Source organism: Ovis canadensis, chromosome 2 (genome assembly GCF_042477335.2).
Source record: "Ovis canadensis isolate MfBH-ARS-UI-01 breed Bighorn chromosome 2, ARS-UI_OviCan_v2, whole genome shotgun sequence".
NCBI lineage: Eukaryota > Metazoa > Chordata > Mammalia > Artiodactyla > Bovidae > Ovis > Ovis canadensis.
In genome coordinates, this window is record NC_091246.1 from 208,386,977 (window position 1) to 208,655,134 (window position 268,158).

A 268,158-nucleotide genomic window follows, 5' to 3' on the forward strand; every position below is an offset into this window, starting at 1 on the left:
GGATTCTGCCTCCAGAATTCATACCAATTCTGTCCTTGTCTCTCCATCTCTGATGCCACCACCCTACACTCTAGTCTGATCCTCCATCAGCCCCATCAATAGCTTCAGATCTGGTCTCCATGCTACCCTCTTAGCAGTAATAACTCATTTCTCTATACAGTGGAATGATCTAATATAAACCATATTATATCCCAGCTCAAAACTCTCGATAGTATCCCTTCCCACACAGAAATGTGCAAACTCCTCCCCCTGGCCATGCCATCTTTATGCCCTTCTCTCATGCCGTTTTCCTCCTGCTCTCTGTACACACCCACGCTGGCCTTCTTTCTGCTTTTCGAAATGACAAGTTTATTTCTTCCTTGAGGTCACGTGAGACTCTTTTTGTTGTGCCTTCTCTCAGTGGGTTGGCTTTTGGACTCAGTTCAAGAAGGCACCCTAGTGCTAACCACCCAAAACTAAGCTAATCTTTCAAGTCCGTTTGTATCACACCCTGCCCCCGTCTTTACCATATCGCTTACCATTCATTTCTTGAAGCTAACTTATTTCTCTAGTTGTTTGTTATCCCATCATATTAGAAATACATGGCGTTTTATCTAGTACTTTACAGTTCACACACACACACATTTGAGATCCAGGAGAACAGTGATCTTGTCAGGCACACAAATATTTTTTAATAAACAAATCATCTTATTTGATACTCATATTCCTCTCACTCATTCTCATGCAATTCATACACAAGGATAAAATAAACTACTTGTAAATCTCTGAAACATAATAACGTCAAACTTCCTTGACGTTACACGGTGGTCCCTCTGCTGAAATGTCCTTTATTTGTTCTTCTATTCACCCTTCAGATCCCTGTTTGATGAGCAGCATGCAGAGGGATGTGAATAGGAACCATGGGGGTGATGAGGCAGGGGAGTAGGCAGCCTGCTGCCCAGTTGGTGAGGTAAGCACTTGGGGCTTGAAGAAAGACTGGAGTCTCTGTAGGGAAATTCTGCCCCAAACCTGGAGCCTTCCCTTTCCTCAAGACAGGAAGCAAGGGGGTGGGAGGGTCAGCAACCTACTCATCATCTCCATTTGGGTGTTTTTTAGGTTCCCAAACTTTTACTATCCAAATAGAACTTGACATGTAAGTTAGCCCCAGTCATCTGCTCAGACTAAAAGCTGCAGAGACATTTTTCACTCCACCTCTCACACATACAACACACACACACACGTGCGCGCACACACACACACACCCCTCACATCCAGTTTGTCAGCACATGTGGGCCCTTCTTACCGCTGCCCCTCACTGGCACCCTAGACCAAGCGTCATCATCCCTTGGTTGAGCCACTATCATAACTTCTAATTACCTCTCTTCTCTCTCCCCTTGTCCCTACCCTTCATTCTTTGCAAACAGCCTAGCAATCTTTTTAAAACCTAGACCCTGTCACCCCTACTAAAAGCCTTCCAGTGGCTTCCCATCATATTTAGACAGCTCAGCAAAACCTTCGTCATGCCTGCCAGGCCTCCCTCCATGCTCTGGCCCCGACTCTGGCCACTAGCCACCCCTCCAGCCTCATTTCCTTCCATCTAGAGCACAGGAAAGAGGTCAAAGACACGGACTCTGGAGCAACTCTGCCATCATTGCCTGTGTGACATTGGACAAATTGCCTGACGTCTCTGTGCTGCGGTTTCTACATCTTTAAAGAGAAGATGACAGCACTTTATCAAGCTGCTGTAGGACTAAGGGAGTCCTGAAAGGAGTCTCCAGCCCATAGCAAGTTTCTGTACATGTTTCTGGTTTTAAGTAGTTTGATGTCTTAACCCTTAAATTCAGAGGAGAAAGTGAGTATGAAAAAAAGATTAAGAGAATATACTTGCAGTTTGCTTAATGCAATTAAGGACACATTTTTATGAAGTCTCTATAAAGAAGTTATGAAGGTATGTACATAGTGAAATCTCCCTTTTTCCTTTAACTGTAGAAAAACCTAAGAAAGTGTCATGAGTTTTAATAGCATTGAATTAATTGATGACTTGGTTAGTTAAAAAAAACAATAATAGTCTATTTTAAACTCTCTTTTATTTTTTTCATTCCTGATGTTAAACACCTTCCCCCAGTAAAAACCAGTCTTGGATTCCAACGGGGACTGGCAAAATCACTGACCTGACTGACATGGGAAGGGAGGGGAAGGGCAAGCTCGTGGGCTGGGCGGGCCAGGAGCTCTGGTTGGTGCTTCACGTCCGCTAGTCTGGCTATAAGTCACCTCTTCTCTTCCTGCTTTGGCAGCTCGGGCTTCCCCAAGGCTGATAAGCATCCAGGTTTTTGCCCTAACATATCTGCTTTCCAAGAAAAAAATAACCCTCTATCTTGGTGAAGGTATTTTTTCTGGCATAATGCCTTCTCTTTCCAATTCTGATGAGTTGATTTTTTTTGTGAATGGAAGAAAGGTAAGTTTATGATATGATTAATATGAATTTTCATATGTCAGAGATGAAAACCAAGCTGATTTTCTTTCACTGATACTGTTTCTTATTTACTTAAACTCTTTTTCTGTCTTTTTCAAGTCATATGTAGTAGTATGAACTTGACCATGGGTTGTTAGTTTAGGGTTTACTGTGAAATTATTAAAGCTTGGGAGTGTTAGTTTGCTCTTTTCTTTTGGAATCAATAAGGTACTCTCATTTTTATTTGTTAAATTACAATGGTAGTGAAGTCTGACCCAGGCATTAAAAACTATGTCATCCTCCCATTACACGGATGTTAGCTCTGCTTGAGTTTAGCAATGCTATTTTATTTTATTTTTTTACTTTGGAGGCTTGTGTTTTATTCATGGGCTATCAGCCTCCCTCCTGCCCACCTGGGGCAGGAAGGAGGAGTGGGGGAAGGGAGGGCAACTGGGCCAGGAGGGGGCCGACTGCCGCTGCCCTTTGTAGATGTCCTTCAGAGTGGTGGTGATGCTGCACATGTCCAGCTCGATTTTCTGAGCCCAGTTCTGCACATCCCAGATTTCCTTGAGTGCCCGGTTGAAGTTCTCCACCATCCCGATCCACTGACCTGTCTGCTCGGCAGACTGGGCAGCCTGAATCTGTAGGCTCTTCACCTTGTGGTCCAGCTTCCTCTGGCTCCTGTTGGCCTGGGCCACACCCACATTGAGGTGATCCACCGAAACTTCTGCCAAGCGGGTGGCTGGAGTGATGGCCTCTAGCCTCTCCTGCTGCAGCTTTTTGCGTTCATTCTGCTTGGCCTGGTGTTCTTTCAGCAGGTGGGACAGCATGGTCATGGTGGGCTGGGGGTAGGGCACATCTGGCCCCCTCCCAACAACACTGTTTTAATAGAAGGAGTATATGACATTGAGGATAATAATAGCAAAGGAGGATTTTATTTTGCCCTAATAAATACTTTCAGGCTGATCCATGAACCTTGAGGCTAAAGCGTCCTGGCCTGCTACTTTGGGCCTGGAGCAATATCGTGAATGAAGACAATAAATCAAGTGCAGTGTTGAACCAGCAATTAGAATGGTTGAGAAACATTGACCTGGAATGTTGCCTCAGGAACATCGATGTCTTTATAGCACAGAATAATGTCAGCAGGCTGTGCCCCCTCAGTGTAGGGGCACACAGGAGGAAGGGAAAGTGGTCCTGGCTTGCAGGCCACCACTCCTGACCCCCATCTTGCTTCCACCTTGGAAATAATATCCGTAGCCACACAGGTAAGGTGTTAAAGCGGTCTAGGTGTAATGCTTTGCTTCTGCGATGACATTTCGCTCAGCCTGCTCTGCACACTGAGATTCCGAGAGGGGAGCACTGAGCTCATCTCTGGCTGAGTGAATCTTCTGAGGACTCAAAAGGAGACTTGAAAATAGGAAGCAGTTATGAAAATAATGCGGTTTGTTACTTTTTCTGGGGTGACCAAAAACACTTTTGGTGGAATAAGGTCCTGTGTCTCTAGACTCAGTGTTGCGCCCCTTCCTGATGGGTTTCGCTCCAATTCTCCTCTCTAATCTTGCCCGACTGTACCCAGCAGAGATGCTGCCTGAGTCAGGGATGACAGATGACTTTATCTCCTGTGCAGGCTTCGATCTATTGGGAGTAGCAGCCTGGAGCGCCACGTGACAGGCAGAAGGGAGATTCCTGTTCCCTTAAGCTCTTCCTTCACCCAGGCACCTCCGTTTCAGTGGGCAAGGGGAGCTGGTGGGGACAGAAGAGGCTCCCTCATGACATACTCTCCCACGACTCCTTTAGAGAATCTTCTCTGGCTAAGCTTTTTCATGACTTCATGTGGCTGAGTTATCTTGAGTCAGTTTTGGAATCTGTTTCCCCATCTGGATCCTTTCCAAGTAACTCTAAGGAAAAAATAATCCAGAGTTTACAGTTGTCACATATACGAGAAAGTTCAGAGACATTGAAACAGCCTTCCATTATTTCTCCAGAATTCTAGTTCCAGTGTTAGAAAAGGCTTCTTTTGTTGTTTTTGGTCCTTGTGAAGCCAACACCTTTCAAAAACAAGCCCCCAAAACAACAGATAGGATTGCCATAACATGCTGGTATTATCTTCCTAAAATCTCTTCTTATTTCACAATGTAGGTCATAGAGAAGAATGCTGATCCTGAAGTAAATCTACTATTCTACTTGAGGAAAATCCGTATCCTTTTATTTTACTGTAATTAATCTGGCTTTGGTGGTAAAAAGAAAACATGCTAAGACTTCTAAAGGAAGTCATTCTTCCTTTTGTATTTGCTCTAGATAAATAACCTTGTGTTCAATTTGTACAGTCTAGTTGGAGTTCAGAGAATGCATTTAAAAGTGACAGATATGTGCTATATTCGTTGTATTTTTTGCCTGGGCAAAACCAAAATGATCATCCAGTGAACTGTGAGTGTGCTAACTTTGGAAATAACTTTTTGACTTTTGACCCCCATGGTCACCTTGATGATGGTTTTATATTCAGCAGTGTAAATGTGAAAATGTCGAGCCAGGAACTTCCCCAGTGGTCCAGTGATTAAGACTTCCATGTGTGGGGTCGTGGGTTCAATCCCTGGTTGGGGAATTAAAACCCAACATGGCAGGCCAACCAAAGGATTAAATATGTCCAGCTACTTGCTCAAGGGTACATCCCACTGACAAAGACAACATGTGTACCCTCCCACAAGGGCATTTCATTGACTTGTCATCTATGCCTTTTGATAATCCTTATCAGAGAAAACAAGGTTTTATAAGCATATTTCAAAATCCCTTCGTATAACTAATGCACTCCAGCTCTTCACTTTTGATCTGGACCCTTTTTCACATCTCTCTCCTCCTGTACCTTCAGTAAATATTCAAAAAGAATTTCTTGGGCTTGAGTGTAACTGTAAAAGCACAAGAGAGTGACCGTGGCAGTGGTTACACAGATCTATGAGATACAATTGCATAGAGCTGAGTATACCACATAGTAGGAGAGCATGCATAAGCGGTAAAATCTGAAGAAACTCTAGCCTCTGGTTATCTGTTTTTGGTATGATTCCTATGTCAGTTTCCTGGTTTTGGTATTACACTGTAGTTCTGTGGAATGTCAGCATTGGGGGAAACTAGGGAACAGGTCCATAGGGCAGTCTGTACTATTTTTGCAACTTCTAATGAGACTACAATTGTTTCAAAATAATTTGGAGATTTTGAGGGGGAGTTTCCTGGCGTCTGGTGGTTAGGATTCTGGGATTTCACTGACATAACCTGGGTTCAATCCCTTGTCATGGAACTGAGATCCTGCAAGCCACATGGCCAAAAGATAAATCAACAAATAATAAGTTAAAAATAAGTATACTTATTCAGTGTCTACTAAGAACCAGGCACTGTATTAAGCTCTGAGGAATCGGTGGTATGCCAGACAATCCTCTCTCCAGAATCTTCGTTTCCTTCTGCTTCTGGCTCTTGGCCTCCCAACATGCACATCTAAAAACATGAAGCATGACTTCCTTTCTCCCTGACCTTTCCTTGCCAGACTTATCTAATAACTGTGTGTACCTAATGTCTCATTTCTCTGCTGACTCCATCTCTCACTATTTAACATTTCAATCTGGTTTCCTACCCCCATTATTCTACTACTCTAGCCAGTACTGCCCCCCAGCGTCCCCGTTGCACTCACTATTCAGGGAATTGGGATTACAGTTGAAACAGAACAAAAAAACCAAACAGGCCAAATCCTTCCTCCTTGGTTTTGCCACCTCCCACTTACCCAGCGTTAAAATCTGTGTTAGTCAGCATACCCTATCACTTCTCTTTTCTTACCTTTCTACACCTGTGCCACACTTTACCATGCTTTCTCTAGACTCCCAAAGTGAAGAAACTCTATATTAGGAACAAGCTGAAAATTCATGGGCTCCCAGGTAAGCAAGGCTGCTAGAGCCCCAGACAGAATCAGCCCCAGCCTCCCATTTCCCTAGTGGCTCACGCAGTAAAGAGTCTGCTTGCAGTGCAGGAGAACTGGGTTTGATCCCTGGGTCAGGAAGATCCCCTGGAGAAGGAAATGGCAACTCACCTACGCACCCTACGCAGCCCAGACCTGCTGGGGTGCAACCTCTCCTTCCACATGACAGATCCTGGCCTGCTGTTAAGCAATCTGACCTGTAAAAACAAGATCCTGCACCAGCAAGAGGTGATGTCCCACAGCTACACAGATTAAAGAGGATGTGTCATTAGGGAGGTGCTTTAATGCAACTGTGAGATCCTGGCTCCAGGTTAAAACTGGAGAAACGGGATGGGTCAGGCCTCCTAAACGCTTGTCCTCATTTTCCCTCACTCTTCACATACCCAGCCCTATCACTTCTTGCAGTTCTCGAAACAGCTCTTCATTCAGTAGATGAATTTTACCAAGCACCACGTGTGCAGAAGTAAGCTAGAAGACACAGCCTCTGCCCTCAATCTAGTGAATGAAGAGACAGACAGCGGGTGTGATGAGTGCCATGTTGCGGGAACATGGACAGGGCACTCCCACCCGGCTTAAGGAAGGAAGGGAAAGAGAAGGGTTGTAGGAGTTGCTGGGAAAGGGGAATTCTTGGGGAAAAGGGTATTCTTGGTGGTGGTGTGTGGGGGATGGGGGTGGTGCAGAGGCAAGAGAATATATTGCTTTAGAGGAACTGAAAGCAGTTTATTCCAATGGATGTAAAGCTTTTGGGGGTGGGGGTGGGAGGGTATAGCAAGAGATGAATGAGGAGTGAGATCCTTGAGGCAAAGAGTCAAGTTTGGCATGCAAGACACACTCACTCACTGATGAATGACCAGAGGTCAGTGGAAATTCCAGGGTCAACTGCACACGCTGGCCATGAGCATTTAGTCTCAGGGTAACTTCTGTATATGCCCATAGTGCTGTGTATCTTGGGGCCCTGAGAAAGCTCTTTCCTTAAAGGACCAAAAAATAAACTTCTGATATATTATTTTTTGTATTTGACTTGTGTAGGGTTGTCAGCTTTAGCATATAGAAATATAGTATGCCCAGGTAAATTTGAATTTGAATGCATGGGACATACTTACACTAAAATATAACTCATTTTTTATCTGAAATTCAGATTTAACTGGGTGTCCTGTATTTTGTCTGGTCACCCTGCCTAGCGAAGAGCTTTAGGATGAGTCAACAGAACATGGAGGAAACTGCCTGAATCAGCTACTTCTGGTGGGACTGGAGGAAGGAGGCATCAAACTACTTGCCTGGTAACCAGAGGGCAAAGCAGCTGGTTGAATCAACCTTTCACTTTTCACTCAAGGCAATGTTAAAACAAGAAGCAGAGAGCTTCTTTAAGGTCTGACACAGTGAACAGTCAAAATTTGACTCTTCTTTGAGTCAGACGGCTCCTGGATTCCTTTGCTTGAAAATGTCAGGTCACCAAAGGCAAAGAGAAGGGGTTTCTCTGACTTTTCCCTTCAGGTCAATGGTACACTCTCACTAAGGCATCACCCACATGACTCTGCCTGAAGAAAGCAAGCTTGGCTTGCCTGAGTGGGCTCAGATGAGGGAACAGAGGAAGCGGGGTGCCACTCCCTCTGAACCTCTGCAGAGAATCTCAGCTTCCCACTCTGCGGTGTCCTGACCTGTTATTACCTCGTCATGGGTAGCAATTCCTAAGATGAAATTATTCTCAGCCTCCACCCAAGCCAATTATAATCTGCACCCACCATGAAATCTTTCTTAAACCTCACCCAGAGAGGTCCCAAGCAAATTCTAGTAGACTCTAATAGCACCTGAAGCAAAGGGATTACATACATTATTTGCTCTTTCTTTGTGGAAACATGCCAGTGTCTTACAGGGAAGAGGTACACAGAGTTTGTTGATATTACTGGTTCAGGAACCAAGTTATCAATTCATATTCTCTAATCTTGTAATCCTATAAGAAAATAAAAACATTACATTGCTGAACCAGGAAAAGTTAAGCTTCCTGGTGGGGGGCTCTAAGTTTTACATCTGCACCACCTCCCAGCACCTCCACAGCAATAACATAACACGAATGTAGAATCCATTGTCCCCAACTCTGAATTCAACAGGCTTTTCCCTGTTCATGTGGATGCAGACGCTGATCTAACTGGCATGAGGCTCTTTGTAGTCTTCATGGCGTCCCACTCAGTGTGAATATCCAGAGGACTCACTTTAGAAGCATGAGCTTTTGATTACAAGGTGCTGCCCTTGCCCCACTGGAGAGCTACCATACTGTCTTTCTAAAATCCAGAAAATGCCGCATTCACAAATGCCTCAGGGATTTCAGATAAAGCCCTGTGATGTGGGTGTGTAGGGATATCTTCTCACCTTTCATCAATTAGCTCACTTATGTGCAAAAAGTGGAACAGCTCTTTTAAGCAGGAAATCTTAGGAGACTCCAGAAAACCACTCACTTGTTACGAGTATCTGAGGAAGAAAAGTATAGAAAGCAAAGGAGCCTGGATCCCTCTTTTCCTTGACCCCCTTCCTTCCAGTCCACCTCACTGGCACCAAATACGGCTGTGGGAGTGGAGGCTGCGGTGCCTGCACTGTCATGGTGTCCCGATACGACCCGAAGACCAAGAAGATCCAGTATCCTTTGCATTGGCCCAAGCACTTCTGGAAAGAATGCAGAACCTCCACTTCCTGCCCCTGTGTCCCCCTCCTCTCTCCAGGTGTCCACTGCACTCACATGGCCTCTGGACCTGCTCTCCTGTGACTTCCCATGCTCCAGATCTTTCCTATGGACTTTCTTCCCATCAGGGTATATCTGTCCTGCGTTCCAGTCTCTCGGGGCCACTCTGTCTTGCTGTACAGATATTTGCTTTGCTTTTGAGCAGATCTCAGACTGAGGGCCAGGGAAGAATGGGTTTACACACAAAGAAGTGATGTCTTGTCCTGGCAGAAGGTTTAGGTTAACATACACTAGAAGAGTTATTCCCCTGAAGGGCTGAGTGAGACCTCCCATCGTGCTATGTGACTGAGCCAACGTCACCTTGACCTAAAATGTAAATTTGCTCACAGATTGCATGTGGTAGGAGAGTTATCAAGCATGATTTCAAAGTTTTTTGTCTTAAGTCTCTGGGTTATGCTGTTAACAAATTAGGAAGAGGAGAAGCAAAGGAAAGGAAAGGGGTGAGTTTAGTTTTGGATGAATCGCATTGCGATTACTATGGGACATGCAAGAAGGATTACCCACAGGTATCTACACAGACAGGTCTATTACTCAGAGGAGAGGTCTCATCTGGAGCTAGTTTATTGGAAATTATCAACATAGATACTAACAATGACAATAGAAATAGCTAATGTTTATTGAATGCTAGGCACTGTTCAAAATAGTTTACTTCATGTTATCATATTTGGCCCCCAAAACAATTTTGAGATAGGCTCGACTGTCACTCATATTGAAAAAAGAGGAAATGGAGGCAAACAGGGTTAACTAACTTGTCAAGGTTATGAGGGCCTATTAGTGGTAAAAGCAAGTTTTCAACCCTGGTCATTTAGAATGTAGTGGGAATCCCAGGAGAGCTTCCAAGTTCAGGACACTGCAGAACAAGAGACAGGGAGATGGGCAAAGACACCCCCCAAAGGAGACCATGAGGGAGTAGCCAGGGATGAAGGAGGAGCATCCAGAAGAGAAAGTTCCAAGGTGGTAGAAGTGCAATAGTATGAAACACCAGGACACGGCTCAGAGCCATTAGATTGCTCCCAGAGCACCGTCAGCAGACTTGTGGGGCTGGAAGATGAGGTACAGATACGCAGGAGTGGCTGGAGGGCCAGGAAGGCATGGATAGCTTTTGAAGAAACTTGACTAAGAGGGGGAGAAAGATGGGCTGGAGAGAGACATTAGCCTGGGGATTTATTTTTAGCCCAAAAAAACACTTAAACTTCTAATTTAGAGGAATGAGACCCTAGAAAGGAAGAGGTTAGAAAGGCAATTGATAATGAAGCAAGTCCTTGGGAAGACAAGAATAGAAGGGATTCAGGGCACAGGGGAGGAGGAAGGGTGGGGTGTCCTCACCCTCCAGGCCTGGACTCGGGGTGAGGCTGACTGCAGCTAGAGATGAGTAGGGGTGGGCTGGGCAGTGAGAGGAGAATATGCCTCTATTTCCTGGATGAGACATAAGGCTAAGACAAGAAAGCAACAAGCCCTGGAAAAGTTGAGAGAAAAGGAAGAGGGAGATAACATTAAGAGAAAGTAAACTTAATGGAGGAGGGCAGCTGGAGAACAATAACAAAAAAAAAATGCACAGTAACCCAAGGTTCACTCTTGCTCTGTACACCAAGCACTCTTCCGAGAGACTAAACTGAATTAATGAAGCCTAGACCCCATTCCCAACCAGTGAGATGAGACTCTGATGTAACCACATCTGCTGTGTCAATAATACAGTCTCTAGTGTGAGAGGGATGGTCAAGACAGGGGCATGAACCCATGGCTTATATACTTGCCCATGCATTGGGATCAGCTGAGGAGCTTTGAAAAAGTGATGGAGTGATTACATCCCAAAGATTCTGGTTTAATTGCTAGCCTTGGACTTCCCCGGCAGTCCAGTGGTTAAGACTCTGTGCTTCCAATGTAGGGGATCCAGGTTCGATCTCTAGCCAGGGAACTAAGATCCCACACACTGTGTGGCATGACCGAAAACTAATAATAATAATTAGGCTAGCATACAACCAGAGTTTTTGTATTTTTAGAAACTTCCACAGCTGAGAATCACTGGGGTAAATTATCCCATGATGGTTTACATGAGTCAATATATCATTTTATGAAGAGAAAAAGCCTTTTTTCTCTGAATAAGAAAAATAAACGAGAATGAGGGTCTCTTGGAGGTTCTACACAAAACTCATTTTTCTTTTTTTCCATTTCTCTCTACCATTCTACTCCAGCCATATGTTAAGTCCTTTCTTGAACACTTCCAAGAAGTTATGGTTTTTTTATCTAGTGTTCTCTGTGTTCTCAGGGAAATATAGTCTCAAGACCCTTTCTAGATAACTCCCTGAATTATGGTACCCACTCCAGGTGATTCCAATGTGTTCTCTTTACAAAATCCCATCACAGCCATTATCCAGTTACAGCCTGCCTGGTGCCCATCTGCTCTCTGTATGGGGCTGCTGTCACCACTGTGGAAGGTGTAGGAAGCATTAAAACCAGGATTCACCCCGTGCAGGTAAGAGTACAATGTGGTGGGGACCCAGTGCTGGTATTGGCACCCTCCATAATCTAATGGACTCCAGTTAGGTCATCAATTTTGAGATTTTGTGTGTGTGTGCTTTTAAATTCTCATTTTGTGGGATTTAGTACTTCATAGCTAGGGATCTTTTCAGAGCTTGGTGTATAGGGACTTCCCTGGTGGGCCAGTGGTTAAGATTCTGTACTCTTCCGCTGCAGGGGATACAGGTTCCATCCCTGGTGGGGGAACTAAGATCCCCAAATAAAATGCCAAAAATAAAATTAAATTTAAAAAAAGAGAAAGATTTGTGTATAAACCAAGATTTCTTCATCTTCATAATTTTAATATATCTTAACTTCTCACTCTCATCTTGCCCTAAACTAAAACAAGGACAGCCCAGTCTGATAAAAGAAGAAAATGAGATAGGAAACTAGAAGTTTATAGAAGACACTACTTGTCTACCACATTTCAAAATTACTAAACTGTGAATAAGAAGCTAACCTTGTTTACAAATACTCCTGAAATGTCTCATGAGAAGCTGAACACCATGACGAAGTATTTATTGATACTAATGTTCAGAGGACTTTTTAAAAGAAACCGCAATATTACTTTTATGTGCTATTGAACAAGAGTTTCTTCGGAGGTTAAGTTTTAAAAGCAGGGTGTAGAAAGAAAATTATAGATTGCTATAATCTCCTTGGAAATTTCTTCCCCTAGAAGGTTATGTTAGAACATGGAGGCTCAGAGCTTCCTCTGTTGATATGTTGCATTTATGAGCACTTTTGGTAGTGCTTGTCTTTCAACTGTAAACTTAATGACTTTTTGATCTTATTAAGCTCTTACTGCACACTTGGCTCACCATCTTAACAGTTATGGAAGCAACCAAATGCTGCAGCTTATCAGATTTCTTCCTCCCAAATTCTGACAATACGTGATAGTTCAGTAGTGTCCCGAACAGGCTTTTACTGGCATGTGAGAGTCGCTTCTCTTGTGTTGTTGGAAGAGGGTATTTGCTATGACCAGTGTGTTCTCTTGGCAAAACTCTATTAGCCTTTGCCCTGCTTCTTTCTGTACTCCAAGGCCAAATTTGCCTGTTACTCCAGGTGTTTCCTGACTTCCTACTTTTGCATTCCAGTCCCCTATAATGAAAAGGACATCTTTTTGGGGTGTTCTAAAAGGTCTTGTAGGTCTTCATAGAACAGTTCAACTTCAGCTTCTTCAGCATTACTGGTCAGGGCATAGACTTGGATTACTGCTGGGAAAGATCAAGAGCAGGAGGAGACGCCGACCACAGAGGATGAGATGGCTGGATGGCATCACCGACTCAATGGTCATAAGTTTGGGTAATCTCCGGGAGTTGGTGATGGACAGGGAGGCCTGGCGTGCTGAGGTTCATGGGGTCGCAAAGAGTTGGACACAGCTGAGTGACTAAACTGAACTGAACTGAGAGCCACTTGGTAAATGTTAGGGATTTTGTGAGCCAAGCTTTAAGCACAGCTGTTACTAAAAACTAAACTATACAAACTTAAAAGCAGGTAAATGATATTAAAAACAAAGTTGATAAATAGTAACTTTTACTGTATCCCAATTATTTTACTACATTTTTCTATCACCTGTGCTTTTGAGGCCATTTATGTCTATTGTAGCTACACAGTGAAAGTACCTTGTAAATATATCCACATTCAATGACATCACATCAGAAGTTTAACCTCAGCCTCCATGGAAATATTTATATTACCAAAAATAGTAGAAGCTACAAATAAGGACTGTCTTCCCAGAGATCCAGTTGTTAAATATTTACCAGCACATGTGCTGTGTCTCTCTGTATGACACGTCGGAAACAACTTGCCTTCTAGCAGTAAACCCAACACAACCATATTTTCCTCTGGCACTAGAACAATGTCTTTCCTTTCAGTTGAACAATAGATGAAGGATTTGGCTTCCATCTTAAGGGTCATGCTGTTTGAAAAATGTTTATTTAAAACCATTTGAATCACATTCAGGCCAGCGAACTGAGTATCCTCAACTCATTGAGAAAGACATGGGACGGAGACACACAGTGGGACCCACAGAGTCCTGTTTCCCATCCGTTCATGGATTGGGTCTTTGTATAGAATGGACAAAGCAAATTGTCATTTCTCATTCTATTTCTATTTTGCACTCTTTTTTTATTGTTTTGTTGGATTTAAATGCATAAAGTTGAACTGCATAACTTAAGTATGTAAATGGCACAACACTTCTAAATTATACTTCACAATTTTCAAAGCATGTATATGCTGTTGCTAAGTCACTTCAGTCATGTCCAACTCTGTGTGACCCTGTAGACAGCAGCCCACCAGGCTCCCCACTCCCTGGGATTCTCCAGACAAGAACACTGGAGTGGGTTGCCATCTCCTTCTCCAATGCATGAAAGTGAGAAGTGAAAAGGAAGTCACTCAGTCGTGTCCAACTCTTAGCGACCCCATGGACTGCAGCCTACCAGGTTCCTCCATCCATGGGATTTTTCAGGCAAGAGTACCGGAGTGGGGTGCCATCGTATATAGATTGTCATTTAATCCATAAAACATTATAGAATATAAATGAAGAAGAAGATAAAATTTAGTTGCCAGAGACTGTTAAATGATTTGTGTATGCTCATTCACTTATTCTCAGTTATCTTGTGCCATAGATACCATTATTATTCTAATTTTAAAGATGGGAATAACTTGTGGACACAGGGTGGGAAGGAGAGGGTGGGATGAATTGAGAGAATATTATTGACATTATACACTACCATGTGTAAAATGGAGCTTCCTGGGTGGCTCAGCAGTAAAGAATCTGCCTGCAATGCAGGAGACACAGGTTCGGTCCTTGGGTCAGGAAGATCCCCTGGAAAAGGAAATGGCAGGCTCCTCTGTCCACGGGAGTACAAAAGAGTTGGACATGATTTAGCAACTAAAAGGACAACAATGTGTGAAGTAAATAGCTAGTGGGGAGCTGCTGTATAACACGGGGAGCTCAGCTGGGTCTCTGTGGTGACCTGGAGTGATGGAATGTGTGGTGGGCTGGGAGAGAGGCTCAAGAGGGAGGGGACATATGTATACTGATTTACGTTCTTGCACAGCACAAACTATCAATAACACAACATTGTAAAGCAGTACATTGTTGTTTAGCCACTAAGCTGTGTCTAACTCTTTTGCTACCCCATGGACTGCAGCGCCCCAGGCTCCTCTGGCCATGAGATTTCCCAGCCAAGGATACTGGAGTGAGTTGCCATTTCCTTCTCCAGGGAATCTTCCTGATCCAAGGATCAAAATGCATCTCCTGCATTGACAGGCAGATTCTTTACCACTGAGCCACCAAGGAAGCCCCCAAAGGAATTATACTTCAATTTTTTAAAAAAATTTCTTTTAAAAGGAAGTGAAAAAGATGAAGAAAGAAGTCAAATAAATCATCCAGGGACCCACAATTAATGAGTACAGGAAGGACCAAAACCCACATGAACATGACTTCAAAGCATTTTACTCGTTACTTAAACCATATTCTTATTTCACAGGTAAAGAAACCAGAGAGTCTGTGGAGTAAAGTGACTTAATACATGCCAATAGTATTTTCTTGAGTGGGTAGGGGGAAACATATGATTTCAAGAAATAGAAATATTCTTCCAGAATGACATTTTCCACTCTGCAGTTATTTCTAGAAAGTTAAATATATAAGCTTTGCTCCTATCTGGTATACAAGGGAGGGAAGTAAGAGGTTTAAAGTAGAAGTAATGTACCATTTTTCCCCCAGGAAAGACTTGCCAAGTGTCATGGGACACAGTGTGGCTTCTGCAGCCCAGGAATGGTGATGTCCATCTACACACTGCTGAGGAACCACCCGGAGCCCACCCCTGAGCAGATAACCGAAGCTCTTGGAGGTGAGGCTTCTCAGCCCTCTGCAGGCAGGACTTCCAGAGGGAGGTGCCTAAGGAAGGAGGGAAGAAGGCCCCAGGTGGTGGAGAGAAGCTGTAGTGCAACTTTGGGGTTCCAGGCACCTGGTCAACAAGTAGCCCCATTAGCCCTCACCTTGACCTCAGTCCTCTCTAGGAAGGGCTGCCCTCATTGGCTAGCATTGGTGCCAAAAATTGGGGCAATATTGTTTCATTACAAACCTTTCTCCTTTAATGGAGCCTGTAGTCACTCTGCAAAAGCATTCAAATCTGCTGTTTCTAACATTTTTAATACAATAGTTTCCAAATGTGGAAATCTGGGTAGTGTACAAGAATGAGATTTTTTGGTTTATTTTTAAATCAATCTGTTAAAATCATTCATTAACTCTACTTACTAAAATTAATTTTACAAAGAGAATAGATTTCAGAAATTTTACCTTTTTCTGTTCTGGTTGGGTTCATTACAAGATCGAGAAGCTCATAAATAGGAATTAGTTATCACAGATAAGCTTGGTGAGCAACTCGATCTCTTATGACAAAATAGCTATCAAATTTAAGTGAACAGACACGATTTACTACCCCAAAAAAGCATTTTATCAAATGTAGTTTTAATAAACATACTAGGTTCAAGGTAAGCAGTTACTAGTTCTTTGAAGAAAGCTGTGGAAGCAAACTTCTAAAGGTTATAAGAAAACTCTTTATCCCTTTCAGTAAACAAACCTACACAAAAATTCAGTTTTATGATGAAAAGATACATACTAAAACAAAGTAAAATTTCAACTTAAGTTGTATGGTATCTAGAATATAAACATTCACTAATATTTTCCCTTATCTCTCATCAACTTCTACATTCAACGTTTTTCAGTTTCTCATTAAGTATTATAAGAATTTTGGCCAATGGTTTCAATTATAATTTTAACTAAACCTGAATAAATTTGAATAACAGATGATCTTTGTTTTGTAAAATAACCTACACTAATGGGATATTTAGAGCTTTAAAAAGTAAAGGTCTTGTGATTTGCCTTACTTTTTGTATGTTTCTTTGAATATGCACAGACAGTCTTATAAACATGAATTATTTCCTCCCAGATTCTATGCCTATAACTCACTTAACCACCAGGAGATGGCATTGTAAAGTTTGGCTAAATTATAAAGATAACTTTATTCTAGGTGTGGATAACTTCGAGAGTAATTTTGTTTTACACTTCATTTACTTGATCTCTTTCTAGAATTATAAATGCTAGGCACACTGATAACCTTTATGTTCATATTTTAAGAAAACTGATCAAATAAAAACTCAAAAGGAATGCAATTAGACATGACACATACCTTCTATAATGATCAGCTGATACAAATGACCACTTCATTTAATCTTGTTTTTTCTTCAAGACTAAGAAAATAAAAATTTTGAATTTCCATATTTTTCTCCCTTAGAATCAGAAAATTTTCTGTAATGGGTGCTATTAGTTTCCCTTGGTGGGCTTTTACTAGCGCTTCTGATTATGTGGCAAACAAAACTAAAAGCTTTGATATAGCTCTCTCTAGCTTTTGGAGAAGGCACGGCACCCCACTCTGGAAAATCCCATGGACGGAGGAGCCTGGTAGGCTGCAGTCCATGGGGTTGCTAAAGGTTGGGCACTACTGAGCGACTTCCCTTTCACTTTTCACTTTCATGCATTGGAGAAGGAAATGGCAACCCACTCCAGTGTTCTTACCTGGAGAATCCCAGGGACAGAGGAGCCTGGTGGGCTGCCATCTATGGGGTCACACAGAGTCGGACACGACTGAAGTGACTTAGCAGCAGCAGCAGCAGCAGCAGCTTTTAATGCTTTCTCACTGTTTATCAATGAGAAATTGTCCTTTCACTCTTAAATAGTTCAATTTCATCCCTTATAGGTATGTTCTAGGTATTTCAACTCCTTTTTTCTATGCCAAAGAGAGGTTTGTAACTCACAAACTCTTGTATTCTTTCTTCTTAGCAAAAAGAAAGATAAAATATGGAATCTAAATCCATCCTTGTGCATGTAGTTTCTTTCTAAACAATTCCTGCTCAAATAAAAAAAGAAAAGTAAACCTATTATCCAGTTTTTCCACGTGACTCACTGGCAACAAGTTTCCGAATAACACTTTGCTTCTAGCTAACTAAACCTGCCCAGTTCACATACATACATTGCTTCTGAAATTTTTAAACTATATTTGAACATAATAATCTTAAATTTATGTTTAACATAAAAATGATGTATTTCTATTATGAAAAATGAAAAAAAAGAAAAGATAAGGGAAAAACTCATTTATATTTCTGCTCCTAGAAGACAACCACAGTCAAGATGCTTCTCTTTCAGTCTCTTCTGTACATAGTTTTTGTAGGCTTATTTTAAATACTTGTGACTATTATGTATGCAATTGCATATTACATATACAATTTTTAACTATACAACATAAGAATTTTCCCATATTACTAAAACCTCTTTATAAATATCATTTATACTGGCTTCAAAATTTGAATATACTTTTTTTAAAGGACAGTGGTTTCATCACCGTTTCTACCATATTTTGAAATGACTAATTAAAACAATACCAGGTATTTATTGAACATCTACTTCGCTATACTGGGAGGATTCGAGAACATCTAAGGCTGTCTTTGCTTTCTCCATGAGCTTAAGAGCCAATGAAGGAAATGAAGCATGCACGTAATGACCCTGCTCCACCAGGGTCAGCGATAGACCTGGGGGAGGATCCAGAAAATGAGTGTACGGCTCTGGCTGGGGTGTTAGAGCAGACTCCATGGAGGAGGGGGGCTCTGGCCCTGATAAATGGACACACTCTCCCCAAGAGGACATTTAAGGCAGAAGAGATTACATGAGAGAAGCTTAACAAAGGGGCCCGTGTGAGATGTTATGGCGGACAGTGGTCACATGTTATATGAGTTAGGGCAGGGGTGGGAAATAATGTCGGAGAAGGGAAAAAACTATAGAGATCTCTGTGATATTTCAGGATAAAACTGTAATCACAAGTGTATTCTAGTTTTGAAGGGCATTTCTGTTTCAAAGAGCCATTTTGTTGGTTTGAGAAACAGAAAGTAAAAACTGAAAAACTACTAGTATAGCTATTCCACTGAAAAAAAGCACAACTATGCAATATATCTCTATCATTCCTTAAACATCAATTTCTCCTTCAGGTAATTTGTGCCGCTGTACTGGATACCGACCGATTGTAGAAAGTGGAAAAACTTTCTGTGCGGTAAGTTATGATAAAAAATATCTTTTCAGTTGATTTAACATATTAAGAAACCTTTGTGGAAAACCGTCTATTGCATTCAGTTATCTCTAAAATGTTGTGCTTTCTGTCCACTAAAAGTTGTTAAATGCCACTATTGTTGTTTTTAAAAATATGTCTTTAATATCTATCTTGTTTACAGCCCTAAATTAGGCACTGTCTTTAGAAGTATGTGGTCCATGACTTCAAGAATTGCAAAGCCTATAGAAGAAAATGAAATATATAGATTAAAAAACAATAAACACGTAGTTGAAAAGCAAGATATTAAAAGCTCAATATATCCTCTCTAGCAAGCTTCCCAGGTGGCACAGTGGAAAAGCATCTGCCTACCAATGCAGGAGATTTAGGAGACTTGGGCTCCATCCCTAGGCTGGGAAGACCCCCTGGAGTAGAAAAATGGCTACTAACTCAGTGTTCTTGTCAGGAAAATCCCATGGACAGAAGAGCCTGGTGTGCTATAGTCCATTGAGTCACAAAGAGTCAGACATGACTGAGCACAGCACAGCACAACAGCATAGCCTCTCTACCTTGTAAATAAACTTCAGAGGAATACGGATTAAACAGAATCAATGAGTGGGGAGGGAAGACACAGAGGAGACCTATTGGAGAAGGAGAGTTATGAGCCAGGTCTTAAAGGAAGTGATGTTAATGGATGGGTAAAGAGAGGCTGTTAGAAAATTTCCAGTAAGAAAATGTACGGAAGTAGAAAAAAGAAAGGATGTCCAAAGTTCAACTAAGAAATCGATGTGGCTGAAGCACTAAGGAATTTAGGCTCAAAGCTGATGCCTACTATATAGTCATTGTTTATTCTCAAGCTAGAAGTCATACAAGAACAATATTTCAAAATTCTTGGCACCTGTCTATAAGAAGAATAAGCCTGGAAAGAGAGGATGGGGATGAGGGTGTGGACTAATGCACTATCCCATGCATGAGGGAATGAGGACGTAAACCAGTGTAGTAGATATGGGCCCAAAATGATAACTTTCAGGAAGAGGATTGCCAAAATCATAACCTCTAGATGATAAAGGAGGCAGTGAGAAAGAAATCCAAATCAGCTTCCAAACTGAGAGATCAAGGAATCAAATAGGTTGAAGGAAGTTGCAAAAGAATGATTTAGTATATGGCCTGGAGGGGGGTGATGTCTTGAGATAGATCTAGTTTTCATAAAGTGAAATATCAAGACTAGACCTCATCATGACAAGTATTCAGTTGTGTTTTTCATCACCCATTTTTATGGTAAAAATTATTTTTATATAATTTTGATTGACCAAAACCAACTCAAAGGCTGAAAGTTCATTCCGAATACTAAAACGTCTGAAAGAAATCTTTGTTTAGACCAGAAACAAAGAATTTCAAAAAGATTTCCAAACTACAGGCTAGTTTATTTTAAATCCTGAGTAAGAGTCGGACATGACTGAGTGACTTCACTTTCACTTTTCACTTTCATGAATTGGAGAAGGAAATGGCAACCCACTCCAGTGTTCTTGCCTGGAGAATCCCAGGGACGGGGGAGCCTGATGGGCTGCCGTCTATGGGGTCGCACAGAGTTGGACACGACTGAAGCGACTTAGCTGCAGCAGCAGCAGTAGCAAGATATGTTTTATGTTGTGCTATATGTGTGGCCATTTTGACTCATAAGAACAGCAATTTCATACGATTCAATCTACTACTCTTTTCCTGGAGGCAAAATACATACAAAGGTAGACATATTTTGTCGCACTCACTCAGGGTCCCCACATTCAGCCACTAGTTGGTCCCTTTATCATGCATGATGTTGTCGCAAAGTCCAAACCCCTTCTTAACTCTGGACTGTTACCTTATGAGTGAAAATACCCACCACCATTCCTGCAGTGCTTCCTGTGTGCCAGATGCTGTGCACACCTGCCACATATTTAAACCTGACAAACCTTTTGGGACGGGTTTTATTTTCCTAATTTAACAAACTCAATCCAGCTAGTATGTGTGAAAGCAGGAACTAGAACCCAGGTCTCTTTGATTCCACGTATGAAGCCAAACCATAGGTCTCCAGACCACCACAGACCCTTAGGCTGTGTCTGCATGTGAAAACGGCAAACAGGAATGATGATTTGTCTGAGACTTGCAGGAACTGACCAGTGAAGTCAGGCCAAAAACACTACTTTGGGTCTACATGAAATGTCCTGAAAATTACGGCAAGATGTTTTGGGGCTTGTGTTCTCCAAATACTTTGGAATAGTTCCAAAAGCATTCAAAGGTTTTTCAGGTTTTTCAGTCTATTTATATTTGTATACAGGACATCTTAAAGGCAGTTTGTCCTCCCAGGACTTAAAAAATACACATGCATCATCTCCTCCCAGAACTTCATTAAAAATTACACATGCATCACTCTTCTGATGAAAAGCCAGCTGTTTGTCTAATTACCACCTTGTGACTATACTCCTTTGACCTCACTTCCAATAGGAAGCCTTAGCTGACTGACCCACCTTCCTCTAACCGCCTTCATCTTCCCCTGAAACTCAAGCAGAACCGTTTATAAAAACCCTAGCAGCAACCCACTCCAGTGTTCTTGCTTGGAGAATCCCAGGGACAGGGGAGCCTGGTGGGCTGCCGTCTATGGGGTCGCACAGAGTCAGACACGATTAAAGCGAGTTAGCAGCAGTAGCAGCAGGAACATAGTTGCACAGTCCCTGCATTTTCCCTGATCCTTCAGTGATGGAATAGCTTATACTCTGTCCCGCCCCATTACAGAGTCCGTGAGCTTCCCTGGTAGCTAAACTGGTAAAGAATCTGCCTAGAATGTAGGAGGCCCCAGTTCAATTCCTGGGTTGGGAAGATCCCCTGGAGAAGGGATAGGCTACCTACTCCAGTATTCTTGGGCTTCCCTGGTGGCTCAGCTGGTAAAGAATCTGCCTGCAATGTGGAAGACCTGGGTTCAATTCCTGGGTTGAGAAGATCCACTGAAGAAAGAAAGAGCTACCCACTCCCATATTCTTTCTGGCCTGGAGAATTCCGTGGACTATAGTCCATAGGTTCACAAAGAGTCAGACGCAACTGAGTGACTTTCGCTTCACTGAGGGCCAGGATGGGTTCTGTTACTTCTTCCATAGCTCCTCTGGGGCCTGGGCACTGCCGGGTGCTCAGGTTGGTGTTTAAAAATCAACCAATGGATTTGTTATAAACTGCATTACTTCCTAAGGCATCAACTGTTTGTCAAATGAAAGGATCAGGAAAATGCTGCATGGATAAAGAAGAGAAGTCTTTCACAAGTGGACAGGAAAAAGTAAGTATCTATTATTCTCCTTAAGTTGGAATTGACTGAAAAATGCCCACATCAATCCAAATTTATTATTCTATTCTTTTCAGTGAATAAAATGTAAAGTTAGTGAATTCAAGGCATAAACAGCCTTGAAAAGCCCCCCAGATTAGCAAGCCCATGACTTTCATGAGGGGCTTCCCAGGTGGCACAGTGGTAAAAGAATCCACCTGCAATTCAGGAAATGTAAGAGATGTGGGTTCAGTCCCTGGGTCAGGAAGATCCCCTGGAGGAGGAAATGGCAACTGACTCCAGTATTCTTGCCTAGAAAATTCCAGACAGAGGAACCTGGTGGGCTACAGTCTATGGGGTCACACAGAGTCGGACAGCACACGTGCATAGACTTTCATGAGGCTAGTCACTACAGAAGACTATTTCCCTTCAGAAGCACTACAAACTTCTGTGCCTTAATCTGGGCTTACCCGCTCTGTCAGCCCCCAATAAGCACTACAAGGGATGAAAGCAGGGACACATCTTCATGCCTATGGCAAGTACACACCTGCCAGTGATACCTGAGACCCAGACAGAAGCTTCAAATCCCGTTCCTGACACCAAAAGAGGAAGCAGGGCCCAGCAGATCTGCCAGGGAAACCATCAGTGTCCTCTGAGGGTGGGAAGAATTCTGCTAGGGCTGCCCTGTGGCTCTGGCGCTTCTATTTTATATACAGAATGTCAGATGCAGGCTCTGACTCTGAAGTTTCACACTGAGAGACTCCTATACATCTCTCAGCATCTCTGAAGTTCCATTTGTGTTTTGTTTTGTTGAGATGTGTACCAAACTGTACAACGAAGATGAATTCCAGCCCTTCGATCCAACCCAGGAACCTATATTCCCTCCTGAACTGATAGTAAGATACTTTACTTTTTGTTGTCTTATAACATGATGTGGTTTAAGCATTTTGCCTTACACTATGGGACTACTGAGTTTTAGATCCTAAAAGTTGGGAGTGTGTCCAACACAATAACCCATTTTTAGAAACATGTTCAGCTCCACTGTGAATAGTATAAAACAGACAGCTTAGGAAAGCGGTGCTGCCAGGACCACAGGGGTGCTTGGGTCTACCCCTCCACTGAAGGTCCTGAGCTCAGAGAGTGTAGGTGACTTAACCAAGATCACACAGCTACACAGTGAGATGCGTCAAAGGCATTTTATAAAACTAGTAAAGTAAAAATCAGATGATACTTATTATAATGGAGTTTCATTATTGCTACTCTTAACCTCTGTGTTCTCAACTCAGTGGGGAGAAAGAGAGAATAACACAAATAGTGTCGTATGCCCATCATTCTATTCCATGGCTCTGTCCTGGAGAGAGCATGAACTGAGGACCATGATTCTACTGGCTTCTCAGAAGGCTTCAGTCCCTGTGTTTCCAACCAGGGTTCATGGCCTCCTTAATCAGTAGAAATCTATCAGAGGCCAGACGAGAAATTCAGGTAAACCTTTACTAGGGCCCCTGCTGCAGCATGGGGGAGTCAAAACACACAACAGGTCCGCTCTCTGCTTGCTTGCTCCCTGAGTTAGGGGGTGAGCTTGTTCCTTATATGGGGTGAAGGTAGGGGTGTGTCCAGGGGTCAACCTGAAGGGATGGCTTAAATGGTTTGCCCACCCCTTAGGTGATGTCGTGTGCAGGGGGGTGTGAGCAGTACCCTGCTTTTTCTCTGGGCTCTTTAAAAGCGGCAGCTGGGTTTTTTGGTCTCTTTGTATTATTTGTTCAGAATTTGCCTCAGTTGCGCATGCACATAGTTGCTTTTGCCCCATACAGTTTCCTTGTATTTTGTTACTCAAGGAGAGATCCAGGTGCAAGCATTAGAGCACTCCAGCAAAAGGTCCCAGGTCCCCGCCTGCCTCACATACACACCCCTCAGAGCATGAGAACCTGGACACACCTCGTATTTAAGGATTATTTGTAGCTGTAGATAAAGATAGATATTTTAAATATATTAGTATATTTGATATGTATTTTAATATTATATATACATACAAAGGTGTAAAAGTATCCACTTATACCTACCAGATGAATGATTTAAGGGATTTTTTCCCCAAGGATAATATTGCTAATAAGCAATTTCTGTCCTACTGAAGAATCTAATCTCCAAAGAATCTAATCTCCAAAGGAGGGGCCCCTGTGAGTCACCATTACGGCAGAATTAGAGCAAGAAGCCTAGCCCTTTAATTCCAGGCTAAGATACCTTCAAGCCGCCATGCTGCCTCCTCTCTGTGTAGTCGCTTCACAAATGTAGAGTCTGCTCTGTTCTATATGCAGCTGTTGATGCACAGACACCCACTATGAGAGTTATTCAGTGGTGCTAATACAGATCTTCTCAATCTAGATAGCCTCAAACAAGGCCACCTTCTCCTGATACCTAGAAGTTAGGTTGTCTCAAAAAGCTAAAATGATCAGCAGGCTACTTAGACACCCAGGGCATTACTTGGAAGTCTATTGGCTTTGCTTCCCTATAGAGAATGGCAGAAGACCCGAACAAAAGAAGGCTGACGTTCCGAGGGAAGAGGACCACCTGGATCACTCCTGTAAACTTGAATGACCTTCTGGAGCTGAAAACCAGGTTCCCTGAAGCCCCCATCATCATGGGGAACACTGCAGTGGGTAGGTGGTCTAGGGACATGTTTTTCTTAGTCTAGATTGGGGATAACTCAAACATTGTCTCTTTTACAACTCTGCATAAATGCAATTCACTTTTATTAGTGAGTGCCTATGATCCTTTAGAATGTTGTGTTGTTTTCTTTTGCAAATGAGTTGCCGTGTAATTTTCACTGTGAATTATCAGCAAGCCACATATATTAGTATCCACTGTCTTTCTTTTCTAATTGCTTTACATGTTTTTCTCCTTAAGGACCGAGTATTAAATTCAGAGATGAATTCCATCCAGTTTTTATATCTCCACTTGGGCTTCAAGAACTATATTTCGTCAATAGCACAGATGATGGTACGTACCTTTTTTTTTTTCACATAAGATGTAACCATTGGCTGCTAGTGGGCTGTTAATCAATTACAAAAACTGGACTAATTTGAGATCTTCATAGAATAGCTGACCTCATTTACTCTTTCAGAAATATTTATTGAGCATCTATGTGAGTCTTCTATGAGCTTTATCAAACTGCCCACCCGGCTGTGTCACCATGGACTACATTGTCATGGAAGCCGTGATGGCAGGAGGATGGCACACAGCTCAGCCAAGTAGAGAGAGAGTGACTGAATAAGAAGACTTAAGACATTATTTGGCCAGTAGGAAAGGTTCTTGCCTGATATTACTCTCTGATTCACAAATTTGCTTGAGGCATATCCTATATATGTGCACACTCATCCAAAAGAGAAAAGATCTGGGCCATAAGATTTGAAAATTTAACTGTAAACAACAACCTTAATTATTTTTACAGTCTTCACAATTTACTAAGGGTTCTCACATCTCTTATTTGTTTTGATCCTCATTACAACCCTGGGAGGTAGACACAGCAGGTAGTCTTGAAATCCCCATTCTCCTAAAGAACATACAGGATCAAAAGGCTTAAGTAACTGCTGAACATCACACACCTGGTCAAGTCAGGACTAGATCCTAAGTCTTCTTACTCCAAGTCAAGTATTCCTTCTTCATCGTGCACCAAATAAGGCTATCTGAGACACGTGTACCGCTGTCTACTACCCAAACTCATCATGTGAATGGATATAAACCATCAGTTCAGTTCAGTCACTCAGTCGTGTCCAACTCTTTGCAACCCCATGAACCACTGCATGCCAGGCCTCCCTGTCCATCACCAGCTCCCAGAGACTACCTAAACCCATGTCCACTGAGTCGGTGATGCCATCCAACCATCTCACCTTCTGTCGTCCCCTTCTCCTCCTGCCTTCAATCTTTCCCAGCATCGGGGTATTTTCAAATGAGTCAGCTCTTCACATCGGGTGGCCAAAGTATTGGAGTTTCAGCTTCAACATCAGTCCTTCCAATGAACACCCAGGACTGATCTCCTTTAGGATGGACTAGTTGGATCTCCTTGCAGTCCAAGGGAGTCTCAAGAGTCTTCTCCAACACCACAGTTCAAAAGCATCAATTTATCAATTCTTCAGCACTTAGCTTCCTTTATAGTCCAACTCTCACATCCATATATGACTACTGGAAAAACCATAGCCTTGACTAGAAGGACCTTTGTTGACAAAGAAATGTCTCTGCTTTTCAATATGCTATCTAGGGTGGTCATAACTTTCCTTTCAAGGAGTAAGTGTCTTTTAATTTCACGGCTGCAGTCACCATCTGCAGTGATTTTCAAGCCCAGAAAAATAAAGTCAGCCACTGTTCCCACTGTTTCACCATCTATTTCCCATGAAGTGATGGGACCAGATGCCATGATCTTCGTTTTCTGAATGTTGAGCTTTAAGCTAACTTTTTCACTCTCCACTTTCACTTTCATCAAGAGACTCTTTAGTTCTTCTTCACTTTCTGCCATAAGGGTGGTGTCATCTATGGTTGAGGTGTCCTAAAATGTAAGGTGGATATAACTGTGCACATGAATGAGAAAAATCTTTTGTACTGAATATTTAAGAATAAAGCAAATTGCCAAAATATCTTTATCTTTGTTTCTGTCCTTCTAAGTTTATATGAAAAGAGAAGATATATTTGAAAGAGTGTTTCCAAGCAGCCCATGCATCTTGTTACCTTCCACTTTAAGTTTAAATTCCATGTCTTACTTTCAGGGGTGACGATAGGCGCAGGATACAGCCTGGCCCAGTTGAATGATGCCTTACATTTTATTGTTTCTGAACAACCAAAGGAGAAGACCAAGACCTACCATGCTCTCCTGAAGCACCTGAGAACACTTGCTGGAGCCCAGATTAGGAACATGGCGGTATGTGCTCTAGTGTCATATGAGATAAGACTGTGTCAGAGCAGCTTTAGAGACGGTTTTGGGACAATGAGATTGTATTGACAGCAGCGCAGCACACATCTGAATTTAGAGTTTCCTCAGGCTCCAGTCTCCTCACTTCGCCATGTTATTGGACACGTGCTAGGGTCAGTTCTGAAAGAGGTTTTTTTCCTCATGGCACATGGAAAAGCAATATTTCCTCAAGCTATAAGTTTGAATTGGCATCAGAGGGGTGGGAATCTTGCACACTGTGTTGTCTGACTATATTTAGCCGCACCCCTTCAAGTTTGCCAGATCTTTCTCTGAAACAAAGAAGAGAATTTTTAAAGCTTACACAAGATCCCTGTATACATAATTCCTTATTTTTCAAATGACTGAGTGTAGCTTTAAAAATGCCATCTTTTCTTTTTAATCTAGACTTTAGGCGGGCATGTGGTGAGCAGGCCTAACTATTCTGACCTGAACCCCATTTTAGCAGCAGGAAATGCTACCATCAATCTGATATCTAAAGGTAAGAGACCAAGCTTTAGGCATTTGATTTTATAATTATCACATCAGTTACGTAGCTTCTTTGCAAGCTATGAGCAAGGAACCAGATATATCTCACTTAGACTCACCAAATATATCTGGTTGTATCTACATTACCTCAAACATAAGGATGAAATGAGATCAATCACCTTGTTTTCCATATGTTCTATATCTTGTAGATCACATAAGTTACTGCACCCGACAGTTTTTCTGAACTAGTTGGCTGTATTTATGCATAGTCCAAATTGTGCTATCAAGGCAGATAAAGAAAAACTTAATGAGGAGAATATATGTGATTTTAAAGTTTTATGGCATATTTTATTTCACAGTTTCATAAAGGTGAAATTTTTACTTATAGCACTTTTCATTTTAAACAAAATTAAATTTGTGGGGCATATTACTCATTACTTCTCTCTTTAGTCACAGATAGCTTAAACTTTGCCAAGGGAAAATGATTTAAACTTAAAGAAATAAAAATAAAGACAAACGTGTGTTATTCACAGGTCTATTGATATAAAATACCTTCTCTTTTGTTAAAATCAGATTTTTAAAACTGTGGTGGAGCAAAAGAGAGAGTATGGTAAACTGTTTAAGGGGGAAAAAGTATATATCAGGCATCCCACCCCTACCATTCATCCCATCTCTATCTCTTTGGACAGGCCGTCTATCCTTTCTTGACTCAGGGCCTCGTTTTCCCATCTATGAAATACGCTGTAACCAGTGTACCCTTCACCCATTTGTGAACCTCCTTTGTACTAGGTCCTACTCTTTGCGACCCCGACTGAGTGACTTCACTTTCACTTTGTACTAGGTAGTTTCCAAATAGCTTTAAAGTCCTTCAAAGCCCAGATGTTGTGAGGGGTGTATAATGGGCAATAAGAACAAGAAAGGACATGTTAGTGTACTGGGTCCAACCCTGCCATTATGCATGAGAAACCAGAAGCCCGAGGTTCCAGGACCTGCCTCAGCCAACCTAGCCTGGGAGCTGGACGAAGAACCCACATCCCTGGCTTCCAGATGCGCTCTCTCTGTCCACCAGTGCGTCACATCTGTCCCTTTGGGCATGCTCTCCAATTTGATAACTTCATCCCAATCATTTTCTCTAACAGAAGGAAAACGGCAGATTCCTTTAGATGGCCGTTTCCTTGAGAAGTCACCTGAAGCCAACCTCAAGTCAGAAGAGACTGTGTTATCTGTGTATATTCCGCACTCTACCCAGGTAAGGGCTCCCTGACCCACTGCCCACCCCAGGGAAGCCCAGCTTCGCCCTGAGCAGAGGGCCACATGTGGGCTTCCAAGGGAGAGGTGTCCTCTCCTTTCCAACCAGCTGTTGCAGGGCGCCTTTGGGGCTGCTCACAGGAGGGGTGCTTTCCCAGGTGACCATCGGATTTGCTTTCTTATCAGAGCTACAGTATGAACTCAGAGGCCCTGTGTTCTTTGCCTTCTGTCAGTCCTTTCCTCCATAAAAGATAAAGTAGAAAATATATATAACTGTGTCAGTATAAAGATAAATATGATCCAGGCTGCCTTCAGTGTTATATATTCATTATCATTATATTCATTTTTCCTTTTGATTTTAAAAGAAATGAAAATATTTCCATGAGCCTTACCTCTCTGCCTGCAGGGAACATTCGCCCTGTAAAAAGGAGAGCCCTTTGTGTGAAGAGTTGAATTGGGAGTTTCAGACAAAGATGCAACTTAGCCAAGATTAAGTAAAACTATATAGTCTGTTGAATACAGCAAGTTTCTGGCAAACTGAAAGTTCATTACCATAAATGTACTACCAAGTCAACCAGATATTTATTAACCAGATATTTTAAGTACAATTTTCGATTTATTGACTACCTACTACTTTACGTGCCTGGCGCAGTGCTAAACTCCAAAGACTACAAGACACAGCGTTCAGTCTTTAAAGGTCTCTACATCTATGAGGAAGGGCTTGAAATAGGAAAAGACTAATCTCAGACAGGAAATGAGTGGACAGAGAATTGAGGTAGTTCTGGTGATGGGGAGAGCCCTGCCCTGGTAGTGTTAACCAAGAAGGAAGGCAGTTGAGATCAGCATAGATCAGTGTAGAGAAAGGGGTGGTCTTTCCAGGATTTTCATTCAATTTAAAATATTTTTTTAGTTTTGTACTGGCGTATAACCAATTAACAATGTTATGATAGTTTCAGGTGAACAGTAAAGGGACTTAGCCATACGTAAACATATATCCATTCTCCCCCAAATTCCCCTCCCATCCAGGCTGCCACATAATTGTTCAATTTTTTTTTTTTATTTTATAAAAGAAATAGTCAAAGAGTTAATAGTCTCACGGGGATGGGGGCTGGGGGGCATGGCAGACTGAAGGCCAGATGGCCGGGCAGGTTGTGTGGAGCAACCTGTGAGATGAGTCTGGAAGGGAGGTTGGGGCTCCGTCACCAAGCATATCTATTGCTCTATTAAGGAGTCTGTATGGGTCCTAGCAAACAGCCACCTCGGAAGGCTTTAAAGAAGATCCAATCTTAATGAAAGTAACTTTTTAGAAATACTGATCACCGGAAAGAGAGAGGATAAGTTGGTTGGAGGATAGCCTAAAAGCCGAATGGCCATTTAGGAGGCTAATGCAGTAGTTCAGGCAAGGGAAGGTGATGAGGGATGAGAGGCAAGTCCCCACCAGTCAGTGCGGTACAGCAGGAACAACCAGTGTCTCCCAAACACTTCTTTATCACCTTGCTTTCTAGATCAAAAATGCTTGCTCCTTGTCAGGCTCAATGATGGTAGGGTCTAATCTCTCCCCTGCCCCCTACCAAGACGCTGGCCACGCAAAGAGGCTTTCACACTTTGTGGCTCCAATGTTTCAAGCTAGTAATGAAACTCAACCTAGAATGACAGATTTAAACTTGGCAAGCACTTTGGAGACCATTTGTCCTGTGGTTTCCAAGGTTTTTTCTACAGTAGAATACTTTATCCAAATGAGATTTACATAGAACACCAAACTAACACTGCTACAGGTGGAAGTGAGGAAGTTCATTGTGAGAGGCACCCCACCTCCTCATCTTCCGCTCAACCCTCTCAGCAGTCACCAAGGTGCCATCTGATCAAATTAAACCTTACTGTTTTAAAGAAAATTAAAACTGGAACAGTTTAAGTCCCCTGCCCAAGGCCACACATGGATTCACAGTGGAGGGTAGATGAATATAGACCCCAGAGCCGGCACTGCCACTTCCTGTGTGACCTTGTGCAGGTGACTGAGCCTCTCAGTTTCCTCATCAGGAAACTGGACACGAGCAGAGTTGTTATGAGGATTAAATATTAACACATAACATAATACATAATGTAATATATAATGTAATACATAACAATAGATACAAAGCACATGGGCAGTATATACTCCACAGTCAGCTCTATACCCCAAAACCACGCCTGTGTGAGAACTTAGATCTTTTTCATTATCAATACCAATGTCATTGTTGCTATACATCAGACAGTGAAGGTAAGCACTACACATTGTTTTTCTGTTTCTAGTGGCACTTTGTGTCAGGACTCCGGATAGCCCAGCGTCAGGAGAACGCCTTTGCCATTGTCAATGCTGGGATGAGTGTGAAGTTTGAGGATGGCACAGACACCATCAAGGAACTTCAGATGTTTTACGGAAGTGTTGGCCCCACTGTTGTCTCTGCAAGCAAAACCTGCCAGCAGCTCATTGGGAGGTATGTCATAACACATCTGAAACATGAAACCCAGGCCTTGCCATTTTAAAATTTTAATGAAAATAGCACTTGGAAAATTTTTCTGATTATAATACACATATGTATATATATATATATATACATGCATATAATGTGTTGAAAATTTAATCACTGCAGAAAAGTACAAAGAAAATAAAAATCACCCAAAAACCAACCATCTTCAAGATACAACGATTCTTTTGTTGTAGTTTCTATAATAATAATTCACAAATTAAGATAATCTAAGTAGATAGTATCTCCAAAATTCCACTTCGAATTAACCTGAAAAATAAGTAAATGTTTCTAATACTGTGTCCTAAGACAACTGAAAATGTCCTTAAAGAGATTAAAGAAGATGAAATAGTCCAAAAGGTGAATTGGCCTTCCTCCTGTCATTTGCATTATTTCTAGCATTTGGACAGCAAGTTTTTGAAGTTCTTTCTAACCAGTTATTTTACAGTAATTTTCATCCACCCATCATGTTTATTGTCAACAATTAGAACTTAATGCACAATGGCACCCCACTCCAGTACTCCTGCCTGGGAAATCCCATGGACGGAGGAGCCTGGAAGGCTGCAGTCCATGGGGTCGCTAAGAGTCAGACACGACTGAGCGACTTCACTTTCACTTTTCACTTTCATGCATTGGAGAAGGAAATGGCAACCCACTCCAGTGTTCTTGCCTGGAGAATCCCAGGGACGGGGGACCCTGGTGGGCTGCCGTCTATGGGGTTGCACAGAGTCGGACACGACTGAAGCAACTTAGCAGCAACAGCAGCAGCGGCAGAACTTAATGCAAGTTTTTTCTGATACTGAAATAACTAAAATAAGTGTTCTCAAAACACTTATATAGTAACTTTCAGTCATGAAAAATGTTGGAAGTATCATCAATAATTCAGTCATTTACTAGTCTTTAGTCAGGAAGATCCTCTAGAAGAGGAAATGGCAACCCACTCCAGTATTCTTGCCTGGAAAATTCCATGGACAGAGGAGCTTGTGGGCTACAGTCCATGGCGTCACAAAGAGTCAAACACAATTGAGCAACTGAGCATGCATGCACCTGTGCCGGTGTGGTGCAGTTGTTGGGGACACGGCCATGAACAAAACAAAGTCCCAGATCATGGGAAGCTTGATTTGAGTGCTTTTTTCATCCAAGCTATTTGAGGTAAATCAACATTCCAGGCCATGACATTAAAAATAATAAAAACAATCTGATTGAAAAATAAGCAGAGGATTTGAATGGACATTTTTCCAAAGAAGACATACAGGTGGCCAACAAGCGTATGAAAAGATACTCAACATCACTAATCACAATGCAAGTCAAAACCACCGTGAGCTATCATCTCACATGTTAGAATGAGTATTATATGAAAGACAAGAAATAACATGAGTGGAGAATGGGAAGCCCTTATGCACTGTTGGTGGGAATACAAATTGGTGCAGCCACTGTAGAAAACAGTATAGAGGTTCCTCAGAAAGTTAAAAATAGGACTACCATATGATCCTACAGAGAAGATGGAAACATCTACTTAAAAGGCATAGGCAATTCCATGTGGCTTGCAGCATTATTTACAATAGCCGAGATAATGGCAGCAACCTAAGTGGTCAATGATGATCAATGTATAAAGGATCAATGTATATATGAACATTATTCCATTATAATAAAAGAAGGGAACTTGCCATCTGTGGCAACATAGATGGATTTTGAGGGCATTATGCTAAGTATGATGCAGAGAAAAACGAATACTGTACAATCTTACATGTGGAATCTAAAACAAAGCAAAAACTGAGCTTGTAGATACACAGAACAGTTTGGTGGCTGCATAGATGTGGTGGGGTGGAGGATGGAGTGCAAAATGGATGGAGGGGGTTAAAAAAGTACACATTCCTAGTTATAAAATAAATGTCATTGGGATGTGATGTATAGCATGGTAACTATATATAATAATACTATATTGTATATTTGAAAATTGCTAAAAACAAAACTAGATCTTAAATGTTCTTATCCCAAGAAAAAAATTAGTAACAACGTATGGTGACGAATATTAACTAGACTTATTGTGGTGATAATTTCACAATACATACATCAAATCATTACATTGTACCCCTGAAACTAACATAATGTCATGTCAATTACACCTCAATTAAAAATTAAAAATTTTTCAATAATATTTTTGAAAGGACTCTGTAAGAAAATTTGGGAGCCACTGCCTCGGATTCTAAAGAAAGCTAGTGAGGGATTTGAGAGTATTTTGTGTAGACTTCGAAGACGGATACACACTGCTCTCCATCTTTTTGTACTCTGCTGGATTAGTGTTTGTCTCTGCCTCTTCTGTGAAATGTTCACACTCTTTCCTGCTAGGCAGTGGAATGACCAGATGCTGAGTGATGCTTGCCGATTGGTCCTGGATGAGATTTACATCCCTCCAGACGCTGAAGGTGGCATGGTAGAGTATAGGCGAACCCTCATCATCAGCTTACTCTTCAAATTCTACCTCAAAGTGAGGCGAGGGCTGAATAAAATGGTAAGGACTACTTCTCTGGGTCTCTGGGCCCCTTGGCCTTCTGGACATGAGCCTGCACATGAAGGGCCTCCACAGCCTGGTTTTAATAATACACAGAGGGTGTCGAGGGTGGAGCCTTCAGGTGGCGCTTCCCCGCCTCCAGCAGCTTCCTCCTGGCCCTTTTAGTTTCTCTCCTTCCCTCGCTCTCCTTCACTCCTGAGCTGAGAAGGGGAGGGATGACCTTGTTATTCCATTTGCTTTATAATTTGTATGACAGATGTTAATATGCAGTGTCAAGTTGATTTATAGTAGTGAAGAACCTTCAGTGAGTAAACTATGATCTTTTCCTTAAAATAAGACCTATTTTAATATTTTAAAAATATGAATAAGACAAAAAGGAAGAGAAAATCATCTATAATGCCATTATTAGTATTTTATTATGTACTTCTTCTTCAAACAAATGTGCTAGCCCAGGGAATTCAAAGCTCAGGGCTCTCTCCCAGCAGAACTGGTATCTGATATCTGAAAGAATAAATATGATAACCTATTTCTGACATGTGTTTTTCCAAGCTAGTCACTCAGAATGTAAGTTAAATGTGAAATAATCTTCTTTTCAGGACTCCCACAAGTTTCCTGATATCCCAGAAAAGTTCGTGAGTGCTCTAGAAGATTTCCCTATAGAAACACCCCAAGGAATTCAGATGTTCCAGGTTGGTGGCTGGGGTTTTTTGCTTTTTAATATGTCTGTGATGTAAGTGTATGCCATTATGCATATATCTTCTTTCTTTTCAATAACTTACTTTTATTACTTGTACAGACAAAGTCTGCTAAAGCCAGTTGATGTTACCCATTGTCACCCATGCGTGGCTTTCTTGGTTTAGCTTCTATGCTTTTACTAAAGGCTACACAAAGAGTTAGATTCTGTATCTCCTTTCCTTACTATTTTCAGTTTTGCTGCTTAAAATTTCCTCCCTTTCTTGGCCAATGTCTGTCCTTTCTTTAAAATCTGACTTAACACTTACTGCTTCACTCAGTCCTGTCCAAGTCTTTGTGACCCCATGGACTATAGAGTCCATGGAATTCTCTAGGCCAGAGTACTGGAGTGGGTAGCCTTTCCCTTCTCCAGAGGATCTTCCCAACCCAGGGATCAAACCCAGGTCTCCTGCATTGCAGGTGGATTCTTTATCAGCTGAGCCACACGGGAAGCCCAAGAATACTGGAGTGGGTAGCCTATCCCTTTTCCAGAGGATCTTCCCATCCCAGGAATCGAACTGGGGTCTCCTGCACTGCAGACAAATTCTTTACCAACTGAGTTACAAGGGAAGCCCCTGCTTTCTTGTAATCACCCTAAATCTCCCAGAAACTTGTGTATATTTCTTGCACCAAATTAGTTGATGTCAACTGTTCTTTATTGCTATACAAAGTTGATCACATTATGTTAATGTGTTACTATGTATTCTGATACTTCAACAAGGTTGTAGAGTCTTTGAGGGCAAATAAAATAAAGTCTTCCTTTCTTGGGGTGAGGGAGTGGTTGTAATCAGAACTTATCCTTTACAATATGGATCTTTATTAATGTTGACTCACAGATATGGATACCCAATTGCCTGTAGTTTTTTTTTTTTTTTTTTTTTACTTTGGGGTAAGCCAAGATATATCAGACCCAAGTTTCAATGTTTGAGGACGTCTGTCAATAAAATAACTTGCTTTGTTCGTGAACAGTGCGTGGATCCCTACCAACCCCTACAAGATCCGGTTGGCCACCCAGTCATGCACCAGTCAGCCATTAAACACACCACAGGGGAAGCTGTGTTTGTTGATGACATGCCCCCCATCTCCCAAGAACTCTTCCTGGCTGTAGTCACCAGCACCAGAGCTCATGCAAAGATCATGTAAGAAAATAAAACATCCCTATATGTTACTGGAATGCATTCACAATTTCATATTAGAATTGAGAATTTATTATATATTTGGGTCAATTAAGAATAATTTCCTCTTCTGGATGGGAATCAGTCATTTTTTAAATATAGTTAAGAAAAAAAAAATCTATGGCCAAAAGTAACTGCGGGCACTTTCCACATGGAATACTGCCCATGACTTGTTATGAGGCCACCAATTTTTCCTGGTGTTTGAGGAATCACTTATATTACCCTGAGCTTACCTCTGTAACTTCAGTGTATGCTTTCAAATTTTCCTTCCTAGATTAATTGATACTTCAGCAGCCCTGGCCCTTCCTGGTGTTGTTGATGTGATAACAGCAGAGGATGTTCCAGGAGAAAATAACTACCAGGGAGAGATTTTCTACGCACAAAATGAGGTGTGTGATTTGTGCGCCGCTTCTCATTCAAATGTTTTGCTGGAAATGCCAAAACGATGATGGGTCACGGGTCCATGTTCACATCACAAAGACCTGCAGGGAACCAGTGACTCCCCCTCAAATTCTCTCTTGAATGGTGGACCCTTTTGAGATTCTGTTAAAAGCCATAAGCCTTCTCAGGGAAGGCTTCGAAAAAAAACCATCAAGTGGTACAGGCAGTACAGAACATAGGACCTTAAAGGAACCAACATTATTTCAGGACAACTGGATTACTGGCTGTGATATGGGAGTGGGAAGGAGTGTGGCTGAAGACAGTCACAGGCCAGGTCCTCAAATTCTGCCTCCAGCATATGTATCCCCTGAACCCCACTCAAGTTACTGCTTTAGATTTGTTCTCATAGGTTGAAAATAATACAACATGTGGCTTTTCGGCAGGTAATTTGCGTGGGTCAGATCGTCTGCACTGTGGCTGCTGATACCTATGCTCATGCAAAAGAGGCTGCTAAAAAGGTGAAGATTGTTTATGAAGACCTAGAGCCCAGGATTATAACAATAGAGGTACGCAGGCCATTCCATGTCTTCTAGAATGACTAGGGTGGTATAATTTTGACAGAATTCAACCCATGGGGTCACAAAACAATATAGGGCTCACCTATACTGGGTTTAGAGTTGTGCATAGTTTTAGAGAGAAGGCTCCAGCAATCTGCACCTCGAAACATAATACTGAGAATTTTCCTGCCTGGAGCTCCCTCCCTTCTTGGGTCCATTTCTCCTCCCTTGATCTCTTGCTAAGGCATGGCCACAGAATATAGATAAGGGATACCAGGGGGATGTTCTATGACCTCACATGCAAAACTAGTCAGTACGGAAATCCAGAGCGTGTGAAGCTCACAACAGTTGTAACATTCACTAAATTACAGCTTGGGTCCTCTGTCTCCCTGCCCACTTCCTGCTTAAACACAAGCCTTGGAGATGGCACTCTGACTCACAGTCTGACTCTGTTGTCTAGTGGGACCTTAATAGCAATGAAAGCTTTGACAAGTTGTTTCAACTCCTCATACCTCAGTTTCCTCGACTGTAAAATGGGAACCATGAAAGTACCTACACCAAAAGGTCACTGTGAGGTTTAAATAGAATTCAAATGCCTGGAACAGCACTTGGGACATGGGATCCATTCAATAAATGTTAGCTGTCATTTGTTTTAGCTGTTTTTGTTAATGAGGACAAGAACATATTATCAGTGCTTTATAACCCCAGTACCTAGTGGAGCACTAAACCTATAGTAGGTGCTCAATAAATATGTGTAATGGAAGGATGGATGAGTCCATAGGCAATGTGAATCCCAGCCAATGGGATGCAGTCTTCATCATTTTCTGTGATTCCCTTATATTCTTCCCAATGGTTACCGAGGTCAAGTATTTCCCAATTATCCTCTGAATGCCTCTTAATTCTGTCCCTTTCTTTCTATTCTCATTTTGTCTCCCATCTCATGGTTTGGCCAGATCCTCATCACCTGTTGTCAGCTTAATTATCATAACTGCTTTAAAAGGAGTTTTGTACTCTGTTTCAACCTATCTGTCCATCACATTAACTTTCTAAGCCTCAAAGTTCATCAGATCCCTTCTTCCACACAGCAGCATCCCCTTAGATGAGGTTCCTAGTATAGCACTCAGGATCTTTTTGCCGGGATGGTGGGTGCTCTTTGGGTCTTCACCGCTGTGCACAAGCTTTCTCTGGTTGTGGGGAACAGGGGCTGCCCTCCCTGCAGAGCACAGGCTCTAGGGCATGTGGGCTCAGTAGCTGCAGTGCCTGGGCTCAGTCACTGCGGCGTGTGGGCTCAGTAGCTGTTGTGCCTGGGCTCAGTCACTGCGGCGTGTGGGCTCAGTAGCTGCGGTGCCTGGGCCCAGTCTCTGTGGCGTGTGGGCTCAGTAGCTGCGGTGCCTGGGCCCAGTCACTGCGGCTTGTGGGCTCAGTAGCTGCGGTGCCTGGGCCCAGTCACTGCGGCGTGTGGGCTCAGTAGCTGCGGTGCCTGGGCCCAGTCACTGCGGCGTGTGGGCTCAGTAGCTGCGGTGCCTGGGCCCAGTCACTGCGGCGTGTGGGCTCAGTAGCTGCGGTGCCTGGGCCCAGTCACTGCGGCGTGTGGGCTCAGTAGCTGCGGTGCCTGGGCCCAGTCACTGCGGCGTGTGGGCTCAGTAGCTGCGGTGCCTGGGCCCAGTCACTGTGGCGTGTGGGCTCAGTAGCTGCGGTGCCTGGGCTCAGTCACTGCGGCATGTGGGCTCAGTAACTGCGGTGCCTGGGTCCAGTCACTGCGGCATGTGGGCTCAGTAGCTATGGTGCATGGGCTCAGTTGCCCTGTGGCTTGTGGAATCTGCCTAGATCAGGGATTGAATCCTTGTCCCCTGCATTGGCAGGCAGTCTCCCAACCACTGGACCACCAGGTTAAGTCCTCAGGATCTTTCTTAATCCAACCTCAAGGCACTTTTCAGCCCAACCTACTATTTCTTGATAGAAAATCTCCACCCTTCCAGTTGCTTGTTCTCATTTTGGCCCCTCAGCTTGGTTTCAACTTCAAACTATTGCTTTATGAGGCACTTTTGACTGTAAATTATTCTCCCTCTCTTCTCTAGCTGTCCTAATCCCATTCAGTTCAGCACCTAACTTTCATCACCTACAAAGGGTCACCCTGAGCATTCCTGGCACCACCAACCTCCTCCTCTTGTCCTCTCTTTACTCTGTTATTTGCCCCCCTCACCACAAAGTTGGCACCTTAACACCAAACTGCATTAGGCCCTCATTCAGCTGTCTAGGGTAGGGCCATATTGTATATATCTATTCTTGTCTCCCCCTCAGCTCTTCCTCAGAGCCCTGAACAAAACTAAAGCAATACCAATGCCTGTAATCCATTTCAACCCAACATCAGTTGTCTCTCCTTACTGCTTGGATTGTCTTGGTGTGTGAAGATCTGATTGAGCAGGAGCTTGGGGTTTTGATGGTAGGTGGACGGCTTATTAGAATACTTTTAAAAAAAGCACCTTTTTCTTGTTTGTTTTGTTTTGTTATTTCCCCTGCAGCAAGCCCTAGAGCACAATTCATTTCTTTCTGCTGAGAAAAAAATTGAGCAAGGAGATGTAGAGCAAGCCTTTAAAAATGTTGACCAAATCATTGAAGGTAAGTGACCTTGAGCCAAAAAGGTAAAGCCTCTGCAGTTGAAGACTTAATTCAGTCATCTGGCTTGAGAAATACTAGAGCTCTCAGGCAGAGCTTCTCAACCCTAGTGTGATTTTTGAATCACAATTTTAAATGCACAAATAATAAATTTACTAAGCTTGATGAAATTTTACATATGTATAAGTCTATGGATGGGATGGTTAGATAACATCACCAACTCAGTGGACATGAGTCTGAGCAAATTTAGGGAGATAGTGAAGGACAGGGAAGCCTGGCGTGCTGCAGTCCATGGGGTCGCAAAGAATGGGACACAACTTAGCAACCAAATAAGAACAACAATAGGCTTATGTAAATACTACCCACACCAAGATATAGAAATTTCCAGCACCCTGAAAGCTTCCTTGTGCCCCTTCTCAGTTAGTAAACCTCCCAAAGATTTTTGTTTTAATTTTACTTATTTGGCTGTGCTGAGTCTTTGTTGCTGCCCAAGGGCTTTCTCTAGCTGGAGTGCGCAGGCTTCTCTTATTGAAGAGCATGGGTTCTAGGGCTCTCAGCCCTCAGTAGTTGTGGTGTATGGGCTTAGTTGCCCCTCAGCACATGGAACCTTCCCAAACCAGGGATCAAACCAATGCTGCCTGAATTGGCAGGTAGATTCTTAACCACTGGACCACCAAGAAAATCCTCAAAGATTTTATTCTAACCTTTACCACTGTAGATTAGTTTTACCTCTTTTGAACTTCATATAAATGGAACCTTACAGTATAACTTCTTTTGTGCCTACTTCTTTTATTCAATATTATATATGGAGGGCTCATCCATGTTGTTGCGTAGATGCATAATTCTTTTTCATTATTCAGGAGTATCTCATGGTATGAATGTTTATATATCCATTATATCTGTAATTATACCCATAATTTATTTATCTATTCTACTATTGATATGCATTTGAGTTTTTTCAACTTGGGGCTTTTATGAATAGTTCCTATAAACAATGTTATTATACATGTCTTGTGGTGAGCATAAGCACTCATTTTCAATAGAATATAGTCAGCAGTAGAAATGCCAAATAATAGTGTTTTAATATGCTTTAGTTAATGCCAAACATTAAAAAATGTTTTTCCTATTTTATTCCTAGTAACAATTGTAAAAGTTCCATTGTTTGTTTATTATCATCAATCTTTTTAGTTTAGTTCTTGTACACCCTTCTTAATATTTCTTTCTAGTACTTGATACTTTATAATGCTATTGCAAATTATATTTTTATTTAATTTTCTACTTATTTATGTCTAATATATAAAGACAGTTGGTTTCTGTATATTGATCTTAAAGCCAGGAGTTTCACTAAATTCCCTCACTATTTTAAAAGTCTTACAGAGTTTCTTGAATTTTCTGTGTATAAAGTTGTATCTTAACAGTTTTATTTATCTTTCCTAATCTTGATACTATATTGTTTGCTTGTTTGCTTCTTTTGAATTGCTACACTGGGTAAGACTTAGTACAGTTTTTTAAAATACAAATATACAGATCCCACCTCAGACTTGTGAAATAAGAACCTTGGAGTATAAGATCAGAGCATCAATATTTTATAAAAGATCTCCATGTGGGTGAGCCTAATTTGTAGCCAGAGTTGAAAGCTGCAGTTGTCTTTACTAAGAGAATTGCTACATCTTAAGTAAGAGAAAATAGTAATTTTACAGTAATTTTTACAATCTGTTCAGTTCAGTTCAGTTCAGTTCAGTCACTCAGTTGTGTCCAACTCTGCGACCCCATGAATCGCAGCACGCCAGGCCTCCCTGTCCATCACCAACTCCCGGAGTTCACTCAGACTCACATCCATCAAGTCAGTGATGCCATCCAGCCATCTCATCCTCTGTCATCCCCTTCTCCTGCCCCCAATCCCTCCCAGCATCAGAGTCTTTTCCAGTGAATCAACTCTTCTCATGAGGTGCCCAAAGTACTGGAGTCTCAGCTTTAGCATCATTCCTTCCAAAGAAATCCCAGGGCTGATCTCCTTCAGAATGGACTGGTTGGATCTCCTTGCTGTCCAAGGGACTCTCGAGAGTCTTCTCCAACACCACAGTTCAAAAGTATCAATTCTTCGGTGCTCAGCCTTCTTCACAGTCCAACTCTCACATCCATACATGACCACTGGAAAAACCATAGCCTTGACTAGACGGACCTTTGTTGGCAAAGTAATGTCTCTGCTTTAGAATATGCTGTCTAGGTTGGTCATAACTTTTCTGTTACCTACTTCTAAATAAGTGGAATGGCAAGTGCTATATTTTTTACTGAAATGCCTACAGAATACTTGTTTCCCAGCATCATTCTGTTTAAGCAGAAAATGTAGACTGATTCCCAATCATAAAAACAATTTACTACCTCAGAAGAATAGTTAAATACAAGCAGGAAAGCTAAGAAAGATGCTCAGAGATTTGACAGCATCTTGTGTCAAACATTCATTAATTCTATAATAGATTTTATAGAAGAAACTAAATGAGATTTTACAAAGACTATAAATTTGGGCTAAAGGGTATTTAGTTATGGTAATAATATCAGTTAACATTTGTCAGATACTAATTGTGCCAGGCACCATGACAAACATTTTATGTGTTTTATGTTATTTAATCCTGACAACCCTAGGAAATGAGTAGTATTATTATTAAGTCTATTGTAAGTTCCTATGTATTACTGCTTACTATTTAATATGTAAGTAGAACACTGCTAAGAAAGAACATATCAGTAGATGCATTTTACAGATGATGAAACTGAGGCTTTGAAAAGTTAAGTAACTGGTTGAGATTTCATAACCAGTTAGCAGTAGAACCAGGACTGGAGCCCAGAATTGGCTGAGCCCTAGACCCTTGCTGTTAACCATAGTAGTATATTTTCTTTAAATTTCTGTTCTCACTGAGGATAACAGAATGACAAGATCCTAGCTAGCTATTTGTCATTCAGGATTCTGGCCATTGTGAGAGTTCAAGTGGGAAGTTTGAAAGACAAAGAGAATATAAAATATGGGCAGAAATGATGAAGAATTGGAGCAGACTCTTGAGAGTCCCTTGGACTGCAAGGAGATCAAACCAGTCAGTCCTAAAGGAAGTCAACCCTGAATATTCACTGGAAAGACTGATGCTGAAGGTGAAGCTCCCATACTTTGGCCACCTGGTGCAAAGAGTCGACTCATTGGAAAAGACCCTGATGCTGGGAAAGATTGAGGGCAAGAGGAAAAGGTAGCAACAGAAGATGAGATGGTTGGATGACTTCACCGACTCAAAGGACATGAATCTGAGCAAACTCCAGGAGACAGTGAAGGAAGGGAAGCCTGGGCTGCTCCAGTCCATGGGGTCGCAAAGAGTTGGACACGACTGAGCAACTGAACAACACCACAGCTAGGAGTTATTGAGAATATAATGTCTTGTAATAGTTAAGAGCATGGATCCTGGGGTCAGGCTGCCCGGGTTTGGATCCCAGCTCTGCTCTTTACTGGCTGTGTGACCTTGGGAAGCTTACTTAACCTTCTATGTCTCAAGTTCCTAATAATACCTGCCTCATAGGATTGGTACAGAGATTGCATTAATTTATTATTTATAGAGTTCTAGGCCTCAGAATAATATCTATCATATGTAAAAACTATTTAATTATGAAATAAGTTTGAATTTAGATTAAAATCAGTATATACATGCTGAAAGCAAACTTTTTTTGTAGGGGAAAGGGTGCCTTTTTACATGACTCACATTCTGTCATCCCAAGAAGTAATTCAAGAAATCCTTTGTTTTCTGGCAAAGCAATTCACTTTTAACTGCATGGGGTTCTTTTGGTTAGTTTTAAATTAAAAATACTACCTCTTAAATACTTAAATAAGGGCTAAATGTGTCTCTAGTACAACCTACAAAATAATAAGGATGAGGAACTTATTTACAAAACAGATACAGATTCACAAACTTAGAAAACAAACGTGGTTGCCAGGAGGGAAGGATGGGGAGAAGGGATAGTTAGGGAGTTTTAGATGGACATGTACACACTGCTGTATTTAAAATGGATAATCAACAAGGACCTATGGTATAGCACAGGAAAGTCTCCTTAATGTTATGTGGCAGCCTGGATGGGAGGAGAGTTTGGGGGATAATGGATACATGTATATGTATGATCCCTTTGCTGTTCACCTGAAACCATCACAACATTGTTAATTGGCTATACTCCAATATGAAATAAAAGGTTTAAAAATAATAATAATAAGGATGTACTGAGCAAGCCAAAAATCTCAGCTAAATCAACAAGAGCAGGCTGGTTTTAAGGTAGGGATCAACCTACTTACCCTCTTTGTGACCCAATAATCCTGACATCACCTAATTAGGGTACATACTATTATTACCTCCAATTTTCCAGATGAGGAAATGAGGATTTACTAATTTGGCCAAACTCACTGAGCAAGGATATAACAGAGCTAAGATATGTGGTCATATTGGCCTGTGTACTCAAGTCCAACACATCACAGATCTCACCACCCACTGGACAGGCCAAGAGAGGGGAATGAGCCAGCCGGAGTCAGGCAGCTGGTGAGGCACAATGAAGATTAATGAGAAAATGTGGTTTAACCAAATGATGCAAAATCAAACTCTATAAACTGAAGCAACTTTCTCTTTACAACGTAAACACCACCAAGAGTCCCCAGGTTGGAACTTTCAAGTAAACCTTGTCCTGTGTTTATGCTTTATAGGTAAGGTCCACGTGGAAGGACAGGAACATTTTTACATGGAAACACAAACTATCCTGGCTATCCCCCAAGAGGAAGATAAAGAAATGGTGCTGCACGTTGGAACACAGTTTCAGACCCATGTGCAGGTAACAGAGTATTTTTGGAAAAAGAGACTCCAGATGGCTGTGTGACAGAGGCCCTTACAACCAGGCTTTCCCCTCTAAGGGCCTTCTGATGCCTGCACTCACTGCACACTTGCTATTAGCAGAAGCCCGGAATAAAGGAAATGGGGCAGATGTATCCCTTAAAGGGCAGACCTTTCAGAGATCTGAAAATTGTGCTGCCTTCCCAAAACAGAGAGCAGAGTCCATCTTTCCCTTCTAACAACTTATAGTGTAAAACCTAATCTCAGGGAGGATAAGTGTAAAGACTGCATTTACATTTCCCTTTGTGGTGCTTCTGAGTTGCATCTCGGTGTGAATGTTTTTATAAATCGGTGGCATACGGGTAAAGTGATTGCGTCTTCAAGACATTTTCAGCCCAGCGCAGCAGCATGTGGATTCCAATCCTGTCCTGGTGGTTGAGATTTAACCTCACCGAGGCAAGTAAAGAAAATCCTCTGACATTCCCCTCTTCTGAAACGTGGAGCTGTAGGTCCTAAAACAGTGGCAGGCACAGGGGATACTTGGCCAGTTCTTCTGGGAGAGGGAGTAATGACAACCTCGCTGAAGGAAGGAGCTGGGGGCTTCCTGGTGGAGCACAGTGAGTTGGTAGCTTGAGGTCTTGAAGGATGGCCAGCCTCAGTAGGTGGAAGAAGCTCCCAGTTGCCATTCGAAGAAATAAACATGTATAACAGAACTAGCAAAACAGCCTATCAGCAGATATTTAATTCAGAGCCCTTGAGAAGATGCTGATGCTGAGCTGAGATGTAGCTGTGGCCTCCATTGTTGCAAATTTTGGAGTGGACAGAGATGGAAATATAGGCTTTGATGCTAATCTGCTACCTGATCTCTAACAAGCAGCTGGACATCAATATCTTCTGTAAATTGAGGAATTTGATAAAGATCACCCCTGAGATCTCTTTTGGAAGACCGTATGTGGCTCTGGGGTCCAGAGGAATAATATGTATGTCCCAAGATCTGTAGTTATTTCCCATCAACACCTTCTGAGGAACAATCAGTCATGACAGCAGGCATTTCCCAGGGATAATGGGGGCACTGGGTACTCACAGCCCAAAGCCCATAACCTGGGCAGCATCAAAGACAGGCCCAGTAAAGAGTTGGAATAGATATTTCTCCAAAGAAAGTCTATGAATGACTAATAAGCACATGAAAAGATGCTCATGCGTGCCCAAATATTAAGTTGCTTCAGCCATGTCTTACTCTGTGCAACCCACCAGGCTCCTTGGGTTCAATTCCTGGTTGGGAAACTAAGATCCCACAAGCCTCACGTGTGTGTGTGTGTGTGTGTAAGTCACTTCAGTCATGTCCAACTCTTTGCGAACCTACGGACTATAGCTCACAAGGCGCCTCTGTCCATGGGATTCTCCAGGCAAGAATACTAGAATGGGTTGCCATACCCTTCTCCAGGGGATCTTCCTGACCCAGGGGATCTTCCTGACCCAGGGCTTGAACCCGCATCTCTTAACATCTCCTGCACTGGCAGGCTGGTTTTTTACCACTGGTGCCACCTGGGAAGCTCAGCATCATTAAATCACTGTGTGTGTTTGCACAGTCGCTCAGTCATGTCTGACTCTTTGTGACCCCATGGACTATAGCCCACCAGGCTCCTCTGTCCATGGGGATTCACCAGGCTAGAATACTAGAGTGGGTTGCCATGCCCTTCTCCAGGGGATCTTCCCAACCCAGGGATGGAACCTAGGTCTTCTGCATTGCAGGCAAATTCTTTACTGTCTGAGCCACCAGGGAAGCCCACTAGAAAAATGCAAATGAAAAACACAATAATAGCAATTCACTAGACAAACAAAGGACAAACAGTAACAAGTGAGAATGTGGAGAAATTAGAACATTTATTCCCAATAACAGAACATGAAAATGGCAGAGCCACTTTGGAAACAGCTTGGCAGTTTCTCAAGATGGTAAAGATAGAGTGATCACATAACCCAGCAATTTCACAACTAGGTATCTGTCCAATGTGGACTTCCCAGGTGGCTCAGTGATAAAGAACCCACCTGCCAATGCAGGAGATGTGGGTTTGATCCCTGAGTCAGGAAGATCCCCTGGAGAAGGAAATGGCAACCCACTTCAGTATGTTTACCTGGAAAATTTTCCAGGGACAGAGGAGCCTGGCTGTCTATAATCCATGAGGTCGCAAAAGAGTCGGACATGACTTAGCAACTAAATAACAACAAATATTTTCGTTAGGAGTGACTGCTTAATAGATATAAGTGTTCATTGGAGATGCTTAAAATATTCTAAAATTAGATTACAAAGATGGTTGCATAATTATGTGAATGTTGTTTTTGCTCAATTACTGAATTTCTCTTACTAGGTAGAGAGGAAGTACATGAGTGAGGAAATAAACCAGTAAGTTGCACTTATGTGACTCTGGGAATGTGCCTCTTTCAGGAATACGTGGCTGCAGCACTAAACATCCCAAGGAACAGAGTCGCCTGTCACACAAAAAGAGCTGGAGGAGCATTCGGGGGGAAAGTGAGCAAGCCTGCTCTGCTAGGAGCTGTCAGTGCCGTGGCTGCCAACAAGTAAGAGTTACAGTGGTCGCAGGGCAGATGCTACCTCTGTCCCCCCAGCCCCACACCCCAGCTTTCATCCCACTGATCATGGCCCTTTGTTTCTCAAGGGTATGGTTAACACGTGGGTGCAGGTGCAGAAAAACTGGACCCAGAGCCAGAGGGCCTGGGTGTAACCCCTGCTCTGCCCACTCATTCACAGGATCATCTTGGGCAAGTCACCTTGGTTTCCTCACCAGTAAAGTGGCAAAAGTAATAGCTACCTGTTTCCCAAGGTGGTTCTGTGAAATAAATGTAATCACTATAAATTTTGACTCACTGCACAGATGTAACTTGGGGTTACTTTTATGAGTTGCATTGACTTTCATTCATTTTAATGTTTGTTTCAAATCATTCGAATAAATCAAGCTGAGGTTGGCTGAGTGAAGGGAGGGTCAAAATCCCAACCTAATGAGGGGCATGTTTTTTCATGAAATAAATCAGGTCTGTTGCTGCCTGGGAATGTTCTTTTAGCCTCTGCATGTTCTGGATGAAATAACCAGACTCCAGGAATAACCAAACTTCTGTGAATTAACCTTGTAACTACTAAATTTCACTAAGATATATTCAGTTCAGTTCAGTTCAGTCGCTCAGTTGTGTCCGACTCTTTGCGACCCCATGAATCACAGCACGCCAGGCCTCCCTGTCCATCACCAACTCCCGGAGTTCACTCAGACTCACGTCCATCGAGTCAGTGATGCCATCCAGCCATCTCATCCTCTGTCATCCCCTTCTCCTCCTGCCCCCAATCCCTCCCAGCATCAGAGTCTTTTCCAATGAGTCAACTCTTCACATGAGGTGGCCAAAGTACTGGAGTTTCAGCTTTAGCATCATTCCTTCCAAAGAAATCCCAGGGCTGATCTCCTTCAGAATGGACTGGTTGGATCTCCTTGCAGCCCAAGGGACTCTCAAGAGTCTTCTCCAACACCACAGTTCAAAAGCATCAATTCTTCAGTGCTCAGCCTTCTTCACAGTCCAACTCTCACATCCATACATGACCACAGGAAAAGCCATAGCCTTGACTAGACGGACCTTTGTTGGCAAAGTAATGTCTCTGCTTTTGAATATGCTATCTTGGTTGGTCATAACTTTTCTTCCAAGGAGTAAGCATCTTTTAATTTCATGGCTGCAGTCACCATCTGCAATGATTTTGGAGCCCAAAAAATAAAGTCTGACACTGTTTCCACTGTTTCCCCATCTATTTCCCATGAAGTGATGGGACCGGATGCCATGGTCTTCGTTTTCTGAATGTTGAGCTTTAAGCCAACTTTTTCACTCTCCTCTTTCACTTTCATCAAGAGGCTTTTTAGTTCCTCTTCACTTTCTGCCATAAGGGTGGTGTCATCTGCATATCTGAGGTTATTGATATTTCTCCTGGCAATCTTGATTCCAGCTTGTGTTTCTTCCAGTCCAGCCTTTCTCATGATGTACTCTGTAGACATACTCCTTTTCCTATTTGGAACCAAACTGTTGTTCCATGTCCAGTTCTAACTGCTGCTTCCTGACCTGCATTCAGGACAAACCTAATTTACCCATGGTTATTGCTCCAAAAAGAAAGACTATGAATGTTCCAGCTCTTTGGCACTTCCCAACAATAGAGAAGACTATCCAGTAAGTACAGGTGTGTAGGCCTTGGGAGCACTCCCACAGAAGTGGGAGGAGTGTTCACTAGGCACTTTAAAAAGGAAGAGTCTGAATGCAGCCAGGAGAGGTTGACAAATGATCGATTCTTAACCCTTTCAGCCTCCACATCCCACTTATAACAAATATATTATCCCCCTTTTAATGTCCCCAGATGAAATTCATAATAGTATAACCTGCTTACACATATAATTGCAAAATAATCATACAATTCCTTGATGTAACATAAAAAGAAATAAAAAGGAAGGAAACTTAACCAAATAATATGTTATTTCAATATCTGAATTCTCAGATGTGACTAAACCAAAATGATTACAGTAATAGGGCTTCTTTTCCCACATTTTAATACCCCCACAAATTTTCAAAATGTTAAGGCCTGCAACTACCCCCAACCCCACATTGAGAAACCACGAAACTGGATTCTCTTAAGCCTTCTTTCTTTATTTCAATGCATCTCCCCCATCATGAAGCATCCAGCAGATTAACAGAGTCATCTCCTACAGGACTGGCCGCCCAATACGGTTCATTCTGGAACGTGGTGATGACATGTTGATAACTGCTGGCCGCCACCCGCTGCTCGGAAAATACAAAGTGAGTGACAGCAACAATTTCAGGGAAGTGCTTAAAACACTGTCCAGTGATAACCAACCTATAGTACAGACAAGTTACTAAGTTCTGTGCCACTTGAAAGGGACATTGGGATGCTGCCTAAAACTGATCAGAACTTCCTGTTGCGTTCATGATCTACTTGGGCACCATCCTCAGTGTTCCTCTGGTGACTTTCACATCAAACCATGAGCAAAGCTGGGTATAGATCGACAGCTGTGATCAGACGTGTTTGTGTACAGCATGATCTGGTTGTAAAGGACTGTTGAGAAAACGGCTTACTTGTTCTATCACTTTGCAGATTGGATTCATGAACAACGGGGTGATCAAAGCTGCTGATATTGAATATTATATCAATGGCGGATGCACTCCTGATGAGTCTGAGTTGGTAAATAAGAAATACACCTTTCCCATAAGTTACCATTGCAATGTTCTTCTTATGAATAATCATCATACAAATTAGACAAATTCTGTGAAGCATTTGAGTTAGAGATGACATTTGGATAAGTGGTCTTGAATACTTGATAGATATGAAGTTTTGTGTTGTTCTGCCTTAACTCAGGTGATGGAGTTCATGGTGCTGAGAAGTGAAAATGCATATTATATTCCTAATTTCCGGTGTCGAGGTAGACCTTGCAAAACAAATTTGCCATCCAACACTGCTTTCCGAGGATTTGGCTTCCCCCAGGCCATAGTGGTCGGTGAAGCTTATATAACTGCTGTGGCTTCTCAGTGTAACTTAACCCCTGAACAGGTAAGTCATCAGTCAGAACACCCTAACAAAATTCTGACATCGTTTGTTCAAATATATGTTGAATATCTATGTATATTAATAGATGATGTCAGCTTCTAGTCTTGAGGTGTCTGGTGCTAAAGAACCCATCTGCCAGTGCAGGAGACGTGGTTTCATTCCTGTGAACCAAGTCAATCATAAAACTTATTAACCAAAACAACAAACAGCACTTCTGATTTTGTGGATATGCACAAAATGCATAATATGCACTTCTGGTCTAGACCAGCTCAACTAGAGTTTTATAGTCTAAACACAGTCTAAGCTGGCATGTTACATGGCCCTTGGGCTGATTAGTCTAGGGGATGTCTCAGCTGGGAAGGCTCTCTCTGCGTCACGCAGTTTCTCACCCTTAGGGAGGCTAGCCCAGATCAGTTCTCAAGGTGGCTCAGAGAATGAGTAGCAAGAATGTGGCAAGCCCTAGTGCACGAATACTTTTCAAGTCTGCCTATATTGTCCCATTGGCCAAACAAGTCTCATGGCCAATCCCAGAGTTGGTATGAAGCATCCAAGGGCATGAATAGAGAAAGTGGAATATTATGGCCATGTATACAAGCATGCTAGCACAGTTCAAGATTTTGAGGAATTAATCTGAGAATGATTAAGAATAAGGAAAAACTGTATGAGTAAAAGGCTGTGGGATCAGGAGAATTTTGTCTCAGCACTAACAAACCTTGGGACAGAGTTCATAATAACAGTACCTGCTATTGCTCAGAGTGGTAAAGTTAACTGAGGAAATGCACTTAACCTACAACCTGGAGCATATGAAGTGTTCAATAGTGGTTTCTATTGTTATTATCAGTAAGTTTATACATGTATGTTTGTACTTACATATCCATAGCCATTTCAATACTTGTTTTGTTTTTCAGAAAGACTTTCTTCATATCAGGTATATTGCAGAAATGCTTGCCTCACGTCAACAATAAACATATAGCCTTGAAATTCACTTTATTTCCCTGTCTTTCAGGTTAAGGAAATAAACATGTATAAGAGAACTAGCAGAACAGCCCATAAGCAGACATTTAATCCCGAGCCCTTGAGAAGATGCTGGGAAGAATGTCTGGAGAAGTCTTCCTTCTCTGCTAGGAAACTGGCTGCCGAGGAATTTAACAAAAAGAACCGCTGGAAGAAGAGGGGGCTTGCCGTGGTCCCCATGAAATTTACAGTTGGGATGCCCACAACCTTCTACAATCAGGTGAGATCAAGACGGGCGTCCCTGGCAGACAGACATGATTGTCTCTCAAATCATGTGTGAGGAGGGATGGTCCCCTCCAGGGAGAAAAAGAAATGGGGCACTTTCCTATAGCAGGAAACACAGTGGATTTAGGCAAACGTTGGAAACCATAGGTACCGGAGCAGACCTGGGGCAATGCAGTCCCAGGGACCTTAGAAACAATCAACAGATAAAGTCCAGCTCAGGGGGTTAGGCCTTGGACTGGGCCCCGAAAGTGAATATTAGAGTATGGCATCAAATTTCAAATCCATGAGAGAACTGGGGGAAATAAGGATCCCTTCCTCTCTTTTCTAATTTCTCAGTGACCACAGTCATTTGAAAGTAAGAGATTTCAAAAACACACGAGAATAGAGCTCTCCTATCTGTACGGAACTTGGAATTCCTATATTGAGGCTCAGTGACTACGATGCCTCCTTTTTAATTTCATCTTAAACAGTTTTTCATAGAGTTCTTATTTCTGATTTTTTTCTTTTGGCTTCTATTCCCATCAATCTCTGAAATATTCTCATAACCAAACCCATACAAAGACAGGTGCCCTTACTGCTGTGAATGAGTTTTGGCCAAGCTGTCTTTTATTAAAACTACCTTTAATATACGCTCTTCCTCAGAGTCTACTAACAAGGTAGAAAGGCAATTAAGAAGGAGGGAGGGAAGGTCAGGAGAGTTTGGAGCAGATGTTCAGTCTTTCCCCCAGGTAGTATCTCTCAAGCCAGAATAACAGATCTCCTTTAAAGGAAAACAAACATATTCTTGTGGACTTTCAATGGTTGCTTTTTTTTTTTTTTTAATATTTTTAACTGTGTGTAACCACAGAACAAAGAATAAGCTTCTTATAGTTCTTATGCTTTAATAAAATACAAATTTGTAAAATTAATAAAAATAGTACTGATAAATTCCAATAATGTTCAGAATAGTAACACTAACTTAATGTGGTAAATTATGTTGCTTTTCTAAATTAAATCCTCACTTACAAAATGATGATGGCTCTGTTGCCACTGCACAAGGCGTTTTGTATGCCAAACATGGCCAATTATCCCAATCACCTGAGAGTTTTTTTAAAAATGGGTATTTGAACTCCAAGTTCAACCTTCTGCTGAATTGGAATTTACATAATGGGGCCCACACCCTTCCCAACCATGATTCTTAAGGTCAGTAGCATTTGGAAATTATTACAACATCCTGACTTTCTTCCAGCTCTTCTGGTATCCAGGGCGGGTTGTGCCTGGAAATTGACTTATCCAAGTTCCCATTTGTTTTTAAAATTAATCTTCATGTTTAGGAAGGAACAAACAATAGAGTATTGTGCAGGTTGGGGCTTTGGAGAGGCAACACGCAAGCCAACCACACAATGCCTCCAGTGGGCAGGACACATGTGGGAGTGTGGCTAAGCCACACTTCATGCCTCTGCACTAGTGTTTGCAAGCCTGGGGCTTATTGACAGGGCTTGTCTGTAGCTATCTGTAAAGGCTTTCCTCTCCAGTATAAACAATGAGAGGTTGGCTCATTGAAGCAAAGCCATTCATAGGGTAACCTCAGCTAAACTCATGGCAACACTTGGCTATGTCAGTGTCCAAACTGGTATTATAATTACTGTCCCCAGGCTGCTGCTCTTGTCCACATCTATCTCGATGGATCTGTCTTGGTGAGTCACGGTGGCTGTGAACTGGGACAAGGCCTTCACACCAAAATGATCCAGGTGAGATACGTATTCCTTCTCTCCACTGTGGAACAGCATTGCTGGACCTCAACCTTGTCTGCCTGTGCTGTCCTAAACTAGGTGTCCTAGGGTGACTGTACTGCTGCGCCGCTACTGCGAAAGAGGCATAAACGAAAACAGACTCTTCGCTAGGCCACAAAGAAAACCGCATCTGCTTCACAGTGCCATTTAAAATCTTCTGAGTTATATAATCAACAGATGAAATCACCAATGTCCCCTTAAATGTTCATCAGTACAGGGTAGCCAGGTTTTATACTCAATTCAAAAAAAGAAATAAAAGGTTTTTAACTTGTGGGGAGGGAGAATTAAAGTCAATGAAATAAATAGTATTTTTCTTTTGCTCCTGGCAGGTGGCGAGTCGTGAACTGAACATCCCTGAGTCGTATATACACCTGTCTGAGACGAACACCACCACGGTTCCCAATGCGACCTTCACAGCTGGCTCAATGGGGGCAGACATCCACGGGAAGGCAGTGCAGGTGACTTTTTTTCATTTCTCAGTCACCCAGGGCACCGTGCTGGAAGGGATCTTGCCCCATCCCTTCTTTTATGGAACATGAAACTGAGGCCAAGAAGGATCAAGCAAGTGGTTCTAGATCTCTCAGCTAATCACTGGCAGAACCAAGACTCCAAGTGGTTCCAGCTCCCTCTGTGGGCTTCTCTCCTCTCCCTTGAATAAAATCTACCTCTAATTGTTCTAATAACTCTAAGATCACTTAAAATCCATTTTGGGGGGCCTTGCCACATGGCATGCAAGATCTTATTTCAACTAGGGATTGAAACCATATGCCCTTGCTTTGGAAGCGCAGAGTCCTAACCACTGGACCACCAGGAAAGTCCCCATTGGTCTCTTTTATCTCATTTCAGTAATTTAAATGTCCAATCCAAAATTCCAAAATGTACTTTAAATTCCACTGTCTTTGCTACTTCCCAGCTTGGGCCTGCAGGCGGAAAGGGGCAGGCATGGCTTCTCTCCATTTCTCTCCCTACCCTTTCCCCCGTGCCACCATCCCCTTTTCAATCTAGAGATTAGAGTTTAGCCAGAGTTGGAAGGCAGGGCAACAGAAATTATTTCATAACAGTTATAGAGTCACCAAAAAATACATACAAGAATAAGATTGCTTTCAAAAATCAGTGAATAAAGTACAGCTTACAACATGAAAACTTCGTTTATTAATAGAACTATGTGGATATTCCTGGGCCACTTTGAGACAAAATAAAATCCTTCATCTGAAGTCTAAAAATGTAGTTCTCAAAATGAAGCCTTCCCACACACTGCCTTCCACTGTCTGATTTGCACAGAGTGGTGTTCAGCAGATCCGGAGAGAGCTACTTGGGAGGAAAGGAGGGGCAGTTTGTCACCCAGTTGCCATCAGGCCTCCTACAGTTTTGCAGTGGGCTTCCATGGTGGGTTGATTACGAAGAGCTTTCGAGGTTCACAGCTTCCCAAGGCTCTAGACTATTTGTCAGCCAACCATCATGCCAGATTTTCAAAAGAATCATGTGGAGCAGAAGCTGGGGCTTCATTGGCTGCCAAGAAGACAGTGGCTCTAGCCCTGGTGTAAATAGGCTGTCCATTGGCTGAGGAAAATGAAGTTGTTAATTTCAGAACCCCAGAATTCTTTTTTAAATCTCAAGTCATTTATATGGGAGTAAACCTGCCTCTTGAGAAACTTATATGCAGGTCAGGAAGCAACAGTTAGAACTGGACATGGAACAACAGACTGGTTCCAAATAGGAAAAGGAGTACGTCAAGGATGAATATTGTCACCCTGCCTATTTAACTTACATGCAGAGTACATCCTGAGAAACGCTGGGCTGGAAGAAGCACAAGTTGGAATCAAGATTGCTGGGAGAAATATCAGTAACCTCAGATATGCAAATGACACCACCCTTATGGCAGAAACTGAAGAGGAACTAAAAAGCCTCTTGATGAAAATGAAAGAGGAGAGTGAAAAAGTTGGCTTAAAGCTCAACATTCAGAAAACGAAGATCATGGCATCTGGTCCCATCACTTCATGGCAAATAGATGGGGAAACAGTGGAAACAGTGTCAGACTTTATTTTGGGGGGCTCCAAAATCACTGTGGATGGTAACTGCAGCCATGAAATTAAAAGACGCTCACTCCTTGGAAGAAAAGTTACGACCAACCTAGATAGCATATTGAAAAACAGAGACATTACTTTGCCAACAAAGGTCCGTCTAGTCAAGGCTATGGTTTTTCCAGTGGTCATGTATGGATGTGAGAGTTGGACGGTGAAGAAAGCTGAGCTCCAAAGAATTGATGCTTTTGAACTGTGGTGTTGGAGAAGACTCTTGAGAGTCCCTTGGTCTGCACAGGAGCATGTGGTCAGGGTGCCAGTAAGGGGAAGAACAGCTGAGCTTCAGACAGGCAGGATCTCTGACACTCATGTTTGTCTTGAATGTGGCACTCTTGTAGAAGGTATCCCTTGGTAATGAGGTCAGTATTGAAAATTGAATGAGCCAGCAAAGGCGGATTAATGAAAACAGGGATCTCCCTGATACTCGAAAAGCCAGAGGACATTTCCCAAAGACGAGAAGACAGAACAGAAGAAACAGAAACCAAGAGAGGGTGTGAGCGGGGCTCTGAGTCTGAGAGGAGTAACTGAGGGCAGACAAGTAAAGAGATCTGCATTTGAATTGAGTGGAAGCCAAGCTGAGGCCCACCGACACCTGGGGATCAGTAGGGGTAATCTGAAGGGTCTGAGATTTCATCTCAATAATTTTTATTTTCATGTCAATGAAAATCTTTGAACAATTAAAGCAAGCATATTTTGCATCATCAGAATGACCGCTTTATAAGTGGAGTATTGCCACGAGATCTCTTTGTCAACATTTGGGACCAAGGTAACAATAGCAGAGATAGACTTGATATATGAATGATGTTTCCTGGCCCAGTGAATAGCAAATGATGGCAAAGTATGAAGTGCAAAATAAAAATCCACAGCAATTTAAATAAGAGAGAAAATCGATCCGTCAATTGGCATGCTCTAGGCACATGAACTCCGAAGTATGTATGCCTCAGCACTCCAGACCTTTCTTCATTCCAAGCAGCACTTTAGCTTCAGAAAAACAAGATCAGCAACTAAATTAATGTTATTCTGAATTTTATTGGTCTATAGATTGGTTTGCACGCTTTGTTGTTTTATGTTTGCTTTAGAGTTATCAAAGAGCTATAACTATACACAGGCTCTAACTTTATGTTAACACATATTTAAACAAGACAATGATAAAAATAATTTTCAGTCAACACCTCAGGAGCCACAAGGATGTCTGTCCCCCTCTGAGGGGTTCCATCTGTGAATCACGTTTAAGAAGCCCTGCCCAGAGGACTAGGAATCAGGTTCTCAAAACCGATTGTCTACATTTGAATTGAGTATTTTGCTGTTCCCTGAGGCCTTCATTTCTGATATTTCAAATATTTCTTTTTAGAATGCCTGCCAAATTCTTAAAGCCCGTCTTCAGCCAGTCATCGGGAAAAACCCTAAGGGAAAGTGGGAGGAGTGGGTAAGTGTTCTCTTTATCACTCTTGCCTGGAAAAGGGCAGATACACCCAGGTGGGCCAAATCCTGCGTGCACGGACCAGTTTGTGGTGCCCTTTCAAGAACAAAACATTTCTTAACATTATTTCTGCTTTCCAAAAGAGTAAGAGATGTCTGTGTTCATTGCAACGTGACTTTATTCCAGAGCCCAGTCTCTCACAGAGCACGATGGCAGCGTAAGTAATAAGTGTCAGTCACTCAGTTGTGTCTCTTTGTGACCCCATGGACTGTAGCCCACCAGGTTCCTCTGTCCATGGAATTCTCCAGGCCAGAATACTGGAGTGAGTTGCTATTTCCTTCTCCAAGGGATCTTCTCTACCCAGAGATAGAACCCAGGTTTCCTGCCTTGCAGTCAGATTCTTTACCATCTGAGCCTCCAAGAGAGCGACGATGAGAGCATAGGGTCTAAACTGAAACACCCAGTATTGCTGCCCTGCCCGTCACTGCCCAGGTGCCCTGCGCCTGTCCCCTGGCGCCTCAAGGGCTTGGCTTTCTCACCAGCAACGGAGATGATAGCAGTCCTAATATCAAGAGATTACTCTATTATAATAACTTTATAATAATTATTTAATTAATACAATTATATTAAATATAATAAGCTATATTTAATTAATATAAATGATTAATTATTTTGTTTTTATTATTATAGCCATTAGTAGTAGTATTCCCAGCCCCACCCAGTTTATTCCAGGAGGGAAGCTGACATAATACACGGAGACAGCCATTCAAATTATTTGGGAAAAAGTCAGGGTAAGAATACATACATGAAAAAAAAAGAATACGTACATGCATATATACATATACATATAGGTGGCTCAGAGGTTAAAGCATCTGCCTCCAATGCAAGAGACCCGGATTTTATCCCTGGGTCTGGAAGATCCCCTGGAGAAAGAAATGGCAATCCACTCCAGTATTCTTGCCTGGAAGAATCCCATGGATGGAGAAGCCTAGTAGGTTACAGTCCACGGGGTCGCAAAGAGTCAGACCGACTGAGCGGCTTCACCTTACCTTATATGTTTGTATAAAAATATACATGCCTGTGTGCATACAGTGTGCATACATATGTAAGCACATGAATGCGGCCTAGCCCGTTTTCTAATTCAAAAAGCTAAAAAGGGTGAAAAAAATAATAAACTTCATACTACAATCTCAAAACATAGAGTCCCAGAGTATAGCCAGCAGCTGCCTTTAAGCGCCTCCCTTGGAAAGCCTGACCTGTGGCTTGTATGGGCGTGAGTCTCACTCCAGGGGAACACAGATACAGAGCTCAGTGCAAACCAGAAGAAGCAAGCCCCTCATGGAAGGCCTTTCTCGTTGCTTTCCCCAAACTTTTATTTCTTTGTAACCAATCATCTCTTCCAGATTTCGGAAGCCTACGAAGAATCCATCAGTCTCTCCACTACTGGATATTTCAAGTAAAGGACATTCTTGTTTTGGCTTAGATTACACTTAGGCAAGGATGGTGTGCACTCAGCTATCTGACCAAGTGCGCTGAGAGCCCTGGAGCTCTTCTGGGCCCCTTGTCAACCCTCAGCCCTGGGTCATGGGGTGCGAAGGGAGGTGGGGGAGGGCCAAGGATTCCCAGAGGCCTCCATGCTATTAACCAACCAGAAGGGACACCATAGCTCCCTAAGTGCCACTCTGGCCATCCCAGCAACTGTGCACTGGAGGGCAGGGTTGGGACACCAGTGGGCCTTCTCCCACGTCTGCGGTGGTTCTCTTGCAGCTCTGATCACTACCACCCCACTCTCAGGAAATGGGAAGAGAGGCATCAGCCCCAGGGTGGGTGCTCTCTTCATCTCCAGGACCCAGAGCTCAGCGGGCATTCAGTCCACTAGTGGGGAAAATGCCTTTTCTTTTCATTCCTGACTTCTCTTCTCAGAGGCTACCAGACAAATATGGACTGGAAGAAGGGGGAAGGTGACGCTTTCCCATATTTTGTTTATGGAGCATCCTGTTCCGAGGTTGAAGTCGACTGTCTCACAGGGGCTCATAAGGTAAAGAGTGACGCTTGTGTTCACCATCTTCACAAACATTGTTTTCTGTGTATTAAGATTCTCCCAGTGGGAGAACCAGGGACAGATACATAATTTGAGTCCAAATCTATTTTAAGTAAACAGCATTTCCCATTGTGCATTTTCTCTCTTGTGTTTTCAGCTCCTTAGGACTGACATCTTCATGGATGCTGCTTTCAGCATAAACCCAGCTGTGGACATTGGACAGGTGCGTGATACCAGAGCCACTGCCACAGAGGCTTTTGGTCAGTTCCCTTTAGAAAATTCTTTCCCAGAGTCCTCTAAATGTTGTTTATGCCTGATACAAGTATTCTACAATATGTAGTGTATACTGCACACACAAATAGATAAGATATGGGAAAAATATTCAAGAAAAAGTTGTCTTTTCTTCAGCGGTTGCCTTTATAGCAGGAATATGTATGATTTCTAATTTAGCCTCAGTTCTGTTCAGTTCAGTTGCTCAGTTGCGTCTGACTCTTTGTGACCCCATGGACTGCAGCACACCAGGCTTCCCTCTCCATAACCAACTCCCAGAGCTTGCTCAAATTCATGTCCATCAAGTTGGTGATGCCATCCAACCATCTCATCCTCTGTCATCCCCTTCTCCTCCTGTCCTCAATCTTTCCCAGCATCAGGGTCTTTTCAGATGAGCCAGTTTTTCGCATCAGGTGGCCAGTGTATTGGAGTTTCAGCTTCAGCATCAGTCCTTCCAATGAATATTCAGGACTGATTTCCTTTAGAATAAACTGGCTTGATCTTGCAGTCCAAGGGACTCTCAAGAGTCTTCTCCATCAAGGATCAATTCTTCAGCACTCAGCTTTCATTATGGTCCAACTCTCACATCCATACATGACTACTAGAAAAACCGTAGCTTTGATTATATGGACCTTTGTCAGCAAAGTAGTATCTCTGCTTTTTAATATGCTGTCTAGGTCATAGTTTTTCTTCCAAGGAGAAAGCGTCTTTTAATTTCATGGCTGCAGTCACCATCTGCAATGATTTTGGAGCCCGAGAAAATAGTGTCACTGTTTCCATTGTTTCCATGAAGTGATGGGACCAGATGCCATGATCTTTGCTTTTTGAATGTTGAGTTTTAAGCCAGCTTTTTCACTCTCCTCTTTCACTTTCACTAAGAGGCTCTTTAGTTCCTCTTCACTTTCTGTCCTAAAGGTGGTGTCATCTGCATATCTGAGGTTATTGATATTTCTCCCAGCAATCTGATTCCAGCTTGTGCTTCATCCAGCCTGGCATTTTGAATGATGTAGTCTGCATATAAGTTAAATAAGCAAGGTACAGTATATAGCCTTAACATACTTCTTTCCCAATTTGGAACCAGTCCATTGTTTCATGTCCAATTTTAACTGTTGCTTCTTGATCTGCCTACATATTTCTCAAGGCAGGTAAGGTGGTGTGGTATTCCCATCTTTTGAGGAATTTTCCAGTTTGTTGTGATCCACACAGTCCAAGGCTTTAGCATAGTCAATGAAGCAGAAGTAAATGTTTTTCTGGAATTCTTTTGCTTTTTTGATGATCCAACAGATGTTGGCAATTTGATCTTTGGTTTCTCTGCCTTTTCTAAATCCAGCTTGGACATCTAGAAGTTTTTGGTTCATGTACTGTTGCAGCCTACCTTGGAGAATTTTGAGCATTACTTTACTAGCATGTGAGATGAGTGCAATTGTGTGGTAGTTTAAACATTCTTTGACATTGCCTTTCTTTGAAATTGGGATGAATACTGACCTCTTCCAGTCCTGTGGCCACTGCTGAGTTTTCCAGATTTGCTGGCATATTGAGCGCAGCACTTTCACAGCATCATCTTTCAGGATTTGAAACAGCTCAGTTAGAATTCCATTACCTCCACTAGCTTTGTTCATAGTGATGCTTCCTAAGGTCCACGTGACTTCACATTCCAGGATGTCTGGTTCTAGATGAGTGATCACACCATCATGGTTATCTGAGTCATAAAGATCTTTTTTGTACAGTTCTTCTGTGTATTCTTGCCACCTCTTCTTAATATCTTCTGCTTCTGTTAGGTCCATACTGTTTCTGTCCTTAATTGTACCCATCTTTGCATGAAGTGTTCCCTTGGTAACTCTAATTTTCTTGAAGAGATCTGCTAAGAGACCTTGAAGCGACTGCTGCTAAGTTGTTTCAGTCATGTCCAACTCTGTGTGACCCCATAGACGGCAGCCCACCAGGCTCCTCTGTCCACGGAATTCTTCAGGCAAGAATACTGGAGTGGGTTGCCATTTCCTTCTCCCTGAAGAGATCTCCAGTCTTTCCCATTCTGTTGTTTTCCTCTGTTTCTTTGTATGGATCACTTAAGAAGACTTTCTTATCCCTCCTCGCTATTCTTTGGCAGCCTGCATTCAGATGGGTATATCTCCTTTTCCCCTTTGCCTTTAGCGTCTCTTCTTTTCTCAGCTGTTTGTAAGGCCTCCTCAGACAGCCACTTTGCCTTTGCATTTCTTTTTCTTGGGGATAGTTTTGATCACTATCTCCTGTACAATGTTATGAACCTCCATCTATAGTTCTTTGGGCACTCTATCAGATCTAATCCCTTGAATCTATTTGTCCCTTCCACTGTATAATCATAAGGGATTTGATTTAGGTCACACCTGAATGGTCTAGTGGTTTTCGCTACTTTCTTCAATTTAAGTATGAATTTTGCAATAAGGAGTTCATGATCTGAGTCACAGTCCTCAGTGGACATTAATATGTTCATAATTAGGGAACATTATATAAATACCTAATAGAAAGGTACAACAGTATTCATATTAATATTGGTTTTAAGTAGACCACAATGTAGCAAAATATAAGGGAAAAAGAAATGCTTAAAGTTTTTCCCCTCTTGCTGAATTTCTGATTTTTATCTCACAAATAAAATGAACATGACCAAAGGCTTTTTAAATTTAGAGTTAAAACCTTTCCAGCCGTTTGCATAACTTTGCTTTTTTCCTAGCCTGTTACTCACAGTGGGTTCCCACAAACCAGCAGCATCAGCCCACCGGAAACCTACCAATCAGCCCCAGGTGATAGGGAGTCGGCTAGTGCCATTCCACACCTGAGGAACAGTCTACACAGGCTGAGCAGCTTGGCTTCACACCCAACACACCTGTGGTGCTTTCATATGCAAACAGCTTCCCGCTGTCCTAAGTCCTAGGAGACTGGTTTATATAGATTGATGTACTTTATAAGGAAGAGATGGGCCACTGGGTATATCTCAAAATGTGATCCTCAGAGTCTGCAACAGAAGACCTGTAGTGTTTATTGGAAATGAGGATCCCTGGCCCACCCAGGTCCAGACTAGCTCCATCATAACCTTGCTAGGCTGGGACTGGATTCCCCATATTTTTAAAAAATTACTTATTATAATTGGAGGCTAATTACCTACAGCATTGTGGTAGTTTTTGCCATATATTGGCATGAATCAGCCATGTCTGTACATGTGGCCCCCAACCTGAGCCCCCCCTCCCTCCTCCCGCCCCATCCCATCCCTCTGGGTTGTCCCAGTGCACCGGCTTTGAGTGCCCTGTTTCATGCATCGAACTTGGACTGGTCATCTATTTCACATATGGTAATACACATGTTTCAATGCTATCCTCTCAAATCATCCCACCCTTGCCTTCTTCCACAAAGTCCAAAAGTCTGTTCTTCATATCTGTATCTTTTTTGCTGTCTCACATATAGGGTTGTCGTTACCATCTTTCTAAATTCCATGTATATGCATTAATATATTGTATTGGTGTTTCTCTTTCTGACTCACTTCACTCTGTATAATAGGCTCCAGTTTCATCCACCTCATTAGAACTGATTCAAATGTGTTCTTTTTAATAACTGAGTAATAGTCCATTGTGTATATGTACCACAGCTTTCTTACCCATTCATCTGTCTATGGACATCTAGGTTGTTTCCATGTCCTGATTAACATAAACAGTGCTGCAATGAGCATTGGGGTGCATGTGTCTCTTTTAATTTTGGTTTCCTCGGTGTATATGCCCAGCAATGGGATTGCTGGGTCCTATGACAGTTCTATTTCCAGTTTTTTAAGGAATCTCCACACTGTTCTCCATAGTGGCTGTACTAGTTTGCATTCCCACTAACAGTGTAAGAGGGTTCCCTTTTCTCCACACCCTCTCCAGCATTTATTGTTTGCAGACTTTTTGATAAGCAGCCATCCTGACCGGCGTGAGATGGTATCTCATTGTGGTTTTGGTTTGCATTTCTCTAATAATGAGTGATGTTGAGTATCTTTTCATGTGTTTGTTAGCCATTTGTATGTCTTCTTTGGAGAAATGTCTGTTTAGTTCTTTGGCCCATTTTTTGATTGGGTTGTTTATTTTTCTGGAATTGAGCTACATGGGCTGTTTGCATATCTTTGAAATTAATTCTTTGTCAGTTGCTTCATTTGCTATTGTTTTCTCCCATTCTGGAGGCTGTCTTTTCACTTTGCTTATAGTTTACTTCATTCTGTATAACAGACTACTCTAGGTTCAATGAATTGAGAGATTAGCATTGAAACAGATATTACCATATGTAAAATAGATAGCTAAAGGGAAGTTGTTGTATAACACAGAACACCCAATCTGATATTCTGTGACAGATTTTGCTTTACACAGAAGCACTTTTAACCTGAAATTCACTGCAAGCAGGTAAGGTTTAGGAACCACAAGCCCCACCTCCCATTCCCTTTTCTTCCCCTTCTTCCCAGCTCTTTCCTGCCTCTTTATTGTTAAGCAGAGGCAGAAAGGGAGAGGTCACGATCAGGAAAATCTGGCATTTTTTCCATTGGAAAAGGAAAGAAAACCACAAGTGGGTTAGACTGCCACTCTTGGAACTTGATCTTTTCCTTAGGAACAAGCATTTGGAAACACTCAAATTTAGTGTTTAAATTTGTTTACCTTATTCTGTAATTTTACGTTTCAATAAAATGCAAACTGTACTTCAATTTTTAACCTTCAGGAAGATACCCCTTTTAAACAAGACCTTCATTTTCCTAAGAACACAATCATTTGTAAATAGGACACAGCACGGCTTTAATTTTAAAATATTTAATTTAATAAAAATATTTCTTCCAGCCCACCTTGTTTAACTGATCTACTCTCCATAGCAATTTATAAAGGGAAATAATGAAATGCAGAAATTATAATAAATACAGTGTCATGGTTCCATTTCTAGTTCATGTTCCCTTAATGTTAGCTTCTTTATTTTTTTAAATTGCTTTTAACTGCTTTTTTTAATTGGAGGATAATTGCTGTACAATGTTGTGTTGGTTTCTGCCATACAACAAGGTGGATCAGCCATAAGTATACATACATCCCCCTCCCTCTTGAGCCTCCCTTCCACCCCCACCCCATCCCACCCCTCTAGGTTGTCACAGAATATCAGGTTGGGTGTTCTGTGTTATACAACAACTTCCCTTTAGCTATCTATTTTACATATGGTAATATCTGTTTCAATGCTAGTCTCTCAGTTCATTGAACCTAGAGTAGTCTGTTATACAGAGTGAAGTAAGTCGGAAAGAGAAAAACAAATATCATATATTCACCCATATATATGGAATCTAGAAAAATGGTACTGATGAACCTCTTTGCAGGGCAGGAATAGAGAGGCAGACACAGAGAACAGACTTGTGGACCTGAGACGGGAAGGAGAAGGTGGGACAAGTTAAGAGAGTAGCTTCTTTTACAACTAATTCAACAGACATTTACCGAGAACCCATGCACCGAGCACCATGAATAAGAACAGAATACAGGAAGGTCAGGCCCCAGTGTACTTACAAGCTAGTGAGAGTGAAACAAGAGCAAGAACAGAACAGAGAGTATACAGGGAAAAGGCCCTCTGATCCCTCCTTGATAGGGTAACTTGTTCAAGATGCTGTGAACCTGGATGAGGCAGTTCCTAAGTCCACCCAGGATGGACTTGGATGGTTGGAGGACCCAAAAGTCTCCCAAGAGGCAGTTGTTCTTTGACTGGACTTGGAGGATGAATAGGCATTTGCCAGGTGGACAAGCTGAGTGGTGAACAATGAAGAGAGTATACTGCTTTACAAAGACTTGGAGGTCCTGGGAATTCCTGGTGGTCCAGTGGTTAGGACTTGGTGCTTTCACTGTCCTGACCTGGGTTCAATTCCTGGTTGGGAAACTAAGATCCCAAAGCCTTATGGGCGTGGCCAAAAAAATACACACACACACACACACACAAACCATCAAGACTTGGAGATCTGAATGAATCTGGTGGATTTGGCATGTTACCCAAAATTTGAGAAGTGTCAGGTCCCTGGAGGGTGGGGTCTCTGGTGAGAAGAGCTGGGGATGAGATCAGGCTACCTCTGGATGGCAGGCTCCAGATCCTGGGGACCATTCATAAAGCCACCACAGTGCCTTCAAGAGTGGCTTACTATAGTGCAGAGCTCCCTTTTCAGTCACATTGGAACACTTATTCAACCAATATCACATACTTATGAACTGGAATTTTTGCTGGTAGATTGAAGGAGCATTTGTCCAAGGCATGGGATTCTATACCACAGAAGAGCTGAAATACTCCCCAGAAGGCGTGCTTTACTCTCGGGGTCCAGATGACTATAAAATCCCCACCGTCACTGAAATACCTGAAGAGTTCAATGTCACTTTGGTGCGTTCCGGAAATCCCATCGCCATCTACTCGTCCAAGGTAAGAACCCGAGACCTCTATGAGTTTGTTAGGGCTGCCTTAACAAAACACTACAGACTGGGTTGCTTAAACAGTGGAGATACATTTTCTCACAGTTCTGGACGTTGGGGTCCAAGATGAAGATGTGATTTCTTTTGAAGCCTCTCTTTGGCTGGCAGATGTACACCTTCCCCCATGCCTTTGTATGATCATGGGTTTATCATATACTAAATGTGCCTCTGTGTCATTTTTTTTCTTAAAAGGACACCAGTCATACTGGATTGGGGTCTACCCTAAAAACCTCATTCCTTAATTATCTTAAACCTAATTATCTTAAATTTAATTATCTTAAACTTAATTATCTCTCTAAAGACCTTATCTCCAAATATGGTCACAGTCTGAGGTAGTCAAGGTTAAGACTTCAGCATCTGAATTTAAGGAGGCACAATTCATCCCATAACTACCTATTCTGTCAATAAATCGTAAAATAGCGACTTCCCTGGTGGGCCAGTGGCCAAGACTCTGTGCTCCCAATGCAGGGGGTCAGGGTTTAACCCCTGGTCAGGGAACCAGATCCTCCATGCAGCAACTGGAAGGATTCACATGGTACAACTAAAGATCCTGTGTACAACGGCTAAGGTCTAGCACAGCCAAATAAATAAAAATAATATTTTTTAGAAAAAGAAATATGAGCAATCCCGTGAATTAATTTATCCCTTGCAATTGCAAATACCAAAAGAAGAAGGAAAAAAAAAGCAAACATTCACTGACTTCAGAAGCCCAAGTAGAGTCTTCACTCTTGGGTTGTTGTTCAGTTGCTCTCAGGAGAGATTATGAAATGAGTTTGAATCAGACAAGAAGGGCCAAGGAGTAAGCAGACATCTTGGGTCATTAGGCTAATTGCCACCATGAGATTAAACTGAAGTAGACATATTTCACCGGCCCTGGACCTTCTTTTCTGCAGCCTTCCCTGCCCTCCAGACTCAAGTCTTTCTCATCGACACTGCCTCTCCCCTCACTCTCCCCAGGTCAGGATAAACTTTCGCCCCAGCTTCTCACTGACAGTTTACTCTGAGGTGTTAATGCCACAGATACAGGAGGTGTTGACCCCAGGCTCCATAGAACCAATGAGCTCTCACTGGCTCATAAAGACTTAGGGCAAGGTCCTCAAACACGTGTGGAAAACACACGACTTCTCCAACTGAAGTTCTATTCTAGGCCCACATCTGGCCAGACAGATGGCAACTTTAACCTCAGGCTTTCAGAGAAGTCCCTTTCTTTATTAGGAGTAGGTCAGGTTGGGAGGAAGGTGAGACTTCCTGTCCCAATGGTCTCGACCTCCACTTCACCAGACATCGACCAGGGACATCGCTAAAGACCATCCTGACACAGGGCACAGCCCTCAGGACCTAGCCACCTCTCTGCCCGGTCTACTACCTGCTCTCCCCACCTCCCCTCTCCTCAGAGGAAAACCCTCTTTCTGCCAGCTCCCCCTCTCCCCCTCTCCCCGGCATTTGCTTCAGAGAGAGCGCCACAGACTGGGATAGCCTTTATCTGCTTGGGCCCTTGGACCCATCTCTCCACTAAGGCCCTGGACACAGATCAAGGACCAGAACACGTTGAAGAAAGAAAGAAGAAAAATTAGTAAAAAGAAGCATTGCTGAATTATTCAGCATGTAATGCCACCACATTGTTCATTCAAAAGCACCCAACACACAGTCAGGGAAGTTAACACATACAAAGACTTCCACAGTCCACCCTCCAGGGGGCAACCATCTCACTGTCTTTCAAGCTCAGCTACAAATATTATTGTTGTTTTGTTGTGGTCTTGAGTTCAGTGAAAATAGTCTGGAGCTGCAGTTGGAGTATCCTAGAGGGCCCTGAGGGCTTCTGTCTCCAGAACTTTACCTGGGTTGGGGGTGGGGGGGGGGGGTCAGGGAGAGACATTTTAGCTGCCCACTGTCCTGATGCCCTTGGGACATTTCCATGAGCCACTCTGAGGAGGACCCCCACACACACACAAATCAGCAGGCGGGGGAGTGATGGCGGGAGTGGGAAGGGTGGGAAGCAGGGGGGTAGGGTGGGAATTTGATTCTGGTAATTTTGATGCAATACGTTCAGAGGGTTGTAAAGTCAGGAGGAGTGAGTGTGTGTGTGTACACAAATTAGCCCTAAAAGAACCGTGCAATTCTGACAGCCTTTTACCCTCCTTCTCAGGGGTTAGGTGAGGCTGGAATGTTCCTGGGATCCTCTGTGTTGTTCGCCATATATGATGCCGTGGCTGCTGCCCGCAGAGAGAGGGGGCTGACCAAGACTTTCACCCTGAGTAGCCCAGCAACCCCTGAGTTGATTAGAATGACTTGTGTGGATCAGTTCACTGACATGGTAAGGCTGGTGGGGAGCGCTCCCTGTTAGAATCAGCCCTTATGTGAACTTCCAGGTTGTTGGTATGGACCTGACAACCACGTAAAAATTACAGGGCAAGCTCATCTTTTCCATTGAAAATTCTCATTCTGGCTTCACTTACTACTTATATGCTTCAAACTGCAAACACAGCTGCAAAGTGAGCGACCCTCTTCAAATGATGGTTTAAAGTTTCGGATCCCAAATAAAAGCTCACAACGGACCCAGTGCTCATATCAAATGGACATGCTAGGTTGCTTTAAACATTTTGTAAGATGAAATTGATGTGCTATTTTCATTGCCTTAATAACTAAATTAGATTAAGTAGATATCAGATCTGGTCAATTATTCTGAAAATATCTGTTAAGCAAACTAATAAAAATAATTTAAATGGAACTATCAAGTCACAGGGCTTCCCAGGTGGCACTAGTGGTGAATAACCTGCCTGCCAATGCAAGAGATACAAGAGACACGGGTTCATTCCCTGGGTTGGGAAGATCCCCTGGAGGAGGGCATGGCAACACGCCAGTATTCTTACCTGGAGAATCCCATGGACAGAGACTAGCGGGTTACAGTCCACAGGGTTGCAAAGAGTCAGACACGACTGAAGTGACTTAGCATGCACGCACATCAAGTCACTGGGCACTCTTTGATATGCCCTGTAATCACACCCTAATAGATCATAGGTGCATTTTCCAGCTGCTAGAAATACATCTAGCACTATCATCAGAGACTGTTTCTATACTGAACTGCTTACTGCAGCCCAAATGAGTCTCTGGTGTAAAATTAGATTGCCTCAAGAGGGAGGAGATACGTGTGTACTTACAGCTGATTCATGTTGCTATACGGCAAAAACCAACACAACACTGTAAAGCAATTATCCTCCAATTAAAAACTTTTGTAAGAATTAGATTGCACTTTATGCCTTTGAAATCACAGGGCTTCTGAATAACATGCATCTTATCCCAAACATAAGAAGTATATGAGAATAAGGAGATTTAAAACTCAAGGATTGAAAGAAATATGAAAATTATCTAATTTTAATAAGAATAAAATGGATATTGACTTTTCTTTTTTAAAAAAAATGTGTCTTCTGAATTATAACTTATTTCATATAACAATATTTTATTAATAATTTTTTCTTTTGATCTTCTTTAGATCCCCAGAGATGATCCATCAACATTTACACCTTGGTCCATCCATGTGTCTTAATCCTCAGAAAATGTGTTTTCCTCAAAAAATGCAACAACACATGTTTGACCTTAAAATTTTCAAAGCCAAGCAAAATGTAGATTGGCCCCCAATTGTCAAGGGTAATTTTAGCATCTTTTCATTATTCTCTGTGATTTAGGCCACTGTATGATTATGTTTTAGGATTCACATTTTCACCAATATGTATAAGGAAGTTTAGAATCAAAAATTCTTCTTTCCATTTGTATTATCATTAATAAATACAGCATCAGAATTTTCAACAGTGGTGGAGTTTTCATTACCCAACAACTCAATAGAGACTGCTCGTACTTTGTTCTACACAAGTCTGCTCACCCCCAAAATCATTCACCCCCAAAACTCTTGGGATTCCCCGAAGCCAATGGTGTGCTGGTAGTAGCCAGTTCCTCTCGAAAAATCAATGATTTGTTTTATTTGCCAATTTCCACGTTGTAAATACCCCACATCAGCCAACTCCAAACCGCAGACAAGAGGTCTCTGAAGGCAGAGTTGGAAGAGAGGCTTGAAACCTGCTCGTGATCTCCAACTTGAAAGCCCACCACAACCCTTGGTTCCTGCCGTTCCTCCCATGCAGCCCATTTAGATGGGGCTTAGAGAGGCAAACTATCCAGAGCCTCCAGCTGGTCCTCATCTGCCATGAGCCACGCACATGGTACCATGTCTTCCTTACCCGGGAAACAACACAGAGTAAAACGGCAATCTCAGATCACCCTGGTGTCCCTTCTTCTGGCTTAGTGTCTAAAAGGTGAAATCAGGGCCCCCTTCCTTTCGCCATCAAAGGGCCACAAAATCCTCAGGGTTCTCTTTCAGTTATCTCTTAGATATTTTACACTGCATTTTCTTGAGGAAATGTAGTCTCATGGCAGAGAAGATGCTCAATCTCCTATGAAGTTTGAAAACACGAATAAACTAAATCATTTGTTGGGATCTGTGTGCTAGGTATTAAAGCTCTGCATTTACACAGAGAGTGGACATGGAGGGAAGGAGAGGGTGGGATGAATTGAGACAGTAGCATTGACATATATACACTATCATGTGTGAAATAGCTAGCTAGCGGGAAGCTGCTGGATGGCACAGGGAGCTCAGCTCAGTGCTCTGTGGTGACCTAGAGGGGTGGGATGGGGGTGGTGGGAGGGAGGCTCAAGAGGGACAGGATATATGTACGCATATAGCTGATTCACCTTGCTGTACAACAGGAACCAACACAACATTGTAAAGCAATCATATTCCAACTGAAATAAAAAGCTCTGCGTTTATTAATAGTAATTTTGTGGTGGAAGAATAAGCTTGTAGCAATTGTTTGTGTGTGTGTAAAACTAGACTGGAAGAAGAGAAGGTTGACAAATGGAAAGGAAAGACTCACCAGTCAGCCTCTTATTCTGTGAGGAGTAGGGATGTGTGTGTATGTGTGTGTGCATGTGTTTTTAACTGTCTTTTAATTCACTCAGTAGTCTAAATTACCTGGAACCCAGCCCACAAAAACTCATTGTCCCAGGCAGAACAGTAAAAATAAGGTAGCTGATATATTTTTCTAGCAGTAAAATAGGAAGACACATTCATCACAAACATAATTTTAAGAGTGTTATACTTCCTAGACTGTGTGAACAAGACTTCTGATAACAGAAACTGGATTTTTGCAAAATAAATCTGATCACGTCAGTAGTAGAATTGGAGTTGGAAAGGAAGAGTTTATAAAAATAGTACAGTTTAAAGGATAGAAAGTTTCAAATATAAGATTGCTATATTAATGCCTTTAAAATTTGACAGTCTATATTATCTTATAAACAATCTATATTACTAATTTAGATAAATATCTGTTATTGTGTGTCTAATTTTAGATGTTATGACAGTGATAGTTGTATGAGAAGTATAAAATACAAGCTTTTCAGCCAGAGGACTCAGTAAACAGTCAAGCATATTTTGAGTAATAGAGCACATGATCATTATTAATTCTGGGCAAAAATGCTAGTGCTTGTCACTCATAGAAACTTACCTTTACTATTGCTTAACTGTAAGCTCAATAAAAGTTTGTCAGAAGAGAAATAATATTACGTGGCAGGTACTACGCTTGCTGCCTTTTTCCTTTCAACTTAAAGGACACACAGGGCCCAACTGTCTTACTTCTGGACTGAAAGTTTATGATAGAACAGTTTTGTGCAACCTTACAAAATACTAAAGAAATGGAGTTAAGTGAATAGTGGCTGGGAGGGATTTGATCTCAGTTCCGTATCTTAACCCTGTAGCACCGGGCATGATCTTGGCTTTTAGAAATGGGGGAGGTCAAAAAGAGGGAGACATCAAATGCTTGGGTACAAGAATGCTTGGATGTCTACATTGTTTCTTTCAAGGGAAAATCTTTAACCCCTCCTCACTTGATACTTTCTATGATGTAAATTAGCCATATTCTTAACACTATCAGAGCCAGGGATCACAAGTTGACTTCTCTGAAAGAAAGTGCTGAGACAGAGTTTAGGGAGCACAATGTTTCTTAGGGCTCAACACTTTGGCCAACTGATGTGAAGAGCTGACTTATTAGAAAAGATCCTGATGCTGGGAAAGATTGAAGGCCAAAGGAGAAGAGGATGACAGAGGATGAGATGATTGGATGTCATCACCAACTCGATGGACATGAGTTTGAGCAAGCTCTGGGAGATGGTGAAGGACAGGGAGGCCTGACGTGCTGCAGTCCATGGGGTCACGAAGAGTCAGACATGGCTGAGAGATGGAACAACAACCTGAGAAGGAAAGGCTGAGGAAGCAGAATTGGGCAGAGGGAGAAGTCAAACTGATGCAGGTCCCTCTAAGCAGCAGGACCCTAGCAGGGAGCTCTGGATCGAGCATTGACCCATGGAGCAGTCCTGCTCAGGCTGAAATGGACAGGCCTGTGTATCCCCAAGTGACTGGTTCACTGACGACAGGCCTGCACTGGAAAAGCTTAACCTTGAACAAAGAAGCTCCTCTGCTCTAAGGGAGACCCCGAGGGCACTGACAGCTGGGGACCACACTCCAACAACACTCCCTACAGCCGGGTGGCGCGGGCGAGTCCTTCCAGGAAGGGGAACGGAGAAGCTCACCTCCAGTCAACCACACACATCTCCCAAAGTGATCCTCCCTGATTCGTGAGTTTATTAACATGCAAATTCTACATAGCTGTAAGCTGTAATTCACACTTAGTTATACATTAGATTAACTGCCTTTATAAAAAAGAATAATTCTGATGCTTTTGAATTGTGGTGTTGGAGAAGACTCTTGAGAGTCCCTTGGACTGCAAGGAGATCCAATCAGTCCATCCTAAAGGAAATCAGTCCTGAATATTCATTGGAAGGACTGATTCTGTAGCTACAACTCCAATACTTTGGCTACCTAATGCAAAGAACCAACTCATTGGAAGAGACCCTAATGCTGGGAAGATTGAAGATGGGAGGAGAAGGGGACAACAGAGGATGAGATAGTTGGATGGCATCACCGGTGCAACAGACATGAGTTTAACTAGGCTCCAGGAGTTGGAGATGGCCAGGGAAGCCTGGCGTGCTGCAGTCCATGGGGTCACAAAGAGTCAGACACGACTGAGTGACTGAACTGAACTGAATTCTACATTCAAAGAAATACACGATTTACGTATATATAACATTTCAATATTTTAAGTCAGTAGTTGCCTGAGAAATTTCATATTATTTGTTTGCTATATGCTTTCCTTACTTATTCAGTTGAATTTTATTAAATTCGGTTATTATCACACTGTACCAGATGATGTTATTAATTACAAATAAAACCTCAGGGAAAAAATATGAGATTTTAAAACTCATTGTTTTTGTGTAGCCACTAAGTCTTGTCTGCTTCTTTTGCTACCCCATTGTAGCCCACCAGGCTCCTCTGTCCATGGGATTTTCCAAGCAAGAATACTGGAGTGAGTTGCCATTTCCTTCTCCAGGGGATCTTCCTGACCCAGGGATTGAACGCGAGTCTCCTGCATTTCTTTACCGCTGAGCCACAGGGAAGCCCTTTTAAAACTCTTACCTAAATTTTATTATCTGGAAATTGATACTAGGCCAAGAAAATTAATTTGCTCTGAATAAGTAAATGACTGGGTAGAAGTGTTTAAGAAGGTACAACTTCATGCAGAGCTCTACAACTCTGAGCCCTGGTTGATAGGTGTAAGAGCAGAATAAGCATTATATTAATAAGAAAACACAAATTTTGTTGTTAACATTTGCCTGATATGTGTTTCACCCATCTATATTTAATCCTTTCCTTTTTTACTTTAAACATGTTTCTTAGTACACACACTTATACACATATATAAATACATACATATATATACATGTATGCGTGCTAAGTCAGGTCAGTCATATCTGACTCTTTGCAACTTCAGGGACTAGATGTAGCCCGCCAGGCTCCTCTGTCCATGGGGATTCTCCAGGCAAGAATACTGGAGTGGGTCGCCATTCCCTTCTCCAGGGGATCTGCCCAGCCCAGGGATCAAAACTGTTTCTCTTATGTCTCCTGCATTGGCAGGCAGGTTCTTTACTACTAGTGCCACTTTGGAAGCCCTGTATACCTATATATATCTTAGTGTGTATATATATATATATGTGTGTGTGTGTGTGTGTGTGTGTGTATATGTATACATATATATGTAGCATGTACATATAAATAGTATGTACTAGGTTTGGGGTAATTTTTCTCATTGAATTTCTAGTCATCATTTTTAAATGGTAACCTATTTCATTTGTGCCTTATAATTATTTGAAGTGTTCAATTTTTCTATTTATTTATAATATAATAAATAACAAGTTATATAATTAATGGCATATGTTTTTATTATTCAGACTTGCACTCCTCTTCACCTTTCTTATCAGGGTTGTTTTTTGTGTGATCCTTCTTCTCAGGTAAGGTGGTTGGTACCCAGGCAAGAATACTTAGTTCCACCAACAGGGTCTCCAGTGCCCTTCTCTCCTCTCAGAAACCAATCTACAGCTGCCAGTCTCCTGCCCTCTAGCGTCCAATGTGGCAGCAAGCACTTAGATGCCAGACTGAGTCTTTTTCTTTCATAGAAAACTTGATCTTTCAACCTGAAGTGCTGTGAAAGTCACTCCGTCGCGTCTGACTCTTTGTGACCAGTCCATGGAATTCTCCAGGCTAGAATACTGGAGTTAGTAGCCATTCCTTTCTCCAGGGGATCTTCCCAACCCAGGAATTGAGCCAGGGTCTCCTGCACTGCAGGCGGATTCCTTATCAACTGATTTCTTTCAAGCTAATATCTTGTAAGAAATTCTTTTTATCCTCAGAGTTCCAAGATGCTGTCAGCGGATGCCAGGTGTGTGTCTTTTTCTTTGATCTAGCGTGGAACTTAAGGAGAACGTCCAGTCTCTAGACTCAGATCTCTCTCAGCTCACAGAAAGCGTCTTCACGTGTTGGTGGTTGCTTCTCCTTTGCCTCTTCCTTTTACTCCTTCAGCTGTCCTGTGCTTCAGGCTTCATCTCTTGCATCTCGGCTCCCAGTCTCATTTGTTTCCTTACGATTGCTTCTTCGGCATGTCTTTACTCTGGGCCCGGGCTTATGTATTGCACTTTTTTTTTCCAAGTCACTAATGTGGCTTTCCTTGTCTCTCCCAAGCTTGTGGTGGCTGCCAGCATTCCTTGGTGTTCCCTGGCTTGTGGACACATCGCTCCAATCTGCCTCCATCAACTGACTTGTTTGTTAGTTGGTTGGTTAGTTTTTTCCCTCGAGAAAGTCTTGAGGGCAGGGGTTGTCTTAGTCCCTTGGAGATGACAATAGTGTGTTCCATTTTGAATGATCCTCTCTCTAACTCTCGGGTATGTATGAATTCCCAAGGGCTGCTCTAACAAAATAACATACACTGGCTGGCTTAAAACAACAGATATTTATCTTCTCACTGTTCTGAGGCTATAATTCTGAAATCACAGTGTCAAAAGGGCCGTTCTTCCTCTGAATGCTGAGAGAAAGTCTTTCCTGCCTCTCCCCAGGTTGTGGTGGTTGCCTGCAGTCCTTGGTGTTCCCTGGCCTAAGGACACATCAATCTCTGCCTTCATCCTCAGATGTCTATCTCCCTCCCTGTATGTCTGTCTCCAAATCTACCTCTCCTTATAAGGACACCGGTCACTGGATTTAGGGCCCACCCTAATCCAGTGTGACCCATGTTCATTTGATTAAATCTATGAAGACCCTGTTTCCAAATAAGATCACATTGGGAAATGCATGCAGTTCAGTCCTCAACCGGCCTCCTTAAAATTTTATTTGTCAGCTCACTGGGCTCCCACCTAGGTACTGGGATACCTAAGAGGCAACAGATTATAGAAGCCAGCATGTTCCTGATCCACCCCATGGGCTGGCAGGACAGAAACAGGGCCAGTGCCCTGCTTAGGAGACTGGAGGCAGCCACACAGCCCTACAGCTCCTTGATTCCCCTCATAATTGCCCAGACACATAGGAAGGAAGGGCTCAGACGGCCCATGTGGCCCCTGACCTCCTATTCACACCAAAGTCAAACATGCTCTCCATCCCTCACCCACAACCCAGAGGACCAGCTGTCCTCTAGATTTACGGTCTTCAAGGTAAAGATTTCCAGGTTCTTCCCCAGCCTAGCACTCCTCCCCCACACAGCCCAAGGCCTTACTTCCCACAAGCTCAGCGGGGAGGGGCAGGGAAGGGGTCTCACAGCCAAAGAGGCTAAGAATGAAGTGGGGTAGGGGCGGTTGGAATATGGATGTGTAATGACCAGCCTAGGGGGTCTTCAAAGTGCCCACTGTCAGTCTGCTTGCCCATGTTCCATCTCTGGGTTTCAAAGAGCTCACACAGAAGGGACACCCCAAAAGTAGTGGCCAGTACTTTCCCATATACATCAGCAGGCAACACTTGTTACAGCTTTTTCCCCAGAAACAGGTGTGTTTGAATTGTTGGGGAGGGCAGTATCATTTCCAATAGTAATCCTTTCATTAGGTAACAGGAATTCTTTGATGTTAACTCCTAAGACCGTTTTTTATAACAAACATACAAGCACCTGGGTCAATAGACATGGTACTTCTCTCACTCACAAGAACAATCTATTTAAAAGTAATGAAATTCAATCTCCCCCTTTCATTAAAAAAAAAAAAAGCAGTGGTTGCTTTTTTCCCCATTGTTTTGAATAAGATCTGAGAATCAGAAAAACTTGGCAGAGATATCCTCTTACCTTTCTACAGTGAACAGCCTTTGGTCACTCTGCCCTGAGTGATCTTTTGACTCAGCTCCCCAGAGCCCCAAGAGCTTCTGAAGGAGAGAAAATGTGAGGATTTTAGGCCTCACCCCTAGCCCTCCAGGCTACACAGTGACTTTTTAAAATTTGTTTACACTTCACAGGATATCATTCAAACAAAACTTTCCCTGGCTGAAACATGTTTGGAAAACACTTCTCTAAAGCATTTCAAGATAGGTTTCCAGATTCCCAGCAATTAATGAATTTGGTTGCCTAATCCAAAGAACTTAGACCTTCCAACTCTAACACTGTAATCTGACTTCAGTATTCTAACACTGATCTTCTCCATTTAATGCTTGTGCCTTCTGTTGATGCTGAAGGAGTTATTCCTTTAAGTATTTTTTTATGAATACTTGTTCCTTTTTAAAATTATTTATTGATTCATGTGGCATGCAGGATCTTCAGTTGCAACATGCAAACTCTTAGTTGCAGCATATGGGATCTAGTTCCCTGACCAGGGATCAAACCCCGACCCCCTGCATTGGATGTGCAGTCTTAGCCACTGAACCACCAGGGAAGCCTTCCTATAAACATTTTGAAACAACATGCTTTTCATTGATAGTGCCCATGCTCCTGTAAATGGGAAGCATGTGCTCCTTGCAAGCACTGGCTACCCTGTTTTACAGAGCAGAGTAAGGGAATTCCCTAACAATCCACTGGTTAGGACTCCATGCCTCTACTGCTAGGAGTCCAGGCCAAAAAATAACAAGTGACAAGGACAGGGTGAGATAGTGAACGCACTGTGGACCCATAGCAATGCCTGTGTCAGTCTTGCCCTCGGTGGAAGCAGCCGGAGGAAGGGCTTCTCCACGTGCCCCTTCTCCCTCTTTGCTCCGCTCCATTCCCAGTTCTCATGGCATCAGCTCCTAGTCCCTTCCTCAGGGAGGCCTTCTCTGATTCCTCTTCCCAAACAAAGCTAATCTCCCTGTTCTGTGCTTCTCACAATGGTTGCTATTCAGTTACGTGTAAATTGTCTCTCATATGAACCATGAAGTCTCTGGAGAAAGAAAACCAGTAGATCTTGTTCCCCACTGTGCTTAATACTGGGCTGGCCAAACACTCTGTTTGGGATTTTCCATAGATGTTATAAAAAACCCAAATGAACTTTTTGACCAACCCAATAAGAACTGAGCAAATGAATGAATGAACACCGATGCCTCCTTCAGTTAAAGTATTTGGAGTCAGGCATTGACGAAGCCCTGCAGTGAACAAGTCATCACCCATGCTGAGCATGGTGGGGAACACAGCCAGCTATTTAACCTCCAGGAGAGTATCACCTACTTGGAAAAATGAGATACAGACACTGATAAGACAACCGACTATTAGCAACAGATTAGAGACTAGTTTCCTGGTTCCCAGTTTATTCAGTGGAAAGTAAAGGAGCAATCGGTTGGATATGCAGATGCTTTTAAAGGAATTGAGAGAAAGGAGAGAAGGGAGGTTTGCTTCTCTTCTTGACGATAAACAGAAAAGGGGGAGGGCAGGAGGACAATCACAGGGAGACAGGAGCAGGGTTGCTGTCCCTGCAGACATGGAAGGGACTGAAGAAGTGCCCGAGAGACAGTGGTGCCCTCAGGGACCTCACCTTCCAGTGGAGAAAGCAAATAACAGGTAAAGAAGCGTCCATGTTAGTGGATGAAGTACCATGAAGAAAATGAAACAGCGGTTAGGAGACCTCCTTCAGACGAGGAGGTCAGGTAAGAGCTCAGACCCAAGTAGCAAGAAGGCCAACATCAGAGAGAAGAGGAGTCGAGGCGGAAAGGGTCACATGCACCAAAGCCTAGGACAGGAAAGAACTCGGTACGTTCAAGAAGCAGGGGAAGGCCATTGTAGCAGAGACGACAACCCAGGGAGGAAGCGGTGAAGCTGGTCTCAGAGAGGGCATGGGCCCATCCCACAGGCCTCCTCAGAAAGCCTGTGAGGTTCTGCTAAGTGCAGTGGGGACCACTGGAAGGTTCCCAGGAGAAAAATGCCAAGGTTAAGCAGAGGCATGCTGATGAGGGGATAGTTTGGCTGGAGCAGGAGACCTTTCTGAAGAGAAAGAGAGTCTGAAGCCTGAAACAAGGACAGACGGTAGCAGGCTTTGGACACCAGGCTGAGGAGTTTGGACCTTATGCCCCATAGGCTCCAGGCCTCAGAGGGCTCCTGGGGTATTTGTAGCAGAAAGTGTCAGGATCAAAAAGGCTGACCTGGGGGCTTCCTTAGTGGCTCAGTGGTAAAGAATTCACCTGCCAATGCAGGAGACAAGGGTTCAATCCCTGATCTGGGAAGATCCCCCATGCTGTGGAGCAGCTAAGCATGTACACCACAATTACTGAGTCTGTGCTCTAGACCCCGGGAGCCCCAGCTACTGAGCCCACGTGCTGCAGTTACTGAAGCCTGAACTCCCTAGAGTGCATGCCCCACAACAAGAGAAGCCACTGCAATAAGAGGCCTGAGCACCGCAACTAGAGAGTAGCCCACAAAAAAGCCCTCGTGGCAACAAAGATCCAGCACAGTCAAAATAAATCAATAAATAAAATTATTTTTTTAAAGGGCTGACCTGAAGGTCTTACCTGATTCGCAGTGTGATCTCTAACTTCTCCCATGGCCCCGTTGTGCATTTATTCAACAACTTTCTACCACATGTGCAACACCACATACATACCCGGACACGTACACATGGTGTAAACACTTGTCTCCACGGGTATATGAAGCAAGAATGCCTGGACCCAGGAATTAGAGCTGTGAAGACAGTTGGAAGCTGTCAGGTCAGCTCCCTTCAACCAGGAAGTGTTTTCTGGACTAGCTCTGCTGGGAAGAATCTGAAGCCACATCTAGATCAACTGGGAAACAGCATGCGTGCGTGCTAAGTCACTTCAGTCGTATCTGACTCTTTGTGACCCCATGGACTGTAGCCTGCCAGGCTCCTCTGTCCATGGGATTCTCCAGGCAAGAATACTGGAGTGGATTCCCATGCCCTCCTCCAGGGGATCTTACCAACCCAGGGATCAAACCTTTGTTTCCTGCAGCTCCTGCATAGCAGGCAGACTTTACTGCTGAGCCACCAGGGAGTGGGAAAGAGGATCTTCCTCAATCAGCCAAGTCAGGAGGTTGCCAGGTCTTTGCTATCCCTGGCCTGAGGCATCGGCACACAGTGAGTTCACCTTAAAACAAGGGGTTGATAACATCGGTGAGCCAGGAAGGGTTAGTAAACAGAGGGGCCTTGCCTTCTCTCCTGAAGCCAGACCACACAGGCACGAAGGACCTGCTTCATCCATCCATTAGGCCAAGCCTGGGCATTCATTTCACTGAAAGAATAAGAACTGCTTGATTTTATCCACAGATATCTAACTGGAGTTCTTCAAACAGATCAAAAATGATATTTTCTTTTTTAAGTAATGAATCCGTCAGATGTTTTAAGCCAGAGAGCTTGGTTTTAGTTCCCATTTTGCCACTTACTCTTTACATGACCCTGAGTTATGGATGTCACCTGTGTTCAGTTGCTTGGTCATGTCCGACTCTTTGCAACCCCATCGACTATAGCCTACTAGGCTCCTCTGTTCATGGAATTCTCCATGCAAGAATACTGGAGTGGGTAGCCATTCCCTTTTCCAGGGGATCTTCCTAACCCAGGGATCAAACCCAGGTCTCCTGCGTTGCACGCAGATTCTTTACCATCTGAGCCACCAGGGAATGCCCTCACCTATCTGGGCCCCAGTTTATTTATCTGTTGAGTAGCTGACTAAACTAGACCCTCTTTTCCAGTGGAATAATCCTGTAGGTGGAAAGGAAGGGCATCAAGGAGCTAAGTGGATGAGACATCCCACACCTCCACGTCAGGGCACAGACTGAACTGGTCCACATGATTCCCTATGAGGAGACATTTCTGCAGCTAGAATTAGAAAAAGGTTGGGTGAAAGTGGGAGGTCTCAGAGAGCCCACTGCTAGCTCTCTCAGAGAAGGAGAAAATCCATCCAGGACCTGTTCCTGGAGCTGAGTTAATGTGCAGAGGGGCTTTGAGTTTAGACGGTTGTTTATAGTTTTCACAGTGAAGCCCTCCAACTTCTGAGGATGCAAGAAGAGGCGGGCGCTGGCCACAAGCAAGCCTGGAAGCCAGGATTGGTGGAAGGCCAAGTGAGGCAGAGTTGGGAGGCCGGGCCACGCAGATGCCCTTGACTTAAAAGGCCATGAAGCCCGGTAGTCTCCACCCCCTTGCTCTGCTCCCTGGAGCTCCATACTGTCTGCTTCCACACCAGGAGAGACTTCAGTTGCTTGGACCTAAATCCTGGCTGCTCAACCCTACAGCTGGCTCCAGAGAGCACTCCCCCTAGAGCTGTAAGGCAAAACTTCATCTCCAGGTGCAATGCCTTGCCCATCGAGATCGGATGAGCTGGTTTTCTTTGTGAACGGGAGGAAGGTAAGTGTTGGGTATCGCCACCACGGTTTGCAGAGTCAGCAGGAAACTTCTAGCCTGAGGGGAGCACATGTGGCCTGTTTGGGTTGAGGACCCTCCAATCAGGGACAAGAAGCCAGAGCCTGGGAACCTGTTTACTTCGGCCTGTTGTACTCTCCACCAGGGAGTGGGAGAAGTGATAAAGCACTGGGGGTAAAGACAGGTGCCCCGTCACAGGCCTGGGCTCCAATCCAGCTCCACCGTTTACTGCACAACCTTCTACAAGTCACCTCACTTTCCTGAACCTCAGGGTGCCCGGCTTTACGGCTATTGTAGAGATCGACAGAGAGACGCTTCTTTCATTGATTAGAAACCTCTTAAATGCTTATAGAGATCTCTAGTCTTTCCCATTCTGTTGTTTTCCGCTATTTCTTTGCATTGATCACTGAGGAAGGCTTTCTTATCTCTCCTTGCTATTCTTTGGAACTCTGCATTCAGATGCTTATATCTTTCTTTTTCTCCTTTGCTTTTCACTTCTCTTCTCTTCGCAGCTATTTGTAAGGCCTCCGCAGACAGCCATTTTGCTTTTTTGCATTTCTTTTCCATGGGGATGGTCTTGATCCCTGTCGCCTATACAATGTCACGAACCTCCATCCATAGTTCATCAGGCACTCTATCAGATCTAGTCCCTTAAATCTATTTCTCACTCCCACTGTATAATCATAAGGGATTTGATTTAGGTCATACCTGAATGGTGTGATCACTCACCTAGAGCCAGACATCCTGGAATGTGAAGTCAAGTGGGCCTTAGAAAGCATCACTACGAACAAAGCTAGTGGAGGTGATGGAATTCCAGTTGAGCTATTTCAAATCCTAAAAGATGATGCTGTGAAAGTGCTGCACTCAATATGCCAGCAAACTTGGAAAACTCAGCAGTGGCCACAGGACTGGAAAAGGTCAGTTTTCATTCCAATCCCAAAGAAAGGCAATGCCAAAGAATGCTCAAACTACTGCACAATTGCACTCATCTCACATGCTAGTAAAGTAATGCTCAAAATTCTCCAAGCCAGGCTTCAGCAATACGTGAACTGTGAACTTCCAGCTATTCAAGCTAGTTTTAGAAAAGGCAGAAGAATCAGAGATCAAATTGCCAACATCTGCTGGATCATTGAAAAAGCAAGAGAGTTCCAGAAAAACATCTATTTCTGTTTTATTGACTAAGCCAAAGCCTTTGACTGTGTGGATCACAATAAACTGTGGAAAAGTCTGGAAGAGATGAGAATACCAGACCACCTAACCTGCCTCTTGAGAAACCGATATGCAAGTCAGGAAGCAACAGTTAGAACTGGACAGGGAACAACAGACTGGTTCCAAATAGGAAAAGGAGTATGTCAAGGCTGTATATTGTCACCCTGCTTATTTAATTTATATCCAGAGTACATCCTGAGAAACGCTGGGCTGGAGGAAGCACCAGCTGGAATCAAGATTGCCAGGAAAAATATCAATAACCTCAGATATGCAGATGACACCACCCTCATGGCAGAAAGTGAAGAAGAACTAAAGAGCCTCTTGATGAACATGAAAGAGGAGAGTGAAAAAGTTGGCTTAAAGCTCAACATTCAGAAAACGAAGATCATGGCATCTGGTCCCATCACTTCATGGCAAATAGATGGGGAAACAGTGGAAACAATAGCTGACTTTATTTTTGGGGGCTCCAAAATCACTGCACGTGGTGATTGCAGCCATGAAATTAAAAGACACTTACTCCTTGGAAGAAAAGTTATGACCAACCTAGATAGCATATTCAAAAGCAGAGACATTACTTTGCCAACAAAGGTCCATCTAGTCAAGGCTATGGTTTTTCCAGTGGTCATGTATGGATGTGAGAGTTGGATGGTGAAGAAAGCTGAGAACCGAAGAAGTGATGTTTTTGAACTGTGGTGTTGGAGAAGACTCTTGAGAGTCCCTTGTACTACAAGGAGATCCAACCAGTCCATTCTAAAGGAGATCAACCCTGGGATTTCTTTGGAAGGAATGATGCTGAAGCTGAAACTCCAGTACTTTGGCCACCTCATGTGAAGAGTTGACTCATTGGAAAAGACTCTGATGCTGGGAGGGATTGGGGGCAGGAGGAGAAGGGGACGACAGAGGATGAGATGGCTGGATGGCATCACTGACTCGATGGATGTGAATCTGAGTGAACTCTGGGAGTTGGTGATGGATAGGGAGGCCTGGCGTGCTGCGATTCATGGGGTCGCAAAGAGTCAGACACGACTGAGTGACTGAACTGAACGGAACTGAGATGCTTATAGAGGACCTCAGCGCTGGGCCCAAAACACCAGAAGCACTCTATTCTAGCAATGTATTTTGATTCTCAAACTCAGGAGGATAAGAAGTGGGGCATTCTTTATTTTTCTATTTATAAACTTAATTTTTCTGTTCAGCTTCCATTATACAGAATTAGTTGATATGTGCATGTGTGCTAGGTCACTTGAGTTGTGTCTGACTCTTTGTGACCCCTTGGACTGTAGCCCACAAGTCTCCTCTGTCCATGGGATTCTCCAGGTAAGAATAATGGAGTGGGTTGCCATGCCCTCCTTCAGGGGATCTTCCCAACCCAGAGATCAAGCTTTTGTCTCTTGGTCTCCTGCATCTCACTGGGTCACCCATTCAGTCCCCATAATAGTCTCCTCTCTGTTTCCAATACAGGTGATTGAGAGGAATGCAGACCCAGAAGTCACTCTCTTGAGCTTCCTAAGAAAGAACTGGATCCTTTTGGTCAGAGTCTTGGCCAGGTCTGTGTTTGCCTTAAAGCTTAGGCTAGCTGTGATTACGCAAATTAATCAAACTTCCCTATCTGTAAACAGCCAGGCCCCTTGGCCCTCATTCTCTTTTTGCTCTTGGCAATGGTTCTAAGGTTATTAAGTTAATTGAGCTATTTGGAAAGGATGAAGTTTCCCCAGAGTTTCTTATATCTTGATTTAATAGCCATGAAATAGAAGCTAAGCTCTTTCCTTCAGCACTAATTATTCCTTTAAGGGCCTTCCAGCTCCCCAGGAGGGTGGTTATATAAGAGAGGTTTGTTTTGCATGTACCTTACCCTGGAGGAAAACCAAATTCTCCAGATTTAGGAAGAGCACTTGTCATAGGAGATTACCTTTTTCAACATCTATTTTCTCACGAGAGGTTTTCCCTCAACTTCCTATATTCTGAAATTTATTCTCAGAATGTTTAACATATTTTAACTGATAAATCTAGTGTATCTTTCGAAGAAGCCAAATTTTTTAAAGACAGAAATTACAAGTTTTGTTTAAAAGCCCACATGGTTTATCACTCACTGTCAAATATTCTTACCTGGCAGCAGTCTTGCTTAGAGCTGGGTGGAGCCTGTCTGTCATCCTCCATCTAAAAGGGGGCCCAAGCTCTCCAGGTATACTCAGCCCACTCCAACTCATTCACATACTCTCTGATAAGCATTTATGGTTATGACTTAATTTAGATGAACAAGCCATATTGCTTTTTTTAAAAAGCCAGCGATTCCAAAGTCTTCTTAGACAGTCTAGTTAATTACTAGTTTATCCAACCCATAAACTGTTTGGAAATGGACAACAATCAAGGAGAAAAATGACTAAAGAGAGGAGCAGGGGCTGGGCCTTGGGATTGCACCTGGACCAAGAGGGAGAAGAGAGGTACTCCAGTGGGATACGAAAATAAGGATGGGAGTTTTCTCTGAAGGCTCACTGACTGGGTTTCAAATGCAATACAGATAACTGAGAAAAACTAGCAATACATTAACCTGCTAAAAATAAATGCTTCCCTTCCAATTATGTAATCGGAACCCAGAAGACTACCTGTAATGAAATAGGATTTTTCTAAGGGCTTTTACTTCTGTTATCTGACAAGATACTTACGATAAGCCTGTGAAGATCAAGTAGATACTGCTGTTCCCTCATTGCTAATGAGAAAACAGGTAGGGAGAGGTTTGTGTGTGCAGCGTCACACAGCTAGTAAGACACAGACTGGTCTTAACTGAGGCTTGGAGGCAGGGGAATGTCTTCTCAGACCTGCATCTCACTTCACAAAGGAGACTTTCCTCACTAGCAACACCCTAGGGAAGAAGCTCTAATGGAGGCGACATGTCCACCAGGAGTCTTTCCTTGACTGGCCCTCCCAGTGCGCCTCACAGGAACCAAGTACGCCTGCGGAAGAGGAGGCTGCGGTGCCTGCACCGTGATGGTATCTAAGCGAGACCCCACGTCCCAGGAGATAAGGTATCCACCCAGATGCCCGGAAGTCAGGCTCGCATTCTCCTCTCACAGCTGAGGACGATCTCAGAGGCCTTCCAGCTCTGTGATTCTAACCCTGTCTAGGTCTTAGACCTCTCTGAAAATCTGATAAAAGCCTGTGCTTTTACAGAAACTACTAATGCACAACACTGTAAAGCAACTATACTCCAATAAAAATTAATCACAAAAAGAAACTAATAATGTTTTACACAGTTTCCAGGGGGTCATGGATCTCCCAAGGCCCACTGATGCATCCCAGTTAAGAAACCCCGACTTAGGGACCTCCCTGGTGATCCAGCAGTTAGGACTCTGTGCTTCCACTGCAAGGGACACAGGTTTGATCCCTGCTGGAGGAAGATCTGGCATGCTGCAGATTCCACATGCTGTGTGGTGTGGCCAAAAAAAATGGAACTCCAATTTAGGCCAAACATTCATTTGACAGGTGAGGAAACTGAGGTTCAGAAAAATGAAGTGACTTGTTCAGTCATACAATTAGTAAGCCATATAACAAGAACTCAGGCCCACATTTTCTGGCTGTTTTTATTATTAGACTGAACCCAGCCCATGATTTCAGCATTTCATTAAGGGCCAGATTCTAGTACTTGGACTGCTCCCAAATCCACAGGCCCAAGATTGTGAAAAATGGCCTCAGGACACAGGCCTTCCAACTCTGCTGAATAACCTTATACAGAGTTTAAAATAAACAGGCAAAAAAAAATTCTCAAATATGGTTAAAAGACAAGGTGGGCCTTTTACCTGTTATGGGATTAATGCTGTAATGAGTAATAATTGACGTCTAACTTATTTCTGATGAGACAAGTCCATTCCCACTAAATCCAGATCCAGCTGGGTCTGTTTTAGGCTTGGAAAGTGTTTCTGAGGTTCAGAATGCCCATATTCCCCCTAAGAACCCCAATTATTACAAATGATACAGTCAGCGGACAAGACTCTAATTCTCCCTCCTGGTCACCCCTCCAGTTCCCCACCCTCTAGACTGAATGACAGGCCGGTTGAGGGGAGGGGTTCGGCTGCACTTCTTCGTTCCCACATTCCCACCAGGCAGAACGGTCTTACTTCTGTTGATTTTCCCTGTGCTTCTCACATAAAGACACTTCTCTGTCACTGCCTGCCTGGTGCCCATCTGCTCTCTGTATGGGGCTGCTGTCACCACTGTGGAAGGTGTTGGAAGCATCAAAACCAGGCTTCACCCCGTGCAGGTAAGAGCACATCCCAATTTTCTCACTTCTTAACCCTATCTTTGTAATCAAAGCTGTGTTGACTGTGCCGCCTAGGGCTTCTACGTTGTGGTCCAGAAAGTAGAAGCTTTAGATACACATTGATCCAGATAATAATATCTGTTAAATGACTTAAAAGAAACCTAGAAATACATCCACATTTCACTAGTTGATCATCTTTCTTCTTATTTTGTCTGCTTGAATAGTAACAGCATGATCAAAATATTAATTAATGCATATTAGACTGTAATGCAGAATAAATATTACACAGAGGGTATTATGCATAGAATAAAACATCTCAAGGATGACAGGATAAAATTTAGGTTTATTCCCTGTGGCATGGAGTTTTAAGAGTACTGTGACACGTATGGGCAGAAACACACCAATCTCTGAGTTATCGGCACAGGGGTTTGGGAAGTCATACATTCAGACACACTAATGCTGCAAGTACTACCAGGCAGGAGTCATCTGAATTTAACCACATAGGAATCAATTCCAGGAATGTCAGCAAAGGCAAAAGACCCAGCAGAGTTTACTAGAGTCTCTGAGAATGTCAGAGAGGATGCTTACCCCAAGACCGATAAGCCCAAATCCTAGGATTACACTAAGGTCTGCATCCAGAGCAAGCCTTCTCAAGCCTAAAAATCAATCAGCCAGGAGCTTTCTAAAAATGCAGATCCTGATTCAGAAGGTTTAAAACAGAGACCTGAGGTCCCACATTTCTTACAAGATCACAGGTGGGACCAACAACAACACTGCCAGTCCACGGACTGGACTTTAAATAGCCAGGATCTAGAACACAGACCAAAATCTTGGACCTTTGAAAGTAGAGCTCCTTTTGATCCACACAGAAGAATTTAGAGAAGAGAGTAATATAAGGCCCATAGTGGAGAGTCTCTTAGTTACTCAGAAAGAAGTGACCCCTGCTCAGAACCAAGCTGGGAAAGATGTGGAAGTGCTCGATAAAACTGTTTTTTAAATTACACACACATTCCTTGTCATTACTGATTTCTGGAGAGTTCTCACTCTGGGAATAGAGGTTGTGCACCAATAACTCCCTAGTAGAGGGATCTGGACATTTGAGCTTGAGAAGCAACTGTAATGCTAGGACACGGTTCCCGGGTCACCTCCCCTGGGAGCAGCCAAGGAAAGGGGATGCTGGCAAACTCTGCCGCAGGTGAGGGTGCACTGCTCAGGGAGGGGATTCCACTGTGACAAGGGAGACGCTTGACCTGGACCCTGGTGGGAGGTGACAGTGGGAAGTCAGGGCCTGTGACCGTGCCTGTGTCCATCCAGGAGAGGATTGCCAAGAGCCACGGTACCCAGTGCGGCTTCTGCACCCCTGGGATGGTGATGTCCATGTACACGCTGCTGAGGAACCACCCACAGCCCTCTGAGGAGCAACTTCTGGAAGCCCTGGCGGGTAGGTCTGACCTGAGACCAGGCGGGGGCATGTGTCAGGCTGTGCTTCCCCCTACCATGCCACCCCAGCCCCACTCAGGGACCCCCTCGATTATTTCTGAAGTAGCTGCTTTCGCCAGGAGCAGAGAATGTCAAGCTTAGCAGCTGCTCATCAGAGCACTTGCTGCCCAAACAAGTGGCTCACACCCCCATTTTAACACCCCACTCTCTCTTCCTATCCAGTGACTTTACCTGGCTGCCTTCATTTAGGCCGTCATAACAAAGCACCACAAACTTGGGAAAAGAAAACAACAGGAATTTCTTCTCTTATGGTTCTGGAGGCAAAGAGTCTGAAATCAAGGCCCTAGAAGAGACTCTTCCTTTCCTCTTTCCAGCTTCTAGTGGGTGACAGCAGTCCTGGCCCTCCTTGATTTAGAGATTCATTGCTCCAATCTCTTCTTCCATCTACTCATGGCCTTCTCCCCTGTGTATCTATGTTCAGATTTTCCTCTTTTTCTAGTCCACTGGATTAAGGCCTACCCTAAGATGAGTATGGCTTCCTCTTCACCTGATTACATCTGCAGCTCTGCAGAATTTCAAATAAGGTCGCATTCACAGGTTCCAAAGGTTGGAATCTCAGCACATCTTTGGGGACACGATTCAACCCATAACACAGCCCTTCACATGTTGAAAGGATCTTTTCAAATTTACAGTGGGTTTAAGTTACTAAAGAGGAGTTCATAGACATATCCTTTTTGCAGGAACAGTCAACCTCATGGGTTTCCCAGGTGGCGCTAGTGGTAAATACCCACCTGCCAATGGAAGAGACATAGGTTTGATCCTGGGGTCGGGAAGATCCCTTGGGGTAGGAAATGGCAACCCATTCCAATATTGTTGGGAAATTCCATGGACAAAGAAGTCTGGAGGGCTACAGTCTATGGGGTCACAAACAGTTGGATGTGACTGTGCACGCACACATGCACACATGTATTCACATACGCAGCAACTTCTGCTTCCTCTCAACAAACCTCACATTGGGTCATCAACCATCGCTGAACAAGACATCTGTTAGAATTGAAGGAGACACGTGTACCCCAATGTTCATCGCAGCACTGTTTATAATAGCCAGGAAGAAACAACCTAGATGTCCATCAGCAGATGAATGGATAAGAAAGCTGTGGTACATATACACAGTGGAGTGTTACTCAGCCATCAAAAAGAATACATTTGAATCAGTTCTAATGAGGTGGATGAAACTGGAGCCGATTATACAGAGTGAAGTAAGCCAGAAAGAAAAACACCAATACAGTATACTAACACATATATATGGAATTTAGAAAGATGGTAATGATAACCCTGTATGCGAGACAGCAAAAGAGACACAGATGTATAGAACAGAATTTTAGACTCTGTGGGAGAGGGAGAGGGTGGAATGATTTGGGAGAATGGCATTGAAACATGTATACTATCATGTAAGAAACGAATCACCAGTCTATGTTCGATGCAAGATATAGGATGCTTGAGGCTGGTGCACAGGGAAGATCCAGAGAGATGATATGGGGTGGGAGGTGGGAGGGGGGTTCAGGATTGGGAACTCATGTACACCCGTGGCGGATTCATGTCAATGTATGGCAAAACCAATACAGTATTGAAAGCAAAATAAAGTAAAAAAAAAAAAAAAGACATCTGTTAGATACATAAATCCTTAGATTGAGGCCTGAAGAGTAAGCCCCACACGCTCTCCTAGTCTTCCAGTTATAGTGGACTTCCTTTACTCTCTCTGCTCCTCTACAGGACATCCAAACAAGTCATCTAAAATCCTGCCTTCCTTAGGTCCTTCCACTGCGTGAGGCCCTTCAGCAACTCGTCATCCCTCACGTGGCCTCACCCACCCTCCTTCACGCGGCACTCAGAGGTGCCCAACAGCTGGCCCCCCGAACTCATTCTTCCTCCTCAGCCACGTGACTCCCCCCTGGCCAGTCTCCTCGCAGCCCTCCATCCTCCGCACGTTTCCACTTTTGCCTGCGCTGCTCTGTGAACCCCGAGCGCCCCTCCTGTGCTCTCCATCAATCCATTTCTTTCTCATCCTTCAGCATGAGCTTCTTTGTGGAGCCTCTCCAGATGACCTCGATTCCACACTAACCTTCCTCCACCCCAGCCTCCCCCACGCCTTCATCCCTTGGAAACCTGAGGCTCTCATACTTTCCCATGCAATAGAATCACCACAGACCTCTTAAATGCAGATTCCTGGGCTTATCCCCAGACATTCTGATTTAGAATTGGAGAAAGGCCAGAGATTCGCATTTTAAACAAATACCCTAGGAAATTCTGAAGCAGTGACCTAATGTGGAGGGGCTCTGCTAACAAGCTGTCGAGGCATGATACTTCACTCATATAGAGCCTTAGAAACAACGCATGTTTTCCTGTTTTAGAATCACTTGCCTCTTACATAGTATCTGAAATATAGTTGTTGTCAACAGATACACGTTGAATGAATGAATAATTTAATAGATGGATGCAACTGAGCTCACCAGATAAACTATTCTCTTCTTTCAAACAGCGCATGAAACTAGAATTGAGGTGATGGGAAGGGTATTATCTAAGAGGAAGGAAAAAGCAGTGAACAGCCTAGCAGATAGTCAAATATTCTCAAAAACAAAACACCTGTCTTCATATCAACTTTCTAAAGAAAAATAAAGTAAAAATCACTAAAAATAAAACATACTGATAACTTTGCTTTTTCTCTGATCAGGTAACCTGTGCCGCTGCACTGGGTATCGGCCAATTCTCGCAAGCGGGAAGACCTTTTGTTTGGTGAGTAGGGGCTGCAGGGGCACCCACAGAGAAAGAACAACAGTGACAGATGGTCTAGGCTGGGAACACAGGAGTCGAATTTTTAGACCATGCAAATAGATCGTAAGGAAGACTGATTGAGTTATCAGTAGCTCCATCTAACTCAGGAGTCTGAGCTCTTTGTTGAGGGAAGGGTGGGTGTTATACTACTTTTCACCCTCGACATCACACCACCGGAAAGCCAGGTGATCTAGCCAGCCAGCTAGACATCTTCCATGACAATTTCAGCAAGGCATTGGGACAGGACAGGGAAGACGTCTCCAGCAAACCCAAGGAGACAAGCAAAGATACAGAGTTTGCCTAGGGGAGGCAAGGTTAGTGCCAAGAATCCAGACCAGCTGAGAAAGTGTGAGCAAATAAAGAAGCCAAAAAGGCTTAGTAGAATCCAAAATTCACCCCAAATACCAGAGAACAGAGAGATTCCCCCACCAAATAGTGACACCTCACTAGGCTGCTGTGAAAATCAAATGAGAAATTGCAGGCACGTAGCAAAGTCTTGCTTAGCACTTAGAACTCAACAAATATTTACCACTGTATCAAGGATGCCATCGACACTACAAATAGTGTTTGCCAGGGAGATCAGACAAACACATCTGATCACCCTCTGCAGAGGGCAGGATGGACACAGGCAGTACTACCCTTAGACCCGAGCAAGGGGGATCCCAAACTTCAGAGAACCCGCTTGCTATTAGCCCTACAGCCAATCTCAGGAGGCCACAGGGCCAAAGTGACTTGCTCACTTCAAGCCTTCACCCTTTTCTGGACTATGCTCCAGATATGGTCTTGATCCCACTCCCAGGAACAGGCCTATTCCCCTAGTCCATCTTCCTTGAGAAGATCCTAACAGCCAGCATGTGCTCCAGAAGCCAAACACTGGCTATTCAGGGAGGAAGTACACAGAATTTGGATTTGCAGGCTGGTTCACAGGTGTGTGAGGCCCCTCACAGTACACACCCAGAACCAGGGTGAGGAAGGAAGAGCAGCAGGCCCCAGGCCAGGGCCTCCATTTGTACTCTTGCCTCAGCTCCATGAAGAGTGGACAAGGGCCTAGAAATGAACCAACAGGTATGTCCCACTCCCCAGAGCCAGGCCCATCCCAAGCGCATGTCCCATCTTCTATTGCCACACGGGGGAGCCAGCGGTTGACAAGCTGAGAAATAAAATGTATGGCTTGAAAGCCATCAAATTACTGGTGTAAACAGGAAAACATTTGTGAAATACAAATGAAGTTAAAGGCAACCTCTCTCCCTCTGGAACATGGATGTTATCCACCTTTCCAGGCACAGCCTCTGGGGATAAAGGAAAAACTGTAGTCAGAGACCCACAGTGCAGCCAACAGACCCCAGGAACCTTAACGGGTGAAAGGAAGCGAGCTCCGGAGCAGGAATACCCAAGGCGCTTATCTGCTAGACAAGCAGAGACTGGCTGCTTCTGTTACCACTCGCTCATGGTCTGTTATGAGAGCTCAGAGTTTTGCTGGAGAGAGGAAGTGCTACTGGCTTGGCTCAGCTGGTTTTTGCTTCTTGGGCAGAACCAGGAAGCTGCCAGCCTGAGACATTTGTGCAGAGACAGAGAATTAAAGTATCTGGAAGAAAGTATTTTACTAGAGACTTAGGAGAGACTATTTGAGGAATAAAATACAAGAAGTAAGGTTGGAGAAATGGGAAATGAAAGAACCAGCAAATGGAAACCAGCTTCAAAATTCATTGATTGTCCTTTCATTCCCAGTCAGTGCCACACAGATTGCAAATGGTGGGGAGACCTGGCTCCAAAACTGCTTTCTTTCTTTGTCTTCCTTTTTACTTTCTCTTTTTTAGGTCCCTATATAAATGATAATAGTCAATGTTGTCAAATCTCGCAGAGAATGATACTAGCAGTTGTTATTGCTCTGAAAAACATCTTATCAAGTGATTCTACAACTAGGAATTCACCTAAAAAAAAATTCAGAGATGTACACAAAACTATACCTGCAATGAACAGAAGTGTTTATGTTATTTGTAGTTATAAAATATAGGGAAAAAATTAAGTATACATCAATGGCAAATTTTACAAATATATTTATAGAATAGCCAGAAAATAGATTAATATGCCATCAACAAAACTATATTTTAAAGACTTTAATGACAGGCAAATAAATGAACAAAAAGTCAAAATAAAAGGCATATTGTACTAACTATAAATATAGTACAAATATATATTATATAAAAATTTTTATCAGTAATGATAGTTTATTTCTTTTACATTTCTTCATATTCTTTATTACTGTTTATGCTATTTATTAAATGTTGTAAATGTATTATATATTCTATCTATATTATATGTTCTGTATCTGAATCATATTTTTAAAATAAAGTAAAAAGGAAAGATCTTCTGATTATCCCTATTCCAATAAAAACCATCAAAAGTGACTTTAAAAGCTGGGAGCCTCATTTAAATTGCCAGACCCTTTAAGGCACACACTGATTTACATGTCGGAAAGTTTTTCATAGGAGAGGCAGGTGGTGAGAGGGAGGCTCAAGAGGAAGGAGATATGTGTATATGTATAATTGAGTTGATTCACGTTGTTGTATAGCACAAGCTAACATAATTATACTCCAGGAAAGCAAGTATACTCAAAAATTTTTTTAAATAATGTTTTTTTTAATAGGTTTGGTTTTTTTTAAGTTTTTCATCTCAAGGCATTTCTCTGTCCTAGGAGTCAAATGGCTGTCAACAGAAAGGAACAGGAAAATGCTGCCTGGATCTGGAAGAAAATGATTCTTCTTCGCTTTGCAGGAAAAGAGATGTGAGTCCCTTTGCTTTGTCTTCTCCCCAAGAGTATCACTTAACACCAGTGCTGAACCGTGCTTGTGCGTGCTGATGGTCATTCTCTGCTTTCACAAACGTTCAAAGTGGAGGCACAAATGGAACACTTTTCATTTGGGAGCAGGGTAAAGAGGTGATTGAAAGCTCGCGCTCTGATTTCCCTCTTCACTCTCCGGAACGCTGAAACAGTAAAACATAAGCCGGTTTAGGTCAGAGAACAAAGACTTGCCCCAGCTCTGCGAGTCCTGTCCTTGCCTGACCCAGCGCCTGCCGTCCTGTCCTCTCGCACTGTCTTCCCCTCTGCAGAGAGAGGGCACTGCTGCCTCAGGGAGGCTGGGGAGCCAGTCCACACTCAGACGGCGAGTCACGGCCCCCACAGCTGGGACATCCAGCCTGAAACACCCCAGTCTCTGGCTTTGCTCTCTGAGAGATGCTAGTTTCCCAAAAAAGACCCACTGCCAAGTTCTTATAGGAATTATTTAGAGAAAATTCCTAGTGAGAAGACAGGAAAAATAGTCTGCTCCCTGTAGACATGGAAAGCTAAGCAAACAGAGCTGCCCTTACACAAAACTGAGCCCAGTCATTCCCTGCTGGTTCTGTTTTTACCCTTAACACCTACCTTATTTCCATTCTTGGCCTCCCCTGTCACTTTATTTCTGTCTGAGGAAGCTGTGCAATGGAAGAGAGGGGTGTTCCCCAGGAAGGCAGGCTACACCCTGGAAAACCACTTCACAGAGGATCAGTGCCCCCTGGAGGGCTAAAAATATTCTAAAGTCTGGATTTTGTAGCCTCCAGAATTCAATCTGTCCCTAGTAGCTCAGTGGTAAAGAATCTGCCTGCAATGTGGGAGATCTGGGTTCCATTCCTGGGTTGGGAAGATCCCCTGGAGGAGGGCATGGCAACCCACTCCAGTATTCTTCCCTGGAAAATCCCCATGGACAGAGAAGCCTGGCGGGCTAGCCTGGTGGGCTACAGTCCATGGGATCACAGAGTCAGACACAACTGAGCGACTAAGCACAGAGCACACATGATTGGGCTCTGCAACCACCTGAATCACTTTAACCAAACTCAAAAGAACATATTTAAGCTGGACTGTGCCGCAGTATTCATTTATCAAGAGAAACACAATTTTAAGGTGGATCTTATGGTCACTGAGCCATGTCCTTTCCTGTAGGGAAGCACACGCAGGAGGTCACAATATAAGGGGAAGATTGCTTGGTGAGCGTGGATGCAGAGCCATTGATAATCATAAGGGTAACATCACAGAAGACCCCTCTCCACCCATCAGGTAGCCCTACTAGATGGCACGTGTCTGCCCCATGACACTCCCATCTCTTAAAGCTGTGTTACTGTCTTCCATGGGCTAACTGTGAAGTCTTGGCCTAGCTCCTATTTAGGGGAATTTTAATTCCTCAGCTCAGATTCATTGTTTTCCATTTTAATTCTCAGACGCTATCTTACTTCTAGGTTATAGATACACACCACATTATTGCCCCCAGGTACTGCCTACACTTCTAATTCCAACTAAAGCAAAAACTGGTCCTTTAGATGTTGGCAGGTATGTCTCAGTCTGCGATCCGACTAAGGACCTACACAAGGAATAATGCAAGCTTTCCTTCCAGAATCTGGGGAAGACCTTACAGAGACAGAGGGAAAAGCAGGGCAGTGTTGGACACATGGCAGGGCATTTCATCTACATGTCACAATTACCCTTCAAAATAGTCATTATTTCACCGGGAATTTGGAGTTGGTATTTACGGACTGTTGCCTTTAGAATGCATAGACAACAAGGTCCCACTGTATAGCACAGGGAACTATATCTAATCCCCTAGGATAAACCATGATGGAGAAGAATATTTTAAAAAGAATGTAAATAGGTGTAAAACTGAGTCACGTTGCTGTACAGCAGAGATTGGTATAACATTGTAAATCAACTATACTTCAGTTTTTTAAAATAGGTTTCTACTTAATCTTTAGAGAGATTAGGTACATTTCTATTGAGAGGGTCAGAGAGCCAAGTTATGGCAGACCTGATAATGAACTCAAATCTGTCTTCGCCATCCCACCAACCCCACCCCCCCGCCGTGCTCAGCCAGCCCATCTTCCACAGGTTTCCCCATTATATATCCTTCCAGCCCCGCACCCCACAGTTCTCTCCTGATTTGCCTTACTCTTTAGGAAACTGCTTGAGAATAAGCGCTTCCAAAACTAAAACATATTTAATTTAGAGAGGATTGCAGTTGGGTAACTTTTCACCATGCTTTAGTTTCCTAATAGATGAAATAGAGATGGCAATTTACTCTCTTTGTACAGTTGTTGGGAGGATTAAGTAAATTATTAATATGTGTAGAAAGCACGTGGAATGTAAGCACTCCATAAATGCCAACTAGTGTTATTAAAGCAAGTGGGGTATGTGTGTGCTTACACAAGAGCATATATGTTCAGAGTCATGTTTTACTTAAATTACAGGACTTCTCAGAGTTTTTCACATTTTGAATCTTAACTTAACAGATGAGGGGGTAGTGGCTGGGGCACAGGGAAGAGGATTTCCCAAACTAATTGACCTCTGATTGTTTTTCATAGACGGTCTTTGTATTTTGCAGGATACTATTTGAACTGGTCATTGGATATTCTTTTCTTTAGTGTCAACACAATTCTTATTTAAAAATATTTGGTTTGAACTATTTTCCCATACAAGCAGAGTCGGAGCTATTACTGTGTTCATTTTGCCTTATTACTGTAAAGAATGATGATGCTGTTTCCAATTGAGCCCGACTGATGGAACCATCTTCTTCTGCCCTTTATAAAGATTTGCACAGAGTTATTTGTGAAAGAGGAGTTCCAGCCCTTGGACCCTACCCAGGAGCTCATATTTCCTCCGGAACTCTTGGTAAGAGGGATTGGGTGTTTTATGTGCTATTGAAATGTCACTGGTTATAAGCTCAGGTTTTAAAAAACACCTTTTCCATCCTGTGAAATTATCAAATTGTAGAAATTCTTTATCAAATCAGAATGCTTGTCCCTGCCTGGCTCAGCCAGCCCTTGATGCCCTGTACACATTCCCCAAAGCCTCAATTGAGGCTATATTTTAACCGTTTTTGTCATTACTTCCATCATTGTCATCTGCAATGTATCCTTATTGACTGTCCCAATCAATCCAGTCTTTCTCAGCTTCTAACTCGGTCTTTCCAGCCCTTCCCAGATATTGACCTCAAGGGGCACTTCCAGGGCCTCCCAGTTCTTCAGCCTTCCCTCTGTCAGCATTTCTGTCTTTCCTCTCTAACATCCACTTGTTCCATTCGATAACATATGTATTTCTGAAGGGGTTCTGATATGTTTATTCATATATTCAACAAATATTAATCATTCAGTAACATGCCAGGCACTGTTCTAGGTACTGAATACACAACAGGGAACAAAACTCACCCAAAGACCTGCCCCCAAGGAGACTAATCTGATTGGAGAAACACACAATGAACAAGACAATAGATGATATCCCTTATACAAATAATCTTAAAAAATGATACAAATGAATTTATTTATAATACAGAAACAGACTCAGACTTAGAGAAGGAACTTACAGTTACCAGTGGGGAAGTGTATGGGAAAGGGATAGTTAGGGAGTTTGGGATGGACAGGTACACACTGCTATATTTTAAATGAATAACCAACAAGACCTACTGTACAGGGAACTCTGCTCAACGTTATGTGGCAGCCTGGATGGGAGGGGAGTTTGGGGGAGAGTGGATACATGTGTATGTATGGCTGAGTCGCTCTGCCATGCACCTAAAGCTATCAACATTGTTAATTGGCTATACTCTAATATAAAATAAAAAGTTTAAATGGATAAATAGATATATAGATAATAGATGAGTTATATAGTGTGTTAGCAAGTGATAAGGAGAACAAAATAAAACGGTGAAGGGGGATAGGATGCAGGGGGTTGCAATTTTCAATATCTGGCCAGAGAAGACATCTCTGAAAAGGTAGTATTTGATGAAAGTTCTGAAGTAGGAGAGGGAACTGGTCATGGTGGGGAAGAGCAATCCAGGCAGTGGGGCACCAAGTGCAGAGATACCAACGAGAGGAGAACTCCTGTCCTGATCAAGGACAGAGCAGGGGCCAGCCTGGCAGGAACTCAGGGAACCAGAGAAGTCAGTAAGCTGCAGGGCTGGGGGCAGGCCATCCTGGACTTAGACTGCTTGGCTTTTACTCTGCGTCAGATGAGAAGCTATCAGAGAGGTTGGACCTAAGAGGGGTACGCTCCTGTTAACCTTGTAATGGGTGGGATCTGGGGTGGTTTGGGCTGCTGGGACAGGAATAGCCTGGGGATGGGTGAGAGAAGGATCAGGGAGCCCGTTAGGGCAGCTGTGCCCTCCTGAGGATGGTGGTGCTGGGCCAGGCAGCCAGCATGCACACGGTGAGGAGCCAGTGGATTCTGGATACACTTCTGGAAGAGCCGACATGATTTCCTGATGAATGTGATGTGGTGTGTGGGGAGAGAAAGGAGTCAAGGCTGACTCCAGGGCTTTGGGCAGCTGGAAAGGGGAGTGGCCATTTACTGAGAAGGGGAAGACCTCTGAAGGAGCAGGGGATTTTTCCTTTAGGGAATCCTTTCTGAGGGGGCTTGGAGGAGGATGGGGTGTGAAGAACTCAGTATTGGACATGTTCAATTTGAGATGCCTATTACACATCTAAGAAGAGACACCGAGCACTCATTCAGGTATGTGAGCTTGGATTTCAGACGTAAAACTGAAGATTCTAATTTAGGAGTATCAGTATAATTATTATTTTTTAAGGCCATGATTCCAAATTATGCTAAGTTAATCTACACTGAAGGGTCAATGACAGATGCCAGCTCATACTTTCACTTTCCTCCAAAGCACTACACATGAACAAGTCTTAAGCCAAAGGAGTAAATATCTAATTATGGAAATTCAAGCATTAGCCAATGGTATACTGAATACTTTTTGGTCAGGGGGAACCCAGAACTTCTGAAATCTCTCTAGAGAAGCATACCTCCACCTGGAATCTATCATAACCCAGGAATACAGATGTGCCCACATGCACACACCTTTGTTATTTGCACTTAGAGAATGGCAGAGGACCCAGAAAAGCGAACCCTGACCTTTCATGGAGAGAGGGTTACTTGGATCTCCCCTGGGACCTTCAAAGACCTCCTGGAGCTGAAAGCAAAACACCCAGAAGCCCCGCTCATCCTGGGCAACACATCACTGAGTGAGTGATTACAACGGTTCTCACACCACCGTCAGGGCCTTAGTGCTGAACTGGACTTCCTGTCTCCTAGTCTACAAAAACTACTTTTTAAAGATAAAGACATCATCATTTTTAATAAAAGTGTTATAGTATAATAATGTATTATAAAATGTACTCATATTGTGTATTATATAACAATTATTTATACATTACCTTTTATATATACTGTATATAAATACTAGCATATATATATATATTCCTAGGTGGCTCAGATGGTAAGGAATCTGCCTGCAAAGCAGGAGACCCAGGTTCAATCCCTGGATCAGGAAGATTCCCTGGAGGAGGGCATAGCAACCCACTCCAATATTCCTGCCTGGAGAATCCCATGGACAGAAGAACCTGGCGGGCTACAGTCCATGGGGTAGACACAACTGAGCAAAAAACACAATATACTGCATATACTTTTATATATACATTACATAAATAATATTAAAAGTATAATACAAATATGATAGTATTATCATATAATAAAATAGCCTCCAAAATTCAATATACACAGATCCTGGGAGTATGCAGTGTAACCCCTTGAGGTGTGCAGCAGTATTAAAGGATTGTTAATCATTTAATTTACCTTGTCCTTTTAAATTTTGTTTCCATTAGGTATTGAGTAACTAAAATAGAATTTTATGAAATATGGTGGATATATTAACAGTCTATACCCAGTTTTCACCATACTCACTTTGAGAACCAGAGCTTTACCAAGAAGTTTGCCCCATGGGCACCCCCAGACCATAGTCCCTCCCCTCCCCTTCCTCTCAGGGGTGCTCACTAGACTGAATATGGTGTTGGTCCACCTCGTCTCTGTTTCTTACGTGTTATACCCATATATTTGAGTTCCTAAGCAATGTGTTGCTTCGTTTTGCATATTTTTGAACTTCGCTTAAGTAGATGGACACAGCACTACTCCTCTACAGTTTGCTTTGTGCATTTAACATTCTTGAGCAGGGACTTGCCCACATGGTTGCACATAAGTGTGCTAGTCCATCCTGTGCCCAGGGCACAGTTCACACCTCCATTCGATTGCTCAAGGCCATGGCGTGTTTTCCAATTCTTGGCTCTTTCAGATACCGCTATACACATCTCCTTAGAGTCTTCTAAGGATCCCTCATCCATTTTATTTCCTATTTTTATATTCACGTAATGAGTATAAATAAACACGTATACTGGAAGCGCACGTGCTAGAAAATTACCTGGCAGGGTGTATAGCCACTGCTGTCACATGTATATGCATCTGAATATTTTAATGAGAAACTTTCAATGCCAAAAAACCGCATTTTCTTTTTCCGAACTCCCCCTCTCTAAGATATGTACTGCATTTACTTTTAGGACCTGCCATGAGATCTAAAGGACATTTTCACCCAATTCTCCTCTCTCCTGCTAGGATTTCTGAGCTGAATGTGGTATCTAAAACAAACGATGGTGAGTTCCAGGTTTTTTTGTAAAATATCCATGAACCAATCCCTACACTAAACACTTGCACTAAACTAAACACTAAATAGTTTAGAATTTCATCATACCTTTATCTTGACTGGCTTGTTTCCAACTCTTTGACATTTTTCTGATATGATATTATACCCCCACCATGAAAATTTACTATCAGAAGCTTTGTACAGAATATGGGGTATTTGGATGATGTCGTTCAAGACCTTGTAGTCACCTGTAGTATTCTCGCCTATAAAGAGCCATGATGGAACTTCCTTGGTGGTCCAGTGGTTAAGACTATGCTTCTATGCAGGAAGCGCAGGTTTGATCCCTGGCCTGGGAACTAAGACCCCACATGTCTGCCTCTCAGTGTGGTCAGAATAAAAAGGCATGGTGACACAAAGGCAATAAACTCGCAGTGTCAGTTTAATGAGAAGACAGCAAGAGAGAAGTACTATCTATCACTTGGATGGTCAGTTCCAGGGAGGGAGGCAGGTTTGCAGGAGGTATTTAACTTAGTGTCTGGTATTCAGATGCTACTTGTCTCTTAGGGGCAATGGCAAAAGGCCAAGTAAGATAGAAACCTGCCCAGGGAAGCACCCCCGGTCATTTGCAACATCCTTAAGGGCCCACTATGTGCAGACTCTTCATCAGGCAAGGTGGCACCCATAGAGTAGGAAGGGAATGTCCAAGACTTTGCCTTCAAGGTGCACAGCAACCCCTTTAACGAAAGGAATTTTATTTTACTCCTTCTCTCATCCAGCAGATCTCTTAGCATACATGTGCTTGTCTAAGGTACATGCATATATGTACTGAATGACTTAATGGAAAGAAAAAAAGACTAAATGAATGAGTGGGCCAGGAACTTGAATTTGGAATGCAGTGGTCATAATGATTTCCTTAACTCAGGCAAAAAGGAGGTTGGCTGGACTGAAAGCTTTAGTCAAGATTGACTTGTAGGCCATCATGTGTTTTTGGAGATCCGTGGTGGGCAGGAGAAGGGACCCACCCTGGCAGTATCACTGCCATCCCGGAGTCCTACCTTCCCGGCCTCAACCATCATCAGCCAAACTTAGACTGTGCTGCAGACCAGCAAGCCTGCCTTCCCTGACCCCGACCCATCCATTTGCAAGGACAGGGACCCTTCCCGGTTTTGCACCACAGCCTCACAGCTTCAGCCTTGGGACCGCTTAAGTAGCACATCCACACACCACTCAGAAAATGAGGGGAGCGTGCTTAGATATATCTGAAATCTTGGGGTTGGAGAGAAGAGGAAGAGAGAAGAGTAAAGTGGATGGTTTGTGGGTATAGTCAAGTACCCTTTTTTTTGACATTTATTTATTTGGCTGCACCAGGTCTTAGTTATGACTCGCAGTCTTCAATCATCACTGTGGCCTATGGGATCTGGTTCCCTGACCAGGGATCAAACTCAGGCCCCCTGCTTTGGCAGAGCAGTCTTAGCCACTGGACAACCCTTAGCCACTGGACCACCAATAAAGTCTGTTGGTGGTCCAGTGGCTAATAATTTAATAATAAATTATTAGTGCCTAATAATTTAAGCAGTCAAGACAGGACAACCCTTTTCCTCATCTTCACCCCAGGCCCATGGTTTAGCCCATGATTTTCAAACTTGTTTTAGCATCACAACTCAGTCCTCAAACAAATCCAAATAGATGAAAACATGCTCCTCTGTTTGAAGGAGGGGGAGATTTTCTCCATCCCACCAAGCCCCCTATATTTCCTCCGACAGGGCCAGGACAAAAAGAAAGAGATCTGGCCCAAGGTCTGCAAACTGGCTGGTGGCCGGTCACCAAGGCACGCATCTCCCATGTCCAATCCAGAACTCCCATCGTTACTGCCATTCCCTGTCCCCCCAGGCCCAACCCACTGGCTCTTCAACTGGCTCTTTGTCAGTTTAGACTCAGCGGGCAAGATAGAGGCAGATTCTAAAATCTTAACCACGTGTTTTTCTTGGGGCCCCTTAAACTTTAAGTGTGAGTCACCTCTAGAAGTCTCCAGGGACCTTTCTCAGGATGCCCAAGCTTTTCCTGAAGCCCAGAGGAGTGAAGGACACTTGTAGGGGAGGGTTGCACCGGAGCCAGCTGTGCCCCACCACCACCACCAGCAACCCCAGGAAATAAATATCTGTGACAGCTTGTGTTTGTTTACATTTTGTGTGCTAATCCATGTCACCTAGTTGTTTGGCTGGATATACTCCCCCCTCCCCCCTCAACATCTTTAGTATAGTAAGTGCTACAGGAAGTCAGTGCATATTAAACCCATAGACCCTCAAACTCTGAAAAGCATGGAGTTAAAATAAAACCCATGTTCTGAGGATCATATAAAGATCTTTTCAACACCCCTGAAATGCAAGCTAGGTTTTGTGACCAAAGGTGGAATAAAATATGAATAGAAGTTCAGTAAATAGAATTTTCTCAGTACAGTTGTGTCATGCCTGACACAAAGTGAGGGGGTACTGTGAGCAATGGAAAGAATCACACAAAAGTCTCTAAAATGGATTGTCTCCACTCAGCCTGAGTCTGAAACCCATACTTATCAGGACCTAAGCAATAGGGAAGACAGCAGACATTTTACTCTCCCCTGGGGCTGAACTACATTGCCTGCCTTTTTTTTAATTTAGGTTATCACTTTATTTTTTATTTATTATTTTTGGCCATGCAACATGTGGGATCTTAGTTCCCTGACCAGGGATCAAACCCTGCAGTGAAAGTAAGGAGTTTTAACAACTGGACCGTCAGAGAAGTCTCTGAACTTCCCTTTTCTATCTATGTCAAGTAACAGATGGTCGAGCCAGTCTGTGTGATGCTGCTGACCATAACCAGATAAAAATCTTTGTCTCTGATTTCTTCTCTACTAATATGGCTCTGGATCCATATGATAGGAGGAATGGTATGGTAGGAAACAAGCATGGTCTGCCCAGTGCCCCTGCAGGCAAAAGGAAGGCAAGATTTTGAGGAAGTTAAAGCTCTACTGGAACTTGTGGTGATGGGAAGCAATAGACAATCACCGATGGGACCAGATCCCGTGTGCCTTTTATGAGATACTGATGCAGAAACGGGGTATGGACTCTAAGCTGAGAGACACTCCAGGCAGAGGAGCAGTATAGTTACTTTTAGGCATGATTTGCTTATGGGCTTCCCTGATGGCTCAGACGGTAACGAATTCACCTGCAACGAAAGAGATCCACGTCTGATCACTCGGTCAGGAAGATCCACTGGAGGAGGAAATGGCAATTCACTCCAGTATTCTTGCCTGGAGAATCCTATGGACAGAGTAGCCTGGTGGGCTACAGTCCATGGGTCGCAAAGAGTCGGACACGACTGAGTGATTAACACTTTCACTTTCAAGATTTGCTTAGCATATAGATAATAAGAAGCAGCTAGTAGTTTTGCTAATCAATTAGATTAACTATGATCACTGAACCAACAGGGGATGTTAGTTATGTGGGTATGTTGGTAGGACTGGGAATGTATTGCACCAAGTTCATTTCTCAGTTCTGTCGCTCAGTCATGTCCAGCTCTTTGTGGTACCATGGACTGCAGCACTCCAGGTTTTCCTGTCCATCACCAACTCCTGGAGCTTGCTCAAACTCATGTTCATTGAGTTGGTGATGCTATCCAACCACCTCATCCTCTGTTGGCCCCTTCTCCTCCCGTCTTCAATCTTTCCCAGCATCAGAGTCTTTTCCAATGAGTTAGTTCTTCGCATCAGGTGACCAAAGTATTGGAGTTTCAGCTTCAGCATCAGTCCTACCAATGAATATTCAGGAATGATTTCCTTCAGAATGGACTGGTTGGATCTCCTTGCAGTCCAAGAGACTCTCAAGAGTCTTCTGCAACACCACAGTTCAAAAGAATCAATTCTTTGGCACTCAGCTTTCTTTATAGTCCAACTCTCACATCCATACACGACTATTGGAAAAACCATAGCTTTGACTAGACGGACCTTTGTTGGCAAAGTAATGTCTCTGCTTTTTAATATGCTATTTAGGTTGGTCATGGCTTTTCTTTCAAGGTGCAAGCATCTTTTGATTTCATGGCTACAGTCACCATCTGCAGTGATTTTGGATCCCCCAAAAATAAAGTCTCTCACTGTTTCCGTTGTTTCCCCAACTACTTGCCATGAAATGATGGAACCGGATGCCATGATCTTAGTTTTTGAATGATGAATTTTAAACCAGCTTTTTCACTCTCCTCTTTCACTTTCATCAAGAGGTTCTTTAGTTCCTCTTTGCTTTCTGCCATAAGGGTGGTATCAACTGTATATCTGAGGTTATTCATATTTCTCCCAGCAATCTTGATTCCAGCTCGTGCTTCATCCAGCCCAGCATTCCTCATATATTCTGCATATAAATTAAAGCAGGGTGACAATATACAGCCTTGACATACTCCTTTCCAATTTGGAACCAGTCTGTTGTTCCATGTCCAGTTCTAACAGTTTCTTCTTGACCTGCATGTAGAGTTCTCAGGAGGCAGGTCAGGTGGTCTGATATTCCCATCTGTTTAAGAATTTTCCAGTTTAATGTGATCTACACAGTCAGAAGCTTTGGTGTAGTCAATAAAGCAGAAGTAGATGCTTTTCTGGAACTCTCTTGCTTTTTCGATGATCCAGCAGGTGTTGGCAATTTGATCTCTGGTTCCTCTGCCTTTTCTAAATCCAGCTATCCAGTTCATGGTTCACGTACTGCTTAAGCCTGGCTTGGAGAATTTTGAGCATTACTTTGCTAGTGTGTGAGATGAGTGCAATTGTGTGGTAGTTTGAGAAATCTTTGGCATTACCTTTCTTTGGGATTGGAATGAATATTGACCTTTCCCAGTCCTGGGGCCACTGCTGAGTTTTCCAGATTTGCTGGCATATTGAGCGCAGCATTTTCACAGTATCATCTTCTAGGATTTGAAATAGATCATCTGGAATTCCATCACCGCCACTACCTTTGTTTGTAGTGATGAAGGCCTACTTGACTTGGCATTTCAGGATGTCTGGCTCTAGGTGAGTGATCACACCATTGTGGTTATCTGGGACATGAAGATCTTTCTTTTTTATAGTTCTTCTGTGTATTCTTGCCACCTCTTCTTAATATCTTCTGCTTCTGTTAGATACCATTTCTGTCCTTTATTGTGCCCATCTTTGCCTGAAATATTCCCTTGGTATCTCTAATTCTCTTGAAGAGATCTCTAGTCTTTCCCATTCTATTGTATTCCTCTATTCCTTTGCATTGCTCACTTATATCTTATATATATATATAAGATATATAAGATCTTATATCTTATATAAGATATAGATATAGATCTTATCAGTTCAGTTCAGTCAGTTCAGTCCCTCAGTCATGTCCGACTCTTTGTGACCCCATGAATTGCAGCACGCCAGGCCTCCCTGTCCATCACCAACTCCCGGAGTTCACTCAGACTCACGTCCCTCGAGTCAGTGATGCCATCCAGCCATCTCATCCTCTGTCGTCCCCTTCTCCTCTTGCCCCCAATCCCTCCCAGCATCAGAGTCTTTTCCAATGAGTCAACTCTTTGCATGAGGTGGCCAAAGTATTGGAGCTTCAGCTTCAGCATCATTCCTTCCAAAGAAATCCCAGGGCTGATCTCCTTTAGAATGGACTGGTTGGATCTCTTTCAGTCCAAGGGACTCTCAAGAGTCTTCTCCAACACCACAGTTCAAAAGCATCAATTCTTTGGCGCTCAGCCTTCTTCACAGTCCAACTCTCACATCCATACATGACTACTGGAAAACCATAACCTTGACTAGACGGACCTTAGTCGGCAAAGTAATGTCTCTGCTTTTGAATATACGATCTAGGTTGGTCATAACTTTTCTTCCAAGGAGTAAGCATCTTTTAATTTCATGGCTGCAATCACCATCTGCAGTGATTTTGGAGCCCCCAAAAATAAAGTCTGACACTGTTTCCACTGTTTCCCCATCTAATTCCCATGAAGTGATGGGACCAGATGCCATGATCTTCGTTTTCTGAATGTTGAGCTTTAAGCTTTTTCACTCTCCTCTTTCACTTTCATCAAGAGGCTTTTTAGTTCCTCTTCACTTTCTGCCATAAGGGTGGTGTCATCTGCATATCTGAGGTTATTGATATTTCTCCCAGCAATCTTGATGCCAGCTTGTGCTTCTTCCAGCCCAGCATTTCTCATGATGTATTCTGCATAGAAGTTAAATAAGCAAGGTGACAATATACAGCCTTGACGTACTCCTTTTCCTATTTGGAACCAGTCTAGTTCGCATGAGGTGGCCAAAGTACTGGAGCTTCAGCTTCCATGTCCAGTTCTAACTGTTGCTTCCTGACCTGCATACAGGTTTCTCAAGAGGCAGGTCAGGTGGTCTGGTATTCCCATCTCTCTCAGAATTTTCCACAGTTTATTGTGATCCACACAGTCAAAGGCTTTGGCATAGTCAATAAAGCAGAAGTAGATGTTTTTCTGGAACTCTCTTGCTTTTTCAATGATCCAGCAGATGTTGGCAATTTGATCTCTGGTCCCTCTGCCTTTTCTAAAACCAGCTTGAACATCAGGGAGTTCACGGTTCATGTATTGCTGAAGCCTGGCTTGGAGAATTTTGAGCATTACTTTACTAGTGTGTGAGATGAAGGCAATTGTGCGGTAGTTTGAGTATTCTTTGGCATTGCCTTTCTTTGGAATTGGAATGAAAACTGACCTTTTCCAGCCCTGTGGCCACTGCTGAGTTTTCCAAATTTGTTGGCATATTGAGTGCAGCACTTTGACAGCATCACTTTCAGGATTTGAAATAGCTCAACTGGAATTCCATCACCTCCACTAGCTTTGTTCATAGTGATGCTTACTAAGGCCCACTTGACTTCACATTCCAGGATGTCTGGCTCTAGATGAGTGATCACATCTTCGTGATTATCTGGGCCATGAAGATCTTTTTTGTACAGGTCTTCCGTGTATTCTTGCCACCTCTTCTTAATATCTTCTGCTTCTGTTAGGTCCATACCATTTCTGTCCTTTATCGAGCCCATCTTTGCATGAAATGTTCCCTTGGTATCTCTACCTATATCTTATATCTCTCCTTGCTATTCTTTGGAACTCTGCATTCAAATGGGTATATCTTTCCTTTTCTCCTTTGCCTTTCACTTCTCTTCTTTTCTCAGCTATTTATAAGTCCTCCTCAGACAGCCATTTTGCCCTTTTGCATTTCTTTTTCCTGGAGATGGTCTTGATCACTGCCTCCTATACAATGTCACAAACCTCTGTGCATAGTTCTTCAGGTGCTCTATCAGATTTAATCCCTTGAATCTATTTCTCGCTTCCACTGTATAATAGTAAGGGATTTGATTTAGGTCATACCTGAATGGTCTAGTGGTTTTCCCTACTTTCTTCCATTTAAGTCTGAATTTGGTAATAAGGAGTCCATGATCTGAGCCACAGTCAGCTCCCAGTCTTGTTTTTGCTGACTGTATAGAGCTTCTCTATCTTTGGCTGCAAAGAATATAATCAATCTGATTTTGGCGCTGGCCATCTGGCTATGTCCATGTGTAGAGTATGACCAGTGCATTCTTTTGGCAAAACTCTGTTAGCCTTTTACCTGCTTCATTTTGTACTCAAAGGCAAAATTTGCCTGTTATTCCAGGTATCTCTTGACTTCCTACTTTTGCATTCCAGTCCCCTATAATGAAAAGGACATCTTTTTTGGGTGTTAGTTTTAAAGGGTCTTGTAGGTTTTCATAGAACCATTCATCTTCTTCAGCATTACTAGTTGGGGAATAGACTTGGATTACTGTGATGTTGAATGGTTTGCCTTTGAAACGAAGAGATCATTTTTAATATTAATTAAAATAAAATTATGTGGGAGAGTGAAATATTCTCCAAGGTTAATCCATAAGAGAAAAATCAAAGCCCAGTCTGCAACCTGCTTAAAAAAAAACAAAACAGACTAACAGCAGTTAGAACCCAGCCCTGGAAGTGACCAAATCATACCCTATGTGTTAGTGACTCATTCCACAAACCCCTGGGGAAGTTGAAGATTAATTTTTCAAGGCCAACTAAGTCACCTTCTGATGGTTTGGGTGACTTCTTCATTTTCAAAGATTGAGCTGAATCCTTTACATCCCTACTACAGAGAAACCCAGAGCCCATGCGACTATAGATATCAATACTCACAAGTACAACTGCAACAGTTTTTTTAAATATATGCTGCTGCTGCTGCTAAGTCGCTTCAGTTGTGTCTGACTCTGTGTGACCCCATAGACAGCAGCCCACCAGGCTTCCCTGTCCCTGGGATTCTCTAGGCAAGAACCCTGGAGTGGGTTGCCATTTCCTTCTCCAATGCATGAAAGTGAAAAGTAAAAGTGAAGTCACTCAGTCGTGTCTGACTCTAGCGACCCCATGGACTGCAGCCTACCAGGCTCCTCCATCCATGGGATTTTCCAGGCAAGAATACTGGAGTGGGGTGCCATTGCCTTCTCCATTTTTTTGTATATAAATATTTGCCATTCTCTTTTTATATATTTTTTATTGATTTTTCTTTTGACTGCGGTGGGTCTTCATTGCTGTGCACAGGCTTTTCTCTAGTTGTGACGAGCAGGGGCTACTCTCCAGCCGCAGTGCACAGGCTTCTTATTGCAGCAGCTTTCCTTGTCGCGGAGCACAGCTCTAGGCATGAGGGCGCTAGAGCATGGGCTCAGTGGTTGCTGCACAGGGGCTTAGTTACTCCACAGCATGCGGGATCTTCCCAGATCAGGGGTAGAGCCCATGTCCCCTGCAACGGCTGGCAGATTCTTATACACTGTTGCAGGGAAAGCCTGCAACAGTTTTTAAATTCTGAGTTATTTCCTTGCCAGCTAGCAAATAGTAGTTTCTTTTGTTTTTGTTTTTTTGTTTTGTTTTGCAAAGAGAAAAGGCTTTATTGCAGGGACTAGCAAGCAGTACTCTTGCCTGGAAAATCCCATGGACAGAGGAGCCTGGTAGGCTGCAGTCCATGGGGTTGCTAAGAGTCAGACACAACTGAGCGACTTCACTTTGACTTTTCACTTTCATGCATTGGAGAAGGAAATGGCAACCCACTCCAGGGTTCTTGCCTAGAGAATCCCAGGGATGGGGGAGCCTGGTGGGCTGCCGTCTATGGGGTCACACAGAGTTGGACACGACTGAAGCGACTTAGCAGTAGCAAGTAGTATTGCCCTGATCCCAGGATGCTCTCCCATTTCTCCTGACTCTCTAGCCCCTCCCTGGGAACCCCACTCTCCCACACTCAACAACACCCAAAGTAATAACGGAGGCAGCTCCTTGTATGGACTGTATTCATTCCGATTGGCTGGTGTCCCTCCTAGAACTGGTGTTGAAGATTTTGAATATCAAAGCCACCTATAGAGGGGCAAATCAGCAGTGGAGGCACTGTTGATTTACACAATGACCTTGGCAATTGAAAGACCTTTGACTTTTTTTAATGCTATCAGTTTTATCCCCCTTAATCACAAAACAGCTTGGCATAGCCTCACTGTGGTCAGTCAGAAAGGGGTCATGGAACATTCTAGTAGAGTCTGCCTCCTGCCAGTTGTTACCGTCATTCCTGCTTTCCAGGACTGACAATAGGTGCTGGCTGCAGCCTGGCCCACGTCAAGGACATCTTGGCTGAGAGGGTCTCCGAACTCCCAGAGGAGAAGACCCAGACATACCGAGCGCTGCTGAAGCACCTGAAGAGTCTGGCCGGCCAGCAGATCCGGAACATGGCTGTATGTCCTCTGGGCCCATCACGAGGCCTGCTACGCCTATCTCTTAATCTCAGCAAAGTGTTGAAATAGGCATTGGCAGAATCAGTGTGCACATGGGTCTCAGCAGATTGAAATGACAGCACAATAAACATTTAATATAGCAAACATTATTTAATAACATATTTAAAAGAAGACTCTGAGTCAAGTTCAGTCATATAGCTAAGTAGCAATATAAGTGGGAAAAGAATGTCATGGTTTCACTAATTTCATGATAAGACCTTCAGAGAAACTAATTTCATCTTAGGCTGCATTGTTGTTGCTAAGTCGTGTCCTACGCTTTGCAACCCCGTGGACTGCAGAAGTGAAACACCTAAAACAAGGAGGGTAGCCTCCCCCAGCCCAGGCTGCTCAGACCGCCGCTAGACGGTAACGCTCAGAACAGGGAGGCAGACTCCAGGGTCGGTAGATTCAACCTCAGACGAATCCAGATGCAGATCTTCAAAATTCACATGACCCCTTCCCTTACATACCCCCGAATGATGTATTAGAAATTCTTAGGATACGGGGAAAGGAGGGAGAACAGGTTTCTATTGAAAAAGTTCTTCAGTTGATTCCAAATGATTCCCTGTCATGGGTTCTGTCTGACACCCTGGAGCCTGGTGAGGAGATGGTGCTGGGAGAGTAAGGGGTTGGAAACCACTGCAGAGAAAGGAGTGGTGGGGCGTCATGAAAGCTGGCTTCAGATATTTCTAGACTCCTGAGAAGAGGTGTGATATATTTCATATGATCACCAAGAGTAGAAGTATGACCGATAGGTGAGAAACCAGGGGTGTAGATTTTAGCCCAGTGGAAACAAGAGCTTTAAAATTAAGCTGTTCATAGAGTACTGGGAGTTCCGTGCCCTCACCCATGTTCCAGCCCAGATCACCCGCAACCTGGGTGGTCACTGTAGAGTCTGGCACTAAGTGGGAAGGAGAATACTGAGCTGAATGGCTGGTCGTTTCCCTGACATGTTCTGAGATGCTATAAGCTTAACCAGATCCAAGATGAGTCTCTCAAGAAGCGGAAAAGGGAGACTCAGTGATAGATGCCCGGCACCTAAACATGGTCCCCGGGAAGTCCAGCAATTCAGGAGGCCCCGAGATAAGGCTGAGATCCCAAGGCAGCACCGCTGCTACTTTTGTAGCCAGCACTGTGGCCATCTGCACCACCTGAGTAGGAGTGGCCCAGAACTGGCCGCTGCACCTCAGTGCTTGGCTTTGCATCCCCGTCTGCCCCTTCCTTCCTGGGAGATCTCAATCAAGTTTAATAATTCCTCTGTGCCCCCGTGTCTTCGTCTGTTAAAGGGGGACAGTGGCCTCACCTCACTGAGTTGTTGTGAGGACTGAGTGAGGAAATATGCATGAAGGGGTGAGACATCAGGTGAAACACACCACATGCCCTTCAGTGCTTGTTACCATCCATTCCTCACCCGATCCAGAGTCGTGGGTGGGTGGGGACCTCTCACGGTATCTGAACTGAGTCTCATCTGCAGAGGAGGCCGAGACTCCTCTCGACCCTGTCACCTACCAGGGAGGACCATGAGCAGGTGCCGGGAGAGGCGGGGGGCTCAAATTTGAGGGATCGGATGACTGAGGCTGTCTCTCTCCTTAGTCCTTAGGGGGTCATATTATAAGCCGGCACAGCTACTCAGATCTGAACCCAATTCTGGCTGTGGGCAACGCTACCCTCAATCTGACATCAGAAGGTAAGCTACCCAGAACCCTCTGAACAGCACCTGCAGTGTTTCTGTCTCTGTTTTAGGAGGGGCTATGTCAGAGCCCATGTCTCTGGCTCTCAGTCCACCATGGGGAGCTCAGGATCCTGGCAGAAGTCTCCTCACGCAGGGGATGGCACCTTCTGTACCACCCGCCACATACACACGACACCCAGCCCCAACCACAGCTCAGCCAGCCCGCAGCAGCCAGGGCTGTGTGCCGAGGCCGACTAGAGCCTCTCTGTGACCAGAGGACCACTTGCTCCTCCTCCTCCTCCTCATGGCCCCTCTCCAGTTGCTGTGTAAGAAGTCACAAGTCTAGTGAGGACACGCTAGGGACACTGTGGGGCCCTTGGGGGCAGGAGGAAGGCTAGCAACATTTTGCATGCTGGCTGAGAAGGGCAGTCCTTGAGGGCTGCTCCAGGGTATTCCACCCTTGCCTCCCCAAGATGCTCAGCCCCCACACTGGCTCTGGCTGCTCCAAAGAGGCTGACACTCCCATCCAGTGCATGCTGCTTGTTCCAGGCTCTGCTGGATACTTTACACAACACATCTAATTTGTCCAATGCCCCTAGCTGAGGTCGCTTGCAGTAGAGGGTGAAGGATGGGAATCCAGCCTGCCTTGATTTCCCAATGGGCATGCTTGCCTCTTCACCACCAACCACCTCCCCAGGTCTTCTAACTCCCCACTTTCCATCTCTCCCCTCTTCTCTCCCCCACACCCATCAAATACCCTCACATGAGCTGAGTTGGACCCAGGGAACTGGAGTGCAAGGGAGCAGTCACACTGCCCCTTGTGAACTCCAGGGTGTGGCCAACCAGGAATTATCTCACCAGCATCATAAGCCTCCCCAGGGAATTGTTGGCTGACACAGTCTGGTCCCTGATGGGTGGGAACTGAGAAATCCTGGGAGGGACCTGCTGGTGAAGGAAAAGCCCTCACACTCCTATTCAGCTTCATGTGGGGCCCAGGAGAGGAAATTCCTCAGCCCTGAAGGACCCCGTCAGCTGTTTTGCTGGCTCCGCCAAGCCTGTAGTCCAGGATCACCCCATCTTGAACCCTGAAGACTAAGGGAGAGGAAGCCAAGGCTCTGGGGCATCAGGATAGCAAAGATGGCCTGGCCCCCAAGCAGGGCCTTCTACTTTAGGACTAGCGGTGCTAGCTGTGTTCCTCTGCTGAGATGTTGGTCGTCACCTTTGGCTCAAGATCTCTGTTTTCCCAGCTCTGCCAAAGCCACCTCCAATCTGCACTCAGCCCAGCTCCAATGAGGCCAGTAGCTAGCTGGCACCCCAGGAGGGAGGCCCAGGTCCACAAGAGCCCCTCTGGGGTCTACCTTCCTCTGTCTCGGCCACACCTACCTTCCAATCAGCATCTCACTGCTGTTCCTGGACCTGAACGCACGTCAGATTTGCTGGGCTGCAATCTCCTCACACATTTCCCGTGGAGCCACAGCCACTTTTTAAAGCCAGAGGGGACTGCTCTAACCATCACCACCATGTGGTGACAATGGGGCTGAAAGGAGGTTTTGTAAATTGTTCACATTGCTTTAAAGATATGGGTATCCTGCTTAGAAAGCTTCCCAGGAGCCCAGTGGTAAAGAATCCACCTGCCAATGCAGAGGACTTGGGTTCCATCCCTGGTTTCGGAAGATACCCTGAAGGAGAAAATGGCAACCCACTCCAATATTCTTGCCAGGGAAATCCTATGGACAGAGGAGCCTGTCAGGCTTACAGTCCTGTACTGTGCTTAAGCGCTGAGTTGTGTTCAACTCTTTGTGACCCCATGGACTGTAGCCTGCAAGGGTCCTCTATCCATGGGGTTTCTCCAAGCAAGAATATTGGAGTGGATTGCCATGGCCTCCTCCAAGGGATCTTCCCACCCCAGGGATCAAACCCAGGTCTCCCGCATTGCAGGCAGATTCTTTGCCAGCTGAGCTACCAGGAAAGCCCAGGTTACAGTCCACGGGGTTGCAGAAGAGTTGGATATGGCTCGGCAACTAAATAACAATAATCCAGTTTAGAAGCCAACAGCAGCAGCAAAAACAAAAAGCAAATCCAATAATCTGAGCTCTGTTAATAGAGCTGTTTGGAAACAGCTAATAGAGTTAATACAGTTAATAGAGCTCTGTTTGGAAACAAACCCTTTCTCAGCTTAAGCTATGCCCTGACTTTGATCATAGTATTGAACAAGCTAGATTTAGTTCAACAGTTTCTGCTGAAAGATAAAAACAGGTCTGGTAGGCCTTGGGGACAGGAAGAGACCCAGTTCATATAGCATGTGTGCTAGCAAGAGTAAATGTCCTAGGGATTCCCTAGCAGTCCATTGGTTAGGACTTGGTGCTTCCAGTGCTGGGGTCTGGGTTTAAGCCCTGGTCAGGGAACTAAGACCCCACAAGATCCACAGAGCGACCAAAAAAAAAGTAAATGTCATGAAGCTGCCACCACCCTTCCCTGTGAGGAGGACGGGTCGGAGGCTGGTCCACCACACTCAGATCCCCACTCTGCTCCATGCGAGGAAGGTGACCTTTTCTTCTCCACTGCTGACATTTAAGAGTATAGAATAGTCTTGCATTCCTTGTTGCAACTGTGCAGAAATGTCATTTTCTTCAACAGAAGGCACACGGCGGATTCCTCTAAGTGAACATTTTCTTGCTGGGTTGGCAAGTGCAGACCTGAAGCCAGAGGAAATTTTGGAGTCTGTATATATTCCTCACTCTCAAAAGGTAAGACCTGAGAGTTGTTTTTCTCTTTCTATAACTGAGGCCAGTCATCTTTAGATGTTTCAAAACAGATGGAAGGAAAATAAGTCTGCCCCGAAAACCTGTTTCCTGTCCTTCGTGGCCTGGCGCGGCACCAAGGCCCGCAGCCACCCTCGGGCCAGCAGCTCTGGGCGGCGTGGAGCTGGGGTTGTTGTTTCAGCTGTGGGGTGGGGCCTGCCCAGCCTGCGCTCATGCTCACACACCCGCTCGTGTCCAAGATCTGGGAGGCGGAAATTAAAGTTCTCTGGCTGTGGAATGAGCTTCTCTGCCTGACCCACAAGGAGATGGAGGTTGGGGCTAGGCCTCCCCACTGCCCACTTGAGCTGACCCCAACAGTTCAGAAGACCAGGAGCGCCTAACACATGATCCCTGGGGGAGATGTGGCCACGTAGCTGGCTGCAGAGGGGACCCTCTGTCCTCACTCCCTGTTCCTGATGCTTCTCCCCTAAAGTGTACCTGAATCTCAGAGACCAGTCTTCCCAAGAGGGGCAACACAACAGATACACAGAGAGATCCAAAGCCAGGAGGGTCATGCAGGAAGTCTTATATTAAGTCATGCTTTCAGCCAAGTATGGTCTTCATTTATTTTTTCCTTGGGAATGGAAACTCTGAAATGTGTTCCCAGTCCAGTGTGGATCAGTGTAACAGACCCAGACAGAAAAACAGGCCGACCCACACACAGTGCCCCCGGTGGCCAAAAACATGGAAACACATGCAAGGCAGCGGCCATCTCTGTTAACTTTGTCACCACACCAGTGGTCCTGGGCCAAGGATCATGGGGGGAGCCATCACCCTTCTGACTCTTGTCCCTGGTAGAAAATTCCCTAGTCCACTGTTGGAAAGTTCTATTCAGCACCTTTATGGACTTTACAGAATGAAAAGGGGCAGTATCTACAAAGCAAGAAATCCAGTGGATCTCTTTCACACTTTAAGCAAGCAAGCAAGAAAGTGTGCTCAGTCGTGTCCTACTCTTTGCGACCCCATGGACTGTAGCCTACCAGGCTCCTCTGTCCATGGGATTTTCCAGGCAATAGTACTGGAGTGGATTGCCATTTCCTTCTCCAAGTCACCTTCCAAACACCTGTGTTGGAGGGATCCTCCATCCACATGGGGGACAAAGGGTCTGGAGACTAGCCTTAATGGCACCTGGAAATGAGAGCACATGGAAATGATGCAGGGATCCCTTGCAGAGGCATCCCAGCCCCAGTGGGAAAGTGCACAGTGACCCTGCTAATTGAGAGTATGGGGTGTTGAAGATGGACCTTTGGGAGCACATCACTTTGAAAAAAGAGGCAGCCAAATTGTCCTCAAACTGTGCCAAATGTCCTTTGTGTCCCTTTCGATTGAGTCTGAGTGATTAATTAGTGGCACCAAGAAGCAAGAACTCACTCTTAGTTCTGACATATCAAGTAACTCCAAATGGTCTTTGTCTCCACAGTGGGAATTCGTGTCAGCCTTCCGACAGGCTCAGTGCCAGCAGAACGCCTTGCCCAACGTGAATGCCGGCATGCGAGTCCTCTTCAAAGAGGGCACAGACATCATCGAGGACCTGAGCATCACCTACGGAGGGGTCGGGGCTGCCACAGTCAGTGCACATAAGTCCTGCCAGCAGCTCCTAGGGAGGTAAGTGACAAACCCTGTACCCTGATGGTGAAGCTTGACATTAAAAAAAAAAAGTGGAAAGATGGAAACTCCTATATGTAGAATCATTGCTTGTTCTTCCTGTAATTTTCCTAAATGACTCTAACCTCATTTGACTTTGATTAATAAGGCACAACCCTTTGGGTGAGGTGTACAATGAAAATGGCCCAGGAAGGCATTCAGCCCCAGTGCTCTTGTGCACATCAACGCTCTGGCAAACCTACACCAGGCAGCATCCAAGCGCTCCCCATCGCTCCCACTGCTCAGGGGCACTCTGTTTCCTTCTCAGCAAAGGCAGTGTCCAAGTCTGAGTCCTGTCCAGTTCACCGTGGAACTGGCCATAGTCGTCTCTTTATTTAATGCCTGGGTTCTAGCACGTCCGGCCTACTTAGCGCAGCCTCCCAGGCCTCGGTTTCCCTGAGCAGCTTATTTAAGTGATTTCTAAGTTTCCATCCAACTCATAAAGTGAGACCCTGGGGTCTCTGAACCATCTAGCACAGGCCTCTAGTCACGGAGACCTCTGGTCATGGAGACTGACTTTTCTCATTGGTTCCTTCCTGCCCCCAACCCTCCCAGGCAGTGGGATGAGCTGATGCTGGATGAAGCTTGCAGGCGGCTCCTGGATGAAGTCTCCCTCCCAGGCTGGGCTCCAGGTGGGAGGGTGGAATTCAAGAGGACTCTGGTAGTCAGCTTCTTCTTCAAGTTCTACCTACAAGTTCTGCAGGAACTGAAGAAGCTCATAAGGCCGTTCCCTGTGCCTGTAAGTTCTCTGGCTTTTATGGGCTCCTGGCAGCATAAGCTCCCACCTTCCCCACTCCTTTTGCAAACTGTCAGTTCCAGCTTTTCCTTCTTCCTGGGTTCAGCCCTTCAGGGTTACTGAGGGGTGAGGCTCAGGATGCCAGACTGTCTTTGGTGCACACATGCTTACCGAGTGCCCTGAGCAGGGAAACATGATGGGATCCCTGCCTCCGGTGTGCAATTGTTTTTCTTTTAAAATCAACTCCGTTGAAGTATAATTACATAGAACAAAATGTACCTATTATTTAAACTCAGAGAGTTTTGACAAATGCGTAAACCAGTGCAACCACCACTTCAAACAAAAGTATATCCATCACCCCCAAAAGTGCCCTTTTGCCCCTCTGCTCTCAACACTCTCATCCCTGCCCCCAGTCAACCCTGATCTGCTTAATGACACTATAGATTAGTTTTGCCTATTTTGGAGTTTTATATTCAATATGAAACATTAAATAAAATTTTATTTTTCAAAAAGTCAAAACATTTATGTGTGCATGCTAAGTTGGGTCAGTCACATCTGACTCTTTGCAACCCCACAGACTGTAGCCCCCCAGGCTCCTCTGTCCATAGCAAGAATACTAGAGTGGGTTGCCATGCCCTCCTTCAAGGGATCTTCCCGACCCAGGGATTTATCCCCTGTTTCTTTCATCTCCTCCGTTGGCAGGTGGGTTCTTTACCATTAGCACCACCTGTATGCTAATATATAAGTAGCTTCTTTTCAGAATTTCTGATTATGAACTTTGGGAATAAGTTACCAAAGCAAAACATTTTTTCTCTCTTTCTCTCTCTTCCCCGCTCAATCAATCAGATTCCTCCCCAGACTATGACTGCACCTCTCACCCTACCTTGCACCCATGTTCCCCAACCACACCCCACCCCAACAGCCCTGTGTTCCTAAACTGTCTGCTTTTATTCATTCAGATGAAAACCCTCACAGGACTTCCCTGGCGATCCAATGGCTAAGACTCCACACTTCCTCTGCAGGGCACACGGGTTCAATCCCTGCCTGGGGAACTAAAGAAAGAAAGCTGAAGACCCTCACAAACCACATTTACTCGAATAACTCTTGCCTCCCTTGAATTTCCGAATCAAGACACTAGATACGTTTCAGTGACACCCAAAGAGCCTTCCCAGTCTTGCTGCTCTCCCAGAAAAGCTGAGGAAAATAATTAAGCTCATTATTTACCCCAGCTCACTCTAGAAGGGCTCCCCCAGCCCTCGGTTTTCTTGATTCTCCTGCTGCCTCTGCCCAGCTTGCTGCCAGAGGGCCTCTCCCTCCTTGGGCTAGCTTGGCTCGAGGATCAGATTCAACCAGTCTGTCCAGGTCCTCCTAGTGTGGAAAGGGAGGGAGGGCAAGGAGCATTTGCCAAAGTGAGAGTCTGGGAGGCGCTGCGGATTTGCATCATCCCTGCTACCTGAGCTCATGGTTTCTCGGTGACCTTCGCCAAATCCTTTTCACATAAATCAAAGCCCAGTTGAATCATAGACTAATCAGCTTATCTTTATTGTTTTGAATCATCTCTCAGAACAGCCGCCATTATCCTGAAATTTCAGACCGATTCCTGAGCGCTCTAGAAGACTTCCAGGGCACGGTTCCCCAGGGAGTCCAAAGGTACCAGGTCAGTGAGTTTAATCTAATGGAAACTGAGAAACTAAGAGACAGTGATAGCTGTGTGAATAAGCAGGCACTTCAGAGTTGCACATTTCCCTTCTGACTTTCCGAGTTTTGCCAGGACATTGGCCCTTTGTTTCAGGCCTATGCAGGGAGAGCCTGGATCTAAGATCAGACCCGAGCTACTGAAGCTGGATGCCCTCAGGCCAAAGCCACCTGAAGCAGCTTGACCATCCAACTAATACCCGAGGGTCTCTTCCAACTGCCGTTCTTTGGGCAAATGTTTGAAGAGTAGCTTGGCTGTGTGGGGCAAGGACAGACCAGGATAGTAGCAAGGGTCAGTCTCCAGCCCCTGATTCCATACGTTTAACCTCCAGTCAGCAAGAGAGCCTGCAAGCAATTGAATCCCTTCTCTCGAAGACCAATTGAGAAAGTATCCATAATTTTCCACTGGAGCACAAGCCCTCCCATCACCTGATCTCCACACTCACTCCACACACATCTTCAGGTAGAAGAGTTCCAGAATAAACACTTCCTCCACTTATTACACTCCCAGGGATATTTTGTTGCCACTCACAAGGGCAGACAAGGCAGCTTAGACCAGATCTGGATGGGCTCCATTGCCATTGGCCCCCACAGCCCCCCACCAGAGGCCTTGTTCCTGTCGATAAGCAAGCTTTTGAATTATATCACTCCAAGCCTTATCATCATGATGGCTTTATGTGTAAACAGGCTGATCCTTAGAAAGGTAAGGAAGCAAGACAGGGAGACCCCTGAATTCCAGAAGACAGGGATATGGGCCACCACTCAGGAAAAGAAGATGCCAAAGAAGCCAGAGCACCCCTTCACCGACTTCACAATTTTGCTAAAACATTGGCCCCATCTAAAGCATTGCTACAGAGCTGAAATGACAGCTCCCCAATCAAGTTACATCATTAAATTCTCATGCTCATCTGACCCACTCCAGTGTTTGCTGACTGAGGGTGACTGCCTGATTTCTCAACCCTGAATCAGGAGTATTGGCCAGGCCACTTCTGAAGATGGAAGTTTCCCAGGGAAGCTCTTGTCTTTCTCTGTAGAGTGTGGATTCTCACCAGCCCCTCCAAGATCCAGTTGGACGCCCCGTCATGCACCTATCGGGTCTCAAACATGCCACCGGGGAGGCCGAGTTTTGTGATGACATCCCCATGGTGGATAAAGAACTCCACATGGCTTTAGTGACCAGTACCAGAGCCTATGCAAAAATCATGTAAGTAAATGAAAAGCTTTCAAAAAACTCTTTCTAAAGCACACTTGGGGATTCCCTGAAGCAATGTGACCATTCTTTTGAAATGTCTAACCCAAGGAAACTAATGGCAGGAATGTTTAAAAGGTCACCAGCCCCAAGAGGAGGAAAGGAATGTCAGTAGAAATGATCATCATGAAAGGGAGGAAAAAAAAAATCACAATTATGGGCCGTTGCTTTCATCTCCCTGCTGCAGCCTCAGGCATGGCTCAGAGGAGTAACTCTGAGTACGGCTAATATTCAGCTGGTGATAAAACCCTGAACTAGGTAATTGCTGAATGGTAAATGGCCACTGTCCTAAACTTCCTTAGGATGCCCCTTGCCACAGCCACGGTGGCCACCCCCCTCCTCTCCCCTTCCAGCAACTACAATGTTATCCCTAGCCCAGCAGGGAGGCTCCTGGACCCTGCTCTCTGGCAGGTCAGCTCTGATTGGTCAGGGTCTATAGTCCAGTTATCATATATTTTGACTTTCATCCATGCTGTATCCCTCCCTCCCTCAAAGCTTGCTGATTTCTACTTCTCAAATGTATCTCTTTTTTCAGATCAATTGATTTGTCCAAGGCCCTTGAAATACCTGGGGTGGTTGATGTGATAACAGCGAAGGACATTCCAGGCACCAATGGCACCGAAGATGACAAACTGTTGGCTGTAGATGAGGTGAGGTACAGGACGTGCTGTCTCATGTGACTTGGCACAGATGGTCACCAAGGTACCACCTCCAGGCAGCTTTCCATCCCCTCCCAGCCCTCTCTGCCACTAGGGGCCAGAAAGCCAGTTCTTCCAGCTTCTCTCTAATGCTTCTCTCTCTCTTCTAATGCTTCTGTGTGGGGCTTCCCTGGTGGCTCAAAGGGTAAAGAATCTGCCTGCAATGAGGGAGACCTGGGTTCTGTTCCTGGATTGGGAAGATCCGCTGGAGAAGAGAATGACTATCTACTCCAGTATTCTTGCCTGAAAAATCCCATGGACAGAGGAGCCTTACAGGCTATAGACTTGGTCACAAAGAGTCAGACATGACTGAGCAGACACTCTTTCACTTTTCAATGCCTTTATAGACCTACTCTTCTGGAATCAGGAAATAACATTGCAAAAAGGAAATTTATTACAGAAAAACAACAAATACTCACTTTCCCACTGTGTACCGTTGAGTCAGTTTACTCTTATTTGAAGAATAAATGCAAGAACTGGCATGTATCAGGATGGAAAATCCTTGAAAAAATCTAGGAAGGAGAATACAATATACAGCCACTCTCCATTATTTACACTGAACTCTCTTCCTTCCTGGGCCAACCCTCTCCCTACCACCTCCCACTGACCTTCATATATTCCATTCTTAATAAAGTTGCTCATATCATTCCTAACCTTTAATTCAATTCTACCATCATTCACGGGGCACTTGCTTTTGGAGCCAAACTATCTTGGTTCATGGTCTCGCCCTGCCACTCTGTATCATCACCTGTGAAATGCTGCCTTGATACCTGTAAAATATCATCACCTGTAAACTGGGAATAATCAGAGGAACCAACTCATTGTGTTGTTATGCAGTTTAAATGAGCTGATCATGTGAAGTGTTCACAGCAATGCTTGGCATGTGAAGGCTCTCAGGAGACGTCAGCTGCTGTTGTCACATCTCAGGCTGTTTCTCCTCCGGCCATGAAATAAACCACTGTTCTTTCGGTTGAACTCCAGATGAGGAAGCTGGCTATTGCTTAGGAGCTATGTTATCTTCTCAGGCTGCCAAAACAAAATACCACAGAATGGGTAGCTTACAAAGCAAAAATGTATTTTCTCACAATTCTAGAGGCTAGAAGTCTAAGATCAAGGTGTTGGCAGGTTTCTCCTGAGGTCACTCTTGCCGGTTTGCAGATGGCTCCCTTTTCCTGTGTCCTCATAGGAGACAGCCTTTTCTTTGTGTATAAGCCTCCCTAGTGTTCCTATCTCTTTCTTTTTTTTTTTTTGGCCATGCCTTGTGGCATCCAGGACTTTAGTTTCCCTACCAGGGATGGAACCCATGACCCTGCAGTGGAAGTGTGAAGTCCTAATCACTGGACCATGAGGGAATTCCCTTTTTTTCCTTTATGTCTTCTTATAAGGACACCAGTCATACTGAATTAGAGCTACAACCTTAGGACCTCATTTCACCTTCATTACCTCTTTGAAGGCCTTATCTATAAATACAGTCCCATTGGGGGTCAGTGCTTCAGTTTGGGGGCTGTGAAGGGAGGCACAGGAATCATAGTGTACAAAATATACTCTCCTTATCTTTAAAATGACTCCATGAAGGCATCACACATGAATGAATCACCCTCAACAGAGGACATAGCAGATTCTGGACCCAGCCAAATTCACATCCACTCTGGGGCTTACATTCAATTGAATAAAATGGCTAATGAAACCATATGTATGATTTAAATTAACTTTTAAATTAAAAGTTTAAAGAATTTTTTTTTAGCCAAGCACATGATGTGACTCCAGTCTGGTTATTATTGTTCAATAATAGTAACTAAGGCACTAGCCATTGGTAAGTTTGCACTGATAGTACTTTTACCCAGAATTTTCCCCCTGCTTCATGCCTATACTTTTTGCAGGTCCTCTGTGTGGGCCAGATCATCTGTGCTGTGGTTGCAGAAACAGATGTACAGGCAAAACGTGCTATTGAAAAGATAAAGATAACTTATGAAGAGCTGGAGCCCATAATCTTCACCATTGAGGTAAGCAGAGTGCCTGGGCTCTCCTATAAGGTTGTAGAATCAAAAGTCCCTTGTAAACTTCTTAATGCAAGACTTATTTAGGGCTCTACTTCTTTTTCATCACTGGTTTACTCTGGAAAAATCAACTTTTTCTGGAAGGTATTACTTGCATGAATTAAAATTAGCTTTGGTTCCAAGAAACAGGAGAAAAATAGAAGTTTCTTTCTCCTGCACATTCAAAAAAAGTCTAGAAATGGTCAGTTTCAAACTCGCCTGTGGCTCTAAGTGTCAGGGTCTGGGCTCCTTATATCTATTAATAGTTGCTCTGTCCTGCGTGGTTTCCATTCTCTAGATCACACTTCAGTCCACAACAGTTACTGAACACTAACCTTTGAGTCCACACTTCAGTCAGCAGAGAGAATGAGGCAATGATGAAGAGCATATCCCCTCTCCTTAAAGACACTTTTCAGAAGCTGCGCATAATCTTTCTACATCTCCTTGGTTAGAACCTAATCAGGTACCACACCAACACACCTAGAAAGGGGGTCTGGGAAACATACATTTTATTCTAGGTGGCCAGGTATTCACTAGAAACTGGGGGTTCTATTTCTTGAGGAAAATGGTGGGAATGGATATTGGGAGCAATAATCTTTCCAAAATGGAACCCAAAAGCAGTGGGACTTTCATGATGGAATTCTATAGAAATTTCCATTCTCGCTTCTGGGTCTAGATGATGGAATACAAATGCAACTTCCAGCAAAAATAATGGATTTAGATTAGAAAAATCAGATGTAGATTTATGGCGTTTGCGTGCTCTAATTCAATGAAAGATAAGTTCATATCAATTAAGTTGACAAAAAAAGAGTACTTAATTTTTGCTTGTGAAAGAAATAAAATTTTTTCAAAGGCCCTAGTGAACCATTTGAACATTTTTTAAAATGTCCCTAAAAGGTACAACTTGTTCAATATTCAGAGTGTTAAAAAGGTCATGTTTCTAGTTCTTTCTAAATTAAATTAACTCTATTCCAAATTCCCATTTTGTCAAGTTTGCAAGAAGTTCAGGCCATTGTTCTTGGCTCACACCCCTTTCTAGAGTTGTACTAGGATCCTAACAAGGGTTTTTGAAATATCAATTCCAATCCCATTTCCTCAAGGTGGGAAATGGCACCACCCAAAGGATATCCTCATGAAATATCCTGGGACTCAGAATGCTTAGAGATTTAGGGTTCCCTCAGAATAGGACTCTCCACCATCAGTAAAAAGAGTTCTTCTGTGAAGAAAAGTAGGTAAAAGAACAGTCATATATACCAATACTCATTCATCCGCTCATTCATTCACATGACTGTATATATAAGAAGCAAATAGAGTTCTGTCTAAAAGCACTGGACAGAAATTTCTACAGAATTCTAGAACCAAACTGCCAGGTTTGAATCTTGGCTGCACCACTTCTTAGCTATGTGACCTTGGACAAGTTTCTTAACATATCTGTGCCATAGTTCCCTCCTTTGTAAAATGAAGAGAACAGTAATAAAACCTGCCTCATCAGGTTGTAAGACTCAATGAGTTAATATGCAGAAAGCACGTAGAACAGTGGCTAGCATCTAGTTATAGCATATATTATATATAAATATAGCATATATTCTAATAAGATTATACTAACTTAGGACATATTTACGGATGACGATAAACATACTTTCACACATACGAGACTGACATACTGAGATCTTGGTGTAGCAAAACAATGAGAACTTCAGCTATATTCTTCATTTTCCACTGCTTTGAGAAATCAAGCATTAGACAAGATGTTTCTGAAAACTGACCCAGGCTTGAAAACTGCCTCCATCACTTATTTGAAGCATGACTTTGGGGAAGTTATTTTAGCCTCCTTAAGCCCAGCTTCTTCATCTGGAAAGTGGAGAGAATAATAGAATTCATGTGAGAATACATGTAAATACACTGTCTATTCTACAGTGTTGCAAAAAACATGCACTCAATTAATATTGGCTGCTTTCACTACTCGCATTGTCATTAACAAAAACGGGCATGGACCTGAGACCATTAGGGAGTAAGAACACAAGAGCCAGGTGCCCTTGTGAAATATGGAAAACACCTGTATCTACAGATTATTAGGCGTTATCATTACAGGGTAATAATCCTAGATTTCTTAACATTTGGAAAATTCTGCTATTAAATTAGTGAGTGATTTGAGGAAAACTGTTTTCTGGAGGGGGGAGAAGTTGCTTTGCAATTTGTTTCTTTAGTGGGGGGTCGATCTTCAACACTGTACTCTTGACAAATAGACATATTTGTGCTTACATTGAATAAAGTAAATTAAATGTTTTTAAAAAAGGAAAGAAAGGTTAAGCAAGAATCAACTGTCATAGATCAATCCATAGAACAGCAGGACAGGATGGCTTCCAGTATTCGTGTGTCAGTCAGTTCATAATATTGTTGCAAAAAAACAAAAACAAAAACAAACCTCGCATAAAGGGCTAGGAAGCCCTTATGAGATATGCCAAATACACACAGAAATGAACAAACTGCCTACCATATCTCTGTTGGGTCTTCTTGCCCCAGAGGTGCATTAGGACTTGAGTCCTCCCCTTCAGCATGAAGTCTAACAGGAGTATTTTTATTCATGAAGTGGGGAAAAGGGGAGGGCCCTGAACCTCACTCTTACTGCATTTGGATCTATCACCTGTGCCCTGGAGATCCACATTGAAATGGAGAAATGAGTAGTTACCATCCTGGGCCATCATAGTATCCCCAGATCTCAAATCATAATGTCTCTCTAACCCTTGCTGGTTTTCTCTGCAACTGAGAAGGCATCTCCTATGGCGTCCCGGCTCTGCGGGGAGTCTGCTGCTCAAGGACACGCTCCCTTGCTGGCCCGACTCCTTTCACGTGTCCTAGCAGATGGCGATTATCAGAGTTTGCCGGCTTTTGAGTAAGAAAAATTTGCCAGTGGAAGAAAACAACAAAAAGAATTAGCTTTTTTTTCTTCCTGTCACTCAGGACGCCATAAAACACAACTCATTCCTGTGCCCTGAAAAAAAACTTGAACAAGGAAACATCGAGGAGGCATTTGAAACAGTCGATCAAATTGTTGAAGGTGAGTGACTCAGGATTGTTTCCTAGAATATTTGTGCAATTCTCTTCTGAAGCAGACAGGAGAGCATGTGATTTCCTTTCAGAAAGACCACCCCCTAAAGTCATGGCATTTTGCCAAAGTTCTCCTCTCTCGCTTCCTTTCAAATTGTGCATGTGTTGCTTGGGGTTGGGGAGGGGGGCGGGTAGGGAGCAATAGAATAAATAGAAAATTCCTAAGACTTTGATTAGTCAAGGACAGAATGAAAAACAAAAGCAGAGATTTTCAACTTCTTATCCAGAACCACAGTCTCTGAAACAGATGACCTCAGTTGTCACAGGACAGAACACCTGATCCATCAGTTTCTCAATCAGGACAAATCCAGCCAGCCAGTCCATGTCTCACTTGCTTTTGAATTCCCCAATCAGCACACACCTTCAGGTGCTTTCCTGTACTTGCCCTTAACAGGAGAGGTCCATGTCGGAGGACAGGAGCATTTTTACATGGAAACACAGAGAGTGCTTGTTATTCCAAAGACAGAGGACAAAGAACTGGACATTTATGTATCAACACAGGATCCAGCCCATGTGCAGGTGAGGTCCAGTGTCTCCCCCACCTCCTCCCCAACTTCCCAGTTCCCTCATGGCCTTCAGCCTCACAACGGCTGCCATTTTACCTGCAGAATCTTAGAATCTAAGTATTATACATCATCAGAGCAACTCAGACCCTGGAACCATTTTTTATGTTTTCTGGTCTTGTTAAGTAAATGAAAGAACAGCCACAACCATTTTCAATTTAAAGTGAACATTCATTGGCTTCATGCTTAAATGTGACCGTGATTGGATGACACAATTATTTCTGTATTTGATTTTTCCCTAAAATAATCACTACAGGCAACCTTTGGAGTAAACACAGCACTTCATAACACATTATCATTTCCCCAGTCATAAAGTGCTTCGGGTTTTAGCTGCAAACATTTCTTCCTCTTTAATAGATTGTCGGGAGTTTGCTGGTTTTCACCTTCCTGGGGCTTTAGGTGTAAGCATTTGGCTAGGATCCAGGTTTTGACAGGAATCCAGGACTCCAACAGTTTCCCTTTTGGAAAAGACCACTTTTCTGCTAGAAAGTTTGTTTTATGGAGATTAGCAACATTAATGAACTCAGAACTCTGAAAGATTCAGACTGTCCCAGCTGTTTATTTCTTTGTTTTTACTAACAGTAGGGGTGGATGAATTTTGCTGTTATGTTGTGTTTTAGGAAGCAAAAACCTTCTTTACCACTTTACCCTTGTAAAACTTTCCCATTACCCACCTTTTACAGAAAACAGTGTCCTCTACTTTAAACATCCCCATCAACAGGATCACCTGTCACGTAAAGCGAGTGGGTGGAGGTTTTGGAGGGAAGATAGGAAGACCGGCTGTCTTCGGAGCTATTGCAGCTGTGGGTGCTCTCAAGTAAGTGCACCTAGGGACACGGGAGGGCGTAAAATGCACAGAGCTGAGGGCATATCGGCAGCCTGAGGGTCACTTGGGCTGCTGGCATCACCATCTGAGTGTCCTTGGGCACCTCAGCCTCCTGTCTCTTTTACCCACCCTCCTAAAGTTATTGGAAAAGTCAAATGCACTTAGAAGTTTGAATAGGCTAATTTGCTCTATAAAGGAAAAGTGGTATTATTAGTTGAACACCTCCAGAGCTGACACTGCCCCATCCTCGAGCTTCATGGAAAGTGACCCATTTAGGGGTGGGGCAAGTCACCTGCCCAAGTGGAGTGCCAAGGGAGAGGCTGCTCCCCCACTTTTCCTTTCTACCACCAGCTGAAGACAAAGTGGAGTGAGAAAGAAAAATCTCCCTGCTCCTGGGAAGGGCTGGCTTTTCAACGGATGTTCAGTGGACACAAGACATCCTCAAACAGAGCTCCCGGTCTAACCCCAACCAGAAGTCTTGCTCCTGCACTGTTCATGCTGTTCTCGGGCTGACTTTTCTATTCCTTGTTAGTTTTTATGGCTGTTTTGTCTTGTTTTGTTACTATGTCAAACCCCCAACTGTCCTGCAAATTTCAAAGGTCCTGCTTCCCTTGACAGTTTCCATGTAATTCAGAGGTCCCAAAGCCCTCAGACATGTGCCTCATTTTGCAATGACAGGTGGGGAGAAGGCAGAATCTGAATCGCACCCCCAGTTTTTCCATAATGAAACTGTTTTCACACCCACCAAGGACTCAGCAAGGAATAATTAATTCATCATATTCCCACCAGGCTTTGTGCATTTAAGGCTTCTCAAACATGACTGTATGTTAGAAATCTGGGGAACATTTAAATCCCAATACCTAGGCTGCCCCTCATTGACCCTGGCATCAGTCTGTTTTAAAAATTCCCCAGTAATTCCACTGTGCATCCAAGTACAAGAACCAGTGCCTTAAGTTACAGTACCTGCTGTGCATTACGTAGTTCCCAGAGCAGTGTTCCCAACCTATTGATAATAAGACTCTGCCAAGTTCATAGAAAGTCCTGCCTCCCCACCCCAGACCCAGTGAATCAGGATGACCAGGGGATGGACTGGAAACTACATTTCACTGATGCTCCAAGTGGTCCTCGCCATTAAAGAAAAAAGGAAATGCTGGTAGAATCGTGGGTTTTCAACATGTACCTGAAGACCCCTGCATCAGAATCACTGAGAAAGATGTAGATTCTAGAGGTCCTCCCACCAGAATCCTAGTGCTAAGGCTCAGGAATCTGCATTCCACCAGCACTCCAGACGATTCTCCTGCACTTCAGAATCTGGGAACCTCTGCTGAGGTAAACAGAAAGCCTGAACCTCCTAGCTACCCAAGAGCCCAAATTAGCCAACACAGTAGGATTTATGACTAAAAATGAAGATTCTAAGCCAGACTTGCTAGGCTGTGTGCTTCTTGTTTTTCCAGTTGTGTTGTGAGGTTTGATCTACCTGTTCACACTCTCTCCTTTGTAACTGGTGGCAGGGATATGCCAAAGGAATGGATCTGGGTGAGGGTCACATCGGAAGCATAAGAACACAGGTTAACCGACATGTGACATTAATCTTTTTTGGCTAGATCTCCAAACACTGAGTTCTAGAACATAGAAGTAACAGTGATTTGATCATACATCAATTCATATCAGTGCCTAGCACACCGTATGCATTCAGTGAATATATAAGTGATGGGGGGATGGTTAAATGAACGCTTGTACATATGAGTGGGAGGGTGGATGGTGGATGGATAGATGGGAGGGTAGATAGTTAAATGAGAGAATGGATAAATATGCAGGTGGATGGTAGATGAGTAGATGGATGAATGGATGGGTGGGATGGAAGAAGAAACTAAAATTTGTTTTCTTTAGAACTGGTCACCCCATTCGTCTTGTTCTTGATCGTGAAGATGATATGTTAATAACTGGGGGAAGACACCCATTATTTGGAAAATATAAAGTAAGTATTAAAGAGGAAAATACTAAAGTACCTCATTTTATTTGAATGGTTTTACCCTTTCCTATTATTTTTATTTTTCCAAATTCTAAAAACAATCATCTTAATATCTACAATATTAAAATGTGTATTTGAATACTCATAACATTTTGTGAGGAACTTTTAGTAAATCTCATAAAATTATGAAGAAGCTAAATGATAAAAAATACAGTTTCCAATAATGATAAAAACACTATTTAAGGAACAGGGTTTATGTTAGTGATTCCTCAAAGATAAAAAATAAAAAATAAAACTTCAGACATTTGTTATACCAAAGCTTCTTGATGATAAAAATATTATTTCACAATACAGATGTTTGGAAATGATTTAACTGCAAAATCATTTTTTACAAGTGTTCCCACCAAATGGTTGAGTATCACAAAAAGCTCTTTTCAAATAGGAAAAAGAATCCACTAACTAGTGAAACAATTTAAAATTGTCTCAAATTACATCCTTCGTATTTTTGTGCAACTATAGCATAAACACTATGAGAAATAATTGCTGGGATCTGGTTGACAACAATAATTCAAATTTGTTGCTGAGCTGTTAGGACAAATCTAATGTAATTGTTCCCATATCAAACATGCTTTATTTGGGAATTGTTTATGGCATACACCTGGGCTTCCCAGATGGTGCTAGTGGTAAAGATCCCACGTGCCATTGCAGGAGACACAGGAGACATGGGTTCAATTCCTGGGTCAGGAAGATCCCCTGGAAGAGAGCATGGCAAACCATTCCAGTACTCTTGCCTGGAGAATCCTGTGAACAGAGGAGTCTGGCAGGCTATAGTCTGTAGTTTCACGAAGAGTCAGACACAACTGAAGCAACTTAGCATACTTAGCATACACATAGCTAGATTTTTCTGTCTGATTCTGTTGCTTTAGATTACTAAATTATTCTATTCCCTGTAACTAAACCACAGCTTTCCATAGCACAGCACAATTTTATTTCTTCCACTGATATTAGTAATTTTTATAATTAGAGAGGAAAAGACCATAGTTGGCCATTAAACCTTTTTTTCACCTTCAAATAAAAAAATAAATGAATACTCATAACTCTTATTATCCGCTAGGCCCAAGAGCAATGTGAAGGCACCCTCTGGGATTGTGGGAGTTGGTGTTATGGTAGCTGCTGAGTTCTTTGGTTTGGGCTGGATTATAAATCAGGCTTCAGTTATACCATAGTTATGAGACTGTTTTAGTACTAGTACTTATTAAGAGGGTTCTAGACTATAAATATTTTGGTAATTATAGTAATATAAAATATAATTTTAAAAAACAAATAGACTTTTTGAAAAAAAGTTTTATTTTTAAATATAATTTTACTTCCAATATTATAATGTATATGTGTATGTATCCTCAAAGTTTTGCTTGGTTATTCAGAACTATTCATAGACTAGCATAATAGATGATTATGTGCATAGGCCCTTCCAAAATCCTTGAAAAGCTTACTGAACAGTTTAAGAATCCCTCTGCTCTCTCACTTCTGGTACTGTTTTGCTTAGCAATCCTTTCTTCATGAAAACTTCAGCCTAGCATTTGTCAAAATTGCCATAAATTCTGAACTTGTACATTTTGCTCCATTTCCTAACTTCTCTGATTTGTTATCCAAAATTTCCCTTGTAGTATGAATATGTAAGCGGCCTCATATAGATAAATGGTTCCATCATTGTATTTATCCCTGTTTTCAAAAAGACAAAGGAATCAGGGCCAATTCTTTCTTGGTGAAACTACACTAGGGAGTGGTAATTTTTCTTTTCATTCTGGGCTGTGCAAACAAAATGGTCTAGGTGGGAGGAAGGGAGTGGCAACTTCAGAAAAATACAAGGTGCACTCAGTGAATCCTGGTAGTAACAGCAGCTCACATTCATGCCATCTTTCCAGAGTGACAAAGTGCTTCACTAGCTCAGTACGACGAGGGCAGTCACTCCTGTGTCCACTCCTCAATCTCCAAGGCTTTCTGATAGCAAGAGGCACTTCTATTCCTTCCGACACACTCTGGAATCCCAGAGACTTTTCCACAAGGTGGAAAACCAAAGGCTAAAGTAGAAGGAAAATCTGTAAAAAGTGAAGAGAATCTTCCAAGAACAAGGAAGAAGGGGGTAGCAATTAAATGCTGGGAGACAAGCAAGGATTTTAGAATTCCATACTGACTGTGAAACCAGAAAATTACACGTTGAAAGAAAAGGGCTCAGCAAAATTCAGGTCAGAGGAGGTCTTTGTCTGCCAAGCACTGAAAAACAAGAGACTATCCAGACGTAGTCCATCACAGAGCAAATGGGAGTGGTCTGTCTTCAGTCCTGCCCATGGAGGAGCAAACTTGGCATTAAATTCCAAACATATTGTAAAATCATATCATTTGGTGACAGGTGGGATTCATGAACAACGGGCGAATCAAAGCTCTAGACATCGAGTGCTTCATTAACGGAGGGTGCACATTGGATGACTCAGAGCTGGTACGTATATCAGAAACCAGTACCGTCCTGGTTTGTGAACAGAATGCAGAATTTCTATATGAGTCTTTGTGGAACAGTTTCTTCAAATACTTACCTCGTTCCACAAGCAGTTCAATACTGTTATTGACTTTTAGAGAAAAAGAAAAAAAATGTTGTCCAGTATATGTAAATATCTCCTTTTACTTTAGGTAACAGAATTTCTTATCCTGAAGCTGGAAAATGCATATAAAATCCGCAACCTCAGGTTCCGGGGCCGTGCATGCCTGACAAATTTACCATCCAACACGGCCTTTCGAGGATTTGGCTTCCCCCAAGGAACCCTGGTAACAGAATCGTGCATCACAGCTGTGGCAGCCAAATGCGGCCTTCCGCCAGAAAAGGTAAGGTAGAAATCGAAGTCATAACCAAGGCTACTGAAGAATCAGATGAGGTAGGAAACTAGCTACCCAAGGAAATAAACCTGGAAGAGCCACACAAATTAGACCTGGCTCAGAACTCAAGATAAATTAAGGGCTATCTAAAAGGGTTCACCTCTACATATTGGCCTTCTTCTTTTTGCAACAATTTATTTTCTTCCTTTCTTGTTTTAATTTGCACAAAAGGAATTACTCTTTTTAAAATTCAAACCATACTGAAGTTATTAAAGTGAAAAGTAAACATCTTTCTTTTTTATCCCCATCCCTATTGGTTGAGGATGGCACCCCACTCCAGTACTCTTGCCTGGAAAATCCCATGGACGGAGGAGCCTGGTGGGCTGCAGTCCATGGGGTCCCTAAGAGTCGGACACGACTGAAGCGACTTAGCAGCAACCATTGTTAACAATTCTATGTTTATTGTTCTAGCTCTTTCTCTGTTTACCCACCCATCTGTATTTCTACATACATAGACATTAACATATGATGGATAGGTGCACTAAATGCTTATTTTCAAAATGAGACCATAATAAACACATAATTCTGCCCCTTACCTTTTCTACTTGACAGTACGCCTGGCCATCTTCCCATGCCAGTAGAATGAACTACTTCATTCATTTTCATGACTGAATAGTATTATTATGTATCTAAATTTATTTAGACACTGCACTATTGATACATATTCAGTTAACCAGTTTTTGCTATTTAATTGGTATTGGTACAAATGTACCAAGGTTATATCTTTGCCTTGTTGTGTATATCTGTACAATAAACTTAGAGAAGTGGAATTGCTGATGTACTTTAAAACTTTTGAGAGATACTGCCAAAAGAATGCCCTCCAAAAATATTATTTTGTGCAAGATCCTAAAGTGTTCATAATATGTACAATATGCCAGACCAAAGAGAAGCAGCCACTGACAAGTGAGATAATTGTTGATAATACTTTTCCAACTCCTCACTCATTCCAAGCAAATCCCAGCCTACTTTTTCTATTTCTATCCCCTGTTTCCCCCAGTAGAGACCCTCTGCTGCAGCAAGGCTCTCCATGTCTTTGAACCTCTTTGTCTTTAAATTCAACAGGGAAGACCTCCAGGTCTGCGAACTGTAATTGTTGGGGGTACTTCTTATGCACAGGGGAATGCCTAAATATTGAACAAGGAAGATGATGGTTATCCCAAGAGAAGTCACATAAAGTGTTCTGTGGATACAAAGGAGACAAACGTCACACTGGCTTGGTGGAGGGGTATGGAGCAGAACTTCCTGGAGAAGGTGACACTGGGGTGGCCTTGAAGAATAATAGCACAGAGAATGAAAGGTCATCTGGGCCAGTGGAACACTTGAACAATGAGAGGCAGCTTCATTGTGGCTCCATTTCTTTATCTACAAAATGAGGACAATATGACCTCACAGAGTTCCCACAAGAATTAAATGAGTTAGCATTCATGAAAATATTTGTTTCTATAAACCGGTGGTATTCCAGTGTAACTGCTATTAATCATAACTCCTTTATCATTAGAGTGATTGGGGATGATGAAAAACCCTGAGCATATCTCAGTGGGCTCCCCTGCTTCTCTGTCAGATGTTGCAAGTTACTAGAACATGACATGCCCATATTTAAGTACATTTTTTAAAGATTTGACCACACATTCCAAAGGCAACTGGAAGGCTTGGAGAAGATCTGCTATTTGTCAATAGGTGCACTGCTCTCCCTCTCTAGCAAAACAAGTCTTCGTTATGACAATAAATCCTTGCTTTAACTTACTGTCTACTAACTCTGCTCCACACTTTGAACCGTGCGGGGGGGAAAAAAAAAGGATACTCTTCCTCCTCCAGCCCCTTCACCCCACTGCCCTTCACAGATCAGTCACTACCTCTACTCTCCACTTTAAGGAGGCAGAAACCCTGATTGGTGTCTTGAAGAAAAGAAATCATGCTTCATTATTTCTATAAAAACAAAGGCTGAGCTCAAAGAAAAAGAAACAAAACCCCTGTCTTCTCCCCCTACTGAAGTGTATGCTTTAGTGGGGAGGTTTTTCAAATCTCTATTTCACAATCACTTTCTGTCTTATCATAACTAGTGGATTCCATTTCTCACTCACTTCAGATTAGGGAGAAAAACATGTACCAAACAGTTGATAAAACCATCTACAAACAAGCGTTCAACCCTGAGAGCCTGATAAGGTGTTGGAACGAATGCCTGGACACGTCTTCCTTTCACAACAGAAGAATGCAAGTGGAAGAGTTCAATAAGAAGAATTACTGGAAGAAAAGAGGCATTGCAGTGATTCCCATGAAATTTTCAGTCGGCTTTGCTGCAACAAGCTACCATCAGGTAAAGCTTGTATGTGTGGGTGGTAACCCTCCTGTTGGACACACTTGGCTCTGACCTGGGGAGAGTGTCACATTTCCCTGGGTCACTGAGCCCCGCCCCTAGCACCTGGGAGAAGTGAGCAGTCCCCACCTGCAAGCACGTTCGACACTGCGCAGTAGAAAAACACCTCAATGGCAGCAAACAGCAGCCACAAGCATGAGCGCCACAGCAGCAGAACTGCCGAGAGGGGGCCCTGGCCCCGCTGAACCCCCACTGTTCAAATCGGAAACGGGAGTAGGGACTTCCTGTGGTTCAGTGATTCCTGTGATCTGGTGGTTAAGACTCTGTGCTTCCAATGCAGGGGGTCCAGGTTTGATCCCCAGTGGGGGAACTAAGATACCATATGCCCAGCAGCCAAAAAATATATAATAATACCTTTTTAAAAGGGGTATAGGAGCCCACAAGGTCCAAAGAGGCAGGAGGAAGCTAACTGTTACAAGTCTGGACTGAATCAATCAATAGAGCATAAACGATCCTAGATAGTTCCCAGTATGGTTTTTCTCTCTGACACCAAGCATTGTCTTTTCTCCATCAATTCCCCAATACCAACTGAGTGTCCAGCAATTCAGTTCTGGCACTAACTACCCAGAGTTAGCACAGACCCCAAAGATCAAGAGCCAAGCGAACATACTCTCTCTGTCCAGGCATGCCCCCTCCAGCTTGTGGATGTGTTCACCAACCCAGAAGCTCCCAGAACCCTGACATTTGACAAGGAAGGGTAATGGATTCATTACATAGGTATGGTTGATTACATTATTGACCATTGGTGGCTGAACTCAATCTCCAGTTGCTCTCCCCTCCCTGGAGACTGGGAGACAAGGCTGAGAGACGGCACCCTCTGACTGTGTGGGGTTGATTTTTGTAGTAATGAGCACCCATTTTGAAATTATTTAGATTCCCTCCATGAACCATCCCATGAGCATACAGAAGAAAATAAATTCCAAGGGTTTTAAGAGTTCTGTACCAAGAACCAGGGCCAAAGACCACAGTTTTGGGGAGAGGGGGATTATTATTTTTTTATTGAAGTATAGTTGCTGCACAATACCTAACAGGTATACAGTATAGTGATTCACAATATGAAAGGTTACATTCCATTTATAGTTACTATAAAATATTGGCTATATTCCCCATATTGTATAATATATACTTGTGCTTCATATTTATTTTTTATTATTCCACATCTCCCCTCACTTGAATGGCCCCCATATCCTACTCTCTACCATCATCCATGGGAGCAAATTTCTCATCTTGCTACAAAAAAACCAGCTTTCAAATCAAGCACTGACTGTCTCCATTTGAAAGGCCTCCAGCTTCCCCACAGAGTTCTAAATTGAGGCACCCAAGAATCATCTGCTGGGGAGTTGAAGTGTGTTATTCCAGGTCAGCTGATGACTCACAAAGCTGGAACACTCACTCTCTCAATTAGGTATGAGAAGCACTATCCTCAGAGAGTCAATGGGCCCACAGCGAATAAGTACTATTCTTAGCACCCACAAGCCTTGATGCTCTGGAGATGCTCCAAGCCACCCTGGGCCTCTGGGCATCTCCAGACATGAACAGATTAAATTTCCAATTCCTCCTCCTCCTGGAAAGAAAAATGCCACATTTCCATTCGTCCAATTTAACAAATTCGCATTTAGTGTCTCTGTGATTCAGACCTGCTCAGAGTTCTCTACAGCACTCGGAGATGAGCCGGACCAGGACCCCCTCCTCTGAGAGACACTCAGAGAAGAGCCTGTCATGCTAGTGTTCATTTCCCATGGCTGCTGTAACAAAGCACCACGAGCTTGGCTGCTTAAAATGACACATTTGTTCTCTCAGTTCTAGGGGCTGGAACTTCCAACTCCAGGTGTCAGCAATGCCTTCTGAAGGCTCCAGGGAAGACTCCTTTCTTGCCTCCTCCAGCTTCTGGGGGTTTCTGGAGTTTCATGGCTTGTGGTTGCAGAACTCCAGTCTCTGCCTCCATCTTCACGTGACCTTCTTACAAGGACACTAGTCAATGAATGTAGGGTCCGCCCTCATCCAGCATGGGTGTCTGTAGTGGCTCACACAGTAAAGAATCTGCCAGCAAAGTGGGCGCCTCAGTTTCAATCCCTGGGTGGGGAAAACCCCCTGGAGAAGGGAATGGCTACCCACTCCAGTATTCTTGCCTGGAGAATTCCATGGACAGAGGGGCCTGGCGGGCTACAGTCCATGGAGTTGCAAAGAGTTGGACACTACTGAGTGACTAACACTTTCACATTTTTTTTACTTTCTAATCCAGTATGACCTCATCTTGGCTAATTACACCTTTATAGACTCTGTTTCCAAACAAGGTTACATTCTGAGGTTCCAGGTGGACATGAATTTGGGGTAGAGGCGGGGACACTATTCAACCCAGCGCACCCCCATAAGAGGAAGTGCCAAGGAGGAGTGACTGATCCTTCCCAAGGGGAATAAGAAGGGTTCGGGGACATTTTCACAGAACAGACCGGAGATCTGAAGGCCAGGGAAGAGGCCAGGAAGAGAGAACCACATCAGCAAGGGCACAGCTCGGCAAGGAGCAGTTGTCAGGCTTGGAAACAAGGAGGGAAAAGACAGAATTGAATCTGGGAAAGTTCTAGAGACCAAATCCCAAAGGTCCTCATATTGTAGTCAGGAGCCAGTTTTCCCTGACAGACAGTGGGGAGCTTTTGCCCACCTTACCCAGTGGTGAACCCCTCTTCCCTCTGATTCCATTCAGTAGTCATTTAGGGGCACCCTTCCTAGGCTCAGTGGTAAAAAATCTGCCTGTCAATTCAGAAGCCACAGAAGATGCAGGTTAGATCCTTGGGTGGGGAAGAGGCCCTGGAAGAGGACATAGCAACTCACTCCAGTATTCTTGCCTGGAGAACTCCATGGACAGAGAAGCCCGGCGGGCTACAGTCCATAGGGTCACAACCGAGTGACTGAGGATGAGCACAGCATGTTCCCAGGCTCCACAGAAGCAGCTGGATCTGCTCTCCCAGGGCCCCTCTGCCATGTCCATTATCTCACAGAACATTGCTCACAATAATGACTCACTCTCCAGCCTGTCCTCCCACTACACTGTGAGCTACTTGAGGAAGAACCACATCTTATTCATCCCTATACACCGAGCTGAGCACAGGTTGGCACGTAACCTGTGCAACCTGCGATGTTTCAGAAGCTGGCTGAGTGGTCAGCCAGAGAATTGAAGCGGAGAAGAGGCTTTCAAATAGTTGGAACCAATACTCACAACTCCCAAGGTATCCAAAGGGGCTCCCATGGAAACCAGGCTCAGTAGGAATGTTCTTTATGGGCGACTTTAGCACTTCAGTGTCCTACCAGGAAAGCTCTCTCTCTGACCCTCGCCACTCCGTGAGCTTAGCGTTTCACCACCTCAGTTCTGACACTGAACCTCCCTAAACGCTGACTTACACTAAGTTGTGCCTTCTGTGTTGTTTCTCTAGGCAGCTGCGCTGGTTCATATTTACACTGATGGGTCTGTATTGGTCACACATGGAGGCAACGAACTGGGGCAAGGTATTCACACCAAAATGCTACAGGTGAGGGAAATAAAATTCATCTCTCTATACACTGTTGACATGACTGATGTTTGGCACTAATTTTAGAGTTATGACAACCCCCTGTATGTACACCCTAAGATCTTGTCTATTAAGTTGAAAAACTTCTTACATATCAGCTAGAATGGCAGAGGTGGTAGAAATCCACACATGTGCAAACATTCCTGGAGCTTGGCCAGGGTTTATGGATGGAGGTGGTTCTTAGTGAAAACACCATTGGTGGGCCTGCAGAGCCCTCAATACTTTGGCCACCTGATGCGAAGAACTGACTCATTGGAAAAGACCCTGATGCTGGGAAAGATTGATGGCAGGAGGAGAAGGGGATGACTGAGGATGAGATGGTTGGATGGCATCACCGACTCAATGGACATGAGTTTGAGCAAGCTCCAGGAGTTTGTGATGGACAGGGAAGCCTGGCGTGCTGCAGTCCATGGGGTCGCAAAGAGTTGGACACGACTGAGCGACTGAACTGAATTGACAGAACACTGTTGTGGGTACACATGCAGGTTTATCCAGAGTTGGGGGGGGGGGTTTCCTCAACTTTTCTATTTTGAGACCAGTATGTATAATTTTTAAAGTCTGGACAATAATATTGGGTGGCTAATATATTGTTTTGACCATCAGGGACAAATAGTTCATTAACTGTCATCATCCTATAATTTTTAAAAGATATTTTAACACACACACATATATACAAAGTAGGAAGGCATAGTCCCAAAAGAAAGAAAGAATAATTCTTTAAATTGAATAAATTAACTGTGAAACTGAAAGTCAGTCAGCCATGTCTCAGACTCTTCACAATCCCGTGGACCGTGGCATGCCAGGCTCCTCTGTCCATGGGAATTTTCTAGGCAAGAATACTGGAGTGGGTAACTATTCCCTTCTCCAGAGGATCTTCCCTATCCAGGGATCGAACTCAGAACCCAGGTGTCCCGCATTGCAGGCAGATTCTTTACTGTCTGAGTCACCAGGGAAGCCCAAGAATACTAGAGTGAGTAGCTTATCCTTTCTCCAGGGGATCTTTCTAATCCAGGAATCGAACCGGGGTCTCCTGCCTTGCAGGCGGGTTCTTTACCAGCTGAGCTAACAGGGATTTGGGTGTAATTTACTAGATTGTTATAGTGCACATCTGAAACTTTTGACCACTCAGTCCCTCAGCTCCTTTGGAATACCTCTCCCACACTCTATGTAGTTTTGAAGGACATCTCAATTCTGGTACCTTTTAACCTCATCCCCTTCCTTGCCTCAACACCTGCCACAGATATAGACACAGGCCCCTGGACTGGCCAGGCATGGTTTCTGAACCCTGCTGGCTGCAGAGATTGGTCTGGGAAAAAGACATGGCCAAGCAAATCTAATCAGCATCCTTTCCTGGAGAAACGGAACTATTTTTCCCTTTGGTCGCTTAGCCACTGTGCTATAGGCCAGGAGTTGTCAGGGGCAATTCTGAGCCAAAGATGAAACTCGTCTACGGTTGGAAATAACATGGCCATTATCCTAGAAAGACTGTGAAAAACTGTGAGAGGAACTGAATGAGATCACAAAGGCCCTAGACACAGATATACACGACACTAACTCCTCCATCCCCCCTGGGTGTGTGAACCAATAAATTCCTTTTGGATTTTCATCACCAAGAATTAATCAAATTGTCCTCTTTTTTTCTCATTTTGCATCTTTCTGGAAAAATTCAGTCACTGAATAATATTAGTTTGAAGATTAGCAAGTATGAACAGGTTCATACCTGCAGACATCTAGAAAAGGCATTTTTGCAAAAACTAAAAAAAATATCAGCCAAAATAATGTTTTTTTCTTCATTACCTCTCTTTTTTCCTCTTTTCTTCTTGGTTAAACATCTTCACTGCCGCTAGAGAAACTGGAATGAAAATAACAGAAAAGGAAAAGTGAACAGCACACACTAGAGGAGTATAGTCAAGTGGAAACAAATAAAAGAAAAGAGTGACATGACATATGAGCTCAGTCTCGTCTGACTTTGTGTGACCCCATGGACTGTAGCCCCCCAGGCTCCTCTGTCCATGGGATTTCCCGGGCAAGAATACTGGAGTGGGTTGCCATTTCCCAATCCAAGAATTGAACCGGAGTCTTTTGCATCTCCTGCATTAGCAGATGAATTCTTCACCCCTGCACCACCTGGGGAGCCCCAGAAGAAAAGAAGGAGGGAAGCTAAAGTTAAACTGAGGGCACTTCCCCCGTGGTCCAGTGGCTGAGACTCCGTGTTTTCAATGCAGGGGGTCTGGATTCGATCTCTGGTCAGAGAACTAGATCCCACATGCTGCAACTAAGAGTTTGCATGCTGCAACTAAAGGTCTGATGTGCCACAACTAAATAACAAATATTTTTTAAAGGCAAAGTTAAGCTGGGAACTAGGGCAAAACAGGCCCTCACAGTCCTTCCAAGTTCATCAGATACCAGTATCAACAGACTTAAGACCAAACTCTGAATCAGTCAATTTAATTTCTATCTCTCTTCCTGCCACTGTCACCAAGTTAATCTGAATAATCTCAACTTGGCCTATTCTCTACACATGCAAAATTTAGAAAATAGGCAATTCTTAACATCCTAAGTACACTAAATTGAATTGAAGAACTGCTGTGGAATATTACCAAGAAAACACTTCAAAAATTAGCATGAGGTCTTACTACAAAGTAGTTTTAATTGTTATAAGATGCATTATTTTAGGCTTTAGAGGATATTGTGGATGTAATAAAAAATAAATTTTTAATTAAGAAAAAGAATGACTCAAGTCTTCAAAGAAGTTCTTACCAGATTTGAAATTATTTCTTTTTCTCATAGGTGGCCAGCCGTGAATTAAAAATACCCATGTCTTACTTGCACATCTGTGAAACAAGTACAGCCACAGTGCCTAATACAATCGCTACAGCAGCATCCATCGGAGCAGATACCAATGGCAGAGCCGTGCAGGTGCTTCCTCCTGTCTGTCTTTCCCTGGGTGCTTTCTCCACATCTCTGGTTTTCGTAACTGGATACAGGCACAGTGGTTGGCTTCAGAGAAGTCATCTGTGTCACAGAATGTAGGCTTGGGATCACCAAAATGTCCGGACAGTGTGTTAGTCGGAACTAAAGTGAGGTGACAAGTAGACCCAGAATATAATGACTCCAACATAACAAGAGTTCTTTTTTTGTGTGTATAACACTGCAGCAGGAATGTTTAGTCATTTGAGCATCCAGATTGATGGCAGTTCCTCCATCTTCAACATGTGGCTTTCAAGGTTGTCCAGAGTGTCATCACTTGAGTAAGCCAGAGAACCGAAAGAGCATGGGGGAAGACCTGGGAGGAATACAAGTCACTGCCCCTCAGCATGCATTAGCAGAACAGCCTCAGGCAATGTCCAACAACAAGGGAGGCTGGGGAAACTTAGAGCAGTGGGAAACCATAGGCCCAGCTCCGTGGAGGAGTAGATGTTGGCAAACAGTCTCTGTCCCTGGGAGATACAGAAAGAAGAAATCTGGGTACCACATAATGCAGACCTGTGCAAGTTTCCACTGACACAAGCAAGTTCTTACAGGCAGGTAGGCAAGCAGAAGCCCAGCCAGGTAGGCATGCTGCAATTAAAGTTTCTACATCAGTAAGAATTCTACTTGAGTACTTCCTTTTCCTTTGTACTTATTTTTCTAAATGATGTATAAAAAAGATAAATCTTCACTAATTCAGAATAGAATGATGACTTCATCTTTCTTAATTCAAAGATCTTACTGCATGTATTTTTGAAGTAATATCTATTTCTCATGTTTCTGTTATAAACTGTCTACTTCTTCCACTGGGACATTGAGGGGGAGACATATGTCCTTACTCCCAGGACACTGCAATTATGCTACCAAGAGAGACCACTTTCAAATCCATCTTATCATTGTGGAGACATCTCCAAAGACTCAAAAAAATAGACTCATTTTGCTCAGAACAAGTTGGGAAACCTCAAATTCACGAGATCCAATTTTAGGTAGAATCAAACACAAAGCAAGAACTGCTCAGTGTGTATGGTGGGTGTCAGCCCAAACCATGCATTAGTCTGTCTTCTAGGGTTTTACATTTCTGTATCAAGAATCAGAAACTTTGTCGATCTCGCTTATTACAAAAACAAATTTATTTTCTCACTTCACACTCAAAGCCAATGCCTTAACTGGAGTAGTTTGATGGTGGATGGATGAACAGACAGAGGGATAAAAGGACATACAGAGAGTTGAACAATATTTCAGACCCAGAGGGATATTGGCATATCATTGTTATAGACTGAAAAGCACAAACTTGAATGAAAATAATTTTGTTCCACTGATCATATTTGCTAAAAAATATGAAAGAAGGTTAGGGTTAGGAAAAACGGGAGAAGGAATTAAGAACATGAATATTCTTAGAAAGGGGATCTGAAAGTAGAATTTCAACTGAGCCCATATTTTCACAGGAAATGAATGAGGAAGAGAAAGCACTCTATATAACAGATACTCTCCTCAAGGTCAGGAGTGGTATGATACCATCCCTGAGTTCCCACTGTGTCAGTGTCGAGCACCTCATAAGCATTCACTGAACTGGGCAATTATCCACCAATATTCTTTCAAATTATTTTCAAATTCTTTCAACATTCTTTCAAATCCTAACCACCACAGTCTTCTCTAACGAGCATTCCCTTCTTTACTCCTTTAAGAACGCTTGTCAGATCCTTCTGAAACGCCTTGAGCCCATCATTAAGAAAAATCCAGAAGGTACCTGGGAAGAATGGGTAAGTGTTCCACTCTGTCTGTAGCTGCAAATGAGAAAGTAGTCCGCCCCAGTGCTGAGAGTGCTGTGGTAGTCGCACCACGCAGACTCAGTCTTCGGAGCAGCTGGCTGTGGGAGAGCGCGGGGTTACCAGGCTGGGACGGCTGCTTTGCGAAATATCCCGGGTCTTAGTGGAGTCAGAGCACAGGAAAGAGCATCGCTGAGAGGAGGAACAGAAGTGTGTGAGGAATTAACAGAGACTCACCTTCTCTGCCTAAATAAGAAAGAGGAAAAGACTAAGACTTCCTAAGCCGTAAAAAAGGTGATGCTTTAAGTAGGGAAGAAGTAAAAAGGCTGTGAATGTGCCTCAAGGGAAATGACTTGTTTCATCCAACTTTACAATGTCCTATATCTTGTTTCATTAAAACAGCTATCTCACACTGGCACACACATTGGCCAGAGTTCCAACACTTAGAAATGAAGCTGTAAATACCTTGTGAACTAAGCCCCTATTATCATGATGTGCAGCAAGATTCCATTCTATTTGCTTAGATTTCTGAACTCAGCCAGAAGGAGACTGTTGTTAGTACACCAACTGAGGAGCAAAAATATTAGGATAGGCCCTATTATTGGTAACAAAGCACCAGTAACAATTGTCAGATGTCAACTTTGGTATATAGAATGTTTTCATTTTCCCCTCTCAGATGGTATGTTTACCTTATTCTGACTAAATATGCCCATTCTGCAGATAGAAGCTGCTTTTGAACAAAGAATCAGTCTTTCAGCTACTGGATATTTCAGGTAAAAATTACAATAATGCCTTGACCTGGCTAAGAAAATATGAGGCCTGGGCCTCATATTCTTCATTTGTGAAATAAATTTTTATGTGGTCCTTAAGGTTCCTTCTAGGTCCCAAATACCATGATTTCACATAGGCCTTTGAGCTATGTTCAAAGAAATAGTAAATAATAAAAATACCCCTAATTTGTAAAAATAAATAAATAAATATGAATTGTAACATCTAATCATTATTTACTATTCTTTACTATGAGTAGTAAGAAAATATCATTAGGAATAAGTTGCAACTCAGTTTTACAAATCTCCCTCCCTTTATCATAAAACCTTTCTATTTTGATGCTCCTTTCTGGGCAAGAGAGATAAATAAGATGCTTAATTTGACTTCTGAACTCAATCAGAAGGAAATTGTTAGTGTATCAGCTGAGGAGAAGAAATTTTGAATGGGCTCTATTATTGGTAACAAAGCAAGAGAGATGAAGAGACGGATAGGATGGTGATCACCACTCATCACTGGTGCAGGGCCTGGCAGTGAAGGCCCTCAGGAGATTCATGTTAATTAAATAAAATACAAAAAGGAGCATGTGTGCATGCTCAGTCCCTTCAGTCACGTCCAACTGTTTGCAACCCTGTGGACGGTAGCCCACCAGGTTTCTCAGTCCCTGGGATTCTCCAGGCAAGAATGCTGAAGTGGGTTGCCATGCCCTCCTCCAGGAGATCTTTCCAACCCAGGAATCTAACCAGCATTTCCTGTGTTTCCTGAGTTGCAGGCAGATTCTTTACTGCTGAGCCACCAGGGAAGCACCCACAAAGAGGAGAGCTGATTGTCAAATGCAGGAAGTATTGACATTAGTTTTACAATCAAATGAAACAAACCAACAAACTACACACATACACACAGAAAATCTCATGAAGAAAGGAGGTAACAGCCAGCCCAATGCCCTGTGCATAATGAGTTCCAAATTCCTGAGTTCATCTACCCAACAAAAGGGCAGATCAGCCCTCTAGCTGGGTCCATCTTCCGTTAACAACACATTGAATTATCAGCCCTTTTTCACCAGCCCTGTATTACCATCAGATTAGAGAAGGAAATGGCAACCCATTCCAGTGTTCTTGCCTGGAGAATCTCAGGGACGGGGAAGCCTGGTGGGCTGCTGTCTATGGGGTCACACAGAGTCGGACACGACTGAAGCTACTTAGCAGCAGCAGCAGCAGGAGTCCCTCACAAAGAGTCAGACACGACTGAAAAGACCTAGCAGCAGTAGCAATCACTTCCTGGATTCTGGGAACCCTAATAAAAATCAATTGAGGTTTTCAGTGTGCAGATCTAAAACTCAAAATAATTCCTCAAGATACAGACACCCTGTGAGGTCTGGAGCAAGTGAAATAGTTTGTTGGTTTCTCCTTTTTTGGCATCCTAACTTGAGCACAAAGCATTTCCTCTTTAAAAACGGAGGCAAATGTTAGGGTTCCTGTAACAAGCTAGATTGCAAACACAGGTAGCAGTTTAATTGAGCTTAAAAAGCGGTCACAATCAACATCAATCAAATAAAATGCTAATGAAAATTTTGGTAACATTTAAAACAAATCAATATTGTTTGCACCCCCCTACCAAGCTAAAGGACTTTATTTCTTCCATCAGGGGCTACAAGGCCTTCATGGACTGGGAGAAGGGAGAGGGAGACCCTTTCCCCTACTATGTCTATGGAGCCGCCTGTTCTGAGGTTGAAATTGACTGCTTGACAGGAGCTCACAAAGTAAGTCATTTGACAGCTTTCCTCTTGGCAAGTTAGAACAACAACAATCACAAAATGTGTTTACATTAATAGCCCCCTTTCATTATGTAATACTTGTACAATAAGAACAAGATTCTTTCAATTACATGGGAAGGTCGAGAGATTCAGCTTTATCCTAAATTTCCACTCAAAAGGAGGTAGTCGAGAAGGAATTGCTCACGATAGCCTAAAATGCATTAAATTTTTTATTCTGTTTCAGACAAAATTACATTCCAAAGTTTTGTGGGGTTTGGGTTTGTTTTTTTTTTTTTCTTTCAAAAAAAGGATCTATTCCTAGAGGAAGGTCAAGTTATCTCTCTCAGGTCAGTTTAGTCACTCAGTTGTGTCCTACTCTTTGTGACCCCAAGGACTGCAGCACTCCAGGCTTCCCTGTCCATCACCAGTTCCCAGAGCTTGCTCAAACTCATGTCCATTGAGTCGGTGATGCCATCCAACCATCTCATCCTCAGTCATCCCCTTCTCCTCCTTCACTCTTTCCCAGCATCAAGGTCTTTTCTAAGGAGTGAGTTCTTCACATCAGGTGGCCAAATTATTGAAGTTTCAGCTTCAGCATCACTCCTTCCAATGAATATTCAGGACTGATTTCCTTTAGGATAGACTGGTTGGATCTTTTTGCAGACCAAGGGACTCTCAAGAGTCTTCTGTAACATCACAGTGCAAAAGCATTAATTCTTCAGCCCTCAGCTTTCTTTATAGTCCAACTCTCACATCCATACATGACTACTGGAAAAATCATAGCCTTGACTAGACGGACCTTTGTCAGAAAAGTAATGTCTCTGCTTTTTAATATGCTGTCTAGGTGGGTCATAGCTTTTCTTCCAAGGAGAAAGTGTCTTTTAATTTCATGGCTGCAATCACCATCTGCAGTGATTTTAGAGGCCAAAAAAATTAAGTCTGTCACTGTTTCCATCGTTTTCCCATCTATTTGCCATGAAGTGATAGGACTGGATGCCATGATCTTAGTTTCTTGAATGTTGAGTTTTAAGCCATTTTTTTCACTCTCCTCTTTCACTTTCATCAAGAGGCTCTTTAGTTCCTTTTTGCTGCCATAAGGGTGGTATCATCTGCATATCTGAGGTTATTGATATCAAGTTATCTATCTGACTAGGTAATTTAGTAAGCTATCTTGAGTAAATGCTTTAAAAGCATATAATGATGTGATATCTCCCCGAAGTCAATTATCCCAAAGGTAGTACTGAGATCAGTAGTACCAGAGATATTCCTGAGATCGATCACAAGCACACAGGGCTTTCTGTGGCTTCTCCACAGCCTGGGTTCACGTGTCCAATAACACAACATAAGGGCCAGATTAGTGTGATGTTTCTCAGGGAAGGAAGTAAATTGGTCTCTTATACCCAAGATCTTACAAATCCCCAAATTCATACATGCCACTGTGGCTACGTGATTTCCTCAGTAAAATGGCAATACCGCCATCTACAGCAAACCATTATGAGGATTAGATGAGCTCATGATTTTAATATAATCACAAATCGAGCTTCAGAATCAGTTGAACAATCAGGCTCATTTATTTACTAAGTGATACCCAGAAGCACCCACATATCATGGACTTTAAAGTCACTTAAGATAAACCAAAATTATGAATGCAGAAGATCTTCTGGGATCATCAACAGTCCTCCTAGCACTAAATTTGATGAGCTTAGTAGATGTCTTACCACCTCTGATGTTGATGGGGTTCCATGTAGTGCTAATCAACCAGCAAGAGTCCTGGAATAAATTGGGACCATTTGAATAAACCCTAAAATAGTATTTTTAATTCGAGTTTTTACGGTCAGGGCCTCTTGAGAAATCTGTATCAAGTCAGGAAGCAACAGTTAGAACTGGACAGGGACAACAGACTGGTTCCAAATAGGAAAAGGAGTACGTCAAGGCTGTATATTGTCACCCTGCTTATTTAACTTATATGCAGAGTACATCATGAGAAATGCTGGGCTGGAGGAAGCACAAGCTGGAATCGAGATTGCCGGGAGAAATATCAATAACCTCAGATATGCAGATGACAGCACCCTTAAGGCAGAAAGTGAAGAAGGACTAAGGAGCCTCTTGATGAAAGTGAAAGAGGAGAGTGAAAAAGTTGGCTTAAAACTCAACATTCAGAAAACTAAGATCATGGCATCCGCTTCTATCACTTCATGGCAAATAGATGGGAAAACAGTGGAAACAGTGGCTAACTTTATTTTTGGGGGCTCCAGAATCACTGCAGATGGTGATTGCAGCCATGAAATTAAAAGATGCTTACTCCTTGGAAGGAAAGTTATGACCAACCTAGATAGCATATTGAAAAGCAGAGACATTACTTTGCCCACAAAGGTCCATCTAGTCAAGGCTATGATTTTTCAAGTAGTCATGTATGGATGTGAGAGTTGGACTGTGAAGAAAGCTGAAGGCCGAAGAATTGATGCTTTTGAACTGTGGTGTTGGAGAAGACTCTTGAGAGTCCCCTGGACTGCAAGGAGATCCAACCAGTCCATCCTAAAGGAGATCAGTCCCGGGTGTTCATTGGAAGGACTGATGTTGAAGCTGAAACTCCAGTACTTTGGCTACCTGATGCGAAGAGCTGACTCACTGGAAAAGACCCTAATGCTGGGAAAGATTGAGGGCAGGAAGAGAAGGGGACGACAGAGGATGAGATGGTTAGATGGCATCACCAACTCAATGGACATGGGTTTGGGTGGACTCCGGGAGTTGGTGATGGACAGGGAGGCCTGGCGTGCTGCGGTTCATGGGGTCGCAAAGAGTCAGACACAACTGAGTGACTGAACTGAACTGAATTTTAATTTTGGCAGAAAATCAGAACGGACATCGTCATGGATGCCTGCTGCAGTCTAAATCCGGCCATCGATATTGGGCAGGTTGGTGCTGCCCCACTTGGATGGATGCCTCTTTTTGAGAGTCATTGTGAGGTCGGTAAAGGCCTTCTGAAAAGCACACAATATCACAGAGCTTAACATTTCCCCTCTTCAGATTGAAGGTGCATTTATTCAGGGAATGGGCCTTTATACCACTGAAGAGCTGAAATATTCCCCAGAAGGTGTCCTGTACTCTCGAGGCCCAGATGAGTACAAAATTCCAACCATCAGCGATGTCCCAGAGGAGTTTAATGTCTCCTTATTGCCATCATCACAAACTCCACTAACCATATATTCATCCAAGGTAAGCATTCAAACCTACAACTACACAATGTGCTTTTAAAAACACACATACTACCTTTCCTATAGAACAACTATTTAACCCACACAGGATTTTTAAATTTCAAGAGATACTAGGATTTCTAAGAGCACACAAGCTTCACTCAGTCAGTAAGTCAGTCAGTCAACAATTATTGAAAATTATTTTATGTAAGATGCTGTGCCAGGAGTTGGGGATACAGTGGTGAAAAAGACCTGCCCCTCACCTACGGTGGCTGATGGTCTAGTGCAGAAGCCTCTAAAACAAATGTGCTTCCTTGCAGGGCCTGGGGGAGTCTGGGATGTTCCTGGGGTCATCTGTGTTCTTTGCCATCACTGATGCTGTGGCAGCAGCTCGCAAAGAAAGAGACATAGCTGAGGACTTCACAGTGAAGAGCCCAGCAACTCCAGAATGGGTTCGAATGGCCTGTGCAGATCGGTTCACAGAGATGGTATGGAATTACTATTTATTTTTCTAAAAGGTGATTTTTCTATATCTTGCATCTTAGACTACTCAGGTAAATTATAAGATTATATATAAATCTTATATATAAATTATAAAAATTTATAAGATATAAAATATATATCCTATATTATGTATAATTTACTCAGGTAAGTTATAATCAAATTATAAGAGCACATTATAAGATACAAGCTCATCAAGTATAAGATGATAAAAATAATCACCCAAATACCTTTTAGTGAAAGTGAAAGTGAAGTCGCTCAGTCGTGTCTGACTCTTTGCGACCCCATGGGGTGTAGCCTACCAGGCTCCTCCGTCCGTGGGATTCTCCAGGCAAGAGTACTGGAGTGGGTTGCCGTTTCCTTCTCCAGGAGATCTTCCCAACCCAGGGATCGAACCCGGGTCTCCCTCATTGAGGGCAGACGCCTTACCAGATGTAGTAATTTAAACTTTATGAAAAGCATTTCCCCATCTGTTATGTAACTTAATCATCTGGGCAATCTTTAAGTAGGATAATTAATGGTGCTTCTGAAACAAATAGCTAAATGTGAAACAACAGACTGTTTTCACCAAACCATTCTAAGTATTCCCTCCCTCTATCCTACCTAATCTATCCGATTCTTCAACAAAAACAAACACACAAAAAATAACCCAGGTCATGGAGAAGTATTTGATAATGTCACTTTCCACATCCCCTATACAAACACAGAGTACACCCAGTCTGTCCTTTATTCAGGAAACATGTGGTCTCATGTCCTGCTGATGCTTTTCCACCTCATTTCATTTCATAGCAGTGCCTCCCAGCCCAGGGGTGAGGATTTGAGAGCCATCTGCTATACACACATGCACACAGTAATGCCAGCCTGCTGGCTGGGGCAGACACGCGATATTGGGTGGGTCATTGGTTCCACCCTGCACTGATTTCCTCATAGCTCCCTTACATCGACAGTAACTGTAGTTCATACTGACTAAATATTTCACAGATTATCTCACTACTCATTCCTACAACTCTATCAGGTAACTACTATGATTTTCTTCATTTTACTATTGAGGAAACTGAGGTATAGTAATTCACCCAAGGTCAAGATTCAAGCCCAGACCACTGGCTCCAAAGAAGTAATAACTGCCTCCTAGAGAGAAAAGAACTGATTCTCTACTTCTTAAAAGAAATGTGTGTTTTCATAACTACATTAAAAGAAACCCAAATACTTAACTGACCTCCTCAAAACAGCCAGCCAGAGAGTGAAAGAACAAAGTGACTCAGGATTTAGGAATATTACTTAAAGGGATGTGTCATAACTACTCATTCCCTTCCCCTGCGTGGTGCAGTCCTCGCCCCATCTCCAAATCTGACTCAGCATTTCTTGGACTCCAATAATACTGACCACCCTGGATTTCCCTCCGTCTCCCAGAGATGGTTCTGCCTCTCAGGCTGACCCTCAGCCAATTGCACTGTCCACAGAAAGAATTCCAATCATCTGCCTCGGGCCAGTCCCTGCTCAGAGGGTCAAGGCCAGAGACCCCGCCCTCCTTCACCGCAGGAACTCCTCTGGGCTGATCTGGCCTGGAGAGCCATGTCTGCCCATTCATAACAGCACCAATGACACGAAACTGCAGAATCGTGTGACCTCCACTCCCAAAAGCACAAGCATTTCTGACCTTTAAACAGAAGTTCTCCATCACCTTTTGCAGAAATAAATATCCTTTTCTGGAATGGGCAAATTCGGGTAACCAAAAAACCACAACAGAAGATACTAATCTTCCTTTCTTGCCTGGTTGAACATGTTCAGCCTTCAAATGTCCCAGCTTTTAGAAAATGAATTTCTTCATTTCCAAGACTTCAAGCTGCTTTTAATAGTCCAGCTGTCTGGCAGTCACTGTCACATGCAGTGATAAAATGTGAATCACTTTAATTTCATTCACCGTTTGAAACTCAGCCTGTCAGCTACCTGGTCCATGTAAGGAGGCCACATTTTCTCCCAAATCTGATGATTTCATGGTAAGATTAATAAATGTCTTCATGGATATAAAGCATGTACTGATTTGTACACCCATCAACTAAATGATCAGAGTCATTATGAGAGTAACCTCTCATTTTCTAAAATATCCATAAGTGGATACATTCTAAATATCACCTCATATTATAATCTGTATTTCATATTACAAACCTCATTTGCATAGCAAGTATTTTTATCTTCATAAAAGTCACACATGTCCATTATGGAAAAACTAGAAAATGCTGGAAAGAATAAGATTAAAGTTAAAATCAGCCCTAATCCCACTAACCAAAATAACCATAATAACCATAATATAGCCATTTTGGGTTATGTGTATATATATTTATAAATACACACATATGCACACTTTTAACCACATTTTAATTCATATAGGGTTTTTTGTTTTATTTATTTAAAGTTTTATTGTAGTTTGGTTTGCTTACAATGTTATGTCAATTTCTGCTGTATAGCAAAGTGAATGTTATACATATTCATACAGGTTTATATATATATAATATATCCTATTTATATACTCATTTTACAAAATTTGGATATCCCTAATGTAAATATTTTAAAAGATTTGAATAGTATAATGGGGAGTGACTCAGTTGAGCCTGCATTCACAGGAAATCTGGATTGAGACGATCATTTTCCCATGCAATGTTACTCAAAAAATACAGTTGCTTAAACCCAAAGAGAAAATACCTGGCCAAAATTGTTTATCCCCCAAACTTATAATCTTTATTTATAGCCACTGGAACAAGTTTTGGAGGCAGGAACAGGGCAGATACTTCTTAATACTAACCCTCCTGTTATTAAGGTTACTTAGAACATGTTGAGAAAGACCATTTATCTTTCATTCTTATCCCAACCCACAATATTCCTAGCAATTCCACTGACCTCACGTATGTCTGAATCAATGAGAATACAGCCTTCTTCAAATTCTTGACAAGACTTGGGTGACCCAATGGTTTTTCTCTTCTAGCCTACAAACCTCCTCAACTGTAGGTCAGCAGAGAGAGAACAATTAGAGCCAGCCTTGCGTGGAGCCTCCTGAAAGAGACAGAGAGGAGGAAGTCCTGATTCTCAGTTTAACAAAGAGAACCAGAAACACACGAATATAGATTCTACTGTCACTTCCTGTCCCAGGAAATGTCAGTATTCCTCCATCCATATAGTAACACAAACCGGAAACCTTGGACTTGGCCCAACAGATCTCTTTCTCATACTCAGTAGCTAGTCCCTCATCACACCCTGTCAGTCTGAACCCCTGACAATCTCTTCCACCAGTCATATTCCTGTTGTTGTTGTTCAGTCACTAAATAATGTCCAACTTTTTGTGACCCCATGAACTGCAGCACGCCAGGCCTCCCTGTCCTTCACTTTCTCCCTGAGTTTGCTCAGACTCATGTCCACTGAGTCAGTTTCCATCAGATGCCATCCAACCATCACATCCTATGTTGCTCCCTTCTCCTCTTGCCCTCAATCTTTCCCAGCATCAGGGTCTTTTCTAATGAGTCAGTGCTTTGCACCCTGGACTCTGCAGGTTTCTAGGGTGCAGACCAGTTACAGACCTCATAACTGGTCTGTAGGCTAGAACAGAGAAACCGTTGGATCACCCAAGGCTTGTCAAGGATTTGAAAAGGGCTGTCTTCTGACTGATTCAAGTATACGTGAGGTCAGTTTATTTTCCTCCATTTCTAGTGACTTCATGTCTAACCACTATGTCATTCATGCATTAAACATTTATTGAGGATCTAATATGTGCCTGGCATTAATCTAGGTGCTGGGAACACAGCAGTGAATCAAACAGAGAGTGATCTCTACCTTCAAGAAGCTTACTTTCTAGAGACTCTAAGGCCAAGTTCCATCTCTCTAGCCTGGGTCAAAGCAGCCTTGTAACTGGTCTCCCTACACCCACTGCAACCAGAGATGTGTGGCATGACAAATATGATCATGTCCTTCTAGCATGTACACGAGGTGAAAAATTTCCCATCACTCAGGATAAAGATAAAATGGTTTATGTTGCCCTGCCAAGCCTATAAACCTGCAGAGTTGAACCTGGCCAGCACTCCCCCACTTCTCCAGCCGCACGAGGTACCCTACCTCACCTTGTCTCTCCACTCCAGCTACACTTGCTTTCATCTGTCTGTTCCACATGTCAAGGACAGAGGCCTCCACCAGCTCTTCCTGCTGCTTGGAATCATCTTCTTGCTTTTCCTCACTCAGCTAATCCCCCTGCTCACCTTTCATGTCTTATTTAAATTCAAGAAATTAAATGATATTTCCCTTCTCCAGGGAATAGTGGAATAGTTTGGTTCAGGAATATAGTGGTGAACTAGACTCACAGGCATCTTCTCTCTAGCTATTTACAGCATAGCAGAGGGAGAAAATGATTGCTGTAAAGTTTAAGTGCTTGCCCTGGAGAAGGCAACAGCACCCCACCCCAGTACTCTTGCCTGGAAAATCCCATGGACGGAGGAGCCTGGTAGGCTGCAGTCCATGGGGTCGCAAAGAGTTGGACACAGCTGAGCGACTTCCCTTTCACTTTTCACTTTCATGCACTGGAGAAGGAAATGGCAACCCACTCCAGTGTTCTTGCCTGGAGAATCCCAGGGATGGGGTAGCCTGATGGGCTGCCATCTATAGGGTCGCACAGAGTCGGACATGACAGAAGTGACTTAGCAGCAGCAGCAGCATAAGTGCTTGCCCAACTCTGAGTTATCCCTGAGTGTCAACGGGACAAACTTTTCTAACTTAGCCTTAACCTTTTCTTACAGTGAAAGGGGTAAGAAATGAGGCCCAGCTTTGATCATTCATCCTACAATCCATTCATTCATCTAGCATACTTACTCAGCCCTTTCCATGAGCCAGGCACTGCTGGGAACTAAAAAACACACTGATAGTCAATTTCTGCCCAATGGACCCTACATTCTGTTGGGAAAGCCAGTCAGTCAACAAGAAATACACAATATAATTTCAGATGGTGATAAATATTGTGACACAAAACAGAAGAGTAGGCGGCTAGCATGTGATAGATGATTTTAGATTATTAAAGAAGCTTTCTCTGGAGTATTCATGTTTGATCTGAGGCCTAAATGAAGTGGAGGAACAAGCATGAAGCTGGTAAGGGTGTATTCCAGGCAGAGAATAGCCAGTGCAAATGCCCTGGGGCAGATTCAATGGATTCAAAGTAGCCCTCAAAATGGCCTTCTTCATAAGTCTCTGATCTTGCCTCCCTAGTAGCAAAAAACTTAAAACTGACAGACTGCAGAAGCTGTTTTCCATGGCAGAGAGATAAAAGAAATATGTGGTCAAGCCACTCTATCTTCCCATCTTTGGGTGAAACCTGAATAGTTCTTATCCAGTCCGCAGTTTCCTAGCAACTAGCCTCCATCACAATGCAGGTCTCCGGCTTCAGATCTTTAGCAGCTGTCATTCATTCACATGGCAGGCCTCCAGAACTCTTATAGCTCGGCTCTTGACCAGTTTTTTTGGCACAGTAGAGCAAATGTGAACCTGCATTAGAATTTATTGAGGTGGCCCAAAAGTTTCTTCAGGTTTTTCAAAAAGTTTGTTCCAGTTTTTCTGTGAGATGTTACCAAATGAAATTTTTGGACAACCCAATACATTTGCTCCAACTACAATGTAGCTTTTTAGTTGTGATATATGTAAGGACTCACACTGGCATACAACACTGTACTATGAAAACAAACGTTTTTAGAAACAGATACTGATACTCTTTGTACTTCGTCTGTGAATACTTTTGTCAAAAGACAATTTGTTCTGACAAGTAAGAAGGTGAGACAGTCAGAAGGTCTGTATACTAGAAGATGAGCATTGGAAAGTCCCAGATCTCTTCTTTTAATAACTTTCTTATAACCACAAGGTAAATAAAAACCAGTGTATAGCTACTTCTTCAACAGAAATGATGGTTAAACATTCTGTATTTTTCCTTTGGAATTAAGTAAAATAATGCATGTAAAAACACTGTGTGAATACAAGTCACTACGTAAATATTACAGTTCTGGTCTCCACCAAATATCCATAACTGCTAAGGACCTTTTTTCAAAATATGCCTCTCCCAGAGGCTTAAAAAGACTTTCCACATTAAATCAAGCTGACCTGCTGAGGGCAGGAAAAAAAAAAAAAAAAAACCAGCCCTTAACACTTAGCAGCCACTTTCATGGATAACTCTTTAAGCATCAGTGAGAAGCAGGCATTGGTGAGAAGCCTGGAGCTTTTTTTTAAAATCTTTCGGCTGCACCCAGCAGCCAAAAGGAACCTTGGTTCCTGGACCAGGAATCAAACCCATGCCCTCTGCATTGATAGCGTGGAGTCTTAACCACTGGACCACCAGGGAAGTCCCTGGAGCATTTTTGTTGTAAAAAGTTCTACAAATTGAATAATCATATGAAAAATTTTTTTGACCAGTATGACAAAAAAACTTTTATATGACCAGTATGGTTACCTTGATTACAGTTGTTAATTGTTGCTCTTAACCAGGGGCCCTTTCTCAGGTGGTTCCCTCCTGGTCAGAACAGTGTTGCTGGTGTTAGTTTCTGCTCTGACCTCAACAGAGCAGCCTGGCTCAAACAGATACCATCAGAAATATCACTCCTATACAAAATTTTCCTTTTTAGTGATGGGAGAGAGAAAATTGTAATTCTTGGGAAATGTATTTTGTAAAGTCGTTTAAAATACAACAAGGAATAAAAGAGGGTATTTCCTTTAAAGGTATACAGAAAATGCCTAATCAACACTTTCAAATTAGGACTTTCCTTAAAAACAATTATTTCATTAAAAAAACAACTTTATGATTCAGAGACATGAAGGAATCCACAATCTTAAAAATTAGAAAAATGCTGCTTTCTAGAATTCATCCTGCCCCGTAATTCTATAAAGTTGGCAAATGTCTTTTTTCTGAAGACCTTTACCTTCCCCACTTTGAAAACCTAAAACATAACCAGTTCGGAGAGGGCAGGAGGGAGGAGCATTAAGATTAAATGATACAAAAAAACTATTGGACTTCCCTGGGGGTCCAGTGGTTAAGACTCCACAATCCTAAATGCAGGAGGTGTGGGTTCAATCCCTGGTCAGGGAATAAAGATCCCACATGCTGTATGGTACAGTCAAAAAAAAATTTTTTTAAGATACATGCTACTATGTATTAGGTTGGCCAAAAAGTTCATTTGGGTTTTCCCATAATAACAACCCAATATAAAATAAATAAGCAATAAGAATATATTGTACAGTACGGGGAAATAGAGTCACTATTCTGTAATAACTTTAAATGGAGTATAATCTAGAAAAATGTTGAATCACTATGTTATACATGTGAAACTGATAAAATATTGTAGATCAATTTATACTTTGATTTGAAAAAAATTAGGAAAAAAACCCTAAAGCAGCTTCCTTTCACCTACTGTCCTGCCTCTACCTCATTAGGACCCATGTCTCATTTTCCCTCCCTGCTGCTTTTGCATTTCTAGGTGTACACACTCTGTGAGAGCTGGCAACATTGAAAGTGCCACCTGTTTAGCTCAGTAAAGGAAGCCCTTCCTGACGGTGAAAGAGGAAAGGCGTGTGAGCATTTCCTGTGCTGTGACAAGCCTACTTTACCTGCACTGTTCTCAGCTGGTTCGCCCCCAGATGCTAGTCCTCAACCCTATGTCCTACCCACACTCAGGCTTGAGTTCCTCTGAGCAGGGGGAGATACACTGCCAGTCTTATAAGCCTGTATGCCCTTTCCTTACGGTTTTGGAACCTACTCCAGCAACGCGTGGAAACATGCAGCCTCCAGCCTGTTCTGCCGGAAACTGAGCCGCAGATGATCGGCAGGACCTTAAAGCAGCACAGTCATGCCTCAGTCACATGGATTCTGTGATACAGAGCACAGATACAGATCGCACGACTTGGGCTGCTGCAACGGCTTCCCCAGAACACCGAGCCTGTGGTCCTGCTCCCATGAGAGACACACGCAGGCAGACAGGCGGGACGCACACACGCACACACACACACACCTTCACACACACACACACACCTTCACACACACACACACACACACCTTCACACATTCAGACAGGCACACACACACCTTCACACACACACACCTTCACATATTCAGACAGGCACACACACACGCACACACATCTTCACACATTCAGACAGGCACACACACACACCTTCACACACACACACACCTTCACACATTCAGACAGGCACACACACACACACCTTCACACACACACACACCTTCACACATTCAGACAGGCGCACACACACACACCTTCACACATTCAGACAGGCGCACACACACACACCTTCACACATTCAGACAGGCACACACACACACACTTTCACACATTCAGACAGGCACACACACACACCTTCACACATTCAGACAGGCATGAACTGGCCCATTCTTCACCACCTCCTCCTCCTCCCTGCCTCTCATGCTGTCTTGGAAGAGGTTTTGTGATGAAACTGGTTCCACATTGAACATGCTTGTTCCGGGAGATAACACTTGGTAACACTTCATACAGTGACCTTTCTTACTGCTGAAGGGGATGATCTGATACTGTTAGTGAATATGTATTTTTGCATCTAAAAATTCTCCTACCTGGTCTCTGGAAGGTTGCTCCTTTAGTCTGGCAAAACTGGAGGCATCCCTCAGATTAAGAGAGGGAATAAGGGATGCAGAATGGGAAAAAGGAAAAAGGCAGCCATCTTATCCAGTCAGGGAAAGGAGTTATGACACAACTTCTTAGCTTTGTGATTAAGATATGGCCCTGGAGTCAAAGGCACTGGAGTTGTGATCCCAGCCCTAATTTAAGAAAAACAAAATTTGTTTTTAATTGAAGGGTAATTGCTCTACAACATTGTGTTGATTTCTGCCATACATCAACATGAATCAGCCATCCAGCCCTACTTTTGATGATGCATTTAGCCACTCTGATAATTTAATTTCTTTATAAAATAGCAGGAAATGTTCATGGAGAGAATAACTCTACTTTCCTTATAGCGTTGTTAAAAGGTTTGAATAAAACACATGAAAAGCATTTAGCAGCTGTCACAAATAGTAAATGGTCAATATACACTGATGATGATGTGTGGAATGATGACTGGGCCAGAAGTCCTCAGGGCTATCTTCAGTTTTGATGACTCAGTGATGGACTCACAGAACTCAGAAAGCTGTTATTTGTGGTAATGGCTTATTACAGTGAAAGGATAGAGATTAACATCATCAAAGGCAAAGACACGTGGGGCAAAGTCCAGGAGAGACCAGGTGAGGCTTCCAGGTGTCTTCTTCCAGTGGAGTCACACAGACAGCCACCTACTTTCCCCAGCAGCAACGTGGAAGAAGAAGATACATGAAGTATTGCCAGCCAGGGAAGCTCAGCTGAGCCTTGGTGTCCAGGAGTTTTATTAGGGATCAGCCACATAGGCACAGGTTGTGCGCAAAGCTGACCTTAGTCACTCAGTGTCCAGCCCTTCCAGAAGTCTAGTGATATTATTAAGACCTCAGGTAAACAAAGGCACTCTCACAAGGCAGGATATTCCAAGGGCTAGGGTGTTACTCCCAGGAGTTGGTCAAAGGCTAACTCTTCCTTTGGAATGTGCAGAGTTTGGACAATGGAGGCCTCCTGAATTCATCCTTTCCTGCACAATGAGGATGATGAACAATCCTGGACTGATGACACTAAGCACTGAAACCAGTGAGACTGGGCACAGATATACTTCAGAAGGTTTAGCTATAAGTGGAATCAGTCTTGACCACCAAAGTCAATATATTGCTTTAATCATAGCTATCAAGAACCAACAGGGAGAAAGAGGAGGAGGCAGAAAGGGAATAATGGCCCTAAAGGGAGAAGTGAAAGAGAAGATCATGAAAGGCCAGTGAAGATCTGCTTACATCCCAGAGCCGGGATCCTTGAGGGAAAAAGGGAAATTGGGTCCTCGCTCAAGAAGCTAGGGAGTGGGTGAGACCCAAGAAGGCTGGGGTAGCAAGAGAATGAGTATTGATCTGAGTCCCAAAGTAGAAGAGTACCCCAGGAACCCAGGTCTGGTGACAAGAATAGGAAACCGGTTTTTGGAGAGACTAAAATTTAACAGAAGAGTTGACCTGGATCTACTTCAGACGAGACTGAGGAGCTTTGTCCTGCACCCAGCCCAGTCCTGGTGGAACAGGCTGACCCTAAATAAGACAGCCAAGTAAATCCTAGTGCAACAGTTAGGTTAGAGAATCGGGGAAGTCCCTCTCAGGAGGGCAAACTAGCCCTCTAATTTACATTTCAATACAGATTGAGAGCAAACAGGAAGAATGGGACTGGTAAAGATATCCTGACAAGTTAGGAGCTGGGCTGTGTTTTTGTTTGTGGTTTTCTGTCCTCTTTTTGTGTGTTGTTGTTTTTTTGTGTGTGTGTGAAATAAATATCAGGAGATAAGCTCTCTGAAATTTTCATAACTTTTCACTATTTACAGAAAGTTTTTTTTATGTTTTTAACACTTTTGTAACTAAAAGTCAACTCTTCAAACAAAAACATGACTGCAGAGGAGGCGGGAATGTACATTCTGCTTATTCTGCTTTGGGGCAAACTCAGCAGAGAGAATTCCGCAGATGGGAGCTGCAGACCAGAAGGAAGAAGGCTAAATTATTGGGGCTTCTAGCCCAGAATAGAGAAACGGGCCGAAGTTTAACTGGAGCCAAATCATTTGGCTAGGCATGTAGACAGGGCTCTTATCAGATCCCTGTAGAGGAGTCTGGGTCTGTAAACTACAAGCAACTCTCAGCCTAACCACTTTGCCCTTCCCATCCTCCTCCCACAAAGATTTTCGTTGGATTTATAATTCTTTGGGGTATTCACATCTGAAAGGCAGAGAAGATAGGTTAAATAATCCAAAAAAGTCAAAGTGTCAATCGCTCAGTCATGTGCAACTCTTTGTGACCACATGGACTGTATCCAACCTGGCTCTTCTGTCCGTAGAATGCTCCAGGCAAGAATACTGGAGTGGAGAGCCATTCCCTTCTCCAGGAGATCTTCTCAATCCAGGGATCCAACTGAGGTCTCCTGCTTGCAGGCAGATTCTTCCCCATCTGAGCCACCAGAGTGTGCCCTCTTAATTAGCAGTGTAATGGTTAGCAGAGTTGACAGCACAGACCCCCCATCTTTTCAGAGTTGTCATTTGAAAGGAATAGTACAATCCCATTCCCCAGGAAATTTCTGCTGCTTCCCATCAGAAACATCTTTCAAAACCTACAGATTTGATATCATTTTCCTGGTGAAATATTACAAAGGTATTATGATGTTTAGTATTTAATTTACTTTCTTTCTTAGATTCCAAGAGATGATCCTAAGACATTTAAACCCTGGTCGATCACTGTGGCATAACACTGCTGTCATTGCCTTAAAGGTAAGATCAATAAGCTGAAAGAGAATTACTCAAAATGACAAGATCAGCTAGTCCAGTGGTTTTTCAAGTTGTGTTCTGTGATATCTTAGGATTGCACAAGTGTGTAAATCAAGTTTCCTTTTTAAACTCTTTCTTAAAAAATTAATCTTTATTGGAGTATAATTGCTTCTTTTTAAATCTTATCCAATATTTTCAATGTTTATTTATTTATTTATTTGGCTGCACTGGGTCTTAGCTGCAACATGCAGAATCTTTTAGTTGCGGCATTCAAGATCTAGTTCCCTGACCAGGGATCGATCCTGGGCCTCCTGCATTGGGAGCATGGAGTCTCAGCCACTGACCCACCAGGGAAGTCCCTGAGTCTTTAACCATCTTCCTTTACCTGCAATTTCAAAGTTTTGCACTCTTCAGAGTAGCATAACTTTCTTATGTATTTGCTTTATGTGCTGAACATTGACCTTACTAAAATTTATTCCACACTAAAATCATATATGTGTGTGTATTCTCCGTAACATTTTAAATCTCTGCTAAAAGTGTGTCAAAACTGGATTTCCTTAATGGCTTAGTGGTAAAGAATCCGCCTGCCAATGCAGGGAACATGAGTTTCATCCCTGGTCAGTGAAGATCCCACAGCTTTGGACCAACTGAGCCCGTGTGTCATGACGGGAGCTGAGCCCGGGAGCCGCAACTTGGGAAGCCCTCCCGCCTTGGAGCCCGTATTCCGCAGCAAGAGAAGCCGCTGCAGGGAGAAGCCCAGCACAGTTGGAGAGCAACCCCACCTTTCCGCAACTAGAGAAAGCCAGAGCACCATGAAGGTCCAGCACAGCCAAAAATAAATAAGTAATCCAACCTCTGATCTCATTTTATATGATCTCTCTGATTCTTATTTTATAAATGAAGACATGGAGGGCAAGAGAGAATAAGTAACTCCCTAAATTATTCAAATTTGTGAAGCTTACAGTTCATTTTGTCAACTACTTATTGTTCTCTCCACATACAAAAGTTGAGATTTGTACCCCTTTATAATTATTATCTTTTCTTTTTTCCCAGGAGTCTCAGTTTTTCACAAGTGAAAAGATGGTTTGTTAACGCTAACTGGACTCCAAACTGATATTCGTGTATTGTTGTGTGGGGGTGGAAGACACAAAATTTAGAAATATTATTCAGATTTTACTATATTAAAAAGATGAATCATTACCTCCAAATTGTTGACTTAGACTTTCTAGCCTAAAGGCCACCAATCAAACACTGCACTTGTCACAGCAAGGAGCATAACGGTTGATTTTTTCTGAAGAGAATCATGTAAATATTGCTATGAAAGCAAAATTTCCCTTTGTGTACCCATCCAATCTAACTAAACTAGTAATCCAGGTTACAATTCTACAATGAAAGATACTTCTCAGCTGAAGAACATGTGATTAGTTTTCCCAGAGATGTGTTTGATTCAGTTGTAAGAACACCATAAAAGTCCTTAAGGTTTTGTATTATTTTGTTTTTACTGTGGAGTAGCTATGGGTCTGTGTATGTGCATTGAACAGCAAAGGAATATTTTCCTCATGTAGGTCAGCTATGCAACTGGTTAACATTCTTTTGGAATTTGGAAGGGAAAAGCAATGTAAAAACATTTTTAATATATTATCACAAAACCCTTTATTTTTTTTAACTTGGTTATGAAAAAGTATCCACTCTGTTATCAGTTTCAGAAATGCTTAATTGCTCAGTTTTCCATATATAGAAGTAGGTGCCTTGGAGCTCGACCACAAAGAAGGTAGAATGCCAAAGAACTGATGCCTTCGAACTGTGGTACTAGAGAAGACTCTTGAAAGTCCCTTGGACAGCAAGGAGATCAAACCAATTAATCTTAAGAGAAATCAACCATGAATACTCATTGGAAGGACTGATGCTGAAGCTGAAGCTCCAGTATTTTGCTCATCTGATGCAAACAGATGACTCCTTGGAAAAGTCCTTGATGCTGGGAAAGATTGAGGGCAGAAGGAGAGGAGGGTGACAGAGGATGAGATGACTGGATGGCATCACTGATGCAATGGACATGAACTTGGGCAAACTTCCAGAGATGGGAGGGACAGGGAGGCCTGGTATGCTACACTCCATGGGGTTGCAAAGATTCAGACACGACTGGGTGACTGAACTACAATGACAACAACTTGGAGCAAAAGAATCCTAAATTGTAATCACCTTTATGCTGTAGTTAAAACATGCAGAATCCATCAAATTCCACTTACCTGCATTTTAGGGGCCTTCAGAGAAGGAGAAACCAGCATGTGAATTAGGCCTCATTTGACCAAAAAGTCAGAGGATAAAATGATGCTCTGTCAACCAGAAGTCATACCATCAGGCTCACCAGTCATCTGCAGTGACTCCTGGAGTGAATGAAGGAGGGGAGGCTGAAATGAGAGTGCGGGGGAAAGAAAGCAAAGATTGGGCATGTAGTCTATTCTGAGGGTCGTTGAAGGCCATGAGCACGTCTGATTGAAGGGACTGGGATGTGGCCTGTACAGTGGTGGGAGGCTCCACTGGGCCACAGGAGCCCAAGGGAGGAAGTGGGACAGGAGCACAGAGAAAAAGGAGACAGGAGCAGAAGGGTCATGTGCAGGGCATAAATGATGCAAGACTCTTGCACACTGGAGCAGCAGAGCTGGGAACTTAGTGGGTGTAGCCAGGGTGAAATAAGTTGAAAGTAATAAAGAAAAAATGTTTTGGCTCTTGAAAATAAAATCCTTAACTGTGTAATCTAATATGAATGTGAGAAATGCATGTGTTTTTATCATTTGTGTCATTTTAAATGATGGTAAACATAACTTTTTAAAAAATTTGGCCTATTAGGGCTAAGGATTTTTCATTTGTCATGGTTGAGAACCATAAAGCACCAAGAACAGAGGGATCCGAACAAAAATTATTCATGTAAGTTGATGCACTAAAATCTGGATGGCGTGGATATAAGTACTTTTTTAAAAAGACTTATTTGAAGCTACATCCTAAAAACCAGTTCCTTGAGCTCTATAAACCTTGGTATAAAAAGATAAAGCTTAAAACTTAACTAGAATTTTTGGATAAGTAATATATCCACACAGTTAAAAAAATATATGCAAAGGTGTGCAGGGCAAAAACTTATTCTAGTATCACCATCCCATCCAGTTTTTACACAAGTGCAGAGTGTTAACCACTTTTGTTAGCTACTTTTTACTTTTTTGTCTCCTTCAGAAATAGCTGGTCCCACGATGCCCAGTGACTCATGCCCATTATACCTGCTGGACCCACTGAGCGAGATGCTGTTCTCTTTCTCTGTTTAGACAATTCCACCCCCTTTTCCATGTAAGAACCCTGGTGCCCATAACAATGGGAAACTGTAATCCTTGACACTCATCTGGACTCTATGAACCCTCCTAATTCTTCCCCTGGGGTCTTGGGTACACAGGAAGCATTTATATATTTGCCTTCAGAGCCTGGGTTCTCTGGGTGGGTTTTCTCTCATGTAAATGAAAAAATAGTCTGCTCCCAGCTCTACCCCTGGAACTGTGAAAAACACTTAATCAGTCTCACATAACTGGGTAGACAAGTAGCAAAAAATATGCCTTCTGATTTTCAAGATACAAAAAAGTAAAAATAAAAAAAAGGGGCAGCAATAGTTGGAGACAGAAAATAAAGGCATCGTCTGTCTCCCTACTCAGGTTGAATGAGTCAGTATTAAGAAACCACGGATTGCAAAATGAGAGTGCTCTTTCCCTGGCAGAGTCACCGTAGCAGGACAGATGCCTCCACCCTCTCTTAACTCCACACTGGCCGACGTCATTGCTGATCTTGCTCCAAACCATTTGGCACAGAGCTGCCAGGCCAATCTTTCTCAATATCTGTAACCATCCACCCTCCCTTGCTAAATGAGTAGCATGCAACAGGAGAGTTTCTTCTTCCAAACAGGACTATCCAAACATTGGCAGAGTAGTCGTCTGTCATTTTTATCTGCTGGGGATCTTTCTCTTTGGAAAGTCACCTGTCCTCCACCATGAAGGCTGCTGGGAAAGGCACAGGATAAGCTGGGTCAAGAGTCTCTCTGATGAGAATCAGACTCAGGAGTGAGGTACAGAAGGGTAAAAGGATCTCATGGCCCTGGGCCACGCAGAACACACAAGCTCCCCTGCTGAGATCCTCAGATGGGCCCCTGTTCCTACATATCTGAAGGCTGGCTTCTTCAGCCCAGCATTCAACTCTGTGAGCTAGAGAGTACCCTTTCCAATGGCATTACTTTCTTAAAAAAAAAAAAAAAGGAAAAAAAGGCAGGGGGCAGGGATGGAATTCCCTGGCAGTCCAGTGGTTAGGACTTGGTGCTTTCACTGCTGTAGCCAGAGTTCAATCCCTGGTCAGGGAAATAAGATCCCGTAAATCGTATGGCAGGGCCAAAATGAAAAAAAAGTATTCTTCCCTAGGGCTGTTGTAACAAATAACCATAAACTGAATGTCTTAAATATTTATTTCCTCACAGCTCTGGAAGCTAGAATTTTGAAATCAAGGTGTTGACAAAGCCACGGATTCTAGGGATGAACCCCTCCTTGCCTGTTCTGGAGGCTCCTGGCATTCCTGGGCTTGCAGCTGCCTCACTCTCCGCCTCCATCATCACACAGCCTTCTCCCCTGTGTGTCTGTGCCTACCTCTCTCTGGATTGGGGACCACCTTAATCCAACATGACCTCATCTTAGCTAATTACATTTGCAAAGACACTATCTCCAAACAAAGTCACATTCTGAGGTTCCAGGTAGACATAAATTTGGATTGACACTATTCAACTCACTATGCCAATAATCTGAGGCTAACAGATAGAGTTTGGGATAGAAGTGATCTTCCCTCCTTTACTCCCGATTGTACTTGGTTCTTCTTTCTCTCCCACTATCTGTCTACATATATATATATATATATATATATATATATATATATATATATATATATATCTCCTCCCTTTCTGGACAACAGACATACTTACTGGTGGCAGGAAGTATAATTTACTCATCCTTTACCACAGGGTCCGTCTTAAACTGATGCTTTACATGTTTGACTAAGGAAGAGCAAATAAATATACTCTATTCAAACAGAAAGTATTTGTGAAACCTATACTGTGTAACTCAGATACTCATCTAAGGAAAGTAACAAGAAAAAAATATATAGTTCTTTGACAAAGAAGTCAAGTTACATTGTTATTGAAATTTAATCTCTTGAATGCATTATTTATATTACTTGTACGTGTTAAGAAAAATGTCCCGAAACTTGGAAATAAGGAGAAAAAATACTGTGGTACGTTTTGAAGTCATACTCCAGAACTAACCGACCCATTAATGAGTAACCTGATGCTCCAGGAATGCTCTGCCCTTATGGTGGCTATAAGCCATATGTGGCTATTTAGAGCCTGCCTACGTGCGTGCTAAGTCACTTCAGTTGTATCCAACTCTGCGACTCCATGGACTGTAGCCCACCAGGCTCCTCTGTCCATGGGATTTTCTAGGCAAGAATACTGCAGTGGGTAGCCATTTTCTGCTCCAGGGGATCTTCCCCACCCAGGGGTGGAACCCACATCTCTTATGTCTCCAGCATTGACAGGTGGGCTCTTTACCACTAGTGCCACCTGGGAGGCATTTAGCATTTAATTTTAATTGATTAAATTTAAAAATCAGTTCTCTAGTTGCCTTGGCCACCTATCAAGTACTCAACAGCCATGTGTGGCTGGTGGGTATAATACTGAACAGCACAGAAGAGACCATACTCATCATCCCAGAAAGTTATATTGGACAGAACTGCTCTAAGGAAATGGAACTTTATGTATCTACTATGTATTAGGGTTTACACTCTGACCAAAGTTAGGTCTTGAGGTACGCCGTCTCTAGAAACTGGAAGAGGTAATGAAATGGATTCACCCCCAGAGCTTCCGGAAGGAACACAGCCCTGGTAACACTTAGATTTTAAGCCCACTGTGACCCATGACCTCCCAACTGTAATGTGATAAATCTGTGTTATTTTAAGCCATCATGTTTGTGGTGATTTGTTACAGCAGCAAGAGAAGACTAATACAGGTGTTAACTAGTAGAACATTGAGAAAGTGCGAATGATTTCTGTAAAGCTGAAAAGATAATGCCAGTGGTTTCAGGGGGGTTCTGCCCTGTAGGACATGCAACAGTTGTGTTTTGGGAGTTGTTTGTTTTTCGATCTAATCTTTTATTCTGGCATTCTTTTTTTCCCATATCAGTTCCTCATGTCTTCCTTCCCAAATACATTTTCTTCTTGGCTATATCTTTGACCTTGCTCACAACACATTTTATGATATGAATCATGGTTTAACATTTTTAAAGTTAGACACTGACATATAGCTAGCAAGGAAAAACAAACAGACACAGGATTCTGAAATTGTTCTGTACGTCAGGAGAGCCTACGCAATTTATATAGTAATGGATCTGATGAAGACAGCTCATTTACAATTTAAATGAATAAATTTCATATCCTACAACAAATACAATTTATTGACTAACTGTGACCAGTAGATGACTACATTCCAGGGAGAAGATACAAGGAACTTTGTGATAACTTTGAACAAGCCCAATGTGATTAACATTAAATGTATAACTAAGGAAGAGCTTCTTCCTTTTTTAACAAATATTACAAGAGCAGAGACTGTAATGTAAGTAAGATCTTTTTCCACCTGTTCAGTCTCTTGGTTCCTTGTGCTCAAGAAAGTACTGTGCTGTGACCAGTCACTTGAGTTGGCTCCAACTCTTTGCTGCTCCATGGACCATAGCCCACCAGGCTCCTCTAGCCATGAGATTTTCCTGGTAAGAATACTGGAGTGGGTTGCCACGCCCTCCTCCGGAATCTTCCCGACCCAGGGATCAAACCCTCATCTCCTGCATCTCCTGCACTGCAAGCAGATTCTTTACTGCTGAGCTACCAGGGAAGCCTGGCTCAAGAAAGTGCTTGGAGTATAAATGTTCTCCAAGGCTTATCCAAATTAGTATATAGAAAATGCAATGTACTTGCTTTTTCCCTCCCCAGGCCTTTCAAACACCATGATGACAATCATTTATTTATTTATAGTTTTACCCAAAGACAAGATGAATCAAAGTTTGTTGTTTAGCCGCTCAGTTGTGTCCAACTCTTTTCGACCCTATGGACTGCACACCAGGCTTCCCTGTCCTTCACTGTAACCGAGTTTGCAGAAATTCATTTCCATTGATTTGATGATGCCATCCAACCATCTCATCCTCTGTCGCCCTCTTCTCCTGCCTTCAATCTTTCCCAGCATCAGGGTCTTTTCCAAGAGCTTATTATTTCAATATCCTATTCTCAAGTTTGCTCACAATACATAAACAGTGAGGAGATAAGAGGTCCAATCAAGCAAAGCAACAACATCAAAACCCTGTCCTCTCTCCTGCCCTGAGGCTCTTTTCTCCACTCCATTAAATGCCTGGAGGAAGCAGGAGTAGACATATCAGAACCATGTAAGGAGCTTTATTTATTTATTTGGGTCTTAGCTGCACATGTGAAATCATTTAGTTTGCGGCATCTTGGTTCTAGTTCCCTGACCAGGAATTGAACCCGGGCCCTCTGCATTGGGAGAGGGGAGTCTTAGCCACTGGACCACCAGGGAAGTCCTGTAAAGAGCTTATCAAAATTCCCCTATCTGGCTGCCCACAGCTACCCTATCCTGAAACAACACCCCAAAAGGGTATTGCCAGAATCTAGGTTCTTTAAAATTTTACAGGACGAAGAAGAGGAGCAAGTATACAAAACACATGTAAAAAGGATATATCAACTTAGTTAAAATAGAACTCAATGGGGTGTCTCACCTTCCAGCCCACCATGCCTCTTTCTTCCAGAAGGTCTTTCTAAAATGCTGGAGACTTACTTTCTTTAATAATCTCCAGTGATAGCCACTGCTAACCAGATTATCACAAACTTACCTAAAGTAATTAGGAAATGACAAATATAGCACTCGACAGATTCTTTTAATAAGTATTGGCAGTATCCGCCCATTGAGATAGGTCAAGCATGGCAGGTTCACTTTGAGTGGGCACAACACTCTGATGGCAGAATCATCTGCCTTCCAGTTGGACAAGTGACAGCATCCTCTAAGAAGGCTCCCAGACCCAATAGGGCTCCCAGAACAAGTAGTGCTCCCAGAACCAATAGTGCTCCCAGCACTGCGTGCTGAATCCCTCCACCTTCTTCATATGGCCAATGTTAGCTTTCTAGACAATCACGTTGTCTTATTTCTAACATCTCCTATGCCAATTAACAAAACCTTAAGATAGAGTTTTAGAAAATTATTTGAAACATTTAGGGAACTAGACTTTTCTTTTTTTTTCCGATTGCACCAGGTCTTAGTTGTGGCACATGAGACCTGAGATCTTCACTGGGACACGTAGCATCTTTAGTTGCAGCATGTGGGATCTAGTTTCCTGACTAGGGACCAAACCCAGGCTCCCTGCATTGGGAACTCAGAGTCTTAGCCACTGGACCCCAGAGAAACGCCCAGGGAACTCATCTTGAAGTGTAAATTCGTGATTTGGATTATTCAAAGGCAAATTTACTACACAAGTTGACTAGATAAAATTTTGTATATATACCAAAAAAATTATAGATAAAAGTTCATTATACTTAAATATATCACAGTTTATACTAAATTTCTAAAGCATATCAAAGCAAATTACTATACGGAAAATGGAACACAGATTAAGGCCAAACTCTTAGCATAGCCTTCTTCTCAATCCCCATCTCATCTCTGCCACCCTTCCCACAACACCCACAGACACACACACACACACACACACACTATACCAGACACACCATGCTGCTTCCTACTCTTAGAATCTGGCATCTATGGTCACTTTTCAGGATTTTCTGTGTGTTGCTTCTTGGCTCTATTTCTCCATCTATCCAACTTCTCTTCCTTCAGATACCTCCTATTCAGGATCCTTTGCGAATCCCTTCCTTCCCAACAGTGGATTTGGTCTCTCCCTCCTCCGTATTCTGATGGCATCCAGTACAAACCTCTGTATCTGCACATTCACAACAGTATTGTGCCTGTCCTCACTATGTCCCTCATTGGACAACGCACACCCTAACTACCATGATTAACTGTCTTCATATCTCCACACATATGGCTGGTATTTACTGGATATTTATTGAATAAGGGAAATAAAAATGGAGGTCGTAGAGCATTTTGTTGTTACGTCTTACCTGCCTTGAAAAAGCAGAGCCCTTCCTAATGTGTGCTCAGCAAATACATTTCTCATAGACAAATCTGTTACTTGTTATTTCTGCTTTCTTTCTAGAACAACTGATTCTCAAAATGTCATTAAATACCAAAGTTCCTTTTTTCTTCACTTTTACATGATTTTTTAGAAATTGAATTATATTTGATTTATAATATTACATTAGTTTCAGATATACAACATAGTGATTCCATATTTTTATAGGCTATACTCTATTTAAAGTTATCATAAAATAATGGCCGTATTTCCCTATATTATGTATCCTTGTTGCTTATTTATCTTGTATATATTTAATTTGTATCTTCTAATCCCTGACCTGTCTTGCCCCTCCGCTGCCTTCACTCTCCCAGCTGATAACCTCTAGTTTGTTCTCTGTATCTGAGTCTCTTTTTATTATATTAGTTCATTTTATTTTTTAGATTCCACATATGAGTGATAACATCCTCAGCCTTATTTCACTAAACATAATACTCTGTTTTTGTCTGCCTTATTTCACAAGCATAATATGCTTATCCATAAGTTTATCCATGTTGTAACAAATGGCAGATCTTCTTTCTTTTATATGCTAATAACATTCCATTGTGTGTATAAGTGCACATACATATTTATTTATATTTATTTCTCAAACCTTTTTAAAAATAATTATTGATTTATTTTTTTTTAGGCTGTGCTGGGTCTTTGTTGCTGCTCGGGCTCCTCTCTAGCCGCCGGGCCCGGGCTTCTCATTGCTGTGGCTTCTCTTGCTGCAGAGCACGAGCTCTAGGGTGCATGGGCTTCCGCGGTTGTGACTCGTGGGCTCAGTAGTTGCGGCTCCCGGGCTCTAGAGCACTGGCTCAGAAGTTTCAGTGCACAGGCTTAGCTACTCCGAGGCACGCGGAATCCTCCCGGATCAGGGATCAAAGCAATGTCTCCTGCACTGGCAGATGGATTCTTTACCACTGAGCCAATCAGGGAAGCCCTCTCATATCTTCTTTATCCATTCCTCTATTGATGGATGCTTAGGTTCCTTCTGTATCTTGGTGATTGTAAATAGTGCTGCTGTGAACATTGGGGCACGTGTGTCTTTTCAGTTAGAAAACATCAAAGTTCTTACTGTTATTTAACCTTTTTACTTGGCTTCTAAAACTCCTTCATAACATTTATGTATTTTAAAATGTGAGATGAATTCAAATAGGTGAAGAGAACTGATGGAGAATTTCACTTTAACACCTCCTATAACAAGTTACCAAGTGCTAAGAATCTCTGTTGTGGGTAAGCCTTATTAAGTACTGTTCTCTGAGGCTACAGCCTTCTGCACTGGTCAAGTTCTGAAAAGGATACGTTTTAAAATAAAACAATATTTTTGTCCCAGAAAGACCTGGGAAATCCTCTAAAACAGTTTTATACTACATTTTAAGGTAGAAACTGAAATGCATCTTAAGAAAAAGTTTCTACTTTTTCTCACCAGATAAAATGATACTAAATTTATTTAATGGTAGTCCATGGCCTTCTTTTGGAAGAATTAATAATCACTGTTATCTTATTTTGAAAATAAAGCAGTCCTTCTCACAAAGTTTCTGGGAAAAGTATATAATGCATGTGAAAATATTCTGTAAACATTAACATCCTCTGTAAACATAAGGTCTACTATGACCAGTGTATTACTGTTAATAGTAGAACACACCAAGTAGTAGCAGTATTAGTAGTGATTACTACCAGTAGGAGTAGTAGTATACTGCTGCTGCTGCTGTTACTACTTTAATAATAATAACAGTAAAACAGTCCTTTTAGTTTAGTTGCTTTTTTATTTTTGGTAAATAACTTTACAACATGCAGAGAACTCTAAAAAGTGAAATTTGGTTTATAAAAAGACATCAAAGAAAGATGGCCATGTAAATATGCCAAGCAAAAGTTTAACATACATTTGAGATAATTTCCTAACACAGAAACATTTAAATCTGCATCATCAGCACAGGTTTCTTCTTCTTTTGAACAAGAAAGAGTTCCTTTGCATTTTAATATACCAAAGGATATGACTTAATGAGCAATAAAGAGTCCTTAAATAATTCTATAGCCAATAATTATATCATATGCTGTCACAGTTAACCTTGTTCAGTTTTGTTTTTTAATGAATGCTTTGAAAGTTGCATAACTTACAATGTAGATATTGTGGTCATCCAAAATATTGCTTACTTAGCAAGTTACCTCAAACTACTTTCTGAATAAACACTTTACAAGAACAAAGAGTTTTCCCCTTCACCTATCATCATTCCTATGTGGAGAGAATGAATGCCAGGTTTCTTGGATCCCTAAGCCTCAAAAATCTAAATAATAGAGTGTGTTTGCTGATACTAAACAAATCCATTTTTGCTGGAGAAATAACTGCCAGTCTATCTGTTTTAGGTCAATGTTTTTGTAGCCCATATGGGGGCCAGAGAAGATCCTCAACAGTTCTGGGGCTGGTGAGCTAACAGGTGCATTACCCGCAATTATGCCCAGTGAGCTCACTGCTTTTCTTGCTGACCCTTAAGTTTGAAGGTGTGACTTTCTTTTGGACTCAGGCTTCCAGCCTCTTTGCAATAGAAGCTCTCCAGGACTTAACTCAGAATTAGTTTTAAGGTTTTGTCCTTCTTGGTTAAGGTCTTGTTCTGTATGTGAGTACTCATTTGGCACTTTATTCTGATTCTGAAATCAAACTCTTTCAACTGAAACTGGATGTGAAGCCTTCAGCCCATTACTTCTGCAACAGGAGCTGTTTCACTGAAACTGTCAATTAAGCCATCAGCATCAAAGAATTGATGCTTTTGAACTGTGGTGTTGGAGAAGACTCTTGAGAGTCCCTTAGATAGCAAGGAGATCAAACCAGTCAGTCCTAAAGGAAATCAACCCTGAATACGCATTGGAAGGATTGATGCTGAAGCTGAAGCTCCAATACTTGGCCACCTGATGTGAAGAGCCAACTCACTGGAAAAGACCCCGATGCTGGGAAAGATTGAAGGCAAAAGGAGAAGGGAGCGGCAGAGGATGAGATGATTAGATAGCATCACTGAATTAATGGACGTGAATTTGAGCGAACTCTTGCAGATACTGGAGAACAGAGGAGTCTGGTGTGCTGTAGTCCAGGGGTTTGCAGAGAGTTGTACAAGACTTAGTGACTGAATAACTATCCCATTAGAATAGGGGCTTTTCCACGAGAACTGGCTAAGAAGTCTTCAGTCTGGCCCCTCAGGAACCAACCTGTTTCCTTAGAACTGGCTAATATTAGGCCTGAAGGGTGTTTGAGCCATAAGTTATTTGACATGTTGAACTATTTAAGCTGTTTGAAATTAGTTGTTTGAGCTGTAAGCTGTTGCAAATTATTCTTTTAGAAATGGAAAGATATCACATGCTCTTGGATTGAAAGAATTAATATTGTTTAAATGGCCATACTACCCAAAACAATCCACAGATTTAATGTGATCCTTATCAAACTACCCATGACATTTCTCACAGAACTAGAACAAATAATCCTAAAATTTCTATGGAACCATAAAAGACCCAGAATAGACAAAAGCAATTCTGAGGAAAAAGAACAAAGCAGGAGGCATAACCCTCCCAGACTTCAGAGAACACTACAAAGCTACAATAATCAAAATAGCATGGTACTGGCATAACAATAGACATAAGGGTCAATGGAACAGAATAGTGAGGCCAGAAATAAACCTATATAACTACAATCAATTAATCTTCAACAAAGGAGGCAAGAATATACAATGGAGAAAAAACAATCTCTTTAGCAAGTAATATTGGGAAAGTTGGACAGCCACATGTAAATCAATGAAGTTAGAACATATCCTCACACAAAAAATAAACTCGAAGTGTCTTAAAGACATAACACCATAAAACTCCTAGAAGAGGACGTAGATAAAACATTCTATGATATAATTTGTACCGATGCTTTCTGAGGTCTCCCAAGGCAATAGAAATTAAAACAAAAATAAACAAATGAGGAGTTTTCTGGTGGCCTAGTGGTAGGATTCTGGATTCACTTCCATGGCCCAAGTTCAATCCCTGGTATCAAGGAATTGAGATCCCACAAGCCACTGAGGCCAAAAAGAAGGAAACAAAAAACAAATAGTACCTAACCAAACTTAGAAACTTTTGCACAGTTGCTGTGTAGCACCGGGAACTATATACAATACCCTGTGATAAATTATAATGGAAAAGAATATGAAAAAGAAAGCATGTGTATGTATAACCAAATCACTTTGCTATACAGCAGAAATTAACATATTGTAATCCACTTTATTGAAAAGCAGAGGTATTACTTTGCCAACAAAAGTCCGTCTAGTCAAGGCTATGGTTTTTTCCAGTGGTCATGTATGGATGTGAGAGTTGGACTGTGAAGAAAGCTGAGCATCGAAGAATTGATGCTTTTGAGCTGTGGTGTTGAGAAGACTCTTGAGAGTCCCTTGGACTGCAAGGAAATCCAACCAGTCCATACTAAAGGAGATCAGTCCTGGGTGTTCTTTGGAAGGACTGATGCCAAAGCTGAAACTCCAGTACTTTGGCCACCTCATGCGAAGAGTTGACTCGTTGGAAAAGAATCTGATGCCGGGAGGGATTGGGGGCAGGAGGAGAAGGGGACGACAGAGGATGAGATGGCTGGATGACTTGATGGACATGAGTCTGAGTGAACTCCGGGAGCTGGTGATGGACAGGGAGGCCTGGCGTGCTGCAATTCATGGGGTCGAAAAGAGTTGGACACGACTGAGCGACTGAACTGAACTGAACTGAACTGAATCAACTTTACTTCAATAAATACATATATAATTTTAAAAAATTTAATTATTCTTTTACTATGGAGAAAATGGTACTCCAGTTATCTAAGTATTTTGAGGATACCCCACCCTAGAGAGGAACTCTGGCTAATTTCATGTTTAAAAACCATTGTCATTTCTTATGCATATTTCTGACCGACCTGACCAAAAGCAATTTAAAATAATGGGGACTCCCTGGCAGTCTAGTTGTTAGTACTCTTATTACATAGCCAGATTAGATCTCTGGTCAGGAAACTAAGATCCTGCAAGGTGAACAGTGAAGCCAAAAAATAAAAACTAGAATATCAATAGCCATCATGGGAAAGTTTTGAAAGCCAAACTTAATTTTCTTTCTTGTTTTGTTTTTAATATTTATTTATTTGACTGAGCCAGGTCTTAGTTGCTGCACTGTATATGTTTTAGTTGTGGCACGAAGGATCTTTAGTTGCAGCCTGTGGGTTCTACTTCCTTCACCAGGGATTGAACCCTGGTCCCCGCATTGAGACCATAGAGACTTACCCATTGGACCACTAGGGAAGTCTTATAAACAAATTACAATAGCTCTAAAATTTCCAGAACTGAGTAGAGTGATTATTTGTATTGTTATTTTGAGGTTTCTGGATCTAAAATTGCCTCTCTACAAAATAAGATTTCAACATTAACTGAGAGGAATAAACAAATAATTAAGAAAAAAAATGGCTCTAAAACACTCAGGCTCTTCTTCCTCGTCTTCTTTGTCTCCGGCTCCACCTCCAGTGCCTTCTTCCCCCTTTCTTTGCTGCCCTCAGTTCCTCCAAACCAATTCTTTCTCTGAACTTCTCTTTTTCTCTGAAATTCTCTCCACTCCCTCTTCCTCTGAACTTATCAGAATTTATCCTTTTAAAACTAAGCCAGATGAGAATCCAGAGGCTAAACCCTTAATTGCTTACATTCCCTGGACTAACGCTGAACCATGAGCCATAGTCAAAGATTTTCCCAAAGTAACCAAACACTATCACAGATTTGCTGAGGATTTTACTATAGTCATTCAAACTAACCAACCTGGTTTCTTGACTTGTATCAGCTAGTTTACATGCTTGTCAATGAAGGCCAGGCCACTAGTAGATGAAAACTGAAAGGTTTCTAGGATTACAAACAGGAAACCAGCCCACTACCTTGTTACATTATCAGGCATGGGCAATCGCTAAGATTCTTCATTGAGCAGTTCCTAGGACATTTCCAAAGCCTGTTGATTGGAACAGAATTCAGACTTGCACAGAAAAATCTGATGAAACTGTTCATGACTGTTGTAATTGACTTCAGATTACTTTTAAAGAAAATTCTGGTTTTTCTTCAGATGTTGATTCCACCCAGGTGGGTTTTAACTCTATTAATGGGCTGAACCAGCACCTTTCAAGTAAAAGAGGCCAGAATGAAGTGCCAAATTATGTCCACATTAACTAGATTTAATCAATCTAGCAAACTAACTCTCTTGATCTCTAGATGAGTCACCTCAAGGGAAGACTGCCAAAATTCTTAATCTTCAACTCCAGCAACTGAAGGTCCCTAAACGAAACCAAAACCCTCCTAGTTTCTACTACTATTGCAAAGAGCTATGCCACTGGAGAAGATAACTATAGAGTCAAGCACTTCTGGTGCCTTCAGCCTTCTAACTGGCCTTTCCAACATTCTCCCAATTCTCAGTGTTGGGGCTCCAAGGAACTACAGGGGCTCTTCTCAATTCTCCCTCAGAACTGGCTTGGAGAAACACTTCTCCAGGTTGGGGATGAATCTCTTCCAGTCCTAACTGACATTGGAGTCACACTCTCAGTGCTCAACCCCACTACAATGAAGCAGCCCCTGCTTTGAATTCTATCAGGGAGATCTCTTGAGTTGCAAGAGATTCTTATTTCTGAACTGATTTCCCTCATTTAGGCCCTTTGAAACATACACATCCTTTTCTCCATAGTTCCTCCTCCTGTGTTCATTTATTAGGCTGAAACTTAGAGAAGTATCATAGGCAGAATTTCTTGCTCCCAAAAGGGGGAAATAATTCTAGAATTTGAGTCATCAAAGCAGCCAACCAGATGAATTAAATGATTCTATGGCATCTCCATCTCTCATGGCACTAGAAGTGATTCTGGAAACACTGTTCATTTGTCCCTATTGAATTAGGAGCTACCATCCTCCTTATGGACAAAATCTCCAGCCGAAATTGGCAAAATTCACTGCACACCTCCCATCCAGATTCAAATAGATCCATCAAAATCTCCTCACAGAATTAATTAATACTCTATAAGTAAAGAAGCCCTTCAATGCACAGAGCCCATTAAGAGAAAATTACAAGACTCAAGGCCTTCGTTTGTGCAAGTCTCTGTAACACTCCCATTTGTTTATTGTCTAGTCACTAAGCTGTGTCAGATTCTTTGCAATTCCATGGACTGTAGCTCACCAGGCTCCTCTGTCCATGGGATTGCCCAGGCAAGAATACTGGAGTGGGTTGCCATTTCCTACTCCAGGATATCTTCCTGACAAGGGATAGATCCCATGTCTCCTGCATTGGCAGGTGGATTCTTTACCTCTGAGCTACCTAACACTCCCATTTACTGGTGAGAAAACCTAAGGGCTGAGGGTAGAGGTCTGTCCAGAACATGCAAGCAATAAGCAACATTGTTATCCCTTTACACCTGTTGTTCTTAACCTTTTGTTGTTGTTCACTCAGTCACATCCGACTCTTTGCAACCCAGTGGACTGCAGCACACCAGGCTTCCCTGTCCTTCACCATCTCCCAGAGCTTGCTCAGACTCATGTCCATTAAGCCAGTGAAGCCATCGAACCATCTCATCCCATCATCCCTTTCTCCTCCTATCTTCAATCTTTCCCAGCATCAGGGTCTTTTCGAATGAGCCAGTTTTTTCGCATCAGGTGGCCAGTGTATTGGAACTTCAGGTTCAGCATCAGTCCTTCCAATGAACATTCAGGACTGCTTTCCTTTAGGATTTAACAGTTTGATATTGCAGTCCAAGGGACTCTTAAAAGCCTTCTCCAACACCACAGTTCAAAAGCATCAATTCTTCAGCACTCCAACTCTCACATCCAAACATGACTACTGGAAAAACCATACCTTTGACTAGCAAAATAATGCTAGGACCTTTGTTGGCAAAATAATGTTTCTGTTTTTTAATATGCTGTCTAGGTTGGTCATCAGAGAAGGCAATGGCACCCTACTCCAGTACTTTTGCCTGGAAATCCCATGGATGGAGGAGCCTGGTGGGCTGCAGTCCATGGGGTCGCTGAGAGTTGGACACGACTCAGTGACTTCACTCTCACTTTTCACTTTGATGCATTGGAGAAGGAAATGGCAACCCACTCCAGTGTTCTTGCCTGGAGAATCCCAGGGATGGTGGAGCCTGGTGGGCTGCTGTCTATGGGATCACACAGAGTCGGACACGACTGAAGCGACTTGGCAGCAGCAGCAGCAGCAGGTTGGTCATAGCTTTTCTTTCAAGGAGCAAGTGTCTTTTAATTTCATGGCTGAGGTCACCATCTGCAGTGATTTTGGAGCCCAAGAAAATAAAGTCTGTCACTGTTTCCATTGTTTCCACATCTATTTGCCATGAAGTGATGGGACCGGTTGCCATGATCTTAGTTTATTGAAAGTTCAGCTTTAAGCCAGCTTTTTCACTCTCCTCTTTTACCTTCATCAAGAGGCTCTTTAGTTCCTCTTGGCTTTATGCCATAAGGGGGGGTGTCATCTGCATATCTGAGGTTATTGATATTTCTCCCGGCAATCTTAACTCCAGCTTGTTCTTCATCCAGCCTGGCATTTCACATGATATAGTCTGTATATAAGTTAAATAAGGAGGGTGACAATACACAGCCTTGATGTACTCCTTTTCCAGTTTGGAACCAGTTCCATGTCCAGTTCTAACCATTGCTTCTTGATCTGTATATAAGTTTCTCAGGAGGAAGGTCAAGTGATCTGGTATTCCCATCTCATGAAGAATTTTCCAGTTTCCTGTGATCCACACAAAGGCTTTAGCATAGTCAAGAAAGCAGAAATAGATGTTTTTCTGGAACTCTCTTGCTGTTTTGATGATCCAACAGATGTTGGCAGTTTGATCTCTGGTTGTCTGCCTTTTCTAAATCCAGCTTGAACATTTGGAAGTTCTCGGTTCACAAACTGTTGAACCCTACCTTGAAGGATTTTGAGCATTATCTTGCTGGTGTGTGAAATGAGTGCAACTGTGTAGTAGTTTGAACATTCTTTGGTATTGCCTTTCTTTGGGATTGGAAAGAAAACTGACCTTTTCCAGTCCTGTGGCCACTGCTGAGTTTTCCAAATTTGCTGGTATATTGAATGCAGCACTTTCATAGCATCATCCTTCAGGATTTTAAATAGCTCAACTGGAATTCCATCGCCTCCACTAGCTTTGTTTGTCATGATGCTTCCTAAGGCTCACTTGGCTTCACACTCCAGGATGTCTGGTTCTAGGTGAACGATCACATCATCGTGATTATCCAAGTCATTAAGATCTGTTTTGTAAAGTTCTGTGTATTCTTGCCACCTCTCCTTAATATCTTCTGCTTGTTTGGTCCATACCTTTTCTGTCCTCTACTGTGCCCATCTTTGTATGAAATGTTCCCTTGGTATCTCTAATTTTCTTGAAGAGATCTCTAGACTTTCCCATGCTATTGTTTTCCTCTATTTCTTTGCATTGATCACTGAGGAAGGCTTTCTTATCTCTCCTTGCTATTCTTTGGAACTCTGCATTCAGATGGGTTAACCCTTCAGTTCAGTCGTTCAGTTGTGTCCGACTCTTTGCGACCCCATGAATCGCAGCATGCCAGGCCTCCCTGTCCATCACCAACTCCCGGAGTTCACTCAGACTCACATCCATCAAGTCAGTGATGCCATCCAGCCATCTCATCCTCTGTTGTCCCCTTCTCCTCCTGCCCCCAATCCCTCCCAGCATCAGAGTCTTTTCCAATGAGGCAACTCTTCGCATGAGGTGGACAAAGTACTGGAGTTTCAGCTTCAGCATCATTCCTTCCAAAGAAATCCCAGGGCTGATCTCCTTCAGAATAGACTGGTTGGATCTCCTTGCACATTACTAATACCCATTCCCACCAACTGTAACTGATTTTATAGTGAATTCTTGAGAAAATTCTTTATCAATGCTGATTGATTAAGCTAGTCAATACCACTTTGTCTTCACCTGGGAAGTAAACTAAGTCGCCTGACACTAATGCCTCAGGAGTTTAACTGAGAGTCCTTATTTCTCACAAATCCTGAAGGCCATTCTGGATGATATAATTTCCCTAGAGGTTCCACTTTGTTGCGATATGTTAATGATTTGCTTCTTTGCTCTCTTTCTCAAGCCTCCTCACAGGAAGGCAGAATCCACTTGCTAAAGCTTTCAGCCTCAAAAGGACATAAGGTCACCAAGGAAAAACTGCAGTTTGCCCAAACCCAGGTTTGATATTTAAGACATCAGATACCGGAATAAGGACTACACCTACCCAGGTAGACTTCATGATGTCCTACGTTTCCCAGACTCCCAAACAAGCACCAATTGTGAGGTTTTTCCTCAGGTTAGCTGGTTACTGCTGAAACTGGATTCTAAATTTCTCTCTTACCACCAAACTTCTGTATGTTTCACTAAAGCACGTCTATCCTGATCCAATTTTATGACAAGAATCGAACAACATAGCTTTTAAGTCCTTAAAGAAGAGTTTGATTAGCCCTCCTGCCCTTTTGGCATCCCAGTGATCAGATTCGCCTTTTCCCTTTTGTGTATAAAAAGGAAGGGAATGTCCTTGGGGTACTCACCCCAAAACACAGGATTAACTCATAAGATCTTATAACCAGAAACAGAGCCCTGTGGTATGGGAATATCCCTCCTTGCCTTAGTACCATTACAGCCTTTGGTTAAGGTCACTGAGAAAATAATTGTGGGATCCTCTTTATCCACTTTTATACCCCATACAGTAACAGTACTCCTCAATTCTCATCACATTCAACATTTTTCAGTCAACTGAGCCACCTCCTTTGAAATCCATTGGTTAATTGCTCCTCACACATTTGTTACTTTGTACTAACTTTAACCCTGTTATTCTTCTCTCCTCCACCACTGGCAAAGCCTTCACCCTCACCATAACTTATTTCTGACAGGTCATCTCCACACTCCCCATGATGATCTGCAGAAAATACCTTTAGGTAGCATTGACATCTCATGGTTCAATGACAGTTCTTACTTAAAAGGCAACAATGGCCAGTTTTCTGTAAATGTTTTATGTATTTTTGAGAAGATTGTGGATTTTCGGTTCATTGACTATGAGAACATATGTCCATTAAATTTAGATTGTTAATAGTGCTTTTCATATCTTCTCTATTTTCTTAATTTTCTGTATTTGCTATATTAAACAGTGTACAGTGAAAAAAGAAAGGTGACAGAGGCAAGGTGCTGGGTATGAAACTGTAACTCCTTTTGATGTTGTTGAGGCAGCGTCTTTATCCATGACTACTTTAGCCCAACAGGTTGAATTAAACACTCTTACATGGACTTGCACATTAGCCAATGGCAAAAATGTCAATACTTACACTGATAGAATACATACTTTTAAAGCACTTTTAGGATTTAGGAATGTTGGAAAGCAACTTCTGTATTTCCAGCAAAAATCAAATTTAAAATGACCCCTAGTTTCAGGAATTATCGGATACAATACTTTTACCTGCCACTTTACCTACTATTCAGCTTCTGAGGCTTTCTAAACTTGACTTTCTGGAAGCTAAGAAAGGGAACCCATCTTGCTGACATTTCCACAAGGAATGGTGCTCTTAAAGGAACCAATAGCAATCAAACCTCTAACTTGGTTCAAAGGGATATTTCCCCAAATGATAACAGAAAAACTGACTAGAGAAGCCCGATGATTGGCTGCAAAGAAAAGGAAAAACAAGATTTCAAATTCAACAGGCATTGGTTTAATAAGGAGAGAAACCTCTAGTTTTGACCAAATAACAAACTAATCCTACCGAAGACTCTAAAAATTTCCAAGGCTAGCAATCATACATGCACTAAACCATTAGTCTACTGACAAAATGCTGGCATTTATCAGTCAATATTGGTGCGGAAACACCAACAAGGCCACAAAAAGTGCCTATCTCACTTGTTCCACTTGTCTGAAATACAACCCAGGGATTCTTGTCCATATTGTTCCCAGACATTTTAAGTTGTTTAATGGACCATTTAAGGTCTGGCTAATGGATTTCATATAATTTCTTTCATCTCATGGATATAAATATGTTTTTGTCATGGTCCATGTGTTTTCATGCTGAACTGGAGCCTTCTCTTGAGATGGGCTATTGCCTCTTTTATGGCTAAAGTAGTTCTGAAAAAAGTACTCCAACCTGGAGAACTTGTTTTAAACTTCACAATGGTTGAGAAACCCATTTTGCTGGTCAAGTACTTCTTTTTTCTTTTCTTTTTTTCCCTTCGCTGTTCTGTGTGGCATGTGGGCTCTTAGTTCCCCAACCAGGGATGGAACCTGTGCCCCATGTAGTAGAAGCACAGTCTCAACCACTAGACCACCAGGGAAGTCCCACTGGTCAGGTACTTTGACAAGTCTGCACTATTTGGTTCATTTCACAACACTTTTACTGTATTAACCACCCTCCTTTCCCTTGTTTAGTAATATACACTAACAGCCCTATTAACACTCAATTGACAAAATTTGTAGAGACCCTACAAACCCCTTGACCAAACACACCGCTGTTGATCCTTCTAAATCTCAGATCCATGCCTTCTGGAACTAATAAACTTAGAGTCACCAGATGCCCAATGCCTTTGGCTCTTGCCTCTTTTGACCCACCGCTTATAAAAGGAGAGATACTCCAATATCACAAAGGCCTAATTGCTTCTACCAAAAATAACCATGCTTTGGTAGAACAATCTTTTCACAGGCACTCTCTGGAGACAAAGACCTTAAGCATCACACCTTAAAACCTGGAGATTTTTCTTTTGAAAAAGATACCTCCAGAAGATCTTACCGCAGAAGGCCTTTTCAAGTACTATTGACCAACCTCTATGTTATGAAATTCAAGCGAACAGACTTTTAAATTCCTATGACACAGCAAAGAAACAACTAAACTCTTGACTGAAACTACTTATCATCTGGTGACCTGAAAGCAAAGATTTTCCAGAATTGAAGCAGATGACACCTAATGAGAGAGTTTTCCCAAGATATACAGATCAGGCTGGTTGGAATTTTGTTGCCAAACCTTGGATGATGACATAATACTTCAAATAATCTCCAATATCTGTATCTTGATAACATATGGACATTAGGTTAAAATGTGCTTAAGAGTTCTCCCTCAAATATGACCTCAATATGTCTCCAATCTGTGTACTTTCCCCCAGTAAGAGATACTACACCCAGGAAAGACCCTTCTTGGTACTGACAGTCAAAAAAACCATTGAAACTGGAAAACTTGACTTTTTTTTCTGAGGGGCATATTTTCATTTCACTGTTAATTTGACACATCTGAACCAAAGCGTTCACAATACTTGATAAACTGAAGAGAATCATGTACTATATAGTCTTAGACAAGAAGACAGAACAAACAGAACAATTAAAACTACATAAGGCCTCGGGACTTCCCTGGTGGTGCAGTGGCTAAGACTCCATGTCCCAAAGCAGGGGGCCTGGGTTCGATCCCTGGCCAGGGAACTAGATCCCATATGCCACAACTAAAGATTCCATAGGCTGCAACTAAGACCAGGTGCAGCCAAATAAATTAATTTAAAAAAAACTACACATGGCCTTAAAATATATCCATGTGCATGCATGCATGCTAAGTTGCTTCAGTCATGTCTGGCTCTTTGTGACCCTACGGACTGTAGCCCGCCAAGCTCCTCTGTCCATGAGTTTCTCCAAGCAAGAATACTGGAATGGATTCTCATGCTCTCCGCCAAAATACATCCACAGTGTGTATTATTTCAATATTTATTCATTTACAAATTAGACTACATACCATTAATTTTGTTTTTGTTTTTCTTTCACTGTTCTACTAAAGCAGGATTCATTCAAGGAAAAGCAACTTGGTTTTTGGGTGAGTTTTATTATTTTACTATCATGGTTAATATAAATGTTATGAATTAAACATTTTCTTATCTCCTGCATGCAGTAGTAAATCCATGAAATTCTTAGATACAAATTCAAAACAACAGGTCTTATTTTTAAAAATAGTTAAAGTGAAAAGGGATCAGTCTGTTTGTGGTCTTAAAGAACATCTAACAGACTTTCAGGGAAAACTTGACTGTTGATCCACCATGCTTTCAGAGAAAGATCTTGGTCAAAAGGGGGAAGTGTAAAAAATTAGTAACAGAAACCCCAATTAAACAGAGTTGGGAAATCAGCAGGAGGAGCATTTACGGACTGGGACAATAGCAGGGCCCAAGAATAAGAACTCTTTTTCCTGACAACAACTCAGCCAGGGAAAAGTCATGGACTTCCTCATGAAAAAGAGAAAATCTGAACAGATCTGTAACAAGCAAAGGAACTGAAATATTAATCTAAAATATTCCCATAAATGAAAGCCCTCGCCTGTTTTTGTAGCTTCACTGATGAATTCTATCAAATATTTTGAAAAGACATTCAAAGTAGGGAAGACAATCTGGCCTATCAATGATAAAGGTTCCAAAATACTTTTATCATAAGATTCTGTCTTGAATGTTACTAATATTTTACCAAAATATTTATTATTAACAGCAGGAGTTTGCAAATTTAGCCAGTTTAGAATTATTAACTGAGCACTTAAAAGTCTGAATAACAGTTTTATATAGCACTAACCAGTCCATTCTGAAGATCAGCCCTGGGATTTCTTTGGAAGGAATGATGCTAGAGCTGAAACTCCAGTACTTTGTCCACCTCATGCGAAGAGTTGACTCATTGGAAAAGACTCTGATGCTGGGAGGGATTGGGGGCAGGAGGAGAAGGGGACGACAGAGGATGAGATGGCTGGATGGCATCACTGACTCAATGGACGCGAGTCTGAGTGAACTCCGGGAATTGGTGATGGACAGGGAGGCCTGGTGTGCTGTGATTCATGGGGTCGCAAAGAGTCGGACACGACTGAGTGACTGAACTGAACTGAACTGAACAAAACAAAAGCCAACCTGAGGTAGCCCTGGGCCTTGTCTTATGAGACATTTCCTCAAAGACCTGATTTATCCCTCTTCTCCTTAAGGTCATCAGTTATATTAGCACAGCATTTATCAAGTAGGAGCAGAATATATTGCTAGGAATTTCAATCAGTTCAAGGATACCAATAACAACAATACAAACATATCTGGAACCCCAATTATCAGGGTTAAAAGAGTCTTGGAAGAGGGATTCCCAGATGACTCAGTGGTAAAGAATCTGCTTGCCAATGCAGATGTGAGTTCAATGTGAGTTCAATCCCTGGGTCAGGAAGATCCCCTGCAGGAGGAAATGGCAACCCACTCCAGTATTCTTGCCAGGAAAATCCCATGGATAGAGAAGCCTGGTGGGCTACAGTCTGTGGGGTCACAGAGAGTCAGACACAAAAGAGCACACACACAACTATTATATAAAGCTTTGGTACTCACAAAGCTTTCTTTAAAACATAATTCCAGCTGTTCTTTGTTGTTGGTTTTTTTTTAACAAATAAAAAAAAGGCCCCATACACAAAGAAAGTGCTTACAAGAATACACAACACACACTTGCTGTATTAAAGTAGCTATTATTTTTATTAGTGAAACGTTGTATTTTTAACAGAACTTCAGAAGTGAGAAATGTGATTTTGGGAGAGAAGTAATCAGTAGCACCAAGGATTTCCTTTGGTATTCTTGTAAAGATACCGGATATGGTGGATTGGCGGCTTGAGAAAAAGGATGGGACTATCCTTAAAAGACTGACTCTTGCCACTTCCCTCTGCTCCCCACATTCTCTCATCTCCAACCAGCTCGTCACAATAGCCTCTGTCAGCTCCTCCAGTGAGTCAGATTTTTTTCCTACCTCAAGATCTTTCCACTGCTGTTCCCTCAACCTCAAAGGGCACAGAGCCTGGACTCAACAAATATTTGTTCAATAGATAAATTTGGAACTCTTTTAAATGAAGATAAAAGTTAAATCCCTGATAATGTACAATGCTGCCACATAAGAAAATCTGAGGAAAGATGGTAAAAGGTGTGACCACAAAAAGGATGAATGAGCAAATACAAAGGAGGATACAGAGGTGACACTTTTTTTTTTTACAATATTCTATTGGTTTCTGCCATACAACAATACAAGTCAGTTATAATTGCAGTGAAGTTTTAAGGAGATAGGTAACATCTTAAATTCTCAAGACTGAAAGAATCACTGTATTTGGCAATAATTTAGAGAAAGAACCCTGAAAAAGTAATTTTCCATGAAGTTGGAAGGGTCATGGGGTAAAGGTCAGATTGTTAAGGAAAAATGAGTCAGCTAAAACATTAATTTACCAAAATTTATTCTGCTTGATAAGGAAAATAAGTAGGATCCAAGAAAGGTGATTTTAGGGACAAACTTGTTTTTTGAGTGATCAAGACCATCTCCAAGAAAAAGAAATGCAAAAAGGCAAAATGGTTGTCTGAGGAGGCCTTACAAATAGCTGAGAAAAGACGAGAAGACAAAGGCAAAGGAGAAAAGGAAAGATATATCCATCAGAATGTGGAGTTCCAAAGAATAGCAAGGAGAGATAAGAAAACCTGAGTGATCAGTGCAAAGATATAGAGGTAAACAACGGAATGGGAAAGACTAGAGATCTCTTCAAAAAAATCAGAGATACCAAGGGAACATTTCATGCAAAGATGGGCACAACAAAGGACAGAAATGGTATGGACCTAACAGAGGTGGCAAGAATACACAGAAGAACTACACAAAAAAGATCTTCATGACCTGGATAACCACGATGGTGTGATCATCCATCTATAGCCAGACATCCTAGAGTGCAAAGTCAAGTGGGCCTTAGGAAGCATCACTACAAAGTTAGCGGATGGAATTCCAGCTGAGCTTGGGGCTTCCCTGATGGCTCAGAGTATAAGGTGTCTGCCTGCAATGCAGGAGACCCGAGTTCGATCCCTGGGTGGGGAAGATCCCCTGGAGGAAGGTATGGCAACCCACTCCAGTATTCTTGTCTGGAGAATCCCGTGAACAGAGGAGTCTGGCGGGCTACGGTCCACAGGTTCACAAACAACCAGACACGACTGAGCGACTTAACTTTGTTTCAAATCCTAAAAGATGATGCTGTGAAAGTGCTGCATTTAATATGCCAGCAAATTTGGAAAACTCAGCAGTGGCCACAGGACTGGAAAAGGTCAGTTTTCATTCCAATCCCAGAAAAAGGTAATGCCAAAGAATGCTCAAACTACTGTACAGTTGCACTCATCTCACACGCTAGCAAAGTAATGCTCAAAATTCTTCAAGGTAGGCTTCAACAGTACATGAACCAAGAACTTCCAGATGTTCAAGCTGGATTTAGAAAAGGCGGAGGAACCAGAGATCAAACTGTCAACATTCACTGGATCATTGTAAAAGCAAGAGTTCCAAAAAAACATCTATTTCTGCTTCATTAACTATGCCAAAGCCTTTGTCAGTGTGGATCACAACAAACTTGAAAATTCTTCACAAGATGGGAATACCAGACCATCTGACCTGCCTCCTGAGAAATCTGTATGCAGGCCAAGAAGCAACAGCTAGAACCGGACATGGAACAACAGACTGGTTCCAAACTGGGAAAGGAGTACATCAAGGCTGTATATTGTCACCCTGCTTGTTTAACTTATATGCAGAGTACATCATGCAAAATGCAGGCTGGATGAAGCACAAGCTGGAATCAAGATTGCCCAGAGAAATTTCAATAACCTCAGATACGAAGATGACACAACCCTTACGGCAGAACTCAAAGAGGAACTAAAGAGCTTCTTGATGAAAGGACAGTGAAAAAGTTGGGTTAAAACTGAACTTTCAAAAAAGTAAGATCATCACTTCATGGCAAATAGATGGGAAACAATGGAACAGTGATAAGACTATTTTCTTGGGCTCCAAAATCACTGCAGATGGTGACTGTAGGCATGAAATTAAAAGACACTTGGCACCTTGAGAGAAAAGCTATGACCAACCTAGAGAGCAGATTAAAAAACAGAGACATTTGCCAACGAAGGTCCAGCTGGTCAAAACTATGGTTTTCCCAGTAGTCATGTTCAGATGTGAGAGATGGACCATAAAGAAAGCTCAGCGGTGAGGAACTGATGCTTTTGAACTGTGGTGTTCAAAGGACTCTTGAGTCCCTTGGACTTCAAGGAGATCCAACCAGTGCATCCTAAAGGAAATCAGTCCTGAATATTCATTGACTGATACTGAAGCTCCAATACTTTTGGCCACCTGATGCAAAGAACTGACTCAGTGGAAAAGACCCTGCTACTGAGAAAGACTGAAGACACGAGAAGGGGACGACAGAGGATGAGATGGTTGGATGGCATCACCGACTGGATGGACATGAGTTTGAGCAAGCTTGCAGAACTGGTGATGGACAGGGAGGCCTGGCAATGCTATGCTGCAGTCCATGGGGTCACAGAGTCGGACAGGACTGAGCAACTGAACTGGTAGGAGACTAAGGAAGCAGATGAAGAGGCAAACAACTAATGTACAAACGGAGTAAAAATAAAACCTATATCCTGAAGACACTGTGCATCTCTATTTGTCCAGGTTTGTAACTGCCACAGTGCTTTTCGCACACACTATGTTACTGTTCCCCAGCTCTCTGGTGACACATCCTCTAATTCGATAGTGTGTGCGAAAAGCACTGTGGATGTTAGAAACCTGGACAAAGCATCAATTCTTCGGCGTTGAGCTTTCTTTATGGTCCCGTGACTGGCAGCATTAAGCATCAAAAGGAACTTGTTAGAAATGCACATTCTTGGGTTCCACACCGATGGGATTCAGGTGAGTCTCAGCAGTGCGTTTTAACAAATCCTCCAGCGCATCTGATGATCTCCAAGTTCCCACAATCATCACACTCAGGAGGGAACTACGGAGACCACTGCAAGGATGGCGGCCGCAGTCGGAGGACCAGACTTCCTTCTGATCCCTACCTGGATTTTCCTCGCTCCTAGCAGTGGTAGTACATGACCCCACCCAGCCACCATCGCGGAGCAATGTTGCCCCGCTTTGGACTTAGCCTGTGCAAGCTCTTTCCAACTTCAGCCAGAGAAGAGGCCAGAAAAGAACTCCTTACTAAACTCCGCTCCCACCCACGAACGTCCCGGGCGTCCCCAGCCTTCCGGCTTCAACTTCCGGCGCAGGGGGAGGGTGTGGGAGGGGGAGTGGGTGGAAGGGTCGGTGCGGAAGGGACTTGGGACGGACGTATCCAACTTCCTCGGCACCGGCGGGGGTGGCGGGGGGATATTCGTTCTCCCAACCCCCTCCAGGTGCTGACTAAGAGGCCGGAGGACACGGCGGTGGAAGAAAGATGGGCTAGTCTAGTCTAGTGTCCGGGAAATCGGGAACCCAATAAAAGAATAAAGAATCTTTGAAAATCACGTTCGCTTCCTTTCCTACCCCAGGCCGCTGAGCCGTGATCCAGGAGGGGTGGAGAAGGGTGGGTAGGGCACCGGAGGAAGAAATCTCGCGATAGGAGACCGGCCGGGGCGGGGGTGGCACCTCTTCCCTCCTCCTCCTCCTCGCGTTAGTTCCGGTAGCAGAGGAGACACCGCCGCAGTTGCTGCCACCTCCGGGGTTTCTGGCTCTTTTCTCATCGCCTTAAATTCGGTGAGACGCGGGGCTTGCTCATCTCGGGCCGAGATTGCGGGCTCTAGTTGTTGGGTAGAGGGTGAGGGAGCCGGTGAGTCCTTTGCGGCCGGATTTGGATGGGCCCGGGCGGAGGCCGCCGCATGAAGCCGGACCAGATCTCGAGGTTGGATTCAGGGGTCGGAGCCGCTGCTCCAGCGGGGAGATCGAGAGGCGGCTGCCCGGGCCGGAACGCGGGGCGCGGTGTGCCCCGCGGCTCCACGGACGGAGGCAGTGGGCGAGGCAGGCCCTCGTCCAGCCCTGTCCGGCCTGGGTAACAAAGCCGCCGCGGCCTCTGTTGGGTGATGTACGCGTGGGGGGTTCCGGCGGGCGGGGCGGAGGGGCCGCCACCACCACTGCGGCCGCCTCCACCGCCGCTGCTTTCGCTGGAGGGCGGGCGGATGTACGGGGCGGCGGGGCCCCCGGCGCGAAGCGCCTCGGCGCCTTTGGTCCGCTCGTTGCGGCGGCCGCCACCGCCGACCACGGGGTCAGTGGAGAAGGGGCTGCGGGCGAGGAGCAGCCCTTGGGCGGGGTGTGGATTATCCGTCGCTGGGCTGGAGGCCCGGGAAGGGTTGAATGGGGAGACACGTGCCCGGGCATGAGGCTTGCCTTGTAAGGGATGGGGCGGAGGAGGCTAGGCCCGCTCTCAGCCACTTTTTGCCGGCTGGAGTGGTGCAAGCGACCGCTACGGTCCCGGGCACGACTTGAGGGTAGGGTAGTGCTGCCCTCGGATGAAGGGATTAGCCTTCTGATAGCGTCTTTAAGTTGACATACATGTTTTGGATACCTGCTGATCACGGTGGTCGTTTCTGTTAGCCCTCTGTGGTGCTCAGAGTAGTGGAAGATGAAGGCGAATTTAAACAGGAACGAGGAGGAGACCGCTTATGATGGGTGGTTTGCCACTAGTCGCAGTGGCGCTGTGAAGTCATTTAAAAGTGGCCTTCACATTTCATCTTTAAAGAGGTTTTTGTAGGGAGAAATGCAGGTTTTGAACTTACATTTAATCAAGCAAAGGTAATTCTTTGTGCCCGTCCCAGGTCTATTGCTAGGCTGAAAGTGTATGTTCTATGTAGTTTATCCGTGGCTAGGCCAAGGTTTGATGGTTTGTTTTTAAAATGGATGTTATGGCACTGATATTTTTAAGGCCTTATTTTCCCCCCTTAGGGTGTCTTTTATGAATAATCAAAAGCAGCAAAAGCCAACGCTATCAGGCCAGCGTTTTAAAACCAGAAAAAGAGGTAAATATTTATATTTTAATATCTTCTCTTCAGACCTCCAGAATAACTTATATCTTGGTTCCTCTGGCAGGCTATTGCTTAGTATTAAAACTTAAAGGGAAACTACCAGAAAGGAGCTTGAATTTGTAGTTGATTGCCATTACAGATATAGCCTTACTGTTTCTACTGCCTTTAAGATTTGTGATATCAACATAGATATATCTAAGCAGGCTAGTAATGGTCTTTATTGTGAACATACAGTGACTCTAAACAAAAAAAAGTATGGACTTCAGGGCTTCATTTTCACTCGCTAAATTTCATTTAAGCAAGATTTTGCTTGAGAGAAAAGGTCAGTTTATAAAAGGAGAACTCCTAATGTGATTACTAGTTTCATCCAAGCTATGTGAACATTTGTGAGAGAAAAATCAGACTTTAACCCATGGAAGTTAATTATGGAACAGAGTTCACATTGCACTGTCTTTTGAAACTATTTCCTCACAGACTTAGGTTTTTGTTTTAAAGCACAAAAATTGCATTAACTACTTGTATTTTATTAGATACTTTGGTGAATATTGAATACTGTAGCAACTCCCGATACAAAGTTAAATGAGATGTGGTCTCAGATATATTTTGTCTTAGCTTTAATGTTTTACCCCTAAACTTTTCAATGTTATTGCTCAAAAGTACATATTGACCTTATCTTACAGGAAACTTTTAGGAAATAAAGAACTGGGTTGGCTACTGGTTATAAATTATGTTTTTCAACCCTGAGTGGCAGACACTTTGAGATATATATTACAGAATCTTTTTATAATTTCTAATTGTAGCCTGCCGCCTTACAGCAGGGAACGAGTGTTTTGATTCTAGTCTTTGAAGATTCATTAAGTTTTAGGCCAGTAAATTTTCTCAAGAGGAAGAATAGTTGGGAACCAGAACAATTCTATCATGGAAAAGCCTGTATATGTTATCTGGTATAATACATTATTTAGTAGTTTTAGTATTGTTGTTAGTATCAGGAAGATATGTCACTTCCCCAGTTGCAGGTTGAGATTACTCATGGTCTCTTAATTCTTAATAATTGGATCCTGATTTGCCTGGGACTGAATAGAGTTCCCAGGACATAGGCCTTTCAGTGTTGCAAACAAGGAAAGTCCTAGGCAAACTTTGGTCACCCTAGTGCTATGTTGAAATTAAGACATCTAACCTAGATAGGGAGATCAAAGGCTACCCTGGAGTGTGTGACGGCAGCACAGTAAAGGCCGGGTATATACCCAAGGCACTGTTGAGTGTGCTTTCTATTTTATTTATGTCATTTCATATTCAGAACAACTTCATGAGATGGATCCTACTCTTAATCACCGTTTACCTCAGGAACATTCAGACATGAAGAATGCACCAAGTTGCTCAACTTCAGATAGCAAAGTGCTGATCTCAGTTTAAATCAGGCAGTTTAAATCCAGAGCCCCTACTCATAACTGCAAGTATTAGAGTGTTTTGTTTTGTTTTTTTTTTTTCTTTTTAAGTAGAAAGTGATATGGTCATCTAAAGAAAATCAAGAGGTGTCCCTACTTAGACAAAATTTCACTCAGGAATAAAGTTTACCTGAAGTATAGAAGATACCCTGAATTTCACACATTCCAGGTGGAAATTGTCTCCTAGCAGTAGGAACACACCAGCTCATTTAGGTCACTTGGGAGACCTGCGTGAAAAAATAGAGAGAAGCCATACACTTCTTGTGATAGGCAGTCCTGCCCTGCACTCGCAGAGGTGCAACTTGCAAAGGATATGTGTTTAGTCTCCTGTTGTGTTTGCTTGTGTTACAGGTCTTAGGCAATTAAATAGCATTTGTTTTTTCCAGATATTGAAATAAGTGAAATGGTAATGAATGTGGTTAACTTACTCAGTAGTTACAGCTTCATAAGGCAGTGGTTTCATGCCCTTTTAAAACTTAAATGTTTTGGGGTTTTCCCTCCAGATGAAAAAGAGAGGTTTGACCCTACTCAGTTTCAAGACTGCATTATTCAAGGCTTAACTGAAACTGGTACTGATTTGGAAGCAGTAGCAAAGTTTCTTGATGCTTCTGGAGCAAAACTTGATTACCGACGATATGCAGAAACACTCTTTGACATTCTGGTGGCTGGCGGAATGCTGGGTAAGTGTCTGGGTCTTGTGGGAAGAGTGTTGTATGGGGATTATGTAAAACCCAGCATATGAACTGTTTGACAGACATATCAAATCAGGATGGCTTTGTTTGTGTTTGTTTTCTTTTTTTCTAACCCCCTTAGGATTTTCACTTTTTTTTTTTTCTTCTCAAATTATAGTAAATTTGCAGATTGCCTTGCTGTGTATAGCTTTATATTTGAAATCCATAATAGAATCATAACATTTGGGGAAGACTTTTCAGTCTGATACATAAGTCCCAAAACGTCTGTCATAGGTGATTTTTCCAACTTGTGTGTGCATACTCTCAGTTAATGAAGAAATCCGTATCTCTTGTTCTGTCTTACCAAATACTTTATACAGACAACCCTCTATATCCAAGGTTCCACATCCATGGATTCAACTCAACTGTGGATCAAAAATTTTCCGGGGAGGAGCAGAAAGTTCCAAAAAGCAAAACTTGCATTTTCCATATCCAGCAACTGTTTTTCAGCATGCATTTACATTGTATTTGATATTACATACAACCTAGAGACCATTAAAATATACAGAAGGATAAATGCAGCTTATATACAACTACTATGCCCGTGGTAACCCTGGTTCAATTCCTGGGTTGGGGAGATCCCCTGGAGAAGGGATAGCCTACCCACTCCAGTATTCATGGGCTTCCCTGGTGGCTCAGGTAGTAAAGAATCTGCCTGCAATGCAGGAGACCTGGGTTTGATCCCTGGGTTGGGAAGATCCCCTGGAGGAGGGCATGGCAACCCACTCCAATATTCTGGCCTGGAGAATCCCCAGGGAGAAAGGATCCTGGCGGGTTACAGTCAGTTGGTTCACAAAGAGTCAGACACAACTGAGTGACTAAGCACGCACATTCCCTTTTATATAAGGGACTTGAGTATTGACAGATTTTGGTGTCCACTAGAGTCCTAGAGCCAATTCAGGACAATACTATACCTGAGTCCATAGGATGGCAGAGTTGGACACAACTTAGCAATTGGACAACAAGTAACTGAAGCCTGATTCTGCACTCTTCTATGTATTAGCCACTATCACTTAGAATGTGCCAAGTACAAATTGAGAGGTTCACATACACATTGGATTTTGAAGACAATGTTAAATAGAATAAGACGTCTTAATAACACTTTGAATACTAAAATGGTAATATTTTTGATGTGTTGGGTTAAAATATATCAAAATTAATTTCACTTCTTATTTTTAATGTGGCTGCTAGGAGATTTAGAATTACATTATGTGGCTCCCATTATATTTCTACTCATAGCCCTGCTAGTTTACTCCTGCCCTCACTCTCAGCAGCTCAGGATATCTTAACAGAATCTGCTACTTAGTTATATATCCTCAATTGATGCTGGTAATTTCATTTCCATGGCTCCCTAAAGTATTCCAAAATGTTTTCACAGTAACATTGTATTGAACCTCACACCAGGCTGCTGGAACGAGAACTCTTACTTGTGTACATGCAGAATGGAGGCTTAGAGAGGCTTGCATGTAGTCAAACAGTTGCTCAGTGGTGGAACTGTGAAATCAGAAAGGTTGAAATAATAATTAATTTTAAATGAATGACATTACAATTTTTTTGTAAAATATACTTTAGCCCCAGGTGGTACACTGGCAGATGACATGATGCGTACAGATGTCTGTGTGTTTGCAGCACAAGAAGACCTAGAGACCATGCAAGCATTTGCTCAGGTGAATTAAACTTTACATAATTCAGTTAGCTGTTATCCATCTGGCTAATGTTTAAGGAATAGTCTGCTTTTAAGAGGTTGGTGGCAGAAAGTTGAAGGAATTTGAGCTGAAAGTTTAGAGGTGTTCTTGGTGTACAGTATGATTTGGAAACTTCAAAATGCATTGAAGAAAAAAATTGAATTACTTTTCCTTTTCTTGTTTGTTTTTCTAGAATTAATCCATTTTTTTTTTAAGGAAAAAAAGTCTCATTTAAAAGTTCATACAAGTGCATCTAACCTAGGGGTTGTTGTCTTTGTCATTCAGAAAGTAGAACTATATTTTATGATCTTCTGTTAATATCCTACAGATAGGTAAATGACTTGTATTTGAGCAGGAATTAATTTGTGCTTTGATACTTTGGCAATAAAAGTCTATTGGGGCTGGTAATTAAAGTGTTAACATTATTAGTATATTGTAGGATTTCGGAAAGGACAAGACTTCCTAAGCTGATTAAATATCTAATGAAAGGTTCATTTCTTTGCTGTTCTAGAGATACTGTGGAGAGGTCTTAGTTTCCCTGATTTAGATCTTTTGGGTATCTGACATTTTTACATATGAAGTTATTCAGTTCCTTTATTAATTCTTATAGGTTTTTAACAAGTTAATCAGGCGCTACAAATACCTGGAGAAAGGTTTTGAAGATGAAGTTAAAAAGGTATGAGCAGCAATATCCTTTGTGGAAAACAGAAGGTTGGGGCCAAAGAAGGGGATGTTAAATCCTAATTCTGCCATGGTTTTGAGATAATTTTAGATATTTAGGTGGGCTGTCTTTGAAATGAAGTTTGGAGTATATCATGTAGTTTAATTTGCTGCACACTGTTTCTTAGTTCTGTGTTCAAACAAGTGGCAAAGTGGTAAAAATCCAAGTGGAGTTTGTTCAAAAGTCAGAGTTAACAGATCAGAGCTAAATACCTTGACAAAGAGAAATTTACCATGCTTGCTGTCAGAGTCAGATAGTGTACATATCGGTGCACAGAAAATTTGATAAAGTTAATATTAACTCATTCAGTACTCTCAAAAGCCCTGTGAAGCAAGTTTTATTTTACACATTTACATGTGGACGAGAAGAGACTGCACCAGAGGTTAAGTGTCTTGCCTAAGATTATTCAGCTAGTGAGCATTATAACTGAGATATAAACTTGAGTGATTAGACCTCAGAGCCCATAGTTTTAACCAATATAAAATGCTTTACTGCTTCTTTTTATATAATACAGTTGCTCTTTTAACCCTTGACTATTTACCTTTATAGCTGCTGCTGTTCTTAAAGGGTTTTTCAGAGTCGGAAAGGAACAAGCTGGCTATGTTGACTGGTGTTCTTCTGGCTAATGGAACACTTAATGCATCCATTCTTAATAGCCTTTACAATGAGAATTTGGTTAAAGAAGGTAATCACCCTTTCACAAATGGATAATCTCTAGTTGGCTGAGAGTGGTGTAGATAAGAGCATAAAAGAGGAACTGATATAAAAGTTAGGATATTTGACTTGTGTGATAGTGATAGTTTTTTTAACTAGTATCCTTGAATTTAATTGGTTCATTTTAATTCAGTCATTTAATGTATAACTTTAGCATTTAGACACACACCAAATATCCAGGGTCTAGACAAAATGTGATTGATTGTAAAGTAAAAATAGAAATGCTGTGGAAACCCAAAGAGATTAATTCCAATTGGGAAACTTAGGAACATTTTGAATAGAGAAAATGGGGGAAATGGCAAGCTGAAAAGAAAAACAAGTTCCCTTTTATGATATCCATAGTTAAATTGTTCTGTACAGTAACTGAAAAGCTAACTTGTTTTTTTTACTTTGATTACTGAGTATTTAACATGCCTCAATGTAATTCTCAGAACAACTCTGTCAAATGTAAGAGTTGTCACTCTCATTTTACACATCAGAAAAATCTAACTTAACTAACAGTACACAACTAACAAGTGGCAGAAAAGAGAAATTGAAATGGGTTGGTCAACAGTGGCAGAGGGAAGTTTGGGGATAAAGTGAATAATCCTGTGTGCTGGACCTTCAGAGAGAGGACATGGGGAGACAAAGTCATTGAAACCCAAGAAAGTACTTCTGTTAAATAAGCTCTGTTTTTCTACAGGGGTTTCAGCAGCTTTTGCTGTAAAGCTCTTTAAATCATGGATAAATGAAAAAGATATCAATGCAGTAGCTGCAAGTCTTCGGAAAGTGAGCATGGATAACAGACTGATGGTTTGTGACTTTTCATTCTTCACTTTCTTGACAACACTTAAGGAAAATGTGCCGGCAGCTCTCCCATTTTTAATCTGTGAGGAGAGGGAAAGTGTTTTGTTTTTGTTTTTTTTTTAATGATTTGAAAACCATTTAACCAGATTAAATTCTCATTTCAGGAACTTTTTCCTGCCAATAAACAAAGCGTTGAACACTTCACAAAGTATTTTACTGAGGCAGGCTTGAAGGAGCTTTCAGAATATGTTCGGAATCAGCAAACCATAGGAGCTCGTAAGGAACTCCAGAAAGAACTTCAAGAACAGATGTCCCGTGGTGATCCATTTAAGGATGTAAGTATTTTACCAGAGTGAGTTTTAATAATAGCTGTAGAATGTTATGCTGAGGCTTTGCCTCAGTCTTTTTCATATTTGATGCCTTACATGTGCCCCCAGATCCAAATAGTTGGGGATTTTGTAGGGTGCAGGCCAATAGACAGACCTTTCTGTTTTCGTCATGGGCTTTTCTTAGGTAGTTTGCCTATGTGTAACATAAGGTGTAGAAGTAGAAGTCTATACCTTCTAGTTTTAAAAGTTGTGTGGTTGTATGTGGTCTCCCGGTCATTGCTAGTTGCATGGAAAGGTCTTCATGCTTTTTTGTAAGTTTGATATGTATAGTATCAAACTTAGTTCTGTACTAAATATCATACTTACTTCTGTACGAAATTTGGATTATTTTGCAGATAATTTTGTATGTCAAGGAAGAAATGAAAAAAAACAACATCCCAGAACCCGTTGTCATTGGAATAGTATGGTCCAGCGTAATGAGCACTGTGGAATGGAACAAAAAAGAGGAGCTTGTAGCAGAGCAAGCCATCAAGCACTTGAAGGTATTAGAACTGTGCCTGATAAAATATTACTTTTGTAAGTGGGGATAAGTGCACAGTCAGTGTACTTTTTCCAAAAGGATTTATCATATCCTATGGTTTCTGGAGGTAAACCACCAGTAAGTAGACAAATAACATGTTAAATATTGGTGATAACCTTTTAAAAAGTCTTAACTTGGGCTTTCTGTTGCTCATAGGATAAAAACAAATACATGTTTAAAAGTAGCTTAAACTTGTAATTTGGTGTTTGCTTTTGAAAGAATATTAAAAAATAGGAGGTTTCTCTCTTTTCTCCCTTTAAAATATTAAGATTGTAGTCGCAGTTATCTGGAATTCTTGGTTTAGTATTGCCTCTTTGATTTAAATGCTTAAGGGATTTTTCTGCCTTTAAAAAAAAAAAACTTCCACTAAATAGAATATATAATGATTGTAAAAGATGAGTTGTGGTCTATCTTTTAGGAGTTTGTACTGCATGTACAAATTCAGTACATTCAGCATTGTACTGAATGACTGAATCTTTTCTCCTTTCCCTTTAAAAGCAATACAGCCCTCTACTTGCTGCCTTTACAACTCAAGGTCAGTCTGAGCTGACTCTGTTACTGAAGATTCAGGAGTACTGCTATGACAACATTCATTTCATGAAAGCCTTCCAGAAAATAGTGGTGCTTTTTTATAAAGGTAATTTAAATTTTGAATTTTGTTAATACATTTATTGCAAAGCCTAGAAAACTCAAAATAATTCTAACAAGTAGTTCTCTGAACATCAGCACCCTAAAGTATTTCACTCTAATCATAGGGCTGAGTTGTCTGATATAATTGGATACATTTTTAGTGCATTATTATTAAAACATCTCTAAAGCCTTCTTGAGCCTCAGACTTCACCTGCTGCAGTCCTCTTCCCCAGACAAAAGATTTTCTTGGTTCCCATATTTTAAACCTAGAGGCCTATCTGCATCCCCAGATTTTTTTTTTTTTTAAGCACCCTGTGCTTTGGTGATTATCAACTTGTGGTTAGATTTCCTTAAAGTATCTATACCTCCACTTACTTCCTCCAGATTGTTTAGCAATAAGTCTTTAAAATCCTCATTTAATTCTGGAAAAGTTTATAAATAACTTTTAATTTTATCAATAAAACAGTGGACTTTTAAGTAAAATTACAGTACCACATGTAAAATAATCTTTTGAATTATCTATCAATTATCCCTAATCATTTATCACAAGATTTCTCAACCTTGACACTACTGTTTTGGGCCAGAAAGCTGTTTTGTAGATGAGTGTCCCATGCATTATAGAGTGTTTAACAGCATCCCTGGCATCAGCCAACAGGTACCAGTAGCACATCTCCCCAGCGCAACAACCAGCAACGTCTGCAAACATTGTCTGATGTCCCTAGGGGATCAGGTTGCCTTCAGTTGAGAGAATCACTCTTCAAGTTGATAAAGTTTATTAGTGCATGGTTCTCATTTCATCTTTTCTACTTTTCTTTTAAAAATTAATTTGTTGAAGAAACTAGCTGAGTGTTGAACACAGATTTATTTTGTAAGCAACAAAAATAATTGATTTTACTCCACATTTCAGTAAAAACAAAAATGCTCTGAAGGCATGTGCACCTTAGGGAGTTTCTGACTCTGCCTCAGTTATGGAAGTACTGTATGAATACTCCACAGATGTAAAGGGTGCTCTCTTCTTTACAGCTGAAGTTCTGAGTGAAGAACCCATTCTAAAATGGTATAAAGATGCACACGTTGCCAAGGGGAAGAGTGTCTTCCTTGAGCAAATGAAAAAGTTTGTAGAGTGGCTCAAAAATGCTGAAGAGGGTAAGTCTTTTCATTTGTGCAGTCTGTTTGGTAAAGCCTGAGAACTTATTTTAATGTGGACAAGAATATGTCCATACATGTCATCCTTCGTTCAGATACCATTTTGTACCTAAAGTACAGATTTTTGTTCATTCATGACACACCTCCAAAAACTCATTTACTTTAAGGCAGGGGAGAAAAACTAGACTTCAAGCATTTTGATGACTTGGCCATAATACTAAAGTTCTTAGGAAAATTGAAAATTTTGAGAATGTGTGCATTAGTCAATCACTCATGTCCGACTCTGGAACCCCCTGGGCTATAGCTTCCCAGACTCCTCTGTGCATGGAATTCTCCAGGCAAGAATACTGGAGTTGGGTTGCCGTGCCCTCCGGGGGATCTTCCCAACCCTGGGACTGAACCTGGGTCTCCTGCATTGCAGGTTTATCATCTGAGCCACCAGGGAAGTCCAAATATTCATGAATTTTGAGATTTACAGATGCATACTTTTGGATATCCTCCTCATATGAGTAGATCATTATTAATAAAAAATTTTAAGTAAAGTTATAAATGGAACTTTTATTTTCTGATATTATGTAATGCTTGATTGCACTTTTCCCCTTTTCTAGAATCTGAGTCTGAAGCTGAAGAAGGTGACTGAATTTTGAAACTACACCCTCAGTAAAGCAAACAGGAGTTGTAGATAAAATGTCATGTCTCATGTGTCCTGGTTCTTACATCTTCCTACCTCCCTATATCAAGCATGATATAAGGGCTTTCATGGCAAATTTTATTTTAACTGTTTCTATGGTTACTGGAAATGTTGGATTTAGTTTCTAAAACCATGTTTTAGGTAGCTACAGGAGCTATAGATTTGAATCTGATGTTGCATTAGTCTTTTCAGTTATCTTCTACCTCCTGTATTTTCTACTGTAATAATGTAATTTAAGGCCTTCCACAATGAACAGTTCACTTTATTCCCTGGGTTTTCTATATAAACAGTTTTCAAGATATGATTTGGTTAAAAATAATTTGTTATAAAAATTCTGTTTGCAAATTAAACTGTAAAAGTATCCAGTGTCTCAGAAGGCAATGATTTGTGTGATAATTTGATATGCCCAAAGCCCTGCTCATCAATGAAAACTCTCATATACAGTAATTGAATTCATTAACATGAATCTTGAGTATTTGGACCATTGCTTCCATGTTAACATTTTCTTGGCATTTTTAGCCCCAGATGTACTTGAGCTCAATTGTCTGCTCTCTGATTTTCATTCCCTAAAATGAAGCCATGGAGAACAAACTTGAAAGTAGGGTATTTGGGAAATTGTATGTGGCAGAGGTAATAGGAAGAAAAAAATTAAGCTTTTTCCCATTGAAAAACTTCTGCATTCAGTTTGTTTCTTTCCACACAAAACAAATGAATATTCTTTTCACAAAGCCATTTTCAAACATACCTTGGAAAAAGCCTTGCCATTTAAAGTATTTTACACTTATCCTGCACTTAGATTCGTGAGAGAGGACCAGAAATAGTGCGAGTAAAGCAAATGACTGTACTAAACCCAGAAAATTGTTGAAAGAAAAAAGATCAGCATGTTCTAATTGGGACTCCAAATATAACTCCGTATTGCCTGTTGGCTTAGCGTATTTGTTGTAGAGAGAGAAGTGCGGTGATAATGATGTGTTGCTACTTGGTCATAGTGGACCAGCTTCATTCTCTTCACAGGTTCATTTATGACTCAGCTATCTGGCTGTTAACCTAGTTGCCAGTTTCTTAAATTGCCATGAGCCAAATATCTCTTCTATACAGTTGATCCATTTATTTTAATGGCTGCCTTTTTAATTTCCATCTTTTCTTGCTGCTACCTGTCTTCATATGTAGTCATTAGAAAACAAAGTGTGGCCACGCTTTTTGCTGGAAAGATTTCATGTTGAAAGTAAACACTTTGAAAGTTTTTTGACTGGTGAAAGAAACAAGCTTGGAATAATGCCACGAGAGACTTGAGTGGAAATTGCCTTTTTCAAAGGTGCCATTCTTATGAGCCAAGAATTTGTGTTTAGAAGTTTATCTTAAGGGAATAACATGTAATATAGTTTGAAATAAAGGTATAACCTTATGAAGAAGAGCATTATAATTGATACCGTTGTGAAGGGGGTGAAATTGTTAAATGAATGACTTTTGATAAAGCTTTCATGCACAGGCAAAATGTATTCACTAGGTTTCTACATAGTGATCTGCTTTTACTTTGTAATTTGTAGTCCTCAAAAGACTTTTTAAAAAAAAATAAAGTCCATCCTTACACTTAGGTTTATATAGGTCAGTCTTCTTTTTTTTTTTTTTTAATTTTTGTTTGTAAATTCCATGCTGATACCTAGTGGTAACTGTATGTTATGCGTCAGATGTATCTACTGTGTAACCATTAAACAATTGCTCTTTTCATCCTTATGACTCCCAACTTCACAGAATTCTGATGTAGCAGAAATTACATTAACATTTCTACAACCAAACCATTGCATGTTACTGCAGTACAGAGTGTACCTTGTTTATTATATACTGTGTATAGTGAAAGTGTGTGTAGTTTTCCAGAAAACTACATTATGATCTCTGTCTGATCAGTTTTTTCCTTCATAATGACAAAGTAGTGTTTACTTACTGCAGTATTAACAGTAAGTGGATGTCACCTATGACAGTATAAAGAAAGGGAATGCTTTCTAAAAAGACTTAGCAGATTTTCATTCTGAATTTTAAGTGGCAATTTTGAGTCTCAGCTGCCAGTGCCAACCTCAGATATGTAAATATAGATGTTAAGATTGTACTTGTAATCATGATCCGATAAATGTTCATTGATTTTCCAACTTGGTGTCAGTTTCTAAGGATAAGTCTCCTCTTAGATACCATAATTAAATGTGTGCTTAGAGCTGATTAAATTTCTTAATCTTAATTATTCTGGGAGTATTGTCCTAGAGACATTTATTATATTCTTAAGAAAATTGCAAATGCCACAGGCTATTTTAACACAGCATGGTAATGGTGGGGTGAGATTTATTTCCAATTCAATGTTTTTAAGGTTTTTTTTCTCATCAACCCTATCCCTAAAGCATTTTAAACTTGAACAGTGCACCAATGAATTTTGGGGGGCCACACTACTTGGCTTGCAGGATCTCAGTTCCCCAACCAGGGTTTGAACCTGTGCCCTCAGCATTGAAAACATGGAGTCCTAACCACTGGACCACCGGGGAATTTCCCCAATGAATTTTAGTATCACAGATATGCTGTATGTGTATTCTATCTGCTTTTTACATGAAAAGAGTAACAGGGGTTTGGGGGCCCTGTTTGGGGGTGACACCACCCCCATTTGAGAAATCATACTCTAATGTATTTTTCTAAGGGAGGACCACCTAGTGGCAGACGTTTGCATTGGCAGACATATCTTTATGTGTGTCCAAATCCTGAAGCAGTATTGTTTTCTGCCAGTTAGTAGAAAATAGCAGACCTTTGTTTTCTGCCAGTCAGCATCATTTAACAGCTGTGCTTTACATCCTTCCAGCCACAGGCATGAGACAAATCATTGCCCATTGGCTTTGGATGTCTTGATAGATTCTTGCTTGATTTAGAAATGTATTCATAATTAGAATCGTTCAGGTTCCTTCTCATCTATAAAAAAGTTAAAATCCTACGTGAATGATCTAATTAAAGTAGGTTATAATACATTGATAAATGGCATTGGAATTTTACCAGTGAGTCTACAGTCATATCCAAGTAAGCTGCTTGCAGGAACTGATAGAACTATTATTGGCTGGTTGAAAATGTAACATAGATGCCAAAGTTTTAGTGTACTTTATTAATACCTAGACTACTGAATTACCTTTGTAAAAATTTCCTCCAATGCTATTTACAGGTGCCATGTTAAATAGGCTATTGCATTTCTGTGACAATTCTAGTTTAAACTGCCTTGCTGTGATCTTTCATATAAAATATTAGTGCTCTAGTATTGATAAAGAGTATGTCTATTCACCAGCCTACTGAGGCCTAATGGTTTCACATATAATTGTTAAGAAATATGTTTTTAGATGGCTTTATATAAGCGGAATCTAGAAAATAAGTACTTTTGACTTCAAAATAATGAATTTATAATTGGCCTCTGTCTAAAAAACTTGAATTGCAGTGGATTTGTACTTAAACACATTCTTGCATAATTGTATGAAATTTGGTTTGGGTCAGAAAGATTTCCAAACTCCCTTTGCCTCTCTACTTTTTTTTCTTTCTATGTAACTATGGCTATTAGCCACCATACCAAATCCAGTCGTTTTAATTTTCCAATGCACTTATAATCCTTTTATCTTTATTCCAAGAGTATAATTTCACCTCTTAATGAATTGAAAAAAGGGTGAGAATATTTTACAAATAACAGTCAATTTCTGTCAAGTTATTAACCTTCAAGTAAAGGCTTCAACTGCTTGTGCCTCCTCTAGTGCCCTAGAGGAAACAGTGGCAACAAATCTATTTAGTCCTTTGCTTTGTAGACTATCGAGAGGGACCAATATCTCATTAAATTGTGATACAATTAGAATGTTTATAGTTGTATTAGTGTAGGTCTGCGAACTATGCATTCAATATGTATAATGAATTTGGGGTGCTACAAAGTTATAAAATATAATTGAGTTGTTTCAGGGAATTTCCAGTCAGTGTAATAACCATTTTAAAATATCTTAGGATGAAAATAGTTTAAACCATTTTTTTTAAAGCTGAACTCCTGAAGGCTGTGCTTAAAGTTGACTTAGAGGTAAACATTGGGGAAATACAGACTGAAGAATACTCTATACAGAAAGGTGTTCTACATTCTCTGGCATCTTAAGAATAAAATATTATCTCTGTAAGTACACTTTATTTCCATTCTAGTTAGGACTAATGGATCCTGGCATGGCAAATAGCTGAAGAATGGAGAAAACGGGATAGCCGATAATCCAGATAGTTCTTGACACTCTGAACAACCTCAAGTACAGCCATTCAAGCCAGTAATTACATTGCTGCATTATTTCTGTGTTTAACTGTGAAATTTGCTTCTTGCGTGTACCCTTGAAATTGAATAAAATTTCATGAACTCCTTACTAATGTAAAAAGAAGAGCAATGACTTGCACTGGTTGTTGTCAATAACCTTTGAGTGCTGGAGTTGTTGAAAACTCGGTCCTTTTTCTGGCCCTGTTTTGCTTTCGTGTTTAAAATGCCATCAAAAAGGCCTGTGCCCTCAGAAGACAATTATCTCCAGATAATGTTTGCTTTCGTTTGACTCACCTATACTTCAAACTCCCATCCAAACCTGTGCACATTCAAAAAATGCCATCTACCCTCTCCAGAAAGCTTCAGGTCCCTTCTCTTTCCTTCTCACATCTAACAGATCAAATAATGCCCATTCCAATTACAAGATTACTTCTCTCCAAAGACATTACCTGAATTGAAGCCATCAGCATCTCTTACGGAGAAGGCAATGGCACCCCACTCCAGTACTCTTGCCTGGAAAATCCAATGGATGGAGGAGCTTGGTGGGCTGCAGTCCATGGGGTCGCTGAGAGTTGGACACGACTCAGTGACTTCACTTTGACTTTTCACTTTCATGCATTGGAGAAGGAAATGGCAACCCACTCCAGTGTTCTTGCCAGGAGAATCCCAGGGATGGCAGAGCCTGATCTATGGGGTCGCACAAAGTCAGACACGACTAAAGTGACTTAGCAGCAGCAGCATCTCTTAACACCTAGGGTCGTGTTTAAATGCAAGTGTAGTTTTAAGATTTTTGCCTTTGCCTGGAGGGTGCTGTATAATCCTTTAACTTAATCTGCCTTCCCCTCATTCACCACTACATACTCTGTATTCGATAGTATTTGGTAGTAAGCATTAAATTTTAGTTGAATATGTGAAGGAATAAGTCTGGTGTTTCCTGGATTAGAATACTGGAGTGTATAAAAAAATGAACTTATGGGGAAGTTTACATATAGAATTAACTCTGTTATATGAATTTGATAAGATTAACCCAAGATTTCTCTTCACTAGTTAGGGTTGCTGTTACTGATGGGACCAGGATTAGAGTCTGTCAGTCAACAGAGAGGTGAGCAGTACTGGGTGCCAAAATTCACGCCTGTGGAACAGAGTAGGTAATCAAGAGTGCTGCTGCTAAGTCACCTCAGTCGTGTCCGACTCTGCAACCCCATAGATGGCAGCCCACCAGCCTCCCCCTGGGATTCTCCAGGCAAGAACACTGGAGTGGGTTGCCATTTCCTTCTCCAGTGCATGAAAGTGAAAAGTGAAAGTGAAGTCACACAGCCATGTCTGACTCTTCACGACGCCATGGGCTGCAGCCTACCAGGCTCGTGTGTCCATGGGATTTTTCAGGCAAGAGTACTGGAGTGGGGTGCCATTGCCTTCTCTGAATCAAGAGTGAGGTGAGTGCAAAACAAAGATATGAGAGGTACTAGCAAGTTGGAGAGTTCACTTTCAAGGGCTTTCTATAATCTACCACTCAAATGCCACAAGAAACAAATCACACCAGAAAAAATACGGTTTGTAAGCCCTCTGCATCAAAACTGCACACCTTCCTGAAACAATCTTGGATGACGATGTCACGCTTGTCTATGAGCTGTGTGATTGGGCAAATAATCCAATCTTTGAGCCGCCTTTTCTGCATCTGTAAAAGAAGGAACTGTGATAATGATGCCGATTTCATGAAGTGGTTGAGAAGTTGACAATGAAATGATCTATTTAAATAAAATTGAGGTGCTTGATGTAGTACTTGTCACATAATCACACGAATAGTGACTATTATTTTGTCTGGCAAGGAAGGATATGTTCATGGGGAACTAAGAGCTCTGAATTGAGGTCTCTTGTTAGATTTGAATTGGTAGAAAGTAATGGAAGTTTCAACAACCATCATCACATTGCTTTAGCAACACTACCGTGTGCCCATCTCCACAACAGAAGAAGCCACTGCAATGAGAAACCTGTGCACCACAACTGGAGAGTAGCCCCCACTTGCCACAAGTGGAGAAAGCCCACGTGCAGCAACAAAGACTCGGGCCAGCCAAAAGTGAATATTTTTTAATATTATTTTTTTAAAGTCACAAAGAGTTAATGGCAGATGAAAATACTCAGTTGTTGGAAGAAGGAAAGCAGATGACTGACTTGGTTTTAGCATTCTCTATTCTAATCTTGTGGCACAGTAGAGACCTAACAAGGAGAAATAAATCGACCCCAGGGTCCAGGAAAGTCTCAGAAGTTAGGACTGCTCATTTTAAGGATGCTGGTAAGGAATAAAGCTGAAAATAGATGAATTTATTGGGCTCTGTAAGAGCACCTTCTCTATCCTTTCTCAATTTATGCCACCACTGACTGCCCTTACACAATTAAGCAGAAAATGGGTATACCATCTGTATAAATTGGGGAGAAATGACGGGGGGCTATGGACTAGTTGACAGCATAGAGGGTAAGAGCACCATATTAAAATTCTGAACTCCCCCCTCCAAAAAAGTGGGCAGATCCCTAGCGCAATACCCCTGTGTAGCAGAGCTACAGTAGTCCCCAATATTGATTCTTTTGATTTGTTCTTAAGACTCCTCAACTTTTAGCTGGACACATGTCTGCTCATAGAACATCTGTCAGCCTCCCTTGTAACAGTGACCATATAATTCAGCTACAGACGATGCCCCTAGAGGAAGTGGCCATGTCTTTTCCCTTCCCTTTTTCCTTCCTACTAGCTGGGAAATGGGCATGATGACTGGAGTTCAAACAGGATTCTTGGACCATAAAGATGAGGAACTATTTGTGGAGAATTGCAAAGCAGCAAAATGGGAAAATCTCGAGTTCATAACAGCGTTATATCCCTGAACAACCTACATCTGGACTACTTTCAGATAATCTTTGGATCATTTTTATTTCAGGTGTTCTATTCCATGCAGATGAATGTAATCCTGAATGGTTCTTTAGAAATATAAAGTGAAACAGCAAACAAAATAGCCATAATAGACTCAAGGAGAAAATCCAAATAGATCCATCATCATAGGGGAAAAAAATCAGGAGGTAATGTGCCAATTATGAAGCTGTTGTCTCTTAGCTTCAACATACCCTTTCATCCTACATGATGTTAGGGCTGGAACTCTGCACACTGCATTTTTTGTATGCCATCTGGTTCTCAGTTGTGTGTGTGTGTGTTAGTCGCTCAGTTGTGTCCGATTCTTTGTGACCCCATGGACTGTAGCCCACCAGGCTCCTTTGTCCATGGGATTCTCCAGGCAAGGACAATGGAGTGGGTTGCCATTTCCTTCTCCAGGGGATCTTCCCGACCAAGGGATTGAACTTGGGTCTACTGCCTTGCAGGCGGACGCTTTACTGTCTTGACCTACTAGGTAGGCTCTGCCTATAGAGGGTCTTAGAGGGAAACTGGAATGATAGAGGAGACTGACTTGCTGCTTCCTGTTTCCTTCCTGTTCCTGTCAGTGTCACTTCAGCAATGGCCCGTCACCCTGGAGTAGGCACTTGGCTCCATTCTGCAGTTTTCCACACTGACTGACTACGGTCACTCTCAGAAATACCAGTACCAGCCAGCTGGCATTTTTCTCTCAAAAATCTGCCTCAGCTCCATGGGGTTCATTTTCTGAGTTGAAGGCTGTAGTACCAGCCAAGTAAGTGCCCCTCCCCAAAGTGAATCCTCGCTCTTTGGGTTCTCTTCTAAACCTTTAAATTTTAATAATCCTAACATCTTGCCTTTTTACCTTCAGCCACAGACAGGATTGCTGCTTCTTGCAATTACTACCTCTAGAGAAGGCAATGGCACCCCACTCCAGTACTCTTGCCTGGAAAATCCCATTGGCAGAGGAACCTGGTAGGCTGCAGTCCATGGGGTTGTGAAGAGTCGGACAGGATGGAGCGACTTCACTTTGATTTTCACTTTCATGCATTGGCAAAGGAAATGGCAACCCACTCCAGTATTCTTGCCTGGAGAATCCCAGGGACGGGGGAGCCTGGTGGGCTGCTGTCTATGGGGTTGCACAGAGTTGGATACGACTGAAGCGACTTAGGAGCAACAGCCTTTTCAACTCCCTAGTTCTTACTTTAAAATACTTTATATTAAATCTCTGTTAAAACTGGTCTCCTGGCTGAAAAGAATTGGCACCAGGAGTGGTCCTTGAAAACAAACTGTGAAAGAGGGTATTTGGGATCTGGTTTGTACTTGAATGTGCTATGGAGCTTTTTTGGCAGAAACAGAATTCCAGGAATCCATGGCATGAAATAGCATCATAGCTAATGAAATTATTGATGAAGCACTTCAAAAATGAAGTGTTTGAGAGGCCAGGTACCTGCTGCACTGGCCATTATTGGCCATTATTGCATAATGATTACTACAAGGATGTGGCTTGGAATGGTTGCATCTGAATGCATGAGACACTGCAGAGGCCAGAAAGCAATGAGATGACATATTCAAGGTGCTTAAAAAATAAAAAAAAGCATGTCAATCAAGAATTCTGTAGGCAGCAAATCTATCCTTCAAAAATGAAGGGAAAATTGAGAAATTCACAGAAAAAAAAAACAAAACAAAACAAAACAGAAAATCTGTTATAGAAGACCTGCCCTATAAGAAGTACTGAACAGTCCTTCAGGCTGAAATGAAAGGACACTAGACAGTAATTCAAACCCACATAAATAAAGAGTATTGGTAAATGTCACTACATAGGTAAATGTAAAAGTATAAATGTCTTTTTTGTCTGTAATTCTTTTTTCTCCATCTGATTATAATACCAGTACATAAACAATAATAAAACTGTTGAACTCATGATGTCAAATGATATAATTTGTGATGATCACAGCACAAATAAGAGTAGAGACAGCACAGGTATATGGGAGATTCACCATATTATTGAGCTGGATTCCAAAAAGTAGTCCCCCGAGAGGGAGCTGCTGAGAGCAAGTGTTCAACGAAAACAAGAAAGGAGTCTCATGGGCTTTTATGACCTGGCGTGACTGCTGCTATGTCTTTTATTTGAAGCAGTTATCAGTTCTAAAGAATATGTGAAGTGGGAGAGATTGTTGTAGATATTTTTGGAAAAATTCTGCCACACCTATCTTACAGGAAGACTTTTTCTATAAGAAAAAAAGCAAGAGGTACAACCTCATTTCTAAAGTTTAAAAATGTGTACATAAGAACTTCCCTGGAGGTCCAGTGGCACAGACTCTGCAGGAAGCCCGGGTGCGATCCCTGGTCAGGGAACTAGATCCCACATGCCACAACTGAGTCAGCATGCCGCAATGAAGATTGAAGTTCCCACAACTAAGACTCGGTACAGCCAAATAGATACTAAATAAAATTTTTGTTTCACTGTGTACATAGGTACAGATGCAAATTCATCGCTGGGATGGGGATGAGGATGAGGAAGATAAGTGAAGCAGGACTTTATTTTAATCTACATTATATTTTGTATTGTTTGAATCTTCTCTTAATGAGAAGTGTTCATGTATTATTTCAGTACTAAATTATAAAAGTTGAAAATAGCAGTTTCTAACAAATAATACAATCTATGGATGCCTTCAGTTTACCAGAGAAAAGACAAAGCTAACATGTATATGACTTATCAGTCATACACTGATACACTGATAATGACATAATACTACCAATTAAGAATCAGATGCTAGAACACAGGGGTTTCAGAGGAATCTGAGCCCTACGAGGGGAGATTTTCTAGAACCTACAGTTCAAAGTTCTTTGTGAGAGCAGACCAGTAAGAGTTATTCCATGTCTGGCTTACCAGCAGCAGAGTAAATCTCACAGGATGCAGAAAAACTAAGCATTTATGGTGGGCAATATATCAATAGATTTACAAATGCTTCAGTGGCTAATCTATGGATACATGGGAAGTGAAAATCCCAAGTTTTACTGTCTTGGATAAAGTATTTTGTTTGCTGGTTGGTTTCTGCTTCTGGCAATGGCAGGATAACATGTTCCAAACACACTCTGTTACTAAGAGCAACTAGAAAACCTGAATAAAATGTAAATGTAAAATACATAAGTTGGAAACACTGAGGAGCAGTGATGTCTTGGGGACTAACATTCCTGAGAAGGGAAAAGGGAGGTCCAAAGAGGGAACACCTCAAAATATTAAGGCATTTACCAACAGTGGCTGAGAGGCTGAGCAGAATTTTAGGTGGTTGCATGCGGGGGGTGGGGGAGGGTGTTGAAGGCCTGCCACGGAGGACCACAGGAGCATGCCTCCTCCGTGGCATGAGGACCCCAGATGCTTCACTTAGGATCCTGCAGCATATACCACCAGCGGCCTGCCCGCTTCCCTAGGACCTCCCGCCATCATAGTGAATGGAGGTTACCTTCCAGCAGTGGGCATCACATTTGCATGGCTTTGTTTGTGAGCTGCTCTGTGTTTGGCAGGCTGAAACGCTGAGTCTCCCCACCCCAGGAGTCCTCAACATTGCCCCTTGGGGAGAATATTCTGAGGCTCATGTTCTACACTGGCTCCCAGACTTCCACAGAGGAGTTATGTTCTAGGTATATCCACGATGGGAACTTCTTGATGATACATCCTGTTTCAACTGCCTTTCCTTCCTTGTCGCACTTCACTTTCTTACTGGTATTTTTTGGAATCACCTCCCAAAGAGCCTACTTGCATTTGAAATCATGTTTCAGAGTTTCTGCTTCTGGGGAAACCCCAAACTAAAGCAGCTGGGACAAGAGAAGATCCTGCAAGATGGAACACTCAAGATGAGATTCCTGATTGGATCATTCAAGGACTAGATGGTAACAAGGAAGGCTACAACTGTGAACAGTCAGAGATATTATCCTCCCTGGATAATCCACCACAGTTCTACACACACACACACACACACACACACACACACACACACACACACACACCATACATGGTGAGACCTCTGGACTAGAGAACACACACACACACCCCACAAATGGTGAGACCTCTGGATTAGAGAACAGAACATTTACTCACAGAGAATCTGTGCTGGTTCCCCACACTGCAGCTCCCTACAGGTTGACAGGAAGAGGGCCAGATATATCTGCAAATGTGAACCCTGCTGCTGCTACTGCTGCTAAGTCACTTCAGTCGTGTCCGACTCAGTGCGACCCCATAGACAGCAGCCCACCAGGTTCCGCCGTCCCTGGGATTCTCCAGGCAAGAACACTGGAGTGGGTTGCCATTTCCTTCTCCAATGCATGAAAGTGAAAAGTGAAAGTGCAGTCACTGAGTTGTGTCCAACTTTCAGTGACCTCATGGACTGCAGCCCACCAGGCTCCTCCGTCCATGGGACTTTCCAGGCAAGAGTACTGGAGTGGGGTGCCATTGCCTTCTCCGAATGTGAACCCTGGAACCGTGAAACTCAGAGCTGATATATGATGAGAGCACACCTGTGCCCTCTCTCCCTTTGATCTGGGTAAAAGAAAGAAGGTTCTAAGGTTTTATTGCTCTTAAGTGAGTGAGTGAAAGTCACTCAGTCATTTCCAATTCTTTGCAACCCTATAGACTATAGCCCGCCAGGCTCCTCTGTCCATGGAATTCTCCAGGCAAGAATATAGGAGTGAGTTGCCATTTCCTTCTCCAGGGGATCTTCCTGACACAGGGATTGAACCCAGGTCTCCTACACTGCAGGCAGACTCTTTATCTTTTGAGCCAGCAGGGAAGTTGTTTTTTTTGTTTGTTTAATTTCTCTTAGAACAGAAGTAAATGGCTCCAGGGCAGGTGAGTCTTTAAACCCCCATAGAGCAATTCACTGTCTCTAATTTCTAAGATATGTTTGTCATTCAGTCTTTTTAAAAATAATTTATTCATTTATTTTTTGCTGGGCTGGGTCTTCATTACTTTGCATGAGCTTTCTCTAGTTGCAGCGAGCAAGGGCTTCTCTCTAGTTGCAGTGAGGAGGCTTCTCATTGTGGTGGCTTCTCTTGTTGGGTGGCACAGGCTCTAGGGTATACAGTTTTCAGCAGTTGCAGCTTGCGGGTTCTAGAGCACAAGCTCAACAGTTGTGGTGCCGAGGCTTAGTTGCTATATGGCATGTGCGATCTTCCTGGACCAGGGATGGAACCCATGTCTCCTGCATTGGTGGGTAGATTCTCTACCAACAAGCCACCAGGGAAGCCCTCATTCAGCCATTTTTTAACCCAGAGTGACAGTCAGGAAGCCCAGACTGTGCAGAAGCTTGAACGTTCCCATGGAGCACTGTCTTCCAAAATAATCTATGGAAGGGATCCATTACAAGCAGGTTCAGAGGATACAGGTACATCCCATCATATACCTACGTTGCAGCAGCTCTTCTCCCTTGGTTTTGGTGTTGGAGGGAGAGGGTAAGTAGGTATTGCAGGCTGGTCATGGATGGGTTAGCTTACTAGTTGGTGTAGCTGAAAATGGACTCTCTTGCATTATAATCCCACTCAGAGGTGGCTCTGAAATATAGTGGTGAGGGAAAAAATTCCTCCAGTGGGCAGAGCTCTTTGCACATCCTAAAATATTTAATACCTGGTCATTAAATATTTTAGGGACAAAAGTGGCCTGATGTAAGATTATATGAACTCTTGTAAGGATACATATGAACTCTTGAGCACCAGGGCAAATAAATCAGTGGGTAAGTTGGGGGCTGAATGCTGCCTAATTATTTGGAAATGTTTATGTTGGTTGACCATCAGCCAAATAAAGGTATTAGTATATCACAGGGAAATGGGCCGGATTATGATGAAAGATGGGGTTGTCACTACAGAACAAGGCAGAATATGTCTGGAACGTTAAGGACTCACTCTTGGTAGGTGTATGACTTGATGATTACAAGTCCATAACTGCAGCAAACATGGCCTTACAAAGGCAAGGTAAGCAGGGACTCATTTGCCTCAGAAGGGATGAAGGAATGGGCATCCCATCAGAAGCAAGCATTCTCAACTAGTATAGTGTGAATCTAGAATGTGTGGTAAAGGAGAGGGTGATAAATATTAATACTGGCCTCAGCACCAATTGGTAGGCTTTATAGCTTATTCTAACCAATCTCCTGTTACAGTCAGGTGTTTGTTTGGTTGGTTGGTTTTGAATTATGACCAGCCACCACCTGGAGGAATCAGTGTCAGGAGAGAGTAAAAACAGACATTGCTGTTGTCCCCCACTTATCCTATCTATCTGGTTCCTTAAGTAGAATAACTTTAAGACATGTTCTATCTACATTGGTTCCCAAAGGTCCTCAGTGCTATCAAACTTCAACTACCCACAGTGACAAGTAGTTTTCTAGACAACTACTATCAAGAAAACAGCTTGATAGTATATGTTATATTAGCTATTTTTTGTTCCCTGTCTCCACTTCCCCATTCCACAATTGATAATCGATGGCATCATCTCTCAAATAAACTTTCTGTGGTTAAATTTTTGTCTTAGGCAAAAATTTTGTCAGGGGAACCCAAACTAAAAGAGATTCCCTGAGTACAAACCCTTAGAAGTAAGAGTAGACTGGGGATTTCCTTGGTGGTCCAGTGGTTAAGAATCTGCCTGTCAATGCAGGGAACACAGGTTCAAGCCCGGTTCCAGGAAGATCCCACATGCTGAGGGGCAACTAAACCCATTCACCACTATTACTGAAGCCCACTCTAGAGCCCATTCTCTGCAACAAGAAGTCACTGCAATGAGAAGCCCATGCATCACAACTAGAGTAGCCCCTGCTCACTACAACTAGAAGAAGCCCTTGCATAGCACCAAAGACCCAACTCAGCCAACAATTAAAAAAAAAAGTAATAATTAATTTTAGGTTTCCCTGGTGGCTCAATGGTAAAGAATCTGCTTGCCAGAGAACAAGATGGCGGAGGAGTAGGGGGATGTGGAGTACATCTTTCTCCATGGATACATCAGGAATACACCTTCAGACATAGAAGTGCATGCAGAACACCATCTGAGAGCGGACAGGAGTACCTGACCAGTGAAAAAGAATACATAGAACCACACAAAACTCGAGATCAAGCCCCTGAGCCTTTGGAGTGGAACCACTGACTCCAAGACCCTAGATTACTGGAGAACTAACCCTAGGGAGTATCAGATAGTGAGAACTCACACAAAGGAAACCACTGGAATATAAGACCCTGGCATCATGCAACCACCCTGTGCAGGACACCTCATCTAAACAACAAACAAAACAAAAATACAAACCCAATCACCAGCAGACAGGATTACCACCTCATTCAGCCTTGGCCATCAGAGGAAAAACAAGCAAACAAACAAAAACTCAGCACTAATCTCACCCTATACAAAGCTGACAAAACCACTGGACCAACCTTAGGAGGGCAGAAACCAAAAGAAAGACAGAATTCAACCTTCTTCAAGGAAAGAATTCAACTTTCCTTGAAGCCTGGGAAAAGGAGACTTTAAATACAATAAATTAAAAAAAATAATGAAAAGGCAGAGAAACACTACACAAATGAAGAAACAAAACACAGAAGTACAAATAAATGAAGAGGAACAGGCAAGCTACCAGAAAAACAATTCAGAATAATGATAGTAAAGATGATCAAAAACCTTGAAAACAAAATGCAAGAATCAATTAACAAAGACCTAGAAGAATTGAAGAATAAACATACAGAGACGATCAATACAATTACTGAAATTAAAAATACTCTAGAAGGAATCAATAGAGTATCTGAAGCAGAAGAACAAATCAATGAGCTGGAAGATAAAATGGTAAAAATAACTTCTGAAGAGCAGAATAAAATAAAAAGAATTAAAAGAACTGTGGATAGTCTCAAAGACCTCTGGGACAATATCAGATGTACCAACATTCGAATCACAGGGGTCCCAGAAGAAGAAGAAAGAAAGTGTATGAGAAAATTTTTGAAGAGATTATAGTTGAAAATTTCCCCAAGATGGAAAAGGAAGTAGTCAATCAAGTCCAAGAGGCACAAAGAGTCCCATTCAGGATAAACCCAAGGAGAAACACACCAAGACACATTCTAATCAAACTAACAAAGACTAAACACAAAGAAAGAATATTAAAAGCAGCAAGGGAGCAGCAACAAGTAACATACCAGGGAAACCCGCCCCCCTCCCCCCCTCCCCCCCCCCACGTATGTTTAACAGCTGATCTTTCAGCAGAAACTCTGGAGGCCAGTAGGGAATGACAGGATATATTTAAAGAACTGAAAGGGAAAAATCTACAACCAAGATTACTGTACCCAGCAAGGATCTCATTCAAAATTGATGGAGAAATAAAAAGCTTTTCAGACAAGCAAAAGTTAACAGAATTCAGTACCACCAAACCAGCTTTACAACAAATGTTAAAGGCACTTATGTAGTCAAGAAATACAAGAGAAGGAAAAAGATCTACAAAATCAACCCCAAACAATTAAGAAAATGGCAATAGGAACATATATATCAATAATTACTTTAAATGTAAATGGATTAAATGCTCCAACCAAGACACAGACTGGCTGAATGGATACCAAAACAAGACCCATATATATGCTGTCTACAAGAAACCCACTTCAGACCTAAAGACACATACGGACTGAAAGTGAGATGATGGAAAAATATATTCCATGCAAATGGAAAGCAAAAGAAAGCTGGAGTAGCAATCCTCATGAAGAACTCGACATAATGATCAAGGGATCAATCCAAGAGGAAGACATAACAATTTTATCTATGCACCCAACATAGGAGCACCTCAACACATAAGACAATCACTAACAGACATAAAGGGAGAAATTGATGTACGTAACACAATAATAACAGACTTTACATCCCGTTCACACCAATGGACAGATCATCAAAACAAAATTAAAAAGGAAACACAAGTCTTAAATGAGACATTAGATGAGATGGATCTCATTGATATCTTCAGGACATTCCATCCCAAACCAGAAGAATACACCTTCTCAAGTACACATGGAACATTCTCCAGGACAGACCACATCTTGGGTCACAAATTAAACCTCAGTAAATTTAAACTGTATCAAGCATCTTCACCAACCACAATGCTATGAGACTAGTTAGCGTTTACAAGAAAAACAACTGTAAGAAACACAAACACATGGAGATTAAACAACACGTTTCTAAATAACCAACAGGATACTGAAGAAATCAAAAGGGAAATAAAAAAATTTCTAGAAACAAATGACAATGAAAACACAATTCAAAACCTATAGGATGCAGTAAAAGCAGTTCTAAGAGGGAAGTTTATAGCACTACAATCCTACCTCAAGAAACAAGGAAAACATCGAATAGACAACCTAACTTTACACCTAAAACAGCTTTGGAAAAAGAACAAAAAATCCCAAAATTAGTAGAAGGAAAGAAATCATAAAGATTCGAGCAGATATAAATGAAAAAGAAATGAAAGAAGAGTAAAGTAAAACTAAATGCTGGTTCTCTGAGAAGATAAACAAAATTGACAAGCTTTTAGACAGACTCATCAAGAAAAAGAGAAGAATCAAATCAACAAAATTAGAAATGAAAAAGGAGAGGTAACAACAGACAATGCAGAAATACAAAGGATTATGAGACTGTTATGAATAACTATATGGCAATAAAATAGATAACCTGGAAGAAATGGACAGATTCTTAGAAAAGTTCAATCTTCCAATACTGAACCAGAAAGAAACAAAAATTATGAACAACCCAATTACAAGCACTGAAATTGAAGCTGTGATAAAAAAAAATCTTGCAAAAAACAAAAGCCCAGGACCAGATGGCTTCACAGGAGAATTCTATCAAACATTTAGAGATAAGCTAATGCCTATCCTTCTAAAACTCTTTCAAAAATTTGCAGAGGAAGGAACACTTCCAAACTCGTTTTATGAGGCACCATCACCCTGATACCAAAATCAGAAAAAGACAACACAAGAAAATAAAACTACAGGCCAATATCACTGATGAACATAGATGCAAAAATCCTCAACAAAATTTTAGCAAACAGAATTCAGCAACACATCCAAAAGCTCAAACACCATGATCAAGTTGGTTTTATTCCAGGGATGAGAGGATTCTTCAATATACACAAATCAATCAATGTGATACACCATATTAACAAAATGAAAGATAAAAACCATATGATAATCTCAATAGATGCAGAAAAAGCCTCTGACAAAATTCAGCACCCATTTATGATTAAAACTCTTCAAAAAATCATCACAGAAGGAGCCTACCTCAACACAGTAAAAGCCATATACAATAAGCCTACAGCAAACATTATTCTCAATGGTGAAAAATTGAAAGCATTCCCCCTAAGATCAGGAACAAAACAACGGTGTCCACTTTCACCACTATTATTCAATATAGTTCTGGAAATCCTAGCTACAGCAATCAGAGAAGAAAAAGAAATAAAAGGAATCCAGATCGGAAAAGAAGAAAAGCTCTCACTGCAGATGACGTGATACTATACATAAGAAAACCCTAAAGATAGTATCAGAAAATTACTAGAGCTAATCAATGAATTTAGCAAAGTTGCAGGATACAAAATCAATACACAGGAAATCACCTGCATTTCTATATATTAACAATGAAAAATCAGAAAGAGAAATTAAGGAATCAATCCCATTCACCATTGCAGTAAAAAGAAATATCTAGGAATAAACCTACCTAAGGAGACAAAAGAACTGTACACAGAAAATTATAAGACACTAGTGAAAGAAATCAAAGATGACAAACAGATAGAGAGATATTCCATGTTTGTGGGAAGAATCAATATTGCAAAAATGACTACACTACCAAATGCAATCTACAGATTCAATGTGATCCCTATCAAATTACCAATGGCATTCTTCACAGAACTAGAACAAAAAATTTTACAATTCATATGGAAACACAAAAGACCTCAAATAGCCAAAGCAGTCTTGAGAAAGAAGAATGGAGCTGGAGGAATCAACCATCTTGACTTCAAATTATGCTACAAATCTATAGTCATTAAGACAGTATGGTACTGGCACAAAAACAGAAATATAGACCAATGGAACAAGACAGAAAGCCCAGAAATAAACCCATGCACATATGGGACCTTATTTTTGGCAAAGGAGGCAAGAATATACAATGGGGCAAAGACAGCCTCTTCAACAAATGGTGCTGGGAAAACTAAACAACCACATGTAAAAGAATGAAATTAGAACACTTCCTAATACCATACACAAAGATAAACTCAAAATGGATTAAAGACATAAATGTAAGACCAGAAACTGTAAAGCTCTTAGAGGAAAACATAGGCAGAAGACTCGATGACAGAAATCAAAGCAAGATCCTCTATGACCCACATCCTAGAGTAATGGAAATAAAAACAAAAGTAAACAAGTGGGGCCTGATTAAACTTAAAAGCTTTTGCACAGCAAATTAAGGTGAAAAGACAACCCTCAGAATGGAAGGAAATAATAGCAAATAAAACTGATATAGGATTAATTTCCAAAATATACAAGTAGCTCATAAAACTCAATACCAAAGAAACAAACAACCCAATCAGAAAGTGGGAAAAAGACCTAAACAGACATTTCTCCAAAGAAGACATACAGATGGCTAACAAACACATAAACAGATGCTCAACATCACTCATTATTAGAGAAATGCAAACCAAAACTACAATTAGGTATCACCTCACACCAGTCAGATTGGCCATCATCAAAAAGTCTACAAATAATAACTGCTGGAGAGGGTGTGGAGAAAAGGGAACGCTCTTGCACTGTTGGTGGGCATGTAAATTGGTACAGCCACTATGGAAGACAGCATGAAGATTCCTTAAAAACTAGGAATAAAACCCACCATATGACCCAGCAATCCCACTTCTAGGCATATGCCCTGAGGAAATCAAAACTGAAAAAGACACAAACATGTATCCCAGTGTTCACTGCAGCACTATTTACAATAGCTAGAACATGGATGCAACCTAGATGTCCATTGACAGATGAAAGGATAAAGAAGTTATGGTACAAATACACAATAGAATATTACTCAGCCATAAAAAGGAACGTATTTGAGTCAGTTTTAATGGGAGGGGAGGGATGAACCTAGAACCTATTATACAGAATGAAGTAGGTCAGAAAGAGAAAGACAAATATCGTATTCTAACACATATATGTGGAACCTAGAAAAATGGTACTGAAGAATTTATTTACAGGGCAACAATGGAGAAACAGACATGGAAAATAGACTTAGGGACATGGGGAGAGGGGAGGAGAGGGTGAGATGTATGGAAAGAATAACATAGAAACTTACATTCAGTTCAGTTCAGCCGCTCAGTCGTGTCTGACTCTTTGCAACCCCATGAATCGCAGCACGCCAGGCCTCCCTGTCCATCACCAACTCCCAGAGTTCACTCAGACTCACGTCCATTGAGTCCATGATGCCATCCAGCCATCTCATCCTCTGTCGTCCCCTTCTCCTCCTGCCCCCAATCCCTCCCAGCATCAGAGTCTTTTCCAATGAGTCAACTCTTCGCATGAGGTGGCCAGAGTACTGGAGTTTCAGCTTCAGCATCATTCCCTCCAATGAACACCCAGGACTGATCTCCTTCAGAATGGACTGGTTGGATCTCCTTGCAGTCCAAGGGACTCTCAAGAGTCTTCTCCAACAGCACAGTTAAAAAGCATCAATTCTTTGGCGCTCAGCCTTCTTCACAGTCCAACTCTCACATCCATACATGACCACTGGAAAAACCATAGCCTTGACTAGATGGACCTTAGTCAGCAAAGTAATGTCTCTGCTTTTGAATATGCTATCTAGGTTGGTCATAACTTTTCTTCCAAGGAGTAAGCATCTTTTAATTTCATGGCTGCAGTCACCATCTGCAGTGATTTTGGAGCCCCCCAAAATAAAGCCTGACACTGTTTCCACTGTTTCCCCATCTATTTCCCATGAAGTGATGGGACCGGATGCCATGATCTTCATTTTCTGAATGTTGAGCTTTAAGCCAACTTTTACACTCTCCTCTTTCACTTTCAAGAGGCTCTTTAGTTCCTCTTCACTTTCTGCCATAAGGGTGGTGTCATCTGCATATCTGAGGTGATTGATATTTCTCCCGGCAATCTTGATTCCAGCTTGTGTTTTTTCCAGTCCAGTGTTTCTCATGATGTACTCTGCATAGAAGTTAAATAACCAGGGTGACAATATACAGCCTTGACATACTCCTTTTCCTATCTGAAACCAGTCTGTTGTTCCATGTCCAGTTCTAACTGTTGCTTCCTGACCTGCATACAGATTTCTCAAGAGGCAGGTTAGGTGGTCTGGTATTCCCATCTCTTTCAGAATTTTCCACAGTTTCTTGTGATCCACACAGTCAAAGGCTTTGGCATAGTCACTAAAGCAGAAATAGATGTTTTTCTGGAACTCTCTTGCTTTTTCCATGATCCAGCAGATGTTGGCCATTTGATCTCTGGTTCCTCTGCCTTTTCTAAAACCAGCTTGAACATCAAGGAATTCATGGTTCCAAGCATGGCTTGGAGAATTTTGAGCTTTACTAGCATGTGAGATGAGTGCAATTGTGTGGCAGTTTGAGCATTCTTTGGCATTGCCTTTCTTTGGAATTGGAATGAAAACTGACCTTTTCCAGTCCTGTGGCCACTGCTGAGTTTTCCAAACTTGCTGGCATATTGAGTGCAGCACTTTCACAGCATCATCTTTCAGGATTTGAAATAGCTCAACTGGAATTCCATCACCTCCACTAGCTTTGTCCATAGTGATGCTTTCTAAGGCCCACTTGGCTTCACTTTCCAAGATGTCTGGCTCTAGATTAGTGATCACATCATCATGACTATCTGGGTCATGATCTTTTTTGTACAGTTCTTCCGTGTATTCTTGCCACCTCTTCTTAATATCTTCTGCTTCTGTTAGGTCCATACCATTTCTGTCCTCCATCAAGCCCATTTTTGCATGAAATGTTCCCTTGGTATCTCTCATTTTCTTGAAGAGATCTCGTCTTTCCCATTCTGTTGTTTTCCTCTACTTGCGTTGATCACTGAGGAAGGCTTTCTTATCTCTCCTTGCTATTCTTTGGAATTCTGTATTCAGATGTTTATTTCTTTCCTTTCCTTCTTTGCATTTAGCTTCTCTTCTTTTCTTAGCTATTTGCAAGGCCTCCTGAGACACCTATTTTGCTTTTTGCATTTCCTCTATTTGCATTGATCGCTGAAGAAGGCTCTTATCTCTTCTTGCTATTCTCTATTCTCTGTTCTCATCTGAACTCTGCATTCAGATGCTTTTATCTTTCCTTTTCTCCTTTGCTTTCCACCTCTCTTCTTTTCACAGCTATTTGTAAGGCCTCCCCAGACAGCCATTTTGCTTTTTTGCATTTCTTTTCCATGGGGATGGTCTTGATCCCTATCTCCTGTGCAATGTCACGAACCTCATTCCATAGTTCATCAGGCACTCACATGTAAAATAGATAGCCAACAGGTGTTTGCTGTATGGCTCAGGAAACTCAAACAGGTGCTTCTGTATCAAACTAGAGGGGTAGGATGGGGAGGGAGATGGGAGAGAGGTTCAAAAGGGAGAGGATATATGCATACCTATGGCTGATTCATGTTGACATTTGACAAAAAACAAAATTCTGTAAAGCAACTATCCTTCAATAAAAAAGAAATTAAAAAAAAATCTGCTTGTCAACATAGAAGACAGGGGTTTGATCCTTGATCTGGGAAGTTCCCACAGGCTCCAGAGCAACTAAGTCCTTATGCCACAACTATTGAGCCTCTGCTCTAGAGCCCAGAAGCTGCCAACTACTGAAGCACACACACCCTAGAGTGTGTGCTCCACAAGAGAAGCCACAATGAGAAACCCGGGCACCACAAACAAAGTAACCCTCACTCACCAAAGCTAGAGAAGCCCATGCGCAGCAACAAAGTCCCAAAACAGCCAAAAATAAGTAAATAATTTTTTTTTAATAACAACTTTTAAAAAAGATATTGAAACAAGAACAGAGTAGACTGGACATAGATTTGCCCTGAGAAAGACTGAAGCCTACTTTCAAATCAGCTCAGTACTGCATTGGATTAAGATGATCTGTCTTTCCTCTATGGGGATACCTAGGAGATATTGCTGGTTTGGGTCTAGGCAACTGCAATAGAGAGTACCATAATAAAGCAATACACACTAATCTTTTGATTTCCCAATAGTGCACATACAAACTATGTTTACACCATAGTCTATTAAAGTGTTCATTATTATTATGTCTATAAAGCAACATACATATTTTAATTTTATAACTTTATTGCTAAAATTAAGGCTGTATATTGTCACCTTATTTAACTTGCATGCAGAGTACATCATGAGAAATGCTGGGCTGGATGAAGCACAAGCTGCAATCAAGATTTCTGGAAGAAATATCAATAACCTCAGATATGCAGATGACACCACCCTTATGGCAAAAAGTGAAGAAGTAAAGAGCCTCTTGATGAAAAGTGAAAGAGGAGAGTGAAAAAGTTGGCTTAAAACTCAACATTCAGAAAACTAAGATCATGGCACCTGGTCCCATCACTTCATAGAAAATAGATGGGGAAACAGTGGCTGGCTTTATTTTTGGGGGCTCCAAAATCAGTGCAGATGGTGACTGCAGCCATGAGATTAAAAGACGCTTACTCCTTGGAAGGAAAGTTATGACCAACCTAAACAGCTTATGGGGTCGCAAAGAGTCGGACACGACTGTGCAACTAATCACAGACAGCTTATTAAAAAGCAGAGACATTATTTTGCCAATGAAGGTCTGTCTAGTCAAGGCTATGGTTTTTTCAGTAGTCATGTATGGATGTGAGAGTTGGAGTGCTGAAGAATTGATGCTTTTGAACTGTGGTGTTGGAGAACTCTTCAGAGTCCTTTGGACTGCAAGAAGATCCAACCAGTCCATCCTAAAGGAGATCAGTCCTGAATGTGCATTGGAAGGACTGATGTTGAAGCTGAAACTGCAATACTCTGGCCGCCTGATGCAAAGAATTGACTCATTTGAAAAGACCCTGACCCTAAGATTGAAGGCAGAAGTGGATGACAGAGATGGTTAGATGGCATCACTGACTCAATGGACATGAGTTTGAGTAGACTCTGGGAGTTAGTGATGGACAGGGAGGTCTGGCGTGCTGCAGTCCATGGGGTTGCAAAGGGTCAGACACAACTGAGCAACTGAACTTAACTGATAGTTAAAAAATGCTAACCAGTCAGTGAGTCCTAGTCTTTTTGCTGGTCTTCCCTCAGTGCTGAGGAAACAGGATTGCTGATCTTCCCTAAATGCTAACTGATCAGGGTGTTGTTTGCTCAAAGTTGAGGTGGCTGTGCCAATTTCTTAAACCAAGAAAAGGAAGTTTACTGCATCAATTCACCCTTCATGAAGGATTTCTCTGTATCATGCAGTGGTTTGATAGTATTTTATCCACAGTATTACCAAAACTTCTTTCAATATTAGAATTGATCCTCTTAAACTCTACTACTCCAACAACTAAATTTATGTAATATTCATATCCTGTTATATATTTATTAATATCATCTCCACCAAGAGTAGGTTCCATCTCAAGAAATCCGTCTCTTTGCTCACTGAAAATTAACACCTCCTCATCCATTCAAGTTGTATGTGAGGCTGCAGCGACTCGATCTCTTCAGGCTACACTTCTAATTCCCTATTTTCCTCCACTCAAGTCTTGAGTCCCTCAAGTCTTCCAGAATTGGAATAAATGTCTAACTCTTGTTAATGTTGACTTTTTGACCTCTTCCCATGAGTCACAAATGTTCTTAACAGTATTCAGAATTGTGAATCCAAGTTTTTTTTTCAATTCACTGTCCAGGATCCATTAGAGGAATCACTATGACAGCTGTAGCCTATTACTTCTTAAATAATAAAAACAACTGTCAGGTTGAAACCACTCCTTGATACATGGGCTGCAAAATGGATGCTGTTAGGCATGAAAACATTAAATTTCCTTGTCCATCTCCCCTCAGAGATCTTAGGTGTGTTGTCAATCCTGCTATTGTGCTAAGTCACTTCATATTGTGTCTTGACTCTTCGTGACCCTACAGACGACCAGGCTCCTCTGTCCATGGAATTCTCTAGGGAATACTGGAGTGGGTTGCCATGCCCTCCTCAAGGGGATCTTCCCAACCCAGGGATCAAACTTCTACTGCATTGGCAGGTGGATTCTTTACCATTAGCGCCATCTGGGAAGCATTGTCAATAAACAGTATTTTGAAAGAAATCTTTTCTGAGCAATCAGGTCTCAACAGTGGGCCTAAAAGTTTCAGTAACATTGTGAACAGATACACTGTCATCCAGGCTATGTTGTTCCTTCCATTTACAGAGCACTAGTAGAGTAGATGATGGCACCCCACTCCAGTACTCTTGCCTGGAAAATCCCATGGACAGAGGAGCCTGGTAGGCTGCAGTCCATGGGGTCGCTAATGGTGGGACACTGAGCAACTTCCCTTTCACGCATTGGAGAAGGAAATGGCAACCCACTCCAGTGTTCTTGCCTGGAGAATCCCAGGGACAGGGGAGTCTGGTGAGCTGCCATCTATGGGGTCACACAGAGTTGGACACAACTGAAGTGGCTTAGCAGCAGCAGCAGAGTAGATTTTAGCCTACTTAAGGACCTGAGGATTTCTAAAAAGGGAAAATGAGTTCAGTACCCTAAAATCACCACATAGAATGGCAGCTTTTACTATTTACATGGTACCACCCAGTGTAGGTACACTGCTACAAACTCAAGTGAACTTGAAAACTCTTGAAAAAGACTTAGCAGCATTACTATGTAATTTTTACCCCAGTTCCTTCTGAAACATTATTTAGTCTGTCTTTGCCCAGTTCATAGTTGTCTTTATCATAAATATCTTATAAAAGCCCATTTGAAAAGACTACATATGTGATTCCAACTATTCCAATGATTCCACATTCTAGACAAAACAGTAAAAATAGCAGTGGTTGGGAGATAAACCGGTAAAAATAGTGGTTGAGCAAGGTTAAGGAGGAACAGAGCAATTTTTAGAGCAATGAAAACACTGTATCCTATAATGCTCAACACATGAGGGATGTGGATAATGGGGGGTGGGGGGCGGGGAATGGGAGAGGCTATCTATGGGTGAAGCAAGTGGTGAAGCAAGTGGTATACTCTGCACTTCATTTTGCTATGAATCTGCAACTATAAAGCCAACCATGTTGAACCCTAAATGGACAAAGGAGTTTAAAACCATGGACAAAAACATGAATTATTATAGTCTATTTGACGATTCACATTTGGCCACAAAGGATTTCTGGAAGTTTCTGTTATTGATCTTAAAGGGGTTCAGCACCTTAAGCCATCTGCAGAATCCTACTGGGAGAGATGAGAAAGCAGCAGTATTAAATGTGGGAATAAAGGGAAAACATAATCTGTTTGGTTAATCTCTAGTTCTTGGTATTCTATAACTTGGTTTCATTACATTTGGTTCAGAGAAGGAAGGTGTAAGTTCCAATGCTGGCAATCCCTAAACTGCAAATAAAGCCGAACATTTCTAGACTTAATGAAAACTCCAGAAAGAGATATACACCCATTCTTACACTAACAGAATATGATGCTAAAAATGAACTCTACAGCTTCATATAAACTTCATAAATATAAGAAAATTTATTCTGAATAATCATTTTATACAGTAATTACCGAAAAGGACTTTCATTACTATTTAAATCATCCAAACAAAATAAACATGGCAATACAAAATTGCAAGAAATTTACAAAGCTGTACAAAATAACTTAATATTTAAAAATGGGACTGATACAGTCCATATGGTATCTGATAAGGGAGCTGTACAATTATAGATTTATGTAGCTTTTTTAAGGGAGTAAAAGAAGGGATGCTTTAAGGCTTCTTTAAGAGTGATCCTTTTAGCTGGTTCATACTCCAACATTTTCTGAATAAGGTCAAACAGAAGCTCATGTTCAGCATCTTGGGAAAGCATAAATTCCTGAAAAGAAATACAGAGTCAACAGCCCTTTCTACTACCATTTATTATAAATTTATTTACCCACCATGAAAGAAACTCAAGGTTTTGATCATTTAAGCAAAGACCCAGGCTTACCTTCAGAGGTTTACAACGCCTTGAAACGTATCTGCCAGCAGAACTATGTTCATCCCAGTCTAATCGATCATGATGGAAATATTTACGTTTCCTAAGAATAAATTGATATTCGTTCAGTTTATAATATTGACAATGAAAACTTAAAAAATATCTAGCAAAGGTGACTGACTGATGGCACTTTTTCTTAAACATACCTGGTTTTCTGTATCATATGTTTTGGTAAAGGCCCAAGAATCCTTTCCATCATTGCCAAATGTTCCTTACTATCATGCGTCTAAAACAATAAAGAAAACTTATTAACCACCTCTACTTGCACATTGTGTTTTGCTCTTATTTAAGCAAGCTGCTCAATTTTTAGTCAATGGATAATTACAGGTCACCAAAGAATGTGATCTCTAATCAGGTATACTTTTAGCAAGTTACAACTTACCGGAAAAAAAAAAAAAAAAGGCCTACAGAGTAAATTCATCATAAATTTCTTAAAGATAATTATTTGTAATACACTTAGAAAAGTTTTAAATAAAACAAATTATGAAGGAAATAGTGTCAGAATTACACATGAAAAAGTGTTACCTAAAATGCATGTATACTTTATGTTAAAGTGTTCATTCATATAAACAGACAATTTACTTTGGCAAAGCTATTGAAACAGATCATTGTCACTTACTGGAAATACTGTAAACCCAAGGTAATATTCAATAAGAATACATCCTATACTCCAGACATCACATGGCTGGGACCATCCTAAAGCTGCAAAGCAAAGCAAAATGTAAATGAAAAAATTCTCAATATTTCTTACTGTCTTTGATATTTGAGCTGGAAAGATCCTAAAGGAATCACTTAATCCAAACTTAAACATAACACAATAGCATAGTATGTTAAAAATCCTGGCTCTGGAGACATCTGGTTTCAAGCCCCGAATCAGGCTTACTTTTTTGCAACAGACTCGGGGAAGAAAATTTTAGTCCAAGTCTCCATTTATTAGCTTGGAAAATGGAAGCAAGCTATACCATGCAAACACTAACATAAAGTGTATAGAATATAACAGGTACTAAATTATTATGCTTTAAAATCCCATCATGTACTATAAATGTGAAAACTGAAATCTAGCAAGATTAACCAATCTCTCAAAGTCTTAAAAGAGTTGACTATTTGGAGTAAATTTAAAATCCTTAATGTGTTTTATTATGCTAACCCCTAAAATGGAAAAGAGTCCCACAAACACCTAGAACAGTAAATTTTAAAGTTGGCTTCAACACAGGTCTCAATGCATAGTTAAGAAATTCTTACCTAATATAACTTCAGGTGCCCTATAATGTCTTGTAGATACCAATGTACTGTGATGTTCATCATCATATGTTGCACTTCCGAAGTCTACAACTTTAATATCTGGATTTATTAAAGTACGTTCATCACGTCTCTGAAAATCATAAATGATGGTTAAGAAGGCATTATTAAGGAGGCATAAAATATTAATTTGGAAGTGTGAAGATAAAACATCAAAGACTTACCATTTTGGGATTATATGCCTCTGTGTAGTCAGACTGTACAAATAAGATGTTTTCAGGCTTTAAGTCTGTGTGAGTCAACTTATTACTGTGCAAAACTGAAAACAGAAAAAGTTCCTGTATTATAAAAGCCAAAAATCAAACTCCAAAGCTCTGCAACAACAATTCTCTGGAAGTGGTCAACATTTAGCCTGTTAGAAAACCATCAGGGACTAAAACCTACTACTACACCTTTCTAAAGTTAGTTCACTGAAAACCAACCATTTAAAAAGTGAAGTAATATACTGTTGTCAAGATGGTGAGATTTGCCATTCCTGTATTTTTAACCCAGTGGTTCTAGATTATCATTTTTAGCAATCAGAAAAGCTAATCAGTGTTATACAGGATAACATGTTATTAAATGCTGGACAATATGCTTATTTACTGAATGATATGCAGTAAATTGACCAACAGCTTGTAATCAACTATACCTTTCTCCTACCTATTCTTAAGGCAGGCTACCAAGTAAGTGTACATTAGATTTTTTTTCAAATATCCAAATTGGTCATTAAAATCAGTGTCACTCTGGAATATGTTAAGCGCTTACAGTTCACAGACTTGCATATCTGGTATGCCATTCTCCTGATATGATCCAGTCGAAAGGGCAGAAAACCATTTTCCTTAATAAAGTCATAAGTACTAAGTCCCAATAGTTCAAACACAATGCAGACATGACCATGATGCTCAAACCACTCCAACATCTGGACACAGCGGCTATAAAACATACAAAAAATAACTGAGTACAGCCTCTCACAATTCAAATCTGCCTGAGGCCATTTCCTAAGTTCAATTCTGATACTTACAATGTACTGCTAGGGTCTGTTGTATTTAAGTGTTCCAGAACTTGTATTTCTGAGCGAGCTGCTTCACAATATCTATCCACATTTTTAACTATTTTTACTGCTACATGTCTACCTCCCCTGTTAAGAAAATTAAATCCACATTAAAAAAAAAATAAAGATATGTCCAATTCCATTTTTTATCACTCTTCAAACTGTCCTACTTCTATTCTGAAGCAATATTTGTTTTTTCAATTTATGGTTTGGCATTCAGCTGTCTAATTACATGTAATTATAGGCAAATAGTTATGTCTAATTATATGTCCAACTTCAACTCAGTGTAAGCAACTAATCTGGAAATATGACAGGGTCAATACAAGTTGCATACAGATTTCTCTCATCAGCCCATCTAACTCATGTGACCTTTTTGTGTGTGTGTCTTTTAACTACGAACCAACAGTTCACAATACTGTGACATTAATCACCTCAATTTACATTCCAATTAAGACATAAAACATACATACATGGAGTAGTTTTCTTCCTATAGTACCAGTCACTGGCTAATCTTCATTTGGACCAGGTTGCCAAAGAAGTTGGGAAATAGTGGAAGTAATATAAAAGAGTGCTAGTTCTTAGAACCTTACAAACCAATAGCAGGAAGCCTCCCCTAATAATTCAAAAAGCTTTGTCACCCCTAAGGAGAAAGAAATTCAAACAAGAGACAAAAAAATTTCCTACCCTATCTTATTTCAATCAATTGTTTGAAGGGCATGGATAAACTTATGACATCAATCTAAAGTGTTTTTAGCCCTAGCTTTTGTTACCAGTATCAGATATGTCACTTTCTAAAATTACAGGTTCCTGAAGACTGGTTCAATGTCTGGGGTAAGAAAGTCTCCAGACTTCTAACATGAAACCAAGGCTAAAAACTGATCTAGAACTGTGCCCAGTGGGACAACAAAAAGTACCTTTGGACACAATAAAATCTATTCTCAGCTTGTAGAAGCAGCTCACATGCACTATAAACAGCTACTGCTTAAACACAAAGGGCTAGTAACTTTACTGAGCATTTCCTGTATCTAAGATAAAACCCCTAAGCTAAAAGGGTATAATGACTAATGACAATAACTGATTCATGGTCAGATCATATCCTAAATGTATTTTCTGTACTGTTCACCTTCCCAAGTCCAATTCCAGACCAAAAAACTTACGCTTTATGATCAATGCACTCCACAACTTTTCCAAAAGCTCCTTCACCTAAAGTATCAACAATTTCATCTAAAAGAGAGAAATAAACTCAGTTATACCAAGAAGTGAAAACAGTTTACTTACAATAAAGGCTATCAAATGCAGATTATTCTAGTTGATGCTACAAATTTCCTTATCACTAGATAGTTCATTGGTCAACACTGCCAAAAAACAAATATAACTATTTTTAGATCTAATTTCATTCTTAAGCTACTTTCATTAACTTTGATTAACTGTTTTGGAAGTTCTGTATAACATTAAATTTCTAAAGAAAGCAAAAACACAATCCCCCCCACCAAAAGAAATGGAAAAAACAAAACAAACAAAAACAGAGAAAGAAAAAAGATTTCCAAATCCCTGAAATCTTAATCTATAAATAGATTATGTTATCTGAAAAGTTAATAAGTGTTGAAAAATATTCTATACATCTTGCACTTAGTACGTCTCCACTCTGACAGATCAGGTGACCCTCCTCATCATCCTCTACACTCCTGGTTCTTTTCCTTCGGTGACTCTTCTGGAAACGTCAAGTGCGCGGCACCAAGATCATCCAGCCAATCAATATACCCGAGTGAATTCAGGGCAGAATACGAAATTCATTCAGCGGGGAGATATTCAGGCATTCAGATACACGCCAGGCCACAAACGGTTGGCAGGAGCAATTTCAAATTCAGTCCCCAGAAATTCACAGGGCACATAGTTTATGTTAACAGGAGAAAAACATGGCAAGGAACAGATTTTCAGATAAGATACTCAAAGTGGCAAGGTAACAAAACATAATACAATTGTTTTTCTTAAAAAAAAAAAAATGCTTAGTTGTAGCATTCACTGAAACATAACTTTTAAGTTTCTAGTGTCCTAATTTAATGCTGTAAAATTGTAGAATGTAATTATTTACTTGTCAAAAGTAGACTGTGGCCAAATTATAATTTCCTAGCTAATCTAAGAAAACAAATATCGAAACAGTAAATAAAATAAAAATTCTAATGTCGGGGAGAAAAAAAATTGGCATACAAGAATAACACTACAGTATTTAAAATGTCATCTGAGCTTGAGCTCCAAATACATAACCAACCCATAATGTTCAAATCTGTTTTTTAGTGATAAAAGGATTAGCCAGAACAAAGGCAAAGCATAATCCTCAATCATACAAATATAAAAATCCTACTTGTAAGACTTTCATTTATCAAAGCAAATCAAATTTCCTAAAGTACCATAAAAATATTTTCAGAGTATCTTGTAATCCCTGCTATAAACTAATCAACATTATCTCCACTATTTCACTGGAATGACAATTAGTTGCCAATCATTAATAAAATCTGCTACCATACAATTAAACATGTACTGTACTTCAGGAATTTCCTATCCAATGCACAAAGAATCCTGCAAGTTAAAACTGAGATGACTTCATCCTAAATAGAACTTTCTCAAATGATCAAACATAAATTCAAGTTTTCCTGTTCCACATGGGAAATAAAATTTCCAAAAAATTTAAAAGAGCTCATACCCCATGTGAACGATGATATGAAGTGCTGTCGTGAATTCTGTGTTTGCTTTTATAACTACTTCTTCCACTTCTACCAGAGGACTTGCTACTATGATTCTGATATCTGCTTTCATAATCTCTATGTCGATGTCCAGGTTCACATCCTTGACTGTAGTCATTTCTGTATTCATCAATGTAGCGTCGACTATGATAATCTTTCTCATTTAAGGATCTGCTTTCCAGGTAATAGCTAGAAAAAGAATGTTTTTTTCAATGCTTTTATTTTCTCTTAAAGTAATACTCATTAAAATTTTTTTCCCACCAAAAAACATACTTCCAATTTTACAACCATAGCTGAAAACAGCAATGCATCAGTTTTGAGTCAATTCTAGTTTTAATAATGAAAATGTATTCCCCACCAGTTTTACTGAAATCAAACTAACATGTTAATGTTGTAATTACTGAGATACTAAGAACCCTTCTTACCTATCAGATGTTTTAGAGTAATTGTATCTGCAGCGCTTGTTCTCCCGTGCACTGCTATGCGATCTCTTCTTTCTTTTATGACTGCCGCTGCTGCTCTTCCATTTTCCATAATCCCAATCTTTTTCATCCCAATCAGGACAGTAACTTCTTTTTGAGTGTCTCATCTACATAAAAGACAAGTTTTCCCGGTTTAGTTGTATCCCACATGTCAACATTTTAATAAAACTCGTCCTCTAAAATTCATCCGAGTTGTGACGTTTTCATTGTTCTTTTAAATCAAAGCTCAAAAGTCATTATTACTCAACTATGAGGGAAATCCTTTCCTGCCAAAACTACAAATTCCTAACAACTTGAAAAAAACGTTATACAGAAACGACTTTTCATCAACTACCGCTCGTACCAGCACTAACACCTGGGCTCCATCTCAACTCTATACAAAAACAAGCGTCGAAATCAAGACGCTCCAACTGTTCCGAGAAGGGGCGGCAGAAACACCCACGCCTAAAAGGCCCGATCACCCGACTTCCCACACGCTCTTTCAACTACACCATATTATTCCTGTTTCCTTGAGTTCCTAAACCTAACTTTTGCTTTCACCTCTGAGGGCAAAGACATTCGCCGTTTTCCCTCGAGTCGCCTTACATCGGGTCAATGTGGTTTTTTTTGTTAAGAGCATAGTTTCTCAGAAGAGCGTCACTTAGGCACATTCCAGAACCCAAGTCATCGCCAACCTCCCCCCAACCCCGCCGCCATCTTAGAGCCCGTTCGAGGCCTGCCGTTGCAGACAACATGGCGGCCGCCCGGGCTCGGCCCTCCCCGCTCCCTCTGGGGAAGGCAAACGTTCGAGAATCTCTGCCCGCCTAGCGAACTCTTCGCCGCGGATCACAAAGAAATTCGCAGCAACGGCCTCGATAAGCTTGGAAGACGAGCGAACCATCTTTCTGCAGCTAGGGGAGGGGAGCGGGAGGCGGAGAAGAAAAGATCACTGCGCCAGAGACTGCAGGCGGCCAACAAGCCTGTGGGGGAGCTTCACGGGTGTTCTCAAGGCACAAAAGGGGGTCCCGACATCTAGCCCGCTTCTCCCTGCGTCTTACCGTCCTGGCCAAAGAGTCCAAGCCTAAGGAGGTAATGCTTGCAACGCGACCACGGAGAAAACCCAGCTGGCTGCGACAAGCTCCTACGGCAGTTTGGAGCTAACAACCGCAGCGTCTGGACTTCTGGAAAACAAGATGACTAGGCAAGCGCGTCTCCGCCTCCGGGTGGGGCGGGGCGGGGCGTGCACGCGTGTCGGGCGGAGCTGGTGAGCCTTATGCGCAGGCGCTGGCTGGGGAGCTCAGAGACAATAGGTGGACCGAGGCAAGGCTTTGTCGGTGGCCATTTTGGCCTGCTCTCCGTTCTCTGAGAAAACGTTGTGTTGCGTAGAAAAGATTCGTTCATCCTCACCAAAAATTGTGTTCTTGAACACTAGAAATGAAGAAAAGTGGGGGAAGCGGGTACAAAGTAGCGTGTGTCCTGCCTGCAACCGCTTAAACGGAGATTACACCATCTGCATCAAGTAGCCCCAGATTAGGAATTGTCTGGATTTGGGCTTTTTGTTCTGAGACATTTTTAAAACTAAACCTTACGTGACTGAGACCCACACTCACTGAGGTTAGATTGTAAAGATTTGTACCAAGGTTTTAAAAATCCAAATGTGAGCAAGAGCCTGGAGACAGGAAGTGGGACTCAGGTAAGCAAGATTTCCATGTTAAGTGAAGCCTCTAAGGTGTAAAGTTCAAGTAAACTGAAAGGGAAAAATTGAAGGTTATTGGAAGACAGAATTATCGGAAAACAACTTCTGAATAACAGAAATCAAGCTGCAATTTGAGAGAACAAAGTAACTGCTCATCCTGATCGCTGCCCCTCCTCCAACTTGGAAAAAAAAGGTCACGTTATTCCCTCTAAACTTAGTGAAACACATAAAATCATGACGCATGAAGATGGAGCGTACTTGTGTTTTTTGCACAGGAGATCAACGTAGATAACCTGCCGATTACGGATGCAGTACTGTAGGGTAAAGTGATGAAAAGGAATACACATAGAATTCCCAAAAACCTATGGTGGTTTGCATTTCTTAAGCCTCTTCTCTGAAAATGCTTTAAAATCATTAACACCTAGATTTCTATATGGGATCAGGATCACTAAATTTAAGCTTAGTGTTTTGCTTGTGAGGGAGAAATTTCTCACAGTAACTTGTGAAATTTGCTGTTATTAAGTACATGCTTCTCAGCACATTTAAATGTTAACCAAAACAGGGAATCCCAGTCTTTGGAGTAGAATAGTTAATCACATTGTGTTAACATTAAGCATAGGGTCTCAATCGTAACAGCAATCTAAATATGGGTATTAACCATATTCTGCTAATACAGGTCAAAGTTGCAGCGAATGACTGTGCAGAGAACAAGTTCAGTTCAGTTACTCAGTCGTGTCCCACAGTTTGTGACCCTGTGAACCACAGCACACCAGGCCTCCATGTCTGTCACCAACTCCTGGAATCTACCCAAACTCATGTCCATTGAGTGATGCCATCCAACCATCTCATCCTCTGTTGTCCCCTTCTCCTGCCCTCAATCTTTCCCAGCATCAGGGTCTTTTCAAATGAGTCAGCTCTTCAGATGAGGTGGCCAAAATATTGGAGTTTCAGCTTCAACATCAGACCTTCCAATCAACACTCAGAACTGATCTCCTTTAGGAAGGACTGGTTGGATTTCCTTGTAGTCCAAGGGACTCTCAAGAGTCTTCTCCAACATCACAGTTCAAAAACATCAATTCTTTGGCGCTCAGCTTTCTTTATAGTCCAACTCTCACATCCATACATGACTACTGGAAAAACCATAGCCTTGACTAGATGGACCTTTGTTGACAAAGTAATGTCTTTGCTTTTCAATATGCTGTCTAGGTTGGTCATAACTTTCCTTCCAAGGAGTAAGCATTTTTTAATTTCATGGCTGCAATCACCATCTGCAGTGATTTTGGAGCCCAGAAAAATAAAGTCAGCCATTGTTTCCCCATTTATTTTCCATGAAGTTATGGGACCAGATGCTATGATCTTAGTTTTCTGAATGTTGAGCTTTAAGCCAACTTTTTCACTCTCCTCTTTCACTTTCATCAAGAGACTTTTTAGTTCCTCTTCACTTTCTGCCGTAAGGGTGGTGTCATCTGCATATCTGAGGTTATTGATATTTCTCCCAGCAACCTTGATTCCAGCTTGTGCAAGTTAATATGTTTAATTTCTTTAGGAGAATTCCTCATTTTAAAATTTCTGGGTAAAAAAAAATAAATAAAAAATAAAATTTCTGGGTAAAAGGTGACGAAATCTTGTACTTATTTTCCAAAATGATTTTAACTTTAACAAAGCACATATGTAACCATTAAGTGATTTGGGATCTACCCAAAGTTTCATTAATTAAATTAGCTATTTTAGTGTTAATGCATGTTATGGGCTGTTTGAAGGCCTGTGTCTCCACCTCCACACATATTCATAGTTTTAAGTCCTAGCTCCCACTATTTCAGAATGTGACTATAGTGTCAACTGGAAAAAATGCACAGTGTGAGAGTTATGTTGTTGTTCAGGTGCTAGTTTGTGTCTGACTCTTTGTGACCCCCATGAGCTGCAGCACACTGGGCTTCTCTGTCCATCACTAGCTCCCTGAGTTTGCTCAAACTCATGACCATTGAATCAGTGATGCCATACAACCATCTCATTCTCTGTCACCCCCTTCTCCTCCTGCCATCAATCTTTCCCAGCATCAGGGTCTTTTCCAATGAGTCAGCTCTCCACATCTGGTGGCCAAACTATTAGAGCTTCAGCATCAGGTGACCCGTGGCTCCTGAGTGGGTGATTGGCTCCATGGCTGACAGTGACTCCTAAGCGGATTGGCCCCAGGGCAGTCAAAGGCAGCAGTGAGTCCGGGGTGCTGGACATCATCCAACATCACCTCCAGCCTTCCCCACACCCCCTTCCCAGCCACTCTAGCAGGGCCTTTGTCTTCACTCCTAGCTGCACGTTGACCGACACCCAACAGCCAGTTAAGGTTTAAACAAGCTCAACAGACACCAACAGTGGGACAGCCAGGGTACCAGGCATGTCACCCAGCTGTGTTGAGTGGCAGAAGGGCATGTCTGCTAGTTAGGACCGGACAAAATATGGTGCCCTAGAGAATGGAATGGCAAACCACTTCAGTATTCTTGCCTTGAGAGTCTCATGAATGGTATGAATAGGCAAAAAGAAAGTTGTGAGTTAAATTTTACTGGAGGCAAAATACCTAGAGACAGCCTCTCCAGTAGCTCTTAGGAACTGCTCCCAAGAGGTAGGGAGAGAAGTCAGTATTACTGACTTCAGTTTTACAGAAAGGAGTTAGTGCCAGAAAGCACATATCTTGGCAGAAAGTTGCTGCTAGTAACAGAGGAGCAGATGTTTCCATTAATAATTTTAGTGCTTTTCTAGATATGAGAAGATACAAGAAATTGAGCTCAAAAAATATTTTCCTGAAAATACCTATTTGAAGGTCTGTTCTGCCAGTTTCTCCCAAAGCAAACTCCTTTCAAGGTGTGTCAAAGGTCAGCAGCTGCAGTGGCTAGTGACTTCATTCTTATACTGTAGAAACAGGTAGAAAGCAGCATTTTTCAGTTGGCAGTAAACAGTGTCTTTACAGAGATAACTAGGATTAAATGAGGTCATTAGGGAGAGGCCTAATTCAATTTAGCGCGTGTCTTTCTAAAAAGAGACTAGGAAACACACCCAGAGGAATGATGAGGTTAAGACAGGAGATGGTCATCTACAAGCCTCAAGAGTAAACAACCCTGCCCACACCTTGACCTCCCAACTGTAAGAAAATTTTCTGTTGCTTAAGCCACCCAGTCTCTGATCCAGTACTTTGTTTTGGCTGCTCTTAGTGCATAACATTCGGAGAAGGCAATGGCACCCCACTCCAGTACTCTTGCCTGGAAAATCCCATGGACGGAGGAGCCTGGTAGGCTGCAGTCCATGGGGTCGCTAAGAGTTGGGCACGACTGAGTGACTTCACTTTCACTTTTCACTTTCATGCATTGGAGAAGGAAACGGCAACCCACTCCAGTGTTCTTGCCTGGAGAATCCCAGGGACGGGGGAGCCTGGTGGGCTGTTGTCTATGGGGTCACAGAGAGTCAGACACGACTGAAGCGACTTAGCAGCAGCAGCAGCAGTGCATAACATTAAAAAATGTTATTTTGGTGGAAACTGAACTTGTAACTTTGGTTTCTAATTAGTGAGATTGAACATTTTCTCTTTTCTCTTGTGACTTGCCCATTCATATCTATTCCTTTTTTGAATGTACGACTCTCTTTTGTCCTATTTGCATTCAGTTAAACCCATTTCATCTTTGCCTTTATCAAGTTTGTAAACTGAGAAATTCCTTTCCTCTTCAGAGGAATTCTTTTAAATGTTTTAGGCTTTTCTTGTGTATTCTTTAAATAGGCAACTTTTACCTATCTGGAATTTTGGTATATCATGTGAATTCTTTTGCTTTCCTCTGTGTCATTTACCAGTTACCCTAACACAACTTATAGAATAACTCTTCTCTTTCTTAAAAAAATGATTTTGGATCTTGCTTTGAAAATTTTTTAAAATATTTCTTTTATTTTTGGCTGTGTTGGGTCTTCGTTGCTGTGTGTGGGCTTCTCATTGCAGTGCTTCTCTTGTTGGATACTGTTTTAAATAAACTATGTATACACTGTTAAGTTTCCCAGCCAGGGATTGAACCTTCCTCCCTGCATTGGAAGCATGGAGTCTTAACCACTGAACCACCAGGGAAGTCCTACACTATTATTCTAGCCTCATTCCTCACATCATAACACATTTAATATTTGCTGCTTTATAAAAATTGGGATTAATTCCTTTCATTATATTACAAAAATTTTTCCTTTATCATTTTTCTTATAAATTTATTTTAAAATTATTACATGGAATTCCCATCACTTACTTGAACCACAATTGGTACAAACTGAATTGAAAAAATGCATGTTTTCTTTTCAACCTATTGGTGAAATAGTAACTAATCTATCCACTTTACTAAATTGATTGAAAGTTGAGTTCTATGTATTAAAATTTATCTATTTACATGTCTGTTAGCTTCACAGACTGAGCTCCCATGTAGTATGCAGTGTTGTGTGCACCTTTGTCTCCAAATCTGGAAGAAGCTTAATAAATGACTAGTTTTAGTAATTAAACAAATCTTCAGAAATACCCAACATAGAAAGTATAAATGTTACTAAATGAATCTGGAAATTTCCAAGTTCAACCAAGATATAAATTTTAACTACTCAACTTGCCATTAACCAAAACAAAAGGTCTGCAAGCCTTCGACTCAAAAGAGAACTCCAAACCAAGATCTAACAAGACTGAGGAATTCTAACAAATTCAGGTACATTTCTAGAGCAGAGGTTTCAGGCATAGTTGGTTTATGCTATCCCTTGGACTCATCCTACTCCCTCTGCTGTGAAACCATGATTATCTGGCAACTGCTGATAGTCTGAGTCAAGGGTTGGCAAACTGTTTCTGAAAGGGCCAGATAGTAAATATTCTAGGCTTGCAGGATATTTGGTCTCTGTCACAGTCAATCAACTCTGCTGCTGTAGAACAAACAGCCAGACTCCCTGCATAAACATAGGAATGGCCAAGTTCTAAGAAAACGTTACTTGCAAAAACAGGTGCCTGGCCCGAGGGTTGCAGTTTCCCAACCTCTAGTCTAGATGGGAAATCATATTAATTTCATTTTAAAGAGAATTTGGGTTGATCAGCCATATTCTAGTCTTCTTAGTAGTTTATGGGCTTCCCTAGTGGCTCAGACAGTAAAGGGCCTGCCTGCAATGTAGAAGACCCAGGTTCGATCCCTGGGTTGGAAAGATCCCTTGGAGAACAGAAAGGTTACCCATTCTGGTATTCTTGCTTAGACAGTTCTATGGACAGAGGAGCCTGGTAGGCTATAATCCATGGGATTGCTAAGAGTTGGACATGACTGAGCAACTAACACTTTGACTTTCAATATATGGAACAGATACCAATCACCCGACTGCTAATGTGATCGGTGAACCAGTTAATTCAGTTTGAGTGGACAGAAATCAATGTTCTGAGTTTTGATCCTCGCTACCTATAAGAGGCCCATCGGTGCAGTCAATATACTTCCTTATCTATGAGATCCTTATGGGTACAGCTGAGCAGACCTAAGAATGAGTTCGAAGAACCCAAAAGTCACCATACTGGCAACACTAAAAAAACAATGGCACAGTTTCGAATAAAAATTGAGGGAATGTCAGTCAGTACAAAAACATCTTGCAATCAGTAAAATACTCTTAAGGGTGGTGACAAAATTCAATGATATGTTTGGAGAAGAAATATATCAAGGGTAGATGGATTTAGAGACTGTCATACAGAATAAAGTAAGTCAGAAAGAGGAAAACAAATATTGTATATTAACACATATATGTGGGACAGTGAGTAAAAGCAGAGACCTTATTTTCCCAGTCACATGCTTGTTTGAAGGGTTATGTCCTTAAGCAGGGGGACAAAAAAAAAGTCTTATCTGATCTACTGAAGACTTATTTTTCTATATTCTATCAAATATCTTATAAACGAAGATGTTCACATTGTTTACTCTGACAGATGAACTCAATGTGACAACAGGGTAAAGAAAAAATAAATTGATAAAATAATATTTTAAATACTAGGTTTATGGAAATATCACTTCAGATTGTGACTGATAACTTATATTCTAGGATAACTAGACTGACTGAAATCAAATCACTGTCTAAACACCTTACAAAATTCTATCACAGAGTCAGAAGAATTCAAAGACTATTTCATCATTACATATAAACAAAAACAAATAAAGCTGCAGAAAAATGCCCAAAGACATTTTCTCATTGGATGAACAATGTGAGGTCTTAATGGTCATAGGTTAACTATTTGGTGTATTTTATATTTTGAAATTGCCAGAACATTCCCATGGGAAACAACATAGCCATTATTTTTGTGGTTAAAAGAGAAAAAAGATATAAAGTATAAGCAGTGGCAAACCAAATTCTGACTCAAAAAAGGCCTTAATACTAATTCTAGAAACTAATGATTAAAAAGGTGAAACAAAACCTGAAGGCATTGATATAACTGGCCACTCAGTTTATTGGAAGGTATGGAAGACATCAATAGTAAAGAGGATAACTGCAAGCTAACTCCCAAACTGTACTTAAGAATCAAAACATTAATTAGATCAGCCATCTGCAGAAATGATACAAAGAAATGTTTTGTATCATTTTTAGGAATACCCAAGGTCTAATCCAGTTGATCTACGCAGTGAATAGGACATAGTTCTTGATCAAATCAATGGTATAGTCTGATAAATGACCTGATTAAGTGAGAAGCCTGATATGGTTAACAAGGCAGCTTCCATTTATTGGCTACAGAACACTCCTCCACACCAGAAGCTTTACACACACTGTGTCATTTAATCCTAACAAGAGTCATATGGAGGATTATTTATGAGTAAATTAAAGCTTGGAGATGTTAACATGCCTAGTTAATAGTAGGAGGCAGAGCTGTGATTCAGACCCAGACCAGGACTCTACAACTAATTTTATTTTCCAAATGGATCATCTGTAAAACTCTTATCCTGCATTTATGTATTTCTGCATTTTAAAAAAAGATACACTTTAAAAAGATGTTCCATGGGCAAATCAGTTAGGGCATTCTGAGTGTTCACTGTATTCCAGGACTTCTCTGGGCCTTTACTATAAACACCAGGGGAAATACCTAATGGATTGACTGGCCTCTCTAGGCTATCTCTTTATCTTTCCTCTTTCTAACTGTACAAAGTAAATAGTTAATAGAATTTCTAGGATGTGAGTATGTTAAGGCTGTATATTGTCACCCTGTTTATTTAACTTATATGCAGAGTACATCATGTGAAATGCTGGACTGGATGAAGCACAAGCTGGAATCAAGATTGCTGGGAGAAATATCAATAACCTCAGATATGCAAATGACACCACCCTATGGCAGAAAGCGAAGAACAAAAGAGCCTCTTAACGAAAGTGAAAGAGGAGTGAAAAAGTTGATTTAAAACTCAACATTCAGAAAGCTAAGATCATGGCATCTGCTTCCATCACTTCATGACAAATAGATGGGGAAACAGTGGAAACAGTGACAGACTATTTTTTTGGGCTCCAAAATCACTGCAGATGGTGACTGCAGCCATGAAATTTTAAAAGACACTTGCTTCTTGGAAGAAAAGTTATGACCAATCTAGACAGCTTATTAAAAAGCAGAGACATTACATGGCCAAAAAAGGTCCATCTAGTCAAAGTTATGGTTTTTCCAGTAGTCATGTATGGATGTGAGTTGGACTATACAGAAAGCTGAGTGCCAAAGAATTGATGCTTTTGAACTGTGGTGTTGGAGAAGATGCTTAAGAGTCCCTTGGACAGCAAAGAGATACAACCAGTCTACCCTAAAAGAAATTAGTCCTGAATATTCTTTGAGAGGACTGATGCTGAAGTTGAAACTCCAATACTTTGGCTATCTGATTCAAAGACCTGACTCATTTGAAAAGACCCTGATGCTGGGAAAGATTGAAGGCAGGAGAAGGGGACAACAGAGGATGAGATGGTTGGATGACATCATGGACTCAATGGACATGTGTTTGAGTAAACTCCGGGAGTTGGTGATGGACAGGGAGGCCTGGTGTGCTGTAGTCCATGGGGTCCCAAACAGTCAGACATGACTGAGCAACTGAATTGAACTGAACAGGATGTGGACTAGATATGGTAGGAATATGTAATTAGGGTGCTCAAAAATGCCTGGATTTGACACTCAGCATTTAAAAATGAATGTTTATATGAAAATACAAAGTTAAACACAGGGTTTTTTTTTAAATTAAAGAAATGCATTAGATAATAGTCATAGAATATGCTCTAAAAATAGGACTAAACACTGTTTGGCCCCTCTTGCTACGAGCAACTCACAGAAGATCTTAGTTATAAACAAGCTGCAATTTTTGACATAATTAAAACTGAGTAAACCATAATAGGTGTGTTCCTTGAATAGTTTGCCAAATATTTGTCCAGGTCTATTATAGCTACTGGGCAAATGGGTTGGCATGAATAGTTATGTCCTTAATGTGTACATCATTAAGAGGTCGATATGTCTTCTCATTTACGGGTAACTTCTCCAGTTCATCTAGAGTCTCCAGACCATCTATCACCCTGAAAGAAAAACAATATAATGTTTGAAAATTTCCTACGATTGAAACATAATATCCAAATACCGACAACAATTACAGTCTAAGAGAAAACAACCAAGTCGTACAGTTTTTTGAGTTCTCTTGTTGAGTATACAGTAAGATATTGCTTTGATTTTCTGCCATAAGTAGGGCCCCAAATTCACAAACAAAAATTCATGTTTATGCCTTTAGACAAAAGTAGCAATGGGCAGGAATATTCCCATCAAAGTATCTAAATGATGTATTCTGCCTCATTCACATGGATTAGCTACAAATGGGGCCAATACAACCAGTCAGAAGGTTTTCTTTGCTATAAGAAAAGCCTGGAGAAAGTATGTAAGGATGACAGTTATTTTGAGTACTGCCCTGCACTGAATGTTCTGAAGTGGGTAGCTTCTTTGTACTTTAGTGTTTAAACGTGTGTTTTTATTTTTTGCTTCTAAACAACAAAAAGAAATATTGATGAGAAGATTGACAGCTAAGCCCACTTCCAGCAAGCCCAATTCACGTTTCTATCAGAAAAAAAAATAATACAGCTGTTTTTCTAATATGTTCTAGCAACTTAGTCTACTAAGACAAAGTGGCGTTTTAGATTATATTTCCTAGTGCACTTTGAATCAATTCCTAAGACTTAGATTAGGTACTTTAAAAATAACAGATTCCCATTTTATTTTACATTTCCACTAAAATGTTATTATAGCCAAAGCCTTTTGATTTTACACCCAAAAGTAGGCAGTTAAGGTCTTTAAATTGTAAGTTTTAAAGGCTTTCCCACGTTCTGAGTCAGTAAGAGAAAAAAGAGGGTGCAGGAAAAAGATCCCAGGCAAAAAAAGGCATACAGAGTTGAGGTAAGTTAAGTATTTGGGAATGGGTACCTTTGAGAACCGGCAAAAGCTATGAACCATTTTCTCAGAAAAATGTGTGTGCATATACAGAAAAGAGTTTCAAGGAGTTACTAGACCGAAGGTTAAGAATACTTGTTCTAAATGCTACAGTGTTTTTTAACCAATTCAGCAAGATAAGTCCTACTAATTACTAATCAATAATTCTGAATGGAGTGTTAGGGAGAATATAAAACAAAGGGAGTGTAAAGATTATCCATATACACACAAAAACTACTAAAGGCTATAATATTCCTTTTCATCAAATATTAATATATAAATTAGACATGCATACGGAATGAAAAAGAAAAGTTGTAGACTCTTGTATTTTTAATTGAACTAGCTTGGCATCCAAACTGTTAAATAAAACAAACTATAGAACTGTGCCTTGGTTTACTGAACACAGTAAATAATTTGTTGACAAACTGACTTCCTGTTGATTTATAAAAGCAATTACCAGGGATAGTGCATCTAATGGATTTTCTTGCAGAGACTGCTAAAAGTCTCCTCAAGATTCCATTCCCCTTTCTTCTTATTTATAGAGGTCTGATTTTATTGAGATGGCAAAATATCTAGCTGAAAAACATTTCCTACCCTCTCGTAAGTAAGGTCTGAGTCTTTCAGGGAAGTTCTTTAAAAGGGGACTGATTCAGCTGGCCTAAGACTCTTGAAAGTCCCTTGGACTGCAAAGAGATCCAACCAGTCCTGGGTGTTCCTTGGAAGGACTGATGCTAAAGCTGAAACACCAATACTTTGGCCACCTCATGTGAAGAGTTGACTCATTGGAAAAGACTCTGATGCTGGGAGGGATTGGGGGCGGGAGGACTGGGTGACAGATGATGAGATGGCTGGATGGCATCACCAACTCGATGGACATGAGTTTGGGTGAATTCCGGGAGTTGGTGATAGACAGGGAGGTCTGGCGTGCTGCAATTCATGATGTCACAGAGTTGGACATGACTGAGCGACTGAACTGAACTGAACTGATTCAGCTGGCAAGCACCTTTTGCCTTTCCTCCTCCTTTCTGCTTGGAACACAAAAGTTCTGACTGGCGCTTTGCTGCCCAAATTATATCTATGAAGTGAATTTCAGAATGAAAGCTAATGACAGCTGAGAAAAAAGAAAGGCACCTGGGACATCAATGACATACTAGAACCACCATCCCAGTTCATCTTGTTTAAGCAACTGTTTTTCAGATGTGTTGATACAAAATGCTATTCTGAATGAAAACAATACATACTGTTAACTTGCATAAGATCCTGAAAAAAAAGTGCTGGTGCTTCTTTACAAAATAACTGAGGGTGAGAGAGGCTGTAAATTACCCAAGGTCACATGGCTATTTAAGTGGTGGGTGTAAATTTCAGGCACATTTAGCTCTCATACTGCTCTTTGAATACTAGTCACACCATAATCACAGTCACTCATGCATCCTTTGCAGTGAAATTCCAAACCAGAATACTCACTTGCCAAATACTGTATATTTCATGTCCAGATGTGGCTGCTTCCCATAGGTGATGAAAAACTGAGATCCATTAGTATTTGGGCCATTATTAGCCATAGATACAACACCTCTAACACTGTGCTGAAAAGGACAGACCAAGTATTAATTGCTTTTACATAAGCATTCCAAATATAGAACTGAAATAAGACATGCATTCTTCACCTTCCCAATATTTAAGAGATCAAGAAAACATGTAATCAGTTTCCATCAGGGCTAGTTCAAATGTTCAGTTTCTGTATTATCTGTATCTCTGGAAACTTGTATGTAAACTGTTTATATACCAAATCATATTCCTCAATTTCATCTTTGGAGAAGTAGAGCCACAAACACTTTTGGCAACACCAATGTATAATAGAAATAATCCTTACATTTACATTAAGGAACAGTGTGCTGGCATGAAACCATCAGGCAGACAACAAAATCAAAATCCCCATAATCTCTTCATATATACACTGGACTCTGGCTAGTTTCTTTATCTGTAAAACAAGGAAGGTTGGACTAGTTCAGGGGTTTTTTCATAATTCAAATTCTCACAAGGGTTGCTGCTGCTGCTGCTGCTGCTAAGTCGCTTCAGTCGTGTCTGACTCTGTGCGACCCCATAGACGGCAGCCCGCTAGGCTCCTCGGTCCCTGGGATACTCCAGGCAAGAATACTGGAGTGGGGTGCCACTGCAAGGGTTAGCAGATAATAAATTGATAATTGGGCAGAATGTAAACATTAGGGAATGGTGGAATCTGGCAAAAGGAATAGTGTATCTCTTGCCTCATGACATATACAACTTTTTTTAAACCAATGGCCATAAAGAATGAATCTGTGGGTCTTCCACCCATGGGCAGTCAGTTCATAAACCCAGGACTGGATGATCTAAGGAAGGCCTTGTCTATGTTATACAACGGAATGTGTATAGGAGTTAAAAGGATTTTACCAATAAGACTGAAGACAGAACTGTCTTACAGGGAGATGCCCAAATATCAAATACACTAAAAGTAACTCCAATGATTACTCTGTCCGATGCTATTCATAGCAGACACTAATGAGACAAACCACAAAAATGCAACTACATAGATATTAATGCTTTACTGTCTCCCTAAAAGGTGACTACCAATCAAATGTATTTGATGCATCATAAGAATATATGTACCACTTACAGTATAATAAAATAAGCAACCATTAACCTGTTTCCAAGCTTTAAGAATTAAAATTTGCCAAACTGTTGCATATGCCTATATGCTCCTCTCAGCTATTACTTCAGCCTCTCAAAGTGGTAACTAGTATTCTACTATCTTTCTAAATGCCTGAACAATATATTGTTTCCTTTTACTGGTTTCTGAGTTCTATAAAATAGTTCATACTATTTTTTAGTCTTCTAGAAAATGATTTCTGCAGTTAACATAATGTTTCTAAGATTCATACATGTATTATACATATTTCTTTCACAGTATATTTTACTACTGAATATACTGCAATTTGTCCACTCAAAGATTGATGGACACTGCTTTTCAATTTTTGTTATTATAAGTAGTACTCTAGGAACACACTTGTACATGTTTCCTAGTGCACATGTACATGAATTTCTCTAGGGTAAACGTGTGGGAATGGAATTTCTGGGTTAGAGTATGTGACTATTCACGCATCCTCAATTCTGGTATGTTAGAAAATAATTCTTAACCTTGTTTGTGTAGGAAATACTAGGGAACCTTAAAATATAGTCACGGTCCTAATCAGTTCTACTGTTTTTCTCTAGATTTCGGGAGGTAAGGCCCTACTCTTTTTTTTTTAATTTAAAACTTCTACAGGTCAATCTGTCACCAGCAAAGTTTGAAAATCACTGGTATAGGATGACAGATCAGTACTATGCAAACAGTTATTAATTAATGCCTAAAAAACCGTTTCATTTCCAATTCAGGAAAAGAGTGACTTTTAAAACAATTTATCACCTCCCAACCCCAACTTTGCCAACAAAGGTCTGCCTAGTCAAGGCTATGGTTTTTCCAGTGGTCATATATGGGTGTGAGAGTGGGACTGTGAAGAAAGCTGAGTGCCGAAGACTTGATGCTTTTGAACTGTGCTGTTGCGGAAGACTCTTGAGAGTCCCTTGGACTGACTGCAAGGAGATCCAACCAGTCCATTCTAAAGGAGATCAGCTCTGGGTGTTCTTTGGAAGGAATGATGCTGAAGCTGAAACTCCAATACTTTGAGTCGGACACCATTGAGCGGCTGAACTGAACAGAACTCCAACTTTGTAACAATATTTATTTATGACATAAAAGCAAAAAGATAAATTATTCCTAATGACCGTCCAGAGATAACACTGAAGTGAATATTTTTAGAAGTTTTGCTGAGTACATTTTACTGTAACTTCAAAACAATATACTAAATTACATATTCAGATTGAAAGACCACACAATAAATTGTTAACTGATGTCATCTCTGGGGAATGGAACTTTTTAAAAAATTAATATGTACTAGTTTTTTAACTTTTAGAAAAAAGAAAATTCTTTAGAAAGTTTAAAAAAATACAAAGGAAATATAAGTATCTAATTTTTCTATGCTGAAGATTTATTTATATGCACTTCTCTGAGACCTAGCTGAGAACTACCATACACATTAAGTGAAGTTAAAACAGAAATATTCAAATATCTAAGAGAAGATGATAAAAAGCTGGCGATTGATAATAGGCAATATTGCAACCAGAAGGTCTGACAGTCTCTACTCCCCACTCTCAGAAAAGACCAGTGATTCATATCATTCAACATGAATTCTGTAGTGACACATGAAGCCCCACAGGTATATTACTGATTAAACATTTCAGATTGGACCAAAAGGTGAGCTCACGTAATGTCAAGATTCATGTGATGGTTGAGATCCACTATAAGGCTAGAACTGACATTTATATTTCCTGTCTGACATCACTTATCAAGCGTGAAAAACTACAAAAAAAAAAGTATATTTACTAATTATTTTAACCTGTATTATTACAACATATGTATCGGTTTCCAAATGTAAACACAGCATGAAAAAATAGATTCTGAAGTATTTTGGATATACCTTAAGATATTCACTATATTCATCTTCAAACTTCTTGCCCCAGATACTGTTACCTCCCCTTCCAGTACCTATATTACAAGACAAACAAATGAAGTATCTAATTAAAGGTGAAAGGGTTCATGTTCTCAATGTAAGGGCTAGTTTATATAGTGTAACCCTTTAAATACAAATAAAATCTGATATATCCTTTCTTTCTTCCCCAAAATGAACTTTAAAGAACATAAAAATAAAGTATCTCTACAAAACCCCCAAACCCTCCTTATAAATATTGTTGCTCATATTTTAGGGCTTGGTGCTAGTAGCTTCTGCTTAAAAATTTCTTGCTAAGGTAAGTTATAAAAACCCCACATGCTTTTATTTTTCTATTCTTTACTAAGTCTCTTCTTTACACAATATGTTCAATTCCCTACATATTACTGGATTCACTTACCTGTCGGATCTCCCGTTTGAACCATGAAACCCTTGATATTTCTATGAAATATACAGCCATTGTAGTAATTACTGGCACAAAGAGCCAAGAAATTCTGGAGAGTAAAAATAGTGATTGAGAAATGTAGCAGAAACATATTTTAGATAACACATGAATTGTATTTACTGAAAATACTGCAACAACCTTTTAAACAATATCTTTCAAGCATTACTTTAGGTAAAGTCACTAACTAAAACTCTCCGATAGCTTCCTTCTATTCCTGAAAGAAAATGCAAAATCCTCAGCAAAGCCTAGCAAGCCCTGCCTGACCTAGCCTACTTCTGCATCTCATGATAATCACTCCTTCCCTGCTACTTACTGTGTTAACCCCATCAGCCTTCTGAAAGTTTATTCAAAAAACACAGGCTTTCACACCTTGAGGCCCTGTACCTATTTCTATACCTGGAACGTTCTTTTTTATAAGTCCTTCCATGGAGATGCCTTCATTAGCTTTCACACTCTGTTCTTAAAGTGCAATACCACTTTCTTGGCTAGCCTTGCCCTCACCTTCTTTTAAATAAATCCTTTCACATTACTCTCCATCTCAACACTTCATTTCCTTCAAGGCATTATTTCCCTCTAGAATTACTGTTTTTTCTAACGAATTTTCCCCCTGCCTATCAGGTAACTGTTAGCTCCACATGAGCAAGGAATGTCTCTTCTTCATCACTAAAGTTCCAGATGCTGGCAAGATAGCTTCTCATAAGCAAAATTGCTGAATGAATGAATATATATAGCTGACTCCTTTTTTATCCCTTCTTGTATTTTTTTGGCCATGCCACGCTGCTTATGGGATATTAGTTCCCCAACCAGAGACTGAACCTACGCCACAGGAGTGAAAGCACCAAGTGCTAACCACTGGACCGCCAAGGAACTCCCTTTTTCCTTCTATCCTTGTTATTTAAACAAGTGAAATAATATATGGAACAGTTCCCTTATATTTCTTGAGAAAAACGAGCCAAAAGAAAAAGATACCAGCCACACTATGGTAAGAGAAAAATCATCTACCCTTTCTTTAATTCACTTTAACATCAGAAAAAGAAGTGTAGGACTTCCCTGGTGGTCCAGTGGTTAAGAATCTGCCTGTCAATGTTGGGGACACAGGTTCAATCCTTGGTCTGGAAAGATTCTACATGCCAAGGGGCAACTAAGCCTGTGTGCCACAACTACTGAGCCTGTCTGCCAAGGGCCCATGCTCTACAACAAGAGAAACCACCACAAAGAGAAGCTGGTGGACTGCAAATAGAGAGTAGCCCCTGCTCCCTGCAACCAGAGCAGCCCTGCGTGCAGCATCGAAGACCCAGCACAGCTAAAAATTAAGTAATTTATTTAAAAGAAAACAAAGTATAAATTAGATCAGAAATTATGACTGATGGTTTAGAAAAGTTTTCTATTTTGGGGGGGGAAAGCCATTTAAGTTAGGTGACTCAATTTCAAAATAGTTACCCTATTGAGTTAACTCATCTTTTATGCATACATTATGGTACTCACTTCACATGTTTTGGGTGTCCTTTCACAGAAGACTTCTATTTTAATATCACCTACATCTGTATGCAATGTCACCGACTAAAAAGGAGAGAGAATGTGAGAAAAATGAGATTTCTTCAGGTGATTTTGTGTACTGTATCATTTCCCTAACTAGATATATTTGAATAAAAACAGAAAGAAATACCATTTCAGAGATGATCTATCCATACAGTAGCTCTTGAGAGATAAGTTGCATTTCTTCAACATTATTTCAGCAGTAGAAAAAGAAATTCCAGAGGAGAAAGGTAAATGTTTAGGTAAAATGGTATCTATGCTAAAAATTTGGGAGCAAATACTATGACGGAAATAATTATCTTATTTGAATTTTTCATCAATGAAAACGATTTTTATGTTAGTATGACTGACTTGAATAAGCAATTCACTAAGTCATTAATATTTATTGAAAAATAGTAAGAAAAAGACTTTTACATAGTTTTTTTTAACCATTTCCCTTGTATAATTTAATTGTGAGAGTTGAAAAACAATTTCTTTCTCCACTAAAGACAACAGACATAAAAAGCATCTGTGTTTTCAGATCCTAAATGTGCAGAGGTAACCAGAGTACTCTTTCTTTCTTGCCTTTCTGCTTAATCTATTCAGTGGTAGTCAAAATACTCATTTTGTTACTCCATTCCAGAGAGGCTAGAAAGCTTCTGAGACTTCTTTTTTAATTTCTCTCTTTTTTTTTTACAATAGTATCTAGCAGTCAGAGTATGACTAAGTTGAAGAAAGAGCGCAGGAATGTGTGTGTGTGTGTGTTGGTGGGGCAGAAATGTGTGTGTTGGTGGGGGGTGTGTGTGTTGGTGGGGCACACTGCTTTCTTTCTATCTCCAACTCCAGTTGTCCACCTTAGATCAAGAGCAAAAGGATCCAATGAAAATGATCACACCTGACTATGCTCTTCTGCAACAACCCCTTTCCATCTCTCTCTCTCATCAGTCTTTTTCCATATAAAGGTAAATCCTGTGTTAAGTGAAAAGCATAATTTAATTTTGCCTTTGCTGGTTTTGTTTAGAATCATTTTACACTGTATAGTTCTTCATCTTATTATTTCTGTTTTGTCATTGAAATTTCCATGCAGTTTTACTTCCCTTGATTTTCTAAAAAAAAAGTTACTTATTATGAAAGACATTCATAAGAATTCCATAAAATTTACCATTTTCTTTCTTGATGGTTTCAGGAAGCACTGTTACTTTCTCAGGGTTTCTTGAGAGAAGTTCAAAAACAAGCCTCTATTTACAAAAGAAAAGACAATTAATTTCATTTCCCTCTCTTAACTCACACAAACTGTTTTATGATATATTTAAAAGAAAAAGTGTCAGCGAGTACCCATTCCACCCAAGTAATAAAAATTCGGTTATGGAAGCGATCAGGCGAAACTAATCGACTCCAGACCCTCAAACTCCTCTTTTCTTGCTCACTTCTCAAGGGCCGAGTACATTCCTGCCCTGGGGTCCAGGCACTGGGTGTTCCCCTCGAGTGGAACATGTACACTCAGACATCTGTACGGCTAGTTTCCTCACCTCCAAATCTCTGCTCAAAAGTCTGGTTAAACCTGCCTTAACGATTTCCTTTTCTCACAGCACTTATCAATAGTATACCTCATCCTTTACTCGTCACCCTCCCCACACAGAATAAACTCACTTGTAAGCAGTCCAAGAACCAAAACACACAGCGCTCTGCAAGCACTTGAATTAAGCTAACGAAAGAATAAGTGACGTTACCCCATACTTACTTAACCACTTCGATTAGCACAGTTGTTGTTAAAACAGCAAAGATGCAATCGTAGGTGCCCCCACGGGTCTGTAGATTCGAAATGCCCCGCCGGAAGTCGAGCAAGAGACCCATTAGAGAGAACGCCCCTCCCCTGTTCGCGTCCTCCCTTCCCCCCTCCCTATCTGTAACCCAACAGAGAAGAACTAGGGAGAGAATGTAGGATTTATTCCCCACCAGGAACACTTCTGACCTAGAGAGGGGGCTCTTTCAATAATTACACTAGGACAAAAAGCGTTAATTCTGGGCAACCTCTAGAACTTCCTTGGGCTCAGACGTAAAATGGAAATGACGTCTTCCGCCCGGCTCCTGCGTCCCGCCCACTTTCACAACACCAGGAAGTTCCGCGCAGGACCGGAAGTAGCACTCGCGGAGTCCCGGGACTGGTGAGTCTTGGGAGAATCAGATTCCGGCCTGGGTAGCTGAGCCTTCGGTGGCGGGCTGTGGCAGCAAGCACCCTGATAGCCACAGGGCAGAGATAGGCGCAGAAAACCGGGTTGCCTCGAGATAGGATAGGGCTCTAGAGGGGCCGGGGCCCTGACTCTCAGGTTAACGACCTTGCCACCTGCTCTCTTCATTGTCCTGGAAAACGTCTGAAGTGGGACTGAAAAAAGGGGGGCGCAGTTTGCAGGCTGTGAAGTGGCCCTGCTAATGATACTTAAACAGCGCTGACTCTAGGCCAGGCACTTTTCCCCAGCGTTACGGTTAAATCTTGCAAGAACACTGTGAGCTGGAAACTGTTATTTCTATCCTTCAGAGGTGGAAACCGCAAACACCTTTGGCTCTGGGAGTCAGGCTGGTTTTAGAGTCTGTAAAAAGACATGGTGAAGTCATGTCTTCACCATGCTGGGCCGGCTTCCATTCTTGTTAATTGTGGCTTCAAGCTACGCAGCTTCGTTGTGAATGGGGAGTGTTTTGTTACCTTTAAGTCCTATAAATTTAACAGTAAATAAATCAACACCGCCGTGGTAGACCACTAGAGCTTCACTTTAGCCCTTGCTACATTTTAGAAGCGTCTGTAGAGCGGAGTAATTAGTATCAGGACCTGGAATCTGGAAATTGGAAGTAGTATGTGCTGTGGTGCTTAGTGCCTAAGTCGTGTCCGACTCTTTGTGGCCCCATGGCCTGTAGCCCACCAGTCTCCTCTATCCATGGGGATTCTCCAGGCGCAAATACTGAAGTGGGCTGCCATGCCCTCCTCCAGGGGATGTACCCAACCAGGGGTCGAACCCAGCTCTCCTGCATTCTCTGGCATTGCAGGCGGATTCTTTACCAGCTGAGCTACCAGGGAAGCCGGCAAGTGGTATAAGGACTCTTAGAAGATCTTCCAAGACCCCAGTTCAAGGGTTTGTGGAGGTTCTGCATCACTCCAAACCATATTTTGAATAAGTGCATTAAATATTAAATATTTTTTGTGTATTTGTTTGGAAGGAATGATGCCAAAGCTGAAACTCCAGTACTTTGGCCACCTCATGCGAAGAGTTGACTCATTGGAAAAGACTCTGATGCTGGGAGGGATTGGGGGCAGGAGGAGAAGGGGACGACAGAGGATGAGATGGTTTGATGGCATCACTGACTTGATGGACGTGAGTCTGAGTGAACTCCGGGAGTTGGTGATGGACAGGGAGGCCTGGTGTGCTGCGATTCATGGGGTCGCAAAGAGTTGGACAGGACTGAGCTACTGAACTGAACTGAAAAGTTTAAAAAATTGTTTCCGTGGTTAACGAGTTACAAGTATTCCAATTAAAATTTACAGTTGACTGCTTTCTTGCTAATTTGCATACCATGAAATGCTTTTCTTCAAAAAAATTTTCATAGATACTCAATTTAAGAATTGAGCTAACAGTGTTATCTTTATATTGGATACAGATGTATAGAAGGCTTTGACTCTGCTAACAGAGTACCCTACATCTTCACCTCACCCACCTCTTGATTCTGGCCTTTGTATGGCACCAAGGTGTTTGTTCAGGGGCAGCATCTCCTGCCCCTTTCCTGCCTTGACCTTGCCCATTCACAGTGACCCACTTCTGCATCTCATGGTTCTGGCTACTGATAAACCACTTAATTTTTTATGTATGGTATCATTACTTTTTCTTGATAAAGCACCTTTTTTTTTGGCCATGCCCCACAGCTTGAGAGATTTCAGTTCTCCAACCAGGGATCGAACCCGAGCCACAGCAGTGAAAGCTGGAATCCTAACAACCAGGCCACTAGGGAACTCTCTGATAAAGCACTTTTTAATGTTAGTATATACCACCCTAACTCCAAATTCTGCTATCATAGGGGAAGGGAAACTGTATAGTAAGCATTTAGTGCTGGCCCATATTGGAGATACTGAGATACAGAAAAGATAGTTCCTATTCTCTGGTAGCTTTAGGGGAGACAAACAGGAATATAACATTAATTAAGAGAATGTCTGGAGCAAAAGGGGAGACACTGAAAGAGAAAGTTTGTCAAGAAAAGCTTTATTTAGAAAGTCGAAGTGGTCTTGGAAGGAAGTGTAATATCTAGAGAAATGGAGAAGGATGGTTGAAGTAAGGGTGAGAAGACTAAGAACAAAGGGTGTGGGGGGGACAGGGAGGAGGGGATGAATGTAATTGTGTGTTATGTACCAGGCTTGTGCACTGGAGAAGGGAATGGCTACCCACTCCAGTATTCTTGCCTGGAGAATTCCATGGAAAGAAGAGTGTGGTGGGCTACAGCCCATAGGGTTGCAAAGGGTCAGACACAACTGACCAACACACACACACACACACATACACACACTCCAGGCTTGTGCAAGGTGACTTAAACATATTAATCCATTTATTCCTCCAGATGACCTTGAAGTAAGTTATAGTATCTCTGTTTTGTAGATGAGAGAACAAGCTCAGAGCGCTTAAGTGACTTAACCTGTGATACCATGCCGGTAAATGATAGAGCCAATATTTGAACTTACGTATGGCTTCCCTGCTGGCTCAGCAGTAAAGAATTTGCCTGCATCGCAGGAGACGCAAGAGACGTGGGTTTGATCCCTGGGTCAGAAAGAAGCCCTGGAGGAGGGCATGGCAACCCATTCCAATATTCTTGCCCAGAGAATCCCATGGACTGAGGAGCCTAGCCGGCTGTAGTCCAGTGGGTTTCAAAGAGTTGGACACTACTGAAGCAGCTGAGTGGGCTTCCCTGATAGCTCAGTTGGTAAAGAATCTGCCTGCAATGCAGGAGACCCTGGTTCGATTCCTAGGTCAGGAAGATCCGCTGGAGAAGGGATAGGCTACCCACTCCAGTATTCTTGGGCTTCCGCTGTGGCTCAGCTGGTAAAGAATCTGCCTGCAATGCGGGAGACCTAGGTTTGAAGCAACTGAGTATGCATGCCATCACGTTTGGGTCTTTTTTAGTGTAACACTACAGCTCTTTTGCTCATATACTTTGCTGTCTAAGAAGGTTTGAGTCTGTGAAGTGTACACGTCCTCCATAGTCTGTGTTTGACTTCAGATACTCAGTTCTGCCTGACTTCTGCATGTTGTCATCTCGTGTACTCCTGATCGCCACGACAGCCCGCCTGGTCCATTCCCGGATCTACAGCTCTTCCCGTTCCTTCATGGATCTGAAGGCTCTCCTTTGCTCCTTGAACGACTTTGCATCCCTCTCATTTGCTGAGAGCTGGGACAATGTTGGATTACTGGTGGAACCGAGCCCACCACACACGGTAAACACGCTCTTCCTGACCAATGACTTGACAGAGGAAGTGATGGAGGAGGCGCTGCAGAAGAAGGCGGATCTCATCCTCTCCTACCATCCGCCTATTTTCCGACCCATGAAGCGCATCACCTGGAAGACATGGAAGGAGCGCCTGGTAATCCGGGCACTGGAGCACAGAGTTGGGATCTACTCTCCTCACACCGCCTATGACGCTGCTCCTCAGGGAGTCAACAGCTGGCTGGCTAAAGGGCTTGGTGAGAAGCCTCTTGTTCTTTCCTATCTAGTTTTTTCCCTGTCAGTGCTTTGAAATTTTATAGACTGTCTTTTCAATAGTGTTTTGACCTCTTTAGGGATGGGGACCATTATTCTGTTTTTATATATTTTTAAAATAACCTTGCTGAAACCTGACAATTAAATTATATTTGAAAATGAAATTTTATTCTTATTGAATAAAGACCACATGGGAAATCTTCATTTTTGGCTGAGCTTTGAGATTCCTTACTCAAGTGGCACAGTGCCTAGCACTCAGGCACTCCAGAAAAGCCTGTTGAATTGAATCGAAAGCTCAGGCCTCTCCAGAATATACTTCATATATCAGGCAGATAGTTTCACTGGATTAGTCCTTATGCCCAGCACAATGAGAGAATTCACTGTATGTGCTTTTAGCTTTATTTTTGGTAAGCCTTTTTAGTTTCCTTGTGCTGGGCTGAAGCTTCTGTGATGATATAATCTGGATTAGTGAGGTCAAGTGGATTATGAGCTTTGTGACCTGAATCATAGTTTACACAAGTAAATTTAGTAAGCAGTCTCAATTCTATATGTCATCAGAAATTCATGAGTCAATCTTGTCCAACTTTCTGTGATATTTAAGAGTCTTCTGGAAAATAGTTCTGAAAAGAAATATGATTCTGTATGACAATACAAAATCCTTAGGTTATGGGGACTATTGGGTGTATATGTAAGGACCATGTTGTGTGTGTTTATTATAGAAGCATCTAAGAATGAATCCTTTAAAGAATACTCATTTCTTACAGTAGTAGTTTTTAATTAAAAAAAAAACCCACAAAATCTCTTTTAACTCCTGACAATTTTTTTTCTAGGTGTTTGCACCTCCAGGCCCATCCATCCTTCCAAAGCTCCTGACTACCCCACAGAGGGAACTCACAGAGTAGAATTCAGTGTTACCCATACCCAAGACCTGGACAAAGTCGTTTCCGCACTGAAAGAAATTGCAGGTGTATCTGTTACTTCTTTTTCTGCTAGGTACAATATATTTTCCTCTTTTTGTGTATATATTAAGAATCTTTCTTACAAATTCTATAACCCTGCTATTTAAGTTTACAACAAATCATTTTCCTCAGGTGGCATCATTTTCCTCTGGTAGGTTTACAAAACAGCATTCTTCTCATTTGCATATGGGTCCCTGAGGAGGAAAACTATGGGATCTTTTCAATACAATAAAAATGATAACGCTTGTTGACTATTTTCTATGCAGGAAGGACTAAACCACACATCTTACAGTGTTTCTAATCCTCCTGACAGTGTTGAAAGGTATTTTTACTTTAGGGTATGTGGATAAACCCTAGTGATATACTGATAATATAGGTTTACTTTTATCAGTTCCCAGCAAATGATGATTCCCAAACACTTGAAAGGGAAAAAATACGTTAAAATGCCTCTCAGATATGCCAATCATTTATTTAATTAGGTCTGAGATACCAAAAAATGTTGGGACTAATTTACCCTGCTGCTGCTAAGTCACTGCAATTGTGTCCGACTCTGTGTGACCCCATAGATGGCAGCCCACCAGGCTCCCCTGTCCCTGGGATTCTCCAGGAAAGAACACTGGAGTGGGTTGCCTACTAAAGCATTGTAAAAGACACATTATGCAGAGCTAGGACTTAATAATTATAAAAAAAATCAAAGATAAATATAGTGACCTTTTAATAAAATGGAAATCTGTTAGCAGTAATCATGCCTTGGGTAAATCTCAACTGCCACTGTGCAAAGCTAAAATGGAAATCCGTATAAGCTACACTAAGAATGACTCTTTGGTGAGTGGTTTTTATGTGTAGATACATTATACTAAAGCCATAGTAAATATCCTTTAATAGTATTGAGGGATTTCAAGATCCTTAAGGAAAATTATTTATAAGATTTTGCATAGATTTCGGTCATAGATATCTTTTACCATTCTGAAACACTGTGTAAATACTGAAATTAAAATTATACAAATAGAGCATGGAAACTTCAAACAATACCACAGTCCTCCTTGTCCCTTCTACTCAGTCCCAAGATCTTCAACTCGAGTTGTCTTTTCTTTTGTTTTCAGAGAAGTATCTTTCCAAACATGTATAGGGACATGAAGGAATGTATAGTTTTGTTTTAGTCATTGTTTTTTTTAATTAAATGGTATGCTGTATTTGCCTTTTTACTTGTCATAGTAATCTTTCCATGTAGATTTCTTATTATGAATGTACTATAATTTCTTGAAGCACTTTGCTTCCTAACTGGTGGACCTTTTAAAGAACTGATACACATTTAGTTTGGTTCCAGTTTCTCCATATTACAGGAGTATCTGGGACTTAACAATTAGACTGGGGACCAGGCATTGTTTTTGCTGCTTCTTTTCAAATCTCTGCAGATGGTTCCAGTGTTAAAACTATGCTTCCACATTATCTTGTAAGGTATCTTTTAGTTCTCAAATTCTGTGATTATATTTAGAGTTTATGATTAAATAGAAAACTTTCTTGATGCTAGTTTTTTTGGAGAGGCTCTCAAATGTTCCTTTTTAAATTTTTTTTTGGCCGTGCCCCGTGGCTTTTAGGATCTTAGTTCACTGACCAAGGAGTGAACCCAGGCCCTGGCAATAAAAGCACCTAGTCCTAACCACTGGATCGCCAAGGAATTCCTAAGGGTATTGCTTTTTAAAGGGTGATTCAGGGACCCTCTGAATCATAAGCATAATGGGTGCTTTTGAAAAATGCATCACGTTGTTGTGTGGCAGAAACCAATGCAAGATTATAGCAGAATTATCCTTCAATTAGAAATAAACAAAGACAAATGCAGATTTTTTTGCTTTATCCTAGATCTGTGTAATTAGAATGGGATTTGCCTGAGAGTCTGTCTGGGAAATTCTTGTATTCAATGATGTTTGAAAATTAACTTTTCTAGGGCTTTAAAACACTTGTTTGCCCCAGCCCCATTCATAGAGGTTCTGTTTCACTGAGTCTATAGAAGAGTCCAGCAGCTGTTATTTTAAGAAGCCAGCAGGAGATTTCTAATGCACGACCAGGACTAAGAACAGTTCTACAACAGAGGTTTCAAAGTGAGGTCCCTGGACCAGCACATCAGTGTCACCTGGAACTTGTTAGATAAATTCTCAGCCCCCACTCAGACCTACTAAATCAGAAACTCTGAGGGTACGGCCCAACAGTCTGTTTTAATAAGGCCATGAGATGATTTTGATGCATGCTAAAGTTTGAGAAACACTATTCTAGAAAATGGTTTGGAATTAAATCCTAAAGTCCATATAAATCTAATCTCCTATTACAGGAAGTTGTAAACTATGGATTATTTTGAGTACATAAATTTATATATATATATATATATATATATATATATATATTAAATTTATATTGATTTGTTTATGTTTATCCTAAACCAAGTGACTTTTTTTTCCAGGGCTGATGATGAAGAACAAACACGGCTCAGTCTGAATTGTACTCAGCAAGCTTTGATGCAGGTGGTGGCTTTTCTTTCCCAGCATAGGCAGTTTTATCAGAAGACTGAAATTCTGTCACTAGAGAAGGTAATAAAAGATATCTTATGTTACAGTGCAGTTTTGTTTGACAAATTCATATGTAAAGTGTTAGTTCAACAGATTATTAACTATTGCCTAGAGCAGAAGCACAAAGTGGTGATGAAAGCATGTTGGGCCCTGGAAAGTTTATTGAAAAAGGGAGATGGTTCAGGAATACAAAAATGTAGATATCTTAGTCCATTCAGGCTGCCATAACATGTTTGGACTTCTATAACAGAATACTATAGACTGGATAGCTTACAAACAACAGTAATTTATTTTTAACAGTTAAGGAGGAAGCAAAGTCCAAAATCGTGGCGCTGGCAGACTCTGAGTGTTGCCTGACGGGAGCTCACTACATGCTTCAAAGATGGTGCCTTCTCTCTGTGTCTTCACACAGTGAAGGGACTTGGGATCTCTCTGGAGCCTCTTTTCTAAAGCACTAATCCCAGTTGTGTGGGTTCCAACCTCATGATCTGAAAGTACCTCCCAAAGGCTACACCTCCTAATCTATAGGTTAGGATTTCATCCTGTGAATTTGAGGGGGCCGGAAACATTCAGACCATGATGGTACTTCTTCATGATGAGAGACTCAGTTACAGATTCAGTCTCTTATTTTATACCCTCTGCCTGGACCATTTTATTCCTTCCTTTAACTTGACATGTGGTGATCCCTATGTCTTTACTTCCTGTCTCAGGATGCTTTCTTAAGGTAAAAGATAAAATTAAAAAAAAAAACCAAACTGTATTTCCAGCCACTTTCTGAACATTTTCCACTTACAGATCTCACAAGTATTTAAAATCCAGTATATACAAAAACTGACCTTATCCACATACCATGCTTTTAAATACAAGTTTTTTTCTGTGTTATTGGTGACCCTAAGAGTTGTTTTATTTGCAGGTTTGCACAACCCTCCCTTTCTCCCGTACATCCAAGCCCTGCTGATTCTGTCCCTAAATGTACAAGATGTTTCTCCTCTCTGTTTGCTTTGCCACCACAGTAGTTGAAACGCTCATGTTCCCTCCCTTGGGATATAAGATGCAGTAAACTCCTGAGCAGGCACCTCCAGGAGATAGTCCAGGCTGTTCGGCTTAGAGTGTGTAGCCTTTCATGACCAGCGAGGACCCCTGTCGCCAGCTTCTGCTCCCTCCCCATGCCTTGCTCTGCATACCGGCTATACTGTCTGCTTTTAGATCTGCCCTGTGTGCTCTCTCATACCTTGGCACCTTTGTACATGTTCTCTCTGTTTAGAATGCCTCAATAAATAAATAAAAAGGAAAAAAGAAAAAAAATAGAATGCCTCACCACATCTCACCGTATCTCTAACCCACCACCCTGCACTTGACATCTCTCCTTTCTTAACTCCTTTCTGGTTTGTCTTCAAGACCCAAGTCCTTGTAGAAGCTTATTTTACTCCCCTTACTTCAAGTATCCACCTTCCCCGCCCCCCCCCCCCGCCCCCGCCATCACAACTCATCTATTTTGTCACTCTTTTGTGATCCCATAAAAAAATAGTACCCACCTTGGACTTCCCTGGTGGTCCACTGGTTAAGACTCCGTGTTTCCAATGCAAGGGGCAGAGGTTCGATCCCTGGACAGCGAACTAAGATCCCACATGCCACTCAGCCAAAAAAAAAATAGAAAAAGAAGAGAAGACTACCTTCTCAGGAGACTGAGCTCCTAGAAGTCAGAGAATGTTTTTGTCAGGTTTGCATTCCTAACTTTTAGCTTGGAGCTACTTAAAAAAATTTTTTATCTATTTATTTATTTTTGGCTGTGCTGGGTCTTCATTGCTGTGTGGGAGCTACTCTCTAGTTGCTATGCATGGGGATCTCATGGTGGCAGCTTCTCCCCTTGCAGAGCACGGGCTCTAGGACCCAGGGACTTCAGTAGTTTTTCAACCCCCGGGTTCCAGAGCACAAGCTTAATAGTTGCGGTGCATGAGCTTAGCTGCCCTGCAGCATGTGGGATCTTTCCAGATCAGGGATCGAATCTGTGTCTCCTGCATTGGCAGGCAGATTCTTTACCACTGAACCACCGGGAAAGCCCTGGAGCTAGTTTTATAGCAAGCTCATAGTGCCCTTGTTTTATTGATCTCGGTATTTGCTCCTTGCTCTATGGAATTGTTTTCTAGGACTAATGATGTCCAGTTTTCCTAATTTCTGTTTCTCTATAGCCTCTCCTTCTCTATACTGGGATGGGACGGTTATGCACACTGGATGAGTCTGTCTCCTTGGAAACCATGATTGAGCGAATCAAAAGTCACCTGAAACTATCTCATGTTCGCCTTGCTCTTGGAATAGGGAAGACCTTAGGTAAGTATGTCTTCTATATTTATCCAGCATACCTACTGATAATATTGGGCAAAAATTGAAACTTTTGGCTATATCAATATGATAGAAATGTGTTAGCAGCTCACAGAATTAGACTGGTTTACTTTATCGGTCAGAGTGTACAAGGTTATGCTGTGGTATACATCCCATCGGCCTAAACAAGATTTATTTCTCATTCACACTCCAGGTCCATCTCAAATCAGCAGGGGACTCTGCTCATTGTAGACAGGTCTTGAAGAGGGAGAGTCTTAAACTGCGGGTAAACATTGTAGTCTAGAAATGATACATATTCTGTTCAACAGATTGTTCAGAGTCAGTCAACCCAGGAAGAGCATCAAGTGCAGTCCTACCCCATTCCAGGAAGAAAGCTAGAAATCGTGATTGCTCCAATTACAATGCATGTCTTAAGTTTTACAATACTGGTGATAATTTATAGTGAGGTACTGCTATGCTCAGTGATGTAATTGACTGCGGTTTCTGAGTTTTGTAGCCACTGCCTTCTCTCTTGGCTTTCTCCTGCACTTTGGGGAACAGAAGGAACGAGCAGAACATTATTGGGCCCCTGCAGTGAGCCCAGGACTCTTCAGAGTGTGCTAAGTGTGTGTGTGTCCACTGCGAAGGCAACAGGTGGAGTGCGGTTGTTACGAGTGTGGAGTCTGATGCTGTGGGTCCATGCAGCAGTCATGTCTGCTGCATGGCTCTGACAGATGTGGCGGTGGTGGTATAATTCATGTGGCTGCCCACGTCAAGTGCAGTAAGTGCCAGCTATTCTTAGATGTCTCGGAAGTATTATTTTCCCTGTTGTATGGGTGAAAAAAATTGAGGTAACCGACTTAACCAAAATCCACAGTTGAATCAAACAACTCATGAGTGCTCATTTCCAAAGAAGGTGGGTGGCAGAGATGGAATAAGACTTCTGACCAGCTCCATTGCCCCTTTTCTGAAATGCAACTAATGAAGTGTCCATTCTAGGAATCTAAGTACTCAACCCTTGTTGGATTTTGGCTTGAAAGTTTCTGTATTTCACTCTCCAGAGGATGCTCTTTTAGGAAAATACCATATTAAAAAAAAATGTCAATTAACAGTGTTGTATTAGTTTCAGGTATACAGCAAAGTGATTGCGTTATACATACATCTATTCTTTTTCAAATTCTTTTCCCATTTAGGTTGTTACATAATATTGAGCAGAGTTGCCTATGCTAAATAGTGGGTCCTGGTTGGTCATCCATTTTAAATATAGCAGTATGTCCATGTCATTCCCTAACTATCCCTTCTCCTTACTTCCCCACTGGCAATTATAAGATCATTTGCTATATAATCAACTATAATCCAATATAAAATCAAAAGTTAAAAAGATATGTGTCAACTCCATTACATAGCATCCTCTGACTAGCCTGTTTAGTTCCTTAGCTTCCTTACCTGGGGACAGAGACAAACATGCCTACCTCTTACTGTTACCTGGAGACCAGGTAATTAATTGAGCAGCACTGTGGTAAACCCTAAAGCCTAGTGCTAATAGTGGTAAATACTATTCAGAGGTGCCTTATGTGGGCTTGCGCAACAGCGAGATTCTAAAGGAGTAATAATCTTGCTTTAGGTTAGCTCTGTAATACCAAGGAATAGTCTGTTTGCCTATATGAAGACATGTTTTATTATTTTTTGAAACTTTTTACACAAAATTCACATACCGTTGATAAGACTGAGAGAGAGATCTGTATTATGTATCGGATTCTTGGTACAGATTGTAATATTAATATGAAGGGGAATTGAAAAGTGTTGGTCTCTTGTTTTCTTTATCGTGAAGAGTCCCCAGTCAAAGTCGTGGCTCTGTGCGCTGGTTCTGGGAGCAGCGTCCTGCAGGGGACAGATGCCGACCTTTATCTCACAGGTAGGACAGCCTTTGGACCTTTCTTGTACCCTTTTCTTGATACCCTTTTCTTGTGTATCCCTCCCCTACTTTTGTTTGTCTTTTACAAGGTAAAAATTAGCAGATTTTAGGACAGCATCTAACATACAGATGGATCTAATAAATGTTTTTTGAAGCTGAACTAGATAAAGAACTATGTCAAAATTGGGGACATACCACATACTTTGTGGAAGGAAAAAAAATAATCTAATAATTAGATTATCTAAAAAGTGATGTTCAGCATTTATTTAACCTATTCTGGTCCTAAACATGATTTCTCTCAGATTTCACGTAAGTTACTGGGACACTTTTTACCTGTTGCCTTAGGTAGAAGATCGTTCCTCTTACTCGGCCCTGAAGGCAGTGATCACTTTCTTTCAGTTCTAGCTCCAAAATCTTTCTAATTTTACCTTTATCTCCGTCCAGACATCCCCTAGCTAAAGGACTTCATTAAGCCTCTAATCTTAATCTTCCACACGCTCCCCCAGAACTAACTTTCAGAAGTACAGATGTGACGGTGTATAATATTATCATGGCTGAAAACCCGTCAGCGATGTCCTCCATGTGCCCTGGTGAAGCCGAACGTCCCACGTCCTCTTTCATGCAGTCTTGGCTCATGCTGTTTTCCCTGGCTAGGATGTCTTTGCTTTGCTCCTTTCGTATACTTCTAGTGATAAGCTCAAAGATGCCCCCCCTGAGAAGCATTTTCTTGACAGTGTCCGGCTCCTGCCCCTGATGATCATACCTTCCTCTCCCAATTCCTGTCAGTTTTTTCTTAATCTACAATATGCACTTCTTTTGGACAGAAATTGTTTGACTCCCAGGCTCTGTACTCTGTCCTTGTGGTTAATACCTAATTGATAACAGGGCCCATTGTTCCTCCAAGGGAGTTGGAGGCACTTTGAACGCTGCTGTTACCAGCTGCATTTCTACCTCTGGGCCTCTTGAGGGTTAGGAGACAGGGGCTTAAGATTACTTTACCCACTTCTAAAACTAGACTCAATGGCCATCCCTTTGGCGTTACTAGACCTCTCCTGCCACCATACGCCCGTGCCTTATCATCTAGCATCCTCCCTTACAAAGGCTGCTGCACTCGAAATGATGTCATGTCTCTGAGAATAGGTGCAGCATCTTAGTAAGCCTGATGTATTGCTTTGAACCAATTAAAAGTGTATATGACCATTGTCTGTTTTCTTTTCCTTCCTTCTAAAGAAGCAAGGGTTTTATTTGGGGGGGGGCAGCTATTTATTTAATTTTTATTGGAGTATAGTGCTTTATAATGTTGTATTAGTTTCTGATGTACAGCAAAATGAATCAGTTATATGTATATTCACTCTTTTTTAGATTTCCTTCCTGTCTAGGTCACCTAAAATACAAGATTTTTATAAGCCCTCAAATTTATACCAGATTGAAGTAAACTTTCAGTGTATAGACAGTTTAACATGTTATAACATGATGTTTCTATTTTAAAATTTAGCATTTTACTTTGAAGGAATTTTAGACCTATAGAAAAGTTGCAGTGAGAATAGTATAATCAACTCTTATATACTCTTCACCTACATTGAAAGTGAAAGTGAAGTCGCTCAGTCGTGTCCGACTCTTTGCGACCCCGTGGACTGTAGCCAGCCAGGCTCCTCCATCCATGGGATTCTCCAGGCAAGAATACTGAAGTGGATTGCCGTTTCCTTCTCCAGAGGATCCTCCCGAACCAGGGATCGAATCCAGGTCTCCCGCATTGCAGGCAGATGCTTTAACCTCTGAGCCACCAGGGAAGCCCCACCTACATTACTAATGGCTGTTCTTTGCCACATTTGTACATTCTGTCTATAACATCATATATGTGTGTATATATTTGTGTATGCATAAGTATTAAGTTGGTGCAAAAGTAATTGTGGTTGACTTTTACACCAACCTCAATTATTTTTGCACCAACTGCAGTTACTTTTGAACCTCAATTACTTTTTCATCAACCTGAGTTACTGTTACTTTTGCACCAACAACAATTACTTTTGAATCTCAATTACTTTTGTACCAACCACAGTTACTTTTGCACCAACCTAATATGTATTTATGTTTTCTCCCACACCATTTATAAATAAATTACAGATAAGATGACCTTTTACCTTCAAATACCTCAGCATTATATCTCCTAGGAGCAAGGACATTCCCTTATATGACCATGTTATAATGACCAAATTCAGGAATTTAACATTGTTAATTGATCAAAATTTATAGTATTTCTTGTTCAGATTGATGCCCAATTCTTTTTTAAAAATATAAATTTATTTATTTTAATTGGAGGCTAATTACTTTACAATATTGTATTGGTTTTGCCATACATTGACATGAATCAGCCACGGGTGTACATGTGTTCCCCATCCTGAAACCCCCTCCCTCCTCTCTCCCCATCTCATCCCTCTGGGTCATCCCAGTGCACCAGCCCCGAGCATCCTGTATCCTGCATCAAACCTGGACTGGCGATTCATTTCGCATATGATAATATACATGTTTCAGTGCCATTCTCCCAAATCATCCCACCCTCTCCCTCTCCCACAGAGTCCAAAAGACTGTTCGGTACATCTGTGTTTCTTTTGCTGTCTCTCATACAGGGTTATCGTTACCATCTTCCTAAATTCCATATATATGTGTTAGTATACTGTATTGGTATTTTTCTTTCTGGCTTACTTCACTCTGTATTATAGGCTCCAATTTCATCCACCTCATTAGAACTGACTCAAATGTATTCTTTTTAATGGCTGAGTAATACTCCATTGTGTATATGTACCACAGCTTTCTTATCCATTCATCTGCTAATGGACATCTAGGTTGCTTCCATGTCCTGGCTATTATAAACAGTGCTGCGGTGAACATTGGGGTACACGTGTCTCTTTCAATTCTGGTTTCCTCGGTGTGTATGCCCAGCAGTGGGATTGCTGGGTCATAAGGCAGTTCTATTTCCAGTTTTTTAAGGAATCTCCGTACTGTTCTTCACAGTGGCTGTACTAGTTTGCATTCTCACCAACAGTGTAAGAGGGTTCCCATTTCTGCACACCCTTTCCAGCATTTATTGCTTGTAGACTTTTGGATAGCAGCCATTCTGACTGGCGTGAAATGGTACCTCACTGTGGTTTTGATTTGCATTTCTCTGATAATGAATGATGTTGTGATGCTCAATTCTTGATCACACACTGCATCTGTTCTAGTTCTCAACTTTGTTTTTAGAGCATTGGCATTTTTGAAGAGCATAGGCCATTTGCTTTTTTTGTATATCTCTCAGTTTGGAATGTCTGATTGTTTTCCATAAATAATGACTTTTTAAAATTAGTTTTTGCATCACAAAGCAGTATATACATGAGATAAACTCACACAGTTCCAAAATGTTAAAATGTCCTTCTTATATGGTTAGTTGGGGAAACAGAAAATGTCTTATCTAGCTTACTTTAGATGTCTGTAATCTGTGAGGCATCACTTTGAATATCGCTTCAGAGATAGGAAACCCCAGCCAAAAGACCATTTTCATCACCCTTCCTTTGAGCTTTACATATAGGTCATAAAGGGTAGTATCCTAGGAAGACCAGTAGATGGCAAGCTTGCTCCTTGGAAATACAAATTATATACTAGTCCAGACAGCCAGACTTGTCTTTCCCAAAGCATGACTTCTAACTGGGCCGCTTAGTGCCTTTTTCTCCTTTCACTTTTTCTCTACTATTACTTAAATTAAGATATTTTAAAAGGTACTTGAGTAGAAACTAGTCCTTACAATGAGGGCTTCCCTGGTATCTCAAATGTTAAAGTATCTGCCTGTAATGCAGGAGACCTGGGTTTGATCCCTGAGTTGGGAACATCTCCTGGAGAAGGGGAATGGCTACCCACTTCAGTGTTCTTGCCTGGACAATTCCATGGACAGAGGAGCCTAGCAAGCTACAGTCCATGGGGTCGCAAAGGGTTGGACACAACTGAGTGACTAACACTTCATAATGAAATAATGCGTATTTGACTGGGGGAGAGTGTGAGGAATTGAAATTGAGGGCCTTTTTTTTTTTTCTTTTCCTAAGACCTTTTTTTAATGCCTTTATGTCTTAAGTATATTTCAAAATTGTGGTTTTTATGGAAAAGCCAAATATTCTTGCTCCTACATCAGATTCACAAAGTGTTTTTTAAAAATTCAAAACATTTTGAGTTTTCCCAAAATCTTTCCACAAAAGATGAGATCCTCTTCTACCAGTAACTTCAGAATTTCTAGGCGTTTTGCCTGAGTCAAAGGAAGATACCTTGTTTTTAATTTAGAAATAACCTTAAGCTCATTTCATTCTTATGAATTAGACTACAGTTGATGCTGAGAATTTTGTTATTCACAAAGTATAAGGGGCTTCCCTGGTGGCTCAGATGGTAAAGAATCTGCCTAGAATGTGGGAGATCTGGGTTCGATTCCTGGGTCGGGAAGACCCCATGGAAAAGGAAATGGCAACCCACTCCAGTATTCCTGCCTGGAGAATTCGATGGACAGAGGAGCCTGGCAGGCTAGAGTCCATGGGGATACAGAGAGTCAGACATGACTGAGCTACTAACACTTCACTTTATTTCACAAAGTGTAAATAAGTCTTTGGGAGGTAAGCAGTGGTCGTTTATTTTATTGTGGAAACCTTTTGAATGGGTGTTCCTTCAGGTCAGTTCTGGTGGTATTAGATACTGTTGGATGTGTGCATATACCAAGGAGAAACAATTTGGAATTCTCAGTGGGATGGCCTCTCTTTTCAAATTGGAGGACATGTAAGGAACATGCATATAACTTTCTAAATTCATGTGTAGTTTTGCTGTATTACATTTGCTTCATATAGGATGAAAACTTGGTATTTCTGCTGTTGTGGTTCAGCACAGAACGACAGTCCACAGTTATTAGACTGTGTCTAATATTTAAATATTTGCTCTTTCCTTTGTTGGCAGGTGAGATGTCACACCATGATGTTCTGGATGCTGCTTCCCAAGGAATAAGTGTCATCCTCTGTGAACACAGCAACACTGAACGAGGCTTTCTTTCTGATCTTCGAGATATGCTGGATGCTCACTTGGAGAATAAGATTAATATTATCCTGTCAGAAACAGACAGGGACCCTCTTCATGTGATATAAGGCCTGCAGGAACAGCCAGATAACACAATACAGAAAGCAGGTGGCTCCCAGTGTGAATCCATAACATGAATCAGTGGGGTTGGTATCCTTCCAAAAGAATCTTAGAAGGTACATTAGCATTTCTGGTTTCTTAGTCTGCTTCTCCAGATGTTCTGTAGCTCAGAAGGTAAAAACTATAATGTAATTACCATTGAAGAATAAATATTATAAAGGACAAATTAAAGAATATACTGTGGAGTATAAATTCCTTATAAACTCTAGGAAATATGGAGTAAACCTGTTTATTTAACATTCTTGGGAAATAGCTCAAGTAATCATCTCTTTAACTCAGTTATAGATGGGATGTGTCATTCTAGATCTCTCTGTCCTTAGTTATTTTAAAAATATACCTTTTCAGAAAAGTATGTCTATATATGTATACTTTAAAAACTTGATATTAGCTCACCTATATCTAGGTAGTAACCGTTGGAGGGTGGTAAGGTCTGTCTTTCTGTTCCTGTTCCTAGATCACTGATCTCCCACCTCAGTTTCAGAATCAGGATGAGATTTTGTTTTTTGGCCTTGAGCAAACTGCTTAACCTTTGTCTTAGTTTTCTCATCCCATGCGGCATGTGGGATCTTAGTTCCTCGACCAGGGATCACACTAGTGCCTCCTACAGTGCAAGTATGAAGTCTTAACCACTGGACCTACATGGATGTCCCTCAGGATGAGTTCTGCTTTTTGTTGTAAATATACGCGATCATTGTTCATGTTCAGTTCAGTTCAGTCGCTTAGTCCTGTCCGACTCTTTGTGACCCCATGGACTGCAGCACGCCAGGCCTCCCTGTCCATCACCAACTCCTGCAGTTTACTCAAACTCATGTCCATTCAGTCGGTGATACCATCCAACCATCTCATCCTCTGTCGTCCCCTTCTCTTCCTGCCCTCAATCTTTCCCAGCATCAGGGTCTTTTCAAATGAGTCAGTTATTTGCATCAGGTGGCCAAAGTACTGGAGTTTCAGTTTCAGCATCAGTCCTTCCAATGA

General features: G+C 41.8%; 7 protein-coding genes and 3 long non-coding RNA genes across 18 annotated transcripts; 5 read left to right on the forward strand and 5 right to left on the reverse strand.

The window, feature by feature from the left end:
• The first annotated feature begins 2,277 nt into the window (after positions 1-2,277).
• On the forward strand, positions 2,278-68,716 carry LOC138432850 (aldehyde oxidase 4-like). Its single transcript, XM_069574481.1, has 35 exons — positions 2,278-2,434; positions 4,571-4,628; positions 8,924-9,020; positions 11,488-11,596; positions 15,371-15,497; positions 18,688-18,749; positions 21,961-22,044; positions 22,845-22,925; positions 24,539-24,683; positions 24,931-25,023; positions 26,784-26,935; positions 27,371-27,464; positions 28,591-28,700; positions 30,989-31,173; positions 33,553-33,715; positions 34,312-34,404; positions 35,417-35,586; positions 35,897-36,011; positions 36,447-36,569; positions 39,083-39,179; positions 43,897-44,021; positions 46,464-46,597; positions 48,769-48,856; positions 49,173-49,259; positions 49,434-49,625; positions 50,629-50,856; positions 52,496-52,591; positions 52,963-53,091; positions 56,066-56,140; positions 57,538-57,590; positions 58,058-58,172; positions 58,333-58,398; positions 64,677-64,862; positions 67,059-67,226; positions 68,403-68,716. Exons 1-35 carry the CDS (start codon positions 2,381-2,383, stop codon positions 68,454-68,456), a joined length of 4,008 nt encoding a protein of 1,335 aa, XP_069430582.1. The 5' UTR covers positions 2,278-2,380; the 3' UTR covers positions 68,457-68,716.
• LOC138433140 (biogenesis of lysosome-related organelles complex 1 subunit 1-like) lies at positions 2,815-3,282 on the reverse strand. The gene has a single exon (XM_069575185.1). The coding sequence runs from the start codon at positions 3,265-3,267 to the stop codon at positions 2,815-2,817; it is 453 nt and encodes a 150-aa protein (XP_069431286.1). The 5' UTR covers positions 3,268-3,282.
• Positions 68,717-79,996: 11,280 nt separating the features above from the next.
• LOC138434099 (aldehyde oxidase 2) lies at positions 79,997-162,125 on the forward strand. Its single transcript, XM_069577967.1, has 36 exons — positions 79,997-80,128; positions 82,814-82,880; positions 84,282-84,375; positions 85,499-85,607; positions 86,922-87,048; positions 89,779-89,840; positions 92,575-92,664; positions 95,494-95,574; positions 97,778-97,922; positions 99,288-99,380; positions 108,959-109,110; positions 110,743-110,836; positions 113,459-113,568; positions 115,043-115,227; positions 115,822-116,005; positions 117,567-117,659; positions 118,732-118,901; positions 119,482-119,596; positions 121,525-121,647; positions 124,642-124,738; positions 125,183-125,307; positions 126,035-126,168; positions 128,068-128,155; positions 130,560-130,646; positions 130,835-131,026; positions 133,164-133,391; positions 136,880-136,975; positions 139,805-139,933; positions 141,670-141,744; positions 142,471-142,523; positions 144,160-144,274; positions 147,118-147,183; positions 147,296-147,484; positions 147,783-147,950; positions 159,297-159,372; positions 159,966-162,125. Exons 1-35 carry the CDS (start codon positions 80,075-80,077, stop codon positions 159,348-159,350), a joined length of 4,044 nt encoding a protein of 1,347 aa, XP_069434068.1. The 5' UTR covers positions 79,997-80,074; the 3' UTR covers positions 159,351-159,372; positions 159,966-162,125.
• Positions 92,499-93,394, reverse strand: LOC138434100 (uncharacterized). Its single transcript, XR_011254647.1, has 2 exons — positions 93,304-93,394; positions 92,499-92,864 (listed from the first exon to the last, which is right to left on the reverse strand). It is a non-coding gene; the product is annotated as an uncharacterized lncRNA (long non-coding RNA).
• Positions 134,443-151,054, reverse strand: LOC138434101 (uncharacterized). The gene is made up of 5 exons (XR_011254648.1): positions 150,859-151,054; positions 141,732-141,942; positions 139,775-140,454; positions 138,812-138,866; positions 134,443-135,491 (listed from the first exon to the last, which is right to left on the reverse strand). It is a non-coding gene; the product is annotated as an uncharacterized lncRNA (long non-coding RNA).
• A 25,937-nt stretch (positions 162,126-188,062) lies between the features above and the next one.
• BZW1 (basic leucine zipper and W2 domains 1) lies at positions 188,063-200,526 on the forward strand. Of its 4 annotated transcripts, none has more exons than XM_069577971.1 (12): positions 188,063-188,212; positions 189,395-189,468; positions 191,423-191,599; positions 193,223-193,317; positions 193,946-194,011; positions 194,606-194,741; positions 195,453-195,562; positions 195,721-195,891; positions 196,281-196,427; positions 196,964-197,102; positions 198,119-198,241; positions 198,850-200,526. In XM_069577971.1, exons 2-12 carry the CDS (start codon positions 189,405-189,407, stop codon positions 198,879-198,881), a joined length of 1,260 nt encoding a protein of 419 aa, XP_069434072.1. In that variant the 5' UTR covers positions 188,063-188,212; positions 189,395-189,404; the 3' UTR covers positions 198,882-200,526. The 4 variants fall into 4 exon arrangements, with proteins under 4 accessions (XP_069434072.1, XP_069434073.1, XP_069434071.1 ...); XM_069577972.1 differs by having other exon boundaries at positions 188,091-188,212; positions 189,375-189,468; XM_069577970.1 differs by having other exon boundaries at positions 188,138-188,357.
• A 5,637-nt stretch (positions 200,527-206,163) lies between these two features.
• Positions 206,164-208,036, forward strand: LOC138434103 (uncharacterized). Its single transcript, XR_011254649.1, has 2 exons — positions 206,164-206,888; positions 206,985-208,036. It is a non-coding gene; the product is annotated as an uncharacterized lncRNA (long non-coding RNA).
• A 16,731-nt stretch (positions 208,037-224,767) lies between these two features.
• CLK1 (CDC like kinase 1) lies at positions 224,768-232,247 on the reverse strand. 2 transcript variants are annotated; one of them, XM_069577979.1, is made up of 13 exons: positions 231,884-232,053; positions 230,790-230,953; positions 230,325-230,553; positions 229,244-229,334; positions 228,781-228,847; positions 227,594-227,710; positions 227,338-227,504; positions 226,755-226,849; positions 226,534-226,663; positions 225,911-225,993; positions 225,438-225,517; positions 225,244-225,334; positions 224,768-225,129 (listed from the first exon to the last, which is right to left on the reverse strand). In XM_069577979.1, exons 2-13 carry the CDS (start codon positions 230,951-230,953, stop codon positions 224,986-224,988), a joined length of 1,458 nt encoding a protein of 485 aa, XP_069434080.1. In that variant the 5' UTR covers positions 231,884-232,053; the 3' UTR covers positions 224,768-224,985. The 2 variants fall into 2 exon arrangements, with proteins under 2 accessions (XP_069434080.1, XP_069434082.1); XM_069577981.1 differs by lacking the exon at positions 229,244-229,334 and having other exon boundaries at positions 231,884-232,247.
• Positions 232,248-239,228: 6,981 nt separating this feature from the next.
• PPIL3 (peptidylprolyl isomerase like 3) lies at positions 239,229-250,615 on the reverse strand. Of its 4 annotated transcripts, none has more exons than XM_069577987.1 (8): positions 250,532-250,615; positions 250,242-250,309; positions 249,663-249,738; positions 248,471-248,545; positions 246,941-247,034; positions 246,511-246,578; positions 243,425-243,543; positions 239,229-241,062 (listed from the first exon to the last, which is right to left on the reverse strand). In XM_069577987.1, exons 3-8 carry the CDS (start codon positions 249,663-249,665, stop codon positions 240,936-240,938), a joined length of 486 nt encoding a protein of 161 aa, XP_069434088.1. In that variant the 5' UTR covers positions 249,666-249,738; positions 250,242-250,309; positions 250,532-250,615; the 3' UTR covers positions 239,229-240,935. The 4 variants fall into 4 exon arrangements, with proteins under 4 accessions (XP_069434088.1, XP_069434086.1, XP_069434087.1 ...); XM_069577985.1 differs by adding an exon at positions 248,652-248,704 and having other exon boundaries at positions 250,242-250,612; XM_069577986.1 differs by having other exon boundaries at positions 250,473-250,597.
• NIF3L1 (NGG1 interacting factor 3 like 1) lies at positions 250,601-267,354 on the forward strand. Of its 2 annotated transcripts, none has more exons than XM_069577982.1 (7): positions 250,601-250,665; positions 253,754-254,214; positions 255,061-255,223; positions 257,645-257,771; positions 259,940-260,078; positions 261,901-261,984; positions 266,947-267,354. In XM_069577982.1, exons 2-7 carry the CDS (start codon positions 253,779-253,781, stop codon positions 267,129-267,131), a joined length of 1,134 nt encoding a protein of 377 aa, XP_069434083.1. In that variant the 5' UTR covers positions 250,601-250,665; positions 253,754-253,778; the 3' UTR covers positions 267,132-267,354. The 2 variants fall into 2 exon arrangements, with proteins under 2 accessions (XP_069434083.1, XP_069434084.1); XM_069577983.1 differs by having other exon boundaries at positions 250,613-250,665; positions 253,816-254,214.
• Positions 267,355-268,158: the final 804 nt, after the last annotated feature.

What these genes read in the sequence shown, in the direction of transcription:
- LOC138432850 (XM_069574481.1), top strand. Translation starts at nt 2,381, where the DNA reads ATGCCTTCTCTTTCCAATTCTGATGAGTTGATTTTTTTTGTGAATGGA. An exon ending in CATGGGGAACACTGCAGTGG is followed by an intron (nt 24,684 to 24,930) that starts GTAGGTGGTCTA and finishes TTTCTCCTTAAG; the next exon opens with GACCGAGTATTAAATTCAGA. An exon ending in TGGATCAGTTCACTGACATG is followed by an intron (nt 67,227 to 68,402) that starts GTAAGGCTGGTG and finishes GATCTTCTTTAG; the next exon opens with ATCCCCAGAGATGATCCATC.
- LOC138433140 (XM_069575185.1), bottom strand. Translation starts at nt 3,267, where the DNA reads ATGACCATGCTGTCCCACCTGCTGAAAGAACACCAGGCCAAGCAGAAT.
- LOC138434099 (XM_069577967.1), top strand. Translation starts at nt 80,075, where the DNA reads ATGCCTTGCCCATCGAGATCGGATGAGCTGGTTTTCTTTGTGAACGGG. An exon ending in AGGGAGTCCAAAGGTACCAG is followed by an intron (nt 117,660 to 118,731) that starts GTCAGTGAGTTT and finishes CTTTCTCTGTAG; the next exon opens with AGTGTGGATTCTCACCAGCC. An exon ending in CAGATCGGTTCACAGAGATG is followed by an intron (nt 147,951 to 159,296) that starts GTATGGAATTAC and finishes TTTCTTTCTTAG; the next exon opens with ATTCCAAGAGATGATCCTAA.
- BZW1 (XM_069577969.1), top strand. Translation starts at nt 188,536, where the DNA reads ATGTACGCGTGGGGGGTTCCGGCGGGCGGGGCGGAGGGGCCGCCACCA. An exon ending in GCATGGATAACAGACTGATG is followed by an intron (nt 195,563 to 195,720) that starts GTTTGTGACTTT and finishes TTCTCATTTCAG; the next exon opens with GAACTTTTTCCTGCCAATAA. An exon ending in AAGCCATCAAGCACTTGAAG is followed by an intron (nt 196,428 to 196,963) that starts GTATTAGAACTG and finishes TCCCTTTAAAAG; the next exon opens with CAATACAGCCCTCTACTTGC.
- CLK1 (XM_069577979.1), bottom strand. Translation starts at nt 230,953, where the DNA reads ATGAGACACTCAAAAAGAAGTTACTGTCCTGATTGGGATGAAAAAGAT. An exon ending in AGGCATATAATCCCAAAATG is followed by an intron (nt 226,664 to 226,754) that starts GTAAGTCTTTGA and finishes TATGATTTTCAG; the next exon opens with AGACGTGATGAACGTACTTT. An exon ending in GGCACCTGAAGTTATATTAG is followed by an intron (nt 225,994 to 226,533) that starts GTAAGAATTTCT and finishes TTTGCTTTGCAG; the next exon opens with CTTTAGGATGGTCCCAGCCA.
- PPIL3 (XM_069577987.1), bottom strand. An exon ending in AATATAGTGAATATCTTAAG is followed by an intron (nt 243,544 to 246,510) that starts GTATATCCAAAA and finishes TGTCCTTTTCAG; the next exon opens with CACAGTGTTAGAGGTGTTGT. An exon ending in AAATATACAGTATTTGGCAA is followed by an intron (nt 241,063 to 243,424) that starts GTGAGTATTCTG and finishes TTTTTCTTTCAG; the next exon opens with GGTGATAGATGGTCTGGAGA.
- NIF3L1 (XM_069577982.1), top strand. Translation starts at nt 253,779, where the DNA reads ATGTTGTCATCTCGTGTACTCCTGATCGCCACGACAGCCCGCCTGGTC. An exon ending in AAATTCTGTCACTAGAGAAG is followed by an intron (nt 257,772 to 259,939) that starts GTAATAAAAGAT and finishes GTTTCTCTATAG; the next exon opens with CCTCTCCTTCTCTATACTGG. An exon ending in TGCCGACCTTTATCTCACAG is followed by an intron (nt 261,985 to 266,946) that starts GTAGGACAGCCT and finishes CTTTGTTGGCAG; the next exon opens with GTGAGATGTCACACCATGAT.